General features: G+C 40.1%; 5 protein-coding genes and 2 long non-coding RNA genes across 22 annotated transcripts; 2 read left to right on the top strand and 5 right to left on the bottom strand.

The window, feature by feature from the left end:
- Positions 1-39,357: 39,357 nt before the first annotated feature.
- Positions 39,358-98,733, bottom strand: LOC122881612 (DNA-binding protein SATB1). Of its 10 annotated transcripts, none has more exons than XM_044208008.1 (14): positions 98,326-98,733; positions 84,562-84,800; positions 81,361-81,537; positions 80,242-80,368; positions 78,158-78,211; positions 76,773-76,896; positions 70,606-70,717; positions 69,492-69,569; positions 66,421-66,926; positions 63,583-63,795; positions 60,832-60,903; positions 60,090-60,245; positions 44,273-44,479; positions 39,358-42,074 (listed from the first exon to the last, which is right to left on the bottom strand). In XM_044208008.1, the coding sequence occupies exons 2-14, from the start codon at positions 84,773-84,775 to the stop codon at positions 41,454-41,456; spliced, it is 2,661 nt and encodes an 886-aa protein (XP_044063943.1). In that variant the 5' UTR covers positions 84,776-84,800; positions 98,326-98,733; the 3' UTR covers positions 39,358-41,453. The 10 variants fall into 10 exon arrangements, with proteins under 10 accessions (XP_044063943.1, XP_044063942.1, XP_044063944.1 ...); XM_044208007.1 differs by lacking the exon at positions 98,326-98,733 and adding an exon at positions 86,043-86,323; XM_044208009.1 differs by lacking the exon at positions 98,326-98,733 and adding an exon at positions 86,043-86,323 and having other exon boundaries at positions 66,421-66,923.
- A 35,155-nt stretch (positions 98,734-133,888) lies between these two features.
- si:dkey-82o10.4 (uncharacterized protein LOC797793 homolog) lies at positions 133,889-139,034 on the top strand. The gene is made up of 5 exons (XM_044207111.1): positions 133,889-134,461; positions 134,936-135,007; positions 135,363-135,489; positions 136,123-136,267; positions 138,300-139,034. Exons 1-5 carry the CDS (start codon positions 134,060-134,062, stop codon positions 138,382-138,384), a joined length of 831 nt encoding a protein of 276 aa, XP_044063046.1. The 5' UTR covers positions 133,889-134,059; the 3' UTR covers positions 138,385-139,034.
- Positions 139,035-142,533: 3,499 nt separating this feature from the next.
- On the bottom strand, positions 142,534-148,558 carry efhb (EF-hand domain family, member B). The gene is made up of 13 exons (XM_044207110.1): positions 148,317-148,558; positions 148,094-148,153; positions 147,707-147,850; positions 147,119-147,296; positions 146,815-146,925; positions 146,598-146,727; positions 146,390-146,470; positions 146,221-146,288; positions 145,921-146,075; positions 145,184-145,391; positions 144,747-144,974; positions 144,467-144,648; positions 142,534-142,687 (listed from the first exon to the last, which is right to left on the bottom strand). The coding sequence occupies exons 1-13, from the start codon at positions 148,419-148,421 to the stop codon at positions 142,541-142,543; spliced, it is 1,797 nt and encodes a 598-aa protein (XP_044063045.1). The 5' UTR covers positions 148,422-148,558; the 3' UTR covers positions 142,534-142,540.
- A 327-nt stretch (positions 148,559-148,885) lies between these two features.
- LOC122881230 (ras-related protein Rab-5A-like) lies at positions 148,886-156,240 on the top strand. Of its 7 annotated transcripts, none has more exons than XM_044207114.1 (7): positions 148,886-149,088; positions 149,944-150,017; positions 150,909-151,135; positions 151,877-152,028; positions 153,088-153,210; positions 153,517-153,610; positions 154,427-156,240. In XM_044207114.1, the coding sequence occupies exons 3-7, from the start codon at positions 150,970-150,972 to the stop codon at positions 154,540-154,542; spliced, it is 651 nt and encodes a 216-aa protein (XP_044063049.1). In that variant the 5' UTR covers positions 148,886-149,088; positions 149,944-150,017; positions 150,909-150,969; the 3' UTR covers positions 154,543-156,240. The 7 variants fall into 7 exon arrangements, with proteins under 7 accessions (XP_044063049.1, XP_044063050.1, XP_044063048.1 ...); XM_044207115.1 differs by having other exon boundaries at positions 148,886-149,092; XM_044207116.1 differs by lacking the exon at positions 148,886-149,088 and adding an exon at positions 149,218-149,264.
- A 14,786-nt stretch (positions 156,241-171,026) lies between these two features.
- Positions 171,027-174,602, bottom strand: LOC122881554. Its single transcript, XR_006379175.1, has 2 exons — positions 172,699-174,602; positions 171,027-171,354 (listed from the first exon to the last, which is right to left on the bottom strand). It is a non-coding gene; the product is annotated as an uncharacterized LOC122881554 (long non-coding RNA).
- A 1,272-nt stretch (positions 174,603-175,874) lies between these two features.
- znf385d (zinc finger protein 385D) lies at positions 175,875-246,148 on the bottom strand. Its single transcript, XM_044208483.1, has 8 exons — positions 245,878-246,148; positions 237,501-237,643; positions 210,326-210,433; positions 199,111-199,279; positions 186,638-186,982; positions 185,130-185,311; positions 181,941-182,042; positions 175,875-177,021 (listed from the first exon to the last, which is right to left on the bottom strand). Exons 1-8 carry the CDS (start codon positions 245,897-245,899, stop codon positions 176,767-176,769), a joined length of 1,326 nt encoding a protein of 441 aa, XP_044064418.1. The 5' UTR covers positions 245,900-246,148; the 3' UTR covers positions 175,875-176,766.
- A 1,143-nt stretch (positions 246,149-247,291) lies between these two features.
- Positions 247,292-251,403, bottom strand: LOC122881566. The gene is made up of 3 exons (XR_006379179.1): positions 251,272-251,403; positions 250,214-250,450; positions 247,292-248,558 (listed from the first exon to the last, which is right to left on the bottom strand). It is a non-coding gene; the product is annotated as an uncharacterized LOC122881566 (long non-coding RNA).
- Positions 251,404-288,358: the final 36,955 nt, after the last annotated feature.

Genomic DNA, 288,358 nt, shown 5'->3' with positions numbered 1-288,358 from the left:
CAAACAAACAAACACACACACAAACACACACACACACACACAGCACACAGACCGTACAGTGTGAGTGTGATCCCTCCGAGCTGCAGCCTCGGTCTCTACCAGGAGGTGTCGTATAACAAACCAGAGGATGCAGAGATTCTCTTGCAGAGAGGAGGGAGGCGAACATGACGCCCTCAGAAAACTAATGACACCCGAAACTCAGCTATTCACACACACCTGACCTGGTCATGGAACAGCAGACAACATACTAGAACACATTCTAAGTGCCAAAATGTATTAGAAAGACAGTTGAGATTACAAACAAACACAGTGCACACTTAATTACATACATTTCTTTATACAAAACTGTCTTTTAAATACATTTTGGCACTGTTCTATGTCAAAACTATGAGTAATTATCTTTAAAGGTTTTAAAGGTATATTTATAAGGTATTAGGTATACTTATAAAGATATCAGATATCTTCATTGTGCATTAAACATGTAATGTACCTCTTTACATTCAGTAATGTATATTTTAGTGAGCAATGACTATTGTACCATCTGCAACAGCAACTGTAAGTCACTCCATGCATGTAAGTTATTCATGCTGTCACCCAGTCTTCCCACTCATCCATTCTACTTAACATGCCTTGAATTTGTCGGCTGCATGTGTTTGTCTGACTTCTGTTTTATGTTCATATTCTGTTTTTTCCCCTCCTGCATTCTTGTTTCTCTGCTGCAACTACATAACAGAGATCATTAAACTTTCATCCTGTCTTGGTTAACTCCACCCATCAGGTGCAAACAAAAATTTACTGAAGAATAATTTGAAGCGCTTCAACTCAGGTCTGAGAGTGAGGCTACAGCTGACATTTTGACAAACTTGTACATTTTTGTTAAAAATCTTTAATTCTAAGTATGGAATTTAGGTGAAATGTGGCTGGAATTTAACACAACTTGGATCTGTAAACATTAAATGTACAAAGTTAAAATTGATGAAACATAAGTCAGTTTTCTGGCTTTTTTTTTTAAAGTCATCTGTACTTTTTAGTAGACTCAACTTTGAACATGTTTTAATTGACATGAAATAAACAAATATTATATTTTACTTTAAATTTTACTTACATATTCTTCCAGTCAAAAGGAATATGGGCACTATGGACAGCCACTTCCCATCATGCTTTGCCAGTATGCTGTTTTCTCACGTCTTTCCTAAACTCCTCAAAGTGTTTATTCTCAGAAACACCTTTGACCTTTGGTTTTGATGCTCCAAAAAGTCAAACTGATTATTTCAGTCGTGGGTGCCTCTCAACAATTAACTGCACACAGACTATTTACAGACTGATTAATGACAGCAGACTCAGGCTTATACTGAAGGAAATTAATTCAGATTAAGTTTCAGCATCTGTTTCATAATGTCAAGTTTTAATTTTTTAAAGCAAGAAATAAGATATTCCAAAAGTTAGAATCAACAGATGCACTACTTTGCATTTGTTATCAGTGTAATTTAATAGGCTATTGTGCTGATAAATGCTTAAATACTTTAAACTGCAGTTTAGGGGACAGTATGTGTTCTTTGTAATGACTGAACTCACTTCCAAAATTAACAAAGAAATCTATTCAAATAGAAGAGGGGAGGTGTGCAGGTGTCTTTTAATTTTATTCATCTTCTTCTTTGCTGAGCCATTAGTGGGTTTTGTCTTTGCCCAACCATTGTGTGGGCGGCAGAGCTAACAATTAAACTATTGTTAAGACAATTGAGAACTGATAAAACTGTATTTAGACAATGTAATATTCAAATGTTGCTTTACTATAATTACTATTAAACCATTTAACCTTGAAATATTTTCAGCAGGGAAGCTGAAGCTCAAAGAGGCAGCTGGTATAAAGTTGAGGAATTATCAAATGTCAAAGTTGGTGAAAAACATAAAATGTGTTTATTTAAAATTGTTTTTAATGAAGAGAAATCAGTTTTCCACTTCAAGAATTTGTCTTTCTGTTTTACAAAGTTAATTTCACCTTTGCAGTTTGCTCCGTGGGCTGCAGGAGATCAGGTGAACCGGCTGTTGTCAGAGCGGGTGACAAATGGGTGCAAAGTAAAAGGTTTTTTGAACTTCATCAGTGGTTCTAACAGATGCTGCCTGTCCGTATGTTCCTCCCCTCTGCCAGAAATATCGGGCTGAGAATTCAGAGAGGCGATCTATAATTTAACGTAACAAGTGACAGTTCATATGCTGCAGCAGCAAAGAGCCACAATAGAAGTGCATCTCAGTGTTGGAGATCCAGGCTCGCCTCAAGCCATCGCCTCCTCCCTTAAAGTAGAGTAGGAGTGAGGGAGGGTGAAATAGGGAAAGAAAACACCAACACACACACACACACACACACACACACATATCCCCTATACCTTGCTCTCGGAAAGAAGAACCTCCAGTGTGGCATAATGACTTTGCAGGGAAACAATAAGAAATAAATACCTTGGAGCTCCTCTATTAGTCAACACTTAAAAATCGTTTTTTTTCCCCCTCCTTCCCTCTCACTCACTCTCTCTCTCTCTCTCTCTCTCTCTCTCTCTCTCTCTCTCTCTCTCTCTCTCTCTCTCTCTTAATGAGCCTCTTGTTGGAGAGGTAACTAGGGCTGCCGCTCTGCTCCGCGGCATTCACGATGAGGAGACTGTTCGCTGTAATCACATAGAGGCTTGAGATAGAGGGAGCATGGATTAGCTACTTTACCATGTGAGGAGTGTTTAACATGGCACCCGACACCGTGCTCTTTCCTGTCTTCACTAGACAAACACTCACTGTCATTAATTTCATTTGCTTATCACAATCCCTCCTCTCCTATTTTCTCTTTTTCTCCTCCACTCCCTTCATCCCTCCAAAAACCTTTAATTTGGACCCTTCCTGCTTTTTCAATTCAGGCGTCAGTGCAAATTATTGCCGCCCGCTGCTAAGAATTACTAGGTAAGGAAGCTAAATGAAGATGAAGAATTGGAAAATGTTTCCAGTTGGAAGAATGTTGATTACCAGGGCCGGGGTCCTGGAGGATTCCCCACTATTTATCCTCATATTTTGGGCTGCCTCTCCCTTCCGCTCCCCTCCATGCTTCTCCTGGGGCCTTGGAGAAGCAGCTTGCACTCAGCGCTGCCAAAAGAATTTATTAGTGCAAATGGTATTGTAAGCCCTATGGAAGGCATACCTTATGTGAAGATTTAAAAGATATTAGGAGGATGGCGCAGGCGGGAACCCAGGTGTGCCTGGTAATAGCCATTGTCTTGAGTGTGTGCGTGCGTGTGTGTGTATTTACATGTGGCTCAGTGTGTTTACAGAGCTTCTGCCTGGGAAGACAAGAGGAGGAGCACAATGCACCCAAGACACCAGAGCAGACTGATTCTGGTGTGTACATACAGCACATATCTCCATCATAAACCTGTGGTGATGTCTTTCAGCAGTCTATAATAAAGCCAGACCTGGCTCAGAAAGTGACTGGAATTTTTTTTTCAGCGTTTGTTTTATTTGCCTGGTGCGCCAGATGGGTGGGGTTTATCACGTAAGGACAGTTCTGATAGGTTTAGGTACGCTGTCAGTCACAGAAAAGGAAGTGAACGCCAAATATTTTCAAGCTGATTGTTCTGGCTTCCTGTTGTGGATGAAGTAATGTCCTTAATTTCTTGCAGTTTTAGGAAGGGAACCTATTTTGTGGCAGATTTTATTTGGGGAGCTTGGGATGGAAGACACTGTTATTTCTTGTAATTTAATGTATAATGTAAGAAGTTATGTTTTTGTCTGACCAATGTTTCACCACGCTTACAGTATTTTGGGGGGTCTTATAACTCCTTGTAGGCTGGGCACTTCTCTGTGCATGACATGATAAATGACATCACTAACTAATTAACTATGTATGTATAGAGAGGTCATTTTGTTTGTCTTCAATGTAAAGTTGAAGTTTTTACAAGACGTTTCTAATGATTTAGACATGACTGATTGTAATTATTCTATTTTATTCTATATTTGCACATTAAAAATACGTTTTATTTAATAAAGACAAACTATGTCCATTTCAAAATAAATTTTTACCTCAAAAGCTAAACTTGTAATGATTTCAGGCTTCCGTACCGGCTGTAGCTGTTTTGGTGCTTAAAATGCGTATTAAGTGTAGTATGGTAGCAACACCTTATCCACATTATGCAGCTCAATTATTCCATGAGCAACACCTGCAAAACAAATTTGGCATTCAAATTTGCTGAGGATGATCAAACAACGCCGAAACACTGTCATTATTTCTCCCTCACATACGGCAGCGAGGGGAGGAGAAAAAAAAAAGACTAGCTTTTTTTTCTGGATGCACTGAATTAACTATTCAGCTGGAAGCAAACTTCATTTTATAGGTTTCATTCACCTCATTTCCCAAAGTGTATTTAACTGCCATTGCAAAAACAACAACATAAATTGATTTGGATCCACAAAATCTCACCTGCCAGAAAAAAATCAATCTGAAGAAACTTTTTTGGATACCTCATTCAAGTATTGATGTGTAAGGCCTCTCCTTTGATAACTTTTACACTAAAGCTACACTACACTACAGAGATATTTTCTTCACTGGTATCGTACAAGAAGCTCTCTGAAACCCAGAAGTTTATCCAGCCCATTAAACTAGCCTTGCACGCTGACGCTAGATAAAGCGAAATCAGGGCTAATGAATTGCGCTTCCCCCGATATAATTCTGTAATAGCTATAATCAGGCCGTTCTGAGCACATGAATATACATGGCCGGCATCAGCTGCAATCCTGTTGGTGGTCAATATTCTTGAAGCTTTGCCAGTCAAGGAATATTCCTGCTTCCCTGCTCTGCCTTAATGTTATCAGGTAACACACACTGGCATTAAATCCCACAACAAAATAAAAGCCTCTTTTTGGAAGCCTTCACAGCAGACAATGCGGCTCTCACCAAAAGCCCTTTAAGTGTTCGTGTTTTAATGTCATTACGGCACCACGAAGCAGCACACAGACCGGGCGGGAGGAGGAAAGCAAAAAAAAAAAAAAAAAAAAACAGAAAAGAGCTGCAGCTTGAAAAGAGAAACCCTACACAAGACCTCAAGGTACATTTGCTCTGAGCAGAGACAAAAAGACTCGAGCAATGGCAAAAACAAACAGGATGGGTTTATTACGTTTATGCAGTGAATAGTGGAACAACGGCCTAGGCAGTCCTCGCTGACAGCTTCTAAAGCCGCAGATTTGTGCCCATTAGTCACACATTTTAGCAAGAAGGTGGCTTCTAAAGTGCATTGATAGGGATTACAGTTCTATCCTTTCCTGTCTTTCTTTCAGCACTGAAACATGCTGCTGATTCCTGAGATGCCAGGAGGTTTCTGCAAAGAAAAGAGTGGGGGAACTATTGTATTTGTTTTCTAAAATGGCAATCCATAGGGTATTAAGGGGCTTAATCTGTGATTAATATTTTAATGAACAAAATAAGCAGCAAATGCTGAAGTTTACACCGTCCCACACCACAGGAAGGTTTATTTACATGCTGTCTGGGAGAGAGGGAGAGAAAGAGGCAGATGAATGCAAAACACGTTCAGTTGAGATTACATGGTGGCACTTGGGTGCGATTACACCACGAGGGATTTGAATAATCTCAGTTTATTGAGTTTGAGATATTTTGTAATCGTAGATTAGTTTTAACAGGGACATTCTTAACCATACTCTTCAAAGCTAGGATTAAGACAGATAAGAGTTTGTATTAGTGAATCCAAAATCAGTATTTCAGGCCCTTTCAGTCCTTTTGCACCCTAAAAATTTCTTCATTTTGGCTGAGTTTGTATTTTTGACCTTTATTCTTCCAGGGAAAGTTGTTCAATATTCAGTGACACCCTGCTTTACTCCTTTATGGCCGAACATGCTCACAGCTGCAGGATGCTGCCACTATAACACAGCACAGTCTTTGTCTGGTCTGGGTTAAATGCCTTGCTCATGGGCCCTCTATCAGAAGAACTGGCAGATGAACAGGTTTAGTCTGTGGTTTGTGTTAAAATAAGTAAGTTAAGTTAGTAAGTCACATAAGTTACCTATGTAACTAAAAATAAGTCAACGTTGACCTTTGGTTTCACACGAGACACAAACAGCAGTCTCCTGGGTAAAAGTCCACTTCAGCCTAAAAATTAATGCAAATATGGGTCGTAATAAGCTGCTTGCACAGACGACTGTATTTTTGGGTAGGATGGTCTGAACAATTCTGAGGTGCTTCCTTGCAAGTTATTGCCTGACTTCTTTATTAAAATGACAATAGTCTGTTTTGTGCCCCCAGAATTCTGTGACCTGTAGTATTAAACTGCATTTGCTGTTACCAAAAGTAACTAGGTGTCACCAAATCAACCAGGACTGAAATTTTAAGGATTGCCACTTCAGCAGCTATAGTTACTTGTTACTTTTCAGATTAAGATTTTATATATTCAAAACATATGATCAGTTTATAAAATATGATGCATTGTTACAGATTAAACCATCCAACAGAATATGAATTAGTTCAAATTGTCTCAATCTAGACAAACTACAATGGTAAAGTACTGCGTACATATTAATAACACTGACAGGGGCCATTCTGCATGATAAGTACTTTTAGTTGCTAATACTCCTGATTCTAATCCAAGACAAGACTTTTGGTCAAGTTTAGAATATCTCCTCGCGGTCCGCTAGCTGTCAGTTCTGTGCGTCCTCTCTGGCTGTTAGCTTCGTAGCAGCAACTGTAGGGACAGTTTGCTAACCCACAACCTAGCTAACGTTAGTTACATTACATGCTGTGTCGTTGTTCGTTGGTCGCTGGTATTGGATTTCTCCATAATCGCATACCCCACCTTTAAGTACAGTTTTGAATGCAGGACTTTTACTTGTAATTGAGCTTTTTCATAGTGTGGAATTGTTACTTTTAAGTAACTTAAGTAATACTTTGAATTATTCTTCTATCACTGTTGGCTTCTGCCACCTGCATTAATACATTTTTAAAAAAGTCATCCCGTCAATTAATAAATGCACGCTTTCACTGCTATTTCAGTAAAAGCATGCAATAGCCTAATTCAAATTCTAAAAATATGCATGAGGGCTATAAAAAGTGGAGTTAGTTTTTTCACCTGCAGTTATCAATTTAGAAATCATAAGGTGTCATTTATTCGTGAAGAAGACGAATATGAATATAATCACACCTGAATGCCTTTTTTCAGTATATTTGCTCATCTTTTCACATTTAAAAAACTTTGGAGGCCTAATAATCTTTAGAGGGAAATGGCTTGATGTGTAAAATGAAAAAAACATCTCAAGTGGGGTCTTGCGAGCGCTCAGATCTACTCCCATGACCTCACTCACTGCTGGTTGTTTCAAAGCATAGAGGAAAGGAAAAAAAAAAACATTAGATAACCATCAGTGTCTCCAATATCTTTCCTCAAAGAGGCTGAAGGCCCACACTGCCTATAATTGGATTTGATTTGCACTCCCAGCATCAGTTAGGGAGATTAAGGGCAAGCACAAAAATCCCCACGATTCCTTTTCATCCAGATGACAAGAAAGGCCTAACAGATCCTGAAAGGAATATTTGTGACGGAAACCTTCACGTCTCCTCGCACAGAGGCTGCTGGAAATGACAGTCCTGGGGAACAATGAACACATAATAAAAATGTAGATTATTATGGGTGTCTCAAGGATTTGTTTGTTGTTTTTCCCGCATCAAAGTGGGAAGGAAAAGTGCCGCTCTGTACCTGGATGATCAAGACGCAGGAAACAAAAAAATTGAATTCCTCAACAACTTACAACAGGGTGGAACAACAGTTTACTTGTTACAAAATGCCAACTAAAGGTAGTTAAAAAGTTGTACTGTACAGTATATAGAGAGACCAAATCTTGCCAACAAAAGCTTAGTCAGAATAATACAAGACTTAACTTATTTTTCTTCCTCTTCATTGCCTGTGGGGAGAGTGAGGTTCTGTTCTGGCCTGATAAGTCATCTATTTGAATGGATCGTCATTCTCACAGGTATGTAAATAAAAAAACAACCCATATTCCTCTCCCCTTTATTCCACTCTTTTGACAACGAGCAATGCTTACACTAGATTAAATCACCATCAATAGACTTCCCCACGCTCGGGTGTCGTATTCACTCTACCCCATGCCAAAAGACTAATATTAGTATCTCCAGAAAATAATCTCTCTTTATTTCGCAAGTTCCCCGCTAAGGCATTCACATTCGCATTTATCAGAGGATTTAAATGCGGATGAAATAGTATATAAGCTGGATCCCCTCAGGAGAGGTTCTCATTCTCTTGTATTCTTTCAGATGAGGAGAGAAAAAGAGAGGGAGCACGCTGCACCTTGGCGGAGAAAAGGGAGGAGGAGGATGCCGAGGAGGAGGAGGAATTAATTTTTCCCCTCTGGGAGAAACACATGCTGGATCTCAAGAGTTGGAGTGAATCTTCCCATCTTGCTCTGATTGGCATGGGGGTGGGGTTGTAGAAAGGATGAGAGGGAAAGAGATGCCATGGTTGTTAATAATGATTTATTTTGTGTGGAATGTGAACAGTGTTTTGGTGGGTGCTTGTCGGGTGCAGTGGATCGTCTTTACAGTAGGCTTAACTGTATGTCTGTGAGTTTCACTTTAGCTTCAGTATATGTTATAATCAGGCAGGTAAGACGCAAACAACACTTGTTTCACTGTATCTGAAATTGAGCAAAGACAAAAACTTTGAACCAGGTTTTAATACCTGAAAAAAAAAACTAAAGACATGAATAACCAAGATTAGGGCTGCAATTAACAATGATTTTCATTATTGACATTCGGATATTTTCTCAATTATTGTCTAAAATGTCTATATAAGGTCAGAAAAATCATAATTTTTCACAATCACAATTTCATAAAATGCAAGGTGATATCTTCATATCACTTGTTTTGTCCAACCAACGGTCTAAAACTCGAATATATTCAGTTTGCAGTCATTTTAGATAAAGAAAAGCAGAAAATCCTCATAAATTAGAAGCTGGAACTAGATAATGTTTGGCATTTTTGCTACAAACAAGACAATTGTGAAAACTTGAGAATCTTAAGAAAATAGGACTACATTTTATAGCTTGTTTGCTTACTGTATGGAAATTGATTCATATATTGTACAAACACAGCTTTAAGTGTTAATCGGTGACATACTTAAACAAATACAATGGCAAACTACAGTCTTTATCAAGTTCATGAAAGCCAACTTTGTTTGTAAAGCCCAATATGACATACAATGTCTTACAGCTCCTGAGCAAAACTAACCCTAAACTCTATAAGAAGAAAAGGAAAAACAAAGAAAGATGCAGAAAACCCATGAAAAGATCATGATTATGACATTTAAACTGTGGTTAAGGTATGGTTATGGTTAGGCAACAAAAACATTTGGTTAAGTGACTACAGGTAATAAAAAACCCAAAACATTAATTGCAGGTCTTTGACTGGACGTAAATCTCCTGCAGTCTCCTGCATTAAACTAAGATTCACTACAAGCCCATCCACCAACTGGGCCGCCACACTCTTGCTACAGGAAGGGCACACTACTTTGTGCATTGGCATTAACTGTAAATCATGAGGTGCAGAAGCGTCCAATATGGATGTAATCCCTAAGGATCATGGGTAGAAAAAATATACCCTATTTATATTGTTTAGAGTCTCGAATCCAAAAGGGTGCTCAGGTACTGTAAGTGAAGGCTTAGGTTGAGGGTTGAGGAGGTGAGTGGAACTGAGGTTTGAGCATTTTTTTTACCCAAGTCCCCACACACTGTGGCCTCTGTAGACACAGGACCAGAACCCTCACCAGCTTCTTGCCTGAGAACATGGCAGATTGCGTTCACTGCAAAACACGACCAAGGTACCATTACTGGGTGTTGAACTCCCGGGTCTCTGTGGTGCTGGGCAGCAACTTTGGAGTGGTGAAGGTTTCTCTCAACCCTGTGTCTGGTAGGTCTTTCACCAGGATGGAACCGACAAAAATGAAGCACCAAACTAATCTAAAGTTAAAAGACCTCAGAGCCCGCCCACTATGTTTGATTGACAGGTAAAGTGCAGCAGTGAGTGCCACACCAGAGATGGAGTGAAAATAAAAACAAGACTCTCACAGATTACCACTTTAATATTTGATAGCGTGTGTGGGCTTCCTACCACTTAGTATAATTAAATCAGTCGAGACCTCACTTATAAAGACTGAATTTGGACGCCATTTATGTCGTATTGGGTTTCATTCACTCAAACAAGTGGGACGTTGGTTTTATCATGACAGACAGAAGAAAAAGAAAAAAAAAATCATACCCGATGTTTGATGCATTTACACAACAGACGCACAGATAATGCAGTTAATGGCCAGACGTCTAGCCAGACACTGTCCTCTGTGTGTTGATGGGTAGACAGAAGGCTGAGGAGCTGCACACAGATCAACCCATATTGACTCAATCTATTGACAAATGAATTTGGGGGCAAAGTCCTTCTGCGAGTTGTTGATTTAGGTGTCACAGTTCATTCCTGTTGGTGCCAACACTCACAACACATCTCTGCCTTGATCTGACAGCAAGCTGTGAGTTAAAATATCCTTTTATTAAAGTATAATATATCAGAATTTTACACAATTATCATAATGCAGCATGTTTCCATAGCTCTGCTCATTAAGAGAGAATGGTAAACTGTGAAGAGAAGCCTGCAAATATGAAGCATATCATAGTGAGCCATTAAAAATTCTGAAATAATGTCTGTGAATTCAAAATGGAAATGAAATGAATGCAACACAAAGTTTGTTTTCTGCAATATTATAGTCAACCGACTACATTAAAAAGCAATTAAAACTAACTATTGCATTACAAGGAAATGAATTAACTTTCAGCGCATTGAAATGCATGTTTTCTCAATAAGCATCGTGTAAATGAAACTCTTCATTAAGGATTAAGAAATAATAAAGAAAATTAGTCTGTACTATGAGCCTTTAAAATGTTCATTATTAGCTGTATTTGCTTTAATGAGCTGTCTGAGGAAAAAGAATAAGTGGAGAGAAAAATCTGCTGTAGACTTTAATGCCATGATAACTTGATCAAGTTTCCAAGTTCATATTGGGGGGGAAGTTAATGAAATGAAGAGAGATCAGCCGATTTCATTTCAGCAACTTCTCGACTTTATACAAAGATGCAGCAGGTGTTGGCTCCCGAGAAGAATTTTGGGTAAATATTGATCCTGTAAATATGTGTGCTGTTCACACCCTCCCTGTTTCTCCCTTCATCTCTCTTTCCCTCCTTTCAGAAAGATGCATCCTCTCTGCAGCCAACATGGGAGCTAGTTAAGTGAGGTATCATCTTCAGTCCGCAGCTAGCCCACCATATCCCACAAGGCCATTGTGGGTAGGGTACAACTGTTGCGAGTGGGTGGCACATCTGTTCCCTGAGACAGGCAAGGCCCCCAGGGTCATCACGCGCCTCGGCTAGCGTTTCACGCGCATCACTAATAACCGCTCTGGTATCTCTGCTTAGCTGGAGACAAAGGGCCTTGACGGGTGCCACTCGCCTTCAGATCTGAGCCCAAACATTTCTAATAGAATAAGTATTAAATATCATGTTTACCTTATTCTCATCGTTCGATCCATCTGGCGTACCATTCACACCAAACAGGTTAAGTATATTCAAGATATACACGTCTGACATGGAATAAATTTGCAGTCAATGGCGCAGGTTCTTGATTGAAGCACCATATGTACAGTGCTGCTGTATGCTATAGTTGCCAGGTTTCAGAGGCACGGGAGTTTGTGAAAATATGCAAAGACACAATGAGGACAATTTATGGAATTAAAACTGTCTCAGCTTACCCCGCGAACTTTACTGTAAGAATATTCAGAATCACAACTGTACGGCTTTTGTCAAAGTCAGGAGTACTCCCTCCTACAATAGCCAGGGATATGTGCGCCCCCGCACCAAACTAAAAGTTTAAATCCAACTCGAGCTCTGAAAGAGAAAGCGGACAGAAAGGGGGAGATTGTGTGTTCATGTTTGCAATCCCTGTGCACGGTTAAAAGAGCCGGAGGGGGGGATGAGGGTGGGCCAGAGATGGAGAGAGAGAGTCAGGTGAGTTTGTGTTGTGTGTTGGAGGTAGAAAAAGAATAGCTTGCGTGCATGCATGTGTCCATGGGGCTGGTTCATCAGCTCACCGGGAGCAGTGATGGCTCTGGTAGTAGAGGGCGAGCAGAGAGCGTGGAGGATGAAACATGGGGCCTAATCCTCCACATGTGGCGTCTTTTTCCCCCGCTTTTTTTTTTTTTAAACGAAAGCCAACTGGAGCCGTTCTTTGGACTCTAGGCCAGGGGCTCCAGGAAAGCATTGCCTCCAGCCAAAGCACATAGTGTGAAATGAGAAGCTAAAGCTTGAATGTGCTTTTGTTTATCAGAAAACTGCACTCTAAGTGGGATTGGCAGTGGAGAGGCCCAAACTCCATAAGTCATATAGACTGGCTCGGGCCGAAGTGGGGATGGCACAGCAAGGTTTCAAGCTTGAGCGGTGCAGGAAAGGCAGCTCGTCAGTTAGCCACTTGGCAGCCTCTCTCCCCCTTCATCGCCCCACTGCTATAATCTTGGTTCCAACACAAAGGGGGGATCAAAGAGGTCAATCTAAAGTAGGAAAATATGGTCACAAGTTGAGAAAATAGAGGCGAAGAAACATTTGATATCCACCAGTCTGGTTGGAGCAGCGTTAAGGGAACTCCACATGTCAAACCTAAGCTGAGGGAATTGGGGACAAAGATTTCTGGGTGAGAAGAGGCCAGCAGGGTGCCAAAGACCGATCAATTTTAGAGATGGATTGTATGAGGAGATCCATGACCACAAGGCTTTTGGCTCTAAAGTGGCACAAAGATAACTTCAAAGTAGGCAGAAAGTTATGAAGGGGCTCAGAGCTTTGGATGAATCTGAGACAGACTGGAGGACGAGGTGGAGGATTCAGCAGGGACAAGCACAGTGTTCAGGGGAATCTGACTTCAACCGATTAACTTCTGAGTCCATTTGTGAGGATGTTGAACTTGAGAATATATTCTGCAATTAATTTTAATGAATTTCCTTCTAAATTAATTCACATAGAGTCTGAAGCCTCGATCTGCAGAACTCACAAGTTCTGTATGACTCCAGAGGTAACAGATGAATGTCAAAGTGAAGTACAAGGAAAACTCACATTGCTGCCAATAGTTGTTGCAAAAGTCAAAAAACGATTTCAGTCATGTGAAAAATAACCACTAGTGTTCCAAAAGTTTGTCAAGAGGGGGCAATGCCCAGCAGATGTTGACACACACAAACAGCACAATATTGTTTTATGGTACATGGTGCATTTTTATGTAAAATGTTGGATAATATTTGGAATTGATCACAAAGACATCTAGGCCCTGATTTCAAGATTGTTAAGCAGCTACAGACCTCAACAAACATCATCTAATCTTTCTATTAACAGCAGAGCAGACTGCCTTCTGTACATCAAAAGTCACTGTCACAAAGTTTGCTGTTGGCCTTTAATGTGCCTGTGATCTTGCAGTCACTATTAAACGTCAGTGTTGCCAGGGGAGAAGCAGGCTGTCAGAGCCGCAACAGTAGCTACACTCATTTGGCCATTTAGATGTGAATCTTTAGTAATACATAAACATTTCCTTCACTGCTTTTCGTTTGAACCTTTATTTTTAGAGAAAGCATTTCCGGATGTCCTCTTTACATTAACATAGTTACATATATTCAATCCGAGCTGAGATACTGAACTCTACTGGACAGCCTAGTCTCATGAAATGATCAGAAATAAAAAGCAAAAATGTCCTCCCATACCCAACAATAAAGTTACATTTCTGCAGTGCTAAGGGATCACATGAATGAAAACCTGAAGTGGTTTGGCACTGTAATAGTGTGGCAGAAGGGTAGGATGTGGAGTTCAGAGGGTGGTTGGGTGTATGCAAACTCTGGTTTAAATCCCAACTGTGATGAAAAAAAAATTCAATTAAGTGTTCATGTTTAATGTGACCAAAACCTCCCCTACCTCCAACTGTTTGCCTAACCCTAACCCTCCAAAGTAGATTGGGCTGAAAGGGTTGACGTAAAGCAAAACAGTTTGATGTTGGAGGGGGTAAATCTTGAAATCAATCTTTCCAGGTTATTCTAGTATTGTTGCAGCATTTAATGCTGAATTGGGTTGAGTTGTTAAGAAGTACTGTATACCAAATAACCACAATGTCCCCAGTTTGATTTTTTTAAGAGAAGAGAAGTATTGCTAAATGACTTGCAATTGGTTAGGAAAAAGTGTTGTCTTGAAAAAGGAAGATGGCAGTATGGCGACATGCTGCAAGCTACTACAACTGTGTGTATCTATGTAGCACTGTGTGTGTAACACTGCGTGATAGCATGACTGTGTACTGTGTACATGTTGACTGGAAGGCAGCCAGGACACAAGTTTTTTATTGTATGAAAATTCACTATTTATCATATTAATACATATGACAATACAATCCTTGGAATTATGCACCAGACATCCATAAAATGTATGTAATAATGCAATCATAAAAAAAAGATTACACCATGACTATCTAACAAAACATTGTTGTGTGCAGCCAAACATATTTCAAATCCACAAAACTTTATTTTAAATTCTAGTGGAGATCCTAAAGTTCCCAAAGACACCAAAAATGTCAGGTGGAATTTTGGGTAAAGGTCTATAAAATGATGCCCACAACATCTAGAATATTTCCATTTGATTAAATGGTGCTGCCAGGTTTGAATATTTCATTCACATAAACATCATAAACATTGTATAGAGCTATATAGCTCTAATGAAGACTTGGAAAAAGCTGGTCTAGAATATATAAGAAATATATTTTATGAGTGATATTGTCAGATAGCATGGACAATGATAAGATGATTTAAACAACCTCAAGCCTACTTAAGTAGAAACAAAAGAGGAAAACTGTGTGTTAGGGGGTTAAAACTTAAGAATACTCAAGATCAAGAGGTAAATCTAAACTTTAAAGGACGCCTCTGGTGATATTCTGTATTTTTCTTATTATCAACAAATGTTATGAAAACACCAAAACAAACTAATTACTACGAATTACTACTACTAACAAGTATTGTGTGTGTATCCAAAGCCTGATATGTCTTATTCCTCTGTGTCATGAGCTCCATTGTTGATCAGTGAGCCACACCGTTGCGCTGGCTGACACGTTCCTTCATTACAATGAACATGGGCACTGTCGTCGAGTCAATCCCACATACACCGTCCTGTTGCAATAAATACTTACTAGAGCACCAAATGTGTATTTATCTGCGGCTGAAAATAGTCCCATAAAAATCCAGTTTGAGTAACATTTGCTATTAACCACAGTGCCCAGCAGTTTTAGGAAATTATTTCCTCTTTTTTTTGTATTAAAGTATATATTTGTGCCCCTTTTTTTTAAAAGTGCGCCTTCAGTAGGAACCAATGGGCTTGGGGCTGAGAGTCACAGACAGGGTAGGGATGTTTGACAGTGTTGAAAGATGGACTAACACATAACAAAAACATAGATTGTCACCAGTCTTATCCAGCCACATAATATTTTTGTGGTGGAAGAGTGTGAAAGAAGATAATTCGTGTCCACAATACATAACCTGTATTTTAGCTTTTGTGCTTGTTTCACAAAAGCCTGTGTTACTTTCTCGACTAATCAGGGGTTACTGTAAATGTGTCATTCAAGCACTATCCATAGAAGTATCCACTGTATCGTTGATTTTGAAAGGATTAAGGTTGTTACTGACTTTCTAAGTCAATCCAGGAATTTCAAGAGGCAAACATCCAATCTCAACAAATCTGCTTCAACAGAATCTGCTGTGAAATCATTCTCATTGATATCCAATACACTTGAGGGCCAAGATACTTTGCGGCTGGTGCTGTTAAACAACACTGCAACACAAAGCCAGCACATCATCGCAGTGCATTTACTCCACTGCAGCAGCCCTGCGTTACTCTTTCATTTAAAAAGCTGTACCACTTTCAGTCACTCGAGGACAGACACAAAGAGCAGGCGCTTTTCAAAGGGCCCATTGTGGAGCCCAGTGAAATTATTCAATTAGTGAATTTAGCACCTGATCTGGTTAGCCAGTAGCCCCGAGGACTCTACAGCTGCATGGGAGAGAGAGAGAGAGAGAGAGAGAGAGAGAGAGAGAGAGACATAAAAGAAGAGGGGGGGCTGGACAGACCAGACGGTGTAATATTCATTACCTCCTACTCCCCCCTGTTTTATGACAGCAAAATTACCCAGTATTCATATCACACACTGTAAAATATTGCTTTTCATAACACACATCCATCGCTCTTTACAGTGCATGATATTATCACAAATTGTAAGCATACATGCATTTTGTAAAACAGATTGTAGATTTTGTAATTTGGAGGTTTAATCGGCTACATTCAGCCTGATGTCCTCACACATACGACATGACACTGTGGTTTTTAGAAAACAGGAAGGAAAGCAGATGTATGTGGACACGTCATGAAAGGAAAAGATTTCAAAAGCTGAAGTCCTACAGATGGTCCTACATCTTTTCATGTCACACTCTTACTTAAAAGGTACAATCAACGTTATATTTGGACCACCTACATTTGATATACGGTATAATTACACAGCCCATTATCCTAGGAATTACATCCATATTTGAAGATTCTGCACCTCACGATTTCCAATGCCAACGTTCAGTACCAATGCAGAAAGTAATGTCCCCTTTCTGGGCAGGGGGGTGGATGGGCATGTAGTACATCTTGCTTTCATGCAGGAGACTAGAGTGTGCGTCCCATCATGTCTTAGTTAAATGTAGAATTCTGGCAGTCAAATTTAATCGGTCTGGAAGTGCTTTGAACTACAAATCACCAAATCAGTGCTCACCAGAAAAGAAATCAGATGTGAAAAACAACTAAGCAACACGCGCAAGGATTACAAACATGAAAACATTTACAAAATTCAAAAATCAACATATTTGCATAAATTACGTTCAGCTGTCAATATGATTGACCCTTGTTTTCTCAAAATGTGACATTATTCATTTATATTAACATGTGATCAGGAAGGGAAACACTGCTGAAGTGAAATCACACACTTGTGCTTTAAACTGTTTGGCCCTAATTCATGGCCAGTCTACCTCCACTTCCTTGAGGTTGTTAAGACAGACTGTTATAGATCCAAAGCAAATCAAAAGTGTTGTAACCTCACCAGCCATCTGGATCTTGGAAGCTCTTTTTCAGTTTTCAGAACCGATTGCTTTGCAAAAAAAAAAAAAGAAATTTGAGCCTGATGAAGCCAGATGGCTCACAAGGTTAGAATTGTTCAACACAGCCCTTTAAAAGAGATGAGCACCAGTGGCTACATATATTACAGTAACATGCCATGTCTTCTGTATGAGCCTCAGAGCACTGTGATCATTTTGTCAAAAATGAATCTAATAAACCGCATTACCAAAGTGGAGAAAAATGTTTTTTCCTTTTTCTGATATGTATGGTAGATTCCTTGATCACTATAATTAGGAGAACTCTAATGAGGCAATTATAGACAACTGATGAAAGCAGTTTGATGAGTTTTACACAAAAAAGAGTGAATATCTGGAAAAAAACAGCAATACGTGTAAGTTTGAACTGACCCGAGTAATTAAAGGCCGTGTAAATACTTACTTCCAAATCAGCTACATTAAATATTAATCATGCAGGTGCTGGCCAAACATTTCCCAGAAGTTGTGGGCAAACTTCAGAATCAAAAAAACAACAAAAAACACAGCAGTGTATTAAATCACAAATTTCATTTTAGAACTAGCAAAATAGCACATTCAGCAGCCAGTTGTTTCACTTTGAGCATTTTTATCATCTCAGTCTGCACACTTCTCGGTGTGTGCAGAGACTCGAGCTGTAATCCACTCTGAAATGCAACGACTGAGACGAGAGCTTCAGCAAAACTGTTTAGGCTCAGATACCTAATTTACACTTGCAGCAGTGCAGCAAATACTTTCAGTTCTCAGGGCAGATAGTGAGCTGGTAGCTTATTGTTAAAGATCTGCCTGAAGGCCAGCTAGGCTCTGACAGACACTAAACTGAACAGAACAAGATAGTTTGCATGAGCGGCATCAAAAATGTTAACAGCAAGTTTTCACTTTATGGAATGATCAGAATCAATATGGATTTCCTCAGACTACTTTTGACAACACAAAAAAATCTCTTCCTTCATCATTGTCTTACTTTTAAAAATATTAGGGATCATACCAGTGGTTTTGCATGTGTTATCTGATTTACTAATCTATTTTGTCTGTGTACAATATGGAAATCTATCAGCAGACTCTTGAAACTTGCTTGGGTTGTGTAAATGTTGCATTACTGTTGCATGGACTTAATATCAGTATTAATAATATAGAGATGGGGAGATGTCTGACTGAGGCAAAGGCAGCAGCACTGAGCAGATTGATCACCTGTGACTCCAACATGGCGGCACGCTGAAGCTAGATACCATCTGGAAAACTTTGCTACCCTGCGAGTTTACTAGGAAGTTGTTTTTCTTAAACTAGAGAGCATCATAACGCTGATTAATCTGGTCTGCTCAAAAGAACCATTGTCCAGGCATTGTCTGCCTGAGAAAACTTGAGTGCTTTATTGACAACTGCTACAACTTATTAGTCAGAAGGGCCAAAACGTTCTCCGGAGGAGAAAAAAATAAAAACCTGCTGCTCATCTACCGATATGGACGACCTGTTCACATCTACCACTACTGCTGCTAAAGACGAAGCTCCTGCATTCACTCACTGGGAAGCTACTAACACTGGCTGTAGTACAACTGGACATTAAAGGAGCCTGGGACAATAACCAACTCAAAGGTACTGTCAGTGAATTCAATGCAAAATGGATAAAGTCATTGAGGAAAATAAAACTCTAAAAGAAACCGTAGTCGACATTCAGATGCGTAGCATGCACGACAATCTAAACTCTTTACCAGTATTAAAGAAAGCAAACCTAACAACACAGAGCAAGCTCTGAAGAAGTTTTTTTTTTACCTCCTTAAAACTTCCTTCTGGGTTGGTTGAGAACATTATGTTCCACCGTCGCCTGGGCAGCAAAAGCAATAAGCCATTAATTGCTAAATTCAAACATTACCAGCAGAAAGAACTGGTCAAAAACAAAAGCCGAAAGGTACGACCAATTCCCCAAAGAAATTTCCAAAAGGCGTAATAAACGGCACCCACTCTTCAAAGAATACTGGAATAACGGGCAACGAGTTGCACTAGTGGTTGATAAACTGTACATCGAGGGCCATGACAGTAAAGTTACACCCTGGCGTTTTTGAAACTGGATGATCTAGGCCTACATTGTGTGGACAGAATTGCACTCTCGTTGACCCGCATTCCATTGACTGTATGAACTGTTATAGTTAATGACACTTTAAAGCTCACACACACTGGGAAAGTATTGTTTCCTAACTTTCCCCCTGATTTAGTGTGTGTATTTCAACAGTGAGTCTCTCTCTCTCTCTCACTTGCATGCACGAGCACATTTTAACAATTTATTTATGTCCACATAAATAAATTGTTAAACCCTGACCCTACATAATAATTTACCACTCTCCCTTGCAGGCTGCATTGCAACAATCAAAATGTCATGTTTTACTCAGAATCAACTACCTCTTCTCAATGACCCCCGTCCAACCAACACCCAATGGGTTCAACACACTTGACTCACTACTCACAAAATTCTACTGGAAAAACAAACAACCCAGAATCAAACTCACAACACTAAAGAAAAGCAAACAACTTGGAGGTTTAAATGCCCCAAATTTCCGCCACTGTTAGCTAATTAATTACAATACATCATGAAGTGGATTCACTCAAACATTCACCATGACCCATGGTTAGAAACTGAACAGAATCAGAATGCAACAAACTCAACATCAAAGATTTACCATTTCTTTCAGCAACAATAAAAAACATAACTGCTAAAATAACACAGTCACTGCCACAACTCTGGAAGCTTGGTGGAAAATCAATAAGATCACCAATCACATGTAAATTCACCCCAATTTAGAACAACCCAGACTTCACAACAATCAACAAGCACATCTTTTTATTCATGGAAAATCACTTAGAACCTGTTTGAAAACAATACCATATTAATGCTCCATGAATTAACCCAGAAGTTTGATTTCACTTAAGAACATTTTTTACAATATCCACAACTCAGGAAAACGCAGTCAGGGAAAAAAAAAAATGATATCACACAAAATAACTTGCAACCATTAGTAAAAGATCTATTTACAATATAATATAATATACACATGTATTTCATCAACCAAAGACTCCAAATGGTTTATCGATTAATATTGATGCAACCATCTGGAAACATATTTGCAATAACATCTTCTTGATGACCAGCAACCCCAGATTTCAGCTTATTCAATATAAGACCATGCACAGAGCACGCATAACACAGTGGGAGTTTGGTTTTTGTTTGTTTGAATTAGTTTTTTGTTTTTTTATATATATACACTTTGGCTTTGTTCTGGAGTGGTAACACCTTGTCTGTAAATGCACAAATTGAATAAAATAAAAAAATAAATTATAAAAAAGCAATAATATATTTATAATTTTGAAAAACAAACCATGCAGACTTGATGTTCACTGTGATGTATTACACAACACTACAACATTCTAACAGTATATTAATACATTGAAAAAGGTATAGCCTATATTTGAAAATGATCAGAAACAATGTCATATACATAATTTTCTTATCGTCAACAAATCCCATTCAAAGCCAAAAAACAACGATGTTGTCCGTCTCTCAATACTCTCCAACTCCCCTCCCTCTCTGTGGCCCCAAGCTCACATTAATCCTTAAAAATAGTTATAGTTAATTTTTTAAAGTAATTTCCTAAAATGGATGGGCACTGTTGTTTTTAGCAAATGTTATTCAAACAGGAGGAAATATTGCATTTGTTGGGGACTATTTTCAGTGGAGGATTAATACACAATACGTGCTCTAATGAGGATTCACAGCAGCAAGAGGGTGTATGTGTGATTGACTCAAAATAAACTACAGTGTGTGTGTTCATGGTAATGAAGGTCACCCAGTCCAACAGCGTGGCTCAGTGAGGTGTTTTTAATAGTTTTTTTGACAACAATGGAGCTCTATGAAACCGGAGGAATAAGATATATCAGGCTTTGGCTTTACAATTACTTCTTCACAGAATCAATTCATTGTTGGTTTTGGTTTTTTAATAGGATGTGATGACAAGATGACAAGTATAGAATATCGCCAGAATCATCCTTTAAAATAAGAAAGGAAAATCAATTCTAACTGGTTTCCAAGGCAAATCAACTTACTCAGTATTTTCTGAATCAAGTTTTATTTTTCTTGATGGGAGTTTTTTCTTGTTTCAAGGTACAGACACTAATTTCTATAATTTTTTGAAACAAGTCAATTTGAATTTAGAACAGGTTGAAATATGTCTTTTTTGAAAGAACTTTTTTTTTTTTAAGAAAGTAAGGTTTTTAGGAATACATTTGAGAAATAAATTACTTCATAAAGCAGATATTTTTTGGTGGATTCCTCCTTAGATATCCTCAAACATCTCTGAAATCTTCGTCACATCAGTCCGCCCTGCAGTAACCGGCGCAGACCTCTTTGCATAGGCCAGATGAGGACGCAGCACATCCTCCTCATCTGCTGTTTTTTTGATGACCGTGATGACAGAGTCACCTGATGCTGCTGACGTTGGAGCACTCTGGACGCATGGCCGGTTTAGACCGGTGTCTGTGTGGGCTCGGTGTGCCAGCTCCACACAGCAGGAGTGTGGCCGAGGAGAAAGGAGGTGGCCCGGGGGCAGACTCTGTGTCAGCTGATAGTGCAGAGGGTGGGCAGGGCCGGGGGGAGGGTGGCATGCCTGGGCGCGAAAGGCTCGCCAAGACCCACACTCTTTTGGCATTTTGGCAAGGGCAAGCGGCAAAATGAAATGATCCAATTTAAGCTGGTTTAGGAGTGCCGGAGAATATTCAAATATTTATTTTTGCAGGGCATTCGGGGAGGCTGTGCTTGCTCCGCAGATCAGTAGGAGAACCAAGTTTTCGTCTGTAAGCCTCAGCGACGGCAGCGGCATCTTGATAGCCAGTTGGCCTCCAGTGGTGGAAAATGGATCTGACGGTGGAGTTGTGGATCCCGCTGCTCTGCTGTCTTCTCAGTCCTCTTTCTACTCTCTCCTGCTTACCTCCCTTTCATAATTACACTACTTCCCCTTTTTATGTGTCGTTTTCAGGTCCTTTATTTCACACCGGTATTTCTCTCTATTCTCTTATCTGAACAAAACTTAAAATATAATTGAAAACCTAACAAAACAAATCTCATCATCTGGTGAACATAAAAAAATATCTTGTTTTTGTTTCAGCTTTTATAGGCGCAGAGTACTTTGTCTGATATGTGTAATTCATCTATGCTATCACAATAAAGCCTTTGCTAAATTGTCTCCCGTAAATACCAAAAAATAATGTCCAGCGTCCATCTATATTTTCTGTTTGAGACTGAAATTGACGGCAGGATCTTTCAAATGATTGCTTTTTAATGACATTATTGTTATTATGGTTATTATTACTGCTAATGAGGAAAATACAGCCCTGGTTTTCCTCAGCATGAATTTCACCATGGAAATAAATGAGTAAAAAAGCCTTTATTGAATTACACTAAAAGCAATCTCAAATAAATGGGCCTTGAATCTGCCTCCATGAGACGATGCTTGCTATGGTATAATTTCATTGTGCGGGGAACGAGAACAGAGGGGCCAAAGACACAGACAGACCCCTGATATGGAGGCTTTGGTATCATCTTGGAAACAGTAATGTGTGTGTGTGTGTGTGTGTGTGTGTTTGTGTGTGCGGAGAGTGAACTAAAGGTCTTATTTTTTACCTCATTTTCTGTGTCATCCTGCCTGCTTTGAAAGATGTGAAACAAAGGGGCACAGCCGTCGCTGATGCTGCTGATATGATGCGAGGTCGTTCATATTCGCTTTATAAATAGAACAATTAAGCAATTATAACAACTGCAACTCTGACCCTGTGTGGTTTTATGCAGCAACACACACAACACACAACTCCCACAACATCAGTATACTGAAGCAGCCACTGCAGAGATACATCTGTCCTGCATCACAGCTGCAGAGAAAGTTTTGAATGTTTTATTATGCGATCAACGATTGCTTCTTAAGTTTAACTTCTGAAGTAAAATTTTACTTCTCTACCATTTCTTTTCACACTGAGTCAAAGTGCAGTTTTTAGCATGCATCCAGCGAAAAAGGGGATTTCTACAAAAGCTAAATCTGCATCATTTCTCTATTTTCAGACCAGTTTATGGTTATCAACAAGTTACATCAGTAGTCACTTTATGTTCTATATGAGCAGCTGAAGTCTCCTGGGATGTTTATTGTGAGCATGTCAATAGACTTTGTTGTTGTTTTAGAGGTCATGACCTCTGTCACATAAACCCTCTATTGTGTGCTTTACCCGATCAGGTCACTAGAGCCCATGGCTCTAAAATAACGTGATTGTCAGTCCAACATATCAGACTGATAATCGTGTTTTGTTTTTTTTTATCATGCTTTTAAAAGGAGAGGCTTGCTAACCGACAAAAGAATAATTGAGTGACTTGTGATCTAAAGTCATTCAATTCAAATAAATGTCAGTTAAAAAAAACAACAACTTTGCCTTTCCCATCCCTGCATACTAAAATCGTTTAAAGTCATTTTAAGCTGCTTTGTCTATTACACTGATTCCTACAAGTGAACATTGCCAGTGCAGTAAACTATTACTTTTTCTTAATTCTGGTGCAGCAGTCTACCTGATTTTGTCTCGTTTCAAGATACTTGATTTCTAATACTGTAAATTCCTAAAGCAAGTCTTTGTCAGGAATTACAACAAGGCATCTTTTTATTTATCAAATGCATTTGGAAAGTATTTCATGAGCTCCGAGTACATTTAATGTGAAGTACATTTAGTCAAGTACTGTACTGTACTTAAGTACAGTTTTGAGGTACTTGTACTTTACTTGAGTATTTCCATTTTATGCTACTTTATACTTTTAATTCACTGCATTTAAGAGGGAAATATTATAAATTGACAACTATAATTACTTTTCAGATTAAGACTTCACATAAATAAAATATGATGATTTTATAAAATGCAATGCATTTTCAAAGATTGAACCAGTGGTTCCAAACCTTTTCGGCTTGTGACGCCTTTCAAAAAAACAGTGTCTAGGGCCCCCTGTCCAGATGTCTATTAGTTGTTAGCAGTTCCACAGAACTGAGACAATTCCTTCCCAGATTGTTTCATTGAAATATGTTCGAGGCAAAATACAAACTCTTTCCTACCCAATGAACCGTCTCATGACCTTTTAGATTTATCTTGTGACCTACTGGTACATAAAGTAGTTAACCCTGGCTCCACCTCAACCAGCTACAGCAGTAAAATGCTACTTGCATATTGATACATCAGTAACAATCTAATAATGTCATATATAATAATAATAATAATAATAATAATAATATATCAGTGGCCATTTCTCTGCAGAATGAGCACTTCTAAGTAAATTTTACTGCCAATACTTCTGTACTTTTTAAATTTTATTTTGAATGCAGGACTGTTACTTGTAATGGAGTATTTATACATTGTTGTGTTGCTGCTTTTATTTAAATTAAGGAGCTGAATACTTCCACCGCTGCAGCAGAGAAGTTATTAGTTAACTTGACAACATCAAAATCCCTAAAAACATACAGGGTTTTACATACAGCAACAGCAAATTATGTGTTAAAGTTCAGCAATATAACAATTCACAATAAAAAAATACATCAGATGCATTTTGCAAGCACTGGATCCAAACTTTCTGCCATTACCAGCAATTACTGTACTGTAATTGTGTGTAAGACACACACACACATGCACACATACATGCAGTCAGTACATGGACAAACACAAATGGACTGATGGAGTCGTACTCCACCATTAGAGAGATTTAGTCAAAACCTAATCAGCAGACAAGCCGTTACAGCAGAAAAGTCACATCTATTCACAACCTAAAGTCAAGGCAATTAATTGAAATTATCTGGTGGAAACAGAGAAACAAGCAGAGGTCAAAACACTGGCTTAAAAATAGTAGAGCACCACTCAAATGCTCATGAAGAGAGAAGAATTATTTTCTGTTTAGAACCGGTTAGGCACGTAGAAAATCAACCCATTTACTCTCTGCTGACTTTAAAACCCCAGATCTCACATCACTCTTCTTATTAATCGACCATGGCTCAGAAATATAAACACCAGTGAAATTAATATTTACACTGGTGTTGGCATGTCTTATTTAGCCGTGCGTTTTAATTGTCAACATGAAAGTTAACAGTGTAATTCTGTTGCACTCACATTGCTCTTTAATGTCACCTATGTTACTATGGCTAAGCAGCTCCTCCGGTGATGAGTTCCTTCTTTCGTTTTTTTTTTCAATGATCCGAAGCATACCAAATTATCTTTCACTTTTATTATGCTTTTGTTAAATAAAAGAAAAGAAAAAGTTTGCTGTGAAATGGATTTATATGCATCTTGTTATGTTTGTACCGAAAAGTGAAGCAGATAATATGCAATGTTCAGTGACCTGCCTTTGATACTCATTAACTAAGAATTAAAGAGGGTTTTTTTAGCTGTATGACAGCTTCCAACAGCTCCTCTCCATAAGTAGTTACTCAACATGAGGGAATTTATGAATTGTGTTTCAGATTTGTGCCAAAAACAGTAAAGTTTTCCATTTTCTGTATTTTAAACCTCCATCATAGAGAGAGAAAGGGCAAACTCAGTGTGATCAGTCAAATGTCATCAGTGGAAAGTAGGTTTCCCTGAAGTGTCTTTAAACAAATGCAAAATTCAAATATTAGATCAAACAACAGTTTTTCCTGTCCTATCCTTGAGGATTTCTAAGTCACATCTTTCTTTACCAGACTGCTAAAGGAGTGCTCAGTCCTTGGAAATAAGACTTGTCACTGAAAGTACAGAGAGTTCAGGACGGCAACTTGATTTCTTCAATAAATGTTATTGTGCTGACGACACATTTCAGGGAAGTATCTCCTTCTTCAGGCCACACAAAGCATGGATTAACTCATTACATACTGTGGCCAGGCAGCGTCAGACAGACAGTCACCTGTGTGTGTGTGTGTGTGTGTGTGTGTGTGTGTGTGTGTGTGAGAGAGAGAAACCAGTTCAGTACTACATATACTAGATATGTAGGCATCAGCATGGGCCAAATCTAGTCAAGGGAGGGGTTTAGAGAAAATTTCTAAAAGGTGTATTGTAAAAAATATTTTTTCTTGATTCAAGTACTGTGATCGGCCTTATTCTGTCTTGGTTTAACATCTTGACACTCATGTCCAGAAAATTCACTAAACAAATCCATTTTCACTGGGAGATGATCTCATTCATCAAAATTAGACTAAAATGACTTGTTAGGATGATTTTTCCCCCCAGTGGGCTTGTTAGTGTACTTCAACAACAACAAAAAGGTCCTGGAAGAATACTGGAGGTAAAAGAAAATGTTAAGTTAATTCTTGACCTTGGAAACAGCAACTGACAAAACAATCTCACCACAAGGTCCATTTAGCAGCTACTAAATCGAATTTGGACACAACAGCTACTGGATGGACCTTGTGGTGTTTCATGTTGTTTTTAGAATATGTCCAGAAGAACCAGAGTTAGAAAATAAGTTCAGTCAAGTAAGTCAGATGTTTGGGTGGACCTGAGGTAAAACCAGAACATGTTGTTCAGTTCCCAAAACCCAGCAATATCCAACATTCAGATATGAAAATGAATGAAGTGAGAAGAATGTGCTCAGCCGTCACATCTGGCCCTTCCACCCTGAATTCACCTCCTGTATTCATCATTTTAGTTTTTTTTTCTATATTAAGTCCCCCATCAGAATGACTGATTGAGTGAACTGGCAGAGCTGTTGTGCTTAAGTTGCACAGAGAGCTGTTGCACTAAATCAAAACGCTATGATCTGAGAAAACGATACCTAACATTTCAGATCCAAGGGCTTAGCGGCGGCGCACGGTGATAACACTTATTGCCCGAGGGCGAAGCCATGAATGAAACATCAGATTTCTCTTTCAGACAGTCTTTTATAAACACCGAGCGAAAAGTGAAAAAACACATCTCCATTAATGGTGCTCTTAGCATCCATTTGCTACCTGCAAATGAGACACACTGAGACACCTGCGTGTTCTAGTGAAACAAGAGGCCTCGGCGCCCTCCTCCCATTTACACTGGCAAAGATAACAGCAAGTAGTGAGTCGTTGGCGAATAGGGGAGGTGAGACCGTTAACTATGAGGGATGATGTCGATTTATCATGATATTACAGCTCTGACAGGGAAACACACCTGTACTTTTTGATGTAATTTATTGACTGGTTTGTGGATGCTGAGCGAGAGAGGGAAAAAATTAGTGCGGCTTTAATTACTGCTGCTGCTGGTTAAAATATTAATGGGGCACAGAGTGTTGCATGCTCATTTCTGTTGATTTTTAATTAGCAGTAATTCATTTCGCACAAAGCATGTTGATGCCTGTGCCGCAGACATTAGCGAAGAAGCTGAATAAAGATGTTTTTCAGGGGGAGAGAGAGAGAAAGAGAGAGGCAACGTGCATACTGAGAGGCGCTGGGCACACATCTCAGACACTCTCCAGGCCAGAGACGAGGCAAGGACAGGCGTCTGAGAAGGGGGAAAAAAAACCCTCCATCAAGTCTGACAAATCCAAATCAGCGTCTTCAACTGCTGCTTTTGGGAAGAGAGCAGGGAGGAGCAGGCAGAGGAGGGGATGAACTGCAGAGAAATGGATATAAGCTGAGTGTCTCCGAGCAGTGTTTCTATGAATGGCTGCCGTCTTATCAGAGCTCAATCATTAGACAGTTTAATACGTGTTGTCTTCAGATGCTGAACAAAATCAAATTAAGTCACAATGACCTCAGCGTCCGCATTCCCCTGCTTTTGTACAACCAATCTCTTGCAAGATTGGACACATTCTGTGTGCTTTTTTTTTTTTTTTTAAATGAAGCAATTTGCTTCTAAGTGACAGATGCGCACAGACCTATTAGTACACTGACGATTAGGAACCTTCCGAAGGATGGAGAAGAAGAAAAAAACACCCACATCAGGTATATTTTAGACTTTGATTTGTGGCTGGCACGCATCTAAAACTCTTCTCAGACATTTCCGTCAAAGCAGCGTTTCACCTCGTGACCCTTTTACAAGGAAGAACACACCACCATCTCTACACCAGCCTACTCTATTACCCTGAGTTCCCTCCTCCTCCTCCTCCTCCTCCCCCTCCTCCGCCCCCACTCCTCCCCTCCCTCTGGGTGTGCGTGCCACGCCAGAGTCCGGGCTGGCATCTGGGAGGCTGTGATTGAGAAGTGTAAATAAATAATAATCCCTGGAAAGGAGACCGGCACATCAGCATCTGTCGACTCCCCAGCTAATAGTTTTTATTGTGGTGCCATCAATTTAGCACTCTTTGTTTCCTGGATTCCCCCTCCCTCACTGGAGCAGATAGCTCCCTGTTTTTTAATTGAACTGAACAGATTTTTGTTTAAGGATCTCTTCCTCCTGTCTGTGGCGTTTCGGAGGAAAATCCAGGCGATATACTGTTGATGATTTTACACAGCAGCTCTTGCAGAGGAGATCGTGTGCAGTATGTTTGCTATACGTTGTGTGTTTGCTCACTTGTGCATTTGAAAAACATCAATGCATGTTTGCAGTGATGCATGCACTTGAATGTAGAGTGCATGTATTTGGGTCAGGACATGACTGTGCAAAATACTAAGGAGTGTAGCCTTTCAGAGATGCAGTATACACACTCCGGTGAGTCTATCGATACTGTGCAGAGTGCGTTTGAGCATATATCGTCTTGCACAAACAGAAGAACTCTGTATCAGTTTCCATCTCGTTAAACTTCAACTGGAGATGACTGCAGAACCGACTGCAAACCGACTGCAAAACCGGGAATGTTCACTGATTGTCCCACAATTCCAGATGACAGACACACTCCGCACACAGCAAAAGCACTGAAAAGCAGCACTCTCTTTTTTAGAGTGTGCTCTGTGCAAGTTTAAAAGGTAGAAATATGCTGGCTGTTTTGTGGACATGGGAAGCAGGCTGATGGGTGCATAAATAAGGCATGTTGGAACATCTGGTCTTTGTTGTGCGTTCAGCTTTTTAATGTCTTCAAAGAGCAACTCTGACGCATCGCTGACTACCACTTCTTGCTCCTGCTTCATTTTAGCATGGAATAATAAACCATCTTTGGGGAATTGAGTCCCTCCATCTCTCTCTCTTCATTTGGATATGCCATTGCACCCCCTCCACTCCTCTACCCCATTTAAGGCAACTTTCTTTTTTACTCAGTTGATTTTAAATTTTTATACCTTAGGGAACGCTGGTGTATGTCACTGCAGTCGCCGGCTGTGTTGCTGTGAGCACAATTAAAATTCACGCACACTTTCCTCGTCCCCATTCCCCAGCATGCTCAGACGCTTCGTCTTTGGACGGCGACAGAGATGGAAAAGTTGTAAATTTCTGATTATATGCAGAATAGATTTAGTCTGGAAGGCCCCTCTCAACACAATTAAGCACCCAAATGCCCATAAATTAAACACATATAGGACTTCATATCTGAATGATATTCCTGTTGACCATGAGAGCCCTGTTCAGCTTGTACTTTCATTATGAGTGTAGTCACAGACTGTGTTCAACCAGAGCTCTCCTACTCAACTTGCAACGTGACACATTAGGAAATGTTCCTACCAGCCCAACACAGAAAAGTTGCTCTGTCGCGGGCGCCAAAGAGACGGCGACACTCTCACAGTGTGTCATGGTGCTATTTTAACTAATTCACTTTGGCATACGGTAATTGAAAGATGACGGCATACTGTATTCCCTGAGAAAATGATAATTCACAAGTGGTTTCAATGGGAGGAAGTGTTGAGGAACAAAAGGCATTTTCATGACTTCAGTGCAGTGGTGTTGTGGGATCTGAATGCTGTGAAAATTGGTGCGCACGCCGAGGTCAGGCTCGTTTTAGTATTAGGTTAGTCTCATGATTGACTCATGACACACAACTGATATGGATTTTGTTTTTTTAGACGAAGAAATTGAAAAGATGTAAATATTAAAATTCTTGATTAAACCAATTATGATTTGATTCAAATGTGCTGACTTTGACGTTGTGGTTCAAAACTGTTTTATACTTCATAATGTTACAATTCTATGAGAAATCAGTCAGTTTAAAGAAACAATCCACACTTTGAAAATCCAAACCAAAGCCCTCTGTAACACTCCTGGGTTCATTTATCTGTTAAAGTGGCAGCTGCTTGGCTTTCAAACATATGTGTCCGATTGTAACACAAAAGTGTACAACAGTTTGGCACAATCATTGCAGCCTCTAGCCTTCTTGAGGCTGCTGGGTTGCAGTCGGCATGTATATGGTTGACCCCACCCACCATCTCACAGCTGCAGGTCCTCAGTCATTAGGTGATTCAATTAGACCATTCAAAAGATCAGTGAAATCTCCTAGAATCTACAATATCAGACAGTTCATCATGAATGTTGAACCAGAAACAAATCTGCTTTTTCATTCTGTGACGTAAACCATCAAATTGCATGTAAACTAAATTACAGACTAATCTATGATGTTGTGTAAACCCAAATAGAGACATGAAAGTATGCTTGTATAGTAATTAGTTGTTGCACTCATCAGAGTAGAGCTGTCACAATTGCAACAACTTAGTCTGTAAATCAACACCTCAAAACATCAAGTAATTTCTTTCTCCTAAAAAGTCCGAAAAATCTTATTTTCTTAAAACAAGTAAAGAAACCTACCGACCTGTTCCAATATTTGAACCTGTTTACAATATCAGTCAGCTTGTTTCAAGGATTTTCTAGAAAGTGTGTCACAGGTCACTGCAGTGTTGATCTTCAAGGTCACAAGAATGCATGGCTTTACAAGAATCCCTTTTTAGCTTTTGTTTCTCTTTGTTGGACAAGTACCTCTGTGCAGTTCATGAGCTCTGCATGCACACAGTGAGAAAGACACCAAGATCAAAGACACCAAAAAAAAAATATGTATGAGTTAGATTCTGGATTTGTTATTAATTGTGTGTGCATTTATTAGGTTACACTCTTTCCATTTCCATTTCCAGATCAATTGGAACAATGAGCGAACCAATGATACATGAACCCAGTACTTTACCTTGCTTCAGTGCTACAATCTCACCGTTCACCTCTCAGCTGCAGCCATTCTGCCTGAGCGAGGTTAGGGTTAGGGTTAGGGTTAGGGTTAGAGACAGAAAGAAAAGACAGTATATCGGTTTTTCTACTGCCTTATATATGACCTGAACTGTGACCATGGCTGAACATTAGGTCCTGTCATCATCTTGTGTATTTATGTCACCAGTGTCATTAAAACAAACTCATGAAGTGATTTTATCTGTCTGATTCTCAACTGGTATCCCAATACTCTTGTGTCTTTGCTTTTGAAATGTTGTAATATCCTCACTGGCCACAAGGGGCTCTGCTGAAAATGCATCTGTGACACACTGGAGCTGACAAACCAAAATGTAATCCTGACCATCTAACTTAATATTCCCATGAAGTCTGTATGTTCTACACTATGTTGTGTTACAGTATCAGAACATTTTCTATATTTGCTTTATTAAAGCTGTTGATGATGATAATACGGTATAATAATACAATGTAAAAATATATGTAATAAGTAGTAGTGCATGAACTGTCAAGTTAAGTGTAGCCTATTAAGATTATTATGAGACGGTGGATATTGCACAGCAGTAATGGAGGTATGACTAATATCAATATCAATAAATAGGAAAAACTATATATTGCACAGGAGTATTAACACAGAATATTGCACAATTGTTTCAAGTATTACAGGGTTGCAATGATCAATGTCCAGTTTAATGACATAATGACAATGAGGGTCATACAGACTGACACTTAGAGGGAGGTGTTAAAGAGTTTGATGGCCACAGGCAGGAATGACTTCCTGTGGCGCTCTGTGGTGCTTTTTGGGGGGGTGAGTCTTCCGCTGAAGGTGCTCCTTTGTTTGACCTGCACGTCATGGAGTGGGTGGGAGACGCTGTCCAAGATGGCATGTAGTTTGGCCAGCATCCTCCTCTCTGACACCACCGCCAGTTAGTCCAGCTCCACCCCCACAATGTCACCGGCCTTACGGATCAGTTTGTTGAGTCTGTTGGCATCAGCTACCTTCAACCTGCTGCCCCAGCATGCAACAGCATACAGGACAGCACTGGCCACCACAGACTCATAAAACATCTTCAGCATTGTCCGGCAGATGATGAAGGACCTCAGCCTCCTCAGAAAATAGAGGCGGCTCTGGCCCTTCCTGTACAGAGCTTTTAGGCTGCAGATGTAAATCACATGACAACAGTCTTCATGTCTTGAAGCATGCATCTCTCTATACACATTCCCCCGAGATTCAGTCTGACACAGTTGGTATCTATAAACGCTGGGATCTCCACAAGAATTTAAAATAGAGGTCTGGTGGTTTGACCAATGCTTGGTGCACAACATGAGTTTGTAAAGGTGGACTTTGTCTGTCTCAGAGAGATGAAAACTTCTAGCTTCTTTCCTCTGTTCCTTCTTTTACATCCTGTTTCCATCCATTCGTCCAACAGTAAATTGAGTTGTAATGCAGAGTCGGAGGTAGATGCTCATTTATGCATTGTAACAGTTAGGAAAAGGTAATGTACCAGAGGATTTAACTTCTTTTCCCCTGAAATCAACCATTAATTAGCAATAAACAATTTCTTCCTCACTATCTAATTGGCATCACATTTGTCAAGATACAGTTAAAGAGACTGCTTAATTAATTAAACATGAAATAGCACCTTCCCTGAGTGTCTGAGAATACAGATGTAACCCTGGATTTTTTTCTCCACATACACCAACACCTCCACCCCACCCTCTAAAAAAAATCTAGCACCAGATTTGATAAGATTTGTTCTCTTTATCACTTTAATTAGCACCTCCCTCCTGTCCCCTTTGCAAATGAGGGGTAGGTGGGGGGGTTTGGGATTTGATGACTTAAAATGCACACAGCTAACGAGTTATTCATACCCTCCACAGCTGTTAAGGCAATTTAACTGCTTCTTCTCCGTTCTCCCTTTTTTCTCTTGATGCTTACTTGTCGAGGAGGGAAAGGTGGCAAGAGGCCTCGCAACTGCTCCATTATCTTGGCAGACAAGCTCTCTGATTCAAAAATGGCCACAATTTCCATCATTCACCTGTAATAGCAAAGACTATTTATATCTCAAACTTGTATCTTTCCTGGAACTTAAGACCATTTTTATGCAACTCTGTCCTAGCTGTGAAGCAGTAGGTGTTACGTAGGCAAGCAAGGTGTAAAAAAAAACACACCTGACTGCTTTAAAGCTGTTTCTGTTCAGAGCTATGAGCACATTTCTATGCACGCTGTATACTTGCGTGCTCCACCATTGCCCATCTGTCGCTGTGCAATTATGATCAGAGGAAGGAAGTGCCTGAATGAAATATCCGCACCTCAGCTCCCATGCAGATTGCCAACCAGGACGTGTCAACTTCTCCTGGATCAGCATCCCCATGATTGGAAGATCACAACTCACATCTACAAATACTGACACAGATGCGAGCATGCTTTACTTAAATCCACTGAATTAAGTTCAATAAGGTTCAAATATTGCAAAGGTTCTACATGGTTTAAGGACATTTAGGAATATCAAAGACAAAGACAGAATAGGATTCTTCTCCTTCTTGTTTGGGAATTTTACTGGAAAGGCCTCCAAGGACAAAGACTGGACATACCTTATATCCACCAGTTTATCTGCTGAGATGCTTTCAGCTATCTGGTTTTAAAAACAGCCTAAAACTCTATATATATTATACACAATTCAGACTGATAAGTGGACGGATAAGTGCACTTTGACGCTCCAATGGCCTGAAAATCTGTGATGCAACTTTCACTGTTGAGTCTGTTTTGGTCAATGCATAAGTGGAACCATTGTAACAAGTGGCATCTGCTGAGTGGTGTTGTTCATCGATGAGTTATTGCTTTAAAATGAAAGTGGTAAGACAGGTTTGGAAAAGGAAAATGGGTTCAATTAGTACTTCAAATAATAAGAGGCCACTTCAGCTAAATTCCTAGAAAATGAACAACAGGCCACAGACTCAATAAATAGAGATGAGTTGATTTTCACTGTAATTTTTTTTCTCTCCCTCTCACTGCAGGCTGCACAGTCAGTTATGTATAATTCCTTACCATGAGACAAAAAGGCTACAAAACCAATGTATATTAATAATTTAGCTCATTCTGGACTGATTATTCTTTTGCCCAAACTAACATCACTTTTATAAAGATCTTCATTGCAACATTATTTTTCAGTGTACATTAAAAAAAGACTAATATTGATAGGGAAATCTATTTCTGTGGCACAGACAGCTGTGTGAATGGACCAGAGGCTTTGGCACAAAGTTTGATGATAACGGAATTCTTTGGAAGCTCTGTAGATCCATCTGTCTGTTTCACAACATTATACTTGAGATGCTTGAATTGTAAACAGAGGTGGAAGGTCTCAGCACGGTGGAGCCACAGCTGCGTTGTTGTGTCTGCCCCTAACTTCAAACCAAAGCTGTTATGTCTGAGACAGAATAAAAGGGCAGCCAGAGGTGTCGGCCCCAAACACAATTTCAGGACCTAGAATGTAAAACTTAACAGCTGAGACTGCCTAAAACCAGCTAAAGGCCCTGACTTTGCAGCTCTAAGGTGATATCTGCAAACTTTTGGCGAGATGAGGCCTGCAGTTGTGCTGGGGTTACAGGACTCACCTGACTGAAAATGTTGGGCATCATACTTAAAATTAATAAGTGTTAATAATCAGGATAAAACAAGGACATGTGCCACTTTTTCCAGAAATCAGCATACATATTCATGTGAGAGTGATGTTGCTGAATTAATGTGATCAGAAGGACGGTTTCAATCCCCCCTGAGTTGGTTCATGTTTAATCTTGTCTCCTCAAAACCAGAAGGCAAAGAGCACGAGAGGAGGGTGGAAAGCAACTCAGTGATTAATGTTATTAATTTCCACACCTCTAACCTTCTGTTTCCGCTTCTTCACGTTTGGAGATTGAGAAACCATTTTTTTTTTTTTTTAATGTTTGGCTTTTACCAAGCAGCTCAGCAGAAGAGAGAGAGAGAGAGAAAGAGAGAGAGAGAAGTTTCCGATTTATGTCGGGGTGATTCCGCGGAGATTGCTATCATTAGAATAACTTTATTAGGCTTTCTGCTGCATTTCCTGTTTGATTTACTGCGCAGTCCCAAGGGCTCATGGGTAGGCCCTGAGGACTCCCCTACACGAGCCAGACCTGCCGATGGTGTGCTGAAGCAACCTGAGTGTAACGTCCCTATTAATCTGGAGCTAAACGTAGCAGAAACGTAACGAAGGTGCTGCCCAATAAATCTCCTCCAGGCCTTTAAATGCAGCATGTGCACTCATTGGTGTGTCAATGTTTTTGTTGACAAAGAGATAACAACCACTTGTGTTCCTGCATGGGATTATGGCCATGGCTACTGCCATGTTTTGGGGTTCTTACTCTCAAAATGCATTTTATGCCTTACAATGATGTGTTTGATATACTGTCTAATGACTGATGTGGAATTCCAAACAAATGCATTGAGAGTGAAAAAGTTGCCCAGAAGTTCTTGGCACAAGTGACAATTTATGTTGAATAGCAAAACAGCCTATTACTTTGTGTCGTCACTGCTTGCTAGCTTGCTTGATGCTAGCTTGAGAGCGAGGAGCTTTCCCGTTGGCAAACATTGTGTAAATAAGCAATCTACGAATTTCTCCAACAGTTTACATGAATTTGTGCCAAGCTGCACTTTGTTTTTGTTTGTATCTTGTAATCTTTGATGGGATTACAACTCACATGACATGGGAGATACAAAACAGGGATCCCTGAAACTACAAAAATAGTCTTCTGCTCCACAGACATTCATCCACACCTGGTTAAGACTAAGCTTCCTGATCCATCACTTATTCTTTGGCAGTTTTTTGGCAGATTACAAAGAACAGTGTTTCCAGGTGACTTTCACCCTAATTCGGGTTAAAGTTAAAACACTTTCAACTTCCGATCCTTACCATTTTATGCCTTTGTGGTCAGTCCTGCAATACTTTAAGAGGGGATCACTTGCGTCTCATAGAAAATTAACAGGACTGAACTTCGCTCAGCGCTGCGCTGCGTTCAGTGGGTCGTCACAGAAAGGTTTCGTTTGTAGAAGAATGAAACAATGAGCATTAAAACTGGTGCAGTCTATGTTTTGCTTTCAGCTAAATAATTCTTGGGCCCCAGGTCGGAACTGTGGCATTCTTGATTCTCCCCTGGATGGCACCAAAGGAAGGAAATTTTAAATTTTGTACACTTTCGAATTGTAGTACTGATTGGTACGATGGCCACTCACAATGAGCCTTAGTGGTTTTAAGTCCTACTGTTTTATTTTTTCTCACTTAAAAATGGCGAAATTCTTTAACCAGGTCACTTAGAATCGATTTTCACACAGGTTTAATATCCCAATGGTTCCCAAAGTTGTTGTGATTCCTGTGGCACGAGGGCACTGATCACCACAATAAACAAGATCCCCTTGCAGCTCAGAAATGGCTCTAGGTTAAAAGAAAGTGATGAGAAAAATACGGAAAAAGCAAGAATCACCTGCAAAACTGTAATTTTAAAATTTGGTTTTCACTCATATTTTAGTATTGTTCATTTTTTTTATCCAAAATGAACAGCTGTGGATCTTATAATTGATCACATATCATCAGGCATTCAGTCCATCTAAAAGTGTTGAGATTCTTCTTTCAATTCGGGTTCTTGAAAACACGTTGGGAAAAAATGTCCGACCTGGTATTCTTAAATTTCTTCTGCACCTCTGCTCATGTTTTCTGTTGAATACTACTTATAATAGAAATAGTTAGATAGTCAGTTCCTCCTCAGCTACCAGAAATAAAATTATCTGTGCTCATGATTCTATAGAAATCTCAGGATTTTTTTTCAACTAATTGTTGAATGTTGTGTATTAGGCTCATGAGTGCTAACACTGGTTCAAGTATCACATGTGACAGATTATATAACAGAAAACTGTGAGGGACTGAGCCAAGTTGTGAGCTGTTCCTCTCCTGGTTTACCCAACAGTGAGACACTTGACAGTCTGGCAGAGCTACGAGTTTCAGACCACCTTTTTCAGAGTTGTTAAATGATGAACAACACAGGCTGGAAAAATAACCCACACAAAATATGATGCTCACTTGAAATTTGCATTCATGAAGCCCAATCTCCTGTTTCTCCAGTATTCCTTCAAGTCGTCTGTGAAGTGTTAATGTGCACTGTTGATTGACATCTTCATGAGTACTCTGGGAGATGGTGTTCAGTGGAGCTTGTATACGTTCTTTAAATGTGTCCATCCTGCAGATGTGCAACGTAGCAATAAAAAATGCACATTATCGGAATAACTTACACCTATTACAAGTGAAAAAAGTTTGACTTAATGATTTCATCAGTGTTGTTTTTTCTAAGTTGTCACTTGAGTACCATGTCTGATGAGCATTTTTGCCAGTGGTAGTAATTGTACTTTACTTTCATTTCATGCTACTTTATACTTCTACTCCACTACATTTGAGATGGAAATATTGTACTTTTTTTAACTAACTACATTTATTTGACAGCTTTAGTTACTAGTTACTTTACAGATCAAGACACATATGTTGGGTTTATAAAATATGATGTATTATAGATTAAACTGCCCAAAAGCATATAAAGAATGCTACTTACACATTAATGCATCAGTTTTAAGCAATAATAATCTAGTGTAACACTCATTTTTCTGCGTTATGAGTACTTTTATTTTTGATACTTTAAGTTTTGCGATTAAAACTTACATGCTTTTACTTAGGTGACATTTTGAATGCAGGAATTTACTTAATGAAATATTTTTATATTGCAGTATTGCTGAATACAGCCTCCAGCACAATTTTTTTACGAAATATGAGGCAAAGTTCTCACTGTGCCAAATTTTACCCATAATTTGTTTAATTTGTAATGATCTAAATTATTAACTTTTATTAACTTTTTTATTATTAATTTTAAATGTAACTTATTAATGGATTATATGAAATACATATCATCTGACTATTTTTGCTTACAGTTAGGTGCCTCCTCTGACAGCTAAATATTTTCAAAATACACATCTGTGAGTCTCACTGGGTTAAAATGAAGCTTTATTTGGCAGTTTGACCTCAGTAACTCCAGCCAACACTCAGCAAGAAGATACTGTATCTGCTTGGCCTTTTTTCCCCCAGAAAAGTGGCGTACCGCAGCATGATGTGGCATCATCTATGAATGCTTTCTGGGAAACTTGTCTAGTGTAGCCTGCTAATTTTTAAAATAAGCAACAGCATGCCTGGGGTAACAGAGTTAGTGATTCATCAGTCACCATTCTTGTCGTAATTATGATTTCTATTTTGACATCTGGGGAAAGTCTTTGAAGTGTGTTTGATGCCGTGGAGAGCCAGCGAACAGCCTAATGGAGACAGGGTTTAAAAACTGTTCTGTGCTTGCCAGTCTTCTCTGAGCAATCACCCATGATACCCACCCGTGGCGAAACTCCAGCACAAAACTGGAGCTTTCTGGTTAGGAAACAGCGGTTGTGATCTTTTTCAGCTCGTGATCCACTAAAATGAAGCCATGTCTACTGAAAACTCTTTTACAGCTGTATGTGGACAGTGGATTTTTTGTATTCCCTAACCCCCTTTTTGGGATTTTTACTTAATTATTGAATTACATTTTTTTTTATAAATTCCCCTTTTCCCCAGAAATCATTTCACAAATATTCTTGTGACCACCTCCAAGACAACCACTGTTATAGAAAAGTATTAGCCATCTGTGTGGAAAAACCTTTTCAAAGGCTGAGGCAAATATGGCTGATCCTTATGAAAACAGCGATAATGATGAGTATTACGCTGGAGTTCCTGTTGTTTGTTGGTATCTTCATCTCTGTTTGTCAGTGAGTAAGTCAAATGTAATGTCAAAATCAGGAAATAATGAAGCTTAATGGTGCCTCTTTAGTTTGTCATGTGTTTTTTTTTTTTTTTTTTTTTTTTTTACCTCGACACGTGTTGGTGCACCTTCTGACCGCCACCTCTAATCAAACAATGATTTTCTTTTCCTCTGAACACACACAATGTTACACTCTGGCTTTTTATTCATGAAAAAAAGAGCAGAACATCAAGGGAACGCCGGCCCAGACTGGCTGGCACATATCGCAGGGTGTTAACAGGTGAGGGTAATTTCCTAAAGGTGCAGACACCTGGCCTCACCTGGGGTTCACGGCAAGGTCAGGACACCTGTGCTGTTTTATACCTTAACTCCCTGCAGAGGGCTTTGCTATTACAGGTGTTCACACCTAACATTTATTTATTTCAGTTTTCACAGGTGCTTCAGATACACTCAGCAGTAGAAGAGCCCAGGTACAGTCGGTTTGAGAGGAAGAGGCACGACAGAACGTTGATTTCAATTTTGTACGGTGAGCTCTTGCACAAACTTCAAATATATTTACAATAATAAACAATCAATGATTCATAAGATGTGATATTTACAGTTATTACAAATAATGTGTTCAGTGACTGCAGCTGAATGAGTCAGTCACTGGAGTTGATATCGCTTAGCAGTAGATTTAAAAACAATTCACATTGTTTCATCTTTCGTTTGCAGAGGAGAAAATCCCACTCTGGTGCCAAAAGACTCTGGTCAAGTTAATACCAAGAAATCTGTGGTACAATACAAACAGTTTAATTGTGTAATTAACAATCAATAACCACTTCTAGTTAGAACATTTCTGCTGAAAGGAACCAAGAAACACTTATAAAACAGTCAGTCGTAACAAAATAACTGGTGTTCTCATTGAAATAAACTCATAAAAAAGAAACACTTTATACAGAATATTTATACAGGAATAGCTTTTTGAATTGGATTGTTAACCAAAGGAAGACACATCGCAGACATCGATTTTCACACAGATTGCATATGTTTTTCTTTCTAAGGTGTTCTATAGGTTAGTCATTTTACCTAAGCTTATTTGCATGATAGTAAAAATTGCATACAACATTAATTGTGAAGCTTGTAGCATGAGTTGGTTGACATACAGCACTTTTTATAGGCAACCTTTAAAGCACATTTCTCCATTTAAAACGTTTAAGACACTTTTTGTTTTTACTGCCCATCGAAATTACATTTATAAATAGAAAAAAAGATCGGTGGAATTTTAAAAAAGCTCTACGTAACAAACTTTAACAAAAAAAGTAATTACATCAGAAACACTGCATGAACTGCAAATAAATAATTGTCGGACAACATAAACATGGTGTAATTCACATTTCTAACTGTGTGGCAATTCAGAAAGTTACAGTGACAAAGGTTTTGCAAAATAATCTAACATCGGCAGTGCCGTATAGTACAAGGCATTTGTTGGCATAGTTTCTTTAAGACTGTATTTTTTTTTACAGTTACAATATAATGTCTATATATATATTTATATTTCCTCCCTAACAAATAATACGTAAAGACTGAGCTATTCTCGGAGATTCACCTGGGCTGGGTGATCGCGGTTCCAGAGTTTGGAGTGATCCATAATCACATTATGCGCTTTTTAAAAGAATAACTAATCTGCCAGCAGGCTCCAGACTTCATACCTCATGATTAAGGCCTTGTCTACCACTTGGTCCTTGATTTCATTTGTTTATTTTTTTTTTTTTAAATCCAGTTAAACATCACATACGTAAACACCTATCAAAGTCCTAGCAAACTCCAGGGGAACTTTTTTCTTTTTAAATATAATCAGTAGCTCAAAAAGATAAAGTAAGTCAGTGTAAAACAACAGACAGAGTGCAGTCAGCAAATATCCACGTCAACATACTTAGAATAATTTTTTGTGCAGATTATTTAAATGATACATCAGTCTTTACAGTGAATAATACAAGTTTTACAAAATCCAAAAAGTAGTACTTGAGTCTGAAATGGGCTTTCCAGTGTGTGAACACTCACTTCACATAGCCTGTCAGTGCTATATATATATATATATATATATATATATATATATATATATATATATATATATATAAAAAACACTCCTCATATAGTCCAGGCGCTGTACTGATTAAAAACACTACTTTTCTTTATTTGCGGTGTGGTGGTTCTGTGTCGGCCGGAGCGTTAGATTTAGCACAGTCATCAGTTTGTGTGTGTGCACAACAAAACTCTCAATATGTTCAGATGGGGAGAGTCCTACTCCTTGGCCTCGTGTTCTAACTCTGACTGGGCCTCGGTACCTCGGCCCAGCTGCTCTTCGATCTTGATCGAGAAGATGGTGCTGTTGGTCTGCGTGCTCTCGTCCAGCTCCTTCAGCAGCTCTCCGCTCTCCCTGAAGTCCGTCAGCTCCTCTTCAAAGGCCGAGCTGCTGCTGGTGTTGGTGTTTGTGGTGGCTGCGGTGTTGTTGTTGTTGTTGTTGTTATTGGGCTCCTTGAGCGCCTTGGCTGGGTGATTGACATAAAAGCGCTGGTTCTGGAAGAACTTGATGATGGTGAGCTTGGGCAGGTCCAGCTGGGCCGACAGGGTGTGGATGGCTTCCTCGTCGGGGTACAGGCCTACATCCTGGATGAAGCTCTGCAGGATGCCCAGAGCCTCCAGGGAGATCTTCCCTCCACAGGTGCGGGACTTGATGCTCCCTCCGCGGCTGCCCTCGTCCTCCGTCTCGGCTGGAGAGGCGGTGGAGGGCTGGCGAGGCGGCAACCGGGGGCCGGTGGTGGGCTGCTGTTGCTGCAAGGGCTGCTGGGACAAAAGGGGTTGGGAGGGGTGCTGAAGGGACAGGGAGGGCTGGTGCTGCTGCTGTGACTGGGGTGGCTGTGCCTGCAGTGGGAAAGAAAGGGGAAGAGAAAGGAGACGGGGATGTTATCAGTGAACACTTATCGGCGCCTTAATAAGGCCTTTCATTAAAATCAATTGAGTTGTGAGGGAAAATGGGCCCGCTGTGTATAGAACAGGCACTTGGTTGAAGGAATTTTCCATGTAATATCTCATTGAATGTAATCAGTTCTGCAGATATGATTTTTCCCCCCTTTTTTTGGTAGTGGGAGATTAGTCTCTCATTGTAGGGGTAGAGGCAACAGTAACACACTAGTAGGGATACACATACACACACAAACTCAAAAGACACAATCAGCCCTACACACAGTGGGAAACTGGCCTCTCTATTATAGCCTCTGCTGCTTATCAGGCTCTATTGCCAGGCAGTGATAAACAAGCTCCCTGTGCACAATTCACGTTGCGATGGTCTGGCTGATTTGCTGCAGTGTGAGAATGCTATCGATGGCTTTCACTATGCTGTCAGAATCCCGTTAGTGTAAACACATGACACATTACTCGTAAAATGTCTCATTGTGTGGTTGGAGAGGGAGTGAGTGGGCAACTCGTGGTCCCTATTGACCCCGCAAAATGGGTGCTCTTTTATTTTCATTTCTGAGTCAGACACTGTAGAATAGGTGTTTCATAATGAAGTTTGCAAAACAGCACTTTCCAGGGACTCTGTTTGCCAGCTGCATAAATGCACCCAAAGATGTGATTCTACTGTACCAATATACTGAGCTATGATAGTTCTTGTTGAGCAAATGTGAGCTAATTTGGCTAATGTATCGTGTTAGTGAAGGACCAGCACAAAATATTTAAAACACTAGTCACTTATGGACAGTGTAAAACTGCACCATAAGATCCGAAATAATCCTATTTTATCAATCAATCTACAACCGTTTCTGTTCGCATGCAAAATGTGCACAAAATTCCCTCATTCCATATCTGCTGCTAAAATTGATTTGTAAAAGAAATGCTATTACCTTATTTATATCCAGTAAATGGCAGCCTTTGTGAAACACTAGCCATGTCTCCAAGTAACCAAATAACTAATCAACCACTCAGCTGTGACTCAGACTTTTAATAGAAGTATTATTGTACTTCATTAAGATATTTCGACCGTTAACCGAGCCTGTTTTCTTTCTATTCATCTGCCAGATGTCTTTCATAAAGCAGTTCTTTTAAATAAGTTCAGGCTAATGATATCTTTGAAAATGGCTTTTGCTGAAAAGAAGGAACTTTTAAGTGTTGCTGTGTTTCTAATTAACAAGAGTTCATAAAAACTCCTAAGTGTTGTTTATTACAAATTCCTGGAAAATTAGTTAAGATTAAATGAACGAGTTAAGATTAAATGAACGGGGGGGAAAAATTCTGTTTTTTACTTTTTCGTTTTTGATATGGAACTTCAGGAAAAAAATCTGCACAAATACAGAAAGCAGAGTTTTATCAGGAGAGTGGTTTTGTTTCTGTGTCTCACCTGTGGCCTGTATACATGAATTAAGGTTGCAACTAACAATCTTTGGTCTATAAAATGTCAGAAAATAGTGAATAATGCTGATCAAAATTTTCTAAATCCCAAGTTGATGTCTTCGAATTGCTTGTTTTGTCTGACCAACAGTCCAAATCCCAAATATATTCAGTTTGCCATCACATAAGACAAAGAAAGCAGCAAATCCTCACATTTGAGAAGCTCGAACAAGCGAATGTTTTTCTTGGAAAACTGACTTCAGTGACTAATTGGTTATCAAAATAGTTACTGATTACTTTCTGTTGATCAACTAATTGATTAATCAACTAATCGTTTTAGCCCCACATGAATAACAGAGTTGGGGTCTGTGGTTACAGTACATAATCACAAGTGAAACCTTGTATGTGCTGGTGTGTGTGTATTCATGCATCTATGCTTCCTACATGTAAAGTATGTATTCTATTTAATAAACAATGTACATTTGTAAGTATACAGCTCATATTTATTCATATTTTGTTTGTATTTGTTTTTGCATGTACATGTTTGATGTTTTATTCTAAACTCAACAGTGTTTTGTCAGAAAAAAATTTATTGTAAGTCACACACACCTACATTATGTTTTGAGTGTGTTTGCATCATAAAAACATTTGTTGTTTAAAATTATGTTCCAGAGAAGTTTGATGCTCAGTGCCTTGCCCAAAGGCACAGTCAGGACACATGCTGTCATGCTCACCTGTAGCTGGTCAGTGGAGATGTGCATCAAGTGCGACGGCCGCTCGTTGTGGTGTTGCTGCCCGGCGCTGCTCTCCTGCTCGTAGATGGAGTCGCGTTCCACCTGGGAGAGGCTCAAGAAGCGGCGGATCATGGAGAGGTTCTCCCAGAGCGTCCGGTTCTCTGGAGAGGGATCCTCTTTCCAACGCAGCAGCTCACAGAGCCAGCCCTGAGGGAAGGATTAGAGAGACAGACAGAGAAGAGTAGATCAGTAAAGCACGGTCTTTAGACTCAAATGTGCGCACAGGTCAAAAAGGAATGGATTCATTCATCATATAGCTGTCTCTAAGAGGTTTCAACAGTGTTTAAACAAATTTTAGGCCAAAGAGAATGAAAAATGGTTCAAAACAGTCAACCAGTTTTATAGTGGAGAACCAGATTATTAAATATGCTTATTTTGGTGTTGAAATAGATTTGATTAACAGAAGAACCCAAATGTAACACCATTTCAAATGATTTAAGTAATTAAAATGAATGGAAAAAAATGTTTTGCAAAAACTCTTTCCAGTACTAAAATAAAAATAAAACATACACACACACACACACACACACGCACACACCGCCCCATTGTTTCGCAATAGCTGCACCTGCAGTTAGTATGTTTTTTGTGCCACAGCTGAAGATGAAGATGTGAATTAGCCAAGGTCAAGCAACACAGCAGGAAGGAACAATTTAACGTGACGAGAAACACACAATCACATATTGAGGAGCACCCTTGGGAGCAAGCAAGTGACTCCCATGTTTGAAACACTCCAGCAGAGGGCCATGAAAGACAGAGCTGAGGAACAGTATTGGACAAATACAATCAGAAATGCTTTATTTGATCAATACAATGGGTGCACAATGAGTCTGACGTTGATGATTGAAAGATTCAATACGAGACTGACACATAACTGAAAGTGCAGGACAAAAGGTTGCATGTAATTCATTTATATATTGTTTTGTATAGTAAAAGCTTCAGAACTGCACAGAATTACACATGTACAAAAGTACGTTCAGAGGCACTGTTGATATACTGTTAACATATAAAAAAAATGCGCTTAAATTACTGATCCTAAGCAAATTGTAATTAAAAACTATCAAAATGAGTTGCTGACGGTTTTGTTTTGCATGTGTAAAAAGTTGTTTCTAGTGTAAAATATAAGAGTGAAACAGTTCATTTCACTGGATGTAAATATGAACATTAATTCAACATTAATTTAATAATAAATGTAATAATGTCATTTTGCATTTATTTTTCCACACCAATATATATCAATATGAGAAAATATTCCTATTATTATTATTATTATTATTATTATTATTATTATTATAATAATAATAATAATAATATGTCGATTCAAATAGAGCAGAAACAATTAGTCAATCGACAGATAATTTGATAATTGATCAATTGTTTCAGTAAAACTTAAAAACAAACATTCCAAACATTTTCTAGTTCCAGCTGCTCATATGAGGATTTGCTGCTGTTCTCTGTCTTATATGATAGTTAACTAAAAAGTTTGGGTTTTTGGACGGTTGGTTGGACAAAACAGGCGATTGGAAGACGTCACCTTAAGCTCTGTAAAATTTTAATCTTCACTTTTCACAATTTTCTGGCATTTTATAAACAAAATGATTAATCTATCAATCGAAAGAATAACTGACAGATTATTCGATAATCCCTAGATTCAAACTATATGGCCTCGTCCTCTTTCATTTCTGTACTTGTGAGTACTTTTGAATTATAAGGGGTCAGCACTTGGGTTTGGCTGATTGACATCATGTTAACATTAGAGCAAAATTGAATGTTCTAGATGAGAGGACTATAAAGATAGAGTTTGATGTTATGGAATAAATACAATGAATAGAAACTTCTCAGTTATAGTAATTCAAATGTGTGTTTGTTCATCGAGTGAGTGACAAACTGAGGATTCACGACTGTACAGACAGAAGGGCTCTGCATGGGCTGAGTGACGTCGTCTCCCAGGCTCAGACGTGACGACCCAAACCTCAGCAGGCCATTGTGTGTGTGTGTGTGTGTGTGTGTGTGTGTGTGTGTGTGTGTGTGTGTGTGTGTGTGTGTGTGTGTGAGAGTAAGAGTGAAGGGAAATAACACATTTTAGTGCTGTGTGGGAGAGCGAAGAGGAGTGGGGGGGATGAAGCTGTAGTGAATCGACAAGAGAGCTGTAAAGGGACAAGAGTGGATGAAGAAGGAGGGACGGCCGGGGAGTGAAACCAGCGAGGAGGAAACGCAACGAGGTGTGTGTGTGTGTTACAGAGGGCTACTCGCTCAGCCGGGTAGTCTGTCCTGGCAGTGTGACAGAGTGGCGCTGTAATCTCCCGGCCAGTACGCGGCAGCACCTTTCATTTCCACAGGATTACACCGCGCTGCTGGTCCGCACACAGACACACACACACGTACACAGAGAGGGCAGAGCCACGCCGCCACACTGCATGCAAGAGATAACTCAGCAGTTTGGTTGTCCCCTGTTCCAACTCCTCCCATAAGCCACATCAAACCCAGGAGGGGTTTTGGAGGAGGCCGAGAGGGGGAGAAAGAGAGACATAAAGAGAGAGAAAGAGAGAGAGAAAGAGAGGGAGAAGAGCAGTAGAGGGGGCCATATAGCCTGCGTGCCCACCTTGTTCCTTTGCCACATTTATTGTTGCGTTTTTAATTTGCATGCAGAGGGATTTGGACGGCGCTCCAGTTGGGCTGTCTGTGGTTTCAGCTGATTCGGTAGTGAGGGAGAACACACACACAAACACACCAAAAAAAAAAAAAAAAAAAAAAAAAAAAAAAACACAAAACAGACGCACACAAACCACCACACACAATCTTCTCAAAGCCAGAGAAACAGTACCCCGGCCCAACGATGGAGTAATCCAACTCAAACACTCCCCAAACCAGCAGGATTAAACCCAAAGTAGCAGAGCCAATCAAACAAAGGCACAACGTGAACTCCATTTCAATGCCAGGAAGTCCATTTGATGAAATAAAGTACAGAGAGTTTATTAGTTCACAAGTGTGAATGTTCGTTTGTGTTGGTTTTTACTTTGCTGCCTGTTTTTTCTACAGTTTTTAAGCTGATATTTAGTTTTTATAGAAGGAGTTGAAGGAAGAATCACACGCCACAAAAAACATTTGCTAAACGTTTTAATGTGATGTACGTCAAACAGTAGTTAGCGCCGCTCGCGGCCAGCACTGTGGACAGTGGACAGTCAGCATTTTCCATGGCAGTTTCAAGAGCTTTGTTTGTGTTTGTCTAATTGCATTGCTTCCACAGGACAGGCAGAGGCACCGGGGATAAAGGGAGGAGAGAGAGACAGAGATGGTGACAAATAGAAAGAGAGACTGAGAGAAGTGAGTGATTTGACTCCCTTGTTGTCATTAAACTTAAAAAAAACAACAACTGGGATATAGTAAATGCATACAACTTATTTCTTCTAAAATGTAAAGTAGCATGGATGTAAAACTTACATCAATGTTCTTTCCTAAGAATTATTAAATCAACAAGATGTTATGTTCAACATTCCCGTTCAACATTACCATACTGTTGCAAATCTGTTTTCCCCTTTATTGTTTAATGTAATTTGTTGAGCCTCTCCACTGCAGCTGACAAGCACCTACCACTCTTGATTGGATCATAGAACTTGCTGCCCCTGCTGCTAAAGTGTTCCAACGTGGTCCAGAAAACAAATATCTAGGGCTCTTCAATCCAGTGTACTCTGTGTTTTGTTGAAGATCATTAAGGGCTCTCTATAAATAAATAGAACAGGTAGTTCAGAGCAGGCCTACACAGAATATAGTATACACTCACTTTGTTCCACAACAACTTGTGTTCATTAAAGAAATGTTCTCATGTCACGGTTCAACCATCATGGCCGCAAAGTAGTGCAGCGACAGGAACCAGACTAGTGATACTTTCAAGAAAGTCTTTGACTGACAAAGGTGGATAATTATCACTTACAGCAAACCCTGTACTATTAGAAATAGTATTAACAGAATTGTTTTTATTAAGATAGGACTTAGACTGTATGGTCACACTTCTCATCAACCCTCACTACACAAAACGGCAGACAGCCACTCATGTTGCTCTGTGTCTGCTGGGTGATAAAGTAGACAATTGTTTGCAAACACGTCAGCCGTAACAACTGCATAAGCCGAAGGTATATCAGAACTATTTTTGTGAGTTTACTTTGGATTCCGTTTAACAAGAAAAAATGCCAAACAATCGCTGGTTCAAGCTTCTCAAATGTGAGGATTTACTGCTTTTTCTTTTACATCACTGTAAAGTGAGTAGTTTTGAATTTTGGACTGTTGGTTGGACAAAACAAAGGATTTGAAAATGTCAACTTGAGATTTAAGAAGCTGTGATCGAGACGAAATGAAAGGCAAAACTCATTGCTGAGCAAATAATAAAAGACTATATCATTCAAGGTTTAAAAAACTACTTAAAGAGCTGTTGTGAAGGAAAAACTGACATCATATCTGTAGTGGATGGCATTAACTGACATTCACTGATGTGTGAGCGTACACCTGGTAGAAATATTCTACAACTCCTAATAGGTCTGCAAATATAATAGCGATGGTATTAGAAATCGTCTAGTGCTTGTTTTTTTAACAAAGTGGTATCAGTTTGTACATGAGTGTTCTTTATTTGGCAGATCACAACATGACATCCTCATGAAACTGCTCAAGTATGTTGATGAGCCTGTGATAGAAATCACATTTACACACTTAAGGACATTTATGACAGAGACGGATACTGATAAGCTTTTCACTTGACCTAGTGGAGTAAACCAATGCATTTTCCCAGCCTAGATTACCTTAGAAACCACAAAGCAGTGAACTAGAAAGCCAGTTTATTTTGATGCTAAATACATCTCTCAGTTGAACTCACAGATGCTGCAAACAGGTTCATCGAAGCAATAAGTACTGACAGGCATAGGATTATCTTGCTATGTTGGCACACACCTGCGACAATATTGCACAATAATCCACTGCCTCTAGGTCATTGTTGCTTAATTATTAATTAGTTTCAAACAACGGGACTGGCAATCAAGAAAGAACCACCAGCCTTTTCTTGTTTTACAGCAACCACAGATCTGACCAGAGGCTCACGGGGCTCTAGGGTCATAAGGTGGCAAATTAAAAGGGTAATAAACTGTTCAACAGGCTATTGTATAGTCCTGGTATAAATAGCAACCGGGTGTTCTGATAAAAATATTTTCCTCGCAACACAATAGTTGAATTCATGCGCGAGATTCACCCAGCTATGCAATGTGGTACACCGTGTATGTGAGTGCTGCAGTCACAAGCTGCCAATAAGAGCATAGGCCTGCTCTGTCAGAGAACAGCATGGTATTCACCGCCCAACCCACCCACCCATTCACCACCAAACTACCACCGCAAACACCCCCAACATGGAAGCTTAGAGAAACACTAATGAACAACTCGCTCTGCAGTGAGACAGGGACAGTAGACAGACAGACAGAGAGGTCTGTCACACGGCCTGGCCAACACCTTCCCTCTAATCTCATTTGCTTGTTATCAGCCCCATCAGGCTGACCTCGGCCACTGCAAAAATAAATAAATAAAATAAGCCAACAGATGTCCATCAATTTTCCATTTGAATTTTTTTCCTTCCTTCTTCGGATTACTGCGTGACCAAAAATAATGCCTCAGTTTCAACCCCAGAAACAGGCTATGCGAGTAGTTCGAGTACCATTTGGACAAAAAAGGCCATGATGACACATCAAAAAATTAAGAAAGAAAATTCCCAGATGAAGAAATGATTGTGGTCATTGTTGTAGCTGGCTGGCTGGAGGACAGGACTGTTTCGGAGGCAGCCAGACAAACCTCTTCTGTGTCTGAACAAGGGAGAGAGCAAAAAGTAGGGGGAAGACAATGCATTATTGTCTTTCCTCCTCCTTGAACCTGGCAGAGGCCCAGCACTGGCAGACAACACTATGCAGATAAATGCAGCCGATAACATGTTTCTCCTCCCTGAGCAAGCCAAACTGGCGGCTGCACGTGCGCCTTCACCCCGCAAGGTAACGTGTGCTGTGTTGTAAAAACATTACGCCATGGTGGACGCCCATCTGCTGACGACAGTGGAGAGTTGAAATGTTCCTGATGCTCGGGCATATGTGAATCTCCCGCAACAATAAGCAATAATTGACTGCACAATTCAGGGCCAGATTTTTTTTGGGAGGATAAGTCTTTATATGCAAATAGAACAGCTCTGAGTGACGGAACAAATAATCTTTGGCATACTGTGAGGAAGATAGGGCAATGGAAATGGGGTCAGTGGCCTTATTTGAACTGCAATGGCAATTGGAAGGACAGCAATGATGTGCCAAAAAAATAGTGTTAAACTCACTGTACCCTGCTCGCAGACCAACCATAACACCACAAAGTCCTATTTATTTGTCTGTTAGAGTCTTTATTCAATTTCTTCTTTAATGTCTACACAGCCATTAAAAGTTGTTGGCTCAACATGCTGTGCAGCAATTATTTTATACACTGTATGTTACAGGGGTAACATGAGCATTGGAGTGAACTAATAACAACTTACAGAGATGATTTTGGTGCCATTTGTCTAATCAACTAATGGGTCAGGTGAGCAAAGGCCCAAAAAGTCTATTTAGTCTTTTAATGGAGGGACAAATGTCAATCCTAATTTATGCTCCTCTGTGGAGGTGTTCTGGTGGTCCCACCGTCAGTGCTTAAAGCATAGGAATTAATTTACGGTTCAAGGTAGGATTTAACCCGTTGATTATCGTAGCACCACTGCAACACCAGATGAATAATGATGGTTATGTCGTGGATTCATTATCTACCCAAAGTAATCATGTTCATATTCTTTCATTGACTATGTGATAGGGAGATGATCACGGCGAGGGAAAGGTTTGCACTAAAAATGACTGCTAGCAATATCTTAACATACAAATTTGTCTCGCTACAGGAAAGGAGAAGATTACTGAACTGTGCATTCATTATATACCCCAAGTAATCGTGTTTGCGTTCTTTCATTCCCTTAGAGCGCAGCGAGGAGAAGGTTTGCGCTGGAAATGGCTTTGCTAGATCACAAAATACTAATTTAACTAGCGTTACTGAAAAGAAGATTACAGGGCCTTTTTTCAACATGCTCCATGTTGTATTTATAATGCGGTTTCTACGTAGTGACCATGTCCTGACGTATAAGTTACGTTTTTGAGGAGGACCATGTCAGTGTTACAAAGCATCTGAAACAGCTCAATGCAGAAGCATAAATCCACCTTTACTCAATCACATCAATTCTGGGGATTTAAACTAGTGACCCACCCGGTCACAAGCTCAGCTCTCTAATGATTTCCATCTTAAAATACATGACTGGACGTGAACAACAAAAAAGAACACACATCACAACAGAGGGTATGAACACATTAAATATTTCACATGGTTGTAAAGAAAAACGAATTAGTTACAGATAAAGGAAATGAACATTTTTCTAAAAATATACTACTTTGTTTATACCGTATCTGTGGCTGTTCACCATATGGTGATCAAAGAGTTGAATTTATTGTTAAGTCACATTTTTATTTACATCTGCATCGTTTTTCACAACCTCGCCATCTGATTCGAATTCACACGCTGGTCCTGAGCATTCATAAGGAGGCATACTACAAAACAGATGGATCAAACGGACATCTTTTTGAAATGACAGATAGGCCCTAAGGATGGTTGGATTTACGATCACAGTAATGGATGATGAAATTTCTACTAATATGTACCAATCATGAAGCGGCTTCTCTCTTAAGGAAAGCTTTTGAGGATTAAAAACTGAGTCATCTAAATCATTTGAAACTTGCATTTAAAAAATCTTTTTTTGTTATTAAATCACATTGATATGACTCTGATGTCTTGTCAAAGTGGATGCTTTCCAGATTGTGGTTGCCAGATTGTGTCACTATCCTCTTTTGTGAGGATGTCAGTGGCTGAGCTTTAGGAGAGAAATTTGCCAATCTGAATCATACATGCCAAACAATTAATCTCTATTCGAGCTGCGACATGGAGAAGTCTTAGTCAAACAGTGAACGTTTTCTGAAGAGGGGTTGCGACCTCTCCAGATACAATAAGCGAGTTTACAACAATAACAGACTGACAGCTAACACGACACACATTGTGGAGGCAAGGCATGACTATGCAGGAAATGGCCATCTCTGTGTCAGCACTTGCTCCCAGAAACAATACCATCCAGTTCTGTGGCAGTTTACGTCATGGCTGCCGAACCAATAAAGTGTGCAGGGAATTTTCGAGCAACCAAATAGAGGCAGATGGAGCATAAAGAATAGCCAAAGGCAAATGACCAGTCCATCTAAAATGGAGCACATTAAACATCTGTGTGGTTACAGTGGTTTTTTTTAACTGCACGTTTTGTTCTTTTTCAGCAAAGTTCTTCTTCACACACAACTGCACATAGCATAGCAACAATAATATAACCTGGGAGTTCCCCGGTGCAACCACAGTCTACTTGTGTTGGATTCTCAGCAGGATAAGTGCCTTGCTCAAGAACATATCTATTTGAATATCTACAAAATTAAGACGACAAGAATGTTTTAATACCTTCTGTATTTGTCCACAGTACTAACAAAATATTTGCAGGCAACATATTTTATCTCATAGGAACGTGAAAATTAATTTTAAATATCAGTCGATATCACATTTTAGTGAAACTGCATTCTCTTTGTCCACTAAAGCACTTCAGATTGTTTATGTGTACAAAATGGCTGAAAATCGAGTCACTGATGATGCTACAGTACATGTGCCTCTTTGTATCAAATATTAGTATTGTTGAAATTGCACCATAATCTCGTTTAGCCTGGTGGTGGGCTGATATTTGGGTACAAGCACTGTCTGCACAGCTACACTGAATGTTCAAACACTGTTCTCCCACCACAAATTTACCTCTTGTTTATAATCTTTTCTGTTCAATACTGCAGAGGCAGATGGAGGATGAATGCACAGAAGACAAGAAACACACTGAAGATGAACTAGGGATAAACAACAACGGCAGCAACATTACAAACACAGAAAGCACCTACATGGAGTCTGATTCCATCAATTATAAGAGCTTGATTGAGATTTAATTCAAAGCTGGGGTTTAATTGCTAATATCAAAGCATAATTAGGCTGATAAATCATGACTGATCTTATTGAATTAGGAATTGAAATAGCGGAGAACCTGCAAATTGTCTATGTCAGCTAAATAAGTGTTCTTAATAGGCCTACAAGTTTGCTTTAGATACTTGTGAAACTGAGCAAATTTTCATCCCCAAAAAGTGTGCTGAAATAGAAGTCTTCATATGCAGTTGTTTATTCAGTGTTATGGCTGTGTGTCTTGTTCAATGTTGATATTCATATTGACCTTATAATAGAATATTTACACAAGTGGCAACAAAGTAAACACCAAATCTCAAATGTCTCTCTGTATGTAGCTGAAAAAGCTAATTATATGTCCTCCTTCAGGCTCAATTTATGCAGTATATTGTAAAAAAAAATAGTGACTGAAGAATATCGTGTAGACAGAGTGATGAGGATGGAAAGACAGTCTCCCTCAGAGAGAGAGAGAGAGAGAGAGATAAGATAGTGAAAGACAGAGAGAGAGAGAACAAATAATGCTTGCAAAACCAAGTGCACACAAGCACCAGCATGAGCACTTGGATAGGTCCTAATATCTCCCCATGCAATTCCCCCTCACTCAGTCACACACACTCCTGTATGCACACACACTATCAGAGACCCACACTCTCTCTCTCTCTCTCTCTCTCTCTCTCTCTCTCTCTCTCTCAGACTGCATCTGCCGGAGCTAGTGGCTGTAGTTAAATTGAAATATTTCCCGGCGTGTGTCAGAAGCATGCAGAATGATAATTATGACAGATCTGATTAGGCGGGCCGAGTCGGGCGGCTCCGGGCTGCAGGTGCGACCTTGTGCATTCCTGAGTGTGTAAATAAAATTAATTACAAGCGTAGGGGGCGCGCAGCGCGTGACATCAGCGCGCACAGGGGGGACTCCCACGGGGGGCACCCTAATGGAATATTTTCCCCAAGTCTAATAATACAGTTGGTATTGACTTGAGGTAATTAGGGGGATCATTAAAGCGCTTTTCCCGGCGTATTTGCCTGCCTGATCAGATTAGCGAGAATGGGCCTCAGAACAAGCCCTGTGTGGTCTGTCAGGAGAAGTGGAGACAGTGGGAGAGGGTTAGCTAGCGTACATTTGTAGGAAAGAAAGAGCTAGCAAAATACTGTGCCTGTCACCGGGGCAAGGGTAGCATTTGCAAACAAGATAGCAAAGGGTAAGGACTAGTTAGGTTAGGCACGTGGGCAATAGGATAAGCACTGGTTAGGCCGTGAAAACTGTCCATTGAGAGAGGGCTAGTGAACTATTAGAGAAGTGCTAGATCAGTTAACTAGCAAACTGGCTAACACCTGCGCCACAGTAGAAAAGATTTGTCATATAAAAATGCATTAGAGGTGATGACGAAGAGACAATTTGGAGTCCTGACAGTCGGGACAGATTCCTAGTTTGGACTGCAGGGTAGGAGGCAGGCGAGGAGGACGGAGTGGGTTGTGCAATTGGAGACAGATGGGGTGAGAGGTGGCATGTAAGGCTTAAGTGAGAGAGATGGCAGGAGACAAAAAATTGCTCTGAGCATGCTCAGTGAGACCCAAGGATCCTGCTAAGAGGAGGAGGGTTCGATGAAACAGGCAGTGGAGAGAAAACAGGCTGGTGGGAATTCCACTGTCCATTAAACAATAAGAGAAAGGCTCATTTCAGAAGGAGGGGAAGACTTACCGTTTGCAAGATAATTCATTCGCTAAATTAATTATTCAGACAGCTGGGTCTCCAGTTCAAGAAATTGTGTCTTTAATAATAGAGAGGATCTGGCCTAGCCTGTTTCCCATGGCAACCTAATAACCAAGCAGGCACAGGAGATAAATAAATAAATCAATTAATAAACAGTCACGGCCCTTTTAGATCCCTAGGGGTTGTGATACGCTCGCTCTGATCTGCCTAATTTGAGAGAGAGAGAGAGAGAGAGAGAGAGAGAGAGAGAGAGAGTGGATAACTGTGAGTTCACAAACAAAAAATTAAGACATCTTTGATGCCTGCCCTACCATAGCACAGAAAGTGCAACTTGTGAAATGTGGAGCAAAATTTCACTGTGCCACTCTAAAACATAGCCCAACAGTTCCTGGTATTAAAAAGTATCTGATAACATCTTCACTGTATCAATTTTACTATCCTAGGATGTCATTTAATGCCATTTGTACACACTCTTCATGCAAAACATGACTTCTAACACACTGACCCCAAGTGGCTTCTCAGTAACAGACAAACCTCGGAACGGTCACAATTTAGAACCAGATACCCAAAAGGTCAGCCATCTGCCCTTCTTGTTAAGCAGCCATTGGATGGAGCGATAGAGTGATAGAAGTGATGTGTGTGTGTGTGTGTCGTTGGTCTGGTTGGGTGGGTCATGTGCCAAATATCTGAGATTAAAGCTAAGAAAAGCGTTGAAGCCTAAATAAAACATGTATGACCACTAAGCAGATTCCGGCGCTAACAGGAAATTAGTCATTTTCTAAACATGAAGGAAGCAGTTCCAGTTATTCTGTCACCCTCCCTTCCTACTCATATCAGTGTCCCCAACCCGCCCCCCCACCCACCTCCACCCACTCCCCCACCTCTCCAGACCAACAAGGCACCCCCCCCCCCCTCCACTCTAGGGACTGCCGTGCCAGGCGGGTGCATGGTGACAGATGGCATACACCAACCTCCCCCTCGCTCTCCCCTCTCCCCCCTACTGCACCAGCCCCCCCGCCCAGCCCCCCCGGTGGCGCAGCGGCGGACCAGATCAGTGCCATTCTGTCTCATTAGAGCCTGGCTAATTAGCGTAGCCTCTTCCAGGGGAGAATGAGCGAGTGAGAGAGAGACAGAGAGAGAAAGAGAGATGGGGAGAGAGGGCGGTGTTGGTGGCGGTGACTGTGTTCTGTACTCTTCTGGTCATTGAGGAGTCGGAGGGCTTTGAGCCCCGCGGTGCGCCGAGCTCCCAGGGTGCTTGTTTTATGACAGCAGGGACTCTGATTCTATCCGTTGCACAATTCCTCTCAGGAAGTGTCAGGGATGTTTGGACATAAGTCATGTCAAAGGAATGCCCCCAATCCGCTCCACCCCACCCTTAGCTAACCTCCCATCGCTCAACTGAACATTAGCCGCCCTTTCTGCCAGGCTAGCCAACACAGCAAGCCTCCCCTGTTAACGTGAATGAAAACAAAGCACAGTAACTTGCTAGATAGCGCTCTAGCCTTACTGAGCTAGTTAATAATGTTGACATCAACTCCAGGCTATCCAGATCATAGCTTGTACCTCTGCAGGCCAAAATGAAATGGGCCGTTTGGCGAATATAGCTACTTCTGGCATTGTCATCACTGGATTTGAACCAGTAGCACGCAGATGTTTTCTCCAAGTCTGACATCTCCTGAAGCTAAATGAAGATGGAGCATTCTTGGAGCATTCAATCAGTTTGAATCATTGAGGAATGGATCATGAATAATGATTCTGATTTTATCAAGGAGTAAACGTAATATCTGTCCTAATAAATCAGAATTGCTGCATGGATTACTTAAAAAAAATATGTATGCCCAGACTTGAAGTGAATGGCGACCATTAATCTGATAAAGTAATATGGCTTGGGTTAGATTCACTGCTCTATAGTTACTACTCTGAATATGTGGCAGTAAAAGAGTGATTGAAATGCAACATTGAATATGTGAGAGAGGGGGGGCAGTTAAGGGGTGGCTGTGGCCTGCTGTGGTTACGAGCCCTAAGAGAGGACAGGATGGCTGCGTTCCAGGAACCCCCCCCCAAACACACATACACACCAACAGACACAAACACACACATTCAAATGTGCCTGCACATAAACCCATATTTGATACACAGAAAAGCACACACACAGCTATATACAGAATATACACACACCTATGCATACACTCAGTGCAGCATGCATCAGTAAACTCTTGTTTACTGCTTTTCTACCCACGGGACCACTACTGCCTATGACCTCCTTCAACTCCACATCTCTTATTTCTCCCCTTTCAGATCTCCATCGCTCTTCTCCTTCCCTTCTCAGCTGTATCATCCGTCTCTCTGTGAATGAGGCAAATATGCTGTACGCAAATGCTAAATACACTAAGAAACACTACATGGTGCACACATACTCAGACATATACGGGACTGATACCAACGGATCCCGGTCACCTGATCCAGTGCTTGCGTAAGCATGCTGGGAAATCCTAAGCTGAGCTGAGGAGGCAGAGGTTGAACTGCACACCAAGCTGACAGATCGGTGCCAGCCTCAGTGATGAGACCTCTTCCCCACCCTCCCCCCACGATTATTTCCCTGGACTCCATATGGGCATCCTGCCAGTCCAGCCCATCCTCCATCCTCATCACCAACCACATCCACACTGCACTCCCAACCTCAGTACCAGGAGTCTCTGCTGGCATAGTACTCTACCCAAGGTTTGGACAGTGTTTTTTTTGTTTTTTTTTCCTGCAAGGCTGCAACCTCTCTGGACTTAAGCTGTCATTTACAACATACCATTTCAATATACATTTATATTTTACCATTCTGAGTCTGATTCGCACTATAGTAACCTATCCATGAACAATTAACAATGACGTAATTAACAATGACGTAATTAACAATGACGTAATTTCCCGGAGGCCCAGATGACATATTCAAATTGCTTGTTTTGTGCGACACAGTCCAAAAGCCAAAAATATACAATTTACAATGATATAAAACAGCAAATGACAAACAATGAGAACAGCTGCAAATGCTCACATTTAAGAAGCTGGAACCGGCAAATGCATTTTTGCTTATAAAGTGACTCAAATGATTGACTGATTAGCAAAACAGTTTCCAATTAATTGTTTTCTGTTGATCAAGTAATCGATTAATTGACTAGTAATTGCTGCAGCTCTACTGCTGTCAACATAACACAACTATGTATGGAAGGGACAAAAGACACAACAAAACTACAATCTCGTCCCACTTTAAATTATAATAACGATATAAGGCAAATGCTGGATTTTAGAAGATTTGTGTGGAAACAGCAACTGAAAACTGGGTGCTGGTCTCCCCTTTACAGGGTTCAGGGGTCCTGATGGGGAGGAGCAGGCCTGGCCTGGCAGTGCTGGTAGCTGTGGCAATGCCGGCTGGGTAGTAAGGGGGGAGACCAGCTGCCCGGGGAGCGCCCATTACGAGATGGAGCCAGAGATAAGTGCTCTCCCAGGCCCCCTTTCACAGGCATAATTAGCACACTTCTTATCTGCTGCTCAATTCACATTCACACCCGGCTGCCATGAATGGAACGTGAAAGAGAGGCAGAAATCGGGGGAACGAGAGAGGTAGAGGGGCAAGACAGAAAGATGGGAGTGAGGTGGAAAAGGCACGGTGGAAACCTGTTCCCAGACAAACCTTCATTTGAGAAGAGAGAGACATGTTTGAGTATATACTGCGACTGCCTCGCTCTCCCCCTTTCTCTTTCTCCATCCTTCCAAGGAGTCTTTGAACTCCTTAACAAAAACAGTGGTTTGTGCATCAAACTGCAATTTGGTAAAACAAAGCTATCTGGGGGTATAATCATCCTAATCAGCAAGAAAAAAATAAAGCCTTTGCAGATATTTCAAGATTATTCCACCCTTGGTGATCTATTTCTCCCCCCGTCTTCTTCATCAAGCACAATTGTGGAAATCTTCCCAACTCTGCCTCCGACAGACACATGAAAACCTTTAATAATAACTCCTTAGTGCTGAATTTTTTAAATTACTGTTAATAAAGAGTTAAACTCGTCGTTTTTCCCCCCTGTTTCCAACACACACAAGCTTTTATTGTGTGAGCGCCCTGCTCTCTGGGAGAAGATAACAGGGGCCCCATCGTCTTACTGAGTGGAGCTAATATAAACAGGTTTGTTTGGTATTGAAACAGTGTCGACTGCAAAACTCCAAACCCACAATAAAGAGGACATGTGTCATTATGTCGATAAATCATTGCAGTGATGCTCTGAGGCAAGTTTTGCTACAGGTTGGATGGATTTTTATTTCTTTGCTTTTATCTGTATGAATAATATGATGTTATGTGCATCTAGTATCAAATATTTTATAATCTTTTTAATGTTCTCTGTACAGACTGATGTGTGTGTGTTTGTGTGTATATAAGAGTTCAACAGGACTGTCTCAGATCTGAAGGATCTTTATTCTCTTGGTTTGATTTTTGTACTACATCCATCAGCCATGTGTGTGAGTGTGTGTGTGGACACTTGGAGCAAGTATGTATGGAAGTTTAGAATTTCAGGTTTGGATTTATGGCACATCAATACTGATGTAAGAGCTACTTTACAAAGTAAGATCTCGTGAAATGATTACACATTATGCTGCTTTTTAAACAATAGTAGGTACGATTTTCACAGACTAGATTCTGGATATTGAACAAAGACCATGTTTCATTATTATTTTTTTTAGCTTCAATGATGAAAAAAGAAAGAAAGCTCTTCGTATTTTGTAATTCAAGCTTGAACCAAAATGTTCAATTAAGTTTTCTGGAGGGAGACAACGACTGGGACGCTGCTAACACAAAACACCAAAATATAGTTGATATATTGGCATCAAAGCTTTGGTTATGCAGCAAACATTTCTCCTTCTTTCTTTATTCAGTGAGGTGTTTAGTGTGTGTTTCAGTACCTGGCTCTTGGAGGCAGCAACCTTTGCGAACAGGGCCTGGGAAACTTTGGCCCTCTTCATCTCCTGCTGGATCTCATCGTAGATGGTGGAGTTGATGTTGAGGATGCAGCTCTCTGTTTTGCCGTTCCACTCGCTGGGCAGAGGTGACGGTTTCACCTGGATAAAAGAGTGAAGACAAAGGAAATTACGAAAATCCTCCACTACACATTTTTCATTTTAAACTTTGTCAGATATTGAATTCTCCTTTGTATTCAATAGATTGTGGTTGTGTGTATGGACTGGGTCACTGTACTCTACCTGAAGATTTTTTAAAATATATTATGAGAGTCATGTCTGACAGTTGGTATATTAAATATTGTGTATCTGTACATGTTTTGTAACAATATTTATTTTTTCAGACTTTTTGATATACAAATTAGGCGAAAACACACTCAAACAAAAACTCTATTTGACCCAGATCTAGTTATCAACATTGGATGTAATTAAAATCTAAAGCTTTGTAATAGTGTAAAATAGTGTGGTATTCTTTGACAATTTTTCAAATAAAAACTGATCAAAATGCAAATATTAGCCTTATACTTGAAAGATACATTCACATGCTGCTCCTGTTAATGTTTCTTGCTTCACAAACATGTAAATGCTGGAGATGATAAGCTCCAGTGTGTGTATTCTCTATGAGAATGTGTGCATTCAGATTGGTAGTGGAGGTGGAAAGGTGAGGTGGGTGGAGTTATTTGCTCACAGGGGAAATGCCCACGGGGATTCGGGGATTCCAGTCCTCGGGCCTCACGCTGTTACAGTCTTCCCTCCGGGGCTGCAGTGTTGGGAACACAACCATACTTATTTAGGCTCACATGAGGGGGGGAGGTAATTTGGCTAAACACAAGCATACACGCAAGCTCACGCATGCACCTATCTCACACACACACTCACACACTCACACTGGAGTGTATATTACGCCCACGCATGGCTACAGCGTTACTTTGCTCAAAAACACTTAGATGTGTTGTATGAAATGTTATTATTCTTATGTCAAGCTGGTGATTAAAAAATAAATGCAAGTCAAGTGAAATCAAATCATCTTCATTCAGCGGCTTGTTGCATCTTGACAAAAATCCTTTGACAAGGTAACAAGTATCCTAATAAAAGCATTACCCAAGAACCATTAGCATATGAATCATTCCACATGAGCCCTTTTGAAAGGAGACATCGACAGGGTTGAGTATGAGTACAAGTACATAGCATTCAAATAAACCATAATAACACCAACACCTACTAACAAACAATGTAGCCTGTGCTCAAAAAACATACATATATACATATATACATATATATATATATTCAAGTAGTGGTCTAGAACCTAATACGAGCTCCTTTATGTGTAAAAAACAATCCCATAATGCTCAAATTTGTGGTGAAACTGGAATGTCGGAGCATTACTGGGCCTTTCATCCTGTTTTACGACAGCTCGACGTGGGCTTGTCAGTCTGAGCAGTAGGTTACCATGTCAAGCTAATTGTTAAGGCCGGGACGTGCACTAACTGGCTTTGGGGGAGTTGAGCCGACCCATCAGCACACGTGAGAGAAACATACCTCTGCATCTGTTTTTATGAGGCCAATAAAAACCCTCCTCTGTCTCGGGCTCAATTGCCACCCTGGCTGATTTATGTGCTTAAATTCATACCGCATTGCTCCATAGGAGAGGCTGGCAGATGGCCAGGTGTATGAGTGTGCAAACGTGTGTTTGTGAGTGTGCGTGTGAGAATTGCCTTGTGTAGGAAAAGGTCTACATGATAAATGTCAGTAGGTTTGAGTCATACAGGTGAAGTATATTATGCCTTAAGATATTCTATTGATGTGCCAACAGTATTCTGAGTGAGGTGAAAATAAAAACCACAAACCAGTGGCTTTGAATTTTGGGTCATGTTTGAAATAGTTACAGATTGTATGCCATGTAGTAGTCACTGTGTTTATTGTTCAGCTTGCAAATCTATTTCTGTTTTGTTATGTATCTCAACAGCTCTGTCAGCTGGTCTCAGATATGCTAAAAGGCCCTCTGTACATTCACTCTGTAAGGAAGTGGATCTCTAATTCACCTTATGTGATTATTGTAAATGTAAAAACTTCTGGGATGTTAATAAAACATTAACAGTGGGGCTATTAAGCCAAAGATTTTTTTTTTTTTGTTCTTGTGCAAAGGTCCACTCTAACTGTGAGTCTCTGTCCTGCACTGACACAGCCTCTGATTGTAAAGATGAGCTGTGAACTGCAAAGTGGCCCTGCTTAAGTTCAGCACCGCTGCTTCAGAATGCAACTCTTTCTTTTTAGTTTTTTTAAATACAGCAACTGCCATCATGCTGAGCAGTTTCAGGGGGAGGCTCCATTTTGGAGATGGGTGGGCCTGTGCTTCTGTCTTTCTTTCCTCCTCACCTAAATAAAAGCAAAATCTTCACTGAGGACAGGACAGAGGAGGCCTTTGTCTACTCCCATCACCTCCCAGATGCAGCTGACCGCACTTCAAATGGGCTTAAGTGGTAGAAAGTTGCTGCATACCTTTCAAACGAGGGACAGTGATTTGCGGTGAGGGTAGAAAGTAGTGCTGTGGTACGCAGTGATTTTTAAACGGGGACTGACTAAATGATGTTTGATCTTTCACGGAGCTTGTCATCACTGAGTGAGCTTTATTTTTAAAACGGGAGGGCTGTTTAATGCAGCCTAATGCATGGTAAAAGGTCAAAATTAGCACAAAAAATTATCCATCATTTGTGCACCATTCTCACCTGTGTGGTGAGGACGGGGAGGATGTAGAACTCATTTACATGCAGGGAGAATGTAAAGTATGTTCTCTAGTGCGCATGTTGATTATTCCATGTGTTTCCAGACAGGTTGTAGCCTGACACAATGGAGGGGAACGGGAGGTGTGGACAAAAACAATGGTAGGGTTGTGATCGTATGTGTACTTACACACTTACGCACTGCACTCATAGTGTCTGTGTTTGTAGAACTTTGTGTAACCCCACACAAAATGTAGAGATACACACTTTTTACACTCTAATAGACTGAATAAGGAACAAAAAGGAATGACATGTAGTGTCTATGAAACCTGGCTATGTTTGTTACACATGTCTGGATTAAGTCCATGACATCACCACAAAGACAGACAGTAAATTCCAGCTTCTTAAAAACACTCCAACCTGCTTTTACACCTGCATACCTGTTCTCCACCCTGACTACATGTAAACATTCATACAATACCAACAACATCTTGAAATGGCCACCAAAACAGTTCACAGGACTAGATCTATTCACACATGTGTTTTTATATGATGAATGAATGCATCTCTCTTTTTGTTGCACGCTTTCTGAACTATGGCTGCACTTTTACTCCATTCCCAATATAGAGTAAGATTCAAGATAACAATAAGTTATCGGCAACGTAAATGCAGGGACACCACAGGAAAACATGCACAGGGAGGAATGAAATCTCTGGTACCTGTACAGGTCGGCTGGGTGGAGTGCTGATGAGTGGGGCGGCGCCCATTGCTGAGGCTGCCGTCAGGCTGCGCTCCCTCTCTTCCTGATAGATGCGATCGCGCTCAGCCTCCGGCAGCTGCAGGAAGTTCTGCATGGCGCGCAGGTTGACCAGCAGTGACTGGGATGCTGTTTTAGGGTCTTCCTCCTTGCGTAGAATCTCAGACAGCAAGCCCTGCGTGATGGGGTGGGAGGAGAAACCAAAGAGTAAGAAAGATGGAGGAGATGATAGACCAGTAATGGGAGAATGACGGAAAAAGGAAAAAGAGAGGAAAAGAAAGACCAGAGAGGGAAACAGTTGGGTAGTGGGGGTCAGGATGGCAAGCAAGAAGGAGAATAATCACATTAGAGGATTCTTAAATAAGACAGTAAAGGAGAGCCATGAGTGTAAATAGATACTCTAATGACAATGGAGATGTGATACTCTTATACCCACTTAAACTGTTACCTAATTCTGCCTTTTAGGGACTCTAGACCAGTTTTCACTCCACACAGTGTTTCTGTGGAGGCAGGTGGGGACACAGGCTTTACTGGTTTTGACAGTGCCTCCACGTCCCTCAGACTCAGCCTTCTCTACAGTCAACAGTGATTCTCTACCTTCCATCATTATTGTTGCAAAATCACATTGTCAGTTATATTTTACTTCAAGACAAAAGATATCTAATTATGTTTTGTCAGTTCATAGCACTTCATCAATGTTCATTCTTGTGCGACAAAACTATTTAATTGAGACTTTTGTGTGGCCTTTGAACCCATAACACTTTGTTGCATGTAATTTTGCAGATCTTGGACATATTCTTGGAGCCGTATGTTGCTTTGGAGAAGAGCCGCAGCTACTCGTTTGAAATATGAAAGTCTTGTACGGCGGGCAATCAGTGTATCCTCTGTTTACTTTTCAATAGCGCTCAATTCCATCATTATGAGACGGCGATGACTCCATTATCAGAGACGTGTGATTGGGCCTTTTCATCAGCTCTTGGCCACACACTGTGCAAACCATCGCTCCGCTTCTCTCACCATCAATAGGTGTGATTTGGTAATAAAACAAGGTGATGGGGAAAACATGCTCATGCTTTTATTTATTTATTTTGAGCAGGCAAGTCCTCTTGAGAAATGAGTAGAGCTGTAAATATGTGCTTGGTGTCGTTTGACTATTAAAATGTATACAACTATGTGTCATGTTTAAAAAGGTAGGTCTGTGGTATCCAGACAAGTGTGAACAGATACTCAAACGAAATCCGACTCAAGAGTGACGTTTTTATGGCGAAGGGGACTGTGCACTTAATGCACAAGCACAGTAAGTATTCAGAGAATAGATTAGTGGCATATCTCATTTATGTTTGTAGTGTGTGTGTCTGTCTGTCGGTGTCTGCATTCTTCAGTGTGTGCATGCTTATCATTATTCGCCATCAACACTTTCTGTCTGTCTGTCTGTCTATCTCTTTGGTCAATCAGCTTCCGCTCCATAAAAAGTTCCTCCCCTCAACCACCTCCTGCATCGACAGCATGTCACTACTTGACACCCCCCACCCCCTCTTTATTAACACAGACTTGTGGAAAAAACACACGCCTAATAAATAATCCTCCAAAGGCAAACTCTCCAACGGCACATTGGGCTAATTCCTCATATCAGCCACAGATAAGACTCTGTTTGTGTGGGAGCTTGCCAATCGGCACAAAAACACCACTGTTTGACTCTGCCATAACACACACACACACATTTTTTTTTTGGAGGGGGGGGGGGTAATTTTAATAGATTCTTATCAGTTTCTGTTTTTTTTCCTTTTTCATACACAGCGACTTCAAAGCAAATGGAGTCATAATGAGGTTTGCTGTCACCCCCCCGAATACAGACGGTACATTTTAAGACATTATCACTACCTTCCGTGTGTGTGTGTGTGTGTGTGTGTGTGTGTGTGTGTGTGTGTGTGTGTGTGTGTGTGTGTGTGTGTGTGTATGTCTGTCTCTGACTACCTGACTATGAAGTGAAACCACATATTTTGGCAGGGAGAGAATGCACGCCATGACCGAGCCTGGGTCGTTCACATGGCAGGCTGCCAGCTGTCTTGAAGTACAGTAGAGGTGCTAGATTACTGGAGTGAGAATTATGAATGAGATATAAGCTGTAGAAATAAACCAATTCAAACACTAGTATTTCTTAGTAAAGAGGTCACATGAAATTAGGACTTCCTTAATGTGGTGTATTTCCTTTTCAAAAAGGATGTTGATGTGGTGTCTAAGACAGTGAGGGACACACTTTGAGTGTCTTTGCAGTTTGATTTCAAAAGTGGGATTGTTTAAAAATTTAGGACTTTTTAGTTACACCCTGTAACTTTAGCAGCAGTTTTCCAGGAACTTAAAGTGCCCATTTTATGGGATTTTTGAAAGTACTGTTTGTTCTCAAAATATTTTATTACCTTGTGAATGTCTGAGTCAGACTGTGGCATAAAATTAAAGATAGAAAATGAAATTAAAATCAAATTATACAAAAAAATAAATTAAATCTTCAATAAACCTTAAATTATGTAGCAACTATCGGATGCTTTCCATGATTATAAAATTTCAATACCAATGTACATAAAGTAATTCCTGCATTTATCAAAGTCCATGGCCACCTGAAGCCAAATCAGAACCTCATTATCAAAAAGGAGGAGGAAGGGGAATGAGGCTTCGGACTGTGGTAGCAACTTTTAGTACTGGCAATAATTTTAGTACTGACAATGATTGGACGTTTTTGTGGTTGTTGTTTTAAAGTTAGAGAAATCCCTGTTATCCTAGCCCATCTGTCTTCCCTCCTCACCTGGGTTCTGTTGAAGGCCACACGGGCAAAGACGGCCTGTGAGATGCCGGCCCGCTTCAGCTCATCCCTCACCCACTGGTAAATCTCAGAGGACACCTCTGTGTTTGATGCCACCTGTGGCTCCAGGGGCTTGGTGTGGGAGTTGCGGCTGACAGGTGGGTGGTTGAGGTACTGCTGCGACAGGGACTGCTGCGCCAGCAGCCGGTTCACTGCATACTGCTGGTTGAGGATCTGTGCCATCACAAGCTGCTGGTTGACCAGCTGGGGGCTGATGGGCGTGGACACCAGGCCTGGGTGGTGCAGACTGGGAAGCTGGGGCTGTCGGCCGCCAGTCTGGCCACTGTGTGGTGGTGGTGCATGAGACAGAGGGGGCACCGGCGAGGAAGGAGTCTGCTCTGCTGTGCTGCCGGGGATGGGCTGCTGCTGCTGGGAGAAGCCCAGGTGGTTGTGATTGTGGTTGTGGTTAGAGCCGGGTGGAGAGAGGTCGGACAGGCCATCCATTTCTGCTTGAGGAGGGGGGAGAAAGACGAGCAAAGAGAGGGCGAAAGTGGAGGGCAGAGGGGACAGAGACAGAGATAGGAAGAAAAGACAGGGTCAATTATTGGTTTAAAGTCTGCACGAAGAAAACACAGGAGAGGGGAATGTAGAAGAGAGGAAAAACCAAAACTGCGAAAAAAAAAGAAGTTCTACCTTAATCTCAAAATCAATCTCATCTCATCATCAGTTTAATGTCACCATAGCCATAGTCTCCAATCAGAAGAAATGATCTGCTCTGCATCAGATCAATCTTTTGCCTCGAGTGAATCTTAGCCTGTCAGCAACATTTACTTTCGTGATCTATGGGAAGGGAAGTGATTTTCGCAGCCAGCACATATTCATATCTAGAAACCCAAACCAGTAACAAAAAGATACACAAGTTCAGTGTCTTTTCTCTAACCAGTGCCCTTCACAGGCCTCTTCCTCCCTGATTGGATATGAAACAGCTGATCAGCCAATGACTGGTTGAAAAAAGAAAAGGATGGAAATGCAGATAAAAGAGCTTCATTGTGTTTGACCTGTGTCTTCCACAACCCATGCCTTCGAAATTAAGTTCAGAACGTCTGTGGCCTCATCATGTGAAAAAAAAAAAAATCTTGGAGAGACAGTGGAGTGTGTGTATGTGTATGTACAGGATTAATGTGTGTGTGTTTGTGTGTGTGTGTCCATAAAGGCAGACGCAATGCTGATAAATCTGATTCTCTCTACACATCCTTAATTCTAAAATAAGGAACACAAGCTAGCCAATATGACATTTTTAGGGGAGGATGGTCTAAATATAAATGTAGGGAGCAGTAAACGGAGACAGAAGGAATACATCGGAGGATACAATATGTAACCTGAGAAATGGCCTTGTTTGAGTTTACTAAAAACAGACTTGACTTGAACTGTCTGTAAGACAAAAAAAAGATCTATGTGTCATCATTTAATGGTATTTTGGAGATTTTTGCGGCATCTCTTGCTTTGGGAATCTTTAAGTCCATAATGGCTGCTAGGGAATATTTTAAGGCAGGTTTAAATTATGTGCTTAGAGGATGAAAACAATGATTTAACATTCAAAGCACTACCCACAGCGAAGTGAATGAGCATTTGGAGCAGCTGAATGTTTTCAGGTTTCCGCCTCTCTTTAAGGAATTCACATATGCTGAGGTTTTTTGCACACACTATGCCGAGTGAGTGAGTGAGTGAGGGGGCAGCGTTTAAGAATTCATACGGATGGCAACATTAACACCTTAGAAGTGTGCTGCGGCCTCCAGATCTCACAGAAAAGCATCGTACGAAATTGTGAAAAGAGTAAATTGCTGTTATGAGGGGGTGGGGGTGGGTGGGGTGTCCTTCAACAAGCTGAATTTTTCAGCAGATGAAAGATTAAGTGCATGGATGTTTTCCAAAAATACCCACAATAATCGTGTGTTTGAGCTGCCTGTTTCTTAACTGTCAGTAAGCACAAAACACCCGGCCAAGACGAGTCTATTGAGTGTTAGTCGAAAACAAATGATGGGGGGGACAAAACAAAAAAATCTTGGTAATAATCACATCTCTTCCCATAATCCCTGGCATTCCCTGGCTCTGATGGTATGGCGTGTCTATTCACTCATATTTGAATGTGTGTGTGCATATGCTCACTCGCACAGACTGCTGGGGGGCATGCTCACAACACACAAACACACAGGCACACGGAGGCATTTCCATGCAAATTGAAAAGAGAAGGGGTGACAGAAGAGCATGGCAGGCCCTGGGAGAAAAAGGCTGCCACAGAAGCGGGAGTCCTCGTGTGGAATCCTGCCACAAAAGAGCCCCGGATTAAACACACAATGGGAATGGGATGTGGGCTGAGGGAGGGAGGGAGTGTGTGTGTGTGTGTGTGTGACTGTGAGTGAGAGAGAGAGGGAATGAAAAAGAGAGACATACAAAGTGACCCAACTCTCTCTCCTGTGTTCACTTTCCTGCACTAGCGTTGCCACGTCAAAAGAAGAGACACGACATTTGCTGGCGGCCGGTAATACCACTTCAGCTGGCAGAGCAGCAGAGCAGCTTGCCAGTACCTGTGACCAGGTACTTATTCCCCTTGACTTCAGGCTCAAATTGCTTGCTAAATGCAGTGTGGTGAAGTTAATGCAGAGTCACATTTGACGCCACTGCCAAAGCACAAAGGGATGACCGTGCCACTCTCTCTTCCAAACTTGGCATTTCACCATTTGTGGCCACGTACGGCAGGCAGCAGCCCGTCATGAATATTAAGGTTGGGGGAGTTGCCGCGGGTGTGCGGTGGGCAAAATCTGATCACACAGTCACATTATGGTGGCAAAAACTTGGTTCACATAAAGCAAAGCACTAAGTTTTAGGGTTAAAGGTTGTTTTTTCATTAAGGTTAGGTTTAAGGTTGGGTTAAAGTTACAGTAATGATTGGGTTAAGCGTGTAGTGGCCATGGTTAATGTTATGGTAAGTCTCCAAGGATTTCATTTATGCCAATTCAATGGCAAGTGAAAAAACGTGTTTGTGTGCATATGTGTGTGTCCATGTTGTGACATACCTAGTGCATTGGCACGCGGGCTCTCACGGAGGACACACGTCCCCAGGTAGCCCTCCAGCTGGGAGGGTTGGCGCATGCCTGCACAGTGGGATGGCAGAACACGACACAGTCACACACACAGCATACAGTGTAGAGTTGTGAGGAAAGAAAGACAGGGTTAAGGCTTTCTACAGTACTTCTCTCCCACTCCAGCTAAGCAGAAATATGACATTTAAAACACTAGCATCACTAAGGCCATACTGGCAGCTGCAGCAGCCCCATTTTTGAGGAAAATAAAACCAGATAGAAAACAATTATGACAGAAAATGTGTAGGAGTATGCAAGAGAATACACAAGTACAGCAGGTCTGAAGTAAATAATGTTCCAGCGTATGTTGCCACTTTAACAGAAGAAAAAACATCAGATAAGATATGATCACAACATGCTATTTGCATGGAGGCTGTGAAAACATTTTGATATAATATCTCATCTGTCATCACTGCAAAGCAGTAGTGCACTGGCAAAGAAAAAAGATTGTTCAACAGATTGTTAAAGCTAATATCTCAACATTACACTGCCTTATGAGCCTTGCAACAGAGTGGTGTTCAGCTTAATCAAAAGACATAAAAATATATCATAATTCTATCTCCAGCTAGGGTGCTACTAGTATCATATAACCTCATTTCCTGGTGGGTCAAAGGGGATTTTTTTTTTAGATAATATAAAGCATGCGTTGTTAGAGGGTTGATAAGAAAATCTAATTGAATTTCAGACTAGGCGGTGGCCGGTTGAAGTCATTGCTGCCTTTTGTTCATGGAAAACTAAAGTGTTATACTCGCTCACAAACAAAAATAAAGAAGCCTCAATTTGGCTCTTGCATTAGTGTTAGTTAAAGCAATAACGGATAAATCAACGATAACACTGTGTTCAACTGCAAAACAGTATGGAGTAATCTTGAATTATTAGATAACAAGATAAAAATGTATTTCTGCTTCATGCAACAGCAGGAAGACAAAGAGACGGTTGGTTAGAGAACATATTGTAATGGCGACTGGTGTGTATGTGTGTGAATGTGTGTGTGTGCAAAGAGACAAAAGTGTGAGCGCCATACTTTGCGCCCCTCCATTTTGCTTACCCATCATATCTTTTGTCTTCTTGAAATGTTTATACCAGCGCCCAAATTCCTGACACTTCGCCGCCGACACATTTGCATAGTAAGTGCTGTTCACAATGGAGGAAATCATACTCTGAAAGAGAGAGATTGATTGAGAGGGAGAGAGAATGCGAGAGAGACTTTAGATTCTCATTTTGGAAAATACAGACATAATATTAAAGCTTGTGAAACATGCAGTAACACTGTAGCTTGTCAAAACAAATAAAAGATAGGGACATGGTAAAACCCAGCACTAAAAAAAGCCAAATGAAAAGTATCAGACATGCAGAAATTTTGGATCTCCTCTTCTAAAGGTAAAACAAATTAAATCAAACAAGGCTTTATCTGTTGTTTTTTATCAAATGCCGTTGAGTTTGAACATTTTTTTTTATTTCAGAGTGGGTAAATTACAAGGTCAACTGAGTTCTGAATCTCTTAACATCAAGAGCAGGTGGCAGGAAATATTTACCTTCAAAAGGAAAGAAGATAGTGGTTTATTGAATATCAGCATCTGGGGAGTTGGGCGATGTAAACAGATAAACCTCTTTTTTTCGGCGCTTTATTTATACAATCTGTTAAAGACAACAGCTTCAAGCAGATTGAAGGCTGCACTGAGCATGTCGTTCTCCAACACGTGCGCTCCCATCTCCCCCTTTACAGTTGACTCTTTGCCCTCTCTACATTTACTTCAACCATCCTCCTTTGCCTCAGAAAAATAGAGAGGCAATATTTTTTTTCTTTTCCAGTTTCATTAAAATGAATGTTTTAACACCTTGCCGGCCTACGGGCAAATAGCGAGGTTGGTGCAGGAGAAATTGTTTTTGATTGTTATAAATATTCAAAAGAACCAAACCATCTGTTTTCAAATTACAGGTATGCCATCTTTATCATTTTCTATAATATATGCGCTTGGAGGATGGTGGGGGAACCTTCTGGCAGAGCAGCATGGCGGTGTGAGCACAATGAACTGGTACAGGATGATTTTGGTTCTCTGGCTCCAGCTTTTCTGCACAAAAGGAGGGTAAAGGGTGGCAGCTGTGCCGTCAGACAGGTCGATCTAACTCTGAACTCCTGACCTCTCTATTAAAGCTGCACGCACCTTATGCGATGGTACCACTCCAAAATCTAACACATGTTCAACCAGAACACACCAAAAAAAAAAAAAAAAAAAAAGAAAAGAAAAGCGGGAAAAGTTCATGGGAGGATCCAAAAGATGGACACAAGTTTCCTTCGTCAAACTGTAGCAGGGAGGGATCTGCTTGAGGATAAACTAAAGCAAAAGCTACGCAGCTTTAAGCATTATTTTAACCAGCTTCATGTGATACCTCGTCCTACAAAAAGTTACAGAACAAAATATTTCTATTGGACATTTGGGGCTAATAACACCACACAAGAGTTTGTTAAAAGCTAGAGTTCTCAAAGACATTGACTGAGCTACAGTAGATGCCAAGTCTTGGTGCAATAGTATTAACATGAAACTGAGAGGAAACAAAAGCAGTTAAATGTTGAGGAAGAGTTCACTTACGTGTCACTGTTCTTTACATTTCAACAGAAGTCATAAACCACTAATCATCATGGACGTGACTCACCATACCTGCTTGTACCAGGCAGAGTAGTCAATTGTGGTTGCACTTTGTCACACCAATTTAGCTGCTTATTTTTTCGATATCAAATATAAGCAAGCGAGGCGAGAGTCACGTTGGAGACTGCAGATGGGTGTAAATTTGTGCCAACCATGCTGTGCTGCATCATGCCGTCATGATGAAAAACAGAAGGGTGAAGAGGTCTGCTTTGGACGTATGGTATAACAAAGCAGTCTTTTATGGATATAGGCCTACTGAAAAGTCATTAATCAATGAAAACCCTGATAGATTTCAGGTTAGGGTTAAGAAGTTAGAATTTAAAAAACTTTTAATGGGTCATACATTTATGCATGGAGCAGCTCCTTCTTTTGGATTTATGTAATATTGGAATTAGGAAATAGCAACTGCTAGTTCAACCTTCTTTGGTCTTAAAATGATAATTCCTGTTTATTCCTTATGATGTGCAAAAGCCAGTAAATCAGAATGAACGGTTTTGTTCTGGATTTCCTGCCTCGGAAAAACAAGTGAATATTTGGGATGACGACTGGTAGAGCAGCAAACCACACATTCCAGTATAACCTGGTTCCGGTAGCCAACTCCCAAACCAAAGATCTATCTGAAAACCATATATTCAAAGTAAGACGAATTCTCCTTTAAGTCGGTGGGATAATGAACTGCTCTTCTCCAGCCTGCCATGTTTTATTTACAGTATATCTGGGCTAAGGAAGCTCCAGGCAACAAACAAGAGGCCTGCAGAAGACGGTGTGCCTTTCTCTCTCTCTTCCCATCTTTCTCTCTCTCACTCCCTCTTTCTCCGCCATCTTTGACACAGATGTTCTAATAAACGCTCCTCATTAATCAGCCCTCTCCCTCAATACATCACTCTACCTCTCACAGGGGGCCCTGCGTGTATGTGTGAACGAAACAATATACACACACCTATTCTCACTGCTCTGTCACACACACATGCATACGCACTAAGTGAAATCAAGCAGATAACCAGAGCCTCTGCTGCCACTGCGGTGCCAGCAGGAGGGCTGTGCTAGGGCTTGTCAACAGGTAGCATGGCTGTGTGTGCGTGCATGCCAGTGTGTATGAGTGTGTGGGTTTGTGTGTGCATGAGCATGTGTGTGGACCCTTTAAGTGATAGCCATCTGCAGCACAGAGAGCTTATCAGCAAGACCAGGAAGTGGCACTGGGCTACTATCGGTCCCCAACATCTACTCCACTCCCCATCATGGGAGACAGGAAGAGAGAGAGAGAGAGAGAGAGAGAGAGAGAGAGAGAGGAGAGAGTGAGTGTGTACGTGTATGTGTACGTGTATGTGTGTGTGTGTGTGTGTGTGTGTAAGAGAATAGTGGTGCAGCAGGCAGGTACTGTAGGCACCCAGCTGCCAGCGATGGTGGTGCACACACTGGCAAATGCAAACACACACAAAAGTACAACCCCTGCAGACAAACACACATGCTGCAGTTACACAAATGTACACGTGCAGATTAACACACATGCGCATACACAATTAAACACACACACACACACACACACACACACACACACACACACACACACATTCCAACTTAGTCTGATGTCTTGAATCAGCTGGGGAAAAACCGCATCCCATTTGCAACACTGTGCCTTGTCTCTCGCCAACATCTAACACAGCTCAATTATGGCACATACCCACCTCAACTGGGGTGACCCCCCCTTCAATCTAACGCACACACACACACACGCGTATACATACGTACACACACACACACACTGGCAACCAGGTTGTGCCTATGGCAGCCGTGGTGGTGAAGACCTGCAAAGATGGCATTTTGATGACTATTTGCTGCTACGCAACGCAGCAGCTGGTGCATCAGGGGCCGCCCAGTGAGAGTGAGCAGGGGGTGGGCAAGAAGAGGTGGTGGCAATGGGAAAGCGTGGAGTGAGGGGGGGCGGGGATGTCGTTTGTTGCCATAGTTTCTGCGAACATGGGCAAGGGGGTTGCTAAGCTTGGTAGCAACATCAGAAAAAAAAATAATAAGCCTGAATGGCTGATTGAGGCAGAATCAGGAGAAGTTCTATTTTGGCGATGCTTCTCCAAGCTATTAACTGTGAATCTTTAAGTTTGCTTCATATGTGTGCAGGTCAGAATCAGTCCCTCTAGTGGAGTGACAATGGGCACGAGTGAATACATTTTCCCTCTTAGTTTTCTCATGCCATTTGTAGGCCAAACACACAAAGCATGACTCCCCGCTACAAAAGAATGAAACTAAATGTTTGACAAGGCCCCGGACAAAAGCAGCATTTCACAAAATAGCCCCCCACCGCCCTCCCCTCCCTGCTCTACTACCCCTCCTCCTCCTCTCTCTTCAGAGCTCTGTTCAGAGGTGGGCTAATTCTCTTTCACTCACTTGTTGTGATTCTCTGATATGTTAACCTCTCTTTTCGCTCTGGGATTACGCAGCAGAATATCAAGGAAACACAAATCTTGAAAAAGGTGCCAATCTTCCGGTCCCTCCTGCAACGCCCCTTTTCCCTCCCACTCATTTCACTTTTTTGGTCAACTCAGAAACCAGAGGGTGGGCCAAATGCTTCCTGGCTCCTCACCTTCTCATCACAATACATGCAGGCGGTGACATCACTAGTCAGAGGGCAGGGAGTCCATGTATCGAGGCAATGTCAGGACATCCCTCAAACATGACAACCAGTCTACTTAACCATTTGGGTTTAGGAGGAACAAATCACCACTCTACTGGTGAAGCGGGCCACATGAAACCCCACAGAGTAACAGATGTCAAACACCATCATGGCAGCCATGTTTGAACAAGGCAGATACAGATACATGTAGATCATCAGGGTATGACGTAACTATGTAGCAAAGCTGCCAGTTTCTCTAGTATTTTGAAGTTTGCTGCCTTAAAAACAGACATGGCAATAAAATAAATAAATAACATAATCTCTAGGCAAAATGTATTAAATACTAAATAAGTTTTTAAAAAAATCAATCAATTGGCTCAAATTTGGCAATAAAAACATATGGTTTATATGTGATAGCTGTACTGTACATACTGAGTGTTTATACTATACCATGAAAAATCTGCCAGTACTAAAAACTGGTTTCACTTGTAGAGTTAAGCATTCTTTTGATTCTGATTTAAACCATTTACTGGCAGGGATGCATACAAATGAGAACAGAAGAAAAGGATTAAACTATACCACACTGCAAAGGAAGAAAAAATAACATTTTAAGTGTTTGCAGTGACTGAAGCTACCAAGAATCGACAAAGGCTGGCAAGATTTTCTGCATGACCGTAAATGTAAGACCATTGAATGACATTTAGATCTGAATTTAGGACCAAATTGGCTGCTAAAATACATACAAGAAAGAAACTGATTCAGTTCAAGATATTTTCGGGACCTTCTTTCATCCTCACTGGAAAGCTAAAATAATCTTCAGTTTCATATGAGACTAGTGTGTATGTGAAAATACAAAATGTGTGTCGGAGGAAGAGTGTGTGCGCCTGTGTGTTAGATTCTCTGAGCTAGCGTGTGCTCTCTTCTGAGCCGTCTTCACATATGGACCGTAAACAGGGTGATTACCAGACTGGGCTGGGCTCCGCCTGAACGCCACCCAGGGACTCTTTACATCATCAGCGCACTGCTCATGCCCGGCTAAACACACAAAAACACACACTAAGAGCAGCCGCGCGCACACACACACACACACACGCGCAGTGCAAATGAGGGTCTCCAGGTGACCATACGGTGGCCTAGGAGGAGAGCTGGCACCTACGCACACGCTTGGATCTAAATACACACACACATGCAAAACACAAATAACACTTTCACATACACGTCCTGTAAGTTGATATACATTTCACAAACATACTCAAGCAAAGACGCACACATATCTCCTCGCACACACACACTCAGCCACACACACACATTATTGGCCCCTGTGAGAGATATACTGCCGTTTCATTCCATTCACTCCAGAGCTGCCTCCATGATATACTGACTACACTGCCTGTTAATACAATATCTGCGCTAGTGCTTTCTATCCAACCTCCCAGTCGACAAAAAAACACAGAATATAACACCTAACATGTGAACGTACATATCTCCAGCCTGATGCTATGAAATGTTAGAATGAACTAAATGAGAAAAAGAACAAAAACAATCTGGATCGTTCTGGGTTTGGGCCAATGTTTATCTAACAATAGCCATACGTTCAATAACACCTCTGCTTTTTGGCTGCCGTTGCATATAAGTCTGTGTGTGTGTGTGTGTGTGTGTGTGTGTGTGTGTGTGTGTGTGTGTGTGTGTGTGTGTGTGTGGGGCGGTAAAAGAAACAAAAAAATCATGCGGCAAACAAATGACAATAGCCATTGATTTGGATTTTCTATGCCGATTCTCTTTCCCACTTGATCAAACTCAGGGCATTTGATAAGTAAAGTATAAAAGACAGAGGTGATGGAGATAGGGGTGTTTGTTTTGTTGTGCAGAATGGAAGCAAGGGGGGAAGGGTTGGGCGTTAATCTTTTAGTTTTTTGGAATAAGCAGACTGGGCTTCAGCACCTGTGATAAGGGACATTCTTTAGCCAGAGAGCTCTGATTCATGTCTTTGAGTAACTCCTTGAGGGCGTTTCTTACTGTAGAGTGGCTCCATTGCTCGGGCGGCAGGTCCTCCAGCTTAGGACAACTGTGGAGAGAGAGAGGACACATACGGGGTGTGGGGTGGACAGGGACAGGGAAGATAAGATAGGGAGAGGAAAGAGGGAGGAGGGGGAGGAAGGGATGTACGGGGAGGAAGGGATGTACAGGGAGGGGGGGAGGGGGGGGAGGGGAGAGCATGAGAAACAATTCAGATGGAGAAGAGAAAGAGATAGAAAGGAAAGCCAGCAGCCCTGATGGTATCTTGAATGAAATGATAAAATACACAAGCCACAAATTCAGCCACACAATATTAAAATTATTTAATCTGATTGTAAGGGTTGGACATGTCCCTGATATATGGAGCAAAGGGGTAATAACACCAATCTTTAAATCTGGAAATAAATTTGACCCAAACAACTACTGAGGCAACTAAGGGAAGTTATCCTGCAGCATCCTTAACACCAGACTGCTACACTTCCGCATCCAACATTATTCATTTCAAAAAAAGCTTTGGACACAATCTTGCATTACAGGCTGATCCTAACATTGATTGAAAATGGTAAATGGAAAATGTATTACATAATTAAACAATGTATATTTTTTTTTATCAAGTGTAGATTATTGTCATTATCGATTATCTGTTGATTATTTTTTTACTATTAGGTCAAGCAATCGTTCAGTCCTTGTCAGAATATAGTTTAAAAAGATAAGTTACCAGAGCCCAAAAGTTAAACCCCCAAAGATATTCAATGTATAATGATATAAATCAGAGAAAAGCAGCAAAATCCTCACATTTTCTGTCAATTGACTAATCAATTAATCAACTAATTGTTTCAATAGTGTTCTGTTAAGAATTGGCAATTTGGGAACAAATTACTTCACCCAAAACAGAGGTTTAAAGCAGAGTTGCAATATTAGTCCAAGCCTGTTTAAAATATATATTGATGAATTGGCCAAATCACTGGAACAATCAGACAGGGTGGTAGAGACAGAGTGAGGAAACCAGAGAGAGAAAGAGAGCTTAACACACACGGGCTCTCGCTCTTTTTTCCTGCTGCAAGCGCCCCTCCAAGACAGACAGATTTCATTTGGCGCATCAAGCAGATGCATCTGGAGATTGCTCTGTCTCTCTCTCTCTGACTGCCTCGCTCTCTCCCTCTTTCATATTCTCCCTCTCTCTTTCTCTCTCTCTCTCTCTCTCCTGATTGTTCTGATTAGTTAATTACTTTATACAACACATCTGCTGGATTGATGCATGAATTATACATCAGCTGCATGTGGCGACTATTATTTCGTGTTACTTCTACCTTCCTGGCTCGTTGTGCTCGGCGAAACAATTTAAGGTGTTACTGGCTAGATTTCTGCGGCAGTCGGGAAGGGGGGGGATGAAGGGATGGTGGGGCGGGGAGAGAAAAGGGGAAAAACAAATACAAAACAATAACAATACTGACAACAATATGTAGCAAAATCAAAATAGATTTATATATCAAATAGATTGCCTTTGACGTTAGCTGGTGCTAGAGTCATGTGCCGCAGGGATTCAGCTCTACCTGAGGAACACTCCGATTTCTGAGTTTTGAAAATGAGAAATATATTTACATGGTGGGTGCGAGTGTGGAGTAACTTAACTGAGCACCAGTGAGAGCGCCCAGTTTGTTCTGGATAAACACTTCACGTGTGCAAGACATATGTTTGATGTGTTTCGCATTGCACGTATTGCTGAATTACTTTTCGTTAAATCTGCCTCGACACTTGACAAGTGAGAGATGAGAGATTGAGTGAGGGGTGATGAGTGTACAAGTGCATGAGACATTGTGTGTGTGTGTCCATAAATCTGTCAGTCGATGTGTTGGCAACGTTACGAGCAAGGCGATAACAGGAGAGTGTAATAGAAAAGGATGCGTGCAACGGTCGAGGCTAACATCTGCTTGTAGGAAAACACACAGTCTCACACACACACACACACACACACACACACACACAAACAATGGATTTTCCAGAACACCTTAAACTGCTCCAGCAGCTAGAAAGCCTCTAGGGAGAGGGAAGTGAACAAGAGGAGGGAAGGAGGGAGAGATGGAAAGGGGTAGTGGAGAAAGACAGCTATCTATGCATTCAGGGCTAGCATGCCGGAAATAAACACAACCTTCTGTATTTTGGCTGGTGGACATGTTCACATCAGTCAGTGTGTGTGTGTGCGTGTGTGTGTGAGTGCTTCACTGGTAAAGGTGGGTAGTGGCGGTGGTGGTGGTGGGGGGGCAGAAGAGAGAGGAGAGAGAAAGAAGAGAGAGGAAGAGACAGAGCGAGGTAGAAAAAGAGTAGGAACAGCAGCTGGCACAAGCCTCCACACCAGCGCCACACGGCTGTTTGTGCGCGTGTGTCTTTGCGTCTATGAGCACACACGAGCATGCTTGCGTCCATGTCTATAAATGCTTGTATGCTCTCGCTGTGTGTATAAATACAACGAAGCCTCACACCTACAGAGTAGCATTTTGCATACAATATGGTGAGTGATGGCACAAGACAGCTAGCAGTACTCAGTGAAAGAAGGTTTTAGCTTGTTAGTCTTCTTTATTATATGTAATGTAGATTCAGAAGAAATATATTTCACTTAAAATAGCCAGAGCAGCCAGGTTTATTTATGGAACTATTTCAGGTGAACAACCTTGCATTCATCTGCTGCAGAGTCATTTTTAGCTGTGAGCAGTCTCCAGTTGCCCACCACATTCATTTTTTTATGAAAAGAGCTAAAGTAGTGCTTGGTTCAAAAACATTTTAGCAATGTCCAATGCAAAAATGCCAGTGTTTTCTGCATATTAGTTAACATCACTTACCAGTTAAATGTAGAGCAGCTACAAGAGATAAATCTACTTGATCACTCATCACAGTACAAGCTAAATTGTTAGCATGGACTCAAGGATGATTCCCATCACTTAACATTAAATATACAAATAAACCAGTCCCTATGATCTTTGAGCACCATTAGTCGAGGGTTTTTTTGCTTTTTGCTATTTAAATAGGTTTTTCCCATTTCCTGGGAAAGGTCAGTCTGTTGTGTGTGAGTAATAATGCTATTCTCAGTATCAAACATGCATCAGCAGATTGGCACCTGCCTCTGGGCATACAATACGTGCTATGTGCGTGAGTGTTGGAAGCAAAGAGTAACAGGTAAAACTGTGCCTCTATATGTATCTAAACAATCCAATACTGGTGTGTGTATGTGTGTTTTAGGTTATGACACTGCACTTTTGTGGGTGGTAGGCAGGTAAAAAAAGAAAATTTGTATGAACATCTACACACATTTGGGATTGGTACACATGTACACGTTCAAGTGTGTTAGTTTTTAGTATATACTGTAAAGGGAAACACGACATCCCACTGCGTTTCTTACCTGTGCAGCTGGATCTTAAGCGTGACCACGTGGTAGACGTCCTGCAGCATGTCAGCCACTGTCGCATCCGGTGCGTCTGTCACGTATGACAGGGGGACAGGGTTCCACTTCCCCACCTGAATCATACCTAGATGATGCAACATGCACATGTGCGCACACACAAACATGGGTAGACGTGGACACACATGGGAATAATGACAGATATATGGACACACGAAAGCACAACAATGGACACAAGAGCAAACATAAAAAGAAGAGAGTATATCAGCACAAAGTTAATTTTACCATCTTAGCTTGCTATCAGCAACTACACAGAATCGGTTTATTTAACAGTAACACATGCACAGTATGAATAAAGCCATGTGTAGCCACCCCAGAGGCTTTTTGGTGCCATTCATATACTTTATTTGTTAGTGAAATCACAACAATCATATAAGAATTTCTCCTGAGGCTGCCTTAAAAAGAAGTGACAGCCCAAACAACACGAAGTAAGCTTATGGGAGAGGTGGACTGTGATGTGTGTGTGTATATATATATATATATATATATATGTGTGTGTAAGGGTGATGGACAGGATATAATAAAATAGCATCCTAAGAGGCACCTTCAAACAGCCACCCTCGGCCTGCGTGTGCTCAAGTGCAATTAGCAGACCCTTAACTCCACCTGTCCCTCCCACCCACTGAGTCACTGAGTGTATGTGTGTATAAATATATACAATATGAGTGTGTGTTACTTGCTTATATGCACAGTATGTGAATGTGCATGTCAACATTTTAGCGTGTGCGCCTGTGTATTTAGACTCGTACATCTGTGTGGGAATGTGTGTGAGTGTGTATGACCCCTGAGACTTGAGCATCTCCTGTCTGGGATCAGTGTCAGGATGTGTTACTGTGGCTTCAGATCTGCTGGCAGAAGGCTATTATGGTCACAAAGTGTGTGTAGCATTTGTGTGCGAGTGAGGCATAAAGAGTGTATGTTTGAGTGTGTGCAGAAGTAACAGCATGTCAGAAAATGCTGCAGAGAAGATGTTAATGAGCATTAGAGAGATAAAGTGGCAGAACAGAGAAGAAAATGAAGAGATGATGATGAAAGTCAACGAGTGACATCAGTGGTTACCTTTGGCTTGGGCCGCTGAGCTGTGGGAGTAGCCCAGTGATAGCAGGGCCATCTCGATTAGCTGGTTGAAGAGCATGTCCTTACGCACCAGGACGAACTCGGCGTGCTCCTCCTTGCTGTCAAAATCCATTGGATTCTCGTAGTGCTCGACCACACAGAACACAGGCAGCATGTTGCCTGAAGACATCGAGACAGACACACAGAAGTAAGAATTGAAAGGGTTCACATTTCTTCACATGCAGACTTTGACCTTCAGTGTTCTGCGTGTTTGCGGAGGGACGAGATTACCATTTCGCGCTGATGATTAAGTTACACTGAGGTTGAGTGTCAAGGGATTATGAGTGAATAGATTGCTGCTGAGTGGAAGTTCTGGACAGAAATTAAGTAAAGGATGAGTTTGGACCACAAGTTTTACAGGGCAATTTCTATCTAAACCCTCACCTCTTTGTCTCAATGCCAAACTCTCACATCAACGTGAGGAATCAAACACTCCTTAGGTGACAATAACCCGCACAATTTCAGAGACTGATATTTTTATTCAGAAATGCTCTCTTTTGTCATGTAATTTCCATCTTTTTCAAGGATGTTTTTTTTTTACATCTGTAATCCCATTTTAAGAAGCTTTTTTTATCAACTGTTGGAGGATTTCTTCCTGCGGTCTTAGGTTCATCTTCCAGGTTTTAAGATGATGATATAATAATACAGAGATGTTGCACTATGGACTGCAATGACCAGTGTGAGTTGTGTGAGTTTAATAAGTAAATATATATTATTATTATAGAAAGAATTATCACTTTTAGCTCAGTGTGAACAAACATGAAGCAGCCACAAAAATCCTTCAACTCGTATGTCTCCTTTAGGCGCAATGAACGTTTTATTCACTATCAAGGGTTTGGTATCACATTAGCCTTTCCTTCTGCCTGCCAACCCAAAATCATCTTCCCATGATGCAGCATTTCAAATCCCGAGCCACCTCTGCACCCTGAGGTTTACTAGTCTGTGTCAACAGTGGCTATACTTTTAGGTGGAAAGAGCAATTTTTGTCCAAAGCCTGCCGAATGTTCAAGGGACCTACTGTGCAAATATCACCCAACATGCCATTTTTTTCTAAAATAACATGCCTGAAATTTAAGAAAGTTTAAGGGCATGGGGATAATTTGGCCTTTTGAAGTCTCAGTCTGAATGAAACCAAACAGTGGAAAATCGAAATCTTGTAAAAGTGTTGGAGAAGAGGGTATCTATAGCTTACTGTACTTAGTAAATCCTATGCTGTTTGTTAGGTGCCCCGTTGCCCTACTTTCTCAGTATGTCACCCTGCTATCACCTGAACAAATTTCTGTACATTTATTGTCCTTGCTGATTAAAATGATTCACATTCTAATATTTTCCAAACCCAGGCATTCCAGAAGATGCACACAGCTCTGGCAAAACAATCAATAAGCCAACAGATGCCAGGGAATGTGCTGAAAGAGCTGCTTTTCTCCTCCCCTGATTTTAATAGATAAAGATCTAACAATAAAGACTGCTGTGTAGGTTCATTTGGGGGATCAATACTGGCTTTGTTTCCAGGGAGCCCAGAGAGGGCTGCGGTAAATATTGTTTCGGGCTCGGACACAATTCCCACCGAGGGACCTCTGCAAAGCCTCCGCCGCGGACCGCCCGCCTCCCTCGGCTGCTTCACCCTTTACCCAGGAAGAAACCCAAAAGAACTGATCAGAGGGAAGGGGAGAGGAAGGGAGAGCAATGAGGAGGCTTGGAGGAGCAAACGTCATAGGAGGCCAAGAGAAGCAGAGATGATGAAGGTGAAAAATTAGGCTCTCTCAGCTGGAGTGGGACACGTAGATTAAAGGAGCAAATAAGAGAAACGGCCCAACTGAGGACACTCACACAGACACATTCCAAGAGTTCCTGAGTCCCTCTTGCCCAAAGAAAACCAAACCAGCCAAACAAACAAACAGACAAGCCTTAGCTGCCAAGTGCTATTACAACTCCAAACCTGCAGGTTTTGAAACTCATTTTCAACCCGCAAAAAAAAACAAAAACCATAATCATAAAAAAGGTTCATATTTTGGATATCTTTGCCCACCGTGTTTTTCACGAGACGACACCAGTTATATTAAAAAGCTATGTCATAATCTCAAAGTAAAGGCTCCCTTTAAACAGGAATGGCTCTTAAAGGACTGAAACTTTCCCTTAATAAACAAATGTCGGAGCAGGAGGGCTGCAGGAGCAGTGACACAGCGCCATGCAGCACGACAGGAATAATTCTCACAGTGCTCTTCTATTAGCTATTGTCTGGGCAAATAAGTGGGAGTGTGTGCAGTGTGTGTGTGTGCTGAGATAACTAAAGATGCATTGTAAAAAGGTTTAAGAGTTTTGGAGAGCATGCAGGGGGTGGTGGTGGTGGGTGGAAGGTGGTGTGTATGTGTGTGGGAGGGGGGCTATTTAAACTGCATTTGGCTTTCCTCTATTTACATGGTTTATTCTTACTCGTGTACAAAGTTTCATGATCAGTTTGTACAAAGTAGGGCTGCAACTAACGAATACTTATATACTTACAAATACGTTTTTAATTATTTTGTCAATTATTCGTTAAAATTAATAAATCGTCTAGTCTATAAGATGTCCGAAATTAGGGCTAAAAGTAATGACTATTTTCATTATGGATTATTTTCTCGATTAATGGTCGGAGAATAGTGAAAAACGTTCAAGACAATATCCCAGAGGCAGTTCCTTGTTTTGTCCCACTAAACCCCCAAATATTCCGTTTTCTGTCACATAAGACAAAGAAAAGCAGCAAATCCTCACAACCGAGAAGCAAATGTTTGGTATTTGCTTGAAAAATGACTTGTTGGTTGGTGATTATTTTTCTCAAAATGAACTAATCAATTCATCTTCAGCTCTATCAGAAATAGTGAGAGGTGCCCCTCACAGATTTCCCACAATCCAAGGTGAAGTCTTCAAATTGACTGTTTTGTCCAATAAACAGTCCAAACCCCCCAAAAATTTACAATCATATGAAATTAAGAAAATTAGAAAATCTTCACATTTGAGATGCTGAAAGCAGCAAATGTTTGGCATTCTTGCTTTCTGAATGACAAACTTTAAATCAAACGAAATTGTTGATGAATTTTTTTTTGATTGACTAAACAATGAATCCCCTAATCACACACACACACACACACTCTCTCTCCCTCTTACCTCTCTTGTGACAGGTCTTCAGCAGGTGGCTGGTGGGTTTGTAGGGGACCCCGGCTAGTTTGGCCCCGGTGCTGCCCAGCCTGGACCGGCCCAGGGGGCTGCCGTTCTGCTCCAGCCGGGGCAGCTTGGCCGGCGGGGCCTTGGCCTCTCCCATGCTGTTGACCAGCTCAGAGTTCTCCTTGCCTAAACACGCCTCGCTGAGATGGTCCATCATTCTCAGCACCTCTGCTCACTATCACCTGGGGAGACAGTCACAGAATTATTCAGCTGTCAACGGAGATATGTGTGTGGCATAAAAGAAGCACAGCTGAAAAGGTGATACGAGGGGAGCGATGAACACAAAATCTTTTGTGCTGATATCACTGACGTGTGAAAAATGTGCTTTAAGTAATTGAAACCTCTGAGAACAGACCCATTACAGCAATAACTGTCAATTCGCTTCAGTTATGTCGACTCGGGCCGCGGTGACGTTTCCATGCCGCTTTAATGTTCCCATTTTTCAACGCATGTATTATGTATGGGTGTCCCGCTGGAGATTCCCATGCGAGAGGGGGCAACAAGCTCCGGTTTTAGTGCAAACACATTAATTTGCTGGGAGATTCCACTTGAATGAATACAGTGCAGTTCAAGGAACAAGGTACTGCTGCGGCGCACGCAGAGAGGGGAAACTAACGTAATTCTGTTTCTGAGTCACTTCGTGTGGCTTCACATTCATGACGCAGCTCGGAGGGAAAGGGAGGCGAAAGGCCTCAATGTCATTTTGCTGTGACACACACACACACACAGTTACATGACTTTCCAGGTGTGAACTTTATTTTACATTTTGCAACTGCAGAGCGATATTCATGGCAAGCAATGAGTTTACAACTTTGGGATGGGGGAAAAAGGCTGTTTCGGAAAACTTCAAAAACAGATAGTTGCTGACTCATGAGGATAGCCATCAAAAGTTCAGAAAGAAAAGAGGAGGGGAGAAACAGCGAGGAGGGAAAGATGTGTCTCTATAGCAGCTTTAACCACAGGTGCTTTACAGCTACAACGCCACTGACTGAGGCTGACGCTTGCAAGCCATACATTATTTAAACTCCCTGGGTAAACTTTAAGATCTGATCAATCATAATATAAGATGTGTTCATTTATAAAACTGCAATGGGAAAGTAATTATGGGTGATTCTGCATGCAGGTTAATGCGCTGTGCTGATGATGAACTGGAATGCTGTTGTCAAAGAGTGAAAAGGGCTAAATCATCCACCCCCACGCAAAAGATCATGAACTTTACCATTCATTACATGCAATGAGGCAACTAATTCACCACAAATAAGGGGCCAAAGGAATCCAGACCCGGATACAGTCCAGATCCAGGTCAGGATTTTTAAATGACCTTAAAGCACAAAAAGAGGAGCAATAGTTCAAATGGATACATTACCCCTAAAAGGGGGGAGTTAAGGGAAGGACAAGTTGAGAGAAAAATCTTCCAAACCAACCTGAAACGCAGCACTTCAGCACCGGGGAGCATATAACACCGCCTGAAAAACGCGTCTTCTTCAAGTTTGGCCAGGATAGAAAAGAAAAAGGAAGAAAAAAAAAAAGAAACAGCAAAACAACTATCTTGTTATCTCCCTCTCTCTCTCTCTCTCTCTCTACGTGTGCATGACAGCAAACGGTTATATATTTTGTTTGTTTTTTTAAAAAAATTAATAAAAAGATAAAAAAAATAAATCAGTGTTTAAACAGACGCTTTCTCCTGCTCTTCTTCGCAGATGACTGGCAGGCGGTGCGAAAAAACAACAACCCGGGTCTGTGTGAGAGACGACGAGGTCGAGATGGACTGTGATAGGCGAACATTGGTAAGCGGTGATATGTGTGTGTGTGTGTGTGTGTGTGTGTGTAGCAGCCCTAACGTTAGCTAATTCCGTCCAACTGGAGGAAAAAAACGGCAACCGAAACCGTTAGAACCGGCGACATTTAGCACAAAGTGAGCGGTTAGCCGCGTCCATCGGTTACAAGTGAAGGCGACTTCTGCTTTAGTTCGCACCACAACATCCAAATCGCTTCATCGGCAGGCAGGCAGCCGTACAGTACAGTTAGCCGTCGCCAGTATGAACCACAGCACCTCGGACACTGGTGTAATGATAATAACCGCCGCCGAGACCCAATAAACCCTCGTTGTGTACGTTCACGAAGGGACCAACGTGCACGAAAATAGCTCAACGTCGGGTTTAGCTAGAGCTGACTACCGGCAGAGACTGACTGAGAGAGAGAGAGAGGGAGAGAGAGAGGGAGAGAGAGAAAATAATAACAACCGACAGTGAGATCTTGCTATCGAGGCGATGTGGAGACGATATGCGGACAGCCGAAACAGGTTCGCAAAATAAAACAAGGAGAGGGGGGTCAAAAAGTGCGGTTTACTTTCCGATGTCGAGGATAAATAAGGCTCGCTGTGGACGCATAAGAGAGCTGCCTGCGATAGTAATAGTAGGAGGTGTCCTGTTGGTTGGGGATTGGCGTCCGGACGGAGCTCCTCTTTCTTTCTATCTCCCTCTCTGTCTCTCCCCCTCTCACTCCGTCTCTCCCTCTCTGTCCCCATTAAATTATTAGTTGTATTGACTCATCACTCCCCCCTCTCCTCTCCTCGCTGCTGGTGCTGCCGCTGCTTGTGCTTTCCCTTTCTCCTCCTCATTTCAAATGGCGTGGTAGAGGGGGTAAAAAAAAAAAAAAAATTATTATATTTTTTTTTTTAGAAAAAAAAATAGTAGCTAGGAGGGGGATGTGTGTGTGTGAGAGAGAGAGAGAGAGTGTGTGTGTGTGGGTGGGTGGAGAGTGTGTGAGAAAGAGAGAAATAATCCCCTTTTATAAAAAAGAAAACATGATTCCTCCGCATCTCAGGCCGAAAAGTCCTGGCGGAGACAAATAAAGTGGAGAAAGTGGACAGAGAGAGAAACCACACATGCGCGCGCACACACACACACACACACACAAAACAGAGAAGAGCGGTGGTGCGATTTCCGGCTGTGCGCGCAGGAATTTTTAATCAGCTTGATTAGAGTGAGGCGGTCCTGCATTTATTACTGGGTACACACAGATGCTCGCGCGCGCACACACACACACAGTAGATACCTTAATTTATTATGTGGGTGTTTTTTGTTTTTTTTTTGTAATGTATTTTTGACCGATACATAGTTTTTAACTATACAAAATATTTTACATTCAGTGATTTGGCCGAAAATAGCAAAAAGGTGAGGTGAACTATTTGACCTCCAGTCAGTGGTAGTCATTCTGAGATAAACAAACATCACAGTAAACTTAAGGGGGAACCAAAAATACATGCTACATTTACAGAATAGCTTTTATGTGTCCCCTAACACCAAAACCTCAGTTTGTTTAAAACAAATGTGAATTTTTGCATGTGCAATCAGAATATAGGCATGTCTCGTCTCTCTTTTTTCTTTTAACTAACAAGAGTTGGTTATAGGCTTACTTCTTATTATATATGCTATGAAATGATATCACAAATCAAAAAGCCTAAAAACTGGGTAATATCTTTATTCAAATGGGGGGGAAAAACATGACAAGACAAGGACAAAAACTAAATATTTATATATTAAAGCAGGTATACATTTACATCTTGAACTCTTGGCAGTAATGTACACTCTGCATTTACACTCATAAATATTTATGACAGCCTTAAAAAGTGGGAAGGCTCTATTCTTCTGCACACTAAAGGTGCAGAGCTACATACCTGTTTGTAGCTTGGTGGTTTGTCACTTGACAGCTGCCCTCAGTGTCAAGTCGCAAGGATTTCTCTGTCTAATATTTAGTTATTGCATTGTAAATATGGTAAAACACATATATTCTGGCAAAATATAACCACCAAACAAAGAACATCCTTTATTGTCATATATTTTGGGTCAGTTTGCTAGCACTAAAGTGTTGATGTTTGCTTAAAAAAAAAAGTAGTTTAACCTCTATACTACAAATAGAAAAGTGAATTTTGGTGGGATGTCCTAACACTACATCTATGTAGACTGTTCTTGTCTAAAAAATGTAAAGGTGGCAGACATTTCCAATCTGAACATTTAGCTTTTGCACTGTTATTATCTCACAAACTTCCACCTCCATGGCAGGTCATACTGTATTATGTCAAACTGGATTCTACCAAAATATTAGACAAGCTAATCTCTGTTGATATTGTCAACAAAACCCTGAACTGTCAAAGTGGAGGAAGAACTGAAACGGGGTAAGCAAGGAATGGAGGATTGTTTAGAGGCTGGAGTGCGACACATTCTCTGCAAACAATACCAAGCTGGAAGGTTTTCTCAAGTCGATGTGCGAGCTATTATTATTTTGTAATTATTTCATGAAGCTTTCCCTGCTGGTGGGCTTTGTTGCCCTCGAGCACACCGCAAAATATCAGACAAGGTAATCTCTGTTGATATTGTCAATAAATGCCTGATATGACGTTTGTATCTAACCTTAAGGTGGCCTAATAATGTAACTGTTTCACTTTGACTTTATGAGCAAAGGCCAGACTAATATCTGGTCTACACACACACACACACACACACACACACAGGTGTTGATGTATTTGGCTCTTCATCTTTAGGTCCTCTGAAGAGCCACAGGGGTGAGTGTGTGAGGCAAAGTTCATTGTCGAGACCACAGTGGGGTTTTTTACACACGTGAAATATAGTGATACTGATATCATATAAATATGTGGTATGAAAGCAATGAAAGGTAATATCAAAGAAGCATTCGTTAATTTGTCACCATAGTACCACCGATTGAACATTAAGCTCTCTTTTTTTTTTTTTGGCAACAGAGGTATATAACAAGCAACATGGGGCGATATGATCCGACTCATCAGGCCAATATCCACATCAAACTAAAATGAACAAGCATGTCTGTCCAGGGTGTGTAAGAACAAAAACAGGAAACCAACATAAAACAGGAAGCGTCTACACCTATCACAACGACAAAGCCAGAGGTTGCGAGCCGACTGGAGGTCAGGTGCATGTGAAATGCTACATAACACTATGTGCTTACTATTAAATCTTTGCAGGGCTCATAAACTCCCTCTGTGTGAGACCATAAATACAGTAATGGTACATCGTCTCACACAAAGCTGTTGTTTCATAAACAATGCAACACCACAGACGTGAGCTCCTCAGCTTAGCTTGACAGGAGCCACTGTCAGGTGATGACTCTACGGAACAACTATGAAGAAAATCATTCAGATTTACAGAAGGTGTTTACGGCTCAGTTTTAGGGAGGGAAATACTGGAGTCCTTTTAAAGAAGGCTGAAACTGGAACAGATCAAAGGAACAACCACGGAAGAAGTGATTGTATGTTGTATCACTACGCAGTAGAAACAGCACAGTTACAGCTCCCATTCAACCCCTAGTTGTGAAACCAAATCATTGTTCCACCCACCCATGTGAGGTCAAAAGTTTGCTCATTTCAAAATACATTGGTGTCCCCAAAGGCTCGCATTAGGAATTCACAGCAGAAGGCCAGCAGAGAAGCTTTTAACGGAAAAATACAATGTGAAACTCACCTTTTGGACCTGAGATGGAACAATGTCTTGCAATATTGGCACCTAGTTTGAGGGGGCGGCTGCATTTTAACAGGGTCCCACGTCTGTGGTTTTTTAACAGGAAATGCAAGAGTTGTTGAAACTGCTTGTATAAGACCCCAACATGTATGAATTTATGAGCAGAGACTGCTGCACAGATTCAGTGATCAATTCTTATCTTAACCATCCTCGGGGTTTCAGTGAGCTGCCAACACTGTGTACTAAACACATCTGCGGTGTGCAGTGTGGTTAAATGGCTCTGCTATGTGTCTGAATAAAGGACCCAAACTGTGGAGTAATTACTATATTTTCAGAGATTCATTCCAACATGAGATATTATTCAGCTTCTGAAAAATGTGACAAAGATTTTCACAGTCACTGAAGACATGAAAGTAAAATTCACAAATGAATCATACTGAAGTTACTGTCTTTCTTGAGCTCTTTGCTACACGATAGGTACATTAAAGAGTATCAAATTGTCCTGCAACTATGTTATTTATAATTTTCTAATAATAAATAATGAATATCAGGTTATATTTTGTCTCTGAAATGGATGTGCAGCGTTCTAGAGAGTTTTTCATTTTTCCAGAATGTGCCCACTGTTTAAGTTCATTGGTGTCACTGTGATATGTAGTAACATGAATCTCACAGACAGGTGGTAGCCCCCCCACACCCAAACCTTATCCTCAGCAGATCACTTTGCATCACCTACACCTGCACAGCATCGCTGCACAACATTCTGCATGTTTACATGTTGACATGTTTTACATGATGTTCACTGCAGCTCCCGTTTCTCTCTCTGTTTTCTTTTTTTTTTTTTTTCCTTGGCCGCAGTTAGCAGCATTCAGAAAACAGGAGCGACGGTGAAAGCGAGCCATTGTCGGCAAATGCTCTTTTCTATCTGGCATGACGCAAGCAGCCGCAGTCATTTCCACTGTGATTGTCGGGCACCATCAGAGAGCATCGATAACCCCTGCCAGGCCTTGGCACCGCCAACAGGTGCCAGCACTGCCAGCTAGGTTGGCACCGACGTGGCTGTGAAAACCCTCTGACATCCAGAAGGGCACAGATTTGCACTGAATGCACCACTGAATCAACACTGCTGATTATCAATTAACATATACCGTTTTGTATCACACAGAAAAGAGGGAAAAAATGGGTTTTGAAACACAGAAAGCCTGTTTAAAAATACTAGCTGTGTGCTGTTATAATCATCTGCTGAATACAGATTTAGCTCTGTTCAAGGTGGGTTTTTACAAGCCTGTGCGGCTTTGTGTTGGGGAGATACAGTACGAGGTGCACTGTGCATGTACACAAGTGTAATTGTTCAGGCGAGATTTTGTGCCTGTTGGCTAAATTTGTAAAGAAACCATGAAAAATGACATGAAAAACATGACAGACTGGATGCTAAATTGCAACAAAAGACACCTCCAAATGTCAGGAGTCATAGAAATTACACCGCAGATACATTTCACCTTCACTGTGTGCATTACCACAGGTACTGTATGTTTTCACCATAATACACTTATCAAAACTATCACACCTGACCTGCTGCTTTTCAAACCACATGTTGATGTCTCAGGAGGAATTAAATAGCATGTCTATTTCTTTAAGACACTAATAATCAACGCACAAAGGGGGAAAATATGAATAAGAAAATGTATCATTGTTGGCTCAACATCGCTAAGCGTCTTTATTTACTGTGTCAGGCGAAGCCGGCACCATCACTTACAGTACGTAGGTGTTGTGATGTCTTCATGCTCGCCACTTGTGATGCTTCTAATGGGCATTAATACGATTATTTGGATTACTAATACAAATTAGTCTGCGCATCCAGTCTGAGCGAACACAAACAGCATGGGGCTAAGCGCTGTCACTGCTTTGACTGTGAGCTCTTTCTGCAAGTGTCTCCCACAAACACGTAAACATAATAGTATTATTAGAGGCTGCAAAGGATTTAATAATCTGTCGGGGAACGTTTCAAAACACGGCTGCACCAGTGCGGGCACACAGATGAAACTCAGTGAGACAGAAGATGTAATGTACAGTGAAAAAAGGAAAATGAGGGTGGTGTATAGTAGATGCCGTGCAAAACCAACAAGCAGTTAAATGAGTAGTAAAAGTGACAAAAAAATGAAATCAGTCTTTTGTTTAAGCAAAAGCACTGAACTGATGCAGAAGTACATAGTAGTCTATATTTTAACAAGTACCAATTCCATTTTTTATTATCAATGAATTCACACAAAAGGGAGGCTTTTGACTTTTGGAACAAAGAAACTGTTTAGCGCCGTTGGCATTAGTAGGTCATTATGTGGGCAAAGGAGTTTCAGAATGCAGACTCCAGACTAAACCAACACATGTATTACTAAACAAAATATTCCGTTTTCTACAAAAAAAAAAACCAATACGGAAAGTCTAGAAATCCAACATACTCAAAGATGAGACTACAAGCACAATGTGTCATCATTTTGTCGGCTAAGATCTCACTTTGCTCTTTGTCTTCTCAGAGATGCAATCGTGTGGTTGTGAGTGACACTTTTTCTTTTAAATGACTGATCTACCCACACAAATGTTGCACAAAAACACAAATTAGGTTCACTTCTATACAGAGTTCAGGGTTGAGATGGTTTATTAATGTTCCCTCATAAGACATCTGAGGACCATGAACAATTGCTTAATCAGTTGTTACGAGGTAAGCACAGATAAATATTCCATTATGAACATATCCTCCAAATCAAATTAGTTTCATGTTTTCCATTAGCCTCTCATACAGCGAGTGTGGCTTTCAATTACTTGTGAAATAAGGTGATTTCTACATTTTCATATGTCCGTGCTTCGGTGTGGGAGGAGGGAGAACAGAGAGAAAGAAAGAACAAGGGGGATGTAATGAACTGAGAGTACTCAGTGCTTAATTGTTTTATAATCACATGAAGTCGACAGAAATAGAAGCGGAGCGAGTGGTCTCCACCTCAGGTCGGCTGACAGGAAGGCCTAACGCCAGTTGGCCTCGACAGGTCTCTGCATCGCCATTTTTCCCCTTCTGCAATGTATGAAAGACAACCACCGCTCCACTCACACCCCTCGTTCTCACATCGTAGCTCTCCACTCTCGACACCCACCCTTACGATGTGTGGTGTTCACTGTACATAATGCACCTCCCACGCAGATGCACGGCACACAGACGCGTACATCCGCTCCGTGCCGCCAAGCGTGCATCGGTGCTGTGTCTAACAAGGCCTCTGCCCTCAGGGGCCGGGCCTCAGCCTGAACCCTGACACCGCTGCAGTCGGCTTCGGTGTCATCAGGCCGACATCGGCCGTAATTACCAACAAGCCATGTCAGTTCAGGTCTGTGTCAGTCTTCCTCATAGGAATCTGTATTAAAGATTCAAAACTGCATCCCTCTCTGAGAGGACCCTTCACAGCCTTGTTTATCACCCCCTCCCTGTCTCGCTCTCTTCGCCTTTATCGAATTATGAAACCAATTAGTCAAAGAACAATCAACGGGCATCAGAGGCAGGGACGTTTTTAAAGAAATGACTTTTCTGTCACCGCTAACTGGACTTCATTCATCACATGACCGAATAATTAAACTCAAATTTCTGCCTCGTGGATTGCAACAAATAAACAATTAAGAGAGTTAGAAAGACAGGGGTGTGTGTGTGTGTGTGTGTGTGTGTGTGTGTGTGTGTGTGTGTGTGTGTAAGAGAGAGAAAGAGATACTGAAGATGGCACTGAGAGAGGACAGACTGAAGGGGTGAGAAAGGTTGCCACGTCCTGCTGGGTTTTTCCTGAACTGGGGGAGAGGCGGTGAAGGGCACAGTACCCCGGCCTTGTGGGGAGTTCTTGGGAGTGTTAAAGAAATGAAGGCAGGTGTTGGGATGGTGTTACTCGCCTCAGTGTGCGAGAAGTGACGCTACGCTGAGATGAAAGGAGAGATGGGATATGAGCTTGTGGGGAAACCGCCTCTTAATATCAAGGCTTAGGCAGAAGTATTGAATAAGAGGTACAGACTTAAGGATGTGCTTCTTTATCTACATATTTTTCTTTACATATTTAATCCCTTGTCAAAGGATGCATCATCCATCCACTGACGAACAAAACAGTTGATAAGACAAGGGTGTGTGTGTGTGTGTGTGTGTGTGTGTGTGTGTGTGTGTATGTGTGTGTATGTGTGTGTGCGGGACAGAGAGAGAGAATACAGTATCTGTTGAAATTGTTTCATTGGAGTATGTGGGTGGGTATTAACAACCTGATCTTAGCGGGATGCGCTTTCCTCTAAATCGCTCTCTTTTTTTTTTTCTCTGAACAAAGGATTCAGAAAAACCTACACAGATTAGATAAAGACAAGCATCGGAATGAAAGACAATGAGTTTTTTTTTCCTCTCAAGAATGTTTTTAAAGAAAAACATACGTTGAGACTTATAATAATGTGATTTGAATCATGAAAACTTAGATGTATATGCTTTCTTAAATTATATTCGCCATGGTAGCATGAAGCACGTGAAATAACAAGAACAAAAAAATTGAACATAAGAGGGATGTCATTTTGTAAAAGCGTGACAAAACCGACATGACGGACTTTGGGTTTTTATCTCCCGGCGAGGACACGCCAACCCATTCCACAAACGGGGCTGATTGTCAGGACCCAAAAACAATGTGACGCTTTTATCACTAAGCCAAGGAATCTGGATCAACAGTATGCAAAGCATATGCCAGAATAAATGCAGTCGAACATGCTGGGACAACATAACCCCCACCCCACTCCCCCCCTCTCTTTTTCTTTTTTATAAAGAACTTTCCAGATAATGACAAAATGAGCTGTAACTCCCGAATCACACACTAAGCACTCACCCAGGGTGGTATGTCTGTAACTGTCGGAGGGGGGGGCTCTCTTACATTTTTGAGCCCTGGAATGCAGCAGTCCCTATTAACACACCAACCTTTTTTTTCCTCCAAACTAGTTGCAACATGTCATCAAAAAAAAAAAAAAAAACACTGGGAATCATTGTTATCTTTTTCCTCTATTAGCAATCATAACAGAGCTATTTCATACAGAGAAGAGATGGGGGTGGGGGTGGGAGTGGGGGGGTGGAATCCCCAAAGAGCCACACATTAAAAAACGAGACAGGCCTCTTATTTACTGGCGACAGTCTAATAAATACATTTGCTGGCAGCTAAACAGGTATTTACTCTGCTCCCTACCACAGGTATAATTTCACTGTTTGCTGAGCTGTTATTTTGCTACAGCGATAATTATCGAGGTGGTAAAGAAAGACGATTAATGGTTTTAGCCGAGATATCAGTCTCAGCAAAGTGAGGCACAGCCCAGCTCTAAACTCCCAGCAAATACTCAGCAGTAGGGGTTTTAATAATCTGCATCTTTTGCTGCAGGAATTAAAAGCACAGTTCCAACGCAAAGCTAAGACGGTGTAGCTGTTGCACTTTTTTAGTGTAGCAACAACACTTTCCCTGCACATTTTTATTTTCCTGCAATAAATAAGCAATGAAACTGATGATTCAGAGCATAATTCAAAGTGATGAAGCATTCTTAATATCATTTCAGATCAGACTGCACAGCGAAAACAACAACAACAACAAAATAAATCTGTGCTCTCCAATGTGCAGACTAATTGGTCTCTCGGGGTCACAGGACAAACTTTGTCGTCTACTCTCGCTCTCATCTGACAACCTGCTCTTCAGCGCCTGTTAACCTGAGACTGAGCGAGAGTTTGGCACGCCAACATGCAGCCGCTGCATTGTGCTTAACTAATCTGGTCTACGCTGGAGTGGTATGAGGTATAACTGGTGATACACCGAACATACACACCGCCAACCTGACAACCTGAAGTGACAATTAAAGGAGTTGCGATGCAAAAGTATGACTGGGTTTTAAAAGGAAAAGACAGCAAGAGATCTTTTACTGTTTGTGAACATTACAAGCTGATTTCCTGCTATTACACTACTACCGTACAGTAAATGCAGCGTGCACTAGTTTCGATTAGTTGTAATGAAAACAAAAGTGAGCTCTGTGGGGGAAAAGAATCTAAGTATAACAAAGTTAAACCTGTAAGTTAGAAGAAGAAAGGTGGAAACACTGGTGTTTTCCCAGATCTCTTCCTAATTGTAAATCACAGTAGGGTTATTGTAAGAACTACGAACACGACAGAACACATTCAAAGGAATTAATTTCCCACTAATAAGCTGCGACAGATGTTTAGGTTTTACTGCTGGGTCTGTGTGACCTGGCAGTCATACGCAGCGCTGCCGCCGTACTCACTGATTCTTATCATTCCTGCCAAACAAGTTTATGTGGAGAAATTTTGCCAAACAGGTTGACACGCTGTGGATATGTACGTGAGCATTTTTTTTTGTGCCACTTTCACAACCACAAACTGATAAAACGAGGTTGTAATGAACGCTCAGAGCCGAGGAGTAAGACCGAGAAGTTTTGTTTCAACGCTCACAAGCTGCCGTTGAGGCTTTCGTCTTGTCTGAGGACTTTTACAAGAAGTGACACATGGCAGCCTGAGACAGGAAAAAGGCTGTGTGTCATTGCTGTCAAAGGCACTGACCAGATAAGCCACAGCACCTTGAACTGCCACTGATCTGCAAAGATAAAACAAGAAAACTCACCGGTGCTGTGCCATAACCTGTTTTTTCCCATGTAGAGGTGTCATGCTTGACCTCGTAATCGCATGTGAGTGAGCAAAGCACACAACCTGACAACAACAGCAAGATAATAAACAATCGGGGACACTGAAAGCTGAAGATTATATCAGGTTTATTTCCCTTTAATTATCTGATCAAGTTTCTGATTTAATGCAAATCTCTTTAAGATCATTTTCACAATGCATCATGGCTAAATGAACAAATATAATCTTTATGACAGATTATACCTACAAACTCTAGTGTATTTGTGCTGATATCTATATACATAAATAATCTTAAATATCAGAGTGAATGCCACTGGCCATGCTGGTGTGTGAAATGTCAGCTATTTTCTGAAGGAGCAGCGAGTGAAACCTTTAAAAACCTGTAAACCACAGAACATCAGTGCCCACGCAGTTTTAAGGTGGCAATACATCTTCTCATAACTGCTCTCTACCTCTCTCTCAAACACACACACACGCACGCACACACAGGTCTGGTTGTACCTGATATTACTTTATCAGCACTGTGACAAAAGCCACAAGGCAAACCAAACAGCATTACTACAACATTTCTGTATCATCACATCTATCTGACTGCCTCACACCAAGTCAGGCAGAAAGAAAGCAATGAATTCATTAACTGTTTGTTTCCCTGTAAGTCTGTCTGTCTGTTGTTGTTTTTTTTTCCTTGCTGGGTTCAGTCAGTGCAGTGTGGTTTTGAGAGTTGCACAAAGTATTTCATGCTACAGCAATAAAAGTGTTGAAGCAAGTTGACACGTAAATTAATAAGAGAATAAATGAAGTGTCTCTAATGGCCTAATAAAAAGTAGTAAAAGTAGATCAGTTGGGCAGATGTCAGCGGTTTGATAACAACTGTGGTTTGTCAACACACACTTCATTATAATGAGTAAAAAATAAAGTAAAGGCCTGTTTTGAATCATAAACCAAGTCCTGACAAACAATATGCAAAATGTTTTCTTTACGATTCAGAATTTGAGAGAAAACTGCAACTTTTATTCACCCACAAAAGCTCCCTGGTTCCTAAAATCATCAGGCCAGGAGCAGCGATGGCAGCATCACTTCTTGCTCCTGCTGCGCGCTGAATAAGTTGTTAAATGAATTAGAGGAGATGATGTACTTAACCCCGCCAATATCACGAGTGCTTTGCTTATTCGTGCAGAAATGACACAGGCCTGTTTCTGCACATTTGAAATTAGATGGCAAAAAAGTTCAGAATCCGTGCATTTCTATTTACCATTAAGCATGACGTTCATTTTCTGTGGGGTTTTTCTTTGTAAAATATTAAATCCAAGCAGCCACTTTTGGTCTGTGTGGGTTTTAAGTGATTTGGAAGATAGGTCTGTAAATTGCTTTTAATTCATTTATCCTTCGAATTCCAAGGAGAGGCACCTTATTTTTACGAGGCATGCAATAAAATACATGTGATTTAAAACATATGACACTAAAAAAAAAGAGGCGTGTGACGGGGTGACAGCAGAGACAGATCATTAAGGATAAACAGTGTGCGCTGTAGGATCGTACCTTTAAAGTCAGCAGTCGCCCGACCTCTTGTTTTCCATCAAAAGTTGAACAACCTCTTGTCTCTGCTCCACGACGAGAGATCCAAAAATAGGCAACTGCTCTGTGGGAGGAAAAACTGCTTTAAAAAGTCAAAGGTCCTATGGTTGAGGAGGGGGGAGTCGTCTTGTAGAAACCGCACAGGCGGAGGTTGAAGTTGGGGAGCGCACACGGCGGATGGAGCGTAGAAATGTGAGCAACCGTGCGCTGCGGCCAGCGGGGGTGAAGTAGAGGAGAGGAGAGTAGCGGCATGTGAGGAGGGCTGCTTTGAGAGGGTGGCAGGTAAACGAACCGCCCCTCCCCGTTTCTGATGCTCAAATCGATGATTTGCCAGCTGTGGCGCAGCTTGTCTCATTGCCCCACTTTGGTTTTTACAGCCGCTCCTCTCCGACGCACTGCTCTCCGGGGACACAGAAAGACAGAGAGAGAGAGAGAGAGAGAGAGAGAGAGAGAGAGAGAGAGAGAGAAGTCAGTGCCAGGAGAGCTCTCACACTCATTCATTTTCATATTTACACGCCACATGTTTGCATGTCAAGAAGAAGAAGAAGAAGAAGGGGGGGAGTAGTCTGGTAAATAGTCTATTGCGCGCAGCGGCGTGCGTTTTGCTCCGTATAGAGTCAAAGCCTGTTGTTTTAACAGCGGAGGGCAACATGCCAGCTTTCCTCCCCGCACACCTGAGCGGAATATGAAACCCTACAGTCTGGTAAACATCAGATGCTCTTACCGACATAAAGAGCTGTTTATTAAAACATGTTGATTTTGTGTGCAAAAATAATTAAAAAAAAGTTTTCAAGAATAAGTTTGAACAATTCTTGTTGAAAGAAGGGCTAATACTGCAGTCTGTTCTCTAGCTGTGTTTGCCGAAAGCTATTTTTTCCATTAATTTCTCCAATTTAAACAAGGCTTTTAGTGGAAAATAATTATTATTCTGACTATTCGACAGAGAACATTTTTAATGCATCACTATTGAGCTACACACTTTTATTTTATCAATGCAAGCTGTTGCTTTTTTTTCTGTTGCAACTAAGTTTAACTCCGGCCATCACACACACACACACACACACACACACACACACACACACAAAACGCAGAATCCTACTGCGGGCCTATCCAAAAAATAAAAAGTAAAATCTACGCTTAAGGAATGCAAATTTGTAAAAAATTAAAAATTACGTGGAGAGCAGAATAATTTGATTTTTTTTCCCTTTTCTTGGACATCTTTAAGAACACAGCCTGAAGCAGAATCAGCCGAGGCACAGAGGACAGTGACAGATAACGGATAAAAAAACCCGCTTTTATTTTCGCCCTCACAGTGTCTAAATGTATTTGTGCTATTTTAATTGATTTTCAGCTGTAGCTATGTTGACAGCTGTATAAAAAGTACAGAATATAAGTCGCTTTTTTCCTGCCAAAGTCTGAAATTAGAGGGGAAAAATCTCAAGTTTCAGAGAGTGGTAAATTAAATTAAATAGTCTTAATGAAGAACAAATTACAGCCAATGAAGGGAGAATAAGACACGTCTCTCCATGGTGATTCATGCTATATACCTCTGCATGTTGCACATTAATGTTTCCTACAATAGATTTTCAAATCAGAAAAAAATTATGAAATAGTTCCTGCATGAATGAACATTTCTCCTTCACTCATTCTGTTTGATTTTTTTTTTATCATGTCTGTGTCCATCCTGTGTGTGTGAGCAGCTCCTGCACATGTGGTTACATATATCAGCCTACAATGTGACAGTGTGTGCACAGTGTGTGCACAGTGTGTGTGCATCACATATTGTGTTTGGAATTCACATTTTTATTTGTGTCGTGGCTATGTTTTTGGATTTGTGTGCACCTTTGCAGACATTTATACTAATTTGTTGTGTGTATGCCTATGTTTGTGTGAGTGCATGTGTGTGTGTGTGTGTGTGTGTGTGTGTGTGTGTGTGTGTGTGTGTGAACTGATTGACAGTTTGCATCTGCACACAGGCTAACTGCTCTGCACTAGCAGGTGTGCAGGAGCCCACAGGTAATGCAGCTGTTTACTTGCAATATGAATGTGTTTCTCTTACCGGGTTTAGCATAAATAACACACTGATCCATTTACATTTACACTTAATTTACACATCCCATTGAAAATAGAATTGGTGGGAAAAAAGAGCTAAAAGAAGCCGACACAAAACAACAGGTGAGAGCCGAAGGAAATGTTTTGGTTTGAAAAATCATGAAAATTATTTTCATTGTCCGCAGTGAGTTTATTTATCAGAGAAGATACAAAAGGACTGGAGCCCTTATTGTAAGCTGATACGTACAAATACTTCTCAGAAAAGTTCATTTGTTGTGGTTTTGGGACTCCACAAAAGTTTCATTATGAAGCATCTGAGATCTGTATTTTTTTTTTTTTAAAAGAGGAAGAAAAAAAAATCACACACACTTTCTCCCACACACACACACACACACACACACAAAGTCTCTGCATATGATTCACACCAGCTCTCTCCTGGGAGATTGAATGGGAATTGAAAAGTTCCAGTAAAGAGATTCAAATTTGCTTTCTGCATAATTATAAATTCATGCTAAGTTAGGGATGTTTTCATCATTACAGACAACAGCTGGTGATTTCAATGCAGCCTGTGTTTTATCCAACAATTCATGTTGCTGCCTCCGAAGCTTAAATGTGCTGCAGTTGTCACTTTGACCACAAGGGGGACCGGTGAGTCTCATCATAAGGAGAGGCTAGAGGAGAGGATGGCAGCTAATGATGACCCCCTTTTATCAAGACACTTTTTATACTTTGGGTTTTAACATGTTGTCATCCAGCTGGTTGTGCCAATATTTATGATTCTTTAGATTCAAAAGCAGCAAACCCTGACCTCTGCATTCAAACACAGAGAAGATTATTGGTGCAGCAGCGCTGTGTGAGAGCTGTGGATGAGTTCCAAAACGTTAATGCAAATTGATAATGTGCATCTATGTTGCAGAAGCATAAAGAGGGAACGTGTACAGTACAAAAAGTACAAAAAAAAAAGAGAGAACCAAATGTGTGTGAAGTGTAAACAAATCAAAGCAGACCTTGAGCTCAGACATTTCAAACGTTTTTTCTGAAAACAATAAACAGCACTTGGAAAATTACAAGGGTTAGACACCCCAGAATTAATCTTTCCAACCCATAACTAAATAAAGAGACACTGTTGCCTCTCCATCAAGTGGGTATATTTTAATTACAGGCTATTGACTACTGAAAGTAATTTGTCTCAGAAAGATGCCCAAGAGCTAAAAGACAGACGTCTCGTCTAAATCTGGAATGCTCAGCCACTTTTTTTGCTCTGGTTTTGTGGTTAGCCTTTGCAACTTTCTTCAGTCGCTCTTTTATAATTGCTCACCTTTTAAAGATTAACAAGGGTTCCCGAGAAGACTAACACTTGTCTACTGGCTTTATCCGGGATAAGAACTGGATTTTCAGATTTTTGTTCCTCAGATCACCTCAGTATAAATTGAAATTGAAGTGTGCATTTCTCTTCCATTTCCTCCTTGCCTTTCTGTTCAGCACCTCTTTGAATTTTGAAAGAGAAGTACTCCACAAGCTCACCTCTCAAATGAAACACTATTAATCCTCATTTGCGTGCTGCCAAGGAGGACAGTGGAGATGAGAGCCAATCAGAACAATAAAAGCTGACCCACAGCAGCGCCTCCAAAGCGCACACGCCTCCAGATGTTAATGGGATGTCAGTCAGCTGGGTGAAAGAAAACAGCCCAGAAGTGTAATTACTGTCTGGTGTGAACTCTCCCATCAGCTGTGGCAGCTTAATGTCACTTAGTACATTGCTGCACATGGAGAGCGTCAGATGAACACGGGTGGCAGCTGCCCAGATGTTAGAGGACTCTTGCTGGTCTCATTCTTCAAGCATCTGAGGTGTTTCTGAAACACACTCACCAGAGATCACCTGTCAATCAAACTGTCAGGGCCGTACTGTGATGTCCTGTCCTTTAGTTTCCTGTTTATCCCACCGTCCATGAAACCAACCTTCTTAAAAATGGATTACCTTTAGATTCATACCACTTGACCACAAACACACCCTATGATCAGGCGGATCAACTAGGATCTTTTTTAAGCTTACTCGAGCTGAGAGTTTGTCGAAACCTGCTTGTGAATTTGTGTCTCATGGTGTAAAATAAGACTTTATTGATCCCCAGGAGGGAAATTAAGTAAGTCGTCAGAGAATTTAAATGTTGATGATGTGTATCAACTGTTGCCTTAGTGGGCCGCAGCGGTAGCCCTCAAATTTAATTTGAATTACATTTTCTTGGTTGGTTAATTTTTGGGCAGCAATTCTTCCCTTAAAGTAATAATTTCTCTTAAACATAGTCATTTTATTCTGAATCCTAGCCCATCAAGTCCTCTAAATTAAATGACAAAATACATCATTATTACTTGGATTAGGTTGGAGAACGAATATGTTCATGGTTAAAAGAAACCATTGTTGACAGTCATAGGAAACATGAAACAAACATGTTAAAGTCTCCCATGTTAAAGTCTGATGCTGTGTTGACCCTGTCGGTGCCCGATCCGTGCCGACTGCCTGATTCGTTCTGCACATGTGCAAAAGTGCACATGTGCATGCGCATGCTCAGAATTTAACATCTTTTACGACACTGGCCGATCCGTTTCACAAATGTGGGATTTGTTTGACGCCGCTTTGAGAGAGTTGTTGGTATCGGGTTGGTGTCAAATTAGCAAATTAGTGATACGAGATTGAGCTATGTCTGCTACGTCTATGGCTATCAATAACAAGCATTAAAAAATCTTTAAACTGACTCTCATTGTGAACTGCCAGTTGTTTCCTGTTACCTAAACTCACTGAAATTCAGACATTTAAAAAAAACAAAAACATTATTATATAACTTCAGACATTCTATCTGTCTGTATCTAAACACAAAAAAGCTTTAAATACATCTAATCTCTTGAGAGCCATTGTAGACAACATTGCCAGATGATTTAAGTTGTATTTATATATTTACTTCTCTTGATTTCTGTATTATGTATCTTTTTATGTTGTACAGTTTTATTTCTGTTTGTGTTTAGTGATTATTTTCTTACATTTTTCGTCAAATACTCCCTGTATTTGTATTGTATGCTGGCTGCCGTCAAGTACGATATTCACACATCAGGCAGGAATAAGTACGTGCATGTGCAGAATGGATCGGGTACTGACCATGGATGTATAAACAGAACTGGACACAGCGTTGGAGTCGGGGCCCCATTCATTCCTATGAAAGCTGCTCAGTGGCACATGAAGCCAAAAAAGTTAATCTTCCCGGTATAAAAATCGTGGGGCCGATAGAGCAAGCGCACCAGAGACTCCACCATCCGAGCTGGCTAACTTCCGGGTTAGACCTCCGCTAACTTGAATGGGGATAAAATGATTTAATTGGGCGGCTCTTCTAGACTTTCCAAATGTTATCGGACCGAATGGATCAAATTTGGATAGTGAAACGAGTCATTTCAAGGGGTTGTGATGCTCAAAAAAATGTGTCCACCGTTTTACAGCTGCTTCTTTCACAATGTAAGTCTATGGAAAAAAGCCTTTTTGGGCCCGTGTGCATCACGTGACAGACCCGGACAGTTTGGCCACTATGTCAAATTGGCTTCAAAGTCCAGCACACTTCTTGGGGGCTTGGTACTGACCTGTTATATATAGTCTATGGTACTGACAGACCCATTCATCCACCCCGCCCTCCTCCCTAAGCGCATTTTGTCGCTCTATGACAACGTCACCTGAATTCCTTTGCTCCTGTCATAATTGCTACGACCACTAGAGGGCTTTGTCATTTAACGTAAAATATGTCGTTCAGTTGCTGAAATAACTGAAGCTGTCGTTCTTCTCGGGAGGACGCTGTCGCTTTTTCTAATGGCAACCTCTTGACCTGCATCTAATCCCAACCAGTTTAATAAATGTCTGTAGTTGGCACCTTTCTGTATGTTCAAAACTGGTTGCTGTTGTTTTAAAGTAAATGAAAGTGGTCTTCTTAAAGTCGTTTCAAAGCGGCAGCGTTTTTGACGTCCATCACTCGTTCTTCTTACAGAACAGATACACATCAGTTTTATTCAATGTAACAATCCACACCCACTCTGAGAAACATGAGTTTTTTATGAGGTTTTTTCTCTTGAGCGCTAAGCGAAGCATAATCTCCAAAGGTAGCCATTCAAATCACCCAAAAATCCCACAGTTTCTATATTGTGACTTTATTTATTTTATCTATAATGATTTATCAAGGCCTCCAGTTTCACTGTGAGCTTTTTGGTGTCACTATGGGCATACAGAGCTACGGTGAGCAGGGAAAATGCAATAAATGCATCACAAAATTAGAACAATTGTATACTTCTTATAAAGCCTACTTGAAAACTATTTAGTTTAGTCAGTTTGTCCACAGCTGTCCTGATAATGACGCTGTAACAGAGGTTAGAGTCAGTGTGGATTGAATGGATGGACGCTTCAGTAGCGCATATGTGCTGCTGACGTCATGCGTCCAGCGTGAATTCCCAGTTAATTTCAAACAAACTGCTTTTGATGCCGAGGAGCAACCAGACAACAGGTGTTAAGAGCTGCTAAGCTAAAGGGATTCATGAAGTGGCAATATGTTGAATCACTAAAGCAGACATTTCTTTTTATTTAAACATCACAGATTATTTACTTTAAGGGAGATGCTATCTGCATGCAAAGAACATTAAACTTATGGCAGCGTCAGGAGGGAAGAGGAAGTTCAAGATGTTATAAAGTCAACTGCACACTACAACTACTACAAAGGCAAGTTCTTGTTAGACACCCATCCATTTTATCTGTAACCGTCAGCATTTATCCTCCAGATTGTTTGTGTCAGGCTTGCAAACATGGTTGGATGTCAGGCACGTCAACCGGTGCAGAGCCATGGGATCTGCAGCGATACCAGGCCTCTGTGTTTGACATGCATCTCAATGCGGCACCGCCGTCACAGTGAGACACCCTATCTCCTGGAGAGTCTATTAGCTGTGCTTAATTAAACAAATGTGATTAGACTGATCCAAACTCACACAACTGAATCCCCGGTAAGGAGCCAGCCATGAGAGACTGCTGCAGAGAGAAAGTCGAGTCACGCATGGCTTGGCTTTATTAATAGCGCCTATTACACACTAACACACACCTCAGCGAGCTGCAGAGTTAACGTGTGAGTAATGAGTGCAGCCACGTTTCAGGTCCACTTCTGAAGTTTGTCAATCACAGTTTAGTGCCAACTGTCAAGAGAAAATGAGTGTCAGGATACTAATACAAGAACTAATAACAGATGGTTATTTCGTGCGAGATATGTGGGTGGGATTTAGCTACGGCTGTCAGTTGTAACCAGGTGGAAAGCAACAGGGAAATTTTCACTAACTTGTAAAAGATGAATCACTGACAGAGACAGAGAAAGATGAGAGAGAAACCAAAGTAACTCCATGTGATAATATTTTAGGGGGATTTTAACTTTGAGTCATTTCAATTCACCATCAAGTGTAAACTGTCAAAAAAATATAACTTGCTACTCAGAAGTACTTAAGGAAACAAGTAGCAGAAAGATGCAGAATGCAGAAACTGCAGAAACTCAGTTAAAGTTTGAACTTCCTCTGCCCTCTGCATCTCCTGAATTTGATTGCGCACTCATTACTCAATCACAGACATCCAGGGCAGTGCTAGGCTATATAAAAAACAATGGTCTGTCTATGTCTGAGTGAACTTAGGGGTTCTGATGAGCCACTGCAGGTAATATGGCTCTGTTATGTCATTGCCTCAATACCAATTCAAACTAATGAGCTCCTATAGTTTCTTAAAAAGTTCAAGTTTGGTTCATTTAAATGATTTATTCAAACTTTCCTCTTTTGAAGATACCTGAATCCGGTCATTGTCCACTATTTATACAGGGTCGTCCATATCATCCAGTTTCAAACAGGCTCTTCCGTGACCACATCTACTGTACATGCAGCCATTAAAAACTGCAATGGAGTTTTATTTTTTTTTTCCATTTAATTTTATTTATTCATTTAATTGTTTGGTTTCGTGTCTTGTACAATAATTCTTCACTCAAAGGCCTTACAGTATGTATCCCAGAATACCCCTTAAAGTACTGTCAGGCAGCCTCAGTTGACCATTCGCTAAACTCCTCCCTCAAACGGCAGGCCCGTCAAGCTTTAGATTTCTCCACATGCTGAAACGAGCATCGGGCTGTGATAAGAGCAATATTCAATATACAAAGAGTTTGGAGGGTCGTGTCTTTTTTTAATCGCCTTTCCAAAAACAAAAGCAAAAGGAATGGATTAAACAACGTGTTCTATGTCTCTACAAGCTGCTAATGTTAGCATGCCCAGCTTACTAGCGTACTTATTAGTAGTAACCTAGCATTACTTAAGCCAAGGCGCATATCATTAACACCTTATTGGGGTGACAGGTTATGTTAAAAAAGCCCCATTCAGGACCAGCATGTTCACTGTGTGGGAGCACAGATGCCACTATATTGGAGTTTAAGATAATGTTAGCAGCTCTGTCCTGCTGTTTATTTGGTTCAGGGAAGTTTACACTCTAGCAACCCCAGCCAAACTCATCATCAGTTACTTTCCCACGCTTTAGCATGACATCATGCATGTAGCCGTCAAGTGAATATTTAGGGTTGGGGTTTAGTGAAGGGCCACGGCAGTAGCCGAGGTAGGCAGCAGCTGCAAGGACAGAGAGGGCGGCTGCTGCTCTCCTGAACAAGTATTTGCCGCTGCTTCTGAGTTGATGATGGCTGAACTTTTTTCAACTTGCTCGCCATGTGACCATGGCAACCACAGAAACAACACTGAGGAAAAACATACCAAACATCAATTAAAAGAGTGGCCTCAAGCAACATCCAGCTGCAAGGTTTTAATATCGGGACTCGGCTAAAGAGTTTAGCTAAACTTGCTATATTAATCATGTCATACTGCTAACCATCTCCTCCATCTAAAGCCATAACCTGCTCTGTTTGACAACATGATGAGATTAGAGCGGGTAGATAGCAGCAACCTGTAGAATACGGTACAGGTTTGTAGATTGGAGATAGCTGGATGCCTCGGCAGCAGAGTTGCACCCTGCTGCATGCAGAACATCGACATTACGGCAGACGTAGCACTAACAGCTCACTGTGGAGAGTGTAGTGTCACATGATGGTGTAAATGCTGTTTCAGAGGCTTTTGCACCCTGATGAGAATGAATCTGTGAAGGGAAACACAGATGTCTGGCAGTATTTTGGCAGTAAACTGGTCACAGTCAAAGATTTTAATGTCAGCTGCACGTATCAGCCTTCAGAAACCCATGTTGGTCAAACCCCAATACCAAGATACTTAACAACCTGTCAACCTCTCTGACCAGCAAAAGTATTAGACTGGGGATGCTTGAGTATGTTCACATGTCCGAAATGTACCGAAATTTCCAAAAAGTTGTCAAAAGAAAAAGTGTGAAAGAAGGAAATACAAAGGAATTTTCCCAAGCTGATATGACTAATATGACAAACCACAAAGAATGAATCTAAATATTTAGATTTTGTTTGGTAAAAACATCTAAAAACTAAAGTTTTCTGCTGCTTTACTTAAAGTAAAGCAGATTTTTCCAATAAAGATGCAAAAGTCAAGAAGGTGGAGGATGTATTTACGCCACTTTGTTTTGTGTACCATGTCATGGTATCCCACATAATTATATAGGGCAGGTAGGCATGATGTAACCATGGCAACATCTGTAGGCACCAGGGCACACCTGTGTTGGAGAGAAAGGAAGAGTGTGTGTGTGTGTGTGTGTGTGTGTGTGTGTGTGTGTGTGTGTGTGTGTGTGTGTGGTCTGAACTACTTTGCAAACACGGCTGAAGTTTAAGCTTCATTGGAGACGTCAAAACACTGATGCGCAGCATTAAGACTGATTCAATTAACTTTAGTCCAAGTAAGAGAAACTTTAAAGGCACAGCAGTGTTAAACTGCTGTGTGGGGAATGTTAAGTATGCAGATGTTGTTGTTAGGTGCGCAGTATGTTTGTTGGAGAGGTTTAAATTATACAAACAAATTTCTTCTAAGGTATGTCGACTACATAATCATGGACACAAGAAACACATTATGTTGTTATGCAGCTGTAATTAGAGGAAGACAGCATGGATGTAGCTGTAGAATTGAAAAAAAAAATCTGTGTTTTGTTAAAATAAATAATTTCTTATAAGAAATATAAATTGTAACATAATGACACTTAATCAACCTCGATTTTATGGAGCAACATTTACTCCATGAAATAACATTTTAAATTATAAGTTTACTATATTTCCTCACACTAACTGAATCTCATTTAACTTTGGTAAAACTCTTTCTCCTGTTTTCATTAACATGGAACATAGAGGCTGCTTGTGTTTATCTTTTAACAGGGCTATATATGTACTGAACCATTTATCCAGGCCTGCAATGCCATTTTGTACTGGTGCATCCATCACATCACCATTAAGAATTAGAATGCCTTTAAGCCTCTTATGCACATTTCCCTTTTAGCCACCATGGCTTTTTTGATACCACTGCAACCAGAGGACTCTCTAATTCTGCATACATTTTTTAGCAAAGCTTGGTTAACCTAATTGTGTTCTTAATGTCTGTTGCTGTACAAGAAAAGACACAGCAGGTTAGGTGAGTTTAAGAATTTATGGTAATTCATTGTTTGGTGACTAAGTTATAATGGCACATGTGCATGAACTGAGAGTACAATTTAATGCACACTGTTTCAATTCTGTTACCAAAGCTGTAAACAAAGCGAGCTTGAGTTCCACTGAATGTGACTGGATAAGGTGGAACAAATGCTAAAAATGTAACCGCCGATCCAATTACCAGATTCAAGACAACAATGTAAGTCAATGCATCAGAGTGTTAGTTGTTTGTTCAGCCATGTCTGACCCTGAATCAGTGATTAGCATTGAGTTTAAGTTCATACAAATTACACAAATTATCTCTTTTAAAAATTTTTATTTAACAGCAACATCTCTTTGCAGAGACTGTGTCCTTGTTACTCTGGAAAATCCACAGACCTCACCGGACAGTTTTCATTCGAACTACTTGAAGAAATAGTTCATTTACCTTCCACTGTATTGAGGTGGAGGCAGAAAACTCAGACGTCTGCAGAGATGTCAAGACCTGAGCAACTAAAACCAAAGCTACGTGCGTGGCTACCACTAGAATTAAAGATAGTAGATACTTCAGCAAGTTATTACTGCACGTTCATAAAGTTGGGGGACTCACAAGAGAGATAAAAAGAATTGTCAAACTTGATGCAGTGAAGGCCGTGATTTTTAGATTTTTAGTCTGTAATTTGCGTCAAGCTCCTACAGTTCCCACAATGCAACTAAGTAGTGTCTTTCATTAGACCCTTCCTTGCATGGTAAATGCGTACGTCTTTTGAACTCTGTGCCCCCTGTTTGCAACACAGGCAGTCTCAAATCCAATTCAGAAGACTTTAGAAAGCTCTTCCAGAGCCACAGAAGACATTACACAGCTGTTCTCACAGGGTGAGTAGTACTCACCAACACAGTCTCACGGCAGTTTGTGAAATAGTCGCAAAATGTAATCTATAGATTTGTGTACATGGACACAAATTTGCCATTTTCTTCATGACACTCATGACACTGACTTTCAAACTAATGAGAGTGGGGTTTGTTTCCTGTGTGAAACAAATTGTCAACATTGATTTTTTTTAAGGAAGTAACCTATTTATTCTAACCCACACCATGATCTTCCTAAACCTAACCAAGTTTTGGTGCCTAAACCACCTGAAAGCTTTATTTTCAAAATCTAACCAGACGTTGACTATTATATATAATTGACTATTTCACAAACTGCTGTGAGACTGTGTTGCCCTAACCATCATGAGTAAACTGATCTTCATGTGTAAAATCCGTGCAACTTTGACATATGTTGTTTTTTTTTAACTGGGTAAACTGACCCTTTTACACATCCTAAGAGAATTCAACTGGTTTAAAGAAAGTCACCCAAAAAACTTCAGACCATTCGGGTGATTCCTTTTACTGCACATGGAAGCACTGCTTCATTTTTAAGTGTGCATGGAAGTGTCACTGGTTCATCTGTTAATCCGGAGACATCTCCATACGCTGCCATGCAACAATCACTCATACAGTAAACCTCTAATCCAGCTTGCACTCTCGAGTTGCCTTCAACAGCAGCTTAGCCAACCCGATATCCAGCATAACACAGTGGGTGTGGAGAAGCCCTCAGGGGTGAGATATCCTCCGCCCCCCCTCCACCTCCTCCACGATTGCCCCTGGTGACAGTGACAGAAGTCTGTAATTGCCACCTCATCAGACGGCTTCATTAAGACGAGCATTGTCTGCGCAGCTGAACGGCGGTGGATGGGGAAGAGAGGAGCGTGAGCTGAGGAGAGGAGAGAGCCCACAATGCAATTACTGCATCGCTGTGACAGGTGGGGCCTCCAATCCTCTGCGTCGATGGGGCCCTGATGCATGTTGGGAAGCCATGGTGGGCTCGCATCATTTTTCACCCCCCCCCCGTCATTAGTTGGTAATGATTGGATTATTTTGCAGATGAATCGTAGTATATGTCTTGCTCACAAACATTTCCTGACCATATTAATCAAAACCATCAAGGCAGAGCAGTCAGAGCGAATTAGAAAAACAACACGTCTAGATTAAAAATTACCGCAATCCTTCATCAGTGTGCCTTTAACCCTGTGATTGGGGATGTGTGTTGGTGTGTGCCATCTTTTATGAATTGTATTTGCCATAAGTCTTTATGAATTGCAAAACCCAAATTATGTTTAAGGTTCATACCACTTCTAAAGAACACTTATACAGTAATAAGGCCACAAATAAAGAATATTTTTGTGCTGAATTTCTAGGAATTCTGTTTACATTCGACGATTCTATAACACACCATCTACATCCAATGATAACGCTCAGTGCCAATGGAGAAAATAGTGTGCTCTTCATAGTAGACTCTCAATGGAGCGCTACGACCTGTAAGGCGAGGCCCACGTGATCAACAGGGGTAGCCCAGCTGCTAGCGGGCTAGTGTGCTAGCATGTTCATGGCTGTGTGAGCTGTTACAATGTGGGTTTGATGATGTTGTTTAATGAGTTTTTTTTTTTTTACAACGTTACAATAAACAAATTTGAGTAGGAATTGATTGTTGAAAATGACATTTGTTGTCTTTTTACCACAACGGCGTTGAGCTGTCTGTGTGAACAGAGCTGCTGGACGACAGACTCACACATTAAAGAATTTGAGGGGGAATTCTGTGCTAACAGAACTTTTCCAGAAACTTATTTTGAAGAGATTCTCAAATGTGGTTTTCAAAATCTCATATACTAGAAGTTGTGTTTGCATAAATATCCATGCAAATACTCTTACAGTACAAGTAGATAAACTACCAAGTTTACCAAAAAGTAGCCAACTTAGTCCTTCTGCTGTCTCAGTCTGTCACATGACCCTTATCTTGCAGGTCATAGCGGTCCCTCAAACGTCTCCCCTGTGTAGCACAGCAGAAAGGGCATGGAAATGGGGTGTAGCATTTATGACTTTTTTTCTGTAAAAAGTCTTTCCCTAACATTAACCTTACTGTAGTCACATTGCAAGGATATTGTAGGAAAAAAAAACATCACTGAACATAATCAGTTTTTCTGAATCAACATCAATGTTGTCTGGTGTGGTGTCTGAGCAGCGTTAGAGCAGTGACAACTCAATCAGTTGGCCTAATCCATGTGAAGGAAATGAAGTAGATTATTTGATATACTTTAGTTGAAAAAGCAAATAACAGTACCTACTAAAAGATGCTGAGTTATATATGGTGCCATTAAACACACTGTCAAGGGTTTTTTTTACTTTAGTAATAGTTGACCTGGATGACCCAGAGTAAAGAAGACAGACTGCAGAAACCTCAGAGACAGATATTTCAAAATCTGGACAAATAAAACTATTTGCATGGCTACATTCCACTAGATACACGTAAGTGAGAAAAAACGTTTTAATGTAATTTAGGAGAATGACGCTTTAGTGCTTTTTATATCAGGTAATTATTTTCTAAATCCTAATGTTTTAGCCCTAAATTCACTCTCATTTTGATGAAGGAAACCTTCTTCTTTCTGCCATGTGACCGGGTAATGTGTGAAAGCAGCAGCCTGACTTGCTCTCGTTCAGTCCACCCCCAGCGAAAAACATTCCTTTCATCCATCGAAATTCCACATGATTGAAATTGCCCTCGGTGGAAACATATCATAGCCATCCACGGCTCTTGGACAGCTCCCATTGGGCGGTTCGGCCCATGCCAAGTGTCTGGGTTGGCCCGAGAGCCTCCAGGGAGGCCGGGGCTTATGTCTCCATGGGCCAGTAAGCCTAGAGGCCCCGTAGCCCTGGGAAATGTAGCAAATCAGGGAAGCACCTTGGCAATGGTGCCCCCCCCCTTAGCCTTAGGACTGCCATAGCTAAAAGAAGGCTAATGATGGCCAACTGTGCAGCGAGTGGGTCTGGGGTGTTGGGGAAGCGTGTCTGTAGGTTCATCTGGATTGGCGTCGATAAGGATGTGCGCTCTTCGTCCTCTGCCTATCACTGCCATGCACGGGGTGGGAGCTGAGTGTGACGCGCTTATGTTTCTGTGTGTGTGTGCAGCAGTGGCACAGTGATGAGGGACTGGCAGACCATCTCCAGAATGCCAGCAGTGACTGATGCTACACCAGACATTCCTTTCAGAGGAAACGGCAGCGCGGTCAGCACCATGCCAGCTTCCACAGGCCCTCAGGACACCAACCCCCTCCTTTAAGCAAAGACCACAGCAGTGATGGCACGAGCTGTGTGGAACTGTGCAAAAGGGAAAACAAACAAAGTGGGAAGATGTGTTTGGTTGGATTTTTTCTGTATAATTTTAGTTGTGCTGCAGTTTTGTTTTTCTTTGATGAAGCACATTATATTACATACAGACTACAAACTTCAAGGAATACTTAAAGGCTTGAAAGAAACCTCCATAGATATTCATCCGCTCCATAAACGGTATCATCAGTCTGTTACGTTCAGCGCATTCCAGGAAAACTTTTGTGGTACAATCTTATTTATTTTTTGATGTTCCCAATTTCCCTGACCCGCCTCATCTGCTTCTATTTGAAATAAGGCGCGGACACACGCTACAGTTGTTCGGACAATTACAGAGCTTCCTCAGTGGGCGCACCAAAATTAGAGAGCTCCGTGTTTACAAATATTTGATTATCTCTGTCCATTGATATAAGAAGCAACTTACACGAGCTCATTCTTTGACTATTTTTTTCTTTTTGTGCTTTTGTTGGGCAACTTACAGTGTGGATATGGACAGGAAACATGGGGAAAGAGGGAGAGAGGCATGTGCCATGCAGCAAAGGGTCGTGCCTGGAATTGAATTGGCGACATTACAGTCATATGGTACGAATTTTAACCACAAGATCATGGACACCCCCACTCATTGGCTTTTAACTGTATCTAAGATTGTGTTTCAGTGTTGTGTTTCAGCTGTTTGCATGCCATTGGGAGTGTGACTTCGGACCAAGCGGCAACATCCTGGGCTGAAAAATTAAGCCAACCCGGAAGTGCTAAAAACTGCAGTTCCTCGAATGGCCACTTGAGGCTGGCTCCAAAAGTGAGTCATTCCCCATAGAGCCCCATATTAACATGCCCAACTTCACAGCAGAAATAAACATGTTTACAGCATGGCCCAAAAAATTTGTTTTGGTCTCTATAGCTAATTTCCCTGTTTATGACAACTGTGAGGGGGGTGAATTTTTAAACTCAACCGTTTAAATTATATTAAGGATTAAAGTTACGTATAATTAAGGACGTGGACGCTTTGAGTGACAGGTGGGTGCCCTCTCGGGTGGCTTGCCGCTAGGTGGTTCAGCAACCAGCCTTCATTCAGCCCACCTCAGCTCCACCTCTTTGCCCATTTTTGGATTGAAAAAGTCATAGAAACCAACTCCAAAAGTAATTTGCTTATACGTTTCAAAGACTAATTTATAGGAATAATGTGAAAGTCCTGCTTTTACTTCTTACACCAACAATTATACAAATTTTTCTTTGGTACAATGTCATTTTTTACATCTAAAATATTTTCTCCCGTAGTGATTATGACGTGCCACGTGATCAGAACTGATACTGATCACACTCGGATCCATTTAGATCCACTCTAGTTTTAGACATATTGACACACAGATCCGAGACCAGTGGCAGTAAAACCTACCCGTCTCGATTAGACTGAGTTTAATTTGGACTCGGTCCGACTCTGGTCCCGGGTCGGGTTTTTGGTTCCTCAGAACCAACTGGATGCATGAAGACCTCTAGTGGGACTATGGAGGTGTTGGGTGAGTGCATCTTTGTTTTCTCCTTTATGTATTTTCACCTCTATCCATCACTAATCTGTATCGCACTTTGTGTTCAAAGTACAATATAAATAAAGTTGACTTGTGTGGATTTAGATGTGACATCAGAATCAGAATCAGCATCAGAAATACTTTATTGATCCTCGAAGGGAAACTCTTTGTTACAGCAGCTCGCCTTTACGTCAGTGCACACAGGAGAAAGTACTAGCAAAAAATATAATACAATACAGTATAAAAACAGGTCAGAAAATAAATTAAGTACCAGGTGGGTATAAGTATAAAATAAAATAAAATAAGATAAGTGTGAAGTACCATCATGACGGGATGTTGGACAGATGTTGTTCCAGTCTGGACCAGTTACTGTTGACAGTCAGGAGATAAAATCATGAGTTGTGTAGTGTCTATTTTGCCCCCTGGATCAATTTATTCTAAACATGGGTCATTTTTATCAGTGGAATTGGGACCATTCACATCACATGTGTGAGGGGTAGAAATTTTTTTTGTGATCAAACAGAAAGATAGTGTGATGTGCTGTGACTGACACAGACTCACAGAGACCGAGCACACAAAGTTTTCTCATACTCTAAAATCCAGACTCTATAGTCCCTGCTGTCCACCTCTCTTTACCTGCTTTTCTTTTCCTTTTTGCCTTTGCAAACTGAAACATGTTATTTGCTTTTTTTTAATAGATGTAGTCACATGCAAGAATTTGTGTTCCCACAAGATATAGGGGACCTTGTGACAGATCTCTAATCATACTGCAGCTGTTGTTCAGTGCCGCCCACTGTAATTACTTAGTTGTTCAAAATGTGCTCTTTTTACTGACTGTCACGTTTAAAACACTGGTGTATTTTGGGGGAAATACATTGTTGTATGTTGGGTGTCTAGTCCTCCAGTCCTCAGCTCTGTTCCTGGCTTTAGAGATTCACTGAAATACTTTTACCGCTCACTGCAAAAAGTCACGTGGCTGCAGTAGATCCAAGTAAATATCTGGATGGAACATCATGTTCTGTGCTCAGTGGATTATCCACGGTGATATGAAAACTAGACCATCAAATAGCAATGTCTGCTTTTTCACAGGGTAGATTCTTCCTTTCTTATATTTGCTGGAAAATCAAAATTCCCCTTGAAAAAGGAAAACTGAAATTCCACATAGCAGAAGATATCATGAGCCACCCTGCACTCTTCCTGTCAGACAAGCCTCTCCATCTCGTATCGCAAATTATTTCAGAGGTTGGGGGGTATTCAATCGCCAGAGCCCCTCGTGCTCCACCAGGGCTTAAGTGATGACACAGAATGATTATAGCACAGTTAAATACCTGTTCTAATGAGCCAATTAGCCCTATTGACATCCATGGCTCTCTCAGAGGTGGAGCGAGCACCACGTACATGCTCCTTAATCAGAACCGATAACACCATTTAGCCTTCAAGCGCTAATCCTGACTCCCGGGCTCTCTCTGGAATCCACTGTGATTTTTCTGTACTCACGCTGAGAAACTTCACGCCTGATTCATTTTCAATTCCACTCTTCCTGCACAGTTGTAACAGTTCGCTGTGGTTTCACAACCATTATGACTGGTGAGTTTTGATATGATTATTTATTTTTTTGCACAGGATGTTTCCTTGCTCAATATCTTTTAAAACGATTTCCTTTTGCACCTTTTGCTCGAACATAACATATACTATTTAAACCACAATAAACTGTAGGCTTTTATTGTTTAAGGTGTTTTGAAGATGACAGTGGGAAACCCTTAATTCTCGGTTGATTTCCGTTTGATGGTCTACAAAAAACGAAAATGAAAAAGTGGTGATAAGAGCTTCAAGTAAATTTGGAGCATTTCATTAAAAACATGTGCCACAACAAAGAGACTGAAAGACAAAGTTTTAGCCGCGGGCACTTGTTGAGTCACAATGGTGTGAATGTTTTGATATTATTCAAGTTACTGTAAAAAATTATGCATCTTCAGGCTTTCAGCACCGTGAGAATATCTCAACATGTGCATACGAAACCATTTTCTTTTCTCTGTGTTGCATTGTTGCTCAGGTTTATTTAAAAAAGTGTGAAAATAAAATCTTTTTGACCGGAGGCAGAAAAAAACACCTGCACTGACTTCCAGCGCTCTCTCTCAAATGTTTACCTAAAAAGATTTAAATGTCATATTCGAGGAAACATGCTGGTTTTATATCAAGCAAAGACAGGATGCACAGACTGAACTTCAGTTTGATAGGGAATAAACGGAACATCTTCTTCTGTGCCTTTGTGGTTGAAGGGAAGCGAGAAAAGAAGAACAACTGAGGTGAAAGTCTGCTGCCTATCTGCTCATCTTCACTTCTGAGTAACAAACATCAAGGTCAGTTACACAAACACACACACGCAAATGTCCTATCACACACATGGGCAGACAAGCACACACAAACAAAAACAAATGACAAATACACTTGCAGACACTTGGGCATTTTTATTCCCCCCATGTGCACACGAGCATGCACTAACCTGACAGTTACACACACAAATACATAGCCCCAATTCCCACTTCCTCCAAATGAAAAACACTCATACACACCTAAATTAACAAACTTAAACTCACTTGCAAACACACACATACAGCGAGCCCACAACTGTCACTCTTTCCTAATGAAATCTCACTGTCACACACCTACAGTACATGCACACTCACACACACACGCCATGCCCACAACACACATGACCTTTAAATCATCCCATATACTCCCACACATTCTCTCTGTATCTCTCTGTCTCACACACATACATACTGACATTTGTACTTCTTGACTTGTGAGGACCTTCACTGACATGATGCATTCCCTAGCCTCAAAATTTGACCTAAACTTAACTTAACGCTAAAAGCGAGTCCTCAAAGAGCCCTTTGACCGGCAAGACTGTCCTCACTTTCCAATAATGTGCTCACTTTTTGAAAATTTCTGCACTTTCTAAAAATGACCTCGCTTTCCTAAAATGTTCTCACTTTTCAAAAATATCCTCACTCTACGAGAATGTCCTTGTTCCAAAATGTCCAAACTTTCAAAATGTCTTTTAAAATGTCTTAACTTTCCAAAAATGGCCACACTTTTAAAAAATGTGTTCACTTTCCAAAATTGTCTTTGCTCCAAAAATGTCCTCACTTTCAAAAATTGCCTTCACTTTACAAAAATGTCCACATTTTTCAAATTTGTCCACACTTTTCAAAAAGTCCTGACTTTTTAAAAATGTCCTCACTTCACAAAAACATCCACACTTTTCAGAAATGTCCTATCTTTCAAAAAATGTCTTTACTTTCCGAACATGCCCTCAGTTTTCAAGAGTATCCTCAGTTTCCAAAAATCACTCTCAAAGTCTAAAACTCAAACTGGTCCTCACAAGGATAGAAGTACAAGAACACACATGCATACCAGTCTGAACATACAGAAGTGTTATCTTCTAAAAATCACGTTGAGTCTCTCTGGTCTCAATCGGTTCGTCAGTAAATCTGGTGTCCAGATGGTGAAGGAGGGACACATCAGACTGTCATCCCTAAAGAAGCAGATCCACAGAGCCGCACAGTCGGCCTGAATCTCTTATCCGCTGTCGTCCCTGTGGACCGGCAAGTGTCTACCGGGCCACGTCTGCCTGCTTCTCCAAGTGGCCACTGGGGAGGGCCAATTAGCAGTTCCCATGGAGAGGCGCTGTGGCCCTAATAAGAGACGGAGGGAGAAGGAGAATCAATTAAACCTGCGCTGACCCCCAGAAACAACACGGGAGGATTCGTCTCCACAGAACCTCTAAAATGAGACAGCAGTATGGCTGAATCTTAACTCATGTCCCGCTGAATTTGACAACATTGGCCTGAATTCAGAAGTCAGTTTGGGGGGGAAAGGAGAAAGAAAGATTGTGTCTGAAAAACAAGTATTGAAATAGTTCAGTAAGGGTGTGGAAGTAACTCCCAGCTAATGTGAAAAAGAGCTGGCAACACTTTATCTGACAGGTCCGTATTTCCTATGAATTTTCTATAAATACACAGTTACATATCAGCTCCTTTTTAGGAAATTATAGGAAACTAGGGGACCCGTAAAATAAAGCATCACTAAAAGGGTTCCACTGAAGTGAACAGCAATTTTTTTCACTTAAACAAACATAATCAGATGAAGAAAAATTAAAGTAGGAGCACTTCTGATGTCACACAAACCTACTTGTAAGCTTGGAAGGGAGGAAGGAGTGAAATGATTTGACATATAACATCCGATTCCAGGAACTCAGGTGGATAGTGAAAATAAATAAACTTTTATAAATAAATGTAGGCTTATGACAATATAAGAACATGCCTACCCATTTTAGGTAGTCCCAACATTGTCAAGTTCTTGTTATCAAATAATTTAATTTGCGGTTGAAGGAAGCTGTTGATGGGAGTGTGGTTGAGATGCATACCATATAATTGCAACAGTGTCTGTTTTATTCCCACCAGGGACTTTTGTTGCATGCCCCCCACCCCCCACCCCCATCCCCACATTTACTATCTATCTACGCTGTAACTGCCAAATAAAGTCAAATTGACTTTACTTTCAGAAATGTCCTTAATTTCCAAAAATACCTACACTTTTCAAAATGTTTTTGCTTTGAAAACTGTCCTCACTTTGCAAGAATGTGCTCAATTTCCAAAACTGTCTTCACTTTGCAAGAATGTGCTCACCTTTTGAAAAAAAATTCCACTTAAAAAAAAATTTCCTCACTTTTCGAAAATGTCCCCACTTTCACAAAAAATGCACAAAATGCCAAAAAATGATTTTAAGAAAAGGAATGTTATGTTGATTTATGTCCAAAACATGTAGTTCACATTTCAAAATTCATACTTTATTGGAGACTGTATTTGTTTATCTGGGCCTGGTCTACTATCTTAGAGATATCAATGGTGAACAGACAGTTTCTGACATACCATTTAGGTTCTCATGGCGGTCCTCATAATATCTGTGGAATTTCAAATATCACACTGATAGCAACACCTTTGAGACAGTTATCTGCTCCAGACGGGCTGCAAGTGGAAGCTTTTGTTGGGTAAAAACAAAAATGTTCGACAGAAGGAAGTTGATGTATGAGAGAAAAGTTGTAGATATGCAATGCATTGTGGGTAGCTTCCTCTCATTTATGTTTAGGGAGTCGTCAACAAAGAACCAGCGGAGGCACCTCAGGAGGGAGGAGAAGATAATGAAAAGTTTGATTATCTGAGTTGCACTCTGTTTTCGACAATAATTCATACCAGAAATTAAATTCTGCATACAGTTCTCTTAATTTGACTTTAATTAAACAATACTCTATAAATGGTACTTTCAATGACCAAATGTTCCAAGCAGTGGGTCCCCAGCCATTAAGACTGATACACAGCTGGTCTCGGGGGCCAGACTGGAGTCTGATTTGCAGGAATGACAGCTGATGACTTCAAAAAGTTAATTAACTTTTCAATTAGGACTGCATCTAACACTGCAGTTGTGTCTGCTATAGAGCAACTAGACTGCTGTTCAGGGAGAAAAAGACTTGTGTAATAGATTGATGCACTTCAGTGTCTTTGAGAACTTGAATAATGGTTTGTAATGTGAGCATGTGGCATTAAAGTGATTGTGCTGTGTATTTGTTTTAATTTTGTTATTAGTTAGTTGCTATCATTATGTTTGAGGATGATTTGTTTGGTTCCGTCTAAAATCTCACTCAGTTACATTTTACTCCATAAATATACAGTCACAGGAGTTTGTTTGGTACTTTTGGAAGTAGTGCATTTCAGCAAACTATTGTTGCTAAGATTACTTTAGCTACGTTGGCAAAGTCCCAAAATATTTGACTTTGCTTTATTTAAAGGTGCATCAAGGTTCACATTTTGTAAAACTGAATGAATCTCTATTATTATCATTATTTTCTATAAATGAGCACCGTTATCTCCAACTTGACAATGTTTTCCTTTGTTTTGTTTTATTTAATATAATGTAATGCACACCCGTTAGATAGGCGCGTAAATGATTGAAATATATAGTAAACCAGTATGAGACTACTGCACACAGTCAACCCAACATTTATTAAAGAAGCGGCCTTTTGGTCATCTTTGTCTGGCATTCATTCATTATGTAAAAACTTTAGCACATTATTTTAACTTTAACACTTTATTTTAACCTCCCTATTTAGCATTCATAAGCAGTATACAAAAACTTAATAAAATGTTTGTAACAAAGTATAATGTAGTTGTAAGCAGATATACAGATGTTTTTAAGTGTTTATTAATGTATTTGTCAACAATTTTAACATCTGTAACTGGTGTACAAACAGTTAATGAATGATTGATAACACAGTATAACATACAGGGAATCATTTTTAATGATATATGACTACATACATGAACGAATCCTCACAGTGTGTTATAAAACTTTTATACACATGTACAAGGCAAGTTTATTTGTTTAACACCTTTCAACAACAAAGTAATTCAAAGTGCATTACTTAAGACATAAGGCAAGATATGAATGTATCCAAATCAATCACGTTTATATATGTGTTCAAAACTCATGAAGATGTGTTGAAGGTTCATTCATGGCCTTCATCAGTGGACATTTTGCGCAGGTATTCTTGTACCCCTGAAATTCTGCTTCAGCTTCAGCAAAGTCATAATACTTTACCTTAGAAAAATAGTCCAAATTTGTTCCAGTTGTCCTCGTCCACATTGTTGCTGCTGGTGTTGTAAAATGCCCCAAACTAGTGGTTAACAGACAAATACATAAATACATAAAGATAAAGAAAAACCTGTACGTTTTGTAGAACCTTTTCAAACAGCGTCAAAACTTTGCAACATAGTCGCTCCATATTCTCCTTGTAGAGGAGAAACAACCATTTGTTCATCCTTCACGATATTAGAGCAAATGTCCTCACCATTTGCTTACAGCCTCTCTCTTCTTGAATACATGTTTTCAATTAGCGCATGATTTCTCCTCATTTTCGGCTAATATTAAGGCGTGTGCCAGGCTCTAATTGAAGTGGCCGGGTGGCTGTGTGCACTGACGTGGGGACAATGTGCTTGCATGGCGCTACTCATTAGCCCCGACAGTGCCTTACACCTGGGGTTCATTCAGAGCATGGGTCAGAGGGCACGGGAATTTGTACGATAATTATTGACAAGCAGATGTTATAAAATCATTTATGGTAATGCAATCATAATAAATGGGCTTTGTGTAGCCGTCCAGATGAGCGGAGGGGGAGAAAGTTTATGCAAGAAGGAGAGAAAGGAGGGAAATTTACAGCAAGCTGCTGGAGTGATTGCATTAAAGCCTATGTAGATGACGGAAAAATGTATGGAGTAAAGAGCACCTGCATGTAGCACACACACATACACACACATATAAATTCAGACATTATGAATGGTAAAGAATGGGACAAAGCAGCTTTAATGTTGTTTAATGTTGTTGTCTTTGTTGTCTATAAATTCATAAGTCAAAATTGGAAAAATTAGCAACCATTTTGCGGAGACACATTTAGATCTATATTTATTCTGTTTAGGAACCTGGTGTGACGCTGTGTCGCAAACATAGCATTTTCCTTATGTCTGCAGACCGACGGCCCGACTTTAAATGTGCATTTAGGTATTTTGCTGCATGTCTAGCTGCTTTTGATCACTACGCCGCCATTTAATTATAAAAATAACCTCTATCCCCAGCGTAAGCAGGCTCCTCACAAATGAAATATTAGGAACTAAAAGGGGGAGCTAGGTGTCTTTACATATATTGTCATTTGCTATAAGACACCCTATCTGTCTCTCGAAATGTGTCAGGAATTACCGCCAATTCCAAAAACATGCATTAGCCCCCACCTTAGGTGCAATAGTTCTTTTTACAGCGGGCAAATATCGCAGTGAAACACGGCTGTGCGAGGCAGCTAACCTGGCAGCTGGCGGAGAATAACCCTGCACAGGAAGAAAGCAACCATGTTATCATGCACACACATGTGGCCTGGGTAAAGATTAAGCCGTATTCATCCCTGGCTGCTTCGCTCTCTTCTGCCTCAGTCCATCACAAGATATGGCAGCCATTCAGCCAGGAAGCCAGGAGAGGTGCCACGGATTTCACGGCATTCCCAAATCAGGCCGTCTGGAGACTCGGGCGAGGTGCTCCGCCGCTCCACAACTCGCCTCAGCTTTCCCACAGATCATAAGCTCTGTACTGATGCTGGGGGTTTGGAATTTTGTTGGATGGAAGCGTCGGTGCTAACAGAGGCTCCCCTCCACCCACCCTAACACACACACACACACACACACACACACACACACACACACACATAGCCTCAATACAATCCCCTGTTGTGTGCATGGAATTGGGAATCATCTGCTGATTCATGCTTTCTGAGGACTATTGTTCGACTGCGTGTTAATATTTTCTGGGAGTGTTTTTTAGGGGAGTGGATTTACTTGAATGAAACACAGAGTGTAAGAAAGAAAATGATCATTTAGCATGGAGAAGTGAGGGATCATTGCATGTCCCTGCTGACATGTACATTATCACTGAATGGGGCTGGGGGCTCTGAGTGCTGTTGGCCTTGACTTGGGAGAGAGGCTTACACCCCGAGAGCTACTTAGGGGCCTCTCGGTGCTAAGCCGCTAATAATTCCTGCAGTTCCCTTAAAAAAGGAGAATCACAAAAGGGAAACAAAGTGATGAATGCAGGGTGTATGGTAATACATCAGGCCATGTTCACCATGAACTGGAGGCTTTTCACGGTGTAGGTGTGATTGCCGGGGCAGCAAGACGGGGCAGCGTTAATAACAATGATTTTTGTTGTTGAATTTGCTGAACAAAGTACAAGTGCTGCAAAACAGGAAGGAAAAAATATAGATCAACAAGCAAAAGTAAAACTCCATCAACATTAAGGGCTGCAACTAATGATTATTTACATTATCGTTTAATCTGCTGATTACTGTCTCGATTAATCGGCTCATTGTGTCTTTAAAATGTCAGAAAATACTGATAAATGCCTGTTATCATTTCCTGGAGCCTTAGATTATGTCTTCAAATTGCTTATTTTGTCTGACCAACATTTCAAAACCCCAAAATAATCAGTTAACCATCATATATGACAAAGAAAAGCAGCAAATTCTTATATTTAAGAAGCTGGAATCCCAAGATTATTTTGCATTTTTGTTTGAAAAATTACTGAAACAATTATTCGATTAGCAAAATAATTGCTGATAGATGTCGATCAACTAATCGATTAATCGACTAATTGTTTCAATCCTTGTCAACAATAGAGCCTGTATTAACTACTGTTAATGACGTGTTATTTTAGTTAAATGTATTTTTGTTGTTATTTTTGTTAGTATACGTTCTCAAAAGTGCCATAAGGAGGAGCATTCCAGAGCTACAAATATGTCAGTAAAAATCATTAGATGAAGATGTTTAGATTTTGAATAAGATGTTGTTTTATGTTTATGTCTTATGGACAGAAAACAAAGAGCCATGTATATAGTAACACACTATAGTAACACACTTTGTTGACAGCATTGGTGTAAAGTCACTGAAATTTTGCTCATTTGAACCAGCTGTTAGGTTGTAAAACCATCTTTCTCTTTTGTCATTTGAGACACACTCCTCATTGAGGGTGTTTGTCACAAAAAGTGGAGACTGGTTTTCATTTTGCAGTAATCACAGGTTGTTAAAGCAAAAGACATAACATTTATTGGTATAAATTTACTGCCTGAACTTCAGTGATAGAGTCTCATTGTGTGGTCTAAACTTTTTAATGGAACCAAATGAAAACAAAAGGCACTCAGCATCGCCTTGAGAGAGCTCAGAAGTGATGCCAAAGGAGCCAGGTAATCACAATAGTGTATCCAGGCATAAACGATTAGCTTACCCATCTGAATATTCAAGGTGATGCCCGAGCCATTTGTGTTGTGCTTCCTACATCTTCGCTTCAGCACACACAGATGAGGGGGGCCGCGACGCTGCGGCGGCGAATCCAAAGTGGTTTCCCTGTGTCAGTAATTTTTTATTTTCGAAAAAGCCACTGGTGCAGTGTATTAGTCATAATTTATGTTTATCATCGCTTGTATCCCGACTGACTTCAACAAACCGTTTAACGCTCCAAGCATATGTGCATATGGCTGCTTTAATAGCTATTCTGCATGGAGGAGCACTTTAAAGACTCTAAATCATTTCTTTGGACAAACACTAATGAATTATGTCACCACAAGTGCAATTCAAAAGTGCAGGGGAACCTGTGGTAATTATTGGGAGGCTTGGAGATTTTAATTATGAGGAGTGGGCTCCTTTAAAGTGTAACTAACAGGATTCAGAGGGAAGAAGACAATGGGACACGTCAGTCATGTGATTCTCTGATGGAGAGACAGAGGATGGTCAAGACGACTGTGAGTGTGTGGAGAGTTTCACTCCAAACTGAGACATAAAAAATGTGAAATTTACTCTGAAAAAATGAAAATACACAATGAAAACAAAATTAAAAAAACTTTGAAAGGAGAGATCTCATCTCTAACTCATTACTTAACAAAATCCTTGTTACTTTTGATATACAGTCTGAAGTGAACAATTAGAAACAATCATTTTGTAAGTTCCTCTTACTCTCCAAATGTGTTTTGGATTTTTAGAAAAGCATCTGTTCATGAATCGGAGTTTCTCTGAGGTAAAAAAAGATAAAAAAAACACAGAGTTGAAGCTACATAGTTCCCTATCATGAATTAATCACATGTTTTGTTTGTTTCTTGCATGCGTCAAGGCCTCGTGTCTCAGGATGAATTATAGTTTAAGCATTCTCTTGTATGTAGTCTATTAATAAATCGTCACCTTTCCTCCAGTAAAGCTCTAAAGCTCACTTGTACCCTCCCGTCACACAAATAAACAATACACTTTTTGGATTAACCTTTAAAATGTGAGAAAAAACACAACTTCACTGCAGACATGTTGATATGTTAATAAGAAGAGTTCTATTTTGCATGTGGACACATTTATGCCTTCTCTTGGCTGTCTGGAAATAGTAACTTGTTTGTCAATAGCAGCGCCGGATTTTTGCTTAATGCATTAAATTCTGCCATAATTCCATCTCCTAATTTTTTATCATATTTACAGACATTTTATGAAGTTTGTTTATGAAGCCAGTGACAGCTCTGAATGCTCTTCTCGCCACGCGATGTCTATTTATGTCTGAATACGTAAGCAGGACCATTATGAATGTCCTGAAATCAGATTTATTTCAGTAAAAATATCCTCATTCCAAATCATTAAAAAATGGCAACAAGCTGTGTTTTTTTTTTTCCACACAAAAAATAGCTGAAATATGGCATGTGAGAAATGTGCAAGGTGGCCGTCTTACAGAAGGTGTAGAGGTGGGATAAATTTAATTACAGCTTCAAATATTCATTTGGCAAATATATCAAGGTTGGAAACACAGGCCCAGAAATGGCAAGCCAGCCTGGCAGGCGCTCACAATAGCGGATGGCAAATGACAGTAATCCATGAAAAGAGACCAGACATTTATAGAATTTATAGAGAAGGACTCGCCATCCCAGATCTCTGATGTTTGTGGGATTTGCTCATTGGCATCTTAAATGTAGGGAAATATATATAATAATCCCAACCTGTTTTTCTTTCCACTACTTCAGTTGCTAAATTTCCAAATTGATTTAGTTTAATTATTGAGCCACATGTGAGACATTTTGCAGCAACTTACCTGATTTTATTCTTTCTTTATCAAAATTAAGTTATCCACACATTCATGGTGGCTGAATGTTACTTTGTTCTTTTGAGATATTGTTTGAGGAGAGAATATTTTAAGTTATACGTATAAAAGGCAGAATGTAAATTACGGTTTCAGACTCACTTACTGTTATTTCAGTGTAATAAGCACAGAATCATCCTGATACTTTCAAAGAGCGGTTAGTCATTTCAGTTAAGGCAGAAATGAGTAATGTTATATGTGTCTCTTTTGTTCTGAGGCCTCAGATGGTCACTCGCTACAGTCGCAGTAGCAGGAAACACAACACGTGAGCCTCGCTGCTTTCTGATCTAACACGCTCGCTGTCTCGTCTCCAGCTGTGCAACGGGTTGTAGCAGCAGCAGCAGCAGCAGCACCAGCGAGGCACCAGGCACAGGTGAAGGTACACCAAGGCACTTCCTCTTCCTGTGACAGCGAGTGAAGGCGCCCTACTTTCCTCTGTTATCGCACTTTGCCCTGCATAGGGTTGATTTAATCAGCACGTTGGGGGGGGTTAAGGAGGGAGAGAGCCTCACCTCACCTTCCCGAGTCTGGAACTGGAGGAGAGCATGGGTGTGGAAAGTGGTTCTACGAAGACCACACAATCACAGAGAGTCCCGGTACATGCCAAACAACTCCCCAACACCATCCCCACCTCCCACCCACAACAAGAGAGTAGATCAAACCTCATCCACCTCACTTCCACCTCCAGGGGGCTCCCTCCCTCTCCGGCGCTGCTGCGGCGCCGAGCAGGAATAATTCTCAGGAGAACACTGGTGCTCGGGTGCTGGTTTGGATGAGTTCTAATAACAAACAGGCGCAAAACAGTTAAGTCAAAGGTAGAAAGTGACTCTGACCTACATTGCCAAAGCCACAAAGCACCTTCAGATCACATCTTTCCTGCATGCATCGTTGTAATTTCATATTATGGCCACACAGTGACTGTAGAGTTCAGTTGTGAAGTCTGATTAAAGTAAACTGATGGATATTTACAGTACAAAGTTACAAATCGACATCTTCCTACAGATAACTGTTTGTTTTGTTCCTCTTTTCGCTGACCAAAGTGGGAGCGAGCAAACTTTCAGGCAAGCTCATGACAGAGTTTTACGTTGTGTAGTGTAAAAACTCAGGAAGTGATGCGTTTTTGTGTTAACAGCTACCTTTGTTTGGGATAAAAAAAAGATGAAGAAGTGGATTATCATGTGACTGTCCTCCCGAGAAGAACCGCAGCATCAGTCGTATCAGCAAGTGCCTCAAAACAACATATGTTTCCGTTCAAGTGACAAAGCTAGTAACTATGATGGGAGCAAAGGAGGAAGTCAGGTGACGTGGAGCGACAATCGGCGTAGGGAGGTTCGGGTGGGACACTGCATGGGAGACCTCTGTTCCTTTCCAGTTTCCACCCGACAGTTGTTGTCGTTTTAAGCATGAAAGCAAGCACGACTGTTCCCTAACCTTACCCACGTGTTTATTATTGTAACCATGACGACAAAGCTCCCCTAACCTTAACGAAGTAGTCAATTTAACCCAAATTGATCTTTCCCTAAACCTCACTAAGTCGTTCTTGTGCCTAAACTTAATCAAATCTTAACCATAGTGTTGCCACATCATAAAACTGATTTATTTTTCAACAGGGATTTGGGAGAGTTTTGGAAGGAACAGACAAATTATTCTGCCCTGCTGATAGTGGCGTCAGATCAGAAAACGCTTCCATGTGCCGTTCTAGAGGGAATGGACAAACAACGTACTTGTTGGTTATCATTGTGGCTGAGCACCACCTACTTGAACGTCATCAACAAAAAACTAAATCTAAAGAAAAAGATGTGAGTGTTGGACACAGTGATTTGACTGACAGGTGAATGCCGCATCAATGAGCGCTTTAACACCAAAGAAAAAGCAAAGTGAGCATCTTGCAAAATTAAGACTCAAACACTGACTTGAAATTGCGGGATAAACATGCAAGTTGTCCAACTGCTGCTTTACTCGAACTTTCTGACAAACACCTTCCTGTGCGTCACCTCTATATATATTAACCACAGCAGCTGTAGCAGATCACCACACCTCTGGAATCAAAGACATGTAAGAACTGAAAAGAACAGGAGCCAAATCATCAAACGGCCTTCAACCCTCCTGCTGCATGACAACGGTCCATGTGGAGGTATGGGAGACGCTGGCGGCAGGAGCGGGATGGGCGGGGTAGAGGTGATGGTGGTGGGGTACTAATCGGGGAGAGAAGGAAGGATGGATGGATGTAGGAGGAGGAGGAGGGAGGGCTGATAAAGCCTGATCTGTGCCACAGGGCATTTATGGCTGTTGGGGAGGCAGGGGGACAGGGATAGGGGGAAACGGGTGGGAGGAGGCATTGTCTGCTGTGTCCGCGTGTTTATAGGATTGAGCTCAAGTTTCCTTTGTGTTTCCATTTTGTTGAGGGATTATGTTCTTTGAGAGAGTGGAGGCGGAGAGCGAAAGAGAGAGAGAGAGAGAGAGAGAGAGAGGGAGAGAGGGAGAGAGAGAGAAAAGGGGTGGGGGGGCACAAGGAGGGAGGGAGGATGTCTTTGTTCAGAGCGTTGATCATGAACAAGACAGATAGCAGAGGGTGTGTGTCTGCATCAGTGTATGTGTACAAGTGAGTGTATCTGTGTGTTTTCTTAATGCCAGAGAGTGTGTGTGTGTGTGTGTGTGTGTGTGTGTGTGTGTCGGAGAGAGCGAGAGCGAGCAAAGCAAGATGTCAGGACATGTAACCAGCCATGTAACAATTTAAAATCAATTTGCCTCCCAAGAAAGAACTGCTCTGCGAGACATTTTTTCCCTCCGAGCGTTCTCAGGACTTTCATTCTATCTAAATAGATATCAATTACATAATCGCTTTTCTTCTCTCCGCCCGGCTGCCGACTGCAAAGTTTGTCACACGGCGCTGCAGCGTAATTGTCCCTCGCGCATTATGTTTTGTGATTGCTTGTGACATTTGCAGTGTCGTTGATCAAACAGGGCCCAGTTGTAATGAAGACACAAAAAGCTCTGACTGAATCGAGGAGGGGTGGAGGTGGTGGGGTGTGATACTTCTTGTGAATTGTGTCAACTGAAGCAACAGTTTCATGTTGGAAACCACCTCCTTTCCTTGAAAGTCCCACGTCACATCCAAAACTGTTTTCTCTCATTAATTGATTGGTGATGGATGAAAGTCTGTGCCTCTCCACAATTCATCGAAAATTCAAAACGAAAAAAAGGAACTGGAAGTCTTCACTGGTGATAATCTGTGCTGAAAGTTTTCCAACTCCTCTCATTTAAAAAAAAACACACCCTGGTGTCTTTACCTTATTCCAACCCCACTGGGTAGCCACGCATCCATTGTGTTTTCCTTAACTTGTTAAAACACCACATGGTACATTTGCATAGGATAACCAACATATAGCGAATCATTTGCATGCCTGAAAGTGCACTTGAATAACCGTAATTACACGTGACACCAATTACTCTGTTACTTTGTATTAAATTATAATGGAAAATTCCACTAGAGAATTGGAGCCTAATTGCATCTTAATTTGCATAATTTTGCATATTAATCACATCTCAGATGAATAATAAATTTCAGCAGATTTTTTAATTTATTCATAGATACAAAAACAAGTTGAAAAATAATTTGTGAGTGAAAAAAATCAGGAACTATTACTTAGAGCATTTGTGCTAATTTCTCTCATTACCCCACGCTCAAGTCAAAGATATCTGTACTCTTGATCAACAAGCTGCACATTTTGAAATCGAGAGTTAGTAAAACCTTGAGCAAAGAAAAAAAAAAGAAATGGAGAAACATAAATTTGGGAAATGTCCATGCATCAATTTTACATAAAACTTTGTGGCTCTATTTAAAGCTCTTTCCATCGCAGAGATGCCAAATGAATTCTACAATGATAATTCAAATCACTTTCTGCCTTTCCCTTTTTGCTCCTCTTTTTTTTTTCTGGTCAACACCTGTGCCTGCTATTGTGTGTGGCTCCCTGCCAGCAGACACAAAAGCCAATACCTGTAGCCCAGATTAAATTCAAATTTACAAAAACAACAATTTTTTTTTTTTTTTTTAAATTTAACATGCCAGCCTTTCCAGCGGAAAGTTGACCAAGTTATTTTATAAATCTGATAATGAAGAAAAACTAAAATCTGCTCTTTAGAATCCATTATCGCTTCACTGTGAAAAGTTGGAATCAGAACAAACAAGTTGTGGAATAAGACATAAAATACATGAATGACTTTAATATTAGGTATTTTACCACAATGCTTTCCAACCTTTTGTGGCTTCTGACCCTTAAAACAAAGAAATGACTGTCTGCCTGTGGCCCCTTGATGAAGGTTGCACGTGTCTTTGGGTTGTTTTTTCTTTTCTGATTAAGTTTTTAGAGAGAACCTAGACAATAACTGACATGACAAAACAAAGATTAGAGGAAAATATGAGAAAATAAACATAGGCTGCATCCAAAAATCACTCCCTATATAATAGACACATTTAATAGTTTAGTTTATAGTGGGCAGTAAATTGGGATTTCAGATGTCATTGACAGGTGTAGTGTCACGCAACTGTAATTTTCACATCTATAAATGCATTGTGGGATTGTTAGCAGAAAGTAGTGTACATAAGTACATAAGTAGTGTACATGAACATTTTCATTCTTTTGGGGCACTACAGTATATAGTGCATACATTTCTCACTCAGACACTTCAGACACTCAAATAAAATAAGTAGAAGTAAGAATAAGTAAGAATATATAAAATGAGATATTCCAGAGCACCATATCTTATTAATGAATTTGTCTCATCATTATTGATAAACCAGGCTCCATATTTAACACATGCTCCACCAGTGACCTTCCTCAAACACTCTGGAGGTTTGTTCAACACGACATATTAATCCCTGTCAGTGGATGTTACCCAGGAGTTCAGCTGTGGACAACAGTGCCTTTCAGTGGCACGACAGAGGAAAGAGCTCAATAAAGACAGGCTGCAGCGTAACAGCTCACACGCCATCTCCATGCCACTGAATCACATTTAGGTATAAGACACTCTCAGCGGGAGTGTCCCACAGTGGCTGCTGCAGGTAAACCTTCACAGCCTGCAGGCAGGATTTTTGAAATACTTGGGGCATGAATCCAATTCACCCCCAGTGATACCTCCCAAAAATCTGTAAATTATACGTTTTTTTCAACGTCATTTCTTTCAATTAAGCGTTCAGTTATATTTTCTGTTCAGTTTATCTCTCGGTAATGGTCTAAATGCTACTTCAAAGAATTTTCCACGCTGCCAGGAATATAATTTTGGGGTAAAAACACTAAATCCCTTAATATTATTTTAATTATTATTGTTTTGCCTAAATACAGTCAAATTTAAAGATATTAACACAAAGGAATATCAGAATCAGTCATAAAAAGTCCGCTAAGTGCAATTGTGGAATGTGAACTCCTCCTCAGGTTGTTAAAATGTCCAAATTCACAGAAACAGTAAGGAGGACATGACCTCAGTGCCCTTTAGCTACAGCCCTAGTAATTGACCTGGCAGGCTGGTTTTGAACTGTTTTTAAAGGCAGTTTAACTGGTGTTTGTGGTATATATTTAAGTATGATTTCAGATTAAAACTTGATTATTGTGAGGCACAAAGGGCAACAAAACTAAAAGACTGTCTCTCTTGCTTGCTTCTTTTCTTTCTGAATGGCAGATGAGACATAAATGTGTCCAAGCATCTCTTGTGGGCTACATTTGTAAGTTTTCACATGTAAAAGCATTAACCCCTTGCTGTTTCTTTTGCTATCTCTCTTTTCTTTTTCTTCATTTTTGTTGTCCGCCCTCCTACCTTCACTCCTTTCATTACTTCCCCTCTTCCTCCCCCTCACTCCATCCTGGTTAAATGTCTTGATTATCGTGCAATAAACAGCAGCCTGGACTCTTCTTCGCTTATGTGTTTATCTGCAGATTCTCCACCAATTAATCCCATCCAATGTGGAGTCGTTAATATTCTGCTCCATTCGACTCGCAGATGTAAAAAGCATTCTCAACTGACACACATAATTACTATGATACATCCCGGAAAGGTTTCCGTGTCTGAGCGCAATTTCAAATAACCAAGTGCTGCGCTGCTAATTATTGATAAATAAAATTAGTTGGGAGAACTTCAGGTGGGCGGGGCCGCGCGCAGGTGTCTGCCGCGTGCGTGCGTGCGTGCGAGCGCGCGCAGAGGCGGGAGAGAGCGACGGGAAAACGGCGCTGACCTGTAATCACCGAGAACAGCGGGGACTTAATGATGTTTTGGTCTGCTGATCAAATTTCACATTTTCGCACAATCATTTTGGGCACCTGCGCAGAAAACAAAGCTTGGGCGGAAACTGCTAGCCCGTTGGAACAACTGGTTCTCTGTGTGTGTGTGTGTGTGTGTGTGTGTGTGTGTGTGTGTGTGTGTGCAGACAGTTTTACTGGCATTTTAGTCGATCTCTTTTATTGTCTTAATGATACATGCACGCAAAGACACACTTAAAGTTTGCTTTCTAGTTGTCTCATACTTTATAACACACGCCACGAGGCAGATATATGGATATGTATCTCCCTCTACTGGACTCTGTCAGTAAAGCCACTTTGCTGCCTTTAAGTGCTCCTTGTAAGTTTCGGCTTACTCCATCATAAAGAGAGAAAACACTTCATCAGTAGCCTAGAAATATTGTCCTTTGACAGCTTTTGTTTGATTTCATTTTAGACACTACTGTTTGCAGCAGCAGAATGAGTGGGAGACAGTAAATGAAGCACGTAAGTGATTTAAATGCAAAAGTGTGTGAACACATAAAATAGAGGATTAATATGCAGTTACATGTTCTAGAAAGTATTTTACATGGCTTTGCTAAACACACATTTCTGATTAGCAAATAAAAGCAACTGAAAACCAGCTTATCACTACTTAAAACACAGACTTTAACAATAATAAAAAGGTTGTAAATAACATGTTGGGTCAGATCATTAGGCTGCTGTCATTGGAAAATCATCCTGTCAGAGCTGACAACCCCCACATACTGTACATAATCTGCTTGTACTTGTATATAATGTCAAATGCCAAATATACAATTTAATATTTGACCTCCATACTTCCACTTCCGCCCATCTCCCAATTTCCCATTGTTTCCAACTTCAACTAAAAAAGTTGAAGCAATTGTGAGCAGCAGCAATTTGATAGTCAGAGATATTAAGGCAATATATAATATTTTCAGAAAAAAATAATGCAAATGTTAAAATTAAATATAGCACTTAATAATAAAAAAGCAGCAGCAGACAAAAACACTACTTCCATCTTGAGAAGTGGAAGATAAAAACCAATGACAAATGAGTTAAAAAGAGCCAAATAAAGCTCTCCATTTGATTGTTCCTGCATTTCCAACAGCACCTGAAGGCAGCAGTCATGTGTGTGTACGTCGTGAACACGATAAGGATTATGGGTACAGCATGGGGTGAGTTGCATAAGGTTACCAAAGGCAACTGTGACAATGGTGGCTGTTTCAGCCCCGGTCCGTGGTTCAGACGCTGCCTGTAACGCTGCGTCCTCCTCGCTCTGATGCAGCGGATCACCAGCCTCGCTGCATGCCGGGAGCTCGGCGGCCTCGCAGCGTGCTCACCTGGGCTCTGTGCCTGGAAAAGGTACCCGACCTGCAGCAAGCAACCGGCCGTGCACTGGCAGTGGGTGGGGGTGTGTGTGAGTCCTGGGCGTCGTTTCACCGGGGAGCCCGGAGCGCAGGGCCGGAGGAGGTTCCTGTTCGCCGGTCAGAAATACAGACTGTTCAGCTCACAGCCCGGAGCCGGGGAGCCGCCGGGGAGATCCGGCGGTCAGCCCAGTATCTCCGTGGTCGGCATCCCGGACCCGATCACATGGATCCGGTGTAAAGTCATCATGTATCTCATCGATCTGTACTTTGAGTTAGACGTCAACTCTGCAGAGTTTGACAGAGGAGTAAAGCAGGTAACAACTGACAGAAGTCAGTTAGAAACAGGCCTTCTGCTGCTGCTGCATCAGTAAAACATGTATATGTGACACGATCTTCATCAGCAGATGGAGTTTTCCTAGTTGTACTGGCTTTGCAGATGTTCAAATTTCCATTTTTTTCAGTTCAAGTCCTTAAAGTGCTCGGGAAATTCAAACTTCAAACTCCATCTGCTGATAAAGATGAAGTGATATGATTGAAAGCTCCAGAACAGTCTACTAAATGGACACTGGGAGTTCTAGCATTATGCATTTGATTTTTTTGCCAAATATTTCACCGGCTTAAGACAAAGACAAATGTTCCCAGCCTGGTTTGAACGAGAGGCATCACAGCTAACGTGCAGAGCCCACGAACACATCTGTGTTGATAGGAATAGGGGGAATGACACGAGGCACTAACACCCACCATGATGCAGGAGAATAAATAACCTTGTTGTTCCTCATCCATCCCAGGCTTTGGTCCATGTGTCCAAAATGATGTCCAGTGGCAGATACCACAAGCTAGTGGGGATAGTGTCCAATGAGGTAACAAATCATGCACACACAAACTGGAGACATGCTGTATACTAAAATGAAAAGTAAATGTTTTACACCGAGTGTTTCACCTGTGGGATACGAGCACTTTATAAAGCTTTCACAGCCTGCTAGTACTATGAATACCTACATGTATGTCCTTTTTGGGCATTGTGGTCACTTTCCAAAGTGTCTCCCCTCCTTCAAAACTGTCTGGCAGTCCAACAATGTAATAAATCCTCCAAAAACGTAGGTCCAAATTCATCACAAGAGTCAAAAGTAGTCCATTTGTGGGGATGAGGATTCATTATCCCCGTCGCTTTTTTGGCTGTTGTTGTTGTTTTGATGATCTCTTTTGTCGTTTCAGATGATTGATTATGTTGAGAAGAGGTGCAGGTCTCTCACCGACGCTCAGAGACAGCAGCTAGCCGTCACAATGGATGATATTATATTTATGCTGCCGGAAGACGTGTCTGTCGTCGTTGATCAATACGGTGAGTTTTGTGCGATAAGTCTTCATACACTGCATGTACAGATTGAGAACGCTGAATGACAAAAGTGATTTCAGGACACTTGAGTTGCAGTATGGACGCCATCAGGGCCCCTTTCTGGTCAGTTGAGGTCTTTCACAATCTGAGCAAACCAGTCGACCTGCTCTACTGCCGAGTTAGAGTGTAATTCTTGAAATAGATGCTATAAGTCAAAGGTCATAAAACTGTCCATGCTCTTTTCCCATTGAAGACGTCATGGACTCATAACCTCAGTTTCAGAGCAAAAACCTCATTCTCAAGTTCTTTTTGTTTATCATTCGTTTTCATTTTCAACAGTATTATCCATTTCGTTTTACACTGTGCTGATGTGACCCTCCCTGCACCCATTCAGATCTTGAGGTCACACTCACGAATGTAACAGCGCTCTTTGATCACAAGCTAAGAAACACTATACATTTCCTCAGCAACAGAGGAGGGTCACCTGTAGAGGACTGTAGCTATAACTGCCAGCTCTCAGGTGTGATTGTGAAGTATGCTGCTTTAAAGACTTAATGTCCCTTTTAGAAGCTTTTATTACTATCTCTACTGCTAACTCGTCTGCTGGATGGTCTCTGGTTTCTGGCTTTTTCCTTGCAGGTAGAAAGTTCTGCTTCATCGTCATGAGGTTTTGGTTCCTGTCAACACTTGAAGGCCCTGATGACCCCGAGGGCACAAAGATCTTCAAAGTGGCCTCTGGTGAAGATGGCGGCCCACAGAAGAAAATAGTGACAGCAGTCTATGAGTAAGCACACAGCTTGTCATTTGCACACATTGCCAACATGCCATGTGTCCAAAAGTATGGATTACAATCAAATCTTCCACCATTCAGCTTTGACATGTTCAAATCTATTTCGTGCAGTGTGTGCTGACTCTTTTTGCTTAAAGCTAATTTTTGATCAGTAATTTGCTCAGATGTTATGTGCCAAAATCTCTGTTTGGTTTATTTCTCCATATAGAGCATGCTGAATCACAATTAAAAAAAAAAAAGGTACAAATATTTACTTAGAGATAATTATATGTTGGCAAACGCTCAAAGTACCTGCAGTCTCACCAACATATGGCATGTCTATTTTTGTTGGGTGGGTAACACAGCCACAGCTGATGGTGGCGAGTTCAGTGTTTTTCCATTATATGTGGAATGGATCATTTTGGAGAAATGTCATGTGTGGGTGGATGAGAGTTCATCTACTTATGTAATGCCTCACTTGGGGAAATGGTGAAAGTGACATTTATTTCATAGGAGGACTGCCAATAATAAACTTTAAAGTAAGAAATATTAATAGAATTACTGATTGCAAAAGAACAGTAAATAAAAGCCGAGCAAGAGATAATCCTCTAACTGTATTCACTGTACTACTTCTGTAAGTTCACAGTGAGGCACAGTGGTACACTTTCCAAATATCTGATCGTTAATTTCACTAGCAGACACGACGCCAGTCAGCGCACGGTGAAGCTCAAGTAGTGACTTATTGGCCCCCTTTCAGACATGCACCTCGTTACGTAAATGTGATGACAATTTAACATGTTGGTCTGACGTTTGAATAAACACCCAAGTCACTTTAACGTGTGAAAGCAGTTTTACACTGTTGAATGCCGTCAGATTAACGTAAAGCCTCCAGCTGTCCAGCAGCAAAAGGTTAGGTTGTCACACCAGTCCAAAAAGGATTTTCCCTCTTGTGGTGCAACTGGGGTCCAAATAAAAAAATCTCGTACAGCACAGTAATAATCAGACCAGCTGTCTCCCTCTTTATATTGTCAATTTTCATTCATGCCAACTGGATGGATGAAATTATGAGTATCCTGCAAAATGCTTCACATACAGCATGTGAGCAAACAAAAGCCCCATCATAATGTCTTGTCTTTCCATGCTTGCTTACTGTCTCACATAGGCTCTCTGTGAGAGAACAAAAAAACACTCTTAGTCCTTGATATCTATTTAACTCACCGCTGTTCTCAGCAGTGTCACTGCTCGTGTCTCGTGTACCAGGTGCCAAATATCGTGCAAGCATTATTGTGGCTCTTTACTGAAATGTCATGTCTGAATGAAACCGTGAGGAAAATGAACGGTCACCCATTTCATCACTTTAACAGCTCGATGAAGCCAGTAATGTTATGTATTCCATGTCTGAAAAGGACCTTTGACTGCTTGTCAAAAAGTAAGGAATCTAGTTTTCATTACGTAAAATTCGGTTACTGAATCACTTCAATTGTTCTAATTTGGGTCTAAAGAACCACTGAAATGATTTGCCGCTGTAACAGAAAGGGGAAATAATTTCCATCCCAGTGCATGTAACAGTCAAAGCCTCTTTCCATTTCCAATCAGTAATCCGGTTAGCTGCTGGACCACATGGTGTGGCTATTCTACCTAATGCCCACCTATCTAGTTAGCCAGATTCTCTTTCCAATTGTTTCAGGTCTTAGAATCCCCTCTGAGAAAGCCTGTTACACTTCAACTGTTATCCTAAAGGCTAGCAAACAGACAGTTTGGCAGGATAAGGAAGCCATTTTCAAAATCCTCACCTCATTGTTTTCAAGTTGAGACAAGAAGCAGAACTTAGTTTGAGTTGAGTGTTACTCAATTCGCCTTTTCCTCCAGGACTTACAATACACTTATACTACTAAGACAAATTTAGGATGCTCTTCTGCAGCTCTACTGAATTTTCAATAGAGACACAGGATATGCATGATTTAGATCAGTCTGGGGAGCTGCTCGTGTTTAAAATGAGAGTAAACTATCGTAGCTCCTGTTAAACACGTCTGTCCTTTCCTTCCAGATTCCACCGAGAGCTAACGAGGGGAGCCTCTCCTGACTGGACGGTCAAGACTGTTTGGCACTGGCACTGGAAACTGGCTGAGTGATTTGACTCGACACTGCAAGGCCATTTGTCAGTCATCAGGACACAACAGGGGAGTAGTGATTGGCTGAATTTACTTATGCGTCAAAGACAACTTTAAACTGGACCACGGGCAAAGCGAGCAGCAGATTGATTGTTGAATAGATCGACTGTCTATTAGGATCACATGAAACGGGACCCAGAGCCATAGCACTGAAGCTGTGCAGCAACTGAAGACCTCAGAACTTTATAAATGAACCCACCCTCCTACTTGAAGTCGTCCTCTGACCGTCAGATGCCTTTATACCCCCCACCCAGTGATTTTACACAGTTAAAAACTAACACTCGTACTGTACAACTCCTCCTTTTAGCTTACAATATATGAATAGAGTGATGAAGTCACTGGAGGAAGACTTTTAAACTGTCTCTTGCTAAAAATATCTGTTTAGGTGTTTCCAAAAAACTTCACTCCAGGTAGGTCCATGTACTAGCTTTTTCAACCACATGTCAGTCTTCCTCGCAAATGGAGTTTGCTCAGTTGTCATGGTGAGTATTTTTTATTTTTTTTGTCAAACCACTATTTCCAAGGTCAATAATGAATTTTGACACTCAACTCCTTTGAGTTTGTTAAACCCAATATCTTGTATCAATAAATTGCGTGATTATAGCACCAAACTGTACCCATGACCCTTTAATTCACACAGGAAATCTGCCCTACCCCCACTCACAATGAATACTTATTATGAATACTAATACTACACTACAACAACAGTATACCTCCCTGACATTGCACTGATAAACTAAGGGACTGTACAAAAATGATGGGGGTGGTAAGGCTTAACATCAGCTGAACCTTATGTTTTACTTTGTAAAAAAGCAAGGCCCTTTCCAGCGTTATGAATGTATTCTTCAAACCCTACCTTGACCTAGAAAAAACTAGAAAACACCCTTCCAACATGTCAAAATAATATAATAGTACAATGTGTTTGATTGTGCTCGAAGACAGAGCTGTTGTCCTCTGCATACGTCAAAATGCACCTTTAGGAATTGTGGCACAAATTAAAGTTGTCTTTTTGATGTAACTATTGAAGTAATATCAACCATATTAGTTAGGATGAAATAAGCAATAAATTCAGGGTGAGAAGAAAATAAGACCCTCCCCTGCTCTCCCCTAATAATTTGCGTACATTCTCTAACTTTGCAACATTTCACCCAACAGTTTCTGACCTCGACCTCAACAGGCTAATGTAACAGCTGACCCTGCATTGATGTTAAAGGTTCCATAACTGAATTCTCTGCATGTGATTCATGAAACATATAAGGGACCAAATATATTAGTGTTGTGGTACTTGTGATAACAAGCAGGCTACAAGATAATCCATTTTCCATAGTAAGCAGGAGGGTGCGTATGTTCTGGTACATGGTTGTCAAGCAAGTATTTTATGGATCGAGTCTTATACCAAGTGAAAATAGTTGTATTGCATGGCTGCAAGCAAGAGTGACAAATTCTACCAGAAAATTCCCCACCCGTTTAACTAACTCAAACGCAGCCTGTGTCTGAGTCCACGGTCACTGCCAGAAACATGTCACTTGTCAAAAACATCACGTCTGACAGGCTCGTGAATGCTGCGTGTCATCCCATTCTGTTAAAGCTTGCTGCAATATTACTAATGTTGACAACATATCTGACAAACAGAGAGGATTCTGTCATTAGCGGCCGCTAATTCATGCATAATGAAATACGCTGAGGATTATTCTAATTTTCCTGCATAGTAATATGTGGTCTGTAGAAGTTTGCGTGGGGGTTTTTTGGTTCCAGTGGAGCATCTCGCAGAGTCATAATGAGATTAAATGAGTGCGGTTAGCTTAGCACATGTCAATATGCTCATGGATATGGTGAGAGCACATTAAACAATTTACCACGCGTGTGCATCACTTGGTTTAATGGAAATTAACAAGAAAACAAAAACAAGTGGTGAATATACAAAAAGCTAATGGTTTTTTTATTAGTTATGTTACTGTTTTGTAATGTTCTGACATGTGGATCAGTCGAGGCTGCGTGCCAACCTGTTTCATTAATCTTGTTAGCGAAACAGACAAACAATTCCTTGTACCTCTTTGAGAGTCTGTGTGTCTGTTTGTATGTCTACATATGTCTCCGCTCCAAGAAGCCATAAATTAATTATGCTATCTCCGTTGGACTCCCATTTTAAGGTTGATTAATAGAATTATAAGATAAATATGCTTGGAAATCAAATCTAATACTCTGACAGAACAAATGATAAGGTGCGGAGAACATACCTCTCAGTATTTACTCGGGTCTTTCACCAGCATGGAAACAGTCACACTGGCTGTTATTGTTAAGTCCAAAGCAATCAACTAAAGATTTAACACTGTTTCACAGCAGCTTAGGTGTACCAACAAAAGAAGGTGACATGGTGACATGTTGACATGACAAATGAGTTGTTTCTGTGCATGAAATTCTGTTTATTTTAATAGAGAAATTGATTCTGTATAACCAGACATGTAACAGGGAAAAAACGGCTTTCGTTCGCTGACATGTTTATCTGAATTTGTGGTGTTTAATTAATATTGTCTTGTGTTGACTAATAGTTAGACGTGATAGCAATACAAAGTTTTTTAAAATTCCTTAGTGGATGTTGTTTGTTGTGCAGAGAGATAAAATAAAACAAAAACTCACTTACTTTTTATGCCATTTAGTGTCATGTGCAGAAGATTCTCCACTGTGTTTGTACTTATTTAATGTTTTTGACAGACAGGAAACTGGTCTTAATATTCAGGCCAGAACAAAGACAGCTGAAGTCCAAACAAGTCCAGACTAGAGACTACTTAAAAACAATCTGCGATCTCAAAACCAATAGCAGACTTGAACCCAAATCAATCACAGTACACATTAATGATAATGATAAACACATTCTGCTTTGTACCACCAATACGTCATTTCCCTGCATGCTAATGTGCCCCCTGCTGGGGAAGAAAATATTAACCTGGTTGGTGTCAGAAGAGGTTTGGTTTGTATCTCAGAAAAAAAACACCCAATACACCTGACGGATATGTCCTCTTTGAGGAATTCTCAGAACAGGGAAGGCAAAGTTTATTTACTGGTGTAAAATGTGCCTCATAATGCGTGAATGGCTACTGCATGTAATACTACATCAAACAAGTTGTTTGTTGCCGTTCCCAACGATGGAGATACAGCTTGAAGGAGCAGTTCGGTTCTCCAGCATGTCATCATATGAGAGCAGCTTAATGCTCACTAAGAAATAAGTCCATACATTGCAAATTGTGCAGCAGTTACAGTATGTCTCTTCACATAACCTTCTTTTGGTTGGGTGCTCTGGCACGAACTGCTAACTAGCTTCCAGCAAATTCATGAAATAAGAACAGCAACAAAAAAAAAACTTAATCCAAAAAATAGGTCAGGAGGATGCTGATGTCTGATGTTAGCCATTAAAAAAGGGATTCATTTTTGTGTATTTTTATGGAGTGTTCCCTTTCTGTATTTATTGTTTCAACAGATTCATAACCACGATCATGATAAAGTAACAGTGTCAAATAAAAGGTTAAGTCATTTTAATAGAGTCATAGCAACAGAATGTGACAGCACAAATAGATTATGTGGAGAGGATGTTGTTCTCAGTATTTAGTTAGGTCACCTACCACTTCTTGGAAGTTCTCATATTAATGTAAGAATGCATCACTTCCAAGAAAAAACATACAAAACAACAATGTTATGACAAGAAGTGTTATATTGCTCTAGATGTAAAAAAAAAAAAAAAAAAAAAAAAAAAAAAAAAAAAAAAAAGGGTCCCACTTGCAAAAGCAAATAAAATGCAAAATGATTGTGATTTGCCTTACAAATGCCTTTTTTGTTGCTCTTGGCTTTACTTGACTTTGAGGTTACTGAGAATGGTAGTGTAAAAAAAAAATATGTTTACATTATGGTTGTCATGAGAAAACTTTACAATAGTACAACTGCCATGCACTTGAGAACAGAATTGTTCACTCCTTAATGGCTTGAAAAAAAAAACTGTCGAAAATGCACTCCCATCACACTAAAACATTTTGGAGCTGCAAAGTTTTCGCCGGACAGTGGAGATATTGTTTAGACAGAAATATTGACTGATGAGGAAACAGTGGCGGTAAAAACATCTTGAGTATTACATTGCTTTTATTTCCTTGAGTACATCACGGAAAACCTCGACACAAACCTCCCCGGCCGGATGCTTCATGGACGCCAGCTTCCAGGCCTCCTCGAACGTCTCCTCAGAAATATTCACACCTACATTCCTGAAGATCTCTGCAATCTGTGAAGAGGAGGATGAGAGCGTCGGTCTCAAACACCTATTTCACTAAAACATGGTAAGTTATAATTGTGATATTTATGTATTTTTTGTCTTTTACTTTTATTTTTATCTAACTGCACTGAAGACACACTGCAACAGTGGGAGACTTATAATGACCAATCTGGAAAAAGAACTGAATGAATATGAAACAGGCGGATGGTGGAAAAGATCAACTTTTCTAAGACAAATGTTTAAAAATAAAAAAATAAAACCCCTTAGAGGTAAATAGTAATTCAAACAACAGATAACCAACAAATTGAAAAGAATAAAAAAAGATAGGCAGAGAGGGATCACAGAGAACAGAATATGGATTCTGCAAGGCTCATCCAATTTAACAAAAAGTCTCATACCATATTTGTCACAAGCAGACAAATAAAAAATTGGTTCTCCAGTATGAATTGAAATTTCAGTTCAGTCAGAGACGTTCAGAGGCATTTGGGAATATGTAATAGAGCACAAAACAGGAAAGACCTATATTAAGCTTTTCTGAAGCACCCAGCAGTGCATTTAGATGATATCACATGGCGCAAGATGTTTCATATCTTGCATCTCTCATACAGAATTAAGAAGTTTTTAATAAAGAGGACATTTTGTAAACATATGGGAAGATGGAGAGATTCTAACTTTCTAATGTCATTTAGACTTAAAAGTAAAGACTGCATTTTAATGAAGTCTGAATATACTATATTGTAAGTGTTAATGTGGTGCATGTAATGGAATGAAACAGTGTGACTGGTAGTATAATACAGACTGTGGGACTGTGAAATATATGAGAAAGCTAAAACATTAAAACCTTAATTTCATTCAATGTCCTGTATGAACCAGAAACAGCAGAAATAACATAAAAATATCTGACGTGGCACACAGTACATCTGCCGTTAGTGCGTATGCACTTAAGTTGAAAATGTATAAAGGCCGTTCACAACACCGCAGATAGAATCATTAACCTTACATGACATGAAAATATATATTTTATCCACAGATATCTCTTACTAGATTGTTGCTCAGCCACTCTACAGAGGAATCTCTTAAAAGTTTCCACGTGTACCACGAGAAAAAAAGTGCGAGAGAGAGAGACGCAATTTAATAATGCAATAACTGAAATAATGAATGAAACAGCACAAAAATCAGTCAGCTGAAGCGAAGTTACTTGCTTTTGAAACCCTTTCAGTGAACAGCGGACCCGCGGTGTACTGATCCACAGTGAAACCGCTCACAGCGCTGCCTCTCCCATGTTTCAAATGTCAAATATTTGCATGGTCTTTTCAAAGCTATATGATATACACATTATCCATGTGTAGCCAGCTTCTCTAGGAACTATAGGACGTAATGGACGTCGCTCCAAGCAAGACATGTACTACTGTATCCTGCTACCCCCGTGATCATCATACCCGAGTTTACGTATGTCTTCTCTGACATTGTGTGGATTTAAAAAAAATACACAGGTCATGAATAAAACTGATATTCATCGAACCGCAATAAAATATTTACATTTTCTATTTTATAAATACTATTATTATTATTATTATTATTATTATTATTATAATAAATACTATTTTCCATGACTTATCCAAAACCTTTTGGGCGTTCACATTTTTCCAAAACTTTTCCAGATTGTTCATGACCGTATGAACCCTGGATAGGAGTTGCCACGGTGTGGGTCCATCCCTTTTACTTTGAGTAAAATCTTATTTTGTTATTTAGGTACACAATGCTGCTGAACTCATGCGTAGTGCGTACCTCGTTCTTGGTGCGAGGACAGAAGAAGTGCTCCTTATGAACACCCCAAAGGGCATGAACTGATGGATGCAGAAGATCTGCAGCCGTGGACGTATCACCGTAGTTGTTAGTGTCACTGACTCTTTTTATGCGTGGAGCTGGAAGGTCGGAGCGCACAGACGGGATCCCATAGGTGCGGCTGTCTATGTAAAGAGAGACCACATGATGAGTAAGGATGTTTAGGAGATGGGAGTGAATAAAATATAATATATTAAATTAGCGCTTATAAAACAACACTTACTTGATGTGAACACACCATCACTGACAGCCCCGATGAGGGAGGAGGAGGTCCTGAAGTGCTCTGGTACTGCCCTGGGTCGCCTCAGGGTCCTGAGAGTCTTCAGTGAGCTGCCTGGCTCAACAGGCTCCAGGTCCTCGGGCTTAATCAAAGCCCGAGAGACGGGAAGCTGTGCTGATTCTGACGAAGGCTTCCTCTCTATGTTGGCTGGAGCCGTGCTGGTCTGGTGCTCTGCAGGAGAAAAAATAAATAGAAAATGTTCCAGAAAATGAGCATCACCCTCATGCAAAAATCTTAACTGAGTCGCTTCAATTGTCATGACTTGAAAACGTAAAATGTGAATGTGAAGCAGAACAGTTCTAGAAAAGCATGCCCACATTAAGTTTACCATAGCATCTTAGTAAATAAATTGATACATCACAACAATAAATGTAACTGACCATTCGTCATAATGCGTTGCTCTCGACTGTTGATGGGCATCTTGTCCTTCCAGTTGAGGAAGTTAGCAAACTCCAGGAAGTTGATTAGTCCATCCTTGTCTGTGTCACAGTAGTCCATCAGGCCATCTAGAACCGGCCCACTCACGCCCAGCTGGAACTGCCGGCACACTGCCTGCAGGTCCTCTTTGTCAATCATTCCCTTGCCTTTCTGGTGATTTACATAAACAGATACACATGAAAAGCCTCAACGACTACAGTATGTTTTTACGAGTGTGAGATTGCAATAGGAGAATTATAGTAGCATTATGTTACTTTATCGCATGTCTTAACATCAGGGTCACATCCCTGCAACTGCCTTTTCTCAAAGCAGACATTTTGACTTGTCAAATACAGGTGTAATCAATAACATCAGTAATGGCTGCCAGGGCCTCAATGGAAAGCAGCGTTTATTAATGTTATTCTTTACACCTGTGCTTTTCCTACTATGACAAGTAAAAATGTCTACTGTGAGAAAAGACTGTGCTCTGATGTCTTTGATTATATTTTTATGTAAAAAAAAAAAAATAACAAAAAAAAACTAAAAATCATGCTATGTTGACTTTGTACACTGAATAAAGTGTCACTGTACTTTTTCAGGTTACTTTAAATGTGATGAGCTGTATAGTCAGCAGATTGAAAGTATAGGTCAGCAATGTGGTGGTGAAGTGTCACCGAGCCTGTAGTGAAACCAGTCGTACCTTGTCATAATGTCTGAACGCCTGCAGCAGGGAGGGAAAGTTGTGGAAGTTGAGCTTCTTGAGGTGGTGTTGCACCGCGTTGACCAGGCTGCGCTGTCGGTCTCGGCCTCTCACGTACTGGCCCGGCTCCGCGGAGTGGATGATATCTCCAACACCTGTGCAGGAAGCAGGCAAAACATCATTTGATGACTTGAATAAAAAAAAGCTCCAGTATGTGTATTGTTTTTCAGGACACACCATATCTGCTGACACATGTTCCAATATGTTACCCAGGAAAGACATTTTTTACATAAACTCTACCAAATTCATCCGGCGGCAACAGATTTCCAAAGGTGTGATCTGGTGGAACATTCAAGGTACTTCCCCTCCTGAAAAGATGGGTTTAATAAAATAATTAAGTTAAACATAAGTTAGTAAAGTGTAATCAGAGCTCACAGAATTGGTGAAAAGAAATATGACAGAAACTTACAATTTGTTAATTTTGCCAATTAGTGGCGCCATCTTTTCCTTGTTCCCAGATCTCTTCCAAACAGTCTTTGGATTGTAAAACCTATGGTAAAATAATATGTGTACGGTCAGGTACAATTTTACCCTAAAGTAAGATATACACTGAATGAATACACAGTGTTATGGAAATTAACAACAAAACACTTGTGCCCACTTATTTCATCACTTACCTCTGTGTCTCCCCCAGCCAGCGGAGAGTTTTGCCGAGATTACGGCCGTCGTTGAAATGAGGTGTGAGGATCCCAAACCTCCTGTCTTTACTGTAGTGACTCCAGTCGTACTTCCTATCAATCCGCTCTCCTGGAGTAGATAGATAGATAGTAAATAGATTGTTGGTAGTAACAGTAAAGGCCTTATGCATAATATACATTTTTCCATTGTTCTTACCAACAAAATAGGCATTGTGGCTACGAATGTAAGCCTCGTGTCCCTCCTGAGCTTCCCTCTCCACCTCCTCTGCTGTTTTTGAAGGGTTAATAATCTCACGTACGTCTAACCCTGGACAAAAAGGGACGTGAGACATTCAAAAGAGAGGAAGCTCATCATTTCAGTAAAACGAATCCTACTCTTACTATAATTATTCATAAACATAAAACATATAATTAGAACATTTTAGCAGATAAATATTTACATGTTCATATTACTTTTTAAAAATTGTATCAACCATAACCTTCTTTGAGGATACACATACCTCTAACTGTTTTTACACCACATGTAGTTTTGTCGTTATACCAGGGGGGAAGTCCAACATGCCGATCATAGAACCTGCCAGCTGGTGCTTTTTTACTTGAGGCATACACTGTTTCACTGAGCTCTTGTAACCTTTGTTGGAACAAGGTCTTTTGGGGAGGATTTAGCAAGCTTCTGCCCTGTTGGAATCATGTAAAAATGAAGAACTTATATCCATATTATGGGTGTGTGCAATCAAAATTTTGTATGCTTAAAACTGTGTATGCAAAGTCAGCTTGTGCCATAAACTGATCACACAGTGTTTTATGTTAGCATGCACAACATGGTAAAACAAATTCTTCTTTTCTTAAGTAATTAATCAGGAGCATCTTAAAATGCCAACAGGCAAAGACTTTTTGGTCGTCAATTTAGGTAAAACATATGTTTTTTAAGAGCCATAAATCTCCTCACCAAGCCAAGTATTAAATGATTAATTGGCAATGATATAAAAATATATCAACCCACCAAATTTGGGATAGTAAAAACCCTCCTTATTGAACCGTTAACCCACAAGGCGGTGTGTGTGTGTGTGTTTGTGTGTGGTACTCACTGTGAGGGAAGATTTGGTGGTGATGCCATGAACTAGGGTGCTGGCAACATCTGGATCATTTGCCTTCCCTTGGTGCACTCTGATAGCTCCTGGTTCTGGTTGGATGCTGTTGCGGAATTTCCTTACCACAGGTGGAGTGGGGGGCTGAAAAGTAAAAGTGTTAAGTGATATGACATATATGAGAGAGTGAACATGCACCTTCAAAATGTTCAAAGCTGTCTGCCACTTCAAATTATATTTATACTTTCAGTTGTGACGAAGCACCCAGAGGTAAAACTGATGTTGTACTTATACATATAGGAAGGGAATCCATAGATGAAGATGCAACACTCTGCGCCCACACACCTCTGACAAAAATGCTCTCACACACATAAAAAATGGACTTACCCTTGCCACTTCTTGAAAGCAAACCTTAGCCCGGTCTCCTGCAGGTATTAGTTTCCCGGCCTGGTGTTAAAATAACAAATAATATACAGTAACAGTTATCCAGTGTACATTATCCGCCAAGACAAAGGTTTATTTAGTTAAAACCCCCCACAGCTTTAGACTCAATATAGCTAGTAGGAGTAAGCTAACGCAACTTTAGCTAGCTATCTTAAAGTTGACTTACCTTCGGTATGTTTGGGCATCTATCTGTATATTTCAGTTGGTAAGAGGTATTTCCGTCAGTCATATTCATCTTCAATCCACATGGAGCAGCAAGAGAGGCAACCATGCTATATCTTTAGTCTTTATCTTTTATCTGTGACGTTCGTCTAAAGTTTTAAACAACTTTCTAACTAATTTACACCAAATTCTTCAGTTGGACGCTGAGTAGTACACTTGTTTGAGTCTCGTTGCCTAGCAACGTCAGACCGTTCAAGTCAAAATACTGTTAACGTTACAGGATATTTTAAAATACTTTTCATGTGAATATAATATAATGTAAGCTAATTGTCAATGTGACATTTGTATGACTAAGTTATGTAAACTGATAGTCAATCACAAATATGAAGAATAATCGTTTTGGTATTTCTTTATTTATACTTTATAGACTGCTTTTGTTTTAACCCAGGAGTATTAATGTGCCTAGTTTCCCCGTTGAAAGTCTTGATGGTATTTTATTACTGTGTCTTGTAAAGTTAATTTTATAAATTAATAAATCCTAACATATGATTGGTCCGTCGCACCCATACGTAGGGCGGATTGTCAATTCCAGTCGTACGATCTGTCATCATCGTTCGTACAATGCGAAAAGGGAAGTTGAAAGAAGTGGGAGAGGGACATCGCGGAGCCTTATGAAATCTAACGTTACAGTAGCTGGCTGGATAGTCGACACACTGTGAAGTGCCACAGATTTTGTCCTGGAAACATCTTTCACATCGACTAGCTTCCTCTTTTTGGTAGGTGAGTAGCTAAAATTAGTGCTAGCTAGCTAGCTAATGGCTATCCGGGGGGCTCCTCCCGATGCGGTCACAGCTAAACAACGTTCGCTTACTGTGTTAGCCTGCCCAGTGTCTATAATCTTGCTAGCCAACGTTAGCTAGCCGATACTGGAAGGGCCAAGCTAGTTAGCATAGTAAGTTAACGTTGAACGGCTGGTGATTCCGGATCACTAGTCATGTTTAGATCATCAACATATTAACATTGACCCACGATTGATATAACAAACATCTGCGATTCTATTTAGTCCACTGATTGATAGGACAGATCACTAAACTAACGTCATGCAGCTAAGGTTAGCTAGCTGTCACTAGCTGTACACACCCAAAACTGCATCATCTGTGTTTTGGCATTCTCAAACGTTAACGCTATATAAATGTCAGATCTAGTGTGTATAAGCTTGGTGTGTACGGTACTAACTTACCCAGATTGAAAGTAACGTGACACAGGCTAAATTGTGCTTTTTTTTTACAGGCTGAGCTTGGTTTTGGGCTGGGCATTTTGAACTTACTAGGTGGCTATGTTGCTAACGCTAGCAGTCATTACTTTGCTAATTCGAGCCAGTCAACAACAACATAACGGGTTATTTGTGGTTAACAGTGTGTCGTAACGGGATTTCGACGAATAGTAATTATTTTCGGACTGGTGCTCTATGTTGACTTGGTTGGTGGTAATGAGAAATGTCTAAGTTACAGAGAGAATCTGTTGTTGTCTGGTTGATATGGCTGATGTTGTTGTTCACCTTAAATCTACAGACCGGCAGATAGAACTGTCTGTAACTTAACCTTGAAACATTTCCCCACATATGTGACCAGACCCGTGTCATACTGATCCCCTTTGTGACAGTCTGCCTCGCATGACGTAAAGCTACAGGCAGGAGTTACCAGAGGTTTGTTGTTACAGATTTTCACAGCTACACCAACTTACTTTCATTTCTAAACCCTGCAGTAAAATTGGTACAGGTGAGAAACTTAGGCAACTTTGGAAGCATTAGTTCAGATGCTCTTTGTGTGACACCAGTTACCAAAATGTTGGGGTTACTGTCAGGTGGAAAATTGACACTCACTACAGTATCTGTCAAAACCTAGTATGTTTTTGCCATACCTGTTATTTGTTCAGCTAGATATGGCAACCAACCAACTATTGTTTGGAGATGAAAGAAAGTGTTGCTGGTAATGTGAAACTCTTGTTGACTCAGTGTGTAATGAACTACAGTAAATTTCCCTCAGTGGTGATTCTATCATCTGTGACATTTTGGCCTCAGGGTTTGGACTGTTTTAAAAGAAATATTGTTAGAAGCTGAATGTTTACCCCATTCTACAAAGTGCAGCAATCATCAGCAACATTTTTATTTCTAACATACAACTTAGCTTAACTTTTTAGTCCATGATTTTTGAAAGCATGAACTCCAATAGTATAAATAGTCCTTTTTTTTTTTGTCAGAAAATGTTACATAAAGTATGGTATAATATATTTTTAAATTCTGAACTACACTTCTCACTTATTTTATTTATATAACTATGTGCCAAATGTTGTATGCTACCAAAAGCCACAGCTAAATAATTAAAGAAAATCATCAATTAGTGCTTTGCTTGTCGTAATCATGATTTGTAGTTGCAGACAGTAAAATGTCAAAATATACCCTTGATTTTCTAATGAACACAGCAAACCTGTACATTTTCATTTTAACCAAAATTTTCTCCTCACATTGATTTTTGAATCATTTAAATTTTTCATGTGACAGTGACACTTTGCTTTCTTTTCTCTCTCCCTTGCTCAGGTGTTTTCTACAGTTTTTCACAGTACGTAAGCATCCAGAGGAAGAGACCGGACAGTGTGACATGGCAGGTAGAGGCGGAGCTACGCGACCCAATGGGCCAAACGCAGGCAACAAGATCTGCCAGTTCAAACTTGTGCTTTTAGGAGAGTCAGCTGTGGGGAAGTCAAGTCTCGTACTTCGCTTCGTCAAGGGACAGTTTCACGAATTCCAAGAGAGCACAATCGGAGGTATGTATCTTCATAAGGCCATGTCGTGGCTTACTTTCTCTGAACACGCCTGCAAAATTGTATGCAAGGATTGATATTACTGACATTCTTATATTTACCTTCTTGTCACAGTGAGACTTGCAATGAATCACTCAGTGGAATAAGCATGTGAATATCTCAATCATCGTAAGGATACAAACAAAGAGTCATAGTTCCTGGTCAGTAAATAGATTACAAAATGTGACATTAAAATCAGCATCAGCTCACATTGGACGATTAAGCACGGTTACAATTAAATAAAGTGACAATTGGAGAGATGTAGTCAGTGATGGCCTAAAGGTTTGTGACCCTAAGGTTGCAGGTGCGATCCCCAGAACGGCAAAAGTGAAGTTGTACTGGACAGTTTCCAGGTGTGAATGTGTGAAACTGACTAAATGTGAATAGGGGGTTCCTAAAAAAAGAGAGCATTGCTGTCAGTGAAGCATCTGAAAGTAAATAAAGGTTAAAAAAAATGTGTCTGAGAGTGATTCCCACCCTACATAATGCTTCAGCACACATCCAGATTTTGGATGTTCAGTATCAAACATGTTTGATATCACTAGGGCCCAATTTTCCAAATGTGGACTGAGTCAACCAGATAATCCTCCTCGTGTGTGTCTCCAGCATTGGTCTTAGATTATTCCATTCGCAGTAACACATTTTGTGTAGCTCAGTAGCTACAGGCCCATTTGTCATTGGTTCCTTTGCTTTGTGCCCCTTCAGCTGCCTTCCTGACTCAGACAGTATGTTTGGACGACACAACAGTCAAGTTTGAAATTTGGGACACAGCTGGTCAGGAGCGCTACCACAGTCTGGCTCCCATGTACTACAGAGGTGCCCAGGCAGCCATTGTTGTGTATGATATAACAAATGAGGTGAGTCAGGTGCCCGGTTTTCTGTCACGTGGTTGCTGTTAACAACGCTGCTTTCACTAAACACGGCTGCAACGACATTGTTGTCAGTCGTGAGGAGATAGTGGGGGTTTCCATCTTCCATTTTCTTAGCAGCAGTGAAGTCAAAAAATAACTTTATTTTTGTATCTTGACAAATTAAGAGATGAGTCATCACTTAACCAACACAGTGTTTTACAGATGGTATGTTTTGTAGATATAAATAGACCTAATACGTACATGAGTTACTTGACTCTAAAAAGGTTACACATCAAGACGCTCAAATATGTATTTATACAGTATGTACTGATAGCTTTTTGATTACAAAAATAACATATTGGAATTGGAATCGTTAACCTCCACATAGTCTATATCTTAGCGACAACAGCGAGTGTCCGCTGTTCACTTGTCTTTACATCGAAAAAAAACAGCTGCTATTAAGACAGCAGCTAATATATTAGTCATATTCTATTTGTAAATTGTACCTGAAAGATAGACTGTGATGTGCTTGTTTGTGTAAAAGGTCAGTCACACAAATAGGATGAGGCGATAGACAGAGTTTAAAGTCAGCATTACTAAGGGCTGTGAACATTCCTCAGTGACAAAGCCAGCAACAATTCTGTTCAACTTAACTTTTATAAAAGAAGTAAAGCACAGAAAGGTATGAAGTACCTTCTGAAACTTCAACTCAACTTGCTAAAATATTTTTTATTACAGTATTTAAAGACAAGGTCTTGAACAAAGAACAGGCATGTAGCCCACATTTAAAAATTTTTTTTCTTGTGTGCACTGTGTAACTTCTGCATGGCAGTATAGCATACATAAATGCAGCTTTTTACCGTACCTGAGCTGAGGACATTTTCATTTGTTTCGTATTTCATCAAAAGCATCATTTTAATAAATCTCTATTCTGGGTCTTGATCAAAAGATTGGTAAATGCCTAGCCAGACATCATGGGAAGGCCCCTGTTGTCCTCATCTTTCCATCACATGGATCTTATTGTTATTTTCAATAAGTGAGTCACCCCCCTGTTTTGTTTGCCAGGAGTCATTTGTACGGGCGAAGAACTGGGTTAAAGAGCTTCAGAGACAAGCCAGTCCAAATATTGTAATAGCTCTGGCTGGGAACAAGGCTGATCTCGCAAACAAGAGAGCACTGGACTTCCAGGTTTGTGTTCTTTAAAGCCTTATTAATTAACTGGAGGATGTAAACAGAACCAGAAAAAATCATTACAAATAAATTGGAGGTTGTGTCGATGTCTGTTGAAGCTAACATAAAACATTCACAGACTGATTATTATGTATGACACGTTTGACAGAATAACACAATATCTGTCCGATTGGCCCCGATCCTGTCTACTACTTGGGACATACCTGCTTTGCTTCCTCCACATTTAGTTTTCTGTTCACGTAAACTGTGAAGTACTTAGGCATTTTAACTAATCATTTCCTGATGTTGGTTTCACTTCCGTAGGATGCACAGTCATACGCAGATGATAACAGCTTGCTTTTTATGGAAACATCAGCAAAGACCTCTATGAATGTGAATGAGATATTCATGGCCATTGGTAAGTGTCTCTTATATCTTAAACTTCCAAATCTTATTTGTATGAAGATTTGAACAATTATTAAATGAAATAAATCCAAGCAGAACTATTTATCACCTGCCCTACTGTTGGAGCCCTGATACACCAATGACCAGCTGTGAACAGTCCGGGTTGTGTTCAAGTGCCTTTGAGAAACAGTAAAAGACTGTGGCTGTGTTGGTAGCGTCCAACTGGAGTTAATTTCAAAGGATTAAGGATAAATGGAAGTACTATTAAGCTGGTACATTGATAACCAGTTAGTCCATGATGTGTTGAAATGAAATGTTGCAGCCCATAATGTTCACATACAGTAGGTGTTGTGGCCCAAGTTTACCACTGGTACTTACCACTCTTTTTGGAAACCTCCTGGTGTTTGTATCCGGGCCTTCAGGTTGTCTAAAGGACACTGGCCTTTGAAGAATGCAGCATCTGAAAGCTTTACCTGCATTTGCATTTGAAGAACACAATGTTTTCTACCATAAAGCAATCACGTAGATTTCTTGCAAAATGAGGCCTGTCAACTCACAATGTAAAATGTAGCTTGAGGTGTAGAAACAGTGTTGCCAATAGATTGTTTGTCCATTAGAGAGTGCAGACTTATTTGTTTTTAAATAGATTTTCTCAGAAAAGAATTTGAATAACTTCTGTTGTAATGAACACTGCAGACTGGGACCAGGATTAATTGAAAGTGTTATAAAGTCACTTAAATGTTAAGCTACTCTTAAGAATTCATTTTGGTGTTAACATGGATGGTGTTATCTGATCATTTATGGTGATCTTGTTGCTATTACATTGTAGCAAAGAAGCTACCCAAGAATGAGCCTCAGGCGGCCGGAGCCAGCAGCGGGCGGAACCGGGGAGTGGACCTGACAGAGTCGGCTCAGCCCACCAGCCGTCCCTGCTGCAGTAACTAACCCAGCTTCTTCTGTCCCCCCCCCCCGGCTTCCTGACGTCAACCTCACTCCCCCGAAATAGCTAAAAGACTCTGTATAGCTGCATTTCTAATACCCTTTTTTTTTTTTGTTGTTGTTGTTTTTTTTTAACTTTTTTTTAAGAAGTGTATATCAGTATAATGGATGCATGTATCACTACAACGCCTAAAACACATTTTTATCTCTTATTCAGTTGGAAGACTAACCCGATTTTAAGAAAGATGAGCGAGCGAGAAACCTGTGAATGTGTGATTGTGTCGTGTGTGAATTTTGAAGTGTGATTTGCTGATGAGAAGGTGTAGCCTCATTTGTCACTTCACAGGGTCGACTGGATGCAAATGATGTTGCTTGTAATACTCTTTGTGTGCGGGTTAAGTTATGCTCACAATCAGAAGAAAACCAAATTGTTCCCATCTTGAGACGCCTGGCTTCAACAGTCTGTTGTGAGGCATCAATGTATTGAGACAGTGCCAGGAAAGGACTGATGTGCAAACCAAGAATCCCTCCCTCCTCACATCTGTTGCACAAGAAGACATCTTCATCCAAGGCTCCTAATGAAAAATGAGGAAAATAAATTTGGTACTGTCCAGTTTTTGAAAAACTTGGAAAATACACACAAAAAAGTCTTGAAGTATAGAAGAAAAAAACGCCTTCAAACACATCTGGCTTCCCATAATGCGCAACCATCTGTGGAGCAATATGGGCTTGTCACGTTGCCGTACATCATATTGAACAACTAAGTCTTCGTGCTGTGGAAACATGGAGTTTTGCAAAGTGCGGGAACATCAGGAACCAACACCCACAGGCCAACATGAGGCCGGTATGACAGGATTTTTTAAATTTTGGCTTTGCTATTTAACAAATGCTTTCATGTTGCGGCATCATCGAGTCCATCACAGAAGTCCCATGTTAAGTTTTGACACTGATATGGCTTCACATGGAAAAGAAAATCAACAGGAAACTTGAAGACTGTTGAACGTCCTGCTTTGTGAGTTGTCTTGTAAAGACTTGAACATACAACTAGTTATATGTTAAACTCTTGTCTTTGTTGATCCGCTCTGTTTCTGTTCCGGCCAGTAGACCTGCATTAATTTGGGTGATCTCAATCAAAGGGGGGGATTGTTTTTTAGAATAGAGTTCAAACAGCACACAAACAGAGAATTGGACTACTACCCATTGTCACAAGTCTGTGCAAAAAAAATATACTCTAATGTTGTTATAGGGTGCGATGTTGCAATGTTGTCTTCTTCCTCCTTTAGTACAGCTTGCAGAGCTCACAAGCTCACCAAGAAATTAGAGATTCTGAACAATTGTACAGTTCAATATAGGTCTGCTTATTTTTATTTTATTTTTATTTTCATCCTAGACCTTGTCACAAACTGGTCAAATGTTAAGCAGTGGTGGTCTTTTTAGGTATATGTAGTGTTATTAACAAAATCCCTCTCTGGTGTCTTGTTACTTTTCTCAGAAATGGTCCAGGGTCATGTTTGAAAGGAACTTTTATTGCATTGCACAGTGTTGATCATGTTTTAATTAATGCCCTTCGATTTTATATGACGGACTGTATTGGACTTGCTAACCTACAGCTCAATGAATTTTAATGATGTAAAACAGCATTACTAGTGATGGGCTGATCAGTTTTGAGTGTCTGAATACAACTTAATAAATTCAATAAAGAGGTCTCTTGTACGCCTTTTTGCTCTGAATATGTCAGTGGCATCACATGTAAGTGAAGTTTCAGAATAATACGATATAAGATTCTGCTTTTATTGAAACCAAATGTTGTGCAGATCAGAGCTTTAAGGTTCTCTTAGTTTTCAGGAGGATTGTGAGGATTTCCAACTAGAGTGGTGATGATTAGAAGATTGAATGAAACTTCATCAACAATTTCATTTTACAAAGTAATTTATCAAGCAACAAGACTAAGAGTCTACAGCCATGCTAACGGCTCTGTGAGTCTGTAATTAGGCACAGTGTGTGCTTTCAGCTAAATGCTAAGGTGAGCATGCTAAAATGCAGATGTTTAGCAGGTCATTTTATCATATTCAGCATCAATAGTTGTATGTTAACATGCTACATTTGCTAATTAGCACTAAACACAAAGTTCAGCTGAGGCTGGGAATGTCATTAGTTTTGCAGGTATTTTGTCATAAACAAATGACAATTTTGAAAAGAAGGTGCTAGAGGAACATGAATGTGCGTACCAAATTTAATTGCAATTCATCCAATAGTCAACCACAAATGTCGACCTCTTGGTGGCGCTAGAGGGAAAGATGGGATCGCCAACATCAGTGAGCTTCATCTTCTGGATTCCAGATTTTCAAATGCAATCATTTTGTGCATTTCTCTGTTTCAGATCATTGTAAATTGAATATACTTGGGTTTTGGACTCTTGGTCGGATAAAACAAGCTATTTGAAGACCATTTAAAAATTGTGATCTGCATTTTTCACTATTTTATTACGTTTTAAAGACTGTAAGCAATTAAATGTTAAAAAAGAATATTCCCACAATTTAGTATTACATCTTTGTAAAAGAAGGGGATTTAAAAATAAGAGTGGTCAAAGTCAATGCAGCTGAGGCCGAGATATCCTGACTTTTAGTCTCTAGAATGGCTCAAGCTCCAAAAATACTGCATCCTAGAATTCCCATAATGCAACTTGATAACGTCTTTTCGTTAGACCCTTCTTGCCTGAGAAACACCCACATCTTTCAAACTCTACACCCCCAGTTTGGATCTCAGGCTTTCTGTTAAAAACTTGACGAGATTAAACAGAAGACATTATACAACTGTTGTTACAGTTTGAGTTATAGCTCTCACCACGATGATTAAACCGATCTTGAAGTGTAAAGTCATTGTGTTTGATAATGAACCGGTTAGTTGCAGCCCTACTTCTAACCACATTTTCCACTTTCTTGGTTGAGCTCTGCTGTCAGTTCCAGGTCCCATTTTCTTGTATATTTCCACCGTCTGCCCCCTTCTCTCAGCTCTTGGCTGTTTTCCATCCCGACACTCCACACACTCCCCATCCTCAAAGTCCTCACCAGATGAGTCCTCTGAACTCTCGACCAGCCTGATCACATGTTTGGCCAAGGCTCAAATCTCTGTGCAGAAATGACCTGTCAATTACAGTCCTTACAACCTCATTAACAGCCTGTTCAGCCAGCACCGCCCACACGCCACTTGAGGCAACAGATAGAAAGAGGAGTCGTGAGGCTATACGGCACAGGGATCGATAACCGATTAAACTTATGGTCTCTAAAGTGGCCAAGATCTCTGGTAGCCTTGATGAGGTCCCACGACCAGACAGTGCTGTCTATTAAAGGGTTGGTTCACCAAAATTACAAAACATTTTCTGATCTCTAGTGGTATCTAGTCGTGGGGATAATTCACACAACATGCAGTCAAAAGTTCTCAGAGGGACTATTTCTTCAGTAGAAGTTGGTCCCTGAAAACTGTTCACATTGAGGTCTGTGGATTATCTTGAGTAACAGGGACACTTTCTGAAGAGATGTTTTTTAATCCTGTGAGCACCATAAAGAGAACTTCATTCACCTCCGTAACAATGATGTGGCAACAAAAATCATGACCTGGAAAAATAAACCCCAAACTTCTGGAGCTTTTAGTCATATCACATCTTCATCAGCAGATGGAAAGTGTTCAGAAAAAATGGAATACAATTCCATGGCAACTGGGCAAACTCCATCTACTGATGTGTGATATGTGATATGATCAAACAGCTACTAAATGGACCTTGTGGTGAGATTGTTTTCTCAACTGCTGTTTCCAAGGGTACAAATGAACTTTTAACACCAAAACTGGATGGATAAATACCACTAGAGAAGTAATAAGTGAGAAAATATCCATTTATTATTCACTGACTTTTTATTCTTTCAATTACATCAGTGTACACTTCCAACAGATGTTTTAATATATTTGTTTTGTATGTGTAATTTGGGTGAGCTGACCCTTTAAAGGGACAGTTCACCCCCAAATCATTTTTTTTTCTCTCTCTTACCTGTAGTGCTGTTTATCCATCTAGATTGTTTTGGTGTGAGTTGCCGAGTTTTGGAGATATCGGCCGTAGAGATGTCTGCATTTTTTGAACATAATGGGACTATATGGCACTCGGCTTGTGGTGCTTAAAGTGCCCAAAATTTTCAAATTATATTTGAAAACTCAACAGCAATGTCTCTTTCCAGAAATCATGACCCGATTACTCGAGATAATCCACAGACCTTGTTGTGAGCAGTCTAAGGCTCTACGGCCGATATCTCAAAAACCCGGCAACTCACACCAAAACAATCTAGATGGATAAATAGCACTACATGTAAGAGGGAAAATATGTATTTTTGATTTTGGGGTGAACTCTCCCTTTAAGGCTGATGGAGTCCCCAATTTGGAAATAATAAAATACATTTAGAGTACAGTTGATTGTAATTGCAAAGATTCCAAATAACATTTTTCTACATTTCACAAGTTATGTGGTGCTCTGCTTTCCCACAATGTGCCCCTTTTTAATGTTGAGAACCACCACTAAGCTTTTTCTAAGGACAGAGGGTGCTGTAAGCTGTACAGATTGTAAAGCCCCTTGAGGCAAATTGTGATTTGTGATACTGGGCCATATAAACAAAACTGACTTGACTTGACTTCGGATGGCATTTAGCTTTCGTCACAGTGGAGCTTCGTGTTGCCAGAAAAGCTTAAAACAAATGTTGGACTCAATGAGTCACTATGCCACATGCTGCTTTGCTGGCAGAGCTGCCCATCTACTTTGTCCAGAAAGTTCAATCACAACCCTTTGATGAAAAGTTCAAACATAAAGTGAATACCGACCACAATTTGCGATTGCAATCTTTTCACTGTGAGATTATAACCTCTGATCTTTCCCACTGTCAATAAGGCAGACCACATCACTGTGCAACCACTCAAACAGATCCTGTAAATTTTATTTCTGCCCAGCTAAAGACTGTGGTTCATCCAACGGAGGGCCGTAGCAGAAGATTCTCCCCCTATGGCTGAATTATCATGGAGAATGTGTTTAGTATCTGTCCCTCTGCCTTTGAAAGAGCCCTTTAAAGTGGGACAGAAAGTATCTCTGGTGTTTTTCCAAGTACATGAGAGGATTGAAGAGCTGGTCCAGAACTAATAGCAGCAGTTTGCTGGATGCTATCAGGGCTGAGCTTTGCCCATGGGACATGTAAAAGACCCAAAAGAAACTTGGTACATATATACATATTGATGGAGTAAAACATCTTTGTTCTATCTTCCATGTCTTTTACCTAGTTCTTGAAGCAGCTATAATTAATAATTTTATATTAACAATGGATCATATGACTATGTGTATGTGAAAAAAGTATCTTGTAATAATAAACAGAATTATTAACCGACTCTACAGAACTTTATAGCATCTTTCAGATCATTGATTTGGTTAAACTGCCCGCAACTAGGCCTGTCACGATAACTACTTTTGTTGGACGATAATATTGTCCCAGAACAAACTGCGATAAACGATGTTGTCATTTTAAAACCATTTTATGCCACTGATATAATGATAATATAATAGCTTAATAATGCAAGTACACCCTTTCAAAGAGCAATGAACTTTTAAGCTGCCTGAGCCCCGCCCATGGCGAAACCCAGAGACACAGAGAGCGGACGACGAGAGGACAGAAGCAGCGCGACCGGAAAAGACAGCAAAATGTGTTTCAGACTCAGCATAGTTACATTCGGCTTAGGCGCAGGGGGAAAAACGCTTAGGCGTTGTGCCCAAGTCTTATAATGTAGGGAAAATCCTAAAATGTCGGTGACATTCTTCTCCATATAAACACGCATGTAAACACAATGGGTAATATCGTACGATATATGGACATAACCTCGATAATGTTTGCTGACCTCGATAAGTCGATAAAGTAATTATCGTGACAGGCCTACCCGCAACTTTACTATTTTGGTTCACTCTCACCGCTCTCATAAACCTGTTTCCATCTGCAACAGGCAGGGGTTTTCAAAGAGAAAGCTTTGGTAACCCGACTGTACTCTACCTGTCCAGCACCAAACAGCAGACAGACAAAATTAGCATCTAGCAGGTGAACATAGTGGAGCATTTACAAACTAACCGAGTCAGATATTTCCCTCAGGAGTTGAGATCAAAACAGAGCTAAAAAATAAAGGTGAATATTGGACATCCTTTTGCCAGGTGGCCAGAAACACGACCCCAAATGAATGTTAATGTTGCTTAGCATCTGCTGGATGTCTAAATAGGCAACTGTTCGCTATATAAACTTATAATGTGATATTACTGTATGTTGGTGTTGTCTTTACAGTTTGTTTCCACTGCCTGCAAGTGGCCAAAATAAATTAATTAATGCAGGATTCATTTCACAAATTGCCAAAACGTGGAAAAGCAGGTTTCCGCACCTGTAGGCTTATTTGCAGAGTCTATTGTCTGCCATGCAGCAAAGTTAGAATGTCTCTCACCTTTCTCCAGGAATGAGAGAGGTATCGGTATGCTCAAAAACAAACTAGTTCATATGACGTGTTGTCAACCACATCTGAAGGCAACTGTTGCCAACTGTCACACTCAAAAGTGGGGTGAAAAGTCATCATAGAGAGATGTGTAGGATGTGATCATTGTTCAAAAGGGGATGACGGCGTTCATTTTCAGACAGCCTCTCTTCAAACGCATTAATAGTGGTGCACTCGGTGTACACACGAAAAGTAAGTAATTGTGTGAAAAATGAAAAAAAAAGAGCTTGAGAGAGAAGTTCAAACCCTGCGTACTCTCACATGTGTCCATTTGCTGCATGAAGTGGGCTTGTTGGTCGGACTTTTGCTTTCAGAGAATTCACAGATGCAGCCCCCTCACATCTGACATCGGAAAGTGTGGAAGGAGGATGTTTCAGATGCTTTTCGACCATCCAACAAACACTTCGTTTGAAGCATAGGCTACTGAAGTTATTTGTGAAGTTGTACTACAAGAATAACACTTCAGAAGGGCCCTTTTGAAAGAACCTCATTGTTAGCTTAATGTTGACACTGATGGGTAGAAGGGTTCTTGGATGGGCAGATATATCAGACTCTGCACCTGCCCATCATTCTAGATGTAAAGCAATAATGGTTAAATCCATCTCTGCTTGTCTGAAGATATCAAAGTCTTTTAAACTGAATTCAGCTGTTTGCTGACCTTTCCACAGTTTCCCTGGCAACAAAATCGCTTTTTCAAACTGTGCAGTATGTGACTGTCTGCAGCTTGCCAAAGAAGAGAATGAAGTGGGAACAAAATGTTTTGTGGGTGTTTCAACATTTTGCTCATAAGCCTGTAAACAAGGTGTATTAAAGTTTTCACATGTAAAGTGTGAAAACTGCATGAAGTTTTGACATATTGAAGGATTCATAACTCAAACTGGACTCTCTCTGTGGTCGAGACTGATCATATTAGCATTCAGTGCTGTCTGTCAAAGCTAGAATTGATGGTGATTGTTTAACTTCCTAATTTGGCCCTTCACACTCTTTGGCCCGGCCTCTTGAAGTGGAAGTGGAAAATACTCATTCCATTCAAAAATGTGAATTTGGCTTTTTGAAAAATGTGACATACACTGAAAATAACACTCACGTTGTGTATAAACCTTTCCTTCAACAGTATATTAAAGACTGTCAACACTGTCTTTTTAAAACGCCAAACACTGACTATCTGGGCTCACTTTTTCTTGAGTGGATTTGAAGCATTTTGGCATTTAGCCTTCCAAATGGAAGTAAAAGCAGCAAGGCATTTTCTGAAGACAGAATTGCCACTTAACACTTTTACCGATTAATCACTACTGCTTTAAAACCTTGTTCAAAGAAATATCTCAGATCTCAGACCAGATATCTATTTATTGTAAATGGATCAGCTCCAGTTTACACTTGAGACAGTCTTGTTCAGGTTCACAAATGTCAAAGGAAAAGTATGTTGAGGGACAGAAACTCTTCAGAAGAAGCCAGATTCTGGGTCATCAATCATAAACACTGCAAAAACAGTGTTTTGTGGCAAAAGGAAAAATCTCAAAATTTCTCTTATCATGTCGATTCATTGTACAGTTGGTATCAACTGTGATAATAATTCCCAAATTAAGTGGCTTTCTCCTTTTCCAGAGTATTTCTTGCATAGCTAAAATGTCCATAAATATATTCAGTTCACCATATATCCATGTATATTTGTTTGGGTTTGTTTATTTCACGTAGTTCACTTCTTCACAGGCTCTAATATGCCCTTTTCATGGAAGACATTTTGACATGTCACACTAGGAAACGCACAGGTGTACATAATAATAATTGAATGAATGAATTTTATTTCGACGCTTCGGTTCCAGGGTCCTGGTGTTGTCATGGCTCACTGGGACACTTGAATAGAGCAGAGCCATCATTAATGTTATTAGTAACACCTGTGTTTTTCCTACTATGACAAGTCGAAATGTCTGCTGTGAAAATGGCCTATAATTACACACTTAATTACCTAAAAACACTTGCAGGCAGGTGGTTTTGCATTTCTGTTGATAAGCAACTTACAAGACAACTTAAGCAAGACACTGTTTGGGTGGTTTCCTTGCTGCATGTTCTGACTGGATTAATTTAGCCTGGTGTTAAAATATCACTTCCTGTGACAGACTCCACCCATGAGGCCTTTAAGTCAGGCCAGACAAACTCCCCAACTTTCCAACTACTCTTTGAACCAAAGATGCTTCACTCCTTATAACTGGTTTTATAGAAACTTTGGGTTCAATCATTTTTACTGCATTTCACACTGGTTGCCATGTGGGGGCAGCAGTACACTATAACGATATAATATTCATGAGACCAACCATCTCTGGAAAAAAAGGTCTGTTGGCCCAGAAAATAATAACCCTCATTCATCCTCTCACAAAACTGATGCATTTGCACTTAAAATGTTGACCTGCTGGATTGATATCCACTTTCCACAGCTCATCAGTTTCATGACCAATCACATAAAATGTCAAATCTTCAGTTGAGCGAATTACAAGAAGGATAATGCAGCATTAGAAAGTTAACAGATGCCTGCAAGAGAATTATACAGTACATTTCACAGTGTAGTTCTTGCTTACAGTTGCTATAAGGTTGTTTACAATTGAAACTAAATGAATTTATCAATCAAAGAACATGTTTATATTGGGATCATTTGCAAATGAGTCCTGCCCCCTGAGATGACCTGAATGCACGAGTCTTTGCATGTATTTCCTGCACTGATAAAGCAAAACTAGTGTGTACTGACAGGAAAATATGGAAAGGAAGTCCACTTGGTACCATGCCTGAGGGAAAACAGTCATCAAATTATTCATTGACCAAGTTTACATAGGCAATAAAATGATGTGTTTTCATCTAGTTTGGCAACAACTTTGGTTCTAAGTGATCATTGTGGTGGTGTGTTTACACTGCACTTATCAGAAATAATTTATTCCAAACACAATGCTGTTGGTGCTGCCAGAAATATAAAATGCACGACTTCATGTGCACCAGAGGACTTTTTGTTTTATATTTCTAAACCAAGTGTTTAGAAATATAAAAGCTTTCATGAACTGACGAGTCAATATCTTTATTATACCAAATATTATAGAGAATAGCAAAACAGACATGTACAGGTACATCAAAGTGCTGTTTGCCTGCCTGCATTTGATATGTCAAGGCAAAACACAAGGTTAGACCTCCTGAAAGTCACGGCTGTTGCCCGCTGTGATCTCCATAGCCGGCGGCATGCGTCACCTGTCCTGGCTGTCACCAGTAACCCTGGGACGTCGCCACGGTGACAACCTCATTACAGTGATAACTCTGGCGGCTGAAAATATTTCCGTTATGTTCCTCGTGATGTTATGATGTGCGGTGCTCCTGTGATGACCAGGGGGACATTTCTGCAAACTTTTAACTCCTGAGCTACAGGCTGTGAGATATTTCATACACATACGACCTGCAGGCTACAGAAGGGGGGAAACGGTTACCACAGTGACAAACCACAGCAGTCTCCACTCATATGCCCCCTGTGGTTTATTACTATGTGGATGATGCTTATCTAATCCACCCAGCTCTCCAGCGTCTCACATCTTGACAACAAACAGGGCGTATGGGGTGATACGTCCATACAAAAAATAAAGTTTTAAAGTTTGATATTGCACTTTAAAAAGAGATCTTAGCAAAGTCCGCTCAAATGTACCTATAGGCAAGGAAAGTAATGAGAGGATAGTGTTAGGAATGAGGGAATGCAGAGGCCAAACATGGAAAAAAACAAAGAAAATGACCAATGTAGGTTGACTAATTTCTTGCTTCTGAGTGTCTGAACTGTAATTTTAGGTGTGTTGACATATTTATTATTTTTTGGCCAAATATTTAACACCTAAAAAAGCTTGTTGTTCAATGCAGTTCATGGATAGTTTAGACATGGAAATAAATTATATTTACAAAATCTTCAAAAACTAAAATTTGGTGTTTTACAACCACAAGCTGAATTATATAGTTGTATTTGATTATTTAATATCCACCGGAGACACAAAGATGTTCCATTTTTATTGTGTATTTTATTTAACAGGTGGCACAAGTGTAAAATGTAAAAAAAAAAACTCACAAGCCAGACAATGGAGAAAGCAGCAATAAATTGCCTGTAGGAGGCGACATCAACACATCTACATCTGCAGGTGTAAACTGCTGCTGCTATTATTTTCTTTTTCTATAGGTGGTGCAGGTTGTCAGGTGTAGAACAAATCTGAAGCAACTGAACAGCTCCCTCTTGTGGAGAATCTTGCAGCCTGCTAAATGTGAATGAGTGAGTTTGTTCTGTCCACCTGTAATTGCAGATACTATGGTATCTAGTCAGTAGTCTGACAGTCTAGCCACTGATTTGAAGTGGATATGAAAAACTAGCCGGAATTCATTCTACCATGTCATTTCATCTATTCCATAAGATGTTTCAGCTTTCTAATTATATTTTAGCTTTGGATTAATTCAACATTTGATGATCTAGTGAGTATTTCTGTATGTGGGATTGAGTCAAAATACAGTAAACTACAGTCCCCATGTTCACGGTAATGAAGGAACATGTCACCCTGTGCGGAACAGTGTGGCTCATTTTAATAGTTTTTGAATAACAATGGAGCTCTATGGCACAGCGTAATAAGATATATCAGGCTTTGGATACACAGAAAATACTTGTTAGTGGTATCAATTCATTGTTGGTTTTGGTCTTTTTGTGGGATTTGTTGACAATAAGAAAATAGAGATCATCACCAGACTTATCCTTTGACACCATTTCACCTGGAATTATCTAACATCCATTAATTTAGCATAGCTACCTTACGTAACACATACCATTTAATGGACACTTTTATGCAAAGCACCACAGGTATAATAAAAGAACTTACATTGTTAGCATCTGTGGCCCTTGAGGGAATAAAAGCCTGAACTCTGAGAGCTTTAGTGCAGCTCTCTACCAACTGAACTGACGAAAATAAGCTCAATAAGCCTGAGCAGAAGATAAAATCACTCTCTAAGCTGATCTTTTTTTTCACTCTGCAGGGCTCCAGGAAGGTTATATTATAAGATTGTGATCTTCCAGCCGTCACCACCTAGCATAACACCAGTGGATCTTTCATCCAGTATCTCCAGCTCTTTTCCAGGTACTTTCCCTCCATATGGCCCAAATTAAAAGCATTAATGTCTTCTACTGGGATGCTTATTTGGTTCCTTGAGGTGAAATTGAGCAGTGTACGTATTTATACCATCATACAGGCTGATTTATGAGCCAGTCATTGTTATGGAAGCTCTCCTTTTACTAGTTCCCTATCCTTGAAATTTATTGCACCTCTCAAATGTGTTCATACACGAGTGCTCATGGCTGGACGGTCAGACACACTCACTGTGTGTTTATAGTGCTGTGTTATTCATCAGGGTCAAAGTGTCCGTCTCACTTGACTGACATCTGTTTGAGCCAATAATTAATGGCTCAATAATTGATGTGCCCGTCATATGGGCAAGGTGATTACGGAGAGGTTAAGTCAGTCAGGCGCATACTAATGAAAGGTCACCAAATAACCTCTGCAGTATTGGATACTGTTCATTGCTGAATATTTGAGTATTAATCATTAGAGTTTCTGTTACCTTTAATACAGTAAACACTCTTTTTTTTTCATGACAGCAGTGGCTGAAAATTTTCATGGTCTTTAAATAAATTTGTATTCATTCATTTTGAGCATTCACACAGCAAATGCAATACTTTGGATGGTGTCTGCGAAGAACATTTTAAATAATAATCATTTTCTTACCTAACTTTTACATCCCTTTACAAAGATGTATTGCTGCCTCCTTCACAAGGGAAAGGGCAAATTAAAGGAAAACTATGGTTTATTATGGGCCTGCAACTAATGATTATTTAAAGATGAATTCAGAAATCATTTTCTCCATTAATCGATTAATCTATAAAATGACTTTTGGTCCAGACTGAAATGTCTCAAAAACTATTGGATGGATCACAATGACATTTGATACAGATATCCAAGGTGCCCAGAGGATAAACCCTACTGACTTTGGTGATCCCTTAACTTTTCTACTATTATCAATTAGTCAAAATTTTTATTTGTCCAATACTATGGTTCATCACCAAATACCTGCAAAACTAATGACGTTCCAATCAACCTCAGCTGTACTTAATGTTTATTGCTAATTAGCAAATGTTAGCATGCTAACACGCTAACCTAAACTCCACTGTTCCCAGCAGGAGTTGTACAGCCGGTCTGGGATTTGCACAAGCAACATTCATTCATCAAAGAGCAGCTCAGAGACAGAGCTCTCATCGCAGATGTTGGTTTGGAGAAAAAAATAAAATTTCCAAACACCCTAGAATATTGGGGTTGAAACTCCAAATTAATGCTAATGTTGCTCTGTATCTGCTGGATGTGTAAATAGGCAACTGTTTTCTAACACGTTCGCCAGAACTACTTAACAAAATAGTATGTCAGGGCTATTTCGTATAGGATTTCCCTCTAAGAAACGTTAGTCATCTTATTTTGGAGTTCCTCTGCCCCCAGTGGTAAAAAAAAGTTAATGCAGCCTTAAGGATTCCAACATGTTATCAAAACCTCTTATCTCTTATCAAAAAACAGAACTGTAAATTGAGGCTAACAGTAATGTTTTTTGGCCAGCTATCGCTTTAAGCTAACCCTTGCTAGCACTTTTAAGTTAACTTTGCAAACATGAAATCAATGAGCCCTCGACACAGTATATCAATTAAATGTTTGTATTCAAGAGTTGGTTGTGTAAATTATGTCTTTTTAAATCAATAAACAATCAGTAATATCTACCTTTAGCTATCTGTCATTGATGGATGACCAGCAGTAAAGTTAGCCTCCCACTGCCACTATTCCCAATGACTTGTTTAGAACGTGAAACATGAAGTTTAGGATTTAGATTTGACTTGGGACTTAAAGGAATAGTTAGAGATTTTAGGAAATACAGTTATTCACTTTCTGGCAGAGAGTTAGATGAAGAATGGCACTCTCAAGTCAAGTCAGTTTCATATAAGGCTACAGCTAGCAGCTGGTTTTTACTCTTCCTTTTAAGTACAGATTAAACAAACAAGATATCACATGTTAATTAGTAAGCTTTAGAGGTGGTTGTTACCTTAGGACAGAGCCAGGCTAGCTGTTTCCCCCTGTTTCCAGTCTTTGTGCTAAGCTAAGCTAACCGGCTGCTGGCTGTAGCCTCATATTTAACGAACGGACATGAGAGGTATCATGTAACTCTCTGCCAGAAAGCAAATAAGTGTATTCCTTTAACTGTCTTGTTTTGGGACTTGACTCAGGATTTCATAGCCAAGACTTGAGAATTACTTGTGACTTGCAAAACAATGACTTTGTCCCACCTCTGGTTCATGTCCACTGTTAGTGGGCTACAAAGAACATCAGAATCTAAGGGAGATGAACAGTTAAATTGCAAGATGAGTCACAATAACAGGAGAAGGCAATGCTGTCTATATTCATGAGCACTGTGATAACACAGCTTTCAAACAAGTCCTTGAAATGTTTTAGATTGCACTCATACTGTTCATGTAGCCTACCTGTGTTCCTTAGAAAAGTCCCAGAGTTTTCAAGAGCCAAATGCAAGCCAGCGTCTGACAGTGAGACACTTCACTTGCTGTGTTATTAAACTCAATCACACTGAGGTAGAAATGAGTCTCTGCACATCATGTCTGTTTTTTAGTCTTGTTACTTTTCAAAAACCAAAAAAGTTTGAACACAGAGAGACATGGAGCATCAATTCAGTTTGGATTAAAGGCAAATGATAACTGCAAAGGCCATTAATTCCACCTTCGGGGAGTAAGTATTCATCACTGATAATGACATTATTTGATGATCAGAAGCGGCTCACCAAACACATGAAGCCTACAAGGAACCCTAATTTTAAATGTTCACTGAATAGGATTTTCCCCCCCAATATTTCTGCCAAATGTTTTGGGATCTTTATTCCATGTCTTGACAGTTAAAAACTACATGACTAAAGTTGAACTCAGTAGTTGATTATGTTGATATTTATTTATATTCATATTTATTTTGTCAATACAACTTACTTAGCCCTATTTGTAACATAAATATTGTAATGTCTCTGTTTTATATTTCATCAGAATGCTGGATGGTTTGGATTAAAATTACTTCTTTAGGGTAAAGGGACATTAAGTAAGAACCACGTTGTTAAGGTTATGGGACGATCGTGGTCATGATAAAAGAAACCAATGTTGACTGCCAGTTGGAAACAGAGACAGTTGCCTCCCAAGTCCCACGTTTTGTTGACCCACCCATCCATCCCAACCTGCTCCCTTTGCAGACTTTGTAGCTCTATATTTACGTCACTCGACTTCCTACTTTGCTCCCGACGGACAAGAGTCATAATTACCACGGCCACCAGAGGGCTGTTTACTGAAACGACTGATTCTGTCTCCCACAATAGGGTGCTTTGTTGACTCTTGCTGCTTGCTCTCTCTTCAACTCTTCAGGTTGTATTTTTGACATGGGAAGTCAAGTTCACAATGTGCTTAGCGTTTGAGTGACAGAAGTCGTGGAAAGACTAGTTGCAAGGTGACTGACAATAAAAACAGACAACGCCTCGTTCACTTAAAAAATTATAAATGATTTTGTGTCTTCCTTTACATAGAAATTTTCAAAGTAACTTAGATTAGATTAAAAATATCAGCATACATCGCAACTCATGAACTTTCGCAAAATTTCCACAAAAAAAGTTGAGAAAACCCAACTGATTCTTTAAGGACTCTTCTTGTAAACATGGTAAACACAACCACAGTTAAACCACATGTGCCTAGTACTTTACTGTATTTTATAAAGAGAGTTTTGTTTTTGTGATTTTGAGGTTTCATCAATGATGCACTTTGCAAAACCCCTCGAGTGAATGATACCCAGTGCGGGGGTGGACTGTGTATGTTTGAACGCATTTTTTTAATTTGTGCAGCAGGCGTGTTTAAGCTTAAATGTGGTGTTAAGTTGCTCTTTAAAGGTCCAGTGTGTAGGAATTAGTGGCATCTAGCGGTGAAATTGCAGTTTGCAACCATTTGAATACCACTCGCCTCACCCTCCCCTTCCATGCGTGTAGGAGAAACTGCGGGGGCCGAGAAACTTGCAAAAAACGCAAATGGTCCTATCTAGAGCCAGTGTTTGGTTTGTCCGTTCTGGGCTACTGTAGAAACATGGCAGTGCAACATGGCAGCCTCCTTGGAAGGGGACCCGCTCCCTCTGTAGAGAAAAACGGCTTATTCTACGGTAATGAAAACACAACGATTATTATTTTCAGGTGATTATACACTAATGAAAACATACTTATAAATATTATATTCCATTTCTGCCAATAGCTCCTTCTAAATGTTGAACACTGGACCTTTAAAGGAAACTAGGAAAAGAAACACATTAAGCCCTCTCCTCTGTAATATGCTTACACCTTGAACTTTGAAAACAATGGCCAAGTATTGTGACCTTCTCATGTATTATATGACTCAGTGATCATGGAACAACATAAAGATCATTTTTGTCAAATTCAAAATGAATCTATACGTCTTCACCACAAATCTTCCATTGCACTGCACAGAAACTGCTACTTAATATATCTATTAAAAATGATTCCAATGTGTATGTGTGTGTGGGTGGGTGTGGATAAGTAGATTTGTGAGTGTATGTGTATGTATTATGCATATGTGTGTGTAGGTGCATGTGTGTGTATATGTCAGTCTTTTAAGTAAGTCTTCAACCTTTTGCTCTAAACCTATTTTGGGCTTCAGTGAGTCACTTGAAAACACTGCCAAGTTGTTCTGAGAGAAACCGGTGAGCAAACCTTTCAGTGACTCCTCTGTAAACCTTCCCTCTCGTTAAATCTTTATCTTTCATTACTGGAGCCTAAAAGCACTCTGTAAAAACACACAGGACACTAAAACCAGGGAACTTTTAATGCAGGTGTTCTGTCAAATTCACAAGCGGGACCATGTTTCCAAAAGATCGCTGCCCGCAAGCAAGGCTTTTTGTAAACCATGAACGTCCGAATGAAGTAAAAATGTCAATGCCTTAATGGACTGGTATGTTAATTGAGGCATTTATCACGGTGTTGAATCAAAGCTTTTACACGGCCATGGAAACGGGCTGCCTGGACCTGCCTTGCCCTGCCAGGAGTCCCGAGGGCATTGTCAGTGCAGCTTATGTCGAGTATCTGTTACAACATCCTGCCTGATTGCTGCGGCCTTTAGGGGTTTCTCTTCTCAACCAGCTGTAAATGAAAAATGAAAAACAACTCGATATAACCAATGAAATGCAATGAACTTCTTTCTTGTTACAGTGACAGAGAAGCACAAAATGATGAATCTGACAGAGGAATTTTGCCAACACACACAGTTGAACTGTGCCAAGCAGGTAGCCTGCATATAAATCACCTTCCTATACAGTGAAATGAACAAAGGGGGGTTGCAGAAATGAAGACCACATAGAGGTGAATCTATTGCAACTGCAGATGAAATCGTCTCTTAACTGATTCCAATAACACTGAATGTTGTTTTTTATTTTAAAGTTCACTGCTTATTAATTAAACCATCGCTGTAATTTTGTTTAACAATTCACTCACTTTCTACTGAGTTTTATGTGTAAATGTTGTATATCCCCTTGGAAATTTAAAAAGTTGTCTGTTGCCCTGTACAAGTATTTGAAAAACAGATGTCTGCATGCTCTTTAAAGTTACTGTGGGCTTGTAAGTTCAGTACAGGGCTTGTAACTCCGGTAACAGTCATAAATAACTTTGTTAGACTGTGTGTTGTTGTTATTTTTTATTGGTTAAACAGTGGTTGTTGTAATTCAGTCATAACCAAGCAGATAATAATAATGGATAGATATAGATAATAAGTTGACAATGTGACGCTCTTATTCCATTGTTCTATTGTTCTCTTTGTATGTCACTGTGTAAAAGGAAATGCCAAATGTATCTAAGACAGGACTTTTTTGATCACAGAAGCTGAAAATGCCATTATGACTCAAGATCCGTGACAACAGACTCGCTGGAAAAGAATCCTTTTTACATTTCAGGATCATAATGAGCTGTGTGATTTGCTTACAGCTTCATCAGGCCTGATGATAATGACATACAGGTTTTGTCCATTAAAAACTAATGAAATGAAAAAGATTCTTTTGCACCAGTTCAGTTTTCCCAGGTTCTGAAGCTATAAGTATGCTATAATAATGAGGCTTTTCTTCTCCACCTACAGTTTTCTTGCTTTTACCTGCCACATCTTGACTGACACACTCATTCGGTTAATACCTGGCTGCATCACAGCTGTCATTTAAAAAGTGAGAATGATATTTATCTCATCTTTCTGCTAGGTTTCATGTTTTTGAAAACCTTAGAATTTTAGCCCGATAATCAGACTGAATTGCCATTTAATTTCACTTATCATATAGACTGACATCATGTTCAGGTTGTGTTGTTGTCCTCCAACCAATCAGATATTATTTTCAGTCGACACGTAAGCTGCATCAGCAGTTGCCATAGGAACACTTAACGTCATTTAAGTTGATAGAAGAAATATGGCAATTTAAAAGTTGTTATTTCCGTTAGTCGACTTACCGCAGCCTGTACAGCTGTGTCGATCTCATCCATGCTTGCCGCCATTTTTGTGGTTCTGGCACAGGAAGATGACGTCCCCATTCTTAATCCCACAAACAAAGCCGTGATATGCTCAGTTGTTTTTACAACTGGGAAAACAGCCATCAGTGAGCACAACAATAGACCTATTTGAATCTCAGTAATTATTGGAGTTGTGGGCTGCAGTCATGTAGCTACAAAGGAGGACACTGAGGCGCAAAGTGTATTCAAGTGAACTGAACCATGGTGTTTTTAACTTGCAGCTGGACTGAAGTCCTTGTATCAAACTTTATCAGCTACAGAGTTCAAAGATAAAGGTTTATCTTTCTCTGTAAAAATGTTTCATACAGATATTAGTGTTTCGTTCTTCTAATTCTTCATACCTTCAAACCTGGCTACGCCTGTTAAGGAGCTGTTAATTGGACCAAGTCCAAGCTATTAGTCTTTTCCAATAAAGTCACAATTATTATTTTATCTTGTTTTAGTTTTGTCGTATTCATAATGTATTGACTATTACTTTACTTGACATTCAATACAAAAATGAATGCTAAAATACTGGCTGACTGGCATTGTATTTGATCACGATATCAACTGTTGGTGGAATCACTTCCACAGCTTGATGGTCATGAATATGAATAAAAGAATACTGAGTGTATTCTATTTACTATTGATTATTGATTTTAGGCTGGATGACAAACACTTCATGTTTTTTCATCATTATTGTATTCATTGTCTTGAAACATGCTTCAGATAAGGTTCGCTTGATTTCTGTGTTAGTCTGGTCATCGACTACAGCCAAAAACAGAGATTTTCTCTTTTCTGAGTCACACTCAGGCGTAATCTACATTCCAGTGCTCGCTCGGCTGGACATCCAGCTGTTCACAGCGTTTTCCCCGCTGATGGACGAGTCAGGCACTGTTTTTCTGCTGATAGCTCTCCTGAACAGCAGATAGAGAGGCTCCGCATCCCACTTACAGATGTTTGTGATCATTGCTCCAGTGAGATTAAATGGAAGAGAGATGGTGGCCAGAGATTCAACTCACAGACCAGGGGCCTGGTCCTCAGGCGGCCTTCTGTATTGGTTTTGGAGAGCGAGCAGGGGCTTCGGTGGAAGAAGCTCCCTCGTTATCTGGCTGGACGGCCAGCTTTCATGCATCAGGGAGTTTGGGGGTAGATGTGCTACAAACAAGGGATGGATGAATAAGCTTTAGGGTTCATGGAAAAGTTCACAGACTGAACTGAGTGTAATATATACCGTATGATTTATGGTGTTGTGGTGAATAAGGGTCTCTCCAAAATGTCAGAGTTAAGGCGCTCAGACCTGCTTTCGTCAATGATGTTATTTCCTGGATGGAAGAAAGCCATCTGGGATTTAAGATGTCAGACATCATGGATGTATTTATGGTGTGTGCGTGTGTATGCGTGCCTCAGTGCCTAAAAGTTAATCTATGGGCTGACGTATGTCTGCCACGTGTACATCTTTTATTAAAACCTCTGAATGTATTTACCACAATATACTATATTATATAGAAACAGCTTTTTGAAGAAATGTGTCCTTCGCAGTAATTTGGATCAGTTGTAGATTTTGCTAACTTTGTTAGTCCTGGGTCTATCAATGTGGTGACTGACTTACAGAGCTAAGATAGAGAAGACTTGTCCAGTAGAGGAAGCAAACTGACTTTTGTTCGACTTAATACAAAGCCAAATACACAAACAAACTACACTGACGATTGTCTACATATGACGTTTCTGACACTAGGAATGTAGCCATTTAGCTGTGCCAAAAACAAATTCCACAGATCCGGATCATTGAAGGATAAGGCTGGTGATATTCTATATTTTTCTTATTGTCAACAGATTCCATGAAAAGACCAAAACCAACTATGAATTTCTCCTACTAACAAGTATTGTCTGTGTCCAGAGCTTGATATAGCTTATTCCTCTGTGCCATAGAGCTCCATTGTTGTCCAAAAACTATTAAAAACACAAATGAGCCGCACTGTTGCACTGGGTGACATGTTCCTTCATGACCATGAACACACACACTGTAGTATTTTTTTTTACTCAATCCCACATACATCGTCTTGTTGCTGTAAATACTCACTAGAGCACCAAATGTGTATTAATCCACGGCTGAATATTTCCAGATTTACATCTTCAGTAGGAATGAATAGGTTTTGGGTCACAGATCTTTAGTGTGTTTTTAGTTAACTAGGATCTTTTTTAACTTGTCGTGTAAAGCGTTTGACTATCTTGAAATAAAAAATGTATTATTATTACAATATTATTACAAATCAAGAGTTTTGAGAGTCATACTAATGCATTGCTTTTTTTGCCTTTTCATGGGATTTGTTGACAAAAAGAAAAATATAATTATCCTTCCTAAAGTGAAGTGAATGTAGTACAGATGCTGTATATAGTCTTACAAATCCTAAATGTTATGCTGTTCAGCATCAGCAGTAGTAAAAACAACTGCCTTCAGGTAATAATCTGCTGCATTGTTATTCCAATAGGTCATCTGTCATTCAGTACCGAAGCAGCCTGTTTCCTAAAATGTTTTGTTGAATTTATCCAAATGTAATAAATTTTACATCACTTGTGGACACATCTGCTCTGCTTGCTCGTTCTAGTTAAATACAATATAATACTGTAAATAATTTAATAGAATTATAATTTGCCAGCAGAAAGAATATTTACATCAGGATTATAGATTACCCTCTGTACTATAAACACACATTGTGATACAAACAAGGAAAGTGAACATCCTTCAGAAGCATATTTTGTTAGTAGTGGAAATAGAGTTGTGCTAGGAAATTTAATTATGTATTCTGAATTAGAATTTTGTAGTCTGAATGTATATGTGCATTAGTGGCAGGAGAGTGAACATCCTTCAGTTCAGAGTTAAAGATCCATATTTTTTGTAGTGTATTTTTTGTACTTATACAAGTAATGTATGTGTTCTGAATTTGAATTTTGTGAAACTAAATGTTAATAAAAATGAGTACAGAGAGGGTGAATTTCCATGAACTCACCCGTGTCGTTAACTTCATATCCTGCTGGTAGCTTTCGGTTAAGATACTGTAGTTGATGCTTTAAGCAATACACAGTACCATGACCACATGTGATAGCACCCACTGAACTACACAGGATCACCGGCATTAACAAATTAGGACTCTTTTATTTGAAATTGTTCACCTTTTAAACACTGACAGTTAATATACACAAGCCTTTATGGTCCCTCTGGCCCGAGACATGGTCAGTGACAATGTGTGCTGGATATCGACTAGGATGGCTTATGGTGGATGGGAAGCTCTCACACACACACATACACACACACAAATACACACACTCGTACACACATGGACAAGCACACGCACACGAGTAAGTACACACTTGCACACACATACAGATATGCAAGAACAAATACAAAAACACACATTACGACACGTACTCTAACAATCTAACACAGTCTAGCCATCTAATGTAGACATCAACAGAGGAGGGGCTTAAAGTGCATACAGGAACAGAGGAGGGCCTTGCTCGCTCTCATGATCAGTAACAGCCTTTTAAATTATGAGCGACAGTAATCCTCCACTAAAGCAATGATCTTAGTGCCACGCTGTATCTTTACAAAAAGCATATCCCTACTGTCTTTTTAGCTCAAACTTTGCCTTGCATCATGAAATAATGACACTGCATAGTTCACGGGGTTAGTCTTATACATTATTGCGGTACAATGAAGGTCCAAGTCCGGGTCTGGGTATGAGCTATGGCCTGCAGGATGGCGCAGAAAACATATATACTGTAGCCCAAGTTTCCAGTGGGATTAGAGAAATAAATCCATCATGAGAAAGTGCCCAATGCTTTGCTGCAGTCCGGTTTAGTTTAAATGTAGGATAATCCGTACAAGGGGAGGTGAGAAAATCTTCAGTATCCCGGATGCATAGAAGGAGTATAGATACTGACACGACTCCTGGACTCCTTGCCTGGGTGAAGCACATGGTTTGGTCCTTGACAGGAGGTGGTGCGGAATGTCCCGGGTCAAACAGTTCAATATGGGGCAAATAGGACTTGTGGGTGGGAGGTCCTGATAGGCCCAGGGGCTGGGCGGAGCAGTGCAGCGGGGAGGGTCTGTGTCTGGAAGAAGGCGGGGGTCGGGGCGTGGTGAGTGGTGTGGTTCGTGCGGTGTGTGAAAGTGTTGCCTAGGGCGGCGGCAGCTGCTGCTGCCACTGCCGCCAGGTGAGCAGGTATGATCTGCGCAGTCAGAGGCTGACACTGGCGCTCCTTACCCAGGGACAACTTTATCTGGTAGAGAAAGACAAAATACAGTCAATACAGTCTATATGTACACAGGGTGGACACATAATGTCAACACATCATGAAAAAGACCTGATCTAAATCAACATTTAAAATTCTGCTACAAAGCACAGTCATAGTTTTGCTAAAAATGTTATTGATACTTTCAACACTACAGATCTTCACTGTGAGATATCTAAATGTACTTTCACAAGCCCCCTTTTTTTCATTCAAAGTCCACAAATGTTAAGTGTCGTCTAAACACAAGTTGTGGAACTTTGCCTATATTAAAACTGTCTAAAACTGGCAAATTTTTGATTCAAGTCAGGAACTCCCTGATCAAAGAACAAGTAAATAAGATTGTAAATCTGACCAGACATTCAATGCCAACTTTCTGTACTTGACAGTTTTCGAAATTAGGTGCTATGGACACATTTCAGGCGGTACCAAAAAGTACTGAGGCTTGATACCAAGCTCTATTCTTTAGTGCCAAAATTATTTGCCAATGGAGAACTCCAATACCATGACAAATACCATGATAGCTAGGTTGTGGGTTGGCAAATTGTCCGTACACTTGCTGCTGCGAAGCTAACAGCCAGAGAGGACGAGACGGTTTCCCAGAGCCAGCAAACCAGCTCCAGACAGCGATACTCACAACTCTGCTGCTACTGTAGCTAACATCACAACAACAGCATATATTTTGGCAAGTAAGCTGAATGTCCGTGGGCAAGTCATTTAACGTTACCTGACACACAAATCATGGCTGGAATAGTGTTGTATGGCTCGGTCCGAGCCACTGTGTTTGTTTCCCATTTACAGAGCCAGGGCTGTGTACAAACACCAGATTTTTTTTCAGCGCCCGCTGAACGGACAGCTAGTGTACCGTGAGGAGATATTCGCTGAATTTAACAAAAGGTGTATTGGATTAGAATCGCATATCCCACCTTTAATTGATTATTTGTTCGACAGAAAGTTAATCAACAACAATTTTGATAATCAATTAATCATTGAACTAATTTATCCAGGAACAATGCTAAACATTTCCTGTCTCCAGCTTTTCAAATGTGAGGATTCGCTCCTTTTCTCTAATTTACATCATTGTAAATGAAATATCCTTTGATTATGGACTGTTGGTCGGACAAAACAAGCAATCTGAAGACGTCACATTGGGCTCTGGGATGGGAATTTTTTTTATTACTTTCTGACATTTTACAGTCAGCTCTTTGGCAATGCAGGTTATCTGTTTTGTTGTCATGATTTTCCAGACTGTCGTGACTACCTGCAATTTGGACATGAGGCATTTGGGGAATTTGGTTTCCTCGCACATCGAATCACTGAATCCAGAACTCCTTCATATCTGTCAAATGCCGCTATTTTGTGTGTGTTTGCAGTGGTGATTGTGAAGGAATTTTCCACAGAGGGCCCTAATGTGGGTGTCAGGTGAGGTATACATGTCATACACATGTCACGCTTGGGGTCACTTGCAAACCTAGAAATGAAATGACCTCTGTACCTCTACCATTAGTTCATTTTGCTGTCTCCTGCAGTAGACCCATAACGACAGCTGTGTAGATAGGAAGATCCGTTGCTTAGACACTCAGGACAGTAGATTGCATTCTCTGTCTCAGACGCAGATGTAACAGACTGTATCCCCTTAAAATGTAATACATGTGACCTCCTAGTTCAAGCATTAGAATTCACATATTTAGGCTAGAAAAGCATAACCTTGTAGGGAGCACACGTTAGACTCTATAGGGGTAGTAAGGGATAAATATTGTGGACCAGGAAAAAATCTTCTTGGCACTGCACTGGGTTTCACCTCGTACTGCTGATATCATTGTCTCCTCGGCCGAGCTTCATTAAACATTGCTGTGTAAGACATCCTGAGTTTCCTAAAACCTTCTACATCATCATAGTCAACTAGCTCACAGAATTTCCATCACAGTGATTTAGACGGTGTAGTCCCTCATTCATCCAGGAGTGTTCTATTGTAGAAAAGGTTTCAGTCGTAGTCATCTGGACACTGTTTTCAGAATCAAGACATTTCGGCTGCCATCCGGAAGTCATTCTCAATTGTGAAAAAATGGGATGGGAACTAGAAATTTAAGCTACACTGTGATACATAGAGATTCAATCTGCCCAAAGTCTATCACAGTGTATTAACACCTTGGTCACGCCAATCACATGCTAATCAGATACTTAACAGTGATGAGGTAGGTGCAGCCAGAAAACAATAGGCCTGATTACTGATTACTGGGCCATCTTGGAAACAATTAGGTCAGTTTCAGGTGAAACTAGCTATTAACAGATACTCAGGCAGATTCCTTCCTGAGGGCAGGGCTTATGTAACACAGAGTAGCTTAAATTTCTAGTTCCCGTCCCATTTTTTCACAGTTGAGAATGACTTCCGGATGGGAGCCGAAACGTCTTGATTCTGAAAACAGTGTCCAGATGACTACGACTGAAACCTTTTCTACCACAGTGATTTAGTTATTCTAAAGTCAAAGTCCTTTTTTTGCACATGAAAATTGAAGAATTGCTTTAAGAGTGAGTATGGAGTTATGTACTTTTTATTAAAGGTGGGGTATGAGATTCTGGAGAAAACCAATACCATGACAAATACCATGATACAGAGCGAACAACGACACAGCATGTAATGTATCTAACGTTACCTAGGTTGTGGGTTACCAAAATGTCTCTACAGTTGCTGCTGTGAAGCTGACAGCCAGAGAGGACGAGACGGTTTCCCAGAGCCAGCACAGCAGCTCCAGACAGCGATACTCAGAACTCTCCTGCTACTATAGATAACATCACAACAACAGCACATCTTGGCAAACTAGAGAGTAAGCTGAATGTTCGTGGGCAAGTAATTTAATGTTACCTGACACACAAATCATGGCTGGAATGGCTGGAATAGTGTTGTGTGGCTCGGTCTGAGCCACTTTGATTATTTTATTTGATTATTTCCCATTTACAGAGCCGGGGCTGTGTACACCAGAAAAAACAGTTTTTTTCAGCACACACACTGAATGGACAGCTTGCGGACCGGGAGGAGATATTCGCTGAATTTGACAAATGTATTGTATTGGAATCGCATACCCCAGAAAGAAAAAATAAAGATGGAATCAAAGAAACAAAGTCAAAGAAAGAAATGACCGAGTGACAGACAGACAAATGGGAAAAAAGTGCCCAAACTCCAAAAACAGCCTAATAGGGTGAAAAGGTCACCAAAGTTATCTGGCTTAATCTTCTGTATCAGTAACAGAAAAGCTACGGTCTCACGGCACCAGGATGGCAGCCGTTGTCATGGGTTATCAATCACTGACTCAGGCATCGTAACCCTATGGGAAGCATTCTTTACTCTCCGCTCATCAAAGAAGCTCCTCTCCGTTAACTCAGTCAATGATGGGTTTCAGAAAAAGTAATTTCCCCCACACTGGTAACCCCCGCGCTTCATCCCAGCAAACAGTGTGTGTGATTAATGCCGTTTTCTAGGGCTTCTGTAAGATGGAAAGTCAAGCTCTCCTTTATCTTTCCTACATTGAATCCACATGGCTCCTTCATGCATCCTACCAATCCTGTGTCACGCGGCACTCGAAAAACAACTTTTAGCATTTGTTTTAGCTCTCCTGGCGTGCAAGAAGGCCAGGGTTTGCCACATAGAACAGCAAGTACCAGAAAGTTAAACAATCAACTCAGGAAAGTATTTGAAACTTATTTCAGTACACTTCTCTTATTCTGTGGCTTGTCAACTTGCCTGACACTAATCTGAACTGCCTTGACGCAGAAGACCACACGCTGAGGTACTCTGAATAAGTTAAAACCGACATTTACAATTACTTTTAAATAGTATTCGACCCCAGTCTGCATTTCACTTCCAGTGTGCTGACTCACAAGAGCCTTTATACATGCCATTTTTGTCTATAAAATATCAAATTTTGTAATTAAATCACGCCGTTCCCTGCCACTGATTTTTAGTAAAAGCCAAGTAACAGGTGATCCAATTATTAAAGTTGACATTTTATTGAATTTGGTGCCGTCAAGTGGATTGAATATGCCTTACCAAAGAACAGACCTTTACACTTGTGCAGGATTGTTTTGCTGATAAGCAAAGAAACATTAAAATTTCTGCATGCAGTTTTGTCCAACTTTCTCTCCTGTGCAAACAGAGCAAGAGGGAACGATATATGACTACTTGACCAAGAAAGTCCAGCATAGGATATTCTTCCTGTGGCAGCTGAAGAAATTCAACCTGCCGAAGACAATGATGGTGCACTTCTACACTGCCATCAATGAGTCCATCCTCACCTCCTCCATCACCATCTGGTACGCTGCTGCCACTGCCAAGGACAAGGGCAGACTGCAGCGTATCATTTGCTCTGCCGAGAAGGTGATTGGCTGCAATTGACCTTCCCTCCGGGATCTGTACGCCTCCAGGACTCTGAGGCGAGCAGGAAGGATTGTGGCTGACCCCTCCCACCCTTTACACAAACTGTTTCCGACACTCCCCTCCGGTAGGAGGCTGCGGTCCATCAGGACCAAAACCTCACACCACAAAAACAGTTTCTTTCCGTCGGCAGCTGGCCTCATCAACAAGGCCTGGGAATATACTTCTTTAAATGTTTACTATGTTTATTGTCAGACACCAAAACACCAAAGCAAATTCCTTGTATGTGTAAACCTAGTTAGCAATAAAGCTAAAGATTCGGATTCTAGCTTTTTATTTGACCTGCAAGCTACAGAAACAGGAAGTGGCCGGAATAGGAGAATGACAATGAACACAGCTTCAGATAACAAACAATAACTGCTTCTCATGGGTTGATACGCCTGTCTCCTAAGAGGCTATTAGAACTAAGAGTCACTGTGATTGTTGTGTCGACACCGGGACTTTGGTTGCTGATAAGATGACTGAGGCGTGCATGACTCACCGGCTGCTTGGTCTGGCCTTTCTGTGGTTTGCTGTAGGGGCTGTATTTAGGTTTGGCTGGTTTACCTGCTGCTCGGTCTTTATGACGCCGGCTGCTGATGTGCTGAAAAGGAGACAAAACAAACGTCAGAGAGGTTCTGAGTCACGCTAACCTGAAGGTTTCAGCATGTCACTCTACTGTGTTTAAAGCTGCAATATGCATATGTACTTTTCCCCCATTAAAATAATTTTAATGGGGAAATCATGCATAAATGTATAAAAAGGATAGAAAAGATCAATCATTTTTCATTTGTGTGTATCTGTGAATTTATATATATATAAAATCCACATTTGCCTGTAAACTAATACAGTTTGCTGTTGGTGTGGCCAGGGGTTAGCTTGACTGTGGCTACCAAGGCAAGCCAGGAAAGTCAAGACGGAAAAAATAAAGGAAGGAAGTTTGCCACTGCGGCCTCCACTGTTTCCAGTGTAGACACGATGACGGCTGTCAGTCAACGTCGGTGGCAGTGTCAAGGAGACAGAGGCTTCCGCTCTTATGAACATGCACAGCTATTTGCTGTGTTTATGATGGCTGAACTTTTTTCAGATAGCCACGGCTCGCTGTGTAACCATGGCAACCACAGAAACCACACAGACGAAAACAATGCAGAAGTTAATTTTACTGGTACCTGAGAACCATAAATTGTACACCTCTTCACAAGCAGTGAACAAAGTAACATCAGCTTCCTAGTTTGATTATCTAGTCTGGGTCTAGATAATTTGCTGGAATACTACTGGTTTAGACACTGCATCTTTCTCTGGACAAGTGTCATTACAGAGAAAAAACAGTGACAGTTGTTATTACAGATTGGCTGCGATGCTTTATAGATGCCTGTTACCTGAGCCTCAGGCTAGATGCCATTTCAGGGTAGATAGCTTATCATGTGTTGAGGTGGGAACCAGACCAACAGGGAAGGAAGGCACAAGACTAAAAATACACCTTCTGTCTCAAGGCAAAAAGTATTGTAGCTTTAAAGGTTTCAAAGTTCAGAGAGCATTTACCAAATGACGCATTATGTTTCCATGTTAAACACAGAATGTCATGTTGAGAAGTGATATTAAAGGTTTTGTGATGTTAAAAGACCAGAAACAACCAGTGGATTTGAATAAACAAGTAAAATACAAGAAGCTGGAATGGCATATACAGAAATGCGCAAAAAAGAAAAAGGCCAATAAATAATTCAGTATGGTTACATGTTGACAAAAGGCATATTTCTGACTGCGTCTAAACTTCATGAGTCCTTGCAGTGGGTTTAGCAATCACACGTTTCCTCTGGTTTCAAGCTGTAACTGAAATTTGTTGTGCTGGATTCTTTTCACCGAGAAGTACTCTGTAAAAGTGCCTGCATGAAAAATTCATACAAAGCCTGTCTATTTTCAGTGAGAAAGCTTAAGGTTAGCTCAGACAAAACCGAGTGGTTTTCAGGTATTGTAGATGAAATTCCCCCTGTGACAGAATGATCAGCAGCTACAAGAAAAGAAGATTTGTGGAGTGCCCCAAAGCAGCAACCAAGACACACATTCCTAGGCAGAGTTTTCAGCCAAACCACACTGAGGAAAATATCACAAAGAGATCAGATTATTGTCAGCTTTCCTTAGTAACTTGATTTCCTTAACATCTTATAAACTAGAAACCCTTTTCCTAGGGATTAGGAGGAATTTGGTTAGCTTTATTTCTGCTGGAGAAACCTAATTTCTTGGCTACGTACACTATATGCTTAACCAGATATATTTTTGCAAGAGTGCTTGTGCATGACAAAGACTTCAGACAGGGAAAGCTTTGCTGTGGCAGCAACACGGCCAGATGAAAGGAAAGATCATTACTACTAGCAGTGCGGTGCATCTTTGTATCCAAAAAATGTAATCTTAAATGCAACAAAAAGTGAAATCTGACACCAAAGTAAATGAGTCTAAATAAGTAGGTTTTCACAGATGAACAGCAAACTACTTGTAACATTCAGACACCAGCAGACAGTTAATTGTGTGCTTTCTTGCTATAGAGCCTCAATGTGTCATCAATCTAAATACATCAAAAAAAGAAAGAAAAACAATTCAGGCTGCAGCTTCAAATATCACTAATACAATTCAAATATGCCACCCTTGTTTCAAAAATATGAGGGAGTGAGGGAGACATGATTACTGAGCAACTGCAAGTAAATGCAGGTTTTACAGTAACCAGGTTATTACAATGCTTGTAAATGTGTTTTCCAGTCTTAACCTGATTTCTCCTAGTGGCTCTGGTGTCTGGTGTGCATGTAAATTTAGTGAAATACAAAAAATACATTTTCCAAGTTCTAATCTTGTGTCCCTGTGTTAATTTTCCAGTTATCTCTTTTTGTATGCCAAATAAATGGATATGAAAATATCAAAATTCCACTCTTTTCCCTTCCAGTACATTATTACAATATTTTTGATGATTCATCTTGAATTTTAGGGTGTATGCATATGTTTATCAATCAAATGTGATTTGGGGCAACTAGCTCATAGCTAGCAGAGCAGTTTCATAGTAGGAGGTATGTGTTTGGATGCCAGTCAGCAAAAACATTATTAGGAATAATAAAAATAATATTATTTCTAAATGAGTGTGGTTGTGCTCTAATTTATTCATTTCTTCCATAACCTCCTCCTTCGGATCTACACAGGTGGAGAGGTGGGGGTCGAGGCCAACAGTCCTCTTCAGCTCCGTATAGACCTTTTTCACAGAAGACATTTTGACATGTCACAGTAGGAGAAGCACAGGTGTAAATAATCAAATGAATGATGACTGAAATCCATTTAGCTGCTTTGGTTTCAGGTCCTGGTATTACACTTGGACAGAAAGGAGCCATCGTTTTCCAACTGTGAAAAGGGCTGATTAGTCTGTATTTGCTAAGCCACGCCCATCTTTGAATAAAATCCAATCAAATATTAAGGATTTGATCTGTGCTGGACTATCTCTTGGCCAGACAGAGTGAATGTAGAGGTGACAGATATAAGAGTGGCTCCAATCTGTCTTTCCTTCACTGACGCTTTTTCTTGAATTAATGTTTTTTAAATCTTCAGTTAAACATATTTTGTGTGCAGGAAAGTTGGGAAGATTTTTCCACGAATTCCAAGTTCATCGGTGTCTGAGCGTTTCAGAGTTTTCAAAGTCTCTCTCTGTCCCTCTCACCTGTTTTAGCTGAGTCTCTGAGTTGACATGCACATCACACGTCTCACAGTAAAACGTTTTGTTCTGCAAACCCGTTGATGATTTGGGGGATGTAGGCAGTTTGCTTTTGACTCCCGGCCGGGGGAAAGACTTGATGGAACCCACGCCAGTCCTGGCCTCGAGCATCGTCTTGTGCTTCGTACCTGCAGGTTCAAATGGGAAGCAGCACGGTCAGTACATGAACTTCACCCTACATATTCTGCCTGAAAGAAAGGTGAGATCAGAGGTTCATGTCAACGTCCCTGATCAAAGTTGAGGACCCTGTTAAAGTCTGGAGTGAAGGGATGGACAGGAAATTAAAAATGGCTCTGGACTTTTGACTCAGACCACCAAAACCAATTCGTAACCCTCCTAACAAATTCAAGTTTTTCTGTTTGTTTGTTTTTTGACAAAGTTGTCCCCTTCGTCCCCCTCTCAGAATGGGAACTGCTCTATTCCATATATATTTTGGACATGTCCAGAACTGTCGGATTGGTAGAGTAATATCCAACAGGTTATTTTCTATATATATATATTGTATGCTAAAGAAGCAGTTCCAAGTCTCTGCAAAACTGTCATTCATGGACTCAACCTCTGAAACCAAAGACTGACTTTTCCTTCATCGAAAGGAAATGGAATATTTTGGCTATTACAGCAGCTAAAAGGATACTGCCGAGACACTGGAGGAAAAGGTAATGAAAGCGTCACATACTCTCTGTTGAACAAGTTTGATCAGTATGAGTTCACATGAGACCCTTTCACTGCCTGGCTATCTGTAACTCCAGGGTGGACTGCTGTGCTTAAATCTGGAGAAGATGTCAGCCATTGCTGATCGATTTTTATTTGACTTGATGGTTTGACTTGTTCAAACTTTGAATAAAATGTTCATTATAAAAAAACTGATGTTATAAGGTAAAAGCAGTAGGACATTCCTGTGCATGAAGCTCCAACTGAAGACATAAATGACTCAGTTTACTGTCATATCCCCACTCTGTGTGTGTGAATGGGGTATTAGAAATTAGTGTGACACAGTGATTCAGAATACAATCTTTGTTTCCAAAGCAGACATGTCTCGCAATACCTGATCAAAATTGGATACAAGGTTACTATGGAAACCACTCACAAACACCAAAACATTTAACAAAGTGTTTTTAGGCCTGACAGTTATTGTTGAAGACGGCCAATATAACTCAACGATGATGACAAAGAACACTTCAACACTGATGCTGGATGACTGTGTAGAAACCCAGCTAACAACCTTCTTCCCAAAAAGCGTCGACTCACACACAACGCTATTTCAACCCTAAAGCTGGTGTGTATTTTTCATGGAAATTGCACAACATGAAAAACACACATAGGAACACAGCAGGCAAATACCTAATGTATACATTACATGCAGTCTCTTTTGTCTTCTGTACAAACACCTCTGTCATAATTACTACAAGCACTCAAGTTTACATTTGCAGCAAATGTCGGCACACTTGTCTTACCGCTATTGTGAGCGTCCAGTTGCGACGCCGAGTTGACCGCCACTTTGCACAGCGAGCAGTACAGAAGACGCCGAGCTTTCTCCTCCTCTGTTTCTGTGTCTTTCACCGCCTCGGGTTCAGCCTCAAGCTCCAGGTCTGGCTCTGAGGGTGAGCTGAGCTTTGACAGCCTCTCATCCCCTCCAGCAGCTGAGGTAGTCTCTGGGGCTGTGGCTGCCGTGGTGCTCGGGACTATCGGTGAGGCCACAGGTGCCGGCGTTGGCGTTGTAAGGGTCATCAAGGATGCCAAAGGTTGTGCCAGTCTGAGCACAGGGGATAGCGGTAGGGGCGCTGCTCCAGGAACGGCATCTGCAGAGAGAAAATAGATGATTTGTTTTGAATCATATGGCTCCATCCATCATTTAGGGGCAAAGATGTTTTATTCATGTAATGTTCAACGAACAGGTGGCCGAAAATGTGGGGTTTTTTTTCAGACTTTAGAGAATCATTCCTATACTATATGTTTTGTTTTTATTTAAAAATTTAAGATGAAATATTCAAATACAAAATATGAAGTAGAGTGTATATACAGTGTCATAAAAGTTGAGATTTGGTCATAGAAGACAAAACATACTAACAAAACAAAAATGCAAGACAGTTACCATAGTTGAATCTGAGTGCAGTAACAAAAAGAGTTTTATGAGGATTATGAGAGAGAGTTGGGTTAAAATAAAGTTAGATATATTCTGTTGATTTGCACATGTTGGTGTATGCATGAATGAACATATTACTTTACATTTTACCTGCCAAAACCAGGTTCAAAGACTTTGAGAACAAGTGAAGTAGACCAGAACATAGGACATAGGGAAAACTGAGTCAAGACCAACAAAAGCAAACATGCAGCAGACCAATCCAAACTGGGATCAGACTTGACTTTCTAGAACAGAGACAAGTAGCCCTGATTTATGTGATGATGAAAATGTTAAAAACTATTCCAATCTCACAAGATGAGTTATTCAGGATATACTGGACTATATGCCATGATATGTACATATAAAAAAATGCAATTTACATTATTGAGATAGACAGCTCTGGAAAATAATCACACCTCAATCTACTGTCAGTGTGTGAGATCACATTAACATGTTATACAAATAGCTGCTGTGTTCTGAAAGAAATGTCTGATATTTTTAGGAATAAAGACAGCAGTGGATCAATATATTTGACTCATAAAACAACCCCACATGTCAGTGTATGGAATACAGACGGGTGCTGCCACATTTACAAAAATGAAATTTTGCCTTAGAAGCACCACCTGATCGATGCCAATGCCTCTGAGTTCTCCGCACTCCAGTGTCACGAAATGAAGATCAGCCAGCCAGGAGAGCAAATCAATAATGAATTATGTCATGCTATTTTTGTGAGCCATTATATATGGTTCTTATTTATCCCAGCGGAGGTGTCGGCAGTTGGCGCAGCCAGCCGCTGCTTGAAGTTACACCATCACCAGGTTCACTTCTGCCAAAGGTTAAAAAATACATCAGAGGTTGGAGCAGCAGGTATGTTTCTGTTATGACCTGTGGTGAAAGATGTACAGACATCCTTTACATAAGAAGAATCAGAAAGAGCTTCTGGTTAAGCTGTCTATTTATTCAAGCTGAGGTATTAAATGGCATCCAAGGATTGCATCTCATTTCACTGTTGCACTGACACTCTGGATGAAAGCTCCAGCTAAATGCTTCAAATGTATGCAATGTGGGTTCTTTTAGTATTTCAGTGGTTGTGAGCATCCAATCCATTAACCTTTGAAATGGGTTGGAGGCACATTTCTACTCGTTGTAATACTCTCCTCTTACAGTTGACTGACTCGAACTATGAAACTCGCTGCATGCTCTGAATGCAGATCTTTAAGGTAATGAACAGGAGCAGGTGGTAGATAAATGTACAAAACATATTGGATGTTTCTCAGTGATGCTGCTGCAGTTCTTTTATGCCATTTACAGACTGTCCCTGGCAGGGTCTGTCCATCAAATGACCAGGCGACCTTAAGCAAGGATGTCTACTGATTACTGTTGCCAGCAACTGAGCGTTGGTGATGCAGTGAGGTGCACTTATGACTGATTGACCTCTGCCTGTATATCTGTGTGTGTTTCAGTAAACGCTGCAGATGCCTGTGGACTGATGTAAAGAAAGAACGTCTGGCATGAAAAGGCCATTATTCCAGGCTGTTACTCTCAATACCATGACTGGAACATTTATTTAAAGTCTGTGGAAAAGGGGAACAGTTACTTCACTTATTAGTTGTGTGTAATTTATGTTCTGTTTAATTTGAGTTGAGGCTGAATACGCTGCAGGCAAGAGCCAGAAAATCAGTTCTTCCAATCCACATAATCTAAACACTGCCATGTTTAGATTTAACAAGATCACAGCAATCCAAATACAAAAAAGAAGACATGAGTGCTCATTTGAACCATAAGACAGTATAAAAATATTGTTGGTTTTTAAGCATGTTTTTTTATTCATGTTCATATTACAGACGTTCAGCTAAAGCAATACACCTTTTCAGGTTTGTTGATAATTATCAGTTTTTTATCAAACCTTAATGGTTTAACAGCCATCAACGACTTAAGTGTAACTTTACATTTCCATGTCCCATCAAGCTCAAGCCATTACCACAAGAACAATAATTAATCTGTGAACTATTTATGAAGTGTCTGACCTTGTCACTCCTGATGAATAATGTTTATGCCACGAGCAGAGTGGCAGCGACCTCTTTGCTCCCTGCAATTAACCACCACCTACTCCCAGTGCGCTCCGGTGTGCCAGGCATCAAAACAACCTGAAATCACAGCGATTAACTCACTCGGTCTCACCGTGCTCACTAGCGACCAAAAAGCTGCCATCACACCTGCTTCTCTGGGCAGCTTTTTAATGGCACGGTCACCAGACTGATTGTGGTTCCAGGAAAAGTACACGTAAAGGTTTGGTGTTCATGTGAGCAAGTTTTTGCTTGTCAGTTGTGATTTAACTACTTTTCGCAGATGTTCTCTCCACGAGTAAGCTAAAATAAATGCACCATCAGAATAATCATAGAGTATTAATGAGAGCTTCTCTTATTAACACGTTGTGTTTGCTGTGGCGTTTTTTTTCTGCTGAACATCACAGATTGCTTTTGTTTTCTTTTTGTAATGTTCATATTTAACAGCTGGGAAGCATAGCTGCATCATTTTCTCAGCAAGAGAATTTTTCTCTGGCAAAGACTGACTCTACATCGATCCAGTGTTTTTAACAGCAAATACAACAGCCTTCATTAACTGCTATATATTCAGTCACTAGTTTGAACCACCTGTTGGCGAGAGTAAATTGCTTGGGTGCTATTATTCAGGAAAACTCTGCTTGTTTGCTCTGATACCTGGAGTGTGAAGATCAATAATTTCATCTTTATGAATTCAGTAGAAAGATGGCTCCATGTTTTGTTTAGACTAACTTAGCACAAAGACTGGCAGTGGGAAATAGTTAGCTTTCAAAAGAGGAATAATACACCTTCCAACACTTCTAATATTAAGCATGAATATTGAGCTTTTTAAATGCATCTCACAGTCTTCATCAGTGGATGGAGTCTGCTCAGTTTGTTTAGTGTAAGTTTGCTAAAACAGTCAATAATACATCAAAGCTGGCAACAATGAGGCAAAGAGCTCCAGTGCCTTTTCTAATTCTACGTGTGTTCAAGAAATAGAAATAAGACATTTTTGGAAATAGGCTTATTCTTTCTTGCCCAAAGTTAGAATAGAAGATTCATACCATTGGCATGCATGTGTTAAGTATGACACTGGAGCTAGGAGGAGGTTAGCTTAGCTTTGCATAAAGACTGCAAGAAGGGGGAAACAGCGAGCCTGGCACCCTCCAAAATTCACAAATATACATGCACACATAAATCCTCGTAAAACCACAACTTGTCATTTTAAAATTTTTGTTTGTTTACAGATCAAACAAACAAGATCTAACTAGTCAGCTATAGAGATGTTGGTAGGCATATTTTTTTACCTTTCAACAGTGCTGGGCAAGCTGCTTCCCCCTGCTTCCAGTCTTTATGCTAAGCTAGGCTAATCGCCTCCTTGCTCTAGCTAACACACACACGAGAGTGATATCGATCTTTTCATCTACTTCTCAGCAATACAGTGTATAACTGTATTTCTTCCTTTTGCAGTTCTGTCTTTATCTGTCTACTTATTACAAAGCGTGGTTGATGAGGCCATCCTATGTTAAGTCATGCATGTGTTTGCCCTTGTGTTGGGGTGAACCCATCTACCACGGTGTCATTAAAGAGCCATTTGCTGTTGGAAGGGCAGGTGATTAAAGTGTACTTTGCCTGGCCTAGGATGCCGTGCACTCCGGGAAGCCTCTAGTAATCCATATACCCAGTCAGTGTGACCTAACTGGCTCTGCGAGGCCCAGTTAAGAACTCAATCCCCTCTCATTAATGGAGGTAATGACTGTGATCAATCTAAAGTTGGTATGGGCGAGCGGGGCCCGACAGCAAGGTAGGAGGAGGGAGAGAAAGAAAGAGATAGAGAGATTGAGGCCAGGTAAAAGAAGGGAGAGGATAAGAAACAAGAACAAAAGAGGATAGATTTGGAAGACAGAGAAAGATGGAGCTGGAAAAGGAGAAAAGTTAAATGAAAGTGAAACTGGAAAAGTAAGCAAACTTTGAGGCAAAACAACACTGGGAAGAGAAAGAAAAAGGGGAGGAGAGGTAAGGGACACGACAAGGTCAAAGGAAAGAGATAACATTAAAAGAGCCTAATAGAGTATGGGACACAATTAAAGAGAGAGAAACTGAGAGGGTGGGAGTGGTGAAGGCAACAAAAAGAGAATCATGAGAAAGAAAGATCAGGACAGGTGCTGCGACCCTTTCGAGACAGGACACCGCCTCTTCTCTTTCCTCCATTTGTACCTCAGCCTCTCCTGACTCTCCCCTGAGATTTGCTTTGGCGATAAAGGAGAAACGCCGCTCTGAAATCCTTCCACTCTACTTAAGCTTTCAGGCAATCACAAGACTCCCCAGAGATCTGATTACCTTTCTCAATGAAGCTGGATTAAACTCTTTAATTAAAATGATTAAGCCTTATTATATGCTGTCGCAACTTAAAGGACAGAAATCCCTCGTGGCTCTTGAGTTCTGTCAAATTTCATTTGACGTCTATGATTTTTTTTTTCTCCTCTCTTGTCACTATTCAAAGTAAGTAAATGAGAGTCACGGTTGAATATTCCGAGAATAAAAAATTGATAAGGTGAAAAATTTGCATTCACAAATAAGTGTGCATCGACGCTTGGAATCATCTTTTTTGTTGAAGGGAAAAAAGCGACACTATCTCAGATATTTAACAGCAGCAGGAGTCATTGTATTGAATTCACACTGATTTATCTCTTTCCAATTTCATCCGAAAGCAAATGATCCACACCTAATTTCTGTTGGGAAGTTTCTGCGGTTACACATCGCCATCCAAATTCCCCACAAATGAGGACATTTGCAGCACCGCACAGGTATGGAGCCAATCTAATCACACACTCATCAGGTTTGCTGCTGTCTCTGACGTCTGTGTGTAAGGGCTTTTTCCAACCCAGTGCGTATGTACGGAGACTTGGGCTCAAAGGCAGTTTTTTTGGGTGGAGGAGGGAGGTGGGAGGGTGGCGGAGGGTGTCTGCAGCTGATGGGGAACTGAGGAGGAAGACTGTGGGGGGAAAAAGCCTTAGCTAGCCTCCTGCCTCCCTGCAGCCCGCTCCATTGTACAGCTGCTGTCAGTGCTGGCATGGCTCCCCTGACAATCTGCTCTTTAATAGCTAATATCAGGGTACATTTCCTCAGGCACTGGACTGGAACTGAGAGATGGCGGGCTGTGCTGTGGGCATTTCTCTCTCTCTCTCCCTCTTTGCCTTTCTTGCTCTACTCTCTCTGGCGCTGGTGTAAGGACACACAAACACACACACAAACTTGACAGGCGGCCACTGAGTCACCCGGCTAATCTATACTATCTCACTGTGTCCAGCTGTCCATCCATCTCAGTACACACACAAGTTCGACGATGCTCGGTGCATTTTATAAAATATACCCTGTGATTACACACTTTCACACAGACTCATTATTCCTCAACGATGCACTTATGTTCCTTGCACATCAACTTAAACCGCCCTGAGCAGATGGAATTATGAAATCTAAACGAACAGACACCTTTCTTTTTTGTAGTTTGAAGAAAACAGACATGATGGAAACTTGCTGTGTGTCGTTTAACACATATTAAACTGAGTCACTGTTGTTTTCTCTGTAATAATAATAATGAAAACGGTGCTAACCATGATGAAGGTTAGTATCAACCTCATCTGTACCCCCACACACAACAAGGTCACTGGGAGCAGAGTGACATGTTGTCTTTGTTGCAACTGAAGTATGACTCTTCAAACAAAAAAACATAAATGGAAAACAAATCTAACAGTGTCACATATGCCAGTGCAACTAAGCAGTTGTTGATTAAACTTAATAACTTAAGTTCACTGACCTTGTATTTTCAGTTGGTTTCACATTTTCAAAGCTCATGAGACGACTTATTAATTAATTAGTTCAGTTGATTCACATTTTTAAGGCAGCAGGGAAACCAACGTTTTTTAAGTTAAACCAGCTTAAAATGTTTTACAGTGTATACCTACAAAATAACAGCTGTAATGAAGTAATTAGACCTCATGTTACAAAACAGCTCTTGAATGACACAATCAGGTGTATTTCTGAAACAAAAATAAGCATATGTTGTTCCCAGAATGGACATGTTGTGCTGTGCAATAAAATTATTACAGATCGAATATGTTTTTCGCAGGTAATTTTAGAGCAAAACAAATCCATTGAAAGCCCACCCTGCAAAATCAAACAGCCTCCCTGTTGTTTCTGCCTACTCTCACTATGGCCATTACTCTTCCTTGAACTCAGCTTTTCATTAGAGCGAGTTTGGTGCCACTGATATACCGTCAAATGCTTCAGCCTTGCAGATAATGCAGCATTTACCCGCCTCGACAATTAATTCTTCTGACATCTGAGCACATTAATATTCATTACCCAGTGCCACTTGTGACTAACCGGCGCCCCCGCACACTGTAGATATGATAGTGAGATGGTGTAGAAATGTGCTGGTGTTTTTTTTAAAGGGCACTGAAATGATTAATAGCCATTTGTCTGTTTAGTTATGATGGCTTGTTGTTTAAGGTCTCTGAGGTCTCTGCCTGTGTATAATGTGTTTACAGTTTTGTATGTTTTGTAAGTGTATGTTCAATGTCAAGGCTGTGTAGAGTCCATTATAGACTGTGCAGGTAGAGAGGGAGGAGGTCAATGTCTGAATCCCATCTTTACTGTTTAGTCATAAGCACGGTCAACAGTGTTTGTAATTACTCTCACTGTCAGAAGGGGGAGACAAAAGTTCCGCACTCCAGCTTTACGATCTCCTCTAGAATTTAAATAAAAAATCTATGGGTTTGGTTCGTTGTTGTTTTGTTGAGTTTGTCCAATGCGCCAGAGTACAAATGCAACACAACAAATGTGTGTCGCTACCTAAACTACTTTCTAATTGCTGTAATTAATTTGAACATTTGCGATGTGAGGTGCGCTCTTAAAAAAACCCAAACTTGCTTTGAGAGATCTTTTTTCCCTCTAAAATCAATGCTGACTGTCTGTAGATGCTCACTAGGAAAAATACAACTGCCTTGAATCATATCATACAGGGCATGTTATGCAGACTATACATCCTGGCATCATCATGGAGGTCGAACATAGAGCTGATTGTGCAAACAAACAACAAAGGGCAACTAAACAAGAAAAGACACTGTTTTGGTGGACATGATCTTTAGAAAAAGCGAAAGAAGAATATTGTGAGAAAGGTTTGTTACCAAATTAGCTGTTTCATCTTAAACCATAATTAGACTTTGAGCTTGTTTAGATTCTGCTCCGCTAACCAACCACTCCTGTGCCTGTGTATGGCAACCCAAGGTGTTTAAAATTCAAGGAATTAATAAGACAATCCAAAATAGTTTTAATACTCAGGTCATTATTATGCAACAATATTTCATGTTGCTTCTTTTCAACAACAACATTTTATTTAATTCCAGCCTTTATTCCCAAATGTTCCAAATTTTTCACAACTTTATTCTTTTCCAATTATCATTTTATTTCATTAAGACACATTTCATTGTGACATTTCACCAACAGTGCAGTTATGTGACTGGCTGTCGGTTTTGTCTGAATAAACAGACAGCCAATCATGTGACTGGCTCTGATTGTCTTGATTGACTTACAAAGACTCTGTGATGACAAGTGTAATTAACATAAAAAATAAACAGTCAATATGGAAAATTGTCTTGTGGAATAAAAACAGACAGACAGAAATGGTGTGCAATAAACTGATAAAAAGTCATAACATTTTGCAATAATGACATGAATTTTAAACATTTATTTGATTATTTCACAATGTTATGATTATATATTTTGTCTGTATTTATTAATCAGAATATTTATTTTATGATGTTTTATTTAAATCATCTAATACTGAACACTTTAATACCTGGCTTTGTGTTAGCTAGATACCCTTGAAAGCAAGTAGTAGTAGTATACTGACCTCTGCCCCCCGCTGATTCCACTGTCCCCCCTTATAACTTAAATGCTGCTATACTGTTTTTGCTACATGTGCCACATGTTCATTTGCACTACCGGACTATTTATTTATACATATACGGCATCATTTGCACTCCAGTACTATGTACTGAATACTGCAATACCTCACCTATTTCTGTCCATAATTTGCACTGCTTAATATTCATGGCACTACTGTTCTGCCCAGTCCAGTTCATTATTGTACATATCAATCAGTATACTTCTGTTTATAGTAATGCCATCTGTATATAATGTCCATAGTACCACTTGTAAAATATTTTCATTATACTGCTCTATACTGCACACACGTTATATCCTGCACTTGCTTATTGCACTTCTGGTTAGACCTAAAACTGCGTTTCATTGCCTTGTACTTGTACATGTGTAATGACAATAAAGTTGAATCTAATCTAATCTAATTATTTAATGCACAATTGAGATCGACATTTTTAAAAAAATGTAAGGAAAACAAAAAAACATCTGTATGAACATTTTGCATCTTGTCAGATATGTTCATTACATTTCCATATTATGTTGATTGAAAACATAGGCATGGGCTGCATTATATTGCTTTCCAAACTATTAATTAGTAATATATTAGCATCATAAAAAGGATATTGTGAAGCTTCTTTCACTGAAAATCTGGCTGGTTGATTAATGAGTCTTGTATGCTCAAGGTTACCACAACACATAAACACCCCACAGTTCACATCCTTTATGTAGTTGTGAAAAGATGAGTTAAGAGTAAATATTGAATAAAAAACAATTAAGTGCTCAGCAGCAGCAGCAGCAGCAGAGGGAGTGAAAACAGGCTCAGAGCAGTGAATAAGTATATTAGCTTCTGCCCAAAATACAAAATATTTCTCCAAAATAACTCCAAAGTAGTTTAACAGTGCATGTATCCATTAACAACATGAAAATGTACTAGATACCTTCATTTTCAGCTCAGCCATCTAGTTTTGAATTTCCATTAAAAAATGTGATCCTTTTGAAATGGCCAAGTTGTAAATTTACTGGAGTTTTACTTTTAGAAATGCATCTAAGATTTTATAACCACTGTTGCTTGAGACCTAGAGACCTCCAAGATGGCAGCCAAAGGGTGCATTACGTCACCTGAAAGCTCAACGCTACGGTAAATGTTGACAAACTGCAGCGTGGATTAGGTCAGTGGCAGCTTGAGTTCAAATTGCTCCTCTTGATGGTTTGACATTTGTATAGCAGCTTAGTAACTCTGTTGGACAGACTGCTGTCAGGTGTAAAGCTCTTAAAATAATATGAAGACTAGCATCTGACTCTTGTTAGGTTGAATATAAATATAATATAGTATAATATAAAATGAAGTACTTGTTAATACTGTTTTCTCGTTTACTGTTGAACTCAACATAACATTATTTGAATTTGTAGCATTTATAAGCCAAAATCTCCAAACCTGAACACTCCCTCTCAGACATGAATACCTGGTTGGGCATCTCAACCGTTAAATGGTTGCGTTTCACCTCAAGCAACCTTTAAATTCAAGCGTGAATAGGTCAGATTTGACAAATAGGTCACGGTACATGATGAGCTCCAGAAACGTGCTGCTAATTTAAATACTTGTGGAACATTGGAAGAAGACATCGGCAGAGGTAAAATTAATCCCAGAGCACAAAGACTCAATGTGTTTCCAATTCCTTTAAAAATCTTCTACTGTTACAGTTAAAGGGGAAGACTTTCATTGGGCCAATTTCATGACATAATAACAGGCAGCTTAACGAATATTACAGTGGAGGGGACAGAGAGGACAGGGCTTCTCAGCAACGCTTTCAGTTGCCAAAAACGTTATCCTCCACAGAACTAATATGAAACACAGCAGATAAAATCATTTAAAATAATCTGCATCTGGTTCCTGTCAGGTGCTGGAAGTTGCAGTTAGTTTTTGTTTACTTTTTCAACATGTTTTTAAGCAGGAGTTCCACCGAGAATAAGAATCTTTTTTAGCAGACACCTGGCCGAGTTAACAGGATTTAAACAGCCACCTGGCTGCAATGTGATGAATATTAAGTTACACACAGTCAGCTCACAACAATGTGCACCAGCAAAAATGTAATTAAAAATGGGATAATAGGCAAATGCAAAGCACAAATTCAGTATAGGAGGCATGAGGTCTGGAGCACATGGTAATATGAGTTGCAACACTTTTGCAAACTGCCATCAAATTGAGGAATTCTGTGTGTTTCAAACAAACCATCTCGCACAACATGTTTTCCAACTACACCTGAAGGCAAAAGTGTACCTGTTCTGAATGGCCAAACTTAAAGGCAGCATGAAAAGCCTGCCATCATGGCCTCCTTCTGGCTGCTTCTTAACTGCCTCCCTCTCTCCAAGTCTGTTGCTTTTGCGTGTCTTTGTAGCGTCAGCGCAATGAATTGTACAATTGGCGACAATGACACACCCTTTCGGACAGTCTCTCCTCAAAGGCATTCATAGTGTTGCACTCAGAGAGCTTGAGAGATAATTAAACTTCTCCCTTAATCCAGAGTAGTACTTCCAAGGTGCATTGAGAGAGGAAAACTTCTGAGGTCAAAACTCTAGCAACACTTGAAGTATAAAGAACACATTTATTGTGAGCACGAGTTTTGGCTTGTGGCCATCAGGGTTATAGTAATGCATTGTATGATGACCCTGATAAAGCCACAAGTCGATATGCGTTGGTCTCAGAATAAAGTTGTTCTTTATACTACAAGTGTTGCTGTGTTTTCCTCTTCATGAAAGTTAAATCCCCCTAAATTCAACTGTCAGAAAGGGGTTTCAAGACGCTTTAGTGGTATTAAGACTGAAAACAGCCCTGCATTTTTAATAAAGCAAGTGGCTGTGATGGTGTTGCTTCAGGTACCAGTGAAACAATATGAAATATGATCCAGGAATAGCTACGGAGCCCAGGAAGATCCAAGAAGATCCATAGATGGAAAAAAATTGTTAACAAGTTAATTAAAACGTGGGAACGAAGTAGTATCTCCTGGCCACGAAGTAATTAAAACGTGGGAATGAACTGTATCTCGTGCGCACGCAATAACATTTCGTGGCCTCAATATAACAATTTTTTCTATCTACGGATCTTCCCGGGCTCTGTAAGTAACAGCTTAATGCGTTATAAGGCTTATCAAATGCTGTGTCAATCATTTTATCTATTCTATTAAATTATTTATCTAAATAAACTGCAGAAACACGTTGTTACATGTTAACAATTTACCAGGACTGTGTGCTTATACATATTTGAGTGTCGAACACAGAGCCTTGCCGGTCGTCGCATTGCGGCAAAAGTTGAAGCAGGTTAAACTTTTTTGCAGGACAACCCTTTGTTTTGTTTTTGCCAGAGCCCTCTGCGTTGGCACCCCCACTGCATCGACACAGTGGTGCCATTCAAAAGAATGAGGGGGCCACATTTTTTTAGTACATACAGCGCTGTTGTCTGAACACGGCCTTGATGATCCGACAAGCACTTTGTTTTAAGCATACTGAAGCCCTACCTCATCCTTCTTATGTCTGGCTGTCCTGTGTGTCCTGCAGAGAGCTCTACAATTCTACAAATTCAATATGAGCACTGAGTCGGCAGCCAGCCATTGGCAGACCAGCCAATACAGGGTTGATATAATCAACAGAGAGTCCATCCAACTCCTAAAGTGATTGCATGTTGTGTGCAGCAAATCTAAAATGCCAAAAAGGTGCGTTTGTTGGGTCCAACATTCATTCTTAACAGAAGGACAGCAGCTACATAAAGAGAACAACAAAGAACGTGTGTTGGGGAATGTGCAGCAGGCAGGAAAACACAAACCTTTCCTGTCGGTGCCGTTGGGGACCTGCAGGCTGTTGATGCCCTTGGCGATCTCCTGGTTTGCGGTTTCCTTGGTGACCACTGAGCCTTTGAGCTTACTCTTCGGAGCGTCCAGGGCTTTTAGCTTCTTGGCATGTTTGGTCCCCTTGTAGTGGGCCAAGGCCTGGCTCTGTGAGGAGAACAAATAACAGGCTCAATTTAGCACTGGGAAAGCAGCTAAACACAGAGCCAGGATGAAATGAAATATGAGAACTAGAGGAGCACAGTCAGAGTCAATGAAGCAAACTAAACATAATTAGCAGGGGACAGTTGATACACCTTGCAGTCCAGCAAAAAGTGTCAAGTGTTTTTTAGAAAAAAATGTTCTTCTCTTACAAAATGATTAATACACCCAGGTAACTGGTTTTCTAAGTAATTTAAGTATACAATTTTTTTGGATCTGCTGAGTGAATAACTTCAAGAGCAGTTTTTAATGTTTCCCAAAAGGCTATATATTAGTAAATGCATCATTTTGGAATTTAAAATAATTTATTGTTCTACAGCAATGAGCTACTTTAGAAGGCCTTGATGTCAAATAATTTTTTGAGCTTTGCAAAATCAGCCCATTATATACAGTCACTTTTCCTTGGTTCCAGCCCCTGAATAGCTGTTGTGATTTAAAATTTGTCTGGCTATTCAAACTGTAAAGGGGTGCTTATGAAATGACCATTCAGTGTGAATACTCATTTCTGTATTAATTAAAATAATACCTGGATGTCAGTGATTGAATGTGACCCGTGATGTGTAATTTATGGAGTGGCTGTTTGGTTTAAAGTCCGAACACGTAGCTCCACCAAGTTTCACCTTCACAACAGATTTGCCCAGGCACACAGAAGTGGGACATATGCAAAGACTCTGAGCTGTCCTTATTTACCTCTGCACACTTCCCTGCATACTTTGCCTGTGGCAGGAAGGAAGGTATCAGGAGAGATGCAATTGCCTCTTGGAATAAATAAGTGTGCCAACCACACATCCCCGGAAGACATTTGTAAGCATCTTCATTTATGGGCCGCGGTGGAGATATTCACTAAAGACTGCTGGGACAAAGAGACTGTTCCAGGTAGCATTCTCTGCATTACAATATAAGCAAAACATTGTTCCTGTTTCCTTTTGTTCTTCTTCAGTAAAAAGTGTCCATTGTTTTATAAGTGGTCAGATTGTTTTAATTGTAAGAAAAGGCTCTCATAGCATTTTGTTTCAGATACTTACTCACAATTTTGACTGTGAACTTACAAGTGTATGTGACAAGTCAATAGAAATAGACAAGTGAACCCTCTTTACTTGTTATATGAGGGGATAGAGTTGCCAGAAATTCATAGTTCAATAATTTTGTTGGCAAAGGTTGTGAAATTGCTGAGTTGCCGTTTTCCCTTCATTCTAAAAACAATTTCTGGATGAGGAGTCACTTTTTCAAACACAGTGCACATCTTGTTCTAGCATGAAACTATTCATTTTGACCCACATTTATCATTCTCCAGGTACCAAAGACATAACTTGTTTTTTTTTGTTATGAGACTCAGGTGATATGGATGGGTTTTAATGAGACTATGCCAATAATTCATCTTTCATTAAAGCAATGAAGTGGAAGAATTGCCTGAACTCCAAGTCTGACACATGCATGATTAAAACTGGGAGGGAAATCATTTGTTTTCCTTCCAGCTGCACTGCGAGGGAGGAAAAGACATCAAACAAACTAGAGTGAGGGTTGTTCTAGGATTTAGAGAGGCTGTCTGGAAACCGAAAGGTCACAGTTTAAATCCCAGTCTATCCATTAACAGACTTGCACCCATGAGCAAGATGTGATGTGTGAGTTTCAGCTAAAATGTTGGCTATGCTTTGCCCTACCATTAAAGGCCCTGAAAACATGTTTTCTAAATCTGCTTCCAGTGGTGGAATGTAACTAAGTACATTCACTCAAGGATTTTATTTTTGGGGTACTTGTACTTCACATACTTTTACTTAAGTAACATTTTCAATGCAGGACTTACTTGTAACAGAGTATTTTTACAGTGTGGTATTAATACTTTTACTTAAGTAAAGGATCTGAATACTTCCTCCACCACGGCTCGGCTTCTTACTATGAGCGACGGGGTCCTACCCGAACACAAAATGATTTGCCAAAGCTAGAAAAGTTTGGGTCATTTTACAGAGAGATTTCTGTGTGCTATATTTGAATCAAAATGTGGTGACAGTTGGTGATCAAACCATACCCACAAAGTGGTGATGAAGCCAGTTTGCAGAGTTTTTAAGTGTTTAATAATAAATAATAAAATAAAGGATGTATTTTATCTGAATTTTTATCGGGGGGTTTTTCAGTAGTATTGAGATTTGAAATGACGTTTTCATGGGCAAATTTTAGTTCACACTGAACTAAAAACACTGAAACGATTTCACGCTTGGATATGTGTCTGTATGTTTTTTAGCCATGAACTTCACTCTGTAACACATTGGTTTCATGTTTGAATAGGCCCCCAAAGTTACTTTTCTGTAAAAGTCATGACAGTAATCTGACTCAGTAGGACCTAAAAAGATTTCAGTAACACATAAACGTGGCTCAATTAAATGCAGTCATACTAGCAGAATGTCTACAGCAGCACAAGGTTAATTCACAAAGAGACGTATTGAATGTACGTCTTGTTCCGCCCTTGTAAAGCCGCACTCATCAATATTATGTGACTAATGGATTACATTACGATGTGTAATGTGTAAGGTGTTGATTGCAGTGACAAACCCACAGAAAATGATCACAAACGCAGCAGTTCCACTTTGCTCTACGGACCATTTTAGTCAGGTTTGTATCTCTGCAGACCGGGGACTTTGAGAGGGCGTGGTAACTGTCAATCACTTTTTAATTCAGCGAATCACTTCACAGTATTATAAGAGGGGCACACAAACAACTCACGCTCCATCCATCATTTGTTTTGTACGGACAACTAGCTAGCGTTAGCTAACCCTGTCTGCTTATCAACTCCTTGATCATCAGAATATAGTAACTTTTACCTCTGCTCATTTTAGAAAGGCCACCGCAAGAAAATGTGTTCTTTGCACTAGCATTTGATTTATTGATTGCTGTCGGGATGTAAAGAGAATTTGAAGAAATATAAAATAAAAAATGCTTCTGAATTACATTACCTACCCTAGCTTTAACAGATAGATGAAGCCAGTAATGTTAAAGTTTGAGGAGGGAAGCTCAGAGGAGCATGTCCAACCTGGCCACTGAAAAATAAAATAAATATTATCTAAGCTGGATAACTGTAACAAAATTCAAATGTTTGCTGTTACATCGCATTGGCTCAGTATTTATCAGATCATTACAACAGTGTAGTTTATAGTTTATGTAAATGTGAGCTACAAGCTGCAAGTGTGCAAAACCTAGTTGTCTTCTTTTTTTGTTGTGTGGTTTATCAAACATCCTCCCTTTTGATGTAATGATATTTTCATTCCCTACCTCATGTTCAAAATACCCAGTATGTGGATATGGTCTATTAAACATCACATTCAATTAAAGCTATTTTAAATACTTTATGTAGTGAGGTTATCTTCTGTGGTTTGAGTCACTGCGATCTAAGTAGGCAGGAGAGAAGGCGGCAAGGCAGAAAACAAAATAAACTGGAAATGTTCATTTCAAATGAATGAAAGCTTTGTCCAGAAAGGAAATTCTGAGAAAAACCCCCCCTGAAAAATCACATGTTTGAAAATTGATTTATGGCATCAAACTGGGCCATTGTTTTGCTGAAAAAGAGGGGAAATTATAGGTATCAAGACAGGAGGGGCTTGCAGGGGGAACACATTGTTCTGGCTTCATAATTCAATTAACTCAATGTGATTTAAATAAGATTGAGATGAGCAATTTCTTCCATAAACAACAGACCATTTCTGGTGGTCAGAGTTATTCAGAACAGACCAAAAGCTTAACTCGGAGGAAAGTTTACAAGTGTTACAGCTGTTAATGTTTTCACTTGCTTAGATTTATTGAATCCTGCTCTCATAAGGCATCCAACAAATGCTTATTAATTTAATATTCAAATAAAATTATCTCCAAAGCCCAACATTGATGTAATGGAGGGTAAACCAGCTTAAATCATTCTTATTTGTGGAATAGTTTTTTCTTTATCTGTGTATTTTACTGCCACTTTTATTTGTGGTACTGAGTTTATGCACCATTTTTAGCTATAGTCGTAAATCTTTATGACCTAGATTCACAGAGTATATATATACCAAGTTGTGTAGCCAGTAGTATCATAGGGAAGCAAGTCAAGGAAGGACATTGTCTTCGAGAGCAACACAGAATGTAAATTAAAGCCTATAGTGATGCAGAATTTGGGGGGTTTCATCTTATATTGATGAGGAGTTGGAGGTCTTCCTAGTTGTTACCACAACATCACTGCTGCAGACATGCAAAAACTCTCCCACCCACATTCCTGTGGATAAGTTGAGACCCCAGTAAACAATCCCAAATCATAACAAAGAACCACTGGTCATTGTTTTAACCCATAACAGCCGTGTCTTTGGGGGAGCAAGATCAGGTATCATGGGAGACTGACACACCTCAGTCTGATTCATTATGTGAGTCAAACGTGGTGTGACTGATGTCTAAATCAAAACGGAAATAAACATATTTTTTAAATATATTTTCCTCTGGCACCAGCACCTGGTTGTTGGAGAGTATATTTACATTTTCCCTCAAAATCTAATGATTCTGGAATAGACTGGTGCTGTTGGGGTTGTCTTAGAACCGAGAAGATGTTTAAGCATGAATTTCTGGTCTAAGAATAAATGTTCGATAAATGTTTGAAACTAGAAATATTGGGATATTTTTTCAGCACATTCAACATCTAAAAATATTAAATTACAAGTAAAAGCCCTGTGTTCAAAATCCTACTTAAATAAAAGTACATGTACAAGTATTGTGTGTAAATGTACTTGTATGTATGACAAGTAAAAGTACAGTGTAACAAGTCACATAACAGATTACCCTTTGTGTTTTGTTGACTTTGGCTTTTACTTCCTTATTGTTTGGGTCCCAGAGACCCTCCTGCTGCGTGTGCAAAAATAATAATCTTATTAATAAAACTCCAATAACAGAAATATAATTAAACTTACATTTAGACATATAGAGCAGATAAAAAGCCACCGTATTTAACCACATTTTTCAGCTGGAGTCTGTAAGACCCCAAACAGATGCTTTAGTACATAATTGCAAAGACACAATGTGATCATCAGTGCTATCTGTTTTGTGATTCATTTTTGTATGCATTTATCTTAAAGAATTTTAGTTTCAGTTTTAGTTTTTATGTCATGTATTGTAGATTTATTGCTGTTGTTCTATTGATTTTAAATAATCCTTCTGTTGATATCTTGGCCACTACACTCCTGTGACAGAGATTTTTTTATCTCAGTGAGGCCCTTTCCTTGTTAAATAAAGATTTAAATTAAGTTTAGTTTCTCTCGTCCACTCAAATATCTCATTTACATACTCTATTTCTCTTTATCTCACTTTCTTTAGAATTCTCCGGAAGTCAACCTACATATAAATTAGTTTTTACCGTCAATAAACATTACAAGAAATATCTATCCCTAGTCCAATTACTGATAACTGTGGCACCCAGTGCGTACTTAAGTTGCCAGTATTGTTGTTCAGAACTGCTTGTCAGATGGTTGAATAGCTTTGGAAACCTCCCCCTACATTATTAAAGCAAGGGTTCAAACTTCTCCCTTAAGATCTCTTATTTCATTCCTGACAATTATTTAATTAATCTCTGACCACTTTTGATTTCTGACATGTTGGACAGCACGCCATATGAACTCGTTCTGTTCAAGCACGACCTCTGGTTCCTCCTGTCGAGTTAGGTAATGTTCTCGAGTTCCTAAATGGTTCCTGGTCTCCTGGAAAAATTCCTGCAGTGGAAATTAAACTAAAATGAGAAATGAAGTGTAAATTTCTTCATGCCTATGTCAAGAAAATTTACAGACAGAAAGCTCCTTATTATTATCAGCTTGTAAAAACTGCAGGTCTGCAAGTTAAATTTACAAAAACATGAGTCAATGTAAAGAGATAAAGGAATTGTATCTGGTGACTCACTCGCTGTCAACAAATTACAGACTTGAGTCCAGTGATCATGACTCATCAAATGACCGCCTCTAGTAAAGCAGAAACATCTTAAAATCTTTTAAAACAGAGAAGCTCTTTTCTCTTTATGATCTCAGGCCATTAACTGGTTTACAAACAGACTTTCTGCTCTCCTACAGAGCAGCTTGGATCAGTATTTATCACAACACCACAGACAGGTCCGGATTCCTGCTCCGCATCATCTCTCAGTCCAAGCTGCAGTTTCACATTATGATAAACTATGATACTCCTCTGCTGTAGCAGTGGCTTAAATAAAAAGAAAAAACACCCTCGGGTATTTCAGAGCACAGTACCTGTTGATTGACAGGTAAACACAGTCTATCTCTCTAATGAAGCATTCAAATTAACAACTGATGGACAGTAAATATATACTGAGATAGATTTCCCCCTGTAAAACATAATAAGCTCATCCTGAGTAATCACCGACACATTCAGTGTTAGAAATGAATTGATTAATCCTTTAATGAAAGAGCGATGACATTGCTATTTAGGGATGCTACTGATTTAACAACATGCAGCAGCAGCAGTGATTTGCTTTTAAAATGTTTTGATTACTTTCAAAATGGTATGGAAATTAGGTGCGAGGGAAATCGAAACCCATCTGCTAGTCCATCGGTTAGATTTAGCAAGTTAGTATTAATGCAATGCATTTCATTAGATTTTATTGTAGAATGCCCATATGAGCTAATGAATGTAGAAATACCTTGTGGTGAATTCAGAGTTTGTAATACGATCTCCTTCCTGTAATCTGTTTTACTTATATGATGCATTATATTGAAAACAAAGATAAAGACAAGAGATCCAATCATAATCAAGCTATCATGAGCTTGGGTTAGGACAACAGCAAAGAACGATACAAGTGCACACCCTTATTTAAGTAACATTATTGTCAGCAAAATTTGCTGTAAGTATCAAAAGTACTCATTCTGGAGAATGACGAGGTTTTTGGATTAATATTACTGCTGCATTAATGTGTATGTTACATTTTACTGCTGTAGATGTTTAAGGTTGTGCTACTTTCTATACTGTTGGGTGGTTTAATCTACAGCAATGCATCATATTCTATAAGATCATCATATATTTGTAGTGTCGCTGTCCTGCGAGAACCACGTATCTCTAAAAAGTCAAATGAGCTCAGAAAACAGCCCTGTTTTCAGCTTTGTGCATTTTTCTCAACCCATAAAGGAACACTTCATTCTTCAGTTTATCACAAACATTCACATTCAAAATCACCAAATTTGGAGATACATGGTTTTCACTGGACAGGAAGGGTATGAAAAAATTGTAATTTGAAATATAACTAGTAACAATAACGGTAATATTGAACTCATCGCAGATAAATTGGTATCAGTGTATATGCAAGTTGATAGGTAACAATAAATTGCTGTACAGAAATGTCAAAGATTTGTCTGAGGTAATTCAAAAACAGTCACTGTTACATAGTTTGTCTACCAGAGAGCAATGACAAGTGAACTGCAGAATGTCCCACTTGGTCAAAATTCTATTAAAGGACAAATTTTAAGGCTCCTTATCAAAAATGTTTGTATATGATATGTGTTTGTGTAAAAATAATGTAATGTCAGATTAATGTCAGATTTATTAGACTCTCAAATATTGATATCAATATCAGCCTGAACAATCCAGCATTAGTCAGGCTACTAACCACTCTAGTGTTCAGTTGGATTTTAAACAATCACTGGTCCCCAGTATCAGTGTAAAAACATATAGAGTGCCCTTTCCAGCTACTCAAAGACACTTAATGATAAATAAAAAGGAAGACCACCTTTGTAAGGTTGGGGGAACTCATGCCCTCCAGAGTAGAGCTAGTGTTTCTGACTTGCTTGCTTATTTAATACCAGCATGGAAGTCTGTTCCTTTAGGTTCTGTGGTGCATTTAAATAAGTTACCTTTGTACATTAAAGTAATAGGTAACAACCACAAATTTAAAAAGAAATGATTGCCTATAGGAAATTTGGAAGAGGAAGCTTATCATATTAGTTAAAATGTGTATGTTCTTTTAATATTATTTATTTATTAGTTTTTTTACTTTGAGTGATTTTAATAATGATGATATAGGTATCAGTTGTGTTGGTTTGTTGTTTGATGTTGCCGGGTCACATTGTCACAGGTTCTTCTTTTGTTTCTACTGTACTCTGCCCACTTTGGGGGGGTTTCTTTAAACTGACGATGTCGTCACATGTAAATATGAAAGAAATTAATTATTAGCGCCACATTTTCCAATGTTGTCTGTCAACAACTGAACAGCACTTGCTCACCAAACAGAGCATAAAAATGATGACGTTTGTTCTGGTATCCGAAGCGGTGTCGTCTTTTCATTAACACATATCCAAACAGTGAGTGGGCCTTTGAGAGGCCAAACATGAGAGATGAATCTGTTAGAAGACAGTTATGTGTTAAAGCAGCAAAAAAAAAAAAACACTCCACAGACTGCAATTCTCTTTTTCCACCTCTGCACCCGTCTTTTCCAATTCAAACATTACAGTTGTACAACAGTAAATTACAAAAAACTACATGATGATTCAGACAAGCAAAAATTACATCTCAAACAAAACCATCTCCTAATGTTGCCTAATTTTCAACGGCCCTTGAGTTATTGTGGAAACTGAAACAAAATCACACCGAAGGACTGTTTAGCCCATGAATTATTTAGATGCTGAGGTTTCAGAGGTCAAAAGTCCTTTTTTTTTTCTCACATCTGTTGGTCCATCTGACAAATCAAAACCTCACAGTAATAGCAAAATAGCAGCTAACAATGTGTGATTTCTATCAGCCTTTTGTCTGATTAACACTCACACCAACACCTACAGAAGACTGAATACATGTACTGCATGTCAGTTCTTTACTGGAGTTAAATCTTCCTCACCTATTTTCTTTCTTACAGAACAAATTGAATCAAATAAATTCTCCATAGCCTGTTGCCAATGAAGGGGGGAAAAAAGCTCATAAACCTCTATATCAACTTAAATTTTTATTCATGTTCCTCATATATTGACTATATATACTTTCATTATTGCAATATTTCCTTCGTTCATTTGCAAACTCTGCATAAAAGCTTATTTATTTTATCCTTTTATCACTCATGTGTTTTTACTATAATGTACTGTATCTTAATAACATAATGTTACAATTAATGCGTAACAAAAGTGTTGGAATTGCTGGTTTGGTATCATGTTTCAGTAATTTACTACTATAACTTTTTTATTCATTCCTTGGTAACATGTTTGCTGCTGCCTACAAATCAGTTTCAAAACTACGATTCATCTGACCTAATTTAAAAATGTAAGACTAAAAAGTCAGACTAAATGTCATGGTTTGAGGGTTTATTTATAGTAATTCCTGTTTTATTTTGAAAAGCTCTTTTCCCCCTCATGTGTCTGGTAGTTTTACTTCCTGTCTTTGTTTGCTTTTCCCGCCAGTTTTGATTGTTTGCTCCGCCCTGATTAGTTTCACCTGTGTCTTGTTATCTTCCCTCACCTGAGTGTATTTAGTCTGTGTGCTTCCCTTGTCTCTGTGTCAGTTGTTGTCAAGCGGCCTAGCCAGTTCTCCAGTGTTTCTTGTATTTTTGGATTTTTCTGTGTTTCCTGGACTTTTACTCCTTTCATGGATTGTGGACTTTGCCTGCTCCCCGTTGAATTTGTTCCCCAACAAATCATTAAACTATACCAGCTCTGCCTCTGTACTTTATTTGGGTCCAACCCCATGTATGTTCTCTTCTTGAAACGTGATGCTAAAAGGTTATTCAAATGCTGTTCAAATTCAAATGCAGTTCAAAGTAAAGCTTTGGACAAACCTGAAGACAAGCTGAAACCTACAAAGACTAGACAAACCATACATAAAGATTGTTTCCAACAAATTTTTAGTCTGACAGTGAGGAAGGAGCATATTTCTAGAGACTGAGTAAATACACTAAACATCACAATGAACAACTGGTCAGTAATGACTGGAGGTCTGCAAGAACGCCAAGTGTCCCATGTTCTTGTACCAAAACAAACATGGACAGCAACCACGTACTGTTTATATGCAGTGCAATTTGCACTGAAAAGGCCAAAAAGGAGGCAATAAGAGCCTACAGAGGCTATACAGGACTTCAGGTAAAAGACAATGAATCACAAACTTATACTTTGTCATTCAAAAAACATCTTCCCATTTCTTCATTGCCGCTCCGTAGTGCAGAAGCGCCAATTTATTACTGATTTAACACTGAAGAATTTTATTTTAGAATTCAATCCACAACCATGCTAACATGCTGATGTTAAGAAGGTAGTATAATTGTTGGGTCTAGACCTGCTCTATAGGACAAGTGCAATGAGATAACTTCTGTTATGAACTGGCACTATGTAAATAAACTTGAATGAATTATAATGTGTACCAGGTTCATTAGTTTAGCCTGTTAGCATGCTGACATTTGCTAATCAGCACTAAACACAAAGTAGAGCTGAGGCTGATGAGGATGTCATTAGTCATAATTCAAAGAGATAGACAAATAAAATGTTTGACCTGATGATGGCACTAGAATAAAAGTCTGTGGATCAGTCTATCCAGTAATTGGCAAGATATCAACAAAGTCATTATAATTTATCCTCTAGGGACCCTGAATATCTGTAGCAAAGTTCACAAAATGAAAAGCCCAAAATGTCAACCTTGTTGTGGCGCTAGAGGAAAAGTCAGGGAACCCCCAAAATTAGGAAGATTCATTCTCTGTGGGCCACAAATTTCTGTATAACATTTCATGGCAATCCATTTAACAGTTTTTGAGATTTTAGTCTGGACCAAAGTAGTGAGCTGACAGACATTGCCATCCACAAAACCACAATGCTAGCATGGCTAAACAGATATGTAAAAATGTTTTATTACTTTATTTATTTATTTTTTACTGTTACTTTTAATAAAATATATCCAGCCCCAACAGAACAATTCTTTGGAAGTTGTAATGTGGTTGGAGGTATGTCCTGTTTATTTCATGGCTATATCTCTGGCAGGCGTACTTTTGAACTTTCATTCCTCTTCAGAAGAAAACTTGCTCACCTGTGAGTTGAACCTCAGCTGGCAAACACTGCAGAAGACGTGCTTCCTCTTTGCAGTGGGAGGGAAGCCGAGGGTGTGATGGAGGACGGCTTTCTGCACCGGGTCCATCTGGAGGATGGACGGAGACACAGAGAGAGCCTAATTAAAACATTGCTAAATCTGACCTGTAAATCAGCTTCATTACTCCATCGTTCAATGGGCTGTAAAGAGAAAACAGGTTGCCTGGAGCTTTTTAGGAAGCCATCCATCCATCTTTTCCATCCATCTTTTGCTTCAACTTGTGCTTTCTGGCTCAGACATTAACACAGACAGATCAAGAATTAATTCCCCATTTGCTTACTCAAGGCACACAGCATCTGGTTTTGAATGTAGTACTGTAATGGCTGTAGGCAAAATCCCTCAAGTGAACACTTTAAGGGCACCACTGGCATTAGTGTATATAATTGTATATAATGTATATATTTGTTTTTTTTCATCATCAACAATTCCCCAGAAGATACTAAAACCAACAATGAATTTAACCTACTAACAAGTATTGTCTGTGTAGCCACAGTATTTGATTGTTGTCCAAAAATATGAAAAACACATAAAAGAACTATACTCATTGTGATCAATGCGACCCGATAAGTTTGTTGCGTACAGCTCATTAAAATGTAAATTCAATTCGAATTAAATTTACATGTGGTTCAGGCCTTCAGTCGTACGAGTCATGAGCAGTCTGCTGTTCTCCACAGGGGTTAAAAAAAACACTTGTTTAACTTAAGAATTATAATGCCTTAATCTGAGTGAGTTTGGACAATGCATTTGTCACAGAAATAAACAAAATTGGCATATTTTGGCATGGTGATCATCCTCTGTTGAACCCAACAGTATTAACATCACCCGTATAATATTCTTTTGTCCATCTCCATGACTGTCACGTCTCGATGACCACCTCCCATTCAAGTCATGGAACGCTTCGCTTTAGAATTTTTCAGCATTTTAGATTGAACTTTATGTCAAAACATTCTGTTTTTATTTCTGTCACAGTGCTGCTCTGATGACAAATTGTTGGCAGTATTAAAAATTAGTTTTGGGTCCCCTAATATGACCACTGACACTGCTAAATTTGTTATGTTTTTGTCTGCTGATTTCCAACAGCAGGACAGAAAGCTCTGCAGTGTGAAATTCTTCGTTTTACTCTTGGGTAACATTTTTGTGACTGAAACTTTCCCACAAATGAGAAACTAGCAATTTACAATTGTGCAGTTAAGAGAGTTTGTTGAATCTGACTTGGAATAACAACCCAACTACAACAACAACACTTGGAACCCATACAAGCAAGCCTCAACGAAAAAGCGAAGATGAAGCCCATTGTTTTCTTGAGAAAAGATGAAACAATGTCATAATTATTGCAAATCTTCCTGGAGATGATTCACAAAGAACACACATATGTAAAAAACAAAACAAAAAAAAGCCTCTGCCACAAAACAAGCACATACATTTTCATCTTTAGGACTAACTAGGAGAGGTCATGCTACTGCCTTGCTGCACGCTGCTTGTCTGTTTGGTATGTGCCTCCCTCTGTGTGGTGACAGTGCTTTGGGGAATGAACAAAAACATCTACCTCACTAAGAAAGAGCCTCAATAGGCACCACTTGGCTGGGGAAGGAGGAAAGGTGCTGGTATTGTGTGGGAGGATTAATCCACCTTGACAACTGTGCTGCAGAAGGTAATGTTACACTGTAGACACTGTTTGGCTGAACTGAGGCTGTTTTCATTACTTGGGGTTTTAAATATATGTGTGTGAGGTAGAAAAACTTTCCTGTGATGTTCACCATTGGGAAAAAGTGGAAAAAGCACACAGTAATCATCTGTGACAGTTCCATATACATATATGTATTTTCTTGTTCTCTATTGAGTCATGTCATACATCAGTCTTGTTGATTGAAATGATAACGACATGATAATCCTGAATATTCGACTTTTTAAAATGTGTTTTAATTATTCTTTATTGATTTTGATTTGATAGGTTTTTGAAAATCTTAATTACTCATACTATTTAACTAATCTTTTTAATATTTGAAATGACAGAAATCTGCCTCACGTTCACTTTATACTCAATAAACCTATAAATACATAAAACCTTTGCATTTCTTCACAAGTTATGAGTTTATTAGGTACAGCTGTACAGTCTAATGCAATGCACTGCAGTAGCCCTACAACAAATCCTATTTTTATTAAGATTATAACGTTTAGTTTTTGTCAGAGAAAAGTTGATTCAACTCTTTGGTCATTTTTGAGGCTGTAGTTAGTGTCTGTACTGAAAGGTATTTCTGATATTTTGATTGTCACCCACATGGCCATGGGCAAAACAGACAAACAATTTTAAAAGGACTGACGCAGGGAGGCAAGTAATCAGGTGCAGGTGACAGCAATGGCTGGAATGCTACAGCAGCTTGGCAACATAGACAATCTGGCAAAGACTGGCCTGAAAACTGGTCTCTGTATTTACACTTTGACTGACTGAATGAGGAGCAGCTGGGTAGGCAGGTGACGGGGTCAGATGATCTCTAAAGGAGGTCAACTAGGGAGACTAAAGCGCACATGAAGCAAAACACGGAGAAGTGGAAAATTCACAGACGCACTTGGAGAAGGAGAAGAAAGAGGCTGAAGAGAGGGAAGAGTGAGGCAGTGCAGTCATGACAGAAATCCAAAATCCCTCCAGGCCAGTCAGGGTGCCACCAAGAACTTGGACACAGGATGACTTGGCTGAGAGGGACTGGATGGTGGAGGACTGGTTCCAGAGGAGAATACAAAATCACTGACTGAGGCGAGAGCAGGGGGAACAGACTTGGGCCTGATGGAGACAAAGTGGAACTGAAGCACAGAAAAGGCTGAACAGATACAGACTCTTATAGAGAAATAGAAGCAGGTTCTGGTAATGAAACATGACACGGGTCTGAAGGGGAGACTGGTGCGCACTCTGAAAGAGGGACAGATAGGGGCTTGACCTGACTCTGGCACATATGCAACCTGTGAAGCAGCTATAGGCTCAGACTGACAAGAATAAAGCAAAAGCTGGTTCTAACTGAGAAGAGAGAGGTTCAGACAGAGGAGCAGAAACCGTCTGTCAGGGAACAATTGGCTCAAGTTGAGTAACAGAAACTGATTCGAGTTCTGTCTGGACTCAGACAGAATCAGGCTCAAATAGAGACATATTTCACAGAGGTGAAAAGCCAGACATTATAGAAAGGGACGGGGTTTGATAATTTGTGTATATATGGGGATATTGGTGAACATTTTCAGGCAGTCTCTCAAGGAAGGCATTCATAATATTTCACTTGGTTGTATATATGAAAAGTGACAGAAAACAGTTTTGTAACAAAAAAAAGAGAGCTTAAGAAAGAGGAAAGTTCAAACCCTGCGTACTTCCTCAACTCCGCACAGCTGGTAAATTGCTGTGTGAAGTTGGTGTGAAAGTCAGATTGTCTGTTTCGGAAAGTTACAGAAATTGTCGGACAAGGCGTGGGGGGAGGGGGTCTCCGAAGCTGTTATGATGAAGTACACTGGTGCCTTTAGACAGAGAGACAAGTTCAGGCTCAGACACAGAAACAGAATCAGGCTCAGACAAAGAGACAGATTCAGGTTGAGACGCAGAAAGAAGGACTGCAGGGACACATTGCTTATTTATTGCAGGGAAATTGTAATGGGCTGCTGGAGTTATGGGCTCCCAATATGGTTCTGACTTTGACCTCAGATTTAATGCAAAAAAAATGCTATAACAAGATTAAAAGTTTTTTAAAAGGAAAGCACAAGTATTTGATTAAATGTTTTTAATCACTTTTATCTTTTATTTCCATGTTCCAACATGATTCAAATAAAGTGAGTAATTGTAATTTTAAATTGTAATAGTAATTTAAATTTGAATAGATTGGATCCAGTCAATAATTTCTGCCAAAATGAATACAACTGGTTTTATAATCAAAATCATGCTACAGTAAAATGTTCCTCTCACGGCAAAACAATGATGGCAATTGAGCTGTCTGCGAAGTCGAATCACACACAGTGCTTATGTTCACAGACAATACACGGTATCACAAAGTAGTCACTGGTGGGTGTGATCCACTGTGGCACTCAACGTGAAAGGTTTTGAGGAATGGCATGGTGTTTCAGCACCGCAGCAAATTAAGTAGAATTTCTGAAACGTCTCCACATAGTTTGACACAGAATATGTGTAACCTCAAACAAGGTGCTGGTCTGCAGAGAGATTATATGTGGTTTTCAGTAGCAAGGTATGGCCCAGGATCACGAGAGGGGAGGGGAGAGGCGGAGAGAGAAATGGGGGGTGGGGGAATATGATATGATTATTATTAAAATAATAATGTAATGGTAGTGGTAATATTAAAATATATATAAAATAATAATAATGATAATAGGAATGATAGTGATAGGAACAATTATGATAATAATTGTAATAAGCTAGCAGTCGCAGCTAAAGAGGCAGATATTTCACTCAGGAATTGGTGGAGATCAAACCAGAGCTAAAAGGAGAGTGAATATTGGACTTACATTCATCACATCTGGATATGTAATTGCGCTATTGTTCGCCAACACATATCAACTTTATAAGGTGATAATATGTCAATGTTGTGTTTACAGCATGTTCCACTGGCCATAAGTGGCAAAAAACATTTATGTATGTAGAAATTATTACTTGAGAGTTGGTTTGGTTAGCATAGTTTTGCTCGTAAGGTGCATTGAAATGAAAATGAAATTTAGCAACATCATAAATACATTCAAAGTTAACTGAATGACGGAAACTGACACAGATGTGCTTCAGGTAGAGCAAACTGTGACAAAGTCATGTCCTCTTATGTTAAAACTTTTTGCACTTTTTGCAGTTATTCTGAATTGTATGACTCATAAATGCCCAGAGACAGGAGTGCAGAAGATACCGGGCTAATAAAAGCTTTTACAGCTTTAGCAGTTTTCAAAGGTAGAGTGACCTAACACACCTACTCAACAGATAGAAAAAAATTGGGATACATTATCGGCTTTTAATAGAGAATACATTCACCGAAAGTGTTTCAGAAAATTGAAATGTTTAAAATGTACAGCAGAGCATTAGTAGCTAATGTCAGGAAGGAACATCTAGAATATCAGGTGACCGGTTGCTATTAGATACCAGAGTTCATATCACTTTCATATCAACTACATCTGTTCTTTTGTTCTATTGATTGCTATGCTATGCACAGTCAGCATTATGAAACATGCAGCACTAAATGTGTAAGCAGCAATGTCAAAGAGGTAGAAGCAAATAATGCCCACGTCTTCAATTGAAATGCATGTGATGACATACAGTGAAATGTGCAGCCTGGTGGAGAGATCAGCTTTTCACCCTAAAAACACTGAAAACTTTGCATTACGTTACCAGAGTGGGGACTCTCCTCTGCCTTTGCCCTGACACACTTTGTTGCTGAATTGGAGAGAAAGAACGTGTTATGCAACAGTCTACCTTTGTACTGTAAATCTCACCCAAGGTTTTGGGAGGAGAGAAAAGGATGACACATGGAGTTGGCGAGGCTCGCTGGCATGGGAAACACTACAGCAGAGAACCAGACGCGCTGCAGCCTGCTGGGAAACTGGGGCTTGAGCTCTGGAAAGCTAAAGCCAGTTAAAAACATCTGGCCCACGAGAGAATGGATGACCTCTTACAAGAAACATGCACTGGGCTAGAAACATGTTATTTCTCCTTCACTCTGGTGCTGATAAGGCCACAAGAAATGGCACAATCTTGCAAAATGATCAGGAGAGATTTTAGTATGTATTCGTGGCAATGTCATTAATCACTGGGTAAAAAATGTTGAAAAATGGATTAAAAGTTCTCTGTCTGAATTTATTCCACTGCGCTGTTCTTGGCGGCGTTGCAGATTTACCCACAATTCAGCGCCAAAATTCCACCACCTCCTGTGCATCTTTCCGTGTGTCTTTTTAAGAAATCTCCCTGTCATGTAGAATTCCATTCCCTCCTTGCACTGAAACATGATGTGTTCAAGCCTCGTCTGCAGAGAGCAGCTGCAGTGCCAGAGACATGTTATTCCCCGAGCTCTGCTCCCATCAGCCACCCACTGAGCCACACACTCCACATGGGCCACGCCTGCCAGGGATGGAAATGTTGCTGGAGCAAATGTACCGCGGCACACATATAACCCACGCTCAAACACGCAATACAACACCCACACACGCCAAAGCATATCACATATGCCCATTTGCAAGCCTGCAGCAAATTCAGCGTCATCTTTCAAATCACATCCTAAAGCTCTAATATACAATTTTTCCTAAGTTGGTTGAGATCCAGCAGCAACACTTGTCAATCATCCTGACGAGCTGTCTGCCTTAAAACAGCCTCTCGCCTGAGGCTGAGGTAAACGTAAAGCCACCACAGACGATCAGAGAGCAGATGGCGAACACAGCCAATCTGCAATTACAGAAAAGGAAATGTTTGCAGTGCTTTTGAACAGGTCTTGTACTCACATAAACATCCTTGACATAATTTCAGGTAAACATGGACACACATCTTAACGTGTTTGTTTATCTCACTTCATCTCACATAGTCAGATTTGTTGATCTACAATTTTCTTTTTCTAATTTCCTTTTAAGTTTTCTCTTTGCCTTCATGTTTTTTTTTTTAATTTAGGCAATTTCAGAGGATTCTGACCATAAAGTCTAAAATCTATAAGCAGATGTTAAAGCTTGCAGATAAGTGAAATTTTACATTTTAATCTTTAATTTAATTTGATAGCTTTGGGGAAAAACGTATCAAGGGTAAGGTATCGTAACAATATAAGTAAATCTATTTCCCCCTGCTCTCTGTCTGTGGGTGTCTCCTTTCATCCGTCTGTCTGTCTGATTTGCACTGATGTGTCTCTGTCAGGGGAGACGTCGGCAGCGTGTCGACAGCGAGGGAGAATAAGCAGGTCATTTGCCGGATACTATCTGACAGCCCACAGAAGGCCTGTCCGTCTCAAAGTTCAGCACAGCAGCCGCAGCTGATGCTCCCCCACTCAGCGCTGCCGGATAATGTGACAGGACAAGACAGTGATGAGCTGAGATAGCAGTCAAGACTGGCTGACTTTTACAGCAGACGACTGATAAAAGGGACAAAAACACACGCTGAGTGCTATCTGTTTTGGTTGCACAAGGCTTCGTATGCCAACCTTCTCTGATATGGGTTTGTGTGTGACAGAAAGAGTTAGCGGCAAACAAACAAGCTGGCCTTAAAATACACAGCAAAGCATCAAATAATCAATTACCTGACATTTTGGTTTAATTCAGCTGTCTGAACTCTTTTTGAGGAGATTACACTCACACAGAAGGAGCAGTAAGTCAAATTTTTACTGCCCAACAGCATAAAAAGACCATAACATAACTGCAGGGGATTGACTGATCAATACCAATAACTTGATGATTACCTTTTTTGGAACAAAAACATTCCTGTGAACAACAATGACCAGTTACTTACTTACCTATAAGTTGAGTATGAATGCTTAAACATGGGCTGAATGTGTCTTCATTATCCTGCATCATGTATGAAGTTTGTTTTCTCAGTGTGATTTAAGTTTGAAAGAGCAAATTTCCTCTTTACAAAAACTGTGGACCCCAACATCAAGTTCACGCGAGAGGACGCCAAAGAGGACCGCTTGGCCTTTCTTGATTGTTCTATACTCAGAGGAGAGGACGGAAAGCTCCAGATAGAAGTGTACAGGAAACCAACACATACGGATCGATACTTGCTCTTTGACTCACACCATCCATTACAGCACAAGCTGGGTGTAATCCGGACATTACAACATAGAGCCCAAGAAGTGCCCACCGGCTCAGAGGGTAAGAAGAAAGAGGAAAGGCATGTCCAGAATGCACTCTCAGCCTGTGGTCATCCTACTTGGGCTATCAACAAAGTTAAAAGAGCCAAAAAACAGGACAAAAGTGTAACAAAACCAAGAAGGAACAGTGTCTCCATTCCTTATGTATCTGGACTGTCTGAAAAACTACAAAGGATCTTTACACAGCACGATGTTCCTGTTTTCTTTAAACCAGGCAACACTTTAAGACAGAAACTTGTTCACCCTAAGGACAAGTTGCCCACACAAAAACAGAGCAATGTAGTCTACTCCATTCAGTGCAGTGAGGAAAACTGCAAAGAACGGTACATAGGTGAGACCAAACAGCCACTTCACAAAAGACTTTATCAGCACAGACGACACGCTAACTCAGGATTACAGAGCGCCGTGCATTTGCATCTAAAAGCTACAAACCACACATTTGAAGACAGCAAGATTCTAAGTAGAGAGAAGAGTTGGTTTGAACGGGGCGTCAAGGAAGCCATTTTTGTGAAAAAAGAGAACCCCTCTTTGAACAGAAATGGTGGTCCGAGATTCAATCTGCCCAAAGTTTACCACATTGTATTAGCACCTTGGCCACGCCAATCACATGCTAATCAGGTACTTAACAGTGATGAGGTAGGTGCAGCCAGAAAACAATAGGCCTGATTACTGATTACTGGGCCATCTTGGAAACAATTAGGTCAGTTTCAGGTGAAACTAGCTATTAACAGATACTCAGGTAGATTCCTTCCCATTTTTTCACAATTGAGAATGACTTCCGGATGGGAGCCGAAACGTCTTGATTCTGAAAACAGTGTCCAGGTGACTACGACTGAAACGTTTTCTACGATAGAACACTCCTGGACGAATGAGGGACTACACCGTCTTTACAAAAAGTCACAATCCAAAGTATGAATATAAACAAAAAGATTTCTCTACTATCAAAGATAATTACCAACACTAGACAATAACTATCTCTAAGTTATTAATGTTTATTGATGCTATTATGGTTTGTTTACACCAGTAAAGCAGTGAACAGGTGTGTATTTGGTTAATCATCTAAGAAGCAACACACAAAATGGTGGTTTGTCATCTACAGTATAACTTTTATAACTTTTTCATTATGCATGTGAAGGTATATACATAATTTATGTGGTCAAACAAATTACAGATTGGGGCTTAGAAGATCTTGGAGGTGTAAATCTGCTCTCTATGAACAAAACTGGAAGCAGTGACTCTGGTTTTCAAACCACCTATTTTTTGAATAGAAATAGAAACAAGTCCTCACACTGATTTAACTATATATTTGTGATTGGTCCCTGTATCTAGAACCATGGGATAAGAAAACTCCACGCTGTGTATTAACTCTGCCCTTGTGTATATTGCCGAATTGAACCTGTAAACTTGAAACGCTCCGATGAAGGCTCTGTGCCAAAACACGTAAGGGTTTTTCTTTCGTGATGTGAGCCAAATTAACAAGTGAAATGTGAGTATTTTGTCCTCCTTGACTTGAAAATTTGAGAGGTGCTACCTTTTCATATTTTTTGGCATATGCCCACAGTAATGCCCTCTGGAATAACAAGACCCCTCAATCTTTTTCGTCGTGTCTCTACATGTTAGTTATTATTCATAACATGCGGTCGATTTGCAGTCTAATAATACTCACGAGTCATGAGACTGATTCCCCTACCTGGATCCTGGTGATGATGCAGGATGACAATCACCAAAACTGTCCATTCTGTATAACTTCATGTTTACTACTCTTGGTTCATTTGTAAAAATCGAATTGGACCAGAACTAAAAGGCAACACTGTATCTTTTTTTCCTCTTTGGTCCGGACCAAATTAGCCACAGTGCAGGTGTAACTTCATTAGGGAGAGATTGGTGTCTGTTGGTCGAAGACGAGACGTGAATTGCGATCCTCTGGTGTCAAATTTTCACACTTCGTAGCCCAACCATCCACCCTGACCTCCTCTCAAAAGACAACAGTCAGTATTCATACGACCACAAGAAGAAATATAAACATAGGTCATGTTTCATCTAATGGACGATGCTGTCATTTTTGTGGCGAGTTCAGTCTCATTTTGAAGAGCAATGAGACATGACATATTCAAGCTCAACTTATTTAGCTTTGATTGTCTTACTGTTCTGAGTGTGGAGAGCTGCTGGATACACATACCTGTCCAACAGACGCCTGTGTTATAATCTATTATATACAACGTAGGCTATATTTGAAATATCTGAATGACTGAGGCATGTAGTGTTTATACAGGGTGTTCTCGTCACATGCACCGGAGTTACTGAGGAATCTATTCTGTAATGGCAACAAGATATTTAAAATATACATTCATATCCATCAAAATACATATAGAGAAAGAGAGACTGACTGGTCAATGAAGGCTCCACTGGTGAGGTCTAAATGCTCTATTCACAGCCGCCAGCCTCGCTTACTATTAACTAAAGTGGGATGAATGACCTGTCAAATGCAATCCTCCCCCCTATGTTTCTACCAATTACCTCAGCCGCCTGACCCAGTCCGTTAGTTCATCATCAGCCGATGTCGCAGATTGTTGCCACTAGGGAAGGACTTCAGAAATTAGCAAGTCAAATCCGAAGGGGGTTTTCATTGGCTTATAATGAGCGAGAACAGACTTCCAGGTGTTCATACAAAAACACAGAACATTATGAGACAGGAGAGCGGGGAAACTAAGTGACCACCAAAATACTAAGGCATTTAGTGTTTAGTGTGAATTTATTAGGTAGAAAATGCAGCGATGAGTCCAGCTGTGAGGTTCCAAAAGTAAAAACCCAGCATGAAGCGCTAAAGTCAGTGTGTCTTACTGAATATTAGACTATGGAGCCCAAAAACTGACAAAGTGTAGTAAAAGTTTATCAGACAAGTCAAAAATATACCTGAACACATTGATAAATAATATTGTTAGTTATATAAACACTTAAGCTTTTCTTTTCACCTCTAATTACTGCTTGGACGTGCATGGACACGCCCAAGACATTATATTTATTTGGAAATTATATTCCTAAGTGTGCAATTATGTGCAGTATAATGGGTATAATGACTCTAACAGACACACATACACATAAGGAAGGAAAGACTGATAGATAGGAAGGCAACAGTGAGCGATTTCATTGTTGAGCGCTTCACTGGATAGGAAAATTTACAGTCTGTGCTTTTAATGAAATTCATAAAATCTGCTTTCTGTCTTCAAACCCTTCTTTCATAATGTGATGGTTTTAACTGAGTAACTAAAGAGCTATTTAATCATGCTCAAACTTTGGAGAAAAGTCTGTTTGCACTTGATGGTTATACTTGTTTATCTGCTTTTCTTTTGGGTGGAGGCTTTTCAGACACTCAAACAGGTAGTATGTGTATTTTTCTTTTTGCTAAAATGTAGTGTTTCTGTCTAATTAGTTAACACAGAATAATGGGGAGCTACAAACAACCTAAAATAGACTGTTCATTTCACAAGGTTTATTCAAATGAACATGTGTCATTGTTGTTTTTTTTAAACCAGATTGCTTAGTGACGGAAATTAAGGAATACAAGTGCAAAATTAAAGTGAAGAGACACCGAAATAAAAAGATGGATGCTGTACGGGTCAAATGGATGTGTTTTATTGTGAGGAAGGTCGAACATTGCACTCTATTTGCTTTCACTGTCTTTCTTTCTTTGTCTTTATTTCTCCAGGAATATGTTCTCTACCCTCCAACACTCAACGTCCTTCCAGCTCCAGACACCACTTCTTTTTTACCTCCTTCTTTCCATTTTTCTGTAATCCTGACTCTTTTTTTCTGCGCTCCCTTCCTTCCTCCCTCTCTCACAGACGTGGTGTTTTTCACCAGGTATGAATAATCCCTCCCTGGATTTTCCCATTGCTCTTCACCGCTGACCCCTCTCACACCACTGGACCCCGTCAGGATGAAATATTGAATTGGGAGAGCTCCCTCAAGGCATTTGGCAGCCTCACACTCTATCCCCCATCCAGCTGAGATGAAAGATAAAAATGTAACACTGTAACCCCCCTCTGCACCAGGTCCTCCCATAACCTTAAAGCATCACACTCCATTCAGCACCATCATAGTGTTCCAACTTTTAGCTCTTATGGTGGTAAAACTAGCTACAATGCGTCCACATTTAAAGAAATTATTAATTTCATTTTGATCTAATTAAATGTCTGTTGGGTTTCTCTCTGTGGCCAATTGATATAAAATCAGTCTTGCCTGTACAGTGAATCAAAGCTTTTACATATGCCATTCTAAACACTGAGGATCAGATAGAACCAAGTAAAAATACTCAGGTGCACAGGAAGTGATAACCGCAAGTGAGAATTTAGTGTAACTACATACATGTGAGGCTACAATGTTACTTATCAATAATATGTTTTAAAAGTGTTACAGTTTTATACAGTTACAAATTAAACATTGCATGCTTCCACACACTTTTTAGCAATGCTCGCGGCATGGCTTTAGGGATGGCAGTTTCAGTCGGTCTACTACTTTGATCAAGACTGAAATATCTCAACTCATGTGTCTCAACTATTGAATGGATTGCCCTGGAATTTGGTACACACTCATGGTGTCCAGAAGATGGTTCCTAATGCTTTTGGCTGTAGACTTTTAGTCGTGTTTCTACTTTTAATTTTTTTTGTGTGTCAGACCTTCATGAAAACAAGTCTGGATGCCAAACCAGTCATATTTTATACTGCAGTGGCTCAGAAACCTACAGTAAGCACCCCTGAAAGTGCATGTCAATCTCCAAATCCAAAATGCATCAAAATGCTTGACTTTATTGAAGATGGGGCTTTAGAATACATTTCCCTAACAGGAATTAAATGATTTTTTTTCCACTACCACTAGCTGACGACTACCAGCAGTCTATTAAAAATAAACACATCCGTGTCATCTACAAATGTGTAGATTTAGTAGTGATGACATTGCAGACAGCCAATGAGAGGAGCCTTTGTAAAATCTAACTGAAAAGCTATCTTACGCTCAGGATGCATCACTGCGACTAGCTGTACAGAAGAAGGAAAGAGCGCCACCTACAGAAACCCAAATTTCAACAGCAAATCCAAGGAAAAAGCTGTTACAGTCCCGTCCACATTTTTTGATTGACAAGTGATCTCTCGGACATGTGGTGACGAAAACAGCACAACAGTAACAGTGTAGCGCTAAAGTTGTCAGCAGAAAAACCCATTGAAAAACCACATTTATGGAGACAAAATATTATTATTATAAAATTATGTATTTGGCTTTTAACATATACCGTAATGAGCTCTGGAATAGTGCAATGTCAGGACATTGAAAGTCTTTTTGCATATAAATCACCATCCATGCAGTGAAACTCAAACGGATGGAGTTCGATCGTGTTTTTGCTAAATTCCCTCACAGGCTAATTTCTAATCCATCATTCTATCAAACTGCTTCAGCTACACCCACAGGATGGAGGGCAGTGTCTCACTCATGACAGGGTTCAATAAAAACTAAGATTAAATGATTTATCTTCTCATAATATTCCACCATGAATATCAAGCAAGGCTGATACCGTGGTAATGAGAGAGGAGCTCGAGGAGTGTGGCCATCTATTGGATTTCCAAAATCAATGCCCTTGGATAGAAAAATGCATGAGCCACCTGCAAACACTGAATCTTAACAATGCAACGTACGCGCCGTATTCCCTGTAACTTTCCTCACAGGCCCTGGGGGCATCAAGTTTCTAATTTTGCTCTCACTGATGTTGGTATTCTTTAGCTTCACTTAATGCAGGAAAAGTTTGCTGAGCAATCATGCTTTTTATCAGCACTCCAAGCTTCTCATTTATTCAGTTATAGATATTTACGCATATTCTCTACTACAGTAAAGCTTTGTACTGTTAGGACTTGCACTCATGTGCTGCATTTGGGGGGCTTCCCTTGAGGTCTTGTGCTCTCGTTATTGCATTTTCTTTACATAGATTTTCCCAGGAAGCTAGGACTTCAAACCGCTGACTTTCAGCTCAGTTTCCTCAACTCCAAGGCGACTGTCACTTTCTTATGGGGGCTTTGCGGCAGAAATGATTTACGGTTGACCCTTGTTTGAATTCTCTGGGCACACAGGGGACACATTTATGTAAGCTCACGAAGAGAAAAACACTGCTCATGAGGAAAACACATATGAGAAAGATTCACAGAGGGGAAGTATCAGTGGAGACATACAGGGTGTGTCCAAAGACCTAGTACCACTGGCGTGCCAGCCCCTGGCTGCCTCATCAAGATGATGATTTAGTCCTGGGAGTCTGTCACTCTCATAAATTCCTGGGTCAACCTTGTCTCCGTGCAAAAAGACACCATTGAGTTCTCTCTCTAGGGCTGGTGTGTTTTTCATTATGGGAACAATGACGTTGCAGGTGCAAACTGCTCGCACTCGCGTTCCAGCTGGTTCTGCTTTGACGGTGAAACATGGTACAGCACGAGGCCAACCCTAAATGCACACACACGCAATGGAGGAGATTACCGAGGGACGGATGAGACAGAGCATGTTCAGCTCTGGGGAACTTGGAAACAGCTGTCTTTAAGGGTAATAGTACTCAGTTTACCAGTTTTAATATGTTTGCAATGTGCAGATTGTTATAGTTTCAGTGATATAAACATTTCTTGGAGGCAGAAACAATCTCCGGTTGAGTTAAACCTCAATGGGAAAAGACAAACCACAACTTTTCTGGCTAAGTAACATCAGGCTCAGGCCTCCAGTGAGACAGGCTGTTAACATGTGAGACAAAGACGATGATACTATGAAGCCAGTGCTCTTCTTATGAGCTTATAAAATATAATCTGGCTGCATAAAGTAATTTAGGTTAGTTAATGAACTTCCAAATTCAACCCTGCAATACTATCCCATAGTAATCTATGGAAATAGTTCCCAACCTTTCTGGCTTGTGACCCTTTTAAGGAAAGCAACCTTTTATCACAGGTTTTATAGGTCTATGACTTACAAGCAATCAAAAAGTGTTGTTCCTAACTCAAGTAGTCATTTGAATAATTTTCAGAGGCCTGAAGTAAAACAAGCTTCTGTGTGTGGAGATCGTTTGGGTTTGTTTCCTTTTATGCAAAACCTAGTACGTTTGTAACAAAACACAAATGTCAGATACATCTGATAGTAAAGATAGTAAAGATAGTAATCTACTGTGGACTACACTGGACTGCATAATGTAATCTAACATCTATTTTAATTACATCCTCACAGCAGGGAGGTGACCACACTGATATGTAACAATGGGCCCAAACTGTGAGCATCCCCACCTAAACCAAGCTTTGTCAGCATCATGATAATGTGTTCAACATTTGTGGTCATGCGTGCAACAACTGAAAAGACATCATTTTTAACAGACTCTGGCTTTTTCAGGCGCTTGTTTGCCAGCAGATCAGTTTTATATGAACTAGTCCCACAATGAGGTGACAGTTTCAATGTACCTCAAACTTTGTACAAGTCTAAAAGATCCAGTGCTTTTACTGTCCTTTACAGAAATCTATTGAAGTCATGCTCTGACTGTGCACAGTTCTCTCACAAACCTAAACTTAAATCTAAAAACCACTATTGTTTTTAACTGCTACATACCTTCTTAAATTCTCAAATTGAGTAGTAGTCTCTGTTTTAAGATGACCAGATGGGCAGTTAAATCTGACATATTTCTGTTATCCCCTCAAAGAACCCCAAGCACATGGCAACGCCATCAAATAAGCAAAAACAGATTGCTTCTGTCTTCCATTTCTCTCCTAGACCCAAGCATCTGATGTGCAGAGAGTGTGCACTGAAACAGGAGGGAAACAAATATATATATCACTGTCCCTCGATTCAAACCCTGTGTTCATCAATTATCACACTGTGGTTGACATTTCGCAGAATTCAAACACCCAGAGGAGCTTTGAGAGTTGTTACAATGACTTTGGTGTACAGTACAAGCAGGTTACTAAGACAAGGAGAAGGCACTGGGCTACAGCATCAGCTCAGCTGCTCTTGGGAAGCTGGCACTAAGCACCTCCATAAAAAATCATCTTGAGCTCCCCTCTATTATCTCTGCATTCCAACGGAGAGAGAGCAGTGAGCTGGCAGCCACCCAGAGAGAGTGAAATATTATCGTGGGAGAACACATCAAGACACGCTCCACCAACATAAAGCTTCCACTCAGTTCAGGGGGTTAAAAAGCCCCAGAGCACGAGCTAAATGATAAGGGCCGCTGCGCCGCACATTAGATAGATTTGCACTACACTCCACTCCAGCAGGTGTGACTCCCTGGAAGGAAGGCGGCTGGCACCGTGGTGGTCCAGCTCGCTCTCTAGCTTTGATCATTCCCTGCCGCTTTGTGGGCTTGCGTGCATCCCCCGGGAATACAATTTATAGAGTCCATTAGATGTTTATGGGACATGTGTAAATCAAATGAGAGTCTGCAAAACAGCCCTGACTCACCCTTTGTTCTTATTATATCATCATACAGAGCATGCTTTGAGCAATCATTTGTCATTTAAAAGTCAACAATGAAAAAGTAGGAGGAGCTGCTGGTTCTGGAAGTATTTTTTACCACCATAAATCCCTTTTTGAAGTTTCCTTTTAACAATATCCTGTTATATGTTCCAAAATAGAATAGGCATCTCCCAGATAATGTAACAATACAGTATGTAGGTTTAGATTGGATTAGATTTTATCATACCTTATTGTCAGAAATTTGTCTAACTTTATTGTAAGACAAATTTCAGTGTCTCTGAAATTATGTTATTGGCACCAGTTTTAATTAATTCAACCTTAAAGCAGAATTAACAGATTTTTTGGTCACTTGGGGACAACTTGATAAGCTGTAAAGACAACACTGACATGTAAAGTTATGGCTAACGTGTTAGCAAACACATCCAGCAGACACATAGCAACATTAGCGTTCATTTGGAGTCGGAATAACTGGCTGTTTAGCTGCTAAATGCTCCACTATATTCACCAGCTAGACACTAGCTTTGTCTGTGTGCCGTTCGGTGTTGGGAAGGTAGCATACAGTTTGTTTATAAGAGCTTTTTTCCTTGAAAACAGTTGCCTGCTACTGCTGGACGTTACATTGATGAGAACGATGAGAGTGAACCAAAACTGCCGTAAAACCAAAACAATGTGCTGAAAGATGCTTAATTGCTTCTTAGAGCTGAGAGGAGCAGCAGAGTAATTCTCTGTGGGTTCATCGCTACATGCGACAGCTTTCACATTACACACAGTCATTTGATCTATTGTTAATATAAATATATTGATTAGTGCAGCTTAACTTTATGCAAAATGTTTTTTGGTCAGTTTGTCAGTTTGGTATTGTGCCAACTCTAAATCCTACAATACCAATGAGCCTTAGCTTCCATTATGGAGAGGAAGCTGGTCACAGGCGCAAATCAGAGCTGTAGTGAAGCCAACACTTCATCATTACAATTGGGGACAAAACGCAGTGGCATAGTTGTTCAATTCATGCTAGACATGCTCAAGGTGTGTGTCTTTGTTTGTTCTTTACTACGTTTTATAGTTGCTATAAATCATTTTGTTTATACTTAAATTCATCTGTAAATGGTTTGTGTCAAAAAAGCCATTATCATCTTTGTACTATATCAAAGATGGTGTGCATCTTTAATATAAATAAGAAAAAAGGCAATTATTCACATTATAACTTCAGTTCAAGAAAATTTCATGCTGAATAATTTTTATTTAGGGTTTTTTTTTTCTTCCATTAAACTCACCAACAGGTCATTTTTGACCCTTAAGACAATAGGAGGGTTAGTCTTACCTACAAAACTCGACTGTTTCCCCATCAGAGGAACACCAGACTTAAATGAATCAGAAACTAATCAGAGATGTGATTCAGTGATTCAGAGATTAGGCTAGCTTGGAAGTGCTGGAGTCCAGAACCCTGAAAGCAGAGACTCCTCCTCTGACATCACTGTGTTATGTGCTGTGAAAGAGCACATATCCATTACAGCCATTGATGCTAACATTGACTTAGCGAGGGCGTGTACGCATTGAAATGGACTGTGATGCTGTCATGAGTGCAGACTGAGGTCTGTGTGTCAGTGCTGCTGCAGGACTACAAAGCAATTTCCCAGCGTGCAGATCTGCGCACAGAATCGATAAATCACATTCCTGATTACTCTGCAGGGGGAAATGGAGTTTGTATTGTTTCTCCAAGACAAATGTAGGCTCTGGGCAAGATAGATAGGCCAAACACACACACACCTCCTCCTCCACACAACCCTCCACTCTGTTAAACTGAAAACTACTTTTTCCCCCTTTTTACTTCTCTCTCTCATTACACTCTAAAACTCACTCGTTCCTGTTGAGTTGTCCCTCCTTTCTCCCCCATTTCTTCTCTGGTTTGCACCATTTCTTTCAAGGTGGCAATTTCAATAACTCCTCCAAAACTGAATCAATTGAAAGTTGCAGAGCAATCCCAAAAGTTCTCCTAAGCTCACTTTCTATTTCTTTTACTGTGAACTGGCCTCTTCGCTGCAAAGAAACTATGTGTCATCCTCAACACATCCAAGTGTCTAGAGTTTCAAAACAGCTCAACAGCAACACATCCTGACACATACAGTATGTTTAGGTTAAGTAAGTTGTCAAAAAAACGTGTTAGTCTAATTTTGGTGATTTCACATCAGTTAAAAGATTAAATCACTCCTTTAATGGTTGAGAAAAGTCTTTCACTCAACAGCAATAAGAAGACACAATGAAACATGACACATTGTTCATCATTGTTTTCGCCTTGATTTCAGCTGCTCTAAATCCAAATTCTGGCCCTGGAGTGAAACAAACCAAATGCTGAATTTTTTCCTTGATGATGAGGAATGTTGGGCAAAGCCAAAAAGTTTGTTTGCACCAGATACATTTTCATTAATTTCATCTAGATGTGTCACTGGTATATTTATCTACATAAGCGCTGCTTTGTACGAGGTGCTGCTTACGAAAAAGCTCCATGAAATGTTGAAACAGGCCTCTGACTCTGATGGGTCTAACTAGGTTGGAAATATAGATAAAATTCTCCATAAAGGAATTTTATATTGCAATTTATGTATGAATATAATATATAAATTGCAATATAAAATTCTATGAATATATATATATCATAATATAGTGAATTGTCCAGAAATTCAATTGAGAGTGCTTACGAATAAAAACTGGTGCAAAATAAATGTGAATTTATAAATAAGAATAAATAATAAATAAATAAACAGTGAAAAGCCCTGGACAATCTAATGCAAATGAGCTGCTTGGATTCAACATATTTTTGGCGTAGATTAACAACATTGTGTTATCTTTGACATCCCACAAACATATGTATAAATCTTTTTATTCAATTTCTGCACATAAATGATTCAGTTCTGCACACAAATGAATAATTCAAGAGCACAATCAGTCATTTTTTAGCACAAATTTATTATTTTTTCTCCATGACGCCTGCCGAGCTCCGTAGCTTTTGGCTTATCCAATTAATAAAATACAGAAAAAAGACAAATCAAGATACATCATATAGATAGATAGATAGATAGATAGATAGATAGATAGATAGATAGATAGATAGATAGATAGATAGATAGATAGATAGATAGATAGATAGATAGATAAAACTGAGAGATACTCTATTGATTCCTGTTAATATCATCATATTAAAACAACACTGAACACAATAAAACAACACCTGTATCGAAATGACGAACTTGAAGAACACATCTGTAAAAAACAGACTCAATGAAATCAATCAGCAACCCTTGTGTTGTTAGGGGTGAAGAAACAGAAGTAGATATAGAGTAGCTCATAAACTGCTCAACACCTGGTAATAAAAACATGACCAATATAAGACAACGTGTTCTGCTCTGAACTACAACGTCACCTTATTTGTCTGAAAGCTCCTTTCAAACTGGAGCCTCCTGAAAGACCTTTTTAACCCCTGTGTCTCGGAGCACGTGTAGTTACATGCATGAAGTCTTTTTTTATGACTTGAAGCCACATTTTTCTGTAACATTTCCTTGTATCAAGGGGCCCACCAGGGTCAAAAAGAAAGAAAGAGAGAGAGAGAAAATGCGGTGGGATAACAAACATCTTTTCTTTCCCTCTGGCTAAGGACTTCCTGATGGTGTCAGTCACTCAGCCCAGAACAAGATTGCGCAAAGGCTCAACAACAGACTTTGGTATTAGTCCCATTTCATGCAGGTGTAGACACAAACACGCTTTTACTACTTTCTATTTTCTTTTGTACCACATATGAAGAATACTTGCAATAATGTGAATGTTCCCAGGATAAAGTGTATTCCTACTGCTGCAGTATGTTAATGGAAGAACTGTCATCATCATCTGTATGACCATTTGGTATTTTTTTTAATAAGGGAGTGTAAATGTTTATTGAGCCCTGAGGGAAATACTGTAAGTAAATCCGACCTCATCTGAGCAGATATAATGTGTGTGCGTTCGGTGGGATGGAAACTAGCTTCAGCTTGATCTGTAAATCACAAAATCTGCTGCACTCGATCGAACAGCTGTTAGTTTCTTTGCACAATTATAATGCTAGATCTGCATTTTCTAATAAACTGCTTGACTGAAGCCATATCGCCCATATGTGGAGGTGGAAAGTAACTTTTTTGTTAAAGTTAAGAAAGTTATTGACTTTACTTAAGAACATATTTTAGTATTTCCATTTGTGCAGCTTTATACTTAAACTCTGCTACAATTTAGAGGGAAACTTTGTCTTTTATACCCCACATTTTACATTTAATAAGAGATTAACCCACAGCATATCACTAATATGTTTATTTTTTTGTTTATTTATCAAGTGTGAAATAAAACAACAACAAAAATGTACATAAACAGAAGAATTGTGATTTTTCTGTTAATATAGGTCAAATAGGTTAAAAAAATACCTTAAAATAAAATCGTTCTTGTCTGTACTTGTGTTCTTGTGTCCTTGTGAAACGTCATCTTTTGCGGCCCAAGTACTGCCCAGTACACAAGTTCGCATTTCGCCAAGAACGGTTAAAATTCCCAGAAGTGTTCTTGAGACGCCCATTTTACCGAGGATGCATCGGTTGGTAACTTGTATGAACTTGACAGCACAAATATCCCAGCATTCATTTCGGCATTCAAGAGAGGAGCGGAAAGCAGCAGAGAAAGAGGCCAACAAAGCAAAGTGTTTTGAAATTTTTGTATGCTATTTCATCACTGAATTCACTTCATCACTGAACTGTGTAGATTTTGGCAGTTTTACGAAAATTGATAGCGAATCGAAGATGTGCTCCAAAGTTTTCGGAATTGAGAAGCTCCACAAGCGCCTGTGGGGGTAGCTAGCTAGCCAGCCGGCCAGCCTCTTGCCCCACAGTCACACAGACCACTGCAGTCAACGCAGCAGACGACTTCAGCAACAATGGCAGAGGACAGCCAGGCTCACAACTGTGACATATATATTCATTTTCGTACCGCTGTTATTCTGTCATTGCATTCTGAGTAATGTTGTAACATTTTAACTTAGATCAAGAGACATCTGCCTCGAGATGTATATAAATTCTTGGCACGTGAAACTTTAAAAATGTAAAAATAATACACAACAGAAGCAGTATGAAAGGGGACTGTCACCCCTCGCCGCTTCATTCCACCTCTGCATGCAGAGGATGCAGAGGTGGAACGAAGCAGCGAGGGAAGAGAGAGGGGTGCAGACAAAAGAGACTTAAGAACAAGAGATTTAAAGCCGTGTCTGCCTTCTCTCGTAATGGGCAACGTGAGATCGCTGGCGAATAAAATGGACGAGCTAACGGTGTTAGCCCGGAGTCAGACGGAGTTCTAAATAGTTAGTTATAAATAGAAATTACATTGTTAGTATTGTGCATACAGTACTTGCTTTTTATTTGCTTTTATTTAATATATTTTTATTTTTCTCTACAATTCTTATTTATGCACCAATATACCAAAGCAAATTCCTTGTATGTGAAAACCTACTTGGCAATAAACCCGAGCTGTGTGTCTAGGTCACTCACTGTCCCTCAGGTTGTGGCATGTTGATACATATTGGGCAGCAAGATATACCCCGTCTCCTTCTCCTGGGAGTATTTTTAATTTTTTTAATAATAATGTGAAATCTGACATTACATTAAAATATGCTAAATTGAACTTAGTAAAGTAAACATTCCTTCTTTCACTGAATGTTGTACATTGTAGGAGAAAGTGCATCTCTGTCTCAACCTCACCTGTCATATTCTGTTTTCCTTTGGTTGCCAGGATTTTTTGTGTCTTCCTTTTTCGATGGCCAGTTTGTGGTCACTGAGCCTGTACTTGGTTAGGATCTGTCTCTGCTTTCTGTCTCTGACAGTAGAAGGTTATTCTGTCAATTTATAATCTCTTTTTAGGGCCAGATAACATTCTGATCTACTTTGGCTTTTAGTTTCTTCTTTCCGATGTTCCAAATTTCCAAGTTTCTTTACATTGCGTTATCATTTGGTTTACTCTGATTGGCTTTTTCAAAGCAATGTTGTTGTGAGACTGGTCAGTGTGTCTGAGAGGGGGCAGTTAGTCTCAGCACCAGCTGTTTCTTTCTGTCCTTCTTTTGTTCTCTTTGTCCTAATTTCTTTCCTTCTTCAGCTAATCTGAAAGCAAAAAAAAAATCCCTGGACATTCAAGGTTTTCACTTTCTTCACAGAGAGTACTTTTACTTCAGATACTACAATTTACTGCCAGGTTTTGTTTACTTTAAATCAATTAACAACTTGAATTCAGGACATTTCCTCTGTGGCACTGACTTGACATTTCAGTTCTTCTGGCACTGTTTATATGATTTGCAAAACATCTTTTTCCACCCAGCAAGCAACCGGCTGTGTGACACATAAAGAAACCCGATCAGACCTACACGCTGGCAAACAGGCTCCTTTGTTGCACCCTTGAAACCAAACTTATACTGGTGTTGAAAGCGCTGAAAAAGGGGCTTGTGTAGGCAGCACAACAGAATGTAGAACAGTAACTTGTGTATGAACACCTTTATATAGGGTATCAACCCCTGCTGTTACAAGTGCACCACATTCTGCTGGTGATTAGGAAATCAGGAGCTCGGAGGAAAGTTTGAGAGAATAAAAGACAAAAACAGAAAGAGGCTGAGAGAGAAAAGGGTTGAAAGAGCAAGAATGGTGTGTGTCTGTGCGAGAGCAAGAGGTGATTACTTTGTGTTAATCTAGTATCAGCTTTCCACCACTTGGAGGCTTCCCAGTGTATTACTCATTATCTGCAGACAAGTCTGTTAAATACAGATTAGACGGGGCGAGGAAAGGGACGCAGTATTCCTGAACTTTCTCATGAAACTCTCCTCGCAGAAACAGTCTGTCTTCCAGTGGGTTATCTGGGCTTTTCTCTTGTGATGTCCCCGTATTTTACTTCCTTCGTGTGCGTGTTTTTTCTCACTCTTATCCAGCTGTGCTCCATATTTCAACCTCTCGTTCCAGCAGATTTTAAATTGAGCTATCCCTGTAATTCAAAAGAAGACACTGAAAATAAAAAAAAACTTTTAGGCTTTTATCTGTCAGGGTTTTTCTTTTTTCCAGGAGTCATCGTATTTTTTTGATGACCTTGCTGATTCGAGCTGCGCAAGGCCACATATTTCCTCATAATTACTTTCTACTTTCAAAAAGAAAATCGATAGATCCATACAAGTGTACACACAAGTCCTGGTACAGTAAGTGCATATCGGGTGAGTGCTCCATTTAAAATGTAGCGCCTCACTGGTCGCAAATCCAATAAGGTCTTTGTAGCCACATGCTACCGTTGCATTTCAGAAAGCTGTTATCGATACTGGAGAAATGGACAGTTAAAGAGTTTGTCTCTGAAATGCGACACCCCTTTTAAAAAATACAATGAGCTCTAATGGAATTATTTCAAATTCTGAAATGCGATGGAACCTTTTCCACATCAAAATAACAATACATAAAGACAAATACTTATTATATAATAATATATAAACAAAAACAAATACAGATGAAAGTCACCATGGACTTTTTCTGTATTAAACTGAAACGACAATCTTACTGATTGCTTCAGTTGCTGTGAGTGAGTACTGTATTCAGGGCTGCAACTAATGATTATTTTCAATATCGATTAATCTGCTGATTATTTTTTTAATTAATCAATCAATCGTTTGGTCTGTAAAATGTCAGAAAATACTGAAAAATGTCCATCACGATTTCCAAAAGCCAAAGATAATTTGTTAATACCATATGATACTAAAAATGTAGCCAATCTTCACATTTGAGCAGCTGGAACTAGGAAATGTTTTGCATTTTTGCTTAAAAAATGACAAATAATCAATTATCAAAATAGTTGCTGATTAATTTCTTCCAATTGTTTAAGCTCCAATTATATTGCAAGAGTGGTTATTGTAAGAAAAACAAATAAGATATGTTGTCAGTAAACATATTACTGATATGTGAAGTATGAACATTTTGCGACTTGCCAACATTTCCTCATTATGTTATTAAATACTGTAATCTGTGATGCATTGTGGGTTTTTTTTCAAACTATATTTAGTTGAATAGAAATGTAATTTCTAGTAGACAGGATTAACACCTGACCACGACCCCCGAAACATAACCAACTGTTATCACGTGACCAAATTTCTATACTTACAAGCTAGTGAGTGGACGATACCACATTTACTTTCAATGTGATAGCAAGTAATACCAGGGCCAGTATCACAATATCAGTACTGATGACTTTTCATTGATAAGTGACTTATATTATTATGTAGGGGAGAGCCATGTGTCACGATTTATCATGTAAATGCATAATTAATACTTCTGTTACTTCTGAACACATTTCATTACCACCAAATGATTTGGCAAACATTAAGCATTATTTTTTACTATTCCCTGTTAATCACATGCATGTCAAAACACAGAGCAGTTTTTATGGTATAATAATAATATTAGGCCTCTTCCTCCTCCTTTCTTTTCTGTTGCAGCTTTAAGTTCTCTCTCCCTAGTGTTTTTTGTAATGAGCTTAAACAAGAATGTGATCTAATACAGCAAATACATCCGTGCTGTAGACGACAAAAGAATGTTTTTTGCAGACAGTGGAGTAGAGAGGCTGATCTGTTCATTTTTTGTTGGTGTTTTTTTTTTGTATTGTTCCTATTGATGTTAGTATCGATACTCAAAACAAAACGTGGTATTGGTTGCATCAATACTTTAGGTCTTCGATCTGCCCATCTCTATGTTGAGGTTTTGTTTCTGTGTAAGTAGTAAACCATTACACATTAGCAGCCTGTGTCTGCAATTAGCTTCCATTGATTTGGGGTCATTTCAGAGAGTCGTTGTGAGCATGCCCAGCACTGACCAACAACAGCAATGATGGAAGGCTGAGACAGACATCAGAAAAGACACAAACACAAAGAAAACACAATGAAGATTGGTGTTTCTTTTTCAACAACAAACCTGAGACGGAGCGCATAGCTGGGGATCATCCAATGTAAAAACTACTGTTAACACTTGAGTCTGTAATTTCCTAATAATGCTCAAGGAAGTTTCCGTCTAATAATAATAACTATGTAATTTGGTACTAATTGTGGAGAAAATAGGAATGCCATTGAAAGAAAAGCTAAATTTAAACCCAAGTAAATATTCATTTTGGAAACTGTATTCTTCATTTATGTTTTATTGTCTGCTTTACTGTAGACAAATGCCATATTTTTGCATGTTCAGCTGACCTGCTGTGTACTGAATCTTTACGTTACACTAGCGTTCAATTGGAATTAGTTCATTAAAGTGTAACAAATAAACACTGGCTGTATTCGAAATCGCCTACCATACGAGCAGTACGTATTGATTTGGCCAGAATGTAGTATGCAGTATGCAAACAAAAGCTAAATCTACAGTGTGCCAAAAATACCCGGATGTCGTAGTGATTCCGAAAAAATCTCCAGAATGCATCGGACCAGTCCACCTCATGTACTGTGTCCCACAATAAAGCGCTGGAATTGTAACAACAATGTTTTTTTAATTTTATTTAATCTTTATTTACTCAGGCAGTCTCAACAACAGGTCACCCGCATTAGTGGTAGACATAGAGAAATATAACTTCTTTGTCCCTAATAAATATATAACTTAACGTTAGATTTAAATTAAGTATGTCATGTTGTTTTCTTATTGACAGTTTGCTAAGGTTAGCATTGCTATCTTCGTGATATCAAATGTTAGCTTAGCAGGCTTAATTTAAATTTGAATTTATGGCTTTGTTATAGGTAATGTTAGAAGGACAAATGTAGCGATGCGATCGTTACAGACAGGCTGTAGCCTAGTCACACTTGTGAATTGTCCTTTCACAAGATTCAATTAAAATTTTTTTTTAAAATGTTGTAAGTGGTGTTTACATTTATATTCCTCCTATTGTTTATTTCCGCTTTCCAAAACCGGAAACCGGCTAAGCCTGGCCTTATACTACTATGAAAGCAGTAAGCAGTAAGTAGTACATACTGAATACTGCGTTCGTCTGTAGTATGTACTTGGTGGTTCCGAATACAGCCACCGTCTCTATTTTCCTAATAATTAGTTCCAAATTCAAAATGCACTGCTTGGCAACATTTCTGCAGTTGAACTTCACATGGTGCACACCATATTGCAATCTCAGGAAGAGGTTACATAAATGAACAAAATAGCATTCCAAACTGCCATTAGTGCAACATGGAGCATGTTTTGCAAACTCTCATTGCTCTGAGAATTTCTCTCAAAAAGAGGCATTCTTAGCTGTGAGAAATGTAGACATTCGAAGCACCGGCACCTACTGTGCATTTAAAATAAATGTTTATCATGTTTTGGACAGAGCTGTTGTGTACTACAGCGAGACAACTAGGATGCCAACTGGTTTTCAACATTTTTATGATAAACTACATTTCTGCGTAAAAATAAAAACAGATGTGGTTGTTAACAAGGAGATGAGTTGTACTCAGCAGCCAAATTCCTCTCACTTTCTGAATTGTGGTCTTAGAGCCTAAAGACAAAGCTGTCATTAAATCACCAGCAGAATTGAATATGCAGACTATCTGGAGAGTAAGTACACAATAATCACATGTTTTCATTAGCATTTTTGCATTACCAAATGAAAAATGACATGTTTCCAATAATGATACAATGATATATAGAGATTAGAAATAGAGATATGGAATCCTGAGTATAAGGAAATACAAAATCAGTCATATCTCCTACTGGTATCCATCAGAATGACCTTAGCGAGGGTCAAACAGCATCCGAAAGCCTGTGAGCAGATCACATGACACACAAGAGACTCACCGTGTTGAATCCTGGGAAGAGGCGGACCGCTGAGGCTGTATCCAATGGAAAAGGGAGAAACTGCTTCATGCCCAGTGAGGTCTGGACGGCAGGCAGGGTGGGACGCACCAGGGCAGGCATGAGGCCATTTTGACATGTGTTACCTGTAGGAGGGAGAGCAAAGGCAATATGTTGAACTGCAGACAGCAAGAGAGACAGAAGCCTGAGCCAAAATCTTTCAGTTTACATCCAAGTGAACCTTCAGTGTGTGTTTGTTTAGTCAAACACACACTTAATGTCTCTTTGCACTGAGTAACTGTGTAAAATCTCATCTATTTAACTATGTAGCACCTCTGCCACTGAGGCCCCCAAAACAGACATCCCTTACTTTAGTTCTACTTATTACAGTGCGAGTTGATTTAATTTAAATTAATGCCAGGAGTAAAAACAACTTTTCTAATTTTGTAGAGTGGGTTGTAACTCATGTGATTGCATTGGAAATCCCCAAAATCCCCAACATCATTCCAAAGTTTTTATTATATATCTATTTATTACAAACTCCTCTCCTCCTTTCGCACCCAGTGGATAATGTTTGTGACACAACTCAATTTACAATCTTTTTCTGAGCTTTCAAAAGCTCCTAAACTGCAAAAAGCTGGTTGAAAGCTCCAAGATAGCTAGTTAGTGGACCTTGAGTTGAGATTAGTTTCAGTCACACATAGTGATCCACTGAGGTCATGAATGAACTTCAATGCTAGTAATAAATAAATATGAGATTTTCAGTCTTCCATTGCAATTTTTGTATCATTTGATTACAAAATTGTCATTATTTCATTACATATTTTTTTACATTTTATTACAAACTCCTCATAACTTCATTTTCGATCTCCAATTTTTGGGTATTTCCATGATTTCACACTGAATGTCCAATGTTTGTAACGCAATAACAACTCAAGGTCCACTTCTAAGCAACTCCATCTCAGCTGATGAAGGCCGTAAGATGTGGTTGTAAGCTCAAAAAAATGCAAGTAAGTGGACGTTGACTTGAGATTATTTCGTCACACACATCGATCCCGAACTCAGGAATGAACTTCCACGTTTCGAAAAACAAAATGAGATTGTTTTTTTTGTTGTTTTTTTTACCTTTATTTATTCAGGGAAGTTTCACTGAGAGGAAGCCTCTCTTTTGCAGGAACGCCCCGAGATCATTCGCACAGTTACACCACTGCCCCCCTCATTCTTTCATCACAAAATTCATCATATTTCCTTTCATATCTCCAATTCTAGGGATTTTCATCATCAATTCAACTTAAGTATGCACCAGGTATGTTAAGACATTGATAATGGCAGGGTCCATTGGTCACAATGAGTACTTTTACTCTTGATATATAAATACACTCTAATGCGTGTTTAGTTACTGTATCAACTCAAACTAATACATTTTGATTGCAGAACTTTTTACTAGTTATGGAGTATGTTAACATTCTGAGGTTGCTACTTGTACTTAATTAAAGTATTTCAACACTTGAACCACCACCACCACCATGGTTAAGAGAATGGTCTCCATTACTGTAAATTGGCTCAAAGGTCTGTGATAAACTGGCTGCAGACTTGTGAATTCTCTGAATTCAGTTTTTTCTTGTAATCACAAGCAGACCCAAATTATGTACTGAGAACACGTGTTGAAGTTGTACATGCAGATGACCACTACGTGATGCTGCGATGATGTTTATCTCTCCGAAACAGATGTTCTCATTCTGAAATTGCCCCCACAAATAGCTGATGTGGAATGACTGCAGCAGGCACAGTGTGTCTTATGAGATGATTCAATGGCAAGAGAGGCCTGGCCCACACATCTCTAGGAAAAACAAAAGTAAATACTTCACTTTTATTGTCATGTGAGTGCACCACGCCAGCAGAGCGCTTTATAAACCACCAATTGGAAACAGCACAGGGCTGATTTCAACACGGCGGGATCAAAAACAAAACCCAGAGAAAACCGTCACAGCCTTCCAAAACATTAGGAATTAAAGAAGCCATTTTGCAAAGCTGTAATGAGAACCAGAGGGATGATTTTTTTTATCGCTGCACATTTAACAACAGTGGAACTCTGGGCCAGCATGGCTCTAAAGCACTGGCAGATACAGTATCAAACCACCGTCTTGAGACAAATAAAACAAGGTTTGCCACGTTTCGGTCCCCAGGCAGTGGTAAGGGGTAAATAAAAAGAAAATGTCATAAAGACGAGAAGAGAAGAGGGGAAAACCACAGACTGTCCCCCCTTCTCTCACTCTGTCTTCTGTCTTCTCCCTCCAGTCGCCGGAGCGCTGCCATCTGTTGGAAAAAGAACACATGCCGTCTCTCATGTGGAGGCACGTCCTAGTCCCAACTTTAGCAAAGCATGTCCTTCTGTAGGGATCATCCAACCGTGCCATCTCTCGACATGCCAGCCTGACGTCAGCCCGCAGGCGCGCCTCACCTCGCGCCCTGCCAAATCGACCATTCACAGCTCTGACGTGCACAGTCAAAACAGCCCGTTCAAACACACCAGGGCTGATGTGTGGGATTAGTCTACAGTGAGATGAAGAGTGACAAACTGAAATGTGAATTTGTTTGATAGGGCTGTGTTTGGTTTGCTGAGTGATAAGAAATGAAATCTGACATGTCACCACGGCTGAAGTCTGTGAGTTTTCTATTCTGTAACATCACACAGAGGTGATTAGTTCCACCACTGAGCAAGAAATCACAATAAAGTTTTAAAGTTTTTCTATTGACACAGTCACTGGTGGAACAAGTGTCCAGATCCTTTACTTAAGTAAAGATAGTAATACAAAAATTTTATACAAGTATAAGTTCTGCATTAAACATTTTACTTCTGTAAAAGTATATAGGTTTATTATAATATTAATGATAACACTATTGTGTTATTATTGCTTTTTAATGTTGCAGCTGAGCAAAGAAGAGCTCATTTTAACTACTTTTCATATTGTGGATAGTTTCATCTATAACAATGCATCGTATTTTATATGTTGATGATTATATGTTTTGAATAAACAAGAGTCTACAGTCATGCTAGTGGCTCTGTGAGGCTGTAAAATGCTAATGTCAGTGCTAATGTCAGTGCTAATGCTCACAATGAGCATGTTAGCATGCCAAGTACAATGCTAACATGCTAATGTTTAGCAGGTAAAGTGTTTACCATGTCCACCATCTTAAGGCATGTCTACACCGGAGGCGTTTTATCCATGTTTTTCAGTCGTCCATCTCACACAGGTTTGATGTAACAGTTACGTTTCACTTTTAATCAATACAGCTGTCTACACAGGCTGTGTGACGGCTTGCATTTCACTCGCGCTATCCGCACGTAAATGCGGATAAAACACGTCCTGTGAGGACACAAACGGAGCTGCTGCATGCTAACATTTGCTAATTAGCACTGAACACAAAGTACAGCTAAGGCTTTTGGAAATGTCATTAGTTTTGCAGGTATTTGGTCATAAACCAGAGTACTGGACAAGGGGACATGAATGTACCAAATTCCATGACAATCCATCCAGTAGTTGTTGAGATATTCAGTCTGGACCAAAGTGGTGGAACAACCAACAGGCAGACTGACATTGTCATCCCTAAACCCACACTGTCGAAAAACAAAGGAGAACTTTTTTGAACTTGTTGTTACACTTAATTCTCACTTGCATGCATCGCTTTCTGTGCACCGAAGAAAGAAAAATGACAGACCAACATTGCCATCCAGAGAGCCACTCCGCTAGCATGGCTAAAAATCCAAAAATCCTAATTTGTAAAGGAACTAGTAACTATAGCTGTCAAATAAGTATAGCTGAGTAATATATAGTTACCGTATACTATAGTTGTGTAGAAAAGTAGATTAAAATGGAAATAAAGTACAATTTTGTCCCTCACTGGACACAGTGTCCACTGTATTTAACCTCTTCTAACCTCACATACCTTCCTAAACCTCACACTGTTTGAGGCATAATAAGGCAGATTGATTTTCTTTTGTCTCGTGCTGTGTAAGATAACGAAACAATCGCAATCCAGCAAACATGCCCAAACAGAAAAGCACATTCCAGCCTGCAGCAGAGGTTAGTGTTTCATTCCGATCATCTGTCACCACCAGCAAAAGTGTAAAATATAAGGCAGAGCAGGAAAATCAAGATAGTCCAGCATTAATCCAAAGCCCGTTACAGCAGGCTCTGGCAGAAAAGCACAGATGGCATCCGTCATTATCACTTTGTTAGAAGTGTTTGGCTAAAAAATGTTAATATTTGAGTTCTGTCAACAGCTTCTGAATTGTGACTCCATGGGCAGAGAGCAGGGCACAGGTGGGCTGAGTCGCTCCAGCTGACAGCGTCATCTACTTTGCATCGAGAGTCACTCAGGAGAGTCACTCCACGCTGAAAGGTCAGCAGGTCTTTAAAAACACTAGTAGAAGACTGACTGAGCAGCCTGGGAGTCAGGCAGCATTAAACCGTGGAAAAAGAAGAATTTACAGTTTTGTCTTCACTCTGGTCTTATATTCAATTTTTCTGTCAGGAGCATTTATTGAGACGATCAAAACGAAAGTAATCGAATCAATGTCAGTATTGTCCCATCTATACAATCTCCCCAGTGCTGATCTGTTTACATAGTGAATGACGTCTTGTAGCTGAGTGAAGACTTCTCACTATGAGCTTCTCATGCAGCCACTGACAGCAAATATGTGATGGTTAAATGTGAGATTTAGTGTTTGACGTTGTAAAATGTTTGTCTATGTAAAATATAGCCACATATTTGTATTTTAGGCCACACAGAAAGCTGCAGAGAGTGGCTACTTTTCTGTCTGCAGTTTACAGTTTTCCTATGCTGGAATACCCGATTTGCTGCATGATAATTTGATTAGACGTGAATTAATTTCAGAATATGCAACATATAAGCACATTACTGAAATAATGCAAGTCTTCAGGACAGTGCCTCAAAATCAGGTAATAAAGTCAATCACAAATCAACATTTTTATATCAACAACAGATCAGATCAGAAAGGTGTTGCTTGTTGTGACTAACCCACAGAAAATTCTCACGCAACACTGCAGGTCCCCTTAGTAATGCAGAGCATTTTAACGTCTTTCAGCTTGTTGTTTTGGTTTTATGGCCCACAACTTTACTGTTTTGGTTCACTCTCACCGCTCTCATCCGCAATTTCAGATGCAACAGGCAACTGTTTTCAGCGAAAAAGCTCTAAAAACCCACTCTATGCCACCTTCCCAGCACCAAATGTCAGACCGACAAAGTTAGCATCTAGCTTGTGAACATTTAGCAGCTAAAGAGCCAGATATTTGGTGGAAACCAAATCAGAGATAGTAGGAAAGTGAGTTGCACTTACATTCGTCACATCACCAGAAACATTACTCCAGTAAATACGGTCATAATATGTTAGAAGTCTGTGATTTTCAGTTCCTTTCAGAGTTCTTCCTCCAAGTGGCCAAACAAAACTAATTAATGCAGGTTTGAAGACCTTATCAAGTCAGATGATCTCATGCATTAGAGGTGCATATTCTGAAACATAATTTTAATTAATCAAATTACCACAAACCAGTCGATCACATTGAACCTTGAGGCTTTTGGAGATGCTTTTTTGCCTGCTTTGCCCAGAAGTGTAATGATGTAGAAATGAGATGAGATCTGACTTCTGGAAATATTTGAAACAGTTTTTTACCCACTGGCCTTTGTTTATCCATTCTGTGTTTAATTATACATACAGTGTGAGACATTAAGAGCAGCTCATTGGACAGGATGTGTATGGTTACTGTATCATGGTGTGCTTCAGACTCTGACTGTCCTCTGCATTGCCCTTCCTGAAACATTCACTTATGTGGGCTCAAGCGTTTTTACTCCTGCGGCAGTATGTCGAGAGAGGGAGAGAGTAAAAATTATGTCTGGAGGACGCCGACTGGCATTAATAATTAATCATCTTGTGCCGCTCTCCTCCACCTCCCGCCTTCTCTTAGTGTCCTGAACCTGGCTGCTCCTCCGATAAGATCTGTCCAGAGAAGCTGAGAGTCCGCGCAGCCGGAGAGCCTCAAAATAAAAAGATCGCCCTTGTACACGCTATTCGCTCAACAAACATAAATCCAATTATTAGATAAATCTGAATTCCACTGAAAGTCATTCGTATGCTGATGACGTTACGAATGTGATTAACACCTTTGTGTTTTCATGGAGTTTGCTGATTGTATTCCGTGACCCTTAACATGCTCTGAGATCAGTAGCCTACTTCCTTTCAAGCGAGGAGGATAAAATCATTTCACCCCCATTAAATTGAACGAAGTTACTACAAAGGGTAGATTAAAAACATTCTTATTTTTTAGAAAGCTACACTTTCACTGATTTTCCAATTAACCTTTACAGGATAAGCTCTGTATTCTTATGAAATATCATAAATCTCACCCACGTGTGGCATACAGCATGCATTTGGCTCCCAGCTACATAACACACGCTGCCTCCATCCCCTTCAGATTAGCATACTGCAGCTCGTGCTGCTGTCATGAGTGTAGCTCACTAATAAACACAGCTGTCTCTGAATCTGATCCAACAATCACTTCCCATGTGCTCTGTAATCTGAGGTTAACCAAATAGACGTTTACGTGCTGCTAAACGCCGACCGCAAAGCCAGACACACCGGATAGATTTCCTCCGGGCCTTCGACTCAACAACACTAATAGCTTGTATGATTGCAGCACACACTCAAGACCTATTAGCCTGCTGGGTTACGGTTCTTTAACTGCCTGGTTTTAATGTATGTGGACAGCTTTTAATGCAAGAGGACCGTTTCCTTTTGATCTGTTTGTTTATTTTTTCCCCATTTCGGTATCTTGTTCCGAACAGTTCAAGAGTCTCGCGGGCTCTTCTCATGATAAGTCACCTGATATTAATCACTTTAACCGAAAACATGTTCCCGTATAATAGCAGCAATGCAGAGCTGGTGAACAGTGTTATTAATCTTTTAAGAGATACCATCTATTTTCTCTATGCAGTGCTGTTGTGCACTCAGGATTGCATTCATAAATGTTAAAACGATGCACATCCTGTACGCAAGCAGTGACCTTTACTCCTCTTGTTTTTCTGTTTTACACTGAGCGGAGCAGATAAGGTGGTTCATAATACTTTGTCTGATAAAAACGCAGACAAAACCAACCACAGCAACCTGCCTGAACTGTTCTTTGGCTTCTCCACTTCCAATCCTCATGATTTTGGGTTAAAGAGGGCCAAATTCCAAACCCATCCATCCAACCAGACCTGCATCACCTTTATTTTCTCTTTGCTTTCCAGAAGCTGCACTCCTGACCAACATCGGCGGTGGATCTCAAAGAGCTGAAGCTGTCTCTGCACCTGACATCTTATTCATTTATAAGCTCCCAGCACTCTTTTCCTCAACACCCCCCCCCCACCACCACCACCACCCCACCCCCACCCCCCACCACCACCACCCCCCCCCGTGTATGGCATGACAAGAGAAAATCCTTCTCGCTCAAACAAGCCACGGTCTGTAACTTCAGATCGCTTTAATCCCCGGGATTAAAAAAAAAGAGTCTTTCATTTAACAAATCACCCCCTCAGAACTCCGGATCCCTGTGTAATTATTCCTCCTATGTGACTGTAAGCCAGCCGTGAGAAGAGCACTTGACGAGAAGCCACTCGCGCATTAAGTCTTCCTAAGCCTCCTCCAGTCTCTTCCATAAAAACTAATGGAGGGGGCCTTTCTCTAAATTTCTCTAAATATCCTTCACAGAATATCAAGTGGCTCTCGATTCTAGCAACTCCCATCTTATTTGGATTCCTATGGACAGTAAGCTGGTCAAACAGCAACAATTAAATCCAAAGCTTGGATTCACAGCAGCCTCAACAACTGGGATTTAGTCCAATAAACCAGAGCATGAGCATGAGGAAGGGGGTTACCTGGTGAGTAGGTTCATTCAACATTTTTAGGAACCCTCGGTGTGCAACTTCACGCTTTCTTTCTTTTCCTTTTTTTATTTTTCTGGTGTAACAGCAACCACCTCTCCTATCCATCTTTTTTAGTTTCCAGAACAAGTAACAGGCAGACTGGAATCCATTTACATTTAGGAGAGGGAGAGTTTGCACTTATACTCTGCATTTGACTTTGATAAAGCACATGCAGTGAACACACACACACACACACAAAAACCCAGGTCTCCTAGGTGTGTAACTTCATGCTCGTTTCCTTTAATGGAAACCAGCGCTTATTCTATTCGTGCTTTCAGTATCCAGAACAAGTAAGGAAACACAAATTTATGCTTAGATGAAGGAATCTGCACAGACACACAAGGATGAGATTATGCATGTAAACCCTAAACAAACACACATATAAATACAAACTCACCAAAGAACATGCTGCTCTCCATAGCTCCTCAGGCTCTGGGGTCTGCTGTATTTCCTCTCTGGTGCCCTGCCAGTGTGTGTGTGTCCATGGACAGCAGCCTGGGCATGTCTCATACACTCCTCAGGGGTGTGTGTGTCTGTGCATGTGTGTTCAATCCAACAGCAGTGTCAATGGCCACTCTGCATGCTGCACTCTGCACGCTGCTGCTGTCTGTGGACCTCCGTATCTGCCTCTCTCTCTCCTCGTACTGGTCCTCCCTTGCCTGTTTCGTCCCCTCCCTTCCTCTTTAGCACTTCCCCTCCCTCCTCCCCCTCTGTCTTCCTCCTCCTCCTCTCTGGCCCCTCCACACACTGGATCCCTTCGCTTCTTTCTTTTCTCTCTCCGAGGTGTCTGTCTACATTTTCCAGCAACAACCTCTTCTCCACAAATGCCTCTTTCTCTCTCTCTCTCTCTCTCTCTCTCTCTCTCTCTCTCTGTCTAGGTGTCTCATCTTTGTTTTATGTGTCAACCAAGCCTCTCTCTCTCTCATTCTCACTCCTTGCTTTTCCCAGCTGTCTCTCCTTTATTTGATCTTATTCCCCTTTCCCTGCTTCCATCTCCAGCTTGCTCCTTTTCTCTTTTTTTTTCTCTTTACTCTGACTGTTCCCTCGCTCTCCCCTGGTTCTTTCTCTTCCTTATCTCTCTCTCTGTTTCCACCTTGGTAAATATCTTTGCAGTGTGTTTGTCTCTCTCTCTCTCTCGCTGCCTTTCTTAACTAACACTCTTTGTCTCTTATCGTTGTCTCTCTTTCACTCAGCACGTTTACATGCATACAAAAGAAATTGTATGCATTGCTGCAAGAAATCAAGTTATGTTGGAAATTGGGCAACACATAGGAAGTAGACCATTGTGTGTATCAAACTCAAACTCAAGACAAAGTCAGTCAGTCAGGTGTTCATAAAATCGTAAAATATGAGAGCAATGTTAAAAATACAACCTAACTGGGTGGTAGGCAATCTTCTTAGTGACTTTTAAAACTGCACTAATCAATATATTTATATTAACAATGGATCAAATGACTATATATAATGTGAAAGGTGCAACTTGTAATGACTTACCCACAGAGAATTTTCACCCAACTCTGTGGTTCCCCTCAACTCCACAGAGTTTTTAACACCTTTGAGCTCATTGTTTTGGTTTTACGGCCCACAGCTTTACTGTTTTGATTGACTCTCACTGCTCTCATCAACCTCATTTTCAGCCGCGGCAGGCAGCTGTTTCCAGAGAAATACACTCCACTAAAATCTACACTACCTGCCCAGCACCAAATGACGGACAGACAAAGTTAGCAACTAGCTAATGAACATTTAGCAACTAAAGAGCCAGATATTTCCCCCAGGAGTTGGTGGGGACCAAAACAGAGCTAAAAGGAGAGTAAATATCAGACTTGACATGACTTCAAATGAATGCTAATGTTGCTCTGTATCTGGTAGATATGTAACTAGGCAGTTGTGTGCTAACACTTTCACCATAATAACTTAATAAGGTATCAATATGTCAGTGTTTTGTTAACAGCTTGTTGTGCTGCCCCCAAGTGGCAAAAATATATATTTGAAAAACTTCAAGCTAGTGTAAAGGAACAATAAACATTTATGCTGACAGACAGAAGTATTTCCCTTTAGCGTCAATGCAAACCTTGTTAAATCAAATATGGTGCAGGTTTTCTTTCTTGCTCACCAACTGGAGTACTGCTCTGCAGCAGAGCGCTCAGTGCTGCCACTGGTGCCCAAATTGTTTTAATCACTAGTTGTAGCCTCTGCACTGAGCACTCCAGAGCACTCTAGAGTCATCTTTGATTTAAAATGGTTTGCATTGACTTTATTGGAATAGACCTTTTCTTTCTTTTCATCATGTTTTTTGTTACTTGTGTCCAAGTTCCTAGGAAGATTGCGTACCATCTGGTGAGTTTGTATTTTTTTTCTTCCCCCTTGTGTTTATTTGCAGTTTGTATTTTCAACTTTCTCCCTGTAACAAATTTTATGAACGCCTCAGGATCTGTGAGACGGCTGTGGGGCTATAGAGTAACTTGTTTATTGTGTCCAACTATAAAAACCATGTATGGTATACATGCAACAGTCAGTAATCAGATTTCTCCCCTTTCCGCAACCTTATTTTAGTCAGACTTTGAATTAAATTATTTTGAAACTTCGCTACATGTAACGATAGTCGCTCTGCTGTCATAGTGATACTTTCCCTATCTGAAGTCTGTTCTCCAGCAGAAGTAATCAGGTTTCTCTAATCGCCTACCCCAATTATGGAAACCAGGTTTTTTGTTTACACTGTTTAAGAAATCAGATTACTGCAGAAAGCTGATAGTAACACAGTTAACTAAAGTACATGTAAGTGCACTGATTGATTCTGTCTTTTGTCTTTCTCTCCCTCCTCTTTTACAGTTCCTTTTCGCCCTTTGCTGATGACACTCACTCTTTTGTTTTCTCTCTGATGCTCACACACATTCCCAGACTGTCTTTCTGTTGGATTTCGTTCCCTTCTGTCTGACACTCTCTCTCTCTTTTCATGATTAGTTTTTTCTCCTCTCTGGCTGGTTGTAATCAGACTCAACAGGAGCTGATATCAGGCTGCTGCCGCTGCTCTGCTTCTGCAGCCATGAGACACTGCTGCTGCTCCCCACTATCTGTAGCCTTCACACACACACACACACACACACACACACACACACACACACACACACACACACACAGGATTTTCAGAAACCTATTACAGGCACAAAACTACTACACACACTCACAGATACAGATGCACACATGAAGACAAGCTCAACAAGAGATATGCGTACAGGCTGCTCTAAAGCCACCCCCCTCCCACACACACACACACACACACACACAGACTTACAGAAACTGATAAACAACCACACTCTTAAATACTACATTACATGCTAAAAACACTTGAAGACACACACATAGACCCAAAAACACAGACAACATGCAAACAAGCTCATACACCCACACAGCCCCTGACACATACACACACACAGACTCTGATAAACATTAACAGCTGCAAAGCACACACAAATGTACGCACACAAAAAATTATACAGTCCTATTCACACATGCCCCCTCATCAATGCAAGGAAAATATGAATTATATGAAAATTATATGTAACTTATAAATAAATTAACCTGATAAGAAAATTGTTAGTTTTGGCGATGATTCATAGCTACAAGATGAGAAAGGAAATACATTTGCAATTACATTTCCAGCTGCCATCTTTGTTTGGTTGAAGGAAAAGAGTCTTGTGAACCTGCAAAAAAATCTCCTTTACTGTGATATTTTTCTTACCAGCAGCACAAAGGAATTTTTTAGGTGATTAGAAATGTCTTCTAACAACGGTAAGTGTCAAACGACATGCCAGGGTTTTTCCAGTTTGGCCTTGTATTTAATCTTGTGGTTTATATGGTGACTCAAATGTAATCACCAATGTAAAATGGTGATTACATAACTCAAATGAAGAGCTGGTTAATTGTGTCCCACAATTATGATATTCACTCTATGTTATTGCAAATAATGGATTTGTCTGCTTTGTCCACACAAACTGTGTGAGCTTTTTTTTTTTTTTTTTACAGCAGCCCTTCGTATTATCAAATTTATTAAATTTATTTTTGGTTTTTCTGGTGGAGTCAAAGCATGCATCAGGGAAGGCAGCAACACTGGATCTCCCTGTTCACACATACAGACTTTAACAGCTATTTACAGCTGCATTTGTGATCTGATCTCAATATGTAAATCAGCTAGGCGTGGTTGGAAAACTTGTCAACAAACATGGCACATCCCAGATCAAGGGAAGCAATGCCATGGATGCACATCATTCATTTTTAAATCACTTTTTGCGTGGTACTATTTGTTAGCTACTGCTTGTTTAAACTAACAGGAAGAAGCAAACTTAGGTGACCTTTAACTTGTTGGATGGATGTTTTTCGTAAGAATATGGTCACATTCGGATTGCATTTCCACCTGGCTGAGAGCCAGACCACCTCCAGCAATGGTCTGGCCTATCTGATCCCATTCCGATCACAATGCCAGAATTTAACGTGTCTTTCCTTATCCAAATACAGAGCGCATGGCTTGCTGGTGTGTTAGCACTGAGCCAGTAATACACATACGCAGCTCTTACTTTTTCCCTTTGCCAATATACAGACACACAACAAAGTAATTCATTTCCTGAACGTTGTGCTTCCATGCATTGTTTTTTTTTTTAATCCAAATCCTGGTAGTTCATCATGTTAGTTATATCACAGAGAATCAGTGAGCCATTGACTGCGACCGTCAGCTTTACCTCCATTTTGTTTGAAGAAGGTACGTCACGTCAAGTCGAGTTTGAGTAGAAAACAACTGTGCTTCTGTTTCTAGAGAGAATCAAAACTATTACAATTGGTAGTCAATCCCATGTGTCAGAGGTCATTTGCATAAAGCTGGATCTGTCTCAACTTCCCCGAGTCACGCCGCAGGGGCCAGGTTGTCATTTCGAGGTTCAATTCCTCCAGTGTTTGAGTCCATAGGTGTGAACGTGAAGCTGAAAAAAAAACAAGAAGAAGGAGCAGAAGATGTTTTTCTGGTGTAAAAAACATGCTGACAGAGGGAAACAACAACTGTGTGTTTTTATGTGTATTTTTGAACGTATGCATGTGTGGGTGTTGAAACATGGAGCATGTATAGAAGAAGCATAACAGGGTCCGTATTTGCACCTGTGTTTCTGTACAGATGTGTTGTGTTTGTACAGCATTGATAACAGAAGTTCAAACGATCCCGAAGGTCTTAGCAGAATTGTCCCCGTGTTTATCTGTGTGTGTTCATCTCTGTTATGGTGTATATGTGTGTTTTCGATAGTATTCCCATGTGTGCTTAACCTCCGCCTGGATTTTAGATTGATCTCACACACACACACACACACACACACTCTGTCTGATTGGCCCACTGTAACGCTGCGTCTGAAGGTCAGACAGAATTGACCGCTCCTGAGCTCTGGCCCAGCGGTATCGACTGCGAATGAGATGCTTTCTTGATCAAAGTGATGTCTGCCTGTGCACACACACATACACACACTGAGATATCCAGCCAGACAGTTGGTGACATCATCGGCTGTTTCGTCATGAGTGAAAAAAAATTAATAATGTAGAATCAAATATAATAAATGTTCTGAAGTGCTGTGTGAGATTCCTCTCTGCTATCATCCCCTTCAGGCTCCTCTGCTGCAGCCATTTTGCACAGCACAGATGTTTTCAATTAATCCTGAATTCCCATTCTCCCTGTCCACCCCCCACCATCTCCCCCGACATCCCCGCAGAGTCCAGCTCTAGTAAATAAGTTTATTCTATAGCTGAAATGGCAGCTCACCCTTTCTCTTCTCCTTCCTCTTTGTCCTCCTTCCTCCCTTCCATCTTCCATTGCTTTATCCCGTTCCCCCATCCTGTCGTCCTCTGCCGTGGACCGGCTGTGGCAAATATGTTTTTTAACCTTGACTCGCAGGTGTTGGTGGCAGAATGGGGCATTATTTGTCACCATAAATAGCAGTTAAGCAGCAGCGGCAGCCCTGCAGGAAAAGCCCCAGTCCGCCGCATGTGAGTGCAGCCCAGGATACTTCATTAATCTTGCTGTCACTTCCATGACGCTTTTCATTAGTTATAGGGCTATCTGATCAACAGGCAGACTCTCAACTTTTCAAAGCCATCCACCAGCAGCCGGAGAGAGGAGAGAAGAGGAGTTGGAGGATTGTAAAGAGACAGAGAAAGGAGAGAAATGAGACTCCAAGGGACTCACAGGAGAACTTCTGATTGTCTTGGCCTGTAACAGATCAGAGTTATGTGGGAGGTCGACCTGTGTGGCGCCGCTGAGAAACCAGCTGACACCGTGTGATACACAAATTTAGTAAGTGAATAATTGCATCTGAGTACTGTAATCCATGTGTCTGTTATTTGTTATAATTTGTTTGTTTGGAACATTCAAGCTAAAACCCTCTAACCCCAGTCAGATTAAAAACAAGCAAAAGCAATCTGTCAGTGGGTTGAAATAATTACACCTCGATTAATTGAAAATAAATGTACTTAAAGAATTAAGAAGTTAAATTTATAATTGTTGGGATTTTAATTAAATCAAACCTCATTCTTGTTGCTATTTGTGATCTGCATTTTTTCAGCAATAGCCATTCAGTGTACCTTTCTGTATAGTAGTTTTCATTGTCAGGGGTGGAGTCCGCCACTCCTGCCCTGGATTTTTTTGCCTTTACACGCACGCGATTCACAGGAAACAATGCATGCATGTAATCCAGTGTTAATGTTTCTAATTCCACCTCACTGATATCAGCGTCACTGTTTACTGTTGAGTTGTATCAAGTATTTCTGAAAAGGTAGCTGCTGACCGAGTGTTTGGTTGGTTTGGTTACCACAGTAACCATGGGTGTTGCCAAATCAAGCACAACTGAAATCTTAAGAATTACAACTTTAAGGGTAATTTACTTGATACTTGTAATTTACTTGATACTTGTGCTATTATCTTGTCTTATTTAGTTTTATTTTGATCCTTATTCCACACAAAAAAGCCAAAAAAGGAAAGAAATACGTTGAGAACTGGCAGAAGAATTGGAAGAATGACATTTTTTGCAGTGTATTTGTGTTCAGGTTCAACTCTTATTCTCATGCAGCAGTTGTAAGATGAATATTTATGTAAGTCGGTGTAATGCAAGATGTTGTAATACTCTGTAACATCTATTACCGCCACACCTCTCTATAGAGCACCGAACTGAAATGTCATGACAACAGAGAGAAGAAAAAAATAAAACTAAAATGAATAAGCTGAAGCGTTTAATTTTTATTTGCTTGGGATCGAGGAGCGATCATGAGTCATTCACGGAGAGAAATATTATAACTGTGCAAGTGGAAACTCGACACCAGATGAGAATGCTCTGGTCCACGTCGACTCAACCACAAGCTTTTTCTAAGTAGACAGTATTACACTGATGACTGATGACTTTGATGGAGGGTTTATGAACTGCACTGTTACATAAAACTGCGCCATGTCAAATGTGGCTTGTGTGTAACCAGCCTACATGTGTGCCGACAGCACTGCGGCCTGTGTCCCTCCTCACTAAGCCTTCTTGGATTGAATCTGGTTTCCCACCATTTCCTCTCCATGTGTTTTACATCACTGGGTGAATAGCGAACAGGCGGGAGATAACCGCTCATACCTGTGGAGCAGAACACTGGCTAAACAAAGTAGTTGGAAGAGCTTTTATTCTGAAATTCTGTATACACCAACTGAAACAAGTGGCAATATTTCGAAACAAACCTGGCATGCAAGGAAAGCTCATAACTGTTTCCAGTTACAGTGATGACTCATCCGAAGACCTCTGTGTTGAGAATAGTTTCATTTTTTTAAGGGACATCATCAATGTTATTGAGATGTAGACTGTTGGTGTGAGCCTTTTTCTTCTCTGTGAGTTTCAGGCAGCGTTAGATGGCAGCTTGCAGCAGTTAAGAAATAAAATGACACGTAAAACCACTGCAGTTACACTTTCAGTTGCTGTTAGATTGAAAATGGAATAGAAATTGGATTTCAGGTAATCAGCCTCAAAATGCTGCGGCTGCATACTCTGCAACCCACAACCTCTCTACAAACTGTTGATCCGTTTCTCATCCAGTTTTTTTTTTTTTTTTTGGGGAGTTTCTCAGCAGAGAGGATCAAAGCATCCTTGCAGCGCTTTTCAACATCCACCACCACAACCCCCGTTTTTACCCAATGAGGTAATTGGAAACAGATAGTGTGCTGTGCTGCATGGATAAGTTACGGCACCCTGCATGGGTACTGTGATTATTAGCAAGGAGAGCAGGAACAGGAGACTAAAAGAACAATGATTGCAGTTTAAAAGAATTTGACTACTAAATAGTTTGTCTGAGACACTTGATTTTAACATCCTGAACATCCAAGTCAGAAGAGAAAAGTAATAAGTACGTTTACTGTGTTAACATTTTGGGAGACTTTCTACTTTTCCTCCATCACATGTCAGCAGGAAGTGTGTGTGAATGTTTTTCTCCCCCTTTTATCAGACAGCTGTAGATACCAGTTAGTTTTCAGATTTTCAAGATTTTAACTTCAACATGAGATAAATATCACTGTCGTCTGATAAAAATCTTGTATCTCCAAAATGTGGACTTTTCAGTAACACTGGAAAACAGCCTTGTTTCATCTCGATGACACAATGACTTTTAGACATAAAAGATACAATCCTTCTTTCCTTCTCTTTCTCCTTCCTTGTTTCCCTCCTCCTTCCCTTCTTTCTCTTTCTTCTTCCTTCTTTCTTTCCTTATTTACATCCTTTGCTTTGTCAACTGTTCTTAAACACTTGAAACAAAAAAGACAAACATGGCAACCCAAAGCACAGGGCCACCTGGGACCAGGGTTGTGGAGCCCACATGCGGTTAGTTTAAGGCTACAAAACACTTTGGTTGATCTTAGGGAACGATGGTTTTGGTTAAAGTGAACACGTCTCTTGTCACCATTGACTTTTTCAATATTTAATGATCCTCCCCTAACTTTAATCACCTGCTTTGAGTTGCCTTAAAAGAACCACAAAAATTGTGCTTTACTTGCCACAAGGAGAAAACTAATGAAATACGTTGTCAGTCAATGTTTTGCAGATATGTTCATTAATTATCTTTCCTGATGTTGATAAAAACGTAATATGGGATTCATTACATTTCTCTCAAAATGTATTTAATGTTGAAAATGAGTAGTCTATAAACAGCGCTGAATTTGGAGATGCAAGATTTTCAAGTAAACTTGTCTTTTTTACTTTATTTTTCATATTTTGAATGCAGGACCAGAACTTGTAGTGGAGTATTTTCCACTTTTTTTTAAATAGTTTTATTACAAAAGTATAAAAAGCTTTATATACATGCTAAAAATTGTAACTTAATGAATGGATCAATGGTGGAGAAATAGATTATGTTGCAGGAGTAATTTAAGAATTTTCTGTGAAAGTTTTGATATGTATTTTTTCCAAGACTCTGTCTCCGTTGTAACTGTTGTGAATCAAAGCTCACTACAGCTGCCACCCTCCAAGATGGAACGAATTACAAACTTTTCCGAGGCATCTTTCAAACCTACTGGAGTTGAATGTGTAAAACTCAAGATAGATTTTCATTGGATTATTCCTGTCAGTAATTTGACTCCTGCTTCCACGTCAGTCTAGAAGACCTCTCTTTCAGGAGCAAGACCTCCTACTGGCTCTGCTCGTCATTTTCAACACATCCATGTATTGTCAGTTCACACTTTTGTATGTCACCTCAGCTTATGTTACTAACAGCACAGACCAGTATAACATATCAAAATTAGCCTTTTATCAGCGTCACGTCACCAACCTGGAGGATGGAGGTTCCACCCTGTAACTATAATAAAGTAATGAAATCTCATTTTCTGCACACGTTTCATTTGTTCATTTAATTGTTCAGTTATATTAGGAAGAATGACGCAGCGATGAAACAGAGCTTAAATGGAGTAAAATAGCTGAGAAGATGCTCTGAATACATAAATGGAGAAGGAGGAACTGAGGCACTCTTCCTTCCATTTCAACTGAATGCCTTTATCAGACTGTGGGGGACTTCAATTATACTGAATGTTTTGTAAGTGAATCCTTCTTTTAAATGCTTAATCTGTTCCATAGACTCCTGCCATACAATATATGGGTCGCTCTGCTTTGACAAGCTGCTAATCTTTGAAACGTTAGATAAGTCTGACTTTCAAAGGAGAGCTGTCGAGTCACAAGTCTCAGTGAGGTTTTTTGATCCAAAACATATTTCTACTGTTTTAGTATGAAAATGGTTAAATTCAAAGATAAAGCACGTGTTAGGCTTCAGAATTCCCTATTAGTCAGTAACATTTATTTTATGGAATTACAATAGTGCAAAAAGTCTGGTAACCTTGATCTACAAACATCACACTGGCCAAGAAGAAAACATCAGGGAAGTCATACTCTAGCAATAAAACCAATTCCAGATTTACTCAGCAGCTTTGCTGAGTAAATTTCCTCCACCTCTATTTCCCTCTCTCTTTTCAATCTCCCTCTCCCTCTTTCTGTCCACTTTATCTGTCTTTACAGCTTGTAAAGCCGAACAGCCTGAAAGAGACGAGCCGAGGTATTGATCTCAGGGGGAGGGAGAATTGCTGCAGTCTAACAAACACAAATTGGTGTCAAAAGCTCATCACTTGACTAAAAGACAAGTTTGCCTCAGATAAATGTTTACCACCGCTCAAAGACATCTGACGGAAAAGACGAGATTAACCAAAGTGCTCAGACAAAAGAGGCATCAAATTTTAAAGATTAATAAAAGGGAAGAGCTTTCTGAGCTCCACAGAGCTGAGATCTAAATGTCAGCTCTGGTGTTTTTGTCTAATCTTGGACTATTTTACTCCTTCCCAATGTTTTTAGACACAATATGGACATGCAAGGCCGTAATGAAGATCCAGCTCAGTTCAGTCCTTTGCCTATAAAGTCACTCTGTGTCAGGAGGGGAAAGTCAAAACAAGAGCTCTGCAATTTCTGTAAAAACATGGGAAGGCTGGTGGACACAGGAATGATGTGATCTAAGACAACAGGCGTCCAAAATGAAATTTGTTCGTCTGCACTTTGACCGCCAGCAGCTGTCACTCCCTAAACTACAGTGGGGATTATTCACTCTCCACTCGCCTTTTGACACAAGAGCAGAAAAAAACCAACGGGTGAAACCTCTACCTCTGCCAAACTCTACACGCAAGGTTCCCAGTTTTAACAGCATCTAATTGGATACTGATGTTTTCCTGACGACCTCCTCCTTCATGCAGTCCCTTTTAAAACCCATCGCCGGTACTAAATCAGGAAAGGAGCAACGTGTGCAAGAGATGGCAACTATCTAAACATCTGTTTTTACAAGGAACAGAAAGAGTAAACTATGGTTTTTGCAGCATGGTCTGCTGTTCATAACCCCTGGAGATGCAAACAGAAAACGATTACAAACAAGGACATTGACACAAACTGTTACATTAATTAAGACAAAGTGCTGGCATAAAGACTTATCAAATTGGATGAGATCGCTGCTGTGGCTTTACATGATGAAACATTACTAGCTGGCTACGTGGCCAATCATCTAACTCTTGTTATCTTGAAAGCCGAGGAGGTATTAACAGTGGAATGTCATTAGCTACACACCGGAGGCGGCTTTACGAGCGCTCGAGACAAACTGTGTCGTTGTCGGGACATTGTCAAGTCAAGCCTGATGACTAAAACTTTAAGGAATTGTCCAAGAGGCTGCACTTTATCCGGCTTGATCTCTAACTGGGACTCTTTCCCCTGTTGTTGTTGGCCATCTCAGAGCTTAATTAAACCTGCCAGGAACGGGGCGTTTCTCTGGGAATAAATCAGAGAGCTCACTGAGTAACACACAGACCCGTGGCACTAAAGCTGATCTGGTGCGGTCGTATCGATTGCAGCCTGCGAGGCTCAACCGAGCCTTCGGGATGCCAGGTCAATGCGGATCTGATTTGCATCACAGTCTCAGAAAACTGAGTTGGAAGTTTCCCCCTGAAATCTTCAGATGCACACTTGGTGTGGCTGCTGAGTGTGTATGGAGGTCATTATGGAGGCTAGAGGAAATGACAGCTGAGACAAACCAAGACTTATCTTTACTGCACTTACTGTTTTATTGTGTTTCCATCCAGATGAAAACGGAGTGCTGAAGCAGCAGCCAGATATCTTGAAATTCAGCTTGTTTGTTTGGTTGCTTGGTTGGTTGGTTGTTTGTATTGTCAGTATTGTCAGTCGCCAAAAGACAGTTTATCCCTTTTTTATGTTTTCTTGGGAAAAGTTGCTCAGAACGATCTACCCAATGAGCTCGACATAATCTTTTACAGTCCTATAAACTTCATTATTATGTAAATATTTCATTCTAATTTGTTTTTTGTTTCTTATTTTATTCTCTTTCTTATCTTGTTCATTCATCTATTTCAATGTATAATACATATAAAAATAATCACTTTAAACTGTGTGTGGAGAGACATAGCTGCTTATTGTTATCAGCAGGAGTAATTAGAAGTAGCATTAGAAACACAATGAGAACATCCTCTACCCTATTAATAATAAATGAGTAAAGGTCTTAGCTTGCCTATAAATTAATGTTGGACACAGACTTATTTTCTCAAAGTGTCCCATTTTTCAAACTGTGGAAAGCTCATTGCGGAACAAGATCCAGTGGATATTTTCCTCGCAAGTAGTGCAGATCCAGGGCTTTAAAAGCCAATCAATTTTCCTATCAAATCTGTCTTCATTAGTTTTTAGAGAAACCAAGAATTTCCTTGACATCAGGAATGCATAGGCCTGAGTAAGCACTTCACTGCCTATACAAGCATGTCATACATCCACTTGCCGTGCTTAAAATGCATTTGTGATCCGATCCAAAATTTTCTTGGCTGGTCAACAAAGGCTGCCTTTGTAAACCATCTGAGAAAATGTTTGCTGTATTTTCCAGCATCACTGGATTAGTGAGCAGAGAGGAGAGAAGAGGAGCTGCAGAAAATGAATGCAGAAGGTCGGCGCTACAGCGCGGTTAGCTGACGTATCAGTGAAGCTTCTGCTTGATTAGTCATTTATTTCACGACAAAGAGACACATGTAACAGATCTCATCAGTGCATTGTACTGAATGGCCTCAGATCTCATTGTCAAGTGTGTTGTTATTTACAACCAGCAGAAATCTGTTTTACCTCTTGTTCATTGTGAAATTAACATGCAAAGAGATGTGTGTGATTTCAATTTTTCTGCTGAGTCCAGGATGTGCCAGGAGTAATTGTTTAATTATTTATGGCCAGAAATGATTTACAAATTTACTGTGGTCAGTTAAAGACTGAATGTTAAGGGCTTGATATCAGCCGTGTTTTAGGCCGCGTCCAAAATCATTCACTATTTCCAAGGTGTTTGCCATATTGTTGTTGTCCAAATGTCTACTGAGTCATTACACCCTTTATAGTGGACTAAAATTATCCCACAATGCAAAACATAGAGTTAATAATTGATCACAAAGCGTAGAGATCTCAGGGTTCGCATCCTGGGTCCTCTGTGTGGTTAAATTTAGGCAACAAAAGCACTTTGGTTAAACTTAGGGAAAGATGGTCGTTTCAGTTAAATGTTAATAACGTAAACACGTTGTGCTGTGCTTCAAGTCGCTGTTGACTTTTGCAGTATTAAACCAAGACCGTGATCTTTCCCTGACTTTAAAGTCCTCCTCCACAAAAAACATGTTTTTCTTATTGTTCCTTGACTGATGTTTGAGCTTCACTGTGCAGAATGATGTATGTGCAGAGTTTGACACTAGAAGGAAGTCTTCACATTCTTCTGCTGAAGGGGAAGTTTCTCTGTGCTCACCTTAAATCTGAGTTTAAGACGTGGACGGCATGATTTTGTGACACAAGACGGCTGGTGATCACAACTAGTTTGGAAGGCAATCATGGTCTATATGTGGAAACCTGAAGCCTCCAGCGCCAACCCTGTCTCCTAGAAATTAAGTTTGTATATTACTAAATTGCTTTCCTAATTAAGTTGTAGTGACAATGTAATGCCTGCATTATGTTGAGAGAAATGTTTCTTTCTTTGCATACAAAGTGCAGGACTGTGACACCAGAATCCAGGGTTTGCATTCAGACTCCTGTGGTTAGGTTCCCAGCAAATATTTAGTAGTTGAATGACCACTGTTTGAACGTCCAATCAAAACATCCCGTTATGGTTCAAAAATAGTTCCAAAATGAAAGTTGTGCCGACGTCTGGTACGTTGCCTGACCGTCAGCTAAACGTCCTTCCTGCACAAAATATGTCGTTTCACAACTCTAAAAGTAATACGCCATACAGGACTTAATCCCCGTTCCCCTGGGTGAGAGTCCTGTCCGTAACCCACTTGCCCATGAAACGCTGTTGATATCAATTACTTTGTGATTGAAGGCAAACTTCTCCCGTGTGCGATCATAGACTTGGATAAAGACTTTCTGCTCTTACAAACACCACAGGCTTAAAACGACGAGACAGGAATATCAATCAGTAATACTGTCTTGTACGTGGAGCGGACGTCCCAGGTAGATAATAGAGGAGTGTCAGAAAGTTTTTTTGATTTTGCCATCAACACGTCAACACTCTCTGTCTTACAGTTTCCTTTGAACAATGTTTCAGCACTACTTGTTTACTTTTTTCTGTCCAATGTGACCACGTAATAAAGTTTAAAATTAACACTGAAAGTTTTCAAGTCATGGACGAGCCGCTAGGAACTGATAAAAATCTGAATTTGGTACGAGATAAGTGAATGGACTCTCAGTTTAGGCAATGTTTCACATGTTTCACAGTTGTTTTTTACAGGACAATAGATATGTTCTGTTCTACTGATCTGTGCTTATTCATTAACAAATTAAGAACAAATTAAGTAATTTTTATGTGAGGGAATTATGAAGGAATTCTGCCCCTGATACCAGCCAGTCTCTGCTGCTATTTTGTTTTTGCTACATGTACCACATGTTCATTTGCACTACCGGACTATTTATTTATACATATACTGCATCATTTGCACCCCAGTACTATGTACTGAATACTGCAATAACTCATCTACTGCACTGTTAACTATTTCTGTCCATATATAGACCTAAACTGCATTTCATTGCCTTGTACTTGTACATGTGTAATGACAATAAAGTTGAATCTAATCTAATCAACTTTTTTGTAGTTGTTGGTGCCTAACATTTGCCTCAGCATCATTGTTTTCACATTATCACCCGTAAAGCAGGCTGAATGTATTTCCTCCACCTCTATTCATGCTTCACTGGGAATTCTACTTGTATATTCCTTTATATTGTCTTCCATAGGGCTTCAGTCATAAATTTAACAGAATGTATAACTCAATAAAAGACATAACCTCAAGGTTATTTACTGGTAGCTCCCAACTACTATCATCTGGGCCCATAATGCATGGAAAGAATGTGCACCTTGTCACAGGATGACACCCAAAGCCCAATAAATCCTGCTGCCGCCACTGCACCACAAGATAAATGGAAACCTCCTCCACTCTAACTATCTGCAACCCCCCAACCCCCGTCCACCAGCAGTCACTGTCAAGGTTAACCAGAGCAATGCACTTTGTGAGGATCCGCACTCTTTATTTTCCATCATCGCAATCCTGAGCCCCATAGAGCTGGAGCTGAACATGTCCTGTCTGAAGGAGTGGTGGATCAACACATGATGGTGACAGCTGAGCGAACAGACATAGCTGCCCTGCGGGATAGCATTTATTTATTCAGGTTCCAGTTTAATTAATTTCATGCCAGAGGTTAAAAACTGGCTGGTTTTAGAAAAACAATGAAATTATTTTTCGTGTCTCCCACCTCTCTCTGCAGTCAGATCCATGCTCATGCATGATATGACCAAACTTCCCTGGTCATTTAATCTCTGCTCTTTCCATTGTTTCACTTTATTGTAAACTAAATATTTAAAATCAGGGGGCTGACAATAAATCAGCCTTCTTTCTTTCATTCATTTGTTTTTCATTCCCTCGTCACGCACAATATCTCAGACACAGATTGGAATTTTCCTTATACAAACACAGCTGCATTTGGGAGCACAAATAATCATATTGGTTGGTTAAACCTCAACAGACAGAGTCAACAAATCAATTTTTTTTTCAGAGCTCAAGAAATATAAACCATCAACTGGTGGAAAAAGAACATTGATTAAATTTCAAATAAAAATATGAATAGTAAACACCAGGTTTGAGCAATATGACAATGTGAGATGATAGAAATTTGTCAACCGCAGTACTGTTTTTGAGGCAGCAATATCCTTTTACGACTTCACAGATGTATGTCTGTGCATATATACAGTCAACGTGTACAGTCCCTCAGATATGTTTAAATACTACAATACCCATGAGCCTCAGTCACCATTGCCATGGAGAAGTAGCCAGTCAGAGATCCAAATCAGAGCAGTAGTGAACTCAAAATGCTTAGTTGTTGAATTTGCAAATGAAACAAATTGCCATACTTGCCAAATTAATCCAAAATGTGCACAGAATCTGGAAGTAAATTGATTTACGCTGAAGGCTGTATAGTCAGTTTTCTCAACAACGTAATCTTTAGCTTGCAGTAGCTGTTAGCGGGACACGTTACAGTTGCCGAAATGCACCTTGGAAGTCGTAGTTAACTCCTACCTCTTTTATGTATATATTTGTATCTTTGACTTTTTATCAAAGAACCACAACCACAGAGTTTCATGTCCATCCAAACCGTACAAGTGCTTCAACTGTGAGTCACTTAATATTGTCTATGGGAAAAACGTATGGGACTTTTACTTGCAGAACCAGCAGTGCCTGTAGGTCTCCCACTTCATACCTCTATGAGCAGGTCTATTTTATAGGAATATTGGATTTACACTAGTTTTGCAACAATGTCAGGAAATTTAATTCACAAGAAATTTTATTTCATAGATAAAATAAGCAGAAGGGTATCTGCTTATTTTATAAGCAGATAATAAAATTACACACATAAGAAGACTAGTAAATAATTGCCATTCCTTCACAGCTACTGTATTATTTTTTTACCGTATGATACAAAAAGTCCTGCAAGACAATTCACTATCCTGTACAACACCTCCATAATAGGCTACTTACAGGACTTCTGCACAACTAAAACATGTTCCTGAGGTATTTTTTTTTATGTATGGAATAGGCTTAGCAGAATGTTAGCTAACGGTTAAAAGCTACTGCTTGTTTCCTAAAACAGCTGTAAGCTAATAACCTAGCTAGTGAGCTAGCAAGCTAGTAGACCAAGTTAGTAGACTGCAGTTTACAGTTAGTTAACAGCTCTTCATAATAGTGTCTCCATTCGTATTTTTACTTTTTCACTTTGCTTCAGTATGTTTCTTTGCCTGAAAAGATTAAGATTATTTTGGCTCCATGAAATGTTTGAAGTAACTTATTTCAGCACCAATCTGCAGCTGATTATGTCATGGTTTGAGGGTTAAGTATAGTTATATTTCCTGTTTTATTTTGAAATAGTCTCCTTCCCTCATGTGTCTTGTAGTTTTACTTCCTACCTTTGTTTGCTTTTCCCGACAGTTTTGGACTGTGTGCCCCACCCTGATTAGTTTCACCTGTGTCTCGTTATCGCCCCTCACCTGAGTACATTTAGTGTGTGTGCTTCCGTTATGTTTTTGTCAGATCGTCATTGTCTCCTTGTCAAGCGTCCCGGCCTTTGGTCCCTGGTGTGTTGTATTTATTCTGTTTCTCTTGGACCTCGTTTATGGATTTTGGATTATTGCTTGCCGCGCTTGGGCTAGTTTGCTTCTGTTGGGCTGCCTTCCTGATTTTGACCACTGCCTGCCTGTATTCAGGGTAAGCTTTTTTGTTCTTTATTAAATGGTTAAAACTACACCAACCCTGCCTGAGCGTCCACATTTGGGTCCTACTCCTGCCAACCTGGTTCCCTGGCTTGACAACACTACAACAGATGATGTTTTGATGAAACTTTGCTGTTTTCTAAACTTTTCAAAATGATATTTCACCAAAGGAGGGCTATCACAAGGTCATTTTGCACCAACAGTAACACTGCTGAGGAAAAAAAAAACATTTTTGAAACAAAGACTTCAATGGCTCTTGACACAGAGCTTTCAACAAAAAACACAAAGTGGTGCATCACAAGCGCACATACCAGCTAATAATTTTTAGTGCACATACCCTGTAGCTTGTGCTAATTTGCTACTTAACTGTGTAGCATCTACATGGAGAAAAGAATCTTTGCTGCCATGTACTGGAGTCGTACAGTTGGACCTCAAGGAGTGTAATTTGCGGTGCTTTGTCTTGCTGTTTGATAAGTCTTTCATCTTCTTTCCTTGTAGCCTGTAGCTCTACACCCAGTCACCACACAAATGTAACTGCTTGTGTTGTTTTGCTGCAATGCTTTCATCCCCATGTCAAAACTTGTTTATGTATTTGTTATTAAATGTTGGAGATCATTCAAATATGTTTACAGCTGTCTTAGTTTAATATTTTATTAAGCGTTTTAATTAAACATTAAAAGGAATTAAAATACAACAAACACAAAAAAGCACATATACATAAAATATATAATGTAGGGCTTTACATAATAGCAAAAAAAGAACAAGAGGCCTTAAGAAAACTATTACCAAAGATTGAAGCCATATGGATCTTGTTAAGCGAACAAAATCGACACTGCATTCAGCAGAGATTTTAAGATCTGAACAGCATGATGGGTGAAGGACGGAAGGCTGAAGAGGGGCTGGAAGATTTGAATAATAATGATTAGACATTTATTCATAAAACAAAAGTACAACTTTCTGTTAAGAGGAATACTCTAAAGCTCTCACCACAGTCAGCTTCAATGAGGGAAAGTTGTTCGCTGCTGGCTCCATCAACGCCACAACCTGCCAAGGCCAACTCAGCACAATTCAGAAACCACTCCGGACTCAGCAAGCAAATTACCAATGGCACAACAACATAATAAAGGTGAAAACAAATTAGCAGCAAGTTCATTAAAATTTTCAGTTGTTCAATAGACCCTAAAGTTTGTGGTTAGCAGCTAACAGCTAAATAAACTCCACGTCATGCTGCACAGTGGCAGAAGAAGTATTCAACACCTTAACTTAAGCAAAAGTAGCAATATAACAATATACTGTAAAAACCTGTAAATACCTCTTAACAAGTAAAAGTCCCACATTCAAAGTAATACTCAAGTAAAAAGACAGATGTATCATCAACAAAATATACCTAATAATTACTCATGCATTAATGTTAAGTTTGACTAATTTGAACTTTGACCCTAAATTTGCTGACCTCCACAACGCGTGCCCACTGGGATTCTGGGATTGACGGGATGCAGAAGTTATAGCGGCGACACTTTTACTGTAGAGAAGAATGGTAGAAGAAGTTCATTTCAAGCATCTCCAAATTCACAGACTTATGTTATTCTCCTATCCTACTAGAAAATATCAAATTGGACTAGGATACTATGTTGGAAAATTAATATTGTGATTTGTTTTTTTTTGTTTTTGTTTTTTACGTTACGTTGTAGTATTGCAACTCTTAGCTTAGCACAAAGACTGGAAACAGAGGGAAACAGTTAGTCTGGTTCTGTACAACAATGACAAAAGCACTTACCAGCACCTCTAAAACTCACTTACACATTTTGTCTCACTTGTTTAATCCGTACAAAAACCCAAGTGTAGGGAACCCCGGTAGTCTCCTCCTGTCTATCTCTGCAGCTGTCATAATCAAATTCAGGCAAAAATGCTCCCAAAAAAATCATCTTTTTTTTTTTTTTTAAAGTCAAAAGTGTAAAAACGACTATTTGCCATATTACGAGGGGTTATGTGCCGGACCATTTCTTGCCCCTGACCAGTTGCCAGGCAACCAGTGGACACTCCAGGAAGTTACTGGTCCCAGCCAAGAAACAGACCAGCACATAACCCCCAGTAAAATTGTCCTTTTTAAACTTTGGATTTTGTGACCTTTGGACAGAGCCAGGCTAGCTGTTTCACTCTCTTTCCAGTCTTTATGCTAAGCTAAGCCAAATGGCTGCCGGCTGCTTTGAACGGACAGATGTGAGAGTGGTTTCGATCTTCTGTATCTAACTCTCTCCCAGAAAGCAAACAAGCTTATTTCCCAATATGTTGAATTCTTCCTTTAACTAGTAACTGTAGCTGTCAGCAAGATGTCGAGGTGTAGAAGTATAAAGTAGCTACAGTAAAACAGAAAAACTTAAATAAAGTACCTTTTAAAATTGTACATTACCTGAGTAAATTAGTTACTTTCCTGTCGAAAATATTCTCATGTCAAACATATTAAAAATGCTTTTCTCAGCATTGGAGCATTTCTCAGCATCTCTATCCGTAATGTGAAACTACAACTTTTCAACAAAGAGCCATTAATATTTATTGTACTTGGTGATTATATTTACATTCCAGTATTTATTTTTTTGATTACATAAGCTGTAAATTGTAATTTACTTTAAAAACTGACTTAAAAACATAGACATAAAAAACTTTCTGCATTTTCTGACATAAAAATAAACAAAAATTCAGTAACCTATTAAAACATTTTATAGCCTTGTCATATTTCATTTGCATTTAAATGTCAACCATTTTTAGGACAGAACAAATGGCAAGGCAAAAAGGCATTTTTGGATTTTGGTCTTTTCCCAGAATGGCACTAGGGAAGAATATTGCACCTGTACTGGAAAAAATTAATGTTTTCTTATCTTGTCTTCACCAATTAATCCACAGAAATGAGAAAAATACACTTTCAAATAACTAAATAGTCCCAGAAATACAAAGTACATCTAGTCCAGCAGCTGTTTCATACTGTGCTTCGGGGTATTTTAGAGAATATGCATTCATGTGGTTCCCTGTGAACTCTGTTAGGGTGATTTGCAGGTGAAAAGATGTCTGTACATCTTTGCTAAAAAAAAATCTAAAAAAGCTTCCACATTTCAACCGAATGTGTTCCCTCATTCAGCCTTGAGGCTTAGATTTCTTTTCACCTGCAAAACATCAAACAGTTTTCACTTGGTTGCAGCTGCGGACATGAGTCCAGCAGAGCAAAGTAACAAGATAGAGAAGAGGAGGGCCAATACAATCAAATTAAATAGAACAAAATATGATGCAGACTCTCCCAGGGAGTAAGGACACTAAAGAAAGCATTGTAAAGACAAAGACTTTTTGTTGTGGTCCTTGGGGAAGCTGCACTGTCTGGCTTATCAATGAGGCCTCAAGTCTGTGGAGTATCATTAGGAGACTGCTGCTTCATGCTCTCACATCATCAGAACAAGTAAGGAAAGAATAAAGGAACAAGAGAGGTATACGAGAAAAGAAAATCTCACAGGGACGAGACACCAAGGTGAAGTTACAGAGAAGTGAAGCCTGAACGAGGCTGCTGCCAACGTCGAGGTGAGACAAAAGGAAGCAGCGACACTGGCACAGCACTGACACTTTTTTTTTTCTTTGAAGATCCTTTTTCCGGACGGCCCCTTTTTGGTCTGATGAGATCCGCACTTGGCGGCAGGGCGACAGCGAGACACCATCTTATTTCACCCTCCTGTAAAGTAATGAATACAGCATTTCCCTGAAGCCTTATCTGCAGCAACACGGTAACACGCAGAGTGCCGCTCCACTTCCATATCTGCGAACATAGAACCAGAGAAATGTGACAGCGCTTGTAGACCCGACTGTGTCTCAGCCGTTATCACACAAACAGGACCTAATGTGTTTAAACAGTGCTGCTGCTTTTGTGTTGAATCCTTCCTGCTCAGTCAGATTAATATGTCATCAGAAACCTGATAGATGAGTTAAACTCTCATATGAATCACGCAACGGCACAAATGTGCTCAATTTTTACATACCGGAAGCCTGGTAACCCCTCACCTGACAAATACGAGCTGACAACAGAGAGACTTGTTCATTTATCAACTGAGGGGAAAATGGGGAAAAAAACAAACAAACCCTGATATCCTTTTGCATACAGATTGCAAAGCCTTATGGGAAAGTCGCTCACCAAAGAGGCACATCTGTGATAATCTAAATCAAATCTTAGTCGTGCAGTCAACAAGTTTCAAGCTTGGTTTATTTTTATATCACATCAAGCAGATGTAGAAGTAAACTTTCAACTCTCAGCAGATTTTAAATTCCTTATATCTTTAAAAGACAATCTGACAAACTGCTGTTGGGCATGTACTGAGAGGAGAAAACAGAGAGAGTAAAAGAAGATCTGGTGTGTTTCACATCAGTGCTATTTAAAAATAATAATAATAAAATGCCACTCTATAGACACGTTCCATTCTGGGAGCTGTATCACATTTTCCTGACAGGTGTAACGTAATCTCGGAGAACATCTCTCTGAGTTTGTTTCAAGCGTTTATTTATCCGGGGAGTGTCAGCTGGGCACAGCGTCCCCCTTCTTCACTCATTTACCCACTTCCACTGTTTCCCAGCACAGCCACAGTCTGCTTTTTGCTGCTCACTGAGCAGCTCTGATGGAGCTCTTATGAGGACGCTGCTTGTTGAGGGAGCGGGAAGCATTATTCATTTATTTTCCCCTAACCATATTTTCCCAGTCAGTCCAGGAACTGGTGACTCTCCAATCACAAACCTGATCTCTAACCTCTGCATACGTGCACTGAATCACATTGAGCATAAAATAGCTCATAAACATTTTTAGCTCAACATGCATTTTTGAAAAATGACTCTCCCTGTGCAGTATCCTTTCCCTTGGTGCAAACCTCAGGCTATGTACCTATTCAGACCTTTATGTAATATTTTCAAAGTTGCAGTAAAATTAGCAAAAGCTGGGAAGCACTGGCCTCCATTTGCTGATACAATATATTTAGAAGTTAGAAATTAAACATTAAATTGAATAATTCACAATAATTAATATCTGATGATGATGTTTTAATTATAAATTAGAACTGCTGTGTTAATGGAGGATGTTGTTTGATATCGCTGGCACTGCAGAGATAGAGTTTTTGATTACCAAAAAAGGGCTTTTTTTTCTCTTTGCTCCAGTGCTCTGAGCTGTACAGAGTGCGCTGCCTGTCTGGCCCAAATTTTAGGGAGGACAAAAGGAGGCAACAACAGGCTCATTTCACCGCATTGCTTCAGCACTGGCACGCGGTGTAGACACGCTGTATCGCCCACTGAGGAGGATATTGAAAAGACAATACAAAAAAGTAGACAGCCCAATCCATTACAAGGCCTCTAGAATTACATTTTCCTCAGATACAGTGGAGCCCTGTGAGACCCAATACACTGTGTTCCTGGAGATGGAAACAATTTGGCCCAGGTTGGCTAATTCTCTGAGACTGTGTACTCACTGACAGCTAACCTCAAGCTTTTTTCTTATGCTGACATAGTGCTGCAATTTTTGTCAGCGGATTGAGCAACTAAAGCAAAAGCTGTACGCCTTTGTTTAGCGTTTCAGTTACACAGAGAAAACTGAGGAGAGAGGAAAAAATGAATTTGGGAACAGATGGCTACCCTTGAGAATGGCTGAAGGGTGTGAATCAAATTAAAACAAAATAAATTATATGGTGTCTATGGTATGTTGTTGTTGATTGAATTGTACCCTAGCGACTATTACCAAGGGACAGAAGTAAAAGGAGGATAAGTGTTGTGAAATGAAGGGCTGTGATGTCCATACCCTTGTGGATATGTTTATTTTATTTTTTTAATGATGCTGTGAGATTTGGGGGCCGGTATCCTCCTCAGCGTTTCAGAGTTGAAGACAACATTAGGAAGAGCATATTGTGGCCGCCACAGCAACTATTTAGTTTTGATGACATCAGCATGACAAAGCAGAGCCGTGACATAATCCATCCACGAATCACAACACGCTCAGGGCAACCAGCAATCTGTTCCTCTGCAGGCAAGATAATCCAAATGCATTACTTATGTTATCTACAAGAACAGAACAGTATTAAGCAAGAAAGCTGCTGTTGCAAATCAATTGTCTGGAGGGAGACATTATACTGTATGTGTACAATCTAATGAAATTTCCTCATTCCTTTGCTGTTGCAAGATCTGATCATATGTATACACTTTAAAGTCCCACAGGAACAACTTATAAAAATCTATTTACCCAACTGTGCCATTTTATCAAACTGAAAAACAACACCTTTGTCGGGCAAAAGGAACATGTTAGCTAAAACAAGACTAACAGTCTACAGCCGTGCTAGCTGCTCTGTGAGGCTGTATTTAGGCACAGCCATTATTTGAGGTAAATGCTAATGTTAGCATGCTAACCATCTTAGTTTAGCACATTAGCATACTCACATATGCTAATTAGCACTACAGCTGAGAGTGATAGGAATGTTATTAGTTTTGCAGGTATTTAGTCATAAGTCAAAGTATTGGACAAATTTAAATATTTGACCTTAACCGTTAAGGGATAAACAAAGGACACATTTGTGTACCAAATGTCAGGGCAATTCATCCAAAAGTTGTGGAGACTCAGAACCACTAATGTCAACCTCATGCTGGTGCTAGAAGAAAAGTAATGGGATCACCATTGCCAGAAAGATACATCATCTGGGCACCATGAATGTCACAGTATCAATCCATCTAGTAAATGTAGAGATATTTCACTGGACCAGTGAAAACTTTGACCTGCTGGTGGCGCTAGATAAAAAGTCAGGGGATCACCAAAGTCATTTGAAGTCATCCTCTGGGCACCTCGCATATCTGTACCATTTCATGGCAATCCATCCAATAGTTGTTGAAATATTTCCGTCTAGACCAAGGTGGTGACACTGCCATCCTTAGAGCCTTTATATGAACAGCATCTGCATTTCTTCCCTTTTCATTGGTTTTTATTTACATGCTGACATCTCATTTTAAAAATAAGTCAAATCAATTTAATGGCTTACTGAGCTTGTTACCCAGACCTCAGTACATTTATGACCAAGCACAGTCTCTAAATCCACTCATTTATTCAGCAAACCTCTGTCATCCTTCATCCCAGCCATCATTTGCTTGTGTTGTTGTATGTCTTAATTGGTCACTGGTGTTTCTGGTTTCCTAAATGGTTATGGTAACATAACCGCAGGTGTCCCCAATTGTCATCAAGTGTTTTAATGCTCAAACAACAAGAAACAGTGGCAAGTATTTACAGATTTGGAGCATAACAAATTAACATGAATGCTTAAAAATATATACTCCATGGACAACAAAAAGCTTCACCCACCTGGGGAGGATTATGTGGCAGAGTCAAAAAGAGAGTGGAGGTTTTCCCATTCCTAAAAAAAATTGTTCTGGGTTAGGTTTGTTTTCAGTGTTTGGCTGGTTCCCTATTCAATTCAATATTGATGTCTGACCACTAGAGGACAGAAAGTGGCTTCCAAAACAAATGTATTGAGTTTTTGTAGCCAAACAATTATTCTTAGGCAACGAGCACACACAGAGCAACATGAGCATCTCAGTGGACTCCTGTTTCTTGCCACCTGTTGAATGTTAGTCCAGTGTTCACTGGTGTTGACGTAGCTGTGGTCCGGTCCACCAACTTCAGAGAAAAATAACTGGGTTGGGGTTTCCACCACTTTCATATCATACTGGGAAAACATCTGTGGTTTTACAACAAAAAAAAAAATCAAGGGTTTTAGAACAGAGGAACTCATCAAAGGGAACAATGAGCTGGAAGCTAAAACATGCAAAAAGCTGCAGACTGGAGTGTTGATTCTTGCACCATTTTCATATTACAGGAAGCCATTTGATTTAGTGTTCGTATCAAAAGTTTCATAAAATGGAGCTTTCGGTCATCTCACCAAATTATTTCAGTAGAATTTAATGTTTTGCTTACCGTTGTTTTCATTGCCTAAAATTAGCTGTTAGCTAATAAACACATAATAAACACAAGAAAACTGCAGGTCCAATTCATGCACTTATCACATCCAGTCAAGCGCATAGAGGAATGCAATGTTTGTATTATTCCATCTGTGTTGAGACTTATATATTAATTCCACATTAATTTTATTAGGATGTGTTGCAGATTTGTATACAACAAAAACTTCATTGTAAACAAACCCACTGCTTAAGACTGCACATGCTAATCGTTTTCGTACTAATATTAGTTTGTTTTCAGTCACTTCTGTATCTCCCCTTACAAACCTCATGACATCTGAGAAGAAAAAAAGTGACAGATTAATGCAATTTCCTGTCAACCTCGTGAAAGCAGCGTGACTCCAGTTTAGCATTCTAAAATTGGAGATCCCAACCATTAACCCAGTTAGACACATGAAGCCACACAGCAAATAAACAGTTTGATCCCAATAATTCAGTCATTTTGCAATCTCTTCCAAACTATGTTGCTGGTAAAAAAAAAACTTAAACTGGAACTAAATCTTGTATGTTTCGGGCTTTAAAAGACAGTGTAAACAGGGTGGGAGATTTCCATCATTTGTCACTACACTGGCAGTTTTCTTTGATTTAGCCCAGATCTTCATTTTTTGTTTCTGAACAGTCTGCACACAAAGGCTTTGTTCCAAATTTGAGACATCAGTATAACAAAAGGGAACATAAAAACTCATTACAGGCCTCTGCAAAGGAGACGAAATACATCTTTAACAGTTTATATTGTTGGAAATTTGAGTGATGGGTGGATTTTTGTTTTCTTTCTTTGAAAATAGCATTTTTTAAATAAACCTCTTAAAAGACAAATAAGAAAACACATATCACCATCAACAGTGCTCGTGGTTGAAAGTGTGTAAATGGTGGTCGTGCATCATGCTGTGTCTGGAGCTGGGAAGCTTCCCAACGCCAGCGGAGATCACATGTTCAGAATTGAAGTCGGTGGTGGTGGTGGTGTGGGGGGGGGAATATGGGAGACACTATTTCCTGTGTTTCTAACCAGCACTCCATTCACCAAAGCCCCAAGCTTGTCAAAGTGACAGCTCCATTGACAGCACACTAGTGACACATTGAGTCTCTGTTATTATTCGCCCCGGTTCAAAGTGAAAAATAGGCTGCCCCAGTTGTCCTTTGTCAGCGATGCCATTAAAATTCAGAGGAAAATAGCTGGTTGAGAGACTTGTGAGCAATTACTTGTGTGGATGCTGTAGCTGCAAGAGAAATGCAAGCGCTAACCTGAGTCAGTGCAGTTCAACAGTTCCATTCATTTATTGTAATTTTCTTTTAATTTAAAGTTTATGTTTCTTAATGCCAGGGTGCAGATGACACCTTCTAAAAACAAGACCAAGAAGAAATAAAATCTATATAAATGTGTCTAAAATCCTTCTCTACAAATCTCTCTTTCCATTTATCTATCTAGAGTGTGTTATATATATTTTCCTCCCTCTCTCACCAGGGTCGTGTCATCTCTCTACTTGAATTCCAGCAGACTTGGGCCGCAGGTTATTTGTCATCCCTCATTTGTTTTTTGATCCCACCGGTTTCCAAGGCTCAGGCGATTCAAGCCATCCCCATCACCCTTTTGTAATTAATAACAGGCTTTCTGGGGAATTCTACTCATTTGTTTTCTTTTTTCCCCCGTAACCATCCAACTGTGTCTGTGCGAGTCCCACAATAATTGTTTTTTGGCCATTGCAGACTAGCAAGGAAATACACTTAATTTCAGTTTGAGAGGGAAAGAGAGTGGGTGGAGTGGCTGCTGCATGTGTGTGCCAGTGGGCAGGGGAGGACTATTCTGTTGCTTTACTGGCCCACCTTGGACCTCAGATGATGTCATTTCCTATTAAAATAATTGGTCTTGATAGGAAACACAGGGGCTTTGATATTCTCTTCATCCAAAAATATGAAACTAATTATTATTTGGGATCAGGTAGTTGCTTGTTGGAAAATGCAAAAGGATATTGCTTTCTTCAGGGATAAATTCTCTGTTCACTTATCTCCTCTGCCTATTAAGCAGAAACAAGGTTTTAATCAGGAAGGGGGTATTAATCAGAAAAGAAACAGAGCTCAAACAACACCGGGAGCAAGAAAACATTAGCAGCAAATGGTGTGTTTTGCCTGGGAAGCATGCCAGCGTGTGTAAACTAGGACTTTAGTTCTCTGCACGGCATGTGGTGCTTAGTTGTGTCCAAGCCTCTTACCAGCTTTTGCTTCACGTGAGGAAAAAAATGAAGGCAGGAAAATTACTACTAAACTGTAGCATACTTGAGTTAATCACTTCAGGCTATCAGTTGATGAAGACCAAAAGGTCTCAGTAAATGATTTATGAACCAAATTTCAGCTGACCTGGACTGTTTCAAGATGATCTTAACGTGTGAATGAGTTAAACACTGGAGACCTCAAATCATACTCCTGGACTGAAAAGAATACTCCTGGACTGAAAATGTCACACACAGATTTGGATCTGAATCTGGAGGCTACTGTATGTCCCAGTACTCCTAACAGTTAGTCATGAAACTACAAACAAACTGGGGCATGGTATAGGTTCGATAGAAGTTCACATATTTAATTAATATAAATAGTAATAACCAAAACCAATAAGTGAGCAAGGACTGAGCAGTTTTGACTAATGGAAGAGCATAAGGTGGGTGTCTATGAAGGGATTTATAGTGCATTAAAGGTGAGCAGCAGTAAATGGTTCGCAGGTGTTTCAGATGCTTATTGGCAGTACCTCGGAGGCCGCGCCCCACAGCATACACACACACACACACACAGCTGTACATCCAAAACTAACAGCTGTACAGCCGTACCATGACAGTTCTACAGTACATGCATCGCCTGCCATCGCTCTATATCACAAAGTAAATGAATAATATATAATTAAAGCAGGCAGGCAACGTCCTGATCACACACAATACATCTAGTGTTGTGGAAGTGCTATCAACGGGTGAAATCTGTTGCTGAACTATAAATACAAAACTTGCTCTCCAAGTATCTACAGCAGGACTGCTGTGAACCTTGTGTCAAGTATGACTCAGGCGAAAAGCCTGCCATCAAGAGCAAGACAACATGATAAATTGTACAAATGGGATTAACGGCGCACATTTTTGGACAGTCTCTCCTTAAACTCACGAAAAGTGTCGAAGTTGTTGTGTGAAGACTGAAAACTGAGAGCTTCAGGTGAAATCCTGCCTACTTTCTCACTCCGCACATCTGGCCAATCGCTGCATAAAGTGCACGTTTGTTTTGGATTGTTGGTTTTGGAATATTACTAAAATTGTGGGACACAGCGGAAAAGCATCAACAAGCACTTCAAATTTGGGGAAATTTCGTTAAGAAGACGACTGATGTGACCTCTGCACCTTGACCAGGGTAAACCAACACATGTGCTTGTCCTTCAGCTCAAATTAACGATTGAGACAGAAGGAGTCTGTTTAGCCATATTTTGGAGTGTTTTGAGCATACTGAGCATACAAATGGACAGAAGGATGTTGGTTATGCTGCAGGAGGGGTTTGATAAACTTTCATCGATACATTTTCAACGTTAAAAACTGGCCACTGTTTTGAATCCAATATAACTGAAGCTGAACACAGCCACTGTTCTCCACAATGAATAAAACTACACTTTTTTACAGCCACCTTTCAAGCCATAGGGGATTCAACATTACATTAACAAGCTTTGATATAAAATCAAGCCCAGAAGTCAAACAATAACTAAACAACATGAAAAGGATTACATGAACTCAGGCCTCTCTTCCAATAAAAAGACTGCTGATCGTCAATGTCAAGAAGTTCCCACAGCACTGAACGCACCACAGCACAAAAACAAATGTCAGCAGCTACACAATCCCAGAGCAGCCTGCAGCAGACTTTAAATCAAATAACAAGCAAAAGCATGGGGAAAAACCCTGTTAGAGTTAACATCATTATAAAAGATGCATAAACAAAGAAAGGGAAACAGTGAATTCTTCAATTATTAGCATAGATGATTAGCAGTACTGAGTTAGATGCAAAAATAAGACAAATGTGATGTGGCAAATATTCACTCCAGCTTATGTAAGTGTTTCACAAAAGATTCTCACCTCTTCTCAACTTCCTTTAAGTTGCTTTATGTTTGGACGCATACACGTCATATATAGTTCCAATGCAGGAAGGAGTGCACTAGAAGACTGCACTGGGATTGGGATCCCACGGGACCCAACGCAAATCTCACGGGAGCGAACGGTTTAAACTTTGCTGCAGGCGGGAGCGGGCGGTCTGGAACACCACACACATTGTGGGAGCAGGCGGTAATCCAGGCTGTAATAACCTCAATTTACAGTTCTACTATAAACTTCTCATGATACTTCAGTAACAGAAAACATTTGCATGTGTACATCCATCCATCCATTTTCTACCGCTTGGTCCCGTTAGGGGTCGCGGGTGACTGGGGCCTATCCCAGTGACTTTGGGCCTTAGGCAGGGTACACCCTGGACAGTGGCCAACTCGTCGCAGGGCTAACACAGACACAGACAAGGACAGACAACCATTCACTCTCACATTCATTCAATACGGGCAATTTTTAGAGTCATCAATTAACCTACACATGCATGTCTTTGGACGGTGGGAGGAAGCCGGAGAACCCGGAGAGAACCCACGGTAACACGGGGAGGACATGCAGACTCCACCCAGAGAGATTGTGTGATGTTGGTCTGGCCCGGGAATCGATCCCACGAACCCACGATCTCCTTATTGGGAGGCAGGAGCTTTAGCCGCTCTGCCACCGTGCACCCTGCATGTGTCCACTGCACCTAAATCAAACAACATTTTCTCTTTACCAAAGTGCAAAAACACATTTAACAATAAGCATATTTTCACACCTGTATGAGTAAAACTCACACAATTCTCTTATTAGCTGTTTCAAAGGTTAAAAACCACGTATTACACCTTTACCTGCATTAACTGGTTGACCTTGGTTAAGCTACCCCTGTTACCTGCTTATTTCTCAGTTTTCAGTAAACCTAGGCTGAGAGATATACCTCTGTTAGCAAACTGCCTATCCACTAATAATATTAACTGTGACACACTCACAGAACACTGTTAATAGGTCACAGTACAAACTATAAAATAACACTGAACAAACTACTGAGGTAAAACTAAACATTTTACTGGACTTTAATGACACTAAATGACCATTAATGTATTATATCAGCCCACGAACTGTTGCTAAGCACTAATTTTCCAGCAAATACACATATCCCAGCCTTGCATATAAACTCAAATTCCCAGTCATATCTGCGACCGAAACAAATTTTCATCGTGTGTATACTGTATTTTGTCAACTCTTACCTGTGCAAAACACATTTATGACAATAGTCAGAACGCCGTCTGCTGACCTTTTTCTGTTCTAGCAAAGATGCACGCTTAACAGTCTCCAGTGCTGTCGCTGGTACAAATAAAACAACGACATTTTCTAAAATGCATTTAGTGCTTTCTAAACCAGTCTTCCTGTACAGCCATCCGGTTTTAACTCTGTGAACTGTTTTTACCTCTGAGCCACATCAAAGACAGATTTCTATTTCCTTGAGATGGACAACAAATCTAATTTTGATTCTGATTTATTAAGCAAAATGGCAAACATTTGCTGGTTCTAGCTTCTCAAATATGAGGATTTGCTGCTTGTATTCCTTATATATAATTGCAAATTTAATATCTTTGGATTTTGGACTGTTGGTCAGGCATAACACACAAGTTGAAGACATCACCTTGGGCTCTGGGATATTATGATGGGCATTTTCACTATTTTCTGACATTTTATAGACTAACGAGTAAATTACAGAGAGATAGATCTATAATGAAAATAGTTGCAGCCTTAGTCATACACAGTAATAATGGTTTTAAAAGGCATTGTGGTTGGATCAAGCCACAAGTATCCATTCAAATGTAGTGAAATGAGTCATAAATATTTTTTTCCACATCTGTCCTTCAAGCATTGCCTCTTAAAACTACATTTGTAATGTGCAGTTCATGTTGTAGTTTGTAAACCAGAGCAAGAAACTATGATACACCTATTTGGTATACAGTGAACCAACAGGAAAGTATTGTTAATGGTTGTGTGATTCCTAATGTGTGTCAAATACCCATATTTGCCCCACTGCAAAGCGTGACAGTAAACAAGTATTTCAATCTCCTCATCCACTTTAATTTCACAAAACATGAAATGAACGTTATGTGTTAAAATCCAAAAAATGAAAATTAAAAAACATGCATTTTCCAAACACAGAGGCTGCCAGAGAGAAGACATGACTGGAAACACAACAGTTTGACACTGAAGTAGGTGGTGGTGGAAAATCAGCGTGTGGAGGTGGTTGGATGGGTGTGTACATTTACAGTCAACTCTGATGACTCCAGTTCAACTCATGTTTTCTCCTACTGCGAGTGAAGTCGTTCTCATTCAACTACCATAACCTTTAGATTAGTTTTCAGAAACTATGCGCTGCCAGATTGGTACCATGTCACCTTGTCTTAAGCAGAAGTGGAGTGCTTGTTGAGAAGACATGATGAAATATATGTCAGGGAATCAGAAACCTCCACCATGATGTGCTATTATCACTCTCCCCGGTGTTGCCCTATTTCATTTCCACCTAACCACTGACCTTCATTGAACAATGGATCCCGCTGACTTAAAGGTTCCTCTGTCCTTTCTGCATGGATGATGGACGCCCCACCTGTCCTCTTTCACCCAGCATGAACACTGCAACAAAGCAGATGTCTGTGGTCTGTGTCTGGGGTGGAGATCCATGCTGCTGCCGATTAGGATAATCACCGCTGCAGTCATCCTCTTCTTTTATGGAAATTGACTGCAGGCTCTTCAATTATTCACAATGTTGAATAATGTCGTTCTCTATTTTTATCTGCGCTTATCCTGACCGGTGATCCTTATCAGAAGGTTGAGTAATGGCAGAGTCAATGAGCGGTGGCAGGATTTCAATAGACAGTCTTCGTTGTTGTCGTTGGATGTTTAAGTTGAATAACGCCGCAATTTAGGGAAAGAATGAAGATGAGAACTTGATAGCGTTTTTTCATGTAATGAGCTACACAGGCAGGATGAGGTGGCAATACATCAAGTTTTCCAATCAACTAAACACATGTATGTGCTGGACTGGACTGCTTTTTAGCCTCTTTTAGCTCATTGTTTTGATTTTACGGCCCATTTACTGTCTGGTTCACACTCACCACTCGTATCAACCGTGTGTCCAGCAGCAGTGGACTTGACTCCACTGAAAGGTGAAAACTCAGTGATTTATAAAGATTTGGGAGGCGCATTATCAACCAAAAATGAGAGTCGTTCTTCAATTTGACAAGACAAGAAAGTGCTCGCTCTCCTTTTCACCCTGTTCAGAAAGAATGTTGACAAGAAAGAGCAATGCATGAGTCTCATAACAGACAGCACATTCCCAAGCTGTCAGCAGCAGGCAGCTGATTGCAGCCAAAACGCGCCAATGAACATGTTGTACGCTACCTGTCAAGCACAGATCAAGCTAGCTAGTTGGCGGAGACCAAAACATAGCTAAAAGCAGAGGGATTATTGATCTCACATTCATCAGGTGGACAGAAACACGACTTCTAATGAATGAAAAATGCTGAATGTTTAGGCAACTGTTTGCTAAACGTTCCAAGTTCCAAATGACAATTTAATTTTTAGCATTTTTTATCAATCCGTCCTTTTTCCTATCGCCATCCATCTGGGTGTGGATCCCAAGGCAAGGCACGTTTATTTATATAGCACATTTCAAAGCAACTCAAAGTGCTTCACACAAAACATCAAAAGCATCACGACAAAGTGAAAAAGAAACACACCACAAAAGGATATAAAATACAAAATACACGTTTTTCAATACAAATAAAAACATCATCAACGTCATTTACTAGCCAAGAGCTAAAATAGAATAAGACAAGAAAATACAAGAATACTTCAGTGGCGGCAATTTAAGACTTAATAAGTTTTTCACATACACAATCTACACATCGGAGCCTAGGCCTCTCAAGCCATGTGCATAACAGAATCTCCCATTTTCCCAAGAGACACAGATTCACCACCGGTCTTGATTAACCGAAATGAGCCTCTTTCAGCTTACCCCAGGCCTCTTTCAGCTTACCCCCAGGTCTTCCCACGGGTCTAACCTCACTGTGGGTCTTATCTGTGTCGGGTGCAACCTGACGCTGCCCCGGGAAAAAAAATTACACCCAGTTGTGGCGCTGCAGGGGTTAAAAACACACACACCAGTCTTTTTCCCAAATCTACCAACCACTGACATCAGCACTTAACTTAGAAATAAATAATTATTTGATTTAATAAAAGGCAGCGGCAAACAAAAAAAGTCTTCAGCCTTGAAAAGCAACAAAATGGAATATAAAAAGACATTTAAATACAATTAAAGAGTTAAATAGAAAATAAAAATAAGATAAAACAGGAGAGTGAAAGTTACAGGGCAGTCGCAGGTTTGGCAGTCTCCCCAAGCTTCTTCCCGAGGTGTTCCAGGCCAGATTGAATAATATGCCTCCAGTGTACTCTAGGTCTACCCCGGGGTCATGCCCAGAAAACCTCCAGAAAGAGGCATCCTAATCAGATGCCCAAGATACCTCAAATGGCCCCTTTTACTGCAAAGGAGCAGCGATTCTACTCCAAGCTTTTTTTGGCAACTTGAATCTGTAATCTCATTCTTTTGATCATTATCCAAAGCTCATAGCTGAGTGATGGAACATAGATCAACTGGTAAATTGACCCCTCTAATATTCTTGCAAGAGTGAAGAGCTGTATGTACTTGTGAAAACATTCATTAAGACAAATTGCTTACTGGGCTAACAAGTATTTAACCCTTCAGCACTGGAGTCTCTATCTTTGAGTGGTCCTGCTACTTGATACTGTAGATTAAGTAATTCAGTTAAAATAGGCTCATGTCAAAAGTCAGGGTACATCCAAGCAGCCCTAAAACACAAACTATCTATTTTCATTATAATTTTTACTTTTGCTCCACCACTCCCAGCTCCTGTTTTAAACACGAACTTGCAGAAGGTGAACTTGGATTCAAACTCTGTCCTAGCATTGAAGCTCCAGTCAGCAATGTTTTGACCGATCACTTAATGGCGCCAAAACATTTTCTCATACTAACAATATATTTCATCACATAATTATGAGATCATTTTCTTGTAATTACAAGATAGTGATCTTGATTTTTATTTATTTATTGTTGAATGCAATGTGCTTCCATATTTAGTCTACAGGTCTAATGAAATCAATGTATGAGCCTCATGTTTGCTTTTGAAATACAACACTGGGGTTTACTTTGTCTAGTGAGCGTAAAACAACAGTGATCTCTGAACGCTTTGTCAACAAGATTAATCACTGATTCTCTTAGCTGTTAGAAAATCGCTCTAATAGGGCTAACAATATTTCTGGTGTACAAGGAAAATCATTTTTATGAGTGTATCAGCTCAGGTCGACAGCATGGAACTCAGTTTCACATAAAGCACACCTACTTGACTCCACTGAAAGGTGAAAACTCAGTGATTTATAAAGATTTGGGAGGCGCATTATCAACCAAAAATGAGAGTCGTTCTTCAATTTGACAAGACAAGAAAGTGCTCGCTCTCCTTTTCACCCTGTTCAGAAAGAATGTTGACAAGAAAGAGCAATGCATGAGTCTCATAACAGACAGCACATTCCCAAGCTGTCAGCACACCGCAAGCACTGACACACACATAAACAAATCATCGTGTTGCAGGGACGGATGCATGGGTTCACACAATCGAGAACAAAATCGAATATATTCCCTTCAAAACTTTCATTGTTTGCATGCATATTTTCCGTCTATCATGGAAACTCGTTTTCATTTCTGTCTGACAAGATTAAATCACAGATAAATTAAAAAGTAAACATTTAATTAGACTACAGCTGTAATGAATACATCTCGACTCTCTTGCACAAGGGAGGGACAGCAATCAGGCAACAGTAACTCGCCCAAATGGGTGACATGGCGCATAGCACAATAATTTAATTTTGAACAGGCATTTATGAGGACAAAAACAATCAAAGACTTCCCAGAAGCTGGAGCAAGGATCCATTAGCTTTGGTAGATTCTGCTCTTTGATACTGGCAATGCCCCGAGACAAAGAGAGGGAGGCAGAGACCCAGCGATTCCATCGCAAGCCTTATGACTAATCTCTGACCATGATCTGTTCTTTATAAGGATTACATAATGTGCCACCATTAGTCATGTTCCATGAGCCATATGTTGAGCTAATTGACAATAATGGCAACAATCAGGATGAAATGGAAAAGCTGTGGAAAGTAGCACACTGACCAGACCAGATGGTTTTGTTTTGCCTCTGTTCTTGGTATCTTTTTCCTCCTTAAAACTAACCCTGACTTTCGCTGTACGTTTTTCATCTCAGACACTTACGGCACCTCTGGGCACAGCAGGCTCGAATCCACGTCAGGACCTTTGCATCATATCACACTCTGCCCTATTTCCTCTCATTCACCATTGTGTGCAATCTAAAGAAGCAGAAATGTGAAAGGGGTTAGTTAATGATGGGAAATATTCTCTACCAAAGAAATTGTACACAGCCAGGTCTATGGATTATCCCGAGTAATTGATATTATTCTAAAAAGACACATTTCTTTTGAGTTATACAAATATAATTTCTGTTGCTTTGAGCATGACAAATGCGATTCTCTTCAACTATATTGTGTTGGGGTAGTGGCAGAACTCTCAGGGGCGAATTCTCAAAGAATGAATTGCGGCCGCTGATAGCACCATGAATATTTGCAACCGCTATCTGAGACATCTCAAGGTCCTATTCAAAAAAAAAAATATTGCAGCGCAAACACGCCCAAAATGTTTTGCAGCTGAGTGCAATTTGCCTTTGTTTTGCGTCTGTAATGGTCCCAGTAATATTTGTTCTTAAGGTGTACTGAAGTAGCTTATCACATGACATGGTTAAGCAACGTTTGAGTGGATAATGTTCCAATCATATAGGTTTATGTTATGACCTCCAGTTTTAATGATATCAACATTGGTTCTAAGAAATCATGTTTTGTCTGACAGTGTAGCATTGTGGACAGCTCTAAATACTACAATTCCCATGAGCCTCGGCTTTGGTTGTTATGGAGAAGAAGCGTGTGTTTAAAAATGTACAGGATAATCTAGTGCCAAAATATGTACTGCTTTAAAAGATAGTGAGAAGCCTTTGAAATTGATCCTGTCCCACACCAGAAGCCAGTGTAGAGGCTGATTTTAGAGTGCTCATTCTGGGTAAATACAGTACACTGTCCTGGTTAAAAACTTGGCAGCTGCATTTCATCACTATTGTAGCTGAGGCAAGACAGGTATTTTCAACATATGATACACAGTTTACAGTATATATTATGTGTAACATTAATTGACATATTAAAGCACGGATCAGTTTCAGATCATCAGAAGTCCAAAAGATGCCTTTATTTTAAAAATACATCTTAAATGATTAGGTAGATTGCACATGAAATGTCACTTTGTCTCAGTTTTGAAGAGAAATTGTAGAAGCTGATTATTATTCCACGTGATCAATAGCAAAATACAGCTCTCATTCTTAATCAGTAAAATTTAATAGATATGAAGCTCACAAGCCTTCCATTTACTTACAGCTTTTAGAAATAATTAAGAAAAAATAAAAAAGGAACCATGAGCTTTGAATTTTTCCTGGGAAAGTCTACTGGGTGATTTCACGATCAGTATTAAACATCAACACAAGATGTTTTTTACCTTGTGGGAAAATACACATCAACATTGTTTTGGAGCATTTTTTTTTAGATATGAGATCTGAACACGAAGCATGAAAGCGAAAAACAAATTTGAATGATGGAGGTAAAAACTAATCGGGGCAGATGTACCTTCCCCCTGAGGAAAATGCCCTCCCCCGCCCCCGTCTCACCATCCACAGATGAATGTTTCCAAGGCTGCTGGTTGGAAAGCACTCAGCATCCTATCTGTTTTGATCATCAGATTTCTGACAGCACTACAGATTGTAGATCACATAGCATGTTTGCAGCTCGAGCGCCTCCTCCTCCTTCTCCACTCTTGATTTGCCTTGCTTGCAGATTTTTCTCCATATGCAGCACTTTTCTGTATGGCATGCTTCTCCTGATGAATGGGGGAGACCTTTGGCCCCTGTAGCAGCGTTTGAAAACGAGTGGAAGCCATGAAAGTCGAGTCAAGCTGCAGGCTAAAACTGGCATGCAATAATTCACCGCTGACATCCCATACACTCCTACAAAACTGCCTTACATAAAAATAATAAATGTGATAATTATCAGCATCTCTCCAACAACATCAGCTCTTTTGCATGTTAGAACAATTCACTACCTTAAAATAAAGAACAAAACATCATGAAATTTAAAAAAACCTGCAGTCACGCGGCTCATTTTCCCAGGTTTTTGCCTTGAGGCTGTAAAAATCAATCTTGGACCATTTTATCTTTGTATTGTTCCAAGCTAGAAACACTGTGCCAGATTTGCTCAACCTGAATAATTAGAGCTGACCCGTAGTCAGAGCATTACTGGTGATTTGGCGCCATGTTTCAGCCTGGCTTTGTCATAGCGGGTCAACGAGAGAGAGTTTTGAAGTGCTGGTACACCTCAGCTAGTTACAGCTCGAGAGAATGACCCATATGGAATCTATATACATGGCCAGTGTTACCCTGAATGGGTTACTGTTAGTCACAGCCAGGTTGTCATGCTTCAGGAGCACGAAGGCATTGATGGACCACCTCTTGGTTTAGCGCCGGAGCCACCGGAAATTGGTCAGGCGAGCGCTTTCCTGGAACATCCAAGGTATGTCAAGTGACTTCAAGGTGTGTTTTTGGAGCTAAGCGTTTGATTTAAGGCATTGTGTTTGTGTTGTGTTCTTGGCCTTAAAAGAAAATCTACATGTAGAGACTACACAAGAGACTAAGCAACAAAGATAACTGCCAAACGTTCAGGTAGTAGGTTTTACATGGTTTGTTATACACTTGGTGTACAGAATTCTGATTTAAAGCTCTGTGACCATTTGTTTGATGTAGAGAACACAGTTTGCTTTCCACCTCGTAGCCTTGTGGCGCTATAACTCTTTGAAAGAGCTCGTGCGCAGCAGAATGGGCTAATTGGGTGGAAATGTGTTGACATTTCACCAACACGTCTCTCTAGAAGTAGCATGAGATGTATCCAATCAATTATTCAGATGATCCAAGCATGAATAAGACGAGCATGAACCAGGCCATGACTGGACGTACCCTGGCCTGCATCTCTCACCTGGAAAACAGAGTTTGGTTTTGGTGACTGGCCGCTTCGTATTCAAACATCTGTGCAGCCGTGTGTGTTTCACTGTGCAGAAGAGTCATTCTTATCCTGCTGCAAAGAGATTCCTTCTTAAAGCAATTTCAATAAACGATGTGGGACAGAATCCACATTTCTGTTTCTGTGCAAAAATTAATTTCAAAGTACAGCCAAAGATAATGTGAGGCCTCAGCAGTCAGAGTTAATCAAGCGGGTATCTTCCAAAGTTACAGTCCTTTTTGTGTGGCACTCCCTCCTTGTGTTGCTATCCCTCTACCGCAGCTGAGAAAACAGTCTGTGGAAAGAGAAAATTTTGTATTAAAAATACTCTAACTTTGGAAGATCCCCACTTGATATAACTAAGTCAAACTGAAGCCTCATATTAGCTTTGGCTGAACTTTGTGTGGATTTTGTCCCCCATCTCTTACTTAAGAATTGTCTATTTGCAGCTACTCTGGACAGGAGGAACACTTACAATGACCAATAACGCTTTCAAAGTACATATTGGGATTGTGAGTATTATTTTAAAACAGGCTTGAAAAAGTGGAAGATTTCTAGCAGCAAATTCCACTGATTACTGATGGCCAGTCTCTAGTTACTCAAAGATGTTTACTCCGATCTGGTGATAATGAGGATGATGAGGAAGGTCTGATGCTTAAAAAGGTATACAAAAGAACAACTCAAAACAAAGGGCCTTTCTAAAACGGAGCACGTGAAGTCTAAAGCCTAAATATGAGAATGGTATTTTCTGCGTTTATATATTTATATCAATCTAATAAAGAAATTATATTGGAATTAGTTATCAGGCTTTCCAAATTACAGTTTTTTCCAGTTGCTAACAAGCATTGTTCAATACTGAAACCACATTTTCAAAACTCTTCACACAGTCTGCATTACCAGCATGAATGTTGGCCAAACAGCTAATCTCACCTACAAAACTCACTCAGACCAACATAACACTGGCAACAATTCTCATTCAGAAAGCACACATTTCATTCACAACACACTGACCTAAAAAACACTAACAACAGGAAGCATTACATGATTGATGAACTTTTCTTTTTTAAAGTTTCAGTGATTTTCCACATAAATACTGTAACACAATTTCACTTTACTGAAAGCATCTGTAACACGAATGAATCAGAAAATAATCAAAATGTAATTTTTTTTTATATGAATATAGAACTTGAAAATTATAACCGAAAGGTGAAAAAAGAGGGGAAGAAACTCCAGGGCTGCAATGATAATAAAAATAGAATAAATAAAAAACATCCTACACATTACTGTAACAACATGTGTAGTTGTTCGTTATAGTAAATTACAGTGATGGTTCTAGTCTGCTCTCTCTGTTCTTATCAACATCACATCTGATGTCGTCTCCGGCATCTTGGAAAGTTCCTCCTGGGATGTCTGATCCATCCCTGGCAGCCTTCAGGAGAAATGTCTCCACACCCCGCATTCATTGCCTCCAGTATTTTAGTATACTTTCAGTATTTTAAAATAATTACTGCATAAATGCTTGGAATTTGCCATCATTCTGTTTTGAATGTGTTTGTAATCATTTTGAATGCAGTGTGTTAGCATTAGAAAAATGTGCTGAAAATATTTTGCATGTTGTGGAGTACGAATGGGAAAAGAGTTCCTGAATTTTGAAAAGTGTGGTCACTGAATGCATTTTGTCTGAAAGCAATGAAAAATGGTTCACAGTTTGGTCTGCATTGATTTCTGTTTCGCTGACTGTCTGAAGAGTTTTGAAAATGTGGTTTCAGTATTGAACAATGCTTGTTAGCAACTGGAAAAAACTGTAATAGTAGTCTAGTAAAATTAGTAGTAGAATAGTGTCTGCTGGTCTTCCTCTCAGGCTGCAGGTATAACCTCCACCTCTCAGAGGGTAGAACAGTAACCTCTTTGTAGCCTGAGAAGCGAAACCTGGGGCAAAAAAGACAGAGTTTTACTCGCTGATACTTGTAAAGCACAATTACTGAACGCACAGTGAGCTACCTAGATGAACATTTCAACATTTTTAGCTACTCCTTTCTCCTCTCCTCTGGATTTCGGCGGCTGAAGAGTATGAAGATTCAGTTTGGAGAGGTTTTAGTGAGTAAATCAAACTGAAACTTCAAAAGTGATGGGGACCCCATCCGCAGTGGAAATTATGACCTTGATTGTAGCTGGTCATATAATCACTATAATATGACATGAACACAGCTACAAAGAAGGAAAAACACATTCTTTTAAGTCGTCCACTGATTTCACTGCACAAATCTGCAAGCTGACCTCCTCTCATATAAAACCCACTACATCATGGGCGCCCGCTCCTCTCTGCACCACTTTCAGCACCTAAAAGCATCTCAGATTCCAAAGCCTGATATGAATCACACATTTCTCTTCCAGCAGTAGTTGCCCGCTGCCACTCTCCACTCTGTCCCACATCTGTTCCTGTCCCTTCCTCTTTTACAGCACACTGTCCTTGGATAGTCTGATAGGTCCTTAAAATCCAATTTATCATTATTATGTGTTTCTGTGAACAGCCTCCAGCCATTATTCAAATGGCTGTGGGTTCAAACCCAGCGAGCCGGGGAAGGAACCGGAACTGATCTCCCTGGATGTGATTGTCTCCAAACGTGGAGCAAATACTGTACACAGCGACCATCTGTGTGTTTGTGTGTGTGTGTGTGTGTGTGCGTGTGTGCGTGCATGTGGTGGTAGTGGTGGTGGTGTGTGTGTGTGTGTGTGTGTGTGTGTGTGTGTGTGTGCGCGTGTGTTGGGAGTAGAGTGTTGCTGATGGGAGTGGTCATGTCATGTGGCAGGCTGGGGGATTGGGGGGAGGAGAAGGGGGGAGTCGGGCTGACGGTGGCGTTCATTACACGCACCGGTGCACACACATAACCCCGGCTCAGACACACAGCCATCACTCACACACACACCTGCCACACACACACAGAGACACACTCTTTCCTGCAGGCAGAGAGGACAAACCGCCTGAGATTCACCTTCCTGTCTGTCACACACCTCTCACAGACGACCATGAATACAGTTACCTGCTTTTCTATCTTTCTTTCTTTCATACATCTGTTACATCCATTCCTGTCTTTTATCTTTCCCTCCCTCTCTCCTCCTCTCATTCCTTCAGTAACATCAGTCCTGAGCTAAAAAGATCAACACAATCCAAACAGACAAAATAATAACTCATGTTCCCACCAGAAGAAAAACTAAACTTTTGAAGGGGAATTACCTCTCTCAGTTGCTTTTAGCAGCTTGTAAAAACTTGTGAGAGGCCTTAAAACACAAAGCATCTCTATAACTCCCTGTTTTTACAGAAAGGGGTCTGGTGGTTTTGACTTACACTTATAAAAGTCTCCAAAAAAGAAACAAAACTGGAGTAGTAAACGGATTCAAGTGCATGAACACGTTGATGTGACATGTGACATGTTGATTATTTTTAAAAGCCAGTTAAAAGTTTCAATTAAAAAAACAAAACAGAACAAATATCCAGATGAAAAAAATGCCATTTGCAGCTATTCTTTCTGTGTTTCTACTACAGATCTAGAGGGAAATTAGGGCTTATATTTTTTATTATTATTAAAAATAAATAGATCTATAATATACAGAGTTTGATTATTTATTAAACATCTTTGAAAAGTAATAAAAATACAAAAAAACAAGTAAAGTTGATATTGAAAATACTATTTT

The sequence above is a fragment of the Siniperca chuatsi genome, linkage group LG9 (genome assembly GCF_020085105.1).
Source record: "Siniperca chuatsi isolate FFG_IHB_CAS linkage group LG9, ASM2008510v1, whole genome shotgun sequence".
In the NCBI taxonomy this organism is placed as follows: domain Eukaryota; kingdom Metazoa; phylum Chordata; class Actinopteri; order Centrarchiformes; family Sinipercidae; genus Siniperca; species Siniperca chuatsi.
This window is presented reverse-complemented; position numbering and strand designations above follow the sequence as displayed.

Coding starts and splice junctions, on each gene's coding strand:
- LOC122881612 (XM_044208008.1), bottom strand. CDS start 84,775: ATGATGGACCATCTCAGCGAGGCGTGTTTAGGCAAGGAGAACTCTGAG. Junction 70,718..76,772: donor AAGAATGTCCCTTATCACAG/GTGCTGAAGCCC, acceptor TCTCTCTTTCAG/AGTATGATTTCCTCCATTGT. Junction 63,796..66,420: donor TGGCCTTCAACAGAACCCAG/GTGAGGAGGGAA, acceptor CCCATCACGCAG/GGCTTGCTGTCTGAGATTCT.
- si:dkey-82o10.4 (XM_044207111.1), top strand. CDS start 134,060: ATGCAGCGGATCACCAGCCTCGCTGCATGCCGGGAGCTCGGCGGCCTC. Junction 134,462..134,935: donor TTGACAGAGGAGTAAAGCAG/GTAACAACTGAC, acceptor CATCCATCCCAG/GCTTTGGTCCATGTGTCCAA. Junction 135,008..135,362: donor TGGGGATAGTGTCCAATGAG/GTAACAAATCAT, acceptor TTGTCGTTTCAG/ATGATTGATTATGTTGAGAA.
- efhb (XM_044207110.1), bottom strand. CDS start 148,421: ATGGTTGCCTCTCTTGCTGCTCCATGTGGATTGAAGATGAATATGACT. Junction 144,975..145,183: donor GCAACGCATTATGACGAATG/GTCAGTTACATT, acceptor TTTCTCCTGCAG/AGCACCAGACCAGCACGGCT. Junction 144,649..144,746: donor TGATGGTGTGTTCACATCAA/GTAAGTGTTGTT, acceptor CTCTTTACATAG/ACAGCCGCACCTATGGGATC.
- LOC122881230 (XM_044207114.1), top strand. CDS start 150,970: ATGGCAGGTAGAGGCGGAGCTACGCGACCCAATGGGCCAAACGCAGGC. Junction 152,029..153,087: donor TGTATGATATAACAAATGAG/GTGAGTCAGGTG, acceptor TTTGTTTGCCAG/GAGTCATTTGTACGGGCGAA. Junction 153,211..153,516: donor AGAGAGCACTGGACTTCCAG/GTTTGTGTTCTT, acceptor TCACTTCCGTAG/GATGCACAGTCATACGCAGA.
- znf385d (XM_044208483.1), bottom strand. CDS start 245,899: ATGGAGAGCAGCATGTTCTTTG. Junction 237,644..245,877: donor GGAGAGCAGCATGTTCTTTG/GTGAGTTTGTAT, acceptor TCCCTCCTACAG/GTAACACATGTCAAAATGGC. Junction 186,983..199,110: donor CAACGGCACCGACAGGAAAG/GTTTGTGTTTTC, acceptor TTCTCTCTGCAG/ATGCCGTTCCTGGAGCAGCG.